The sequence below is a fragment of the Podarcis muralis genome, chromosome 10, assembly GCF_964188315.1.
Source record: "Podarcis muralis chromosome 10, rPodMur119.hap1.1, whole genome shotgun sequence".
Classification (NCBI taxonomy): Eukaryota; Metazoa; Chordata; class Lepidosauria; order Squamata; family Lacertidae; genus Podarcis; species Podarcis muralis.
The window spans coordinates 48,104,509-48,389,732 of record NC_135664.1 but is presented as its reverse complement, the minus strand read 5'-3'; the positions used below and the strand labels follow the sequence as shown (position 1 = coordinate 48,389,732).

The following is a 285,224-nucleotide window of genomic DNA, read 5'->3' as shown; positions in this document are numbered from 1 at the left end:
ATAGTTACTTAATTGATAACTGGAAGTGGTCTGTCAGAAACAAAGTGGCGACATGACAAAGTGATACTGTGACTGAGTACATTACTGGGCGATATCCAATGTTAATCATAAGCCTATAGATTTCAATGAATCTACTTCAAGTTTAACTTAGTTGAGTATCATCCATTATTTATATCTGCTTTTCTATTGCATTCATCCAATGCGGTGATGGGGTGTTACTGGCAAGGAGAAGTAACATGGAAATAAACGGGAAGCAAGATTCCTAAAATGTGGAGGCAGATATAATTCCATCTACAGTGATTTATGTGCTGGAGAAATAGGGACAGATTTGTTTCATGGGTTGCATCTGATGGCAGTGCAGTTGCCTTCCGTAGTCAAGGACAGCAGTGGGGAACCTGTGGTCCTTTAGGTATTGTTCAACTCCAATTCCTATCACCCTAGCTGCATGTCTGATGGCCAGAGAAGAATCAGAGTCCAGCAACATTTGAAGCGCTACAAGCTCTCCATCTAAAAAGATTACATGAGCCCCCAGAGAAGCAGTTCTCTTGCTGAGGTTTTCCCAGTCGTAAAAACTCAATAACTGAACCTTGACTCCATTGCAGTCATTTTGCTACCCTATTCATGTCCAGCAGTGGACAAGGTGACCCTTTCATTCTTTCCTAGAATTAAGCAATAAAAAAACCAAAAACATTTAAACACAAAAACCTGGAAACTATGGACAGTTCTGTGATCATTTGAAAATATATTCTGTATACTTTTTAAAGGGAGGGATACAAGAACTGAAAGCACCTCAACCTTAATATTTCTCATATTTACACTGACTGGAGTCCAAATTGCATTTTTTACTAACAGTGACACTTAAATGAAGAACAACAGTTTCTGGAGGGTGGAGGGGTTGTGTTTTGCCCGCTGCTGAACTTTAAATATGGGGAATAGACTAAATATTGTCCTGAACTTTTAATTAAAGATAAAAATGTATGAAATGGAGAATAAGAATGGTGTGTAACTCAAAAAGCTGACATGCAATGATTTTAAAGAATATTATCTTTTCAAGCTAATCTTCCAAGGACTTTAAGATACTGCTTAACAACCCCATGTGTAATCCTATACATATCTAGTCAGATATGGGCCAGCAGGGTGTCTCCATCAGTTATGAACGGAGTACCACTTCCACTGGGTTCCTCCCTAAGCTGGCAGCTCAATAGTCATTCTATTAGGCTTTAAAGAAGGAGAGAAATGGGGCTGCCAGGCCTCTCCTTCATTTCTCATCTACAGGAGTCATTTCATCAAACTGCAGGAGAGGGACATGGGACCAGCAAATTCTTTCCTCGAAATATAACCATTTGTGGTAAAGTATTCTGTTTCAAACAAATATGTCTGTTTTCTTTTTTCCTGTCTTATTACTGACAACTGTAGGTTGGGGGGGGGGGAGAGAGAATGGGATAAATAAATTAAAGTCATATAGAGCTAACACATCATGCCAATCTTTAAATAGAGGGAAAGGCCTTTCTGCTTAACACCTTTAATTACCTTGCAAAAAATGTCAGTGAATGGAAAGTCCCCTCTTGTAAATAAATCAAAAGGCATCATAGTGCTACAATGCTCCTTTAAGTGGCATTTCACTGTTTAATTTTAAATTTTTATACATAGCTAAAAAAATCATATTGGAAGCCCTCTATTAGTTGAACAGCCAACTAAAAATGCATTAAAAAAGCGTGTCCATTGTATTCAATGGGCCTCATCACTAGGCTTGCCATATTTCAAAAAGTAAAAACCAGGACACCCGAAAGTTGTTTAGCTTTGCTGAGGCTTTTTCGGACGCGAATTCCAAGTCGTGTCCTCAAAAATCAAGACGTATGGCAGCCCTTCTCATCACTCCAGGCGAATTGTGAGACTGCCTCTAAATTTAACTTGTTTGCTTGTATAAAATAATAATAATAAAGAAATACAAATATAGAAACAATGTGTTTTTTCCTGGCGCCGAATCAACCGATTCACCCTGGACGCTGAGGCTGACACTTGTGCCTCCAGTGCCACTTTGCGAATATTGGCAGGTCCCTTAAAAGAGGCCTTTGTTTTGCTTTACTGGCCTGGCGCATTTTTGCCATGAATGTGCAAAGGTGACGGCCCAACACGGAGAGCGCCTTCAGACGTTACAGAACGGCTTCCACAGGCTCTCTCCCTTAGCCACGCCCTTTCACGCCGTCGACCAATCAAACCGCGCCACCCATAACCCCGCCTCCGCGATAGCAACGCCCTATGGCAGCTATGCGCCCTTTCCTCTCCGTAAATTTTCAAACAAGGACACGGGACTCAGAGCGGAAGTCATTCCCTACGTCTCCCCCGCCCCGCCCTTCCCGTCTCTCTCGCGGAAGCCTTCGCGCTCCAATCAAAGACCACCAACCACCTTGACACAAGCGGTGGCAAATCATAGGCGCGTAGCTTGAGACGTTCTAGGCCCAGGCGTGATTCTTCTATGATATCCCGTCAGCGGCTTCCGCGTTGTACCATAGAGATGAAAAAGCAACCTCCCATGTAGGACTTGAAAACCACTGTGTTTTCCTTTCTCTAGTCTAGGACTATCCCGGCCCTTATGCCAGGCTTCCGGTTTCCGCCGCGTCCCAGGAAGTTTACGCTACTCGTAAACTCGTCATACGGATATCAACCGCGCTCGGTGCCCATTTCAACTTCCGCCCTCGGGGACGTTCTAGGCCCAGCCTGTCAACCTCAGTGACTCGGAGGAGGAAGCGGCGGACGGGGTTGTTGGTTTTTCTTTGGTTCTTTTTTTTAAACCCCGCTCCCCGGGGGCGCTCTAGCACTCACTTCCGCGGCTGTCTATAGTTCCAAGAACGGCCCACTCTCTAGTCTAGACTGTTCTCTGGAGCAGTTCCTTCTCTATGGCTCCGCGCCGCCGGAGCGGGAGGGCGGCAGGGACGTCGCGTCTTTAGCCGGGAGGCCGCGGCGGCGAGGGAAGGCCGGGAGCAGATGGAGCCTGGCATGGAGGCGGAGACGTTGGAGTCGAGGATCAGTGAGTGCGGGGGGGGGGGGGAGGGCCCCCTCGGCGATTTCTAACCCCACCCGGAGCCTCAGGTGCTGGTCCTGAGGGGAATCGTTGCCCTGGGCCTAACGCTCACCGGGGAACGGAGCTCGGAAGCTCTGGTCCAGGTAGCTCAGACGCCACCCTTCTCGCTTTTGTTTCCTCGCGAATCGCCGGGATGCTTTACTCCCCTGCTCCGACCCACGCAGTTCGTAACGTGCGAATGTGCAGGCGTGACCCAGGAATACGTACCCCCAAGTAAAGTGTTGTTGGATTCAGTAGGCTTGCTCTGCAGTCAATCACACCTAGAAGGATTATTTTTCCCATTTCATTTCTAATTGGTAAACCGCCTTTTTACATTACCATACCCAAGGCGGTTTACACACACAACAAAAATCGCACACCTAATAACGATCTGATCCAGTGCAAAAAAAAAAAAAAGGCATCATAAAAACATAACTTTCAAATGTACGCAGCCACTGAAAGAGAGGGGAAGAGACGCCTCTCCTACCACACTCTTGTCAGCTCTGGTCGTAAAGTAGCAAGGGGTGCTTAAAATACATTCAGAGACATAGGCAATGGGCAATACCCAATGAAGTCATACCTGAAAGTTAAGTCCGTTGATTTCCCTGGTTCTGCACTTGAGTGTAACATTGGATATCACCAGTAGCGTAGCGTGGGGGGTGCAGGGGGGGCCGGCCGCACCGGGCGCAACATCTGGGGTTAGGGCAAATCCACAGGTTAGGGGGCGCAAATCCACGGGTTAGGGGGCGCAAATCCACGGGTTAGGGGCGCAAATTACTTGCCTTGCCCCGGGTGCTGACAACCCACGCTACGCCACTGGATATCACCCATAATTTGCACTTGAATTGACAGGGAAAGAGACATTAGCTTGGGCTAACAATCGACCCCAAAATGAAGTGGACAGGTTTCATTTGGGGGCCATCCACTTTGAAGGTCTACATCCATTTCACATGAGAGTGAGTTCTGGTCTGTGAAAACTTCTGTCACAATATGGTTGTTGGTCTTTAAGCTGTATTTCTTTTCTAGAGCTTCTTTCTGCCCCTTTTATTATCTATCCATACTGAGATCATTGTGTCATTCTGTTCTCCAAAGCGGCTTGATTAATGCTTTAGGATTAACCCAGCCTGCAGTTGGTAGATCATTATAAAAAGGCATGTTGTTCTTCTTCTGGCACAAGATTGTTGATTAGGTATACCAAGATGAAAGCAAAATAACAAACAAACAAACAAAACACAGTGTAGTTATTTTGGCTATGGTGAGCATCTGGTCCTTAATGCAGCTTCATTTCACTTCATTTTTTTTACATGATGCTTAATAATGTAAGCTGGTGAAAATGTGGGTATGTCATCTTCCCAAGAGTTGAGGAGCTGGACTGAACCACTCTATGCTCCAGTCCCAGATCTCATTCATGATTATATGAAGCTATCTATATTGAGTCATACTGTGGATGGCACTCGCAGATCTTTTCTAATCCTGCTTTGAAAGAGCTTTTCAAGCAGTGGTGCTAAGGATTGAACCTGGGACCTTTTGCGTGCAAGACATGTGCTCCTTTCCTGAGTTATGACCTCTTTCAGTTGCCTAATTCCCACTGTATGTCGTGGCACCCTTACAGGAAACTGTCATTTTTTAAAACTTCCCTTTATGTGGGATACCGTTGGAAAACCACTCTGGGAAACTGTTGTTCCCCTTGCAGGTAAGATCTGCTCTTGACAGAAGTTTTTCTTTTCTTTATCAATTCAGATAGAGCTACCAACCCTCTGAACAAGGACCTGGAATGGGACAGCATTAATGCTTTCTGTGACCAGCTCAATAAGGAACTAGAGGGGTTAGTATACCTAATCTGTTGCCCTACAAATTATAGATACATTAACTGTTTTGTCTGTGGATGTCAGGCAAGAAGTAGCCTGAGTCACTCCAAATAACTGGTTAAATGAGGGGCTTCTAGAAAAGCATTCAGAAGAAGCATATGGCTGCACCAGCACCCTGTTGTTTCTGCTCTTCTGGTTTTGTCATCCCCCCATCATTTGTACCTTGATGTCCTAAGACTTTGGTTCATTTTCTTATTTTACATGAAACTGTGTTTCCTCTCATTGGGATAACATTTGGCGGGGGGGGGGGTTAGATATTAAAAATGGGAACCTACTTCTTTGTGAAGTAGTCAGGAGTTGGGGGATGATGGAATGATGAATAGAAAAAGGAATTAGTTAAAGAAGACATGGTTTATTGGATGGGTATGCGCAAAATCAGATCTGAAAAGGTTTGATGGCACAGTGTGAATGCTGAGTTAGATAAATGCATTGTGTGGGGTAAACCTGTTTAAATGCTATAGGGATTTAGCAGATTGCAAAAAAGAATTGCTGTGCTGTGTGGGTGGGCTATAATAAACAGATAGTGTACAGTGGTACCTCGCAAGACGAATGCCTCGCAAGACGGAAAACCCGCAAGACGAAAGGGTTTTCCATTTTGGAGGCGCTTCGCAAGACGAATTTCCCTATGGGCTTGCTTCGCAAGAAGAAAGCCCATAGGGAAATCTCCGGGGACCTCTTTTAAATGCTGGCGGTGGGGAGCAAAGCCTTTCCCCCCCTCCGGCCTTCAGAAGAGGTCCAGGAAGGCCGGCGGGGGGCGAAAGGCTTTGCTCCCCACCGCCAGCATTTTAAAAGCAGTCCGGGATAGCAGGGAAGCCTTCAAAAGCCGTCCGGGACAGCGGAGAAACGCGCTGCCTTTCTCCGCTCTCCCGGGAAGGCAGGCAGGGGGGAGCAAAGACTTTCGCCCCCCGCCCGCCTTCAGAAGAGGTCCTGGACCTCTTCTGAAGGCCGGCGGGGGGCAAAAGTCTTTGTCCCCCCTGCCTGCCTTCCCGGGGGCTTTTAAATCGCCCCGGGACAGCGGAGAAGTCCCCCGCTGTCCCGGGGCTTTTTAAAATGCTGGCGGGCGGCAGCGGAGGCTTCGCTCCCGCCCGCCAGCATTTTAAGATCACCCCGGACAGCGGAGAAGTCCCCCGCTGTCCCGGGGTTTTTTAAAATGCTGGCGGGCGACAGCGGAGGCTTCGCTCCCGCCCGCCAGTATTTTAAGATCGCCCCGGACAGCGGAGAAGTCCCCCGCTGTCCCGGGGTTTTTTAAAATGCTGGGGGTGGGAAGAAAAGCCCTTGGTTCCCCCCCCCCCCCAGCCTTCAGAAGAGGTCGGGGGACAGACTGTCCCCGGACCTGGTCTGAAGTCGGTTTCCATAGGAACGCATTAATTGATTTTCAATGCATTCCTATGGGAAACCGTGCTTCGCAAGACGGAAAAATCGCAAGATGACAAAACTTGCGGAACGAATTAATTTCGTCTTGCGAGGCACCACTGTATAAGGAAATGGGAACATGGCACACCTCTCTGTCAGTAGTGAGTCAGGTTTCACAGTGTGTCCATTTTGGGTTACTGGAGTCTTTGACTAAGGTCTTGAATTAGGATTATTAATTCATCATGGGACAGACTATTCAGACCCCAGCCAGCATGGAAAGGGATGATGAGATTTGTAGTCCAGCATCACTTAGAGGGCACCATGTTGGCTACACCTACTCTGGAGCAACAGAAAACAAATTTGACCTATAATCTGCCCAAATGACTACTATTTCAAATTACTTCTAATGTATTTCAAATTACTGCTGCTACATATCATCCAAACCTAAGACCTTGAAATTATGGTCTGGGAAACCACAGTAAATTACATAAAGCCTTTCAATAAAATGCCAGAACCACTGATCTGTCAGGGGCAATTCCATTTCAGAAACCTAGGCAACCTCAATTGCTTCAGATGCTGCTGCTGCCTGGCCTCTGGGGGCTGCCTAACAACAACTGCTAATGGGATCAGCTGAGCTAGGAGGGACAGGCGGAGACAGTGGCTGGGTGTCTTGGCTGCAAGCCCAATTCTGCTGTAGCTGGAGAGTGCTGTAAACCAAACTGCATCAAAAGTGTGCTGAGGTTGCTGGAGCTAATTGGACTGTGAAATAAAATGAACACGGGAGTAAAAGAAGGCATCCAACAGGTCCTACAAACTGCAGCACACACAGGAGTTTAAGCCAGACCATTTGTCCCAAGTGTTTTCACAGCAAGATCTTTATCACAGCAGCAAGTCCTTCAGTAACCATTCCTGTGTCTTATCATTCAGCCCACCGCTTGCCACTCGACTTCTAGCCCACAAGATCCAGTCTCCACAAGAATGGGAAGCCATTCAGGCTCTTACGGTAAGAGGTTGTGAACCATTTCCTGCCAGTTTTAACTAAAGCAGGTGTGTGGAACGGTTGGCCCTCCCGATGTTGATGAACCACAACTCCAGTCAGCCCCAGCAAGAATGGCCAATGGTCAGGGATGTTGTGGAGTTTTAGTTCAGCTGCAGCTGGAGGGCCAAAGGTTCCCCACACCTGGACTAAAGGCTGGAGGGAGGGAGGTGAAGTTTCCGTGTGAATATCTCAGTCTGGGGTGTCATAACTTTACGTTTTGGATGCGGCCTTGGGCAGGGGTTGATCAAAGCTTAACATGAATCTAGTCGAAGGCTGAGGCAGTTGGCTCAGGAGGGTTGATGAGTCCCCCCATTGTATAGCAGCAGGTCAGATAGACACAGGATCAGTATAGAATTGGGGCTTGAATGGACCTGATGATTATGTACATCTCAATGAAAATGAAAAATCAGATAAGTGAAACAAGTGAACCAGCTCTCACATTGCAGTGAGAGTTTTCCCAGTCCTCCCACTACTGCCTCCAAAGAGATTAAGAACAAATAGATTTCCTAGGCTAATTTCTGATCCTTAGATGGACAAACGTAGATCGTGAATAAAAAATCATTTGCTTATGCCACACGTTTTTTGTCTTGGCTCTTCTATCACAGTCTTTCATACACAGCACTTCCCACGTGCTCATAAAGCCCGTGCTGTCCTATATAAAGTGGAAGAGGATCCCACCACCCTTACATATTATTTAGGAAGCATTCTAGCCAGTTATGTTTTCCACCCTAATGAAGGTCTTTTCATCCATGACTTCAGTATTCTCTTCCATTATTTTACACCATGAAACCTGACTTCAATCTCAATTTTTTGAACTGATATTTTCTTGACAGTGGCTCTTGGACTATTTAAGAAGTAAATAAATTGAAAACAGTGCATACACTGGGCTAGTAATGGTACTTTTCTTGGACACACATTGAAGCATTGTAGAAGAGTTGTTTTAAGTCGTAGTTATTGAGATGTAAACAGTTGTCTTATGTAAATAGTTGCATGATGAAAAAGTGAATCATAGCCAATATATATTTTTTCTCCACTTCTGTGATGTCTCACAAACCATCCCATCTTTTGAATTTTATCTTCAGTGAGTAATTCTGGCATGATGGCGAGTGAGACAAGTACTTTTTCACAAGTCCAATTATTCTAGTCCTGCTCCTCTTCATACCACCTCTTCAGAGTCATGAGCCAGCTCCTTGAAGTCATGGGATTATTTTCTTTCAAAATATCTGAGCTCCTTTGAGAAACTGCATTTCTCTTGTTGAATGCTTCTTTACAGCTATGACGACTAGGAACTTGCCTTGCCTGTGGCAATTGTGCATTACGGTTATGGCATATGGGATTTGTTCCCCATCCACACAAAACAGTTGCTTTAGATGGTTAGGAACAATAAAAGTGCTTATAATTAAATGAGCGGAAATGCTAAATAAATTGCCAAACAAAAATTAGGGTATTTAGAAATATCACATTAAAAAGAAATTCATAAACTATCAATTTAAAAACATCTGAATAAAAATGCCTCAAATGGTGTTCTATTTAAAATGAAATTTATAGTCACAACTGGAAATTCCCTGTTATTTCTTCCGGCCCCACTCCTTACATTCATCTTGCATCATGAATTGAGGGGACTCTGACCAGGGTGCCTTCTGCTGATGTGATAGAAGCTTTCGGATTCTAACAAGAGTAAATGCAGTTGGCACATAAGAGCTTGGGAAAGAGTAAATTCTCATCTGACTATTAACATGTGAAATATGGGATCAGGTGCCTAATAAGGATACTCTTGCAGCATTCAGTGTGTCTAATGAATTCTACTCACCTGTGCACACAGCAGAGGAGGAGGGCAAGATCTTTTGAGTCTCTGGGAACAGCAAACATTGATCAACACATGTCATTGACTGGTTATGTCATTATGCGTGAACAGTGGTCAAGGATGATGGGAACAAACACCTGGAGGGCCGTAGGTTCCCTATGCCTGGGATAAGGAGATTCAGCCCCTACTCAGAGGTGTACCCCAGAGGTGTCAGGAAGTGGTGTCCAATTCTGCATTGAGTTCCGATGTGATTCCCTTTGATTATTTCCAGCCCTGTGAGATAGGGAAGGTAACTTGTGCAGGGAGCCACGTGGGAGCTTAAAATAGGTCTCCAAGGGACCCTATTAATAGCTGGAGTAGATTTACTGGCTGGATTCAGCCAAACATCAATGTAAAGCACAATGATGAGGTTCACTGCTGTGAGTATGGGCACCTGGAGGACAAAATGATAAACACGGTAGTACATTTTTTAAAAAATGGGGAGAAACGTGTGATGTCTTCTGGTACATATACTTCATAGGGTGCTGTTTGTGCCCTGTTCTAAATAGCTTCCCATCCCTCTGTTCTGTTGCACCCTGAAGCAGGGAATGGGATTAGGGCCTCCTGGGGGTTGGATATCCGTGCTCACTCCCTGCTGTCTTGCCCATGCACAGGTGCTGGAGGCCTGTATGAAAAGCTGTGGCAAACGCTTCCATGACGAAGTAGGCAAGTTCCGCTTCCTTAACGAGCTCATCAAGGTGGTGTCGCCCAAGGTGAGTCTCGTCAGTGGTGTGGCAGGAACAAGAGGGGTGGCGACATATGCTTCATTGAAACAGCAAAGAAGGAGCTGTTTTACGCCATGCAGACTTTTCAGCAGCCTTCGATTCCAGAGCAGTAGAAGGCAATTTAGGGATATACGTTGGCTTTATGGCAATAGCGTGGGAAATCCAGAGCTGCTTGACAGAATATGTCTTTTATTTGTTCCTTTGATTTGTGTCCTCACTCATGCTTACAGAAAGCCTCAGGTTGGCTTTTGAATCCCCCTTCTCCCTTTGTGGGAATGCTGAAGTAGAGATAGGATTCCATTCTGCCAGCAGCTACAGATGGTTTGGTCTGGACTCCTTAACTTTGAAAATACAGCAAAGGGGTAAATCCTCACTTTCCACTCCAGCCAAGTACACGAAACGTCACCTTGAGCTTGTTACGAAGCTCCCTGGGACCACGGTGCAAGCCTTTCTCCCAATATAAATTCCTCCTCTAAGTCCCGCCATGTTTGATGTGGGTGTGTGATTGTTTCCCTCAGTATCTAGGAAGCCGGACCCCAGAGAAAGTGAAATCCAAGATCTTGGAGCTGTTGTATAGTTGGACATTGGGTCTGCCCCATGAAGTGAAGATTACAGAGGCCTATCAGATGCTGAAAAAACAAGGTGAGAGACCCTTTCTGAGCCCAGAGAATCCATGGCTTTGCCGCCGCCCCCCAGCTATGTGTTCTGATGCAGAAGAATGTAGCTTGTCAAGCTTTATTTATTTGTTTTTTACATTTTATTTCCCAACTTTGCCTCCAGGGAACTCAAGGTGGTATACCTGGTTCTCTCCCCCCCCCCCCAAATGTCACCTTCACAGCAGCCCTGTGAAGTAGGTTAGGTTGAGAAATTGTGACTTGCCCAACGTCACCTAGTGAGCTTTATGACTGATTAGGAGTTTGAACCCTGGTCTCTCAGGGGCTAGTCCTACCCTCTCTAACTACTATACCATATTGGTCAACGTTTTGGCATTTTTACAAAAATCATGAACTGCACATCAGCAGCACTGGAAGGATAGTATTAAGAACTGAACATTCCCCTGTCGTTATTCCATAACAAAAACCATGAGAAATGCAGAGACCTTTAAGTTGGTAAAAACTGCTGTTTGCTTGCAGGGATTGTAAAATGTGACCCCAAGTTGCCGGACGATGCCCCCTTCCCGCTGCCTCCTCCCAGGCCAAAGAATGTCATCTTTGATGATGAAGAGAAGTCCAAAGTAAGCACTAAATAGATGACTTTAAACTTTTCTCATTTTTCTTGTTCATCCAAGATAGAGTTTTCCGCTTTCTCAAGGTTAACTGGGGGAAATACTTCCAGGTGCAGAAGGAGCCTCTATCAGCCCCTTTAAATTTTCTGAATTTCTTACCTGCTGCAGTTTGTTTCCCCTGCAGTAACAGGCAAAAGTCTCCCGCAAAAATGGTGGAATTTCCCCCTGTATTCCCTTTAAACATCTTAATTTCCTATTTTGTTGCTAAGAGACTGGAATGTTATAGCAGGCTACCAAGCTAAATGTAAGCTACCAACCATGTGTGGTGGGTTCAAGAGACCTCTTGTTTTTGCTGCCTGCCTGGAACTGCCAAACAAGGGGATCCTTAGGGTTCTGGCAGGTCCCACTATATAGTTGTTGGGCTAAGTGGTTACAAGCTGTAAGGCAGGGGTACAGAAATGCTCCCAGAGCAGCCTGTTTGCCCCTCAGGCCTGCTTTCCTCTGATCTATGTGCCTTTGCAGATGCTGGCTCGCCTGCTCAAAAGCTCCCACCCTGAGGACCTCCGGGCTGCCAACAAACTTATCAAAGAGATGGTTCAGGAGGTAAGCTTTCCCCACTGAGAACTCTTTCCACCTCCAGCTGTCAACCAGGTTTGTGCCGTTTGTGTGCCATTCTGCTCTTTTCCAAGGGATCTTAGAGCAGAGTCGTATCCCCACGGCAACCCTGTGACGTAGTTCAGGTAGTGAGTTGCATATCTGTGCAGGGATTCGAACCCGGATTCCATTCTTGCCTGGAGATGTGTAGGTGTCTGGTGGGGAAATGGGAGGGCCCTTCATAGCTCTACTCTTGTCCCTCCGTCAACATTGGGTTGAGGGGAGGAACAGTAAAATACATGGCTGGAGCAGAGCAAGAAAATGGGTGGGGTGTTTTTGCCTGTTCCTAGGTTGTCCTTTGCTGTTGCGCTGAGGGGTGGAGGGGGAAAGAGATTTTGAGATTCAGAAGTACAGTTTGCTGTTGTAAAAGGAGCTGTAACAGTTCTCTATAATGCAGCTGGGTAATGTCCCCCAGTGTCCAGGGTGTTGTGGTATTCTCCCAGCATGCAGTGTAAAATGGGAGGGTCTCAAATGCACTGTCCAAATCGGAGTCCCTTCCAGGTGGCATTCCAGAAAGTGGGCCACTTATTCTGAGTTTTCCAGAGGGATAAGGAAGAAACCCAGGCTGCTCTCACCCTTCCACTTCTTCCAGGACCAAAAGCGAATGGAGAAGATCTCCAAGAGGGTGAACGCCATTGAGGAGGTGAACAACAATGTGAAGCTCCTGACCGAGATGGTGAATAACTACAGCAAAGGGGAGACGACCGAGAGCAGCGAGGACCTCATGAAAGTAAGAAAAGAGCTGTCCTAGTTGTGGGAGCTTTTTACAGTGGTACCTCGGAAGTCAAACGGAATCCGTTCTGGAAGTCCGTTCAACTTCCAAAAAGTTCGGAAACCAAGGTGCGGCTTCTGGTTGGCTGCAGGAAGCTCCTGCAGCCAATCGGAAGCCATGGAAGTTGTGTCAGACGTTTGGGTTCCAAAGAACGTTCACAAACTGGAACACCACCTGGGTTTGTAGTGTTTGGGAGCCAAAAAGTTTGACTCGCTAGGTGTTCAGGATCCAAGGTACAACTGTAGTTCCTTTGGCTGGTCTTGGTGAAGTTAATGATGATTTCAAATCCAATCAAACCGTAAATATCATTACAGAAATTTCAGAAACCTCCCCAAATAAAAAACAATTGTGTTTTTAGACTATATATCAGGAGTGGGGAGCAGTTTCCAGCTGGAGGCCTAGGACCCTCGTACCTACGGGACCGCCTCTCCTGGTATGCCCCACAGAGGAACTTACGGTCTTCAAATAAAAACATCTTGAAGGTCCCAGGCCACAGAGAGGTTAGGCTGGCCTCAACTAGAGCCAGAGCTTTTTCGGCTGCGGCCCCAACCTGGTGGAATGCCCTGTCGCAAGAGACAAGGGCCCTGCAGGACTTGACATCTTTTCGCAGGGCCTGTAAGACAGAGCTGTTCCACCAGGCCTTTGGTCAGGGCGCAGCCTGACTCCCTCCTTTGGCAATCTCTACAAAGCTTTAGTCTATGGTTGCCATCAATTTGTATTTTAATTAATTTTTAGAATGTATTTATAATGTTGTACTGTTTTAGTGTTGTTAGCCGCCCTGAGCCCGGCTTCGGCTGGGGAGGGCGGGATATAAATAAAATTTATTATTATTATTATTATTATTATTAGATCCTGACCATCCCCCACCCTTGCAGGCCATTTTGACAGGTGGGCAGGACCTGTCAATCCTGGCGTCACAATGACATCAGGTGATCCAATGTAACAGATTTCCTTTGTGGGCATGGATTGAGATCCACATGCTGGAGAGGATCCTTTGCATTGCTTGCTTGAATTCAGGTTGGCAGTGCAAAGGAATATTTGCACTGAAAGCAAGCCCTGCTTTGGATTTTGCTCTAACTGTTGATCTCAGCCAGGCTTGTTGTCTGGGGCCAGTCCGGTGATTGCCAGCAAGTCTCCTTTGTCAAGGAGCAGCTAGAAGCATTTTTTTAAGGTTCCCAGGTGTTCCTTGTGCCATTTCTCTACCTGACCCACACGTGACATCGCCTGTGATATCAGGTGTGGGCAGGTGTGTGAGACTTGGGGGGGGGGAACGACCTTGTGAGCCAAATTGCGACCTCTGCTGCAGTTTCCCATCCCTGCTGTATATAACCCCAAGAGAGCATATTATGAAACCAACTCTTTCCCCATTGCAGGAGCTGTACCAGCGTTGTGAGCGCATGAGGCCCATGCTTTTTCGGCTTGCTAGTGATACAGAGGACAACGATGAGGCACTAGGTAAGTGCAGTCTGCCACCTTAGGTGGTGACAAGGGCCTTCCTATTCTTACCCATTCCCACCCCCCAGCTTCCCTACTTCCACCTCATGCTGAGCTGTTCAGGACAGGCTACTTGGATGGAGGTCCTTGAGAAAATATTCCAAATTTCAGAACTGGATAACTGAGACCGTTTCAGCTAGGACTGTACTTTAATTGCATCAGTAGACCCACCAGGATGGCAATCTAACTCTCAGTAGCCATCTACATGCTTTTAGCGGTGCGGTACATTCTGGTTGCGGGAAATCAAGTTTTAGGATTCAACATTCTTGTTGAATAATGGAGTGCTGGGGCACCCTGTGATCATCATTTTTGTTCTCCTGTTGCAGCGGAAATTTTGCAAGCCAATGACAACCTGACGCAAGTGATCAACCTGTACAAGCAGCTTGTGAAAGGAGAGGAGATCAATGGTGAGACTGCAGCTGGTTGTCTCCCAGGTAAGGAAGCCCGAGGAACGGACTGCCCTAAAGGGAAGGTTTTGCTTTGTCCTTTCCAAAGCAAGACCCTGACCACGAAATATTGCCGAGTGAAATTGGTTGGGCATCCAAACTTGCAATTAAGGAAGTGGAAGGAGGAATTTCTTGGCAATGTCTTGGGTCAGTTGAGCAGAAAATATAGGAAATGGGGGATTGTGGAACAAGCATCTAACTAGCATAATTGACTTGCTTGCCTCTTCTCATAGGCAGCACTTCAGCACTTCTGGATCTATCCGGACTCGACATGCCAACCACGAGCCCCTCCTACCCAGCCTTACCAAGCTTCTCAAGTGGTGGCTCAGCAACTTCTGTGCCAGAGCAGACCAGCTCCGTCTCTCTGCTGGATGACGAGCTCATGTCATTAGGTGAGTCCAGGGAAACTCTGAAGCCACTGGGAAATGGAAAGTGTCTGGCATTCAAGGAATATGCAGAATGGGGCTGGGCAAAACAGGAAGATGTTTGTGATAATGAAATGTAAGGGGGAAACTGGTTAGTTTCTCCACCAAACCTGGTGGGAGTAGGGGAGGACTTCCTTCTCCAGTTTCTCTGCTGTACATATTTATTTAAAACACTACCCCTTCTGCCCTCCATAGAGCTCAACACCTTTAAAGACAAGGACAAAAACCACATATTAACAATCTAAAACAGCTATTGCGGGGTAACAGTGAAACAGGAGCAGGAAATAACAGAATACAACAGTAATCTTTAAAAACACACCCACCACCACCACCATTCTGTAAGAGAGCAACTCAGAGCCCAAGGAAGGCTCTGCCAGTTTGCAGAAGGCCATTAAGGAAGATGAGAGGTGGCCTTCCCTGGAAGGGTGTTCCAAAGGCAAGATACAGTTTACAAACCTCTGCCTGGTCCTACACTCTTTGGATTCTCCATTCTGGCATCATGGGATCTCCTTTATCTTTTTCTTCTCCTCTCTAGGGCTTAATGATCCAGCAACGCCCTCAGCCCAGGGTACAGATAACAGTGGCTGGAACAATTTTCAGGTAAGGGCTTGGTTTTTAGGAAACATTAATTTCTTGTTGAGAGAGTTCAGAACCCTTTTGGGATGGGGGAAGAACTGCAGCTAATGCTGCCGGTTTTTCAAGGAGGAAAGAAGGTCAGCTGTAAGGCCAAACTATTCATTTTCTACATTGAATTTGTCCTACGAAACCTGCACGTGGATGGTCACAACTGAAGACTGTATGCTTGTATTTTTGCTCGGAGTGCATATTCTGACGAACTGAAATTGACTATATTCCCACGGCATGTGTACAAGAGCTGGTGGTGGGGAAACATGCATACATACATACAATCATTGAATATGGCAATCTGTGTGTGCATGTGGTTTCTATGTAGAAGTAACGTATGAAGGAAATGCTGTAAATTCTGAGGTAGTTCTCATCATCTACTACCACTTCAGGATGTTGGCTCTTCAACTGGGAATGGGGAGAACTTTCAGTCGGACTAGAACAAAGCTCCATTGCACATGAAAACCAATCTCCCTGCTCCCAGTGGTCTTTGTGAGTGAAAAGGGAAGTCCTGCTTTCTTGGGAGTGGAGAGAAAAGGATGGAAGTAGCTCGAGGCTGCAGCTTCCCTGTATCATATGAAGGCTAAGTCTCCAGCAAATGGAGAGTTGCCTCTTATTTTTGTGGGTGAACAGGCATTTCCCTCTATTGCTTGAGAGTGCACATTAATCTCTGACTGCTGCATTGTTGGTATGTATGGGACCCCCTTTTTAGCTCCATGCCTCAGCGCCAAACCTTGTAGTAATAACATTCCCATCATCCCCATCATTCCTTGAGTGGTGCTGTCAGTGTGGGGCTTGTGCAAGTCTGCTCTGTGGAAATGTACAAACTTGCAAACCACTGCAGTCCTTCCAGCTGTGTTCTGAGGCAGGATCATAGTAGTTTGCCAGAGCTGTCATCGTGTGTCGAAGGCCGTGTGTTGAACTGTGTTCTTTGTACTGGGTGGTAATATCGCTGATCTCCCTGCCAGGGGGTTTTGCTTCAGTTTGCTTGTTCTTGGTTGCATTGCTGTTAGTTCTTCTCTTTCCACTGCAGTCTTCCGACAGCCCTGAACTTGGCGCGCCCCCAGTCCCACCCACCCTAGCGGGGAAAGCTGATGCTGGACCGCCTGCTACGACACCTCCTGCCGCCGCCAGTGGCATGGATGACCTGGATCTGCTGGGCAAGACTTTGATGCAACAGTCTCTTCCCCCGGAGTCTCTGCAAGTCAGATGGTAGGAAGCAAGGTGGGGAAGGGCCGGCTGCGAGGAGGGAGAGCAGCTTCTGGCTGAAGTGGAAGCCCGCCTTTCTGCTCCTCCTCTCAACAGCTTGTGTCTCTCTTGTCCACTTTGCAGGGAGAAGCAGCCCCCGCCACGGTTGACACTGCGCGACCTCCAAAACAAGAGCACTTCCAGCCCAGCTGTGAGCACCAGCAGCGCCCTGCCTCTCTTCCCGAGCCTCTCTTCAAACCCTCCTGCCCCCTTGCCCCTGTCCTCCGAGCAGCCAGCACCTGCCGCAGTCCCTCGGGGGCCCCCAACACCTTCTGGAGCCACGCTCCCCACAGCGGGTCTCCCTGCTTCCACATCCCCCCTGGAAATCTCACTGACAAATGTCACGGTGCCTCTGGAATCCATCAAACCAAGTGAGTCTGGGCAGAGGTGGAGGGTGGCCTTACCTTGGGACATGTGGCTTGGCTCAGCTGCTTGAGATACTTGGGGCTATTCATTCTGCAAGCACCTTTTCTCTCAGATGGGTGGAAGGGGCTTGATCTTCGCCAGGGTGGGTTGATGAATCTTACCTCCCAGCAAGGTGTTGAACTCCAGGATTCAGGGTGGTGGCTCTCCTAGTTCTTTTCAGCTCTCTGGTGGACTGGTAGGAAAGAGCACATATACAGGAGGCAGCCATGTGTTGAAACCCTTCTTGTAAATAAGTCTCAGCCCAAGAAGGCCTTCTGCACCTGTTGCGAAGTATGTTCACTTGCCCCGACTTTTAGAGGCTAAGTGTTAGCTGAGAGCAGGGCCGTCTTTAGCACATGTGCCGTCGGGGTGCAAAGATCCGCCCAGCACCCCCAAATTTAGTTTAGCGAAACATCAGTCGTGTCAAAGGTGCCGCTGCACAGCAGCTCAATACAATACGGAACATAATATTTTGATGTAAGAGTTCATTTCGCATGCACGGCACTGTTGTGAATGACAAGCGCCATCATTGAGTCTGACAAGCACCGCTGTTGTGAATGATAGGCACCGCAGCTAGTGCAACGTGTCTTTAGTAAATGAGCGCACAAAGCCGAAAGTCCTTTAGTGACATGGTAGGTATACATTTCGGTAATACCTAGGTATATATGTATTTCGTTTTTCTAGCTTGCTCAAAATTATTTATTATTTCATAACAGGTAAATAGTTAAGGGCTTAGGCGGCTCCAGTGGCGGGCACCTGGTGCCCCCCAGAATTCGGCACCTGGGCGCCCTGCACCCCTTGCACCCCGGGGTAAAGATGGCCCTGGCTGGGAGGAGATTGTGGGGAAGGACTTACGATCTGCTTTCCAGTATTGAAATTGATGTGTCTTTGCCTCTTTACAAACCTGTTGTTGCCAGCCTTTGCTGCATCTGAGAAAGGATGTGCTATTAACTTAAACAGCATTAAACAAGGAGATTGAGTTACAAGCTGTTCTTAGCCTTGTTAGGGCTCCAGAGGGCGCCTGTGGCAGCACAATGGGTCAGTGCGCCTGGCAGCTAACCAGAAGGTTGGTGGCTTGAGCCCGCCCAGGGACAACTGGGGGCAGAATTCCTGCATTGCAGGGGGATGGATTAGAAGACCTTCGGGGTCCCTTCCAACTCTACAGTTCTATGATTCAAATGTTCTAATGCCCAGTGTGTAATTGCATTTAGCCAGCGAGTGAATTGTTTGCCTCTGCGGAATGAACCAATCCTCTCTCTTCTGTTTTGTGGTTCTCCTGGTATTTCTTTGCTCCAGGCAACATCCTGCCGGTGACAGTGTATGACCAGCATGGATTCCGTGTCCTTTTCCACTTTGCCAAGGACTCTCTGCCTGACCGGCCTGATGTGCTAGTAGTGGTCATCTCCATGCTCAGCACAGCCCCCTTGCCCATTAGGAACATCATCTTTCAGTCTGCCGTCCCCAAGGTATTTTATTGACTTACTTCATTCATATCCTGACTTCCTTTCGGTGCAGGATCCAAAGCAACTCACAGCATGAATTAAAACAGATGCAACCAAAACCACAAATATAACTAAAAGCAATTTTAAAAAGTAACTTATTATAAGCAGGTTCTAGTGCAACACACTAACCACTACTCCACACTGCTTTGAGAAGGTAGAGGAAGACATCAGGCCTGCAACCCTTCCCGGGGCCCCATGAACACTACCTGTGCAATCTTCATACATTCCTCTTCATACATACCATGCTTTATTTTCAGAAGGTCTCAGGATCATTCCCCTGGCATCTCCTGTTAAAAGGATCTTGAAATATTAGAGCTAAAATGGGGAAGATCCTGCCTGAGACCTTGGAGTCCTGCTGCCAGTTGAAAAAAGATGTCCATGGGCTTTGTCTACCAGTGATCTGGTTTTATACAAGACCATTTCAAATGTTGGCCCAGCGGTCATTTGCTGCCAATCCCCATGCCAGCGGTGTGGGACCAGTGTTGGACTTCAATTCCCATCATCCTCAGCCAGCATGGCCAGTGGTCAGGAATGCGGATGGCAGGAATTTGTAGTCCAGCATCATCTCAAGGGTTGTGGGTCTGAGACCCACACTGGGCAAAAAGATTCTTTGCATTGCAGGGGGTTGTGTCCCATTCAACTGTACAGTTCTACGATTCTATGTACTCAGTTGTATGTTGGCACTTGTATTGTAAAGACTAGCTGTATTTGGAACACCAAATGTGAGGGCCCTGCCCCCTAAAACAGTCAAAGATCGGGAAAAGTATTGGTCCGGTTTACATTTCCTGCCGTCCACTGTGAAAAAGAAAGAGCCAGGTTTCTTAAACCATGAGCCCAAAGCACCCAGATTATTGCATTAAATCAAGGTTCTGGCACTAGGGGGAGCTGTTTTCACAGCAGCATAGATGGAGATGGAGCGTGGAAGACGAACCAGGTGATATTTCCACCTTGGCTGCTTAGAAGCAGGTTTATGAGATTCTCCAGTTTGTGCTCTTTAACAGCTTCAGGACAGTCACTGAATCCTCCTAATGCACTTTTGTTTCTGTAGGTGATGAAAGTGAAGCTGCAGCCACCCTCGGGGACAGAGCTCCCGGCATTCAACCCTATTGTGCCCCCCACTGCAATCACCCAGGTCCTCCTGCTTGCTAACCCACAGAAGGTAATGGCACCTCAGCAAAGGGGTAGGGTGGGTGGCATTTCTTGTCCTATCAGCGTCAAACTGCTAATGCCCTGCCAGCATTATTTCTTCCCCCTCCCTCCTTTACTAAGAGCCCTGCGGGATCAGGGCAGTTGCGCTTCGAGTCCGCCACCTTTTCCCCAGATGCCTGTAGGAAACCCCCTGAGCGCAAGAGCCACCCCCTAAGAAGGGAAACCTCACCTGTTGCTCATCTTTCCCTCTGCCCAGGAGAAAGTAAGACTACGATACAAGCTGACCTTCACCATGGCCGACCGAACCTACAATGAAATGGGTGACGTGGACCAGTTTCCCCCTCCAGAGTCATGGGGCGACCTTTAGTTGCTGCCGCCTCTGCCGCCGCACTGCGTCTGGCTTCAAAGGATCCTGCCGCCTCTCGGACAAGAGCTTTCCCAGAGCTGGCTGGCCCTCAGACCAAGCTCTCAGACTGGAATGGCTGGCAGCTGGCCGTAGGCTGTGTGTGGAGGACAGTGGGCCGAGGGGAGGCCTGCTGGGGTTGGCGGGGGCAGGGCTGGTTGAGTGAGTTGTTCTCCGTTCTTCTAACTTGGTTTCTGAGCCCCCTCCTCTCACCTTGCTCTCCCGGCTCTTGCTCCCCCCCCCCCCCCCCCGGAAGAGGGCGGTCACGATCAGCTCCGAGAAGTCCGGGGAGAGACTCCTGGAACCGTTTCTCCTCCTCTTTCCTGCTTAAGGTTATGTTGGACCTGACCCCCCCTTCCCAACCTTCAGCTCTTTTCACACTCCACCCTGTCCACACACAAGCTTGATACTTGGGAGGGATGCCCCTCGCTCTGCTTCCCTGTGTTGCAACACGAAGCTGGGCTGGGGTCTCAGATGGGGCAAAAGGCACCGCCGTTCTGCCACCGGAGGCCTAGTTGTTGGCGCCTGTTCACGACTCCGCTGGCAAAACAGCCTTGACACAACAGGAGGGTGTTTGGGTCTGTTTTGCTCACGAGGCTTTTCCTTCACCCTGGGCTGGATCATGGCCGTGGGCTAACGCTCCCCATGCTGAATGAGCCACCAGTGAGCCGAGTCTGAATCAGCTAATGGGATGGGCGAGGAGGGAAGCGGGTAGCGTGCCTCGTCTATTATGCCTTACGTTCAAAGGGTTGGTAGTTGCGGCCTGTTGTGCAGCTGCAAGGGAGGGGTCGTAGTCCACACTCTCCTCTCCTTTCTGGGAGAGGAAGCTGACAATACCAAGAGGCTGCCTATATAGGAGCCCACTATATTGCCTGTGTGGCACTGTGGAGCTCCTGCATTTCACAGCTAAATATGGCACAGGCCTGGTACTCGGGAGGAGGGCGCTGAGGAGGAAAGAGTTGCCATAACAATGTCTGGTTCCCCACAGACCTTTGCCAGCTGAAGCTGCCCCTCTTCTCCCGCCCACCAACTGGTGTGCTCACAGGATTTGGACTAGGAAGCGCCCACTCTGACTGACTTGAGTTCTCCTCAGGCCTGGGTGGGAGTGAAGCCTCAGCAAGTTACTGAACAGGCTGCTCCCCGGGAGGTGGACTTGAGCTTTACGGTTGAGAGCAGTGGGTGGGGCTGTGAAGAACGATGTTTTGCCCAGGGGGCTTACACCCCTGTTTCTGACAACAATTGTCTACTTTTGGTAGGAAAGCCTTTCTGAAGTGGGGTTCTGCTGTGACTGGATACTTTTACTTTCTGGTCTCTCTTTCAGGGTTCTCTTTGACCCCTTTCTAGATTCGGTTTGGTTTGGTTCTTGAAACAGGCTTGTATATATATTTTTGGTGAAAATTCTGCCTATGGAAAAGGACTTTAAAATAGACTCTGTGTGAAATCTGCTGTATTAATGGGAAATAAAACAATTTCTTTCCTGAAGCGCATCAGTCAGGACTTGATTGGAAGGGCACCAGGATCCCATGCTCTGCCTATCTCCAACTTGCAGGCCTCTGTCTTTACTCCACTTACCCTGTCTTGATCCTCACTACCTTAGGCACGGTCACTACTGTGTGTACTCTGTGCTTTAAAAAACAACCCATCAAAATGCTATTTTGAGAAAAGCTGAATTCTGTGCTCTATATTATGCAAATACGCTTGTTTTTCATTTGTTTTACTCTACCCCTCCTAGTTGTAAGGGCACTGCAGTTTTACTCTGCTTTGGCAGCACTGTCTGCCTAATTCTAAATGTTTTGTCTTGAGGGCTAGGAAATTGCTTTTTAAAAAAGTCGAAATTCTCAAGATACTATAATGCACGCCCAGTTCCCAATTCAAGACTTGGGTGTGTAAGCACGGAATACGCACAGCTCAGTCTGTAGTTCCACACCTGTAAATGGTCGATTTCAAGAAATACTCCGGAAGTTGTTGGAAGTAAAAATTGCACAACACCCCCCCCCCATATTAACCCTGTTCATCTCAGAAATGGAAAATGAGACCACTTTTTCTGTTACGTTTTGCAGTCGAGAAAGTGCTGCAATAATCAGTGACTTCAGGTGTTTTAATTGTTTAGACTGGATAATTGCATATGTTCCGGTCAGGACAAAGAGGTAGAAGTTTTAGATGCCTGCAATGACTGTGCCCTGGAACATTTGGTCATGAAACTGACTAGAGGGGATGCAACCCTTAACTTAAGGGGCACCCAAGACCTGGTGCAGGATGTAAATGTTGAACCATTTGCCAAAAAAAAGCCCCTGCTAATAATGTTATTGTAGAAATCTACATTCTGGTTGCCTCGCCTTAAAAAGGATCCTTGTAGAGCTGGGAAGGTTCAAAATTTAAGGGCAACTGAAGTCACTTGAGGGGCTGAAACAACTCTCCTATAGGAAAAGAGATGATCTTTAGGCCTTCTTAGGTTAGAAAAAAAGGCAAGAGGACATGATAGAGGTGTATAAGACTATGCAAAGTGTGGGGAAGTGGGTAAGAAGTTTTTCTCATAACTCTTGAATGCGGGGACATCCAATGAAGCTGAATGTTGCTGAAAGATTGAAGACGGGGGGAAATGCAACACATAGTTAAACTACGGCATTCGCTCCCACAAAAGGTAGTGATGGTCACCAACTGGGATGTCTTTGAAAGAGGATTAGACAAATCCATGGAGGATCAGGTTATTGATGGCAACCAGCCATGATGGCTGTATTCCACTTACCATATTGGAGGTGCTGTTGGTAGAGCATGGGACTCTTGATCTCAGGGTTGTGGGTTTGAGTCCCACATACCTGCATTGCAGGGGGTTGGACTAGATGGTCCTTGTGGTCCCTTCCAACGCTGAAGTTCTATGATTCTGAATGCCAGTTGCTGACAATCCCAGGTGGATGGAGTGCTGCTGCTGGCATTCTCCAAGCATCTAATTGGCCACTGTGAGGTCAGAAGACTGGATTAGAGGGGCCATTTATCTTATTAGAGGACTCTGAGCCCCAGCAACCATTTCCAGTCATCCCAGCTTCTGTTCCTCTATCTCAATTCCTGTTTCAGTGCCCGGAACAGCCATGTGACATTAAGATACGAATATGGCAACCACCGTTGGCTCCTTGTTTTTGTTAGGGTTGCGATGGTGCGATAATCTCCTCAAGAGTCAGACTATTTCTGCATTTGTGGAGGCGTGGAATTGCTACCAAAGCTAACCAAGGCATTAACTCTGGAAAATGTCACCTCTTCCTCCTCCTGCCGGCAAGCTTGGTCTCAGCTCAAACTTGTGGGCTTGTCGTTTGTGGCTGGGTCTGCTGTGTGCATGCGAAGAGCTCACACTTCCTCTTCTTCCCCACTTCCCACTCCTTTTGCAGAGGCCTCTGCAGCAATAATTGCTGCTGTGTGTCGCAGTGGTTGTGGAGGCCAGAAGGTAGCTACTTAACAGCGTGCAGCTGGATGTCTTGTTTGGGAACATAATACTGCTCCCATCTCCAGCTTAGGAGCTGTCTTGAAGATCTTGTCTTGCAAACTCTTTAAAAAAGAGTCCAAAATCTGATACAGTCTCCAGAGAGCACAAATCTTGCGTTCCATTCCTTGCAACGGCCCTCTAAGCAAAATGGCACTACTATTGACAGCTTGAATCCTCTGCAGTAAGGTAGACTTCCCACACATATCTTAGTAGAAACAGGTTGAGTTACAAAAAAAGGAAGCTGGAAATTAATCATCATTTGCATTTTTGTAGTAGTAGTAATTTATTATGGTCATTCATTTTTTGCAAGGTTTATTATTATTTCAACTTGCATCCCAACCTTCCTCCCAAAGGAGCCTAATGAAATGACTTGCGTGGCTTCTCTAAATGATGAGGAATTGTGGTGTGATGGACTACAGCAGTGGCATTTTGAGGATAAGTCACTGAGCACTGATATGTCCAGATAAGAATCAGGAAGGTTGTTTCCAGCTTCCTCTCTGATAGACGTAACATATAGGCAATTCTTCTATCTGCATTGCAGCTTCTGAGATGGTAGGCACAGTCCCGCAACAATAAATTCTGTGCTTGTTTATTTTGTTGGGGCTTAGATCCCATTTCTGTCCTAGTGGCCTGGTCTCTCCTGAGTAGGCGAAGCTTGATCCTCCCCATGGAACCCCAAAGTGGCATCTAAATGGCATCTTCCCTCCTCATCCCACTGGATGCCCATCTGTCATGGATGCTTTAATTGAGATTCCTGCATGACGGGGGGGTTGGACTAGATGACACTCAGGGTCCCTTCCAATTCGATAATTCTATGATCTGGGCACCACAGTTCAAGAAGGACACTGACAAACTGGAACGTGTCCAGAGGAGGGCAACCAAAATGGTCAAAGGCCTGGAAACGATGCCTTATGAGGAACGGCTAAGGGAGCTGGGCATGTTTAGCCTGGAGAAGAGGAGGTTAAGGGGTGATATGATAGCCATGTTCAAATATATAAAAGGATGTCACATAGAGGAGGGAGAAAGGTTGTTTTCTGCTGCTCCAGAGAAGCGGACACGGAGCAATGGATCCAAACTACAAGAAAGAAGATTCCACCTAAACATTAGGAAGAACTTCCTGACAGTAAGAGCTGTTCGACAGTGGAATTTGCTGCCAAGGAGTGTGGTGGAGTCTCCTTCTTTGGAGGTCTTTAAGCAGAGGCTTGACAACCATATGTCAGGAGTGCTCTGATGGTGTTTCCTGCTTGGCAGGGGGTTGGACTCGATGGCCCTTGTGGTCTATTCCAACTCTATGATTCTATTATCTCTCTTGTCTGCAGTAGCACCTGAAGAGAAGCACACTAGGAAAAGCAGATCCTTTTTTAATTATGTTTGGTATTGATGCCCCTGAGAAGTCCTAACTGGGGAGGGTACCTGAGATGGTTATGATGATTGATGATGATAATAATAAAATTTATACCCCGCTCTCCCCGGCCAGGACCAGGCTCAGGGCAGCTAACATCAAGATGTATAAAACGTTAAAAACATAAAATCAAACAATTAAAATGCAAATTAAAATCACATTAAAATCAAAATAAAATCCAATGGCAACCCACAAATTATAACTATAGGGTTTGGGGACATTTAATGCTCACCAGGCCCAAGAAGGGGGGCAAGCACTTTGGAACAGCCCAGCTGCAGTTCATGGGGAGCAGGAGGCAAATTGGCTCCAGGTTCTGTCCATTACAGCCTGTTGAGTAATAAATTTAACTTCAGCAGCCCCTTTACATCACAGGCGACACTACTTTCCATCTTGTCTCCGTGTCAGATAAATCAGCTGATGCAGGCTGCATTCTATATGCACGCTTGCAATGAATCTAAAATTTGAGCGCTCAGCTGCAGCATAGGGGCTTTGCCAAAGTATGTGCAATGAAGTGGTCATAGTAGTAGTAGTAGTAGTTGTTTATACTTTGTGGTAGAATTGCTACAGGAAATATATTTGACTGGAGAGAATCAAGACTAAGCCCCAGGAACTGAGTGCTGGAGGGCTACAGGCTCTCGATCCTTGCCCTTAAAGCTTAATAATAATAATAATGACTGAATAATAATTTAGGCCATCACATTCATGTGTGCTTGATAAAGGTAACTAGGTAACCTCAAAGCCTGCATAGCCCTAGCTCAACAGATGGGTACCAGTAATTTGTGTAAGATGAAAACAAAACACTGATAGCAGTTCTAACCTAGCCCAGCTAATAGATAAATTTAGCAGGCGGGAGAATGCAACCTTTTTAGTAGCCGGCCTGAGGCAGTTCTTTCCTCCTTTCCTTTCTCATTTACAATTATAGAACTTTATCTCTCGATGTGCGCACTCTGACCACTTCCTCACCTTAATTTTCCCACTTCTCAGTAACTTCATGCACTTTGCCCCCATAATTCTTTGCCTGCCTGGGCTTTCTCTGCAACAAGTGGCTTGCAAACGGCTGCAAATTGAGAGATTGCTGACAGAGTTTGGGGGGGGGGGGGAGTGTTGGGGGTTTAGAACACAACAGTCATTTCCATCCAGAGTGTGCCTAGGAAGGTTACTGCATATTTCGGAAGGCTTAATGTCACCTCGTTGAGCACTGCTCCCAGCATCATCGCTCCAGATCTCATCACACCACATGGCTGTGGTCCAGCTCCCAAACGATCATGTCAACTGCCTCGATGGACAAAGCAATAGGTGTTCAATAATTTTTTTTGGGGGGGTGGGAATTGTTTGAGGCAGTGATGTCAGGACTTTGGGACAGATGCCCAGGACTCCACTCAGCAAAAGGAGCAAGATGGTCCCTGAATGCACCAGGGCCGGCTTCCCACATTTTGAACTAATGCACATTACCATTTAAAGGTGTGTGCACACTACGTGATAATAGGCATTCAATGCTGGATGCCAGTCACCTTTTCGGAGTCCTGGAAACATGACACAATCCCCATATTGTCAATAGAGTCACTGTGGAGTATTGGTTGGAGTGTTGGACTAGGAGCTCGGAAACCAGGGTTTGGATCCCAACCCAGCCATGAAGCACACTGGGTGGCGCTGGGCTAGCCACTTCTCTCAGCCTAACCTACCTCACAGGGTGATTGTGAGGATAATATCATGACGGGTGAACAATTAATCCCGTCTTAAGCTCCTTAGAGGGAAACGTGGTACAGTGGTACCCTGGTTTACGAACTTAATCCATTCCAGAAGTCCGTTCTTAAACCAAAGCATTCTTAAACCAAGGCACGCTTTCCCATAGCAGCGGGGGTACTCAATTTACAAATGGAACACACTCAACATGTTCTTCTTCCAAGGCAAAGTTCACAAACCAAAACACCTACTTCCGGGTTTGCAGTGTTCTTAATCCAAGTTGTTCATAAACTAAGCTGTTCTTAAACCAAAGTACCACTGTATATACATGTAAGAAATAAAAAGAAATAAAGTACCTTCTGCTGGAACAATAATAATCCATCTAGTAGTGAAAATGTTCTTCTCAAGAGCTTTTTGCCTACATACATGCGCAGAGGTTTCCCAGGGCTGGGCCATTCCTCCTCACCCTGCTTAAGTTGGGTATGAATGAAACAGGCAAAATAGGAAGCCGCAAAGTGATTTAATTCACCTCTGTATAACAATATAGTCGTACCTTGGATCTCAAATGCCTTGGCTCCCAAAAAAATCAGCTCCGTTTGAAAACATTCGAAACTCAGAAGTGAGTGTTCTGGTTTTCGAACGATTTTCAGAAGCCGAACATCTGGTGCAGCTTCCGATTGGCTGCAGGACACTCCTGCAGCCAATCAGAGGCCATGCCTGGGTTTTTGAATGGTTTCGGGAGTCGGGCAGACTCCCGAAGCACATTCTGTTTGAGAACCAAGGTATGCATACCAAGGTAACCATACATATGCAGAAACACACCAGTTTTCAGCCCCTCTCTTTCGAAAACAAAATGTGTAAAACATTTTGTTTTTTAAGGCAAGGAAGCTATAGAAATGCTATTTGAGGGGAGGGGAATAGAGAACACTGTTGCACATGAAAACATTCCCACTTATGTGCACAGACAACACAAATGGTAAATGAAATCATGTGAAGGTGTGTACAGTTCCAAACCACTATGTAGTACTGTGGGAAAACGACCCTTGTGCATTCCAAAGGCTACATGTGTTATAATTCAGCAATTTCACATTGCAGTTTTCCTTTGCTCCAGGAAAGGAAATTGCTCCTCGGGAAATTGGTGTTGAACGTTGTGCGTGTTTTATGGAAGAGCACACAGTCTTAAGAAGTTGGTCTGCAGTATTGTGCGTGCAGGATGCAATTAGATACTTCAGAGACAGGCAGGACAGAGTATTAGTATTTGTAATTGCAGGTAGTAATGTATGGTGCCCAGGGCTGAACTAGCAGGAGCTGTTGCACACTGCTAGCTTTGCTATCCCAAAATCCATTGTTTACTTCACCTTGCCAACAATGCTGGTTGGGCCAACCTGAGAAAGACCCTCTCTGGGCCTCTGCTGCAAAAGCTACACCCCCATCCTCCTGAGTTCATGCAACTTTATCAGCCAACCGTCTTCCTCACCCCAAACCTCAAGCTTCGTTTCAGCGTCACCCCCACGCTGTCAAGCGTAAGCTGAGCCAGAGAGAGAGAAAGTAGGAAGTGCTACAGCGCGAGCCCTCGCAGCATAAAGGCTTGTTCTGCCTTGTTGCATGTTTGCTGTAATAATATTTCCCCTTTAAGGCTTGGCTGAAGTTATTTTTATTTTTTTCTCTTTTGGCTGGGTGGTGACAGGAACTGAGAGAGGCAGCAGCAGATCTTACCTGATCTCAGCATCTGCGAGAGGTGGTGGCGGCGGAGGCAAGAGAGAAAGAGGCAAGTTGCTGCAGAGAAAGTGTGAGAGAAATGGGAAGGACTTGAAACTTAGGGAGGAAAAGGAGGTGGAGAAACACACTGAAGATTGTGAGAGAAGGATATCGGAAGAAAGGGAAATAAGAGGAAATCAGTGAGGGTTGAGGAGGAGGAGGAGGAGGAAGTAGAAATGGGAAGAGAAGGGTGAAGTCAGAGAGAGAGAGAGAGAGAGAGAGAGAGAGAGAGAGAGAGAGAGAGAGAGAATAAAATAAGACCAGAGAATGACAAGGAAGTGACAGGAATAAGCCTGCTGACAGGAGGAGGAGGAGGAGGAGGAGAGACTCATCGATGGCAACAAGTGCGAGTGGCTTGTGCTGAAGAGGAGGAGGGAAAGAACACCCAGCTGGTTTTTGGTCGTTGTGGTGGGACTGCGTTATCTTTCCCTCAAGATGATGAAGAGACAGTTCAATCGGATGCGGCAGCAGCTCAGTCACCCCAGCATTGGCGGAAGGTAAGGAGGACTAGCTCCTTGGCTTGATAATTGACAGGACCCACCCTTTAGGCAGTATACAGGTTAGGCCCTCTGGACTTTGCACAAGAACCTGAGTGGGCCAGATGAAAACTTGTAAGTTGGGCTCAGATGCTGCCTAACTGGGCAGTAGCTGCTTCTGAAAACTTGACTGCTGGAGAGCTCTGAGTGCGTGGAGACATGCTTGCTCGTCTCTAGTCCCAGCACCACCAGGTGCTAATTCTAACTCTTAGCCCCTCCTTTCCTGAATTCAGTTTATCAGGGAGTTTATTTAGCAGACTCGAGCGACCACATTTCCATGCCACTATCTGGAACCATTGTTGGTGTGTGTGTGTTCAATAACTTTTGGGTTTTCCTTAAAAAGCTCAACCCTACCCTTGCCTGAATCTTCCTTTGTCAGGGATGGAGAAGCTGTGGTCTTCTCTTAATACTATTGGGCTCCAGCTCCTACCAACCCCAGCCAGCATGGCCCAAAGGTCAGGGAACTATGGGAACTGTAGTCCAGCATCTGGAGGGGGGGTGGGCACAGGTTCCCTATAAGGCTGCCTACAGAACTCATTCAAAGCACATGTAATTCCCTCAGAAAAATTCTGGGCGCTGAATTTTTGGGAAGCTGGAATTCCCAGCAACCCTCAACAAAATGCAGTGCTCAGAATTCTTTGAGGCAGGGAAATGTGTTTTGAACGTGCTTTAAAGTAACACAGACAAAGTAAAGGGCCACCACTTTCACAACCAGTGGACCACCAGTGGCAGGATAGATGAGCATATAACTAGTGACCAGGCCACTCAACAAACTGCCTATAACCACTTAAAAATCACTAAGGAACCAGAACATGAGAGCCCAGGTGGTGATGCCCAGGTGAGACTCCAACCCCTCACCCCAAAGCATCAAATGTTATGGAACTGAGGCCCTAGGTACGTGTTCAGGGTCAGTCAATAACCCAGCCTCTCCTGCTTTTATTCTCTGCTGCATCACCCTGCCATCCCCATGCACCCCTCTGGCAGGCATATTTGTTTGTATCTTCTTGCCAAGTGGTAAAGAGAACTTGACCATGCAACAGGATTATCAGGGAAATTTATGGCCCTAGACTAGTCTTCCCCACCCTGGTGTCCTCCAGATGTTCTGAACTGCCGCTCCCATCCGCCCCAGCCAGCATGTGGAACAAGTGCTATGTCCCTGAGATCAGAGGGTACTGTGTGTACTCCGCAAGGTGTGCTTATTTCTGAGGCAAATGGGTGCAAGGAAGCTATGTAAGGCACTAGAGCACTGGACTTCAGCTGGGGGGTGAGATCTGAGTTCTCAGCCACATTTGCCCCTTGGGTGACCTTGGGCCACTCATACATACTCACGCCTAACCTGCTGCACAGAGAATAAAGTGAGGTAATCCACATCCACGAATGCCATGCTCAACTCACCAGAGGAAGGGTGGAGTACAAATGTGAAGAAAAATAGTAACAGCCATGTTCACTCTGGTGCAACTCAGCAAGCCCTCTGGGTTTTGTTTTCTTGTTTCTTGGATTTTTTTGTGTTTTTTTTTAGATTATCCAGATACTTCTAACCCTATTTTTACATTACATGCAGCTCTAGGCTCTTTTGGTTGGGAGGAAGGGCAGGATATAAATTTAATATACAAACGTTCTTTTCAATGAAATCTGAGGTTCTCGGATGGGTTCTGCTCTTGTGTGTAATTCCAGCAATTCATATAACCCTGCCTATGAGAAAGAAGCAGAGAGCTGTAGGGATTTGCTTTTTAGCAACTCCCTCAGGCCATTAAGTACCTGGTGTCAATGGAAGGCCCGTGTCTTCCATTTTGCTTTGTGGTGTTGGATATCAAGTATATCTTGGGGTGGGGATCTGTAGATATGAAGCCTTTAGACCAGGTTGCACCAGGTAGTAACTGCTCCAACCCTCCAATGTCCCATAATGATAATTTTACTATTTATGCCCCACACATCTTATTGGGTTGTGCCAGCCACTCTAGGCAGCTTCCAGCATATATAAAAACACAATAAAACATTAAACATTTAAAAGCTTCCCTATACAGGATTGCCTTATGACAGCTTGGGGGATGGATAACTCCATACCTTCCAACATTTCTCCAGTGAAAATAGGAACATCTCAAGGTAAAGTGAGACATTCCAGGATCAAATCAGAAAACAGGACGGCTTCTCTAAATTAGGGATGTCCCTGGAAAATAGGGACACTTGGAGGGTCTCTAACTGTAGGTTGATAAGAAAGGGATCAATAGCTGTTGCTGTTTCAGCTAACCACTTTGTGGAGCAGAGGGTTCAAAGGCCCTATAATTTATCATTACCAGTATCATTAATCTGTACAGTGTACTGGTTAGAGTGTTGGACATGGATCTGGAAGACCAGGGTTCAAATCCCCACTCAACCACAAAGTTCACTGGGTGACCTTGGGCCAGTCACTCATTTATTTACTTATTAAATTTATATTCCGCCTTTCATCCGTGGATCACAAAAGCCCCCACAAAATACATGACATAATGCAAGCGAAACAACAACCCTCCCCCTTGGATGAAAGGTGGAATATAAATACATACATACATACATACATACATACATACATACATACATACATACATAGCTATTGCAGATACCTTAAACAAACATGCTGAGCTTTTCATGCTCTGTAAATAACATTAAACAAAATAGTATTGGCTCGATCACTTATGGCTAACATGTCTCCCTCCAGATGTTGCTGGACTCCCATCAGCCCCATCCAGCATGACCACAGTGATCAGGGATGATGGAAATTGTCGTTTCTAGATGATGTTAATCTAGAGGGCCACAGGTTCCCCATCCTGGAACCTGAGGCTTGACTCTTTTGTTGTGTTTTTGAGTTGCCTGACTGACCCCACTCAGTGAGTCCATCGCTGGCTTAAAATGCAGCAAGGACATTCTTTTCTCAATTCTGACTGAAGCTAGTTTGGCGGGAAACACATCAAATGCAGGATTTCACAAGAAACGAAAGGATAGATATGGATTGTGGCCAAGGTTGTGTGTACACCACTTCCCGAACCACTGGGTGGTGAGTCATTGGCAGTGTGTGCACAACCCACAGCTGGATGGGATTAGTACTCTGAAATCCCAGTGCTGAGAAAAGTATGTGCTCCACTAGTCAGTAGGGATGGGGGAGAAATTTGGTTCACTTCTCATTTAAAGGCAAACCTTCCTAATCAGAGCTTTCTGAAACAATCTGAGAACCTAAACACAGCTGCCCTTCAAAATTCACACTTCTCTGAATTTTGCAGTGCCATTCTCCAGCCAAGAAATGTGTATAAAAATGCACATACTAGCTTACAGTGTGCACAAAAATGCATCTAACATTAAAATTGCTTTGCAAAAATGTATTTGTTAGGAAAAACTACATACCAAAAAAAAATGTATATTTGGAGAAATTCACACTAAAACACTGATGAATTTTTATGAGGACGTTGTGGGGGTTTTTGTTGTTGTTTTGTTTTAAATCCAAACTGATATGAAAATTTGGAGAACTGAGCTTACGACTGGAGAAACCGAAATTGAAAGTGTTGCCCACCTTAACTAAACAGACCAAAAAATGGTTTGATGGAGGCGGGAAGTTTCTCAATGAGTAGAAGATCCTTTCTCTGTTTTATTTCCCCCCCTGGTCATGCCCAGCTTCTACCATCCCCTGCTCTACTTTTGGAAGCACAAGGAATGACATAAGCATCAGGGCTGGGCTCTTGGGTGTTCCAGAGCTGATTTTCCCGTCTTCCCTGTCTAGCTGTTGTGATGTGAAGGTTGAATTTAGTTGTTACTCATCTCACTCCCGGCTGGGTGAGGAGGAGAATCTTTTGCAGAGCAAGTAGTTACTCACATCAGCCATTTTCGCAAGAGAGATTTAAATACATTGCTGCATAGGGGAAAACCTACACTTACTACATTGTGCTTTCTGTTTTAACCCTCCTATATATCAGTGAAAGAGTAAGAAGAACCCTCAGAGTGAGGACAATAGGGTAGATGCAGACTTGGATTAAATCAACAGGATTTGAGGCATGATTACTAACTTTCCACGTTCAATTTCAGTGGAGCCTAAGCACAACCTAGCATGTAAAACTCCACTCCCCCTTAAACTCTGCAGCCTAAATTAATATCTCCAGAGCTTTTTAGTTTGTTTTTTAATGTACAAATATAGTTCCTTATATCTATGCTTTAAAACGTTGGGGCCATCTGAGATCCACGGCAATATCTCTGTATACTTGTAAGAAAAATTCAGTCTAGATTGGCAACATTAAATTAGAATAATTACCAACTACACACCTCACCGTTAAAAAAAAACAAAAACAAATTGTGTTTTTTGATAATGTGTACATCAATTTAAATGTTTTGAATGGCTCCCTCCTACTTTCTAGCCCACTTTAAAAACATTTGTTCACAAGTGCTGTATTTTAATAGATTTTGATACACTTGTATCCTGTTGATGTGTGCATATTACATATAATCCAAATATGTATACATAAAGCCCCAAACAAGTGATATAGTCCTTGCTAAATTCATTGCTACAACAGTTCTTTCTGTTTCCTGGCTGTATGCATACCATACATTTAAAGCACACACACCCCAAAAAAGAATAATGGGAACTGTAGTTTGCCCTCCCTGACAGAGCTACAATTCACAACTTTGTTAAGAAACTATGTTTCCCAGTATTCTTCGGAGAGAGGGGATGTACTTGAAATATATGCATATTGCCTGTATGCACAGCTTCTGTCTCCCTCCCCCTGCCTCAATTGATGGTTTCCTGTTCTTTCACAGCAGAAAGCATTTCAAGGCCTGCTCCACGCTTCACATCCTCTGGTGCGCTTGGCTCCTTCAGCTAAAGCTGGATCTGCTCTGCAGTTGCTTAACATTAAGGTTTATCTACACACCACAGACAACACTGGTTTAACAGTCACTCCTTCTCCTCAGGAAACCTGGGTAGGAGATTCAATTAGAGACTTCTAAATTTCTAGATTTCTAGCTGGGTCTTATTATATTTCCCAACACTATGCAGAATTTTATCAACCTTGATCGTGTCCCTCTTGCCTTACTGCCCCCTCCCCAAATTTAAAAGCCCCAGATGGATTGAATTCTCCTCATAGACGGGTTGCTCCAGCCCACTGATCAGTTGGATGCCCAGTTCTGCCCCTTCCCAGCTCTACAACATCCATTTTGATTTGTGGCAACCAGAATGTGAACATACCAAAGATATAAAGTATCTGTATAATAGGGTTGCCATGTTTCAAAATGTGACACAATAGTTTTTTGTTTTGGTTTTTTGTTTAGTTTTGGCCAACGTTGTTGAGCTTCTTTGGCAAATTCTCCACAAAAAAAATATTTTTTTCTGTTAGTGAATAGTAGAATGGGATGTGAAGGGAGAAATTCAAACGGCAGAGGAATTCCTAGGTTAGCCTATGCAAAACGATCTGGCCACGCTAGGGCCATTAAGAAACAACCCAAGGCCATTTTGAAGAACGGTCCTTCCCCCCTGTCCTGAGGTGTGAACGGAGACAGGAGATTTGGAAGGTTGCCATGGTAACCGTGTGATGTCACAGGAAGACTTGGGGGCCTTTGGCACAACTAAGAAAATGGCAAAACAATATTGGCTGGCTGGCTGAAGGCAGGTGGGGAGAGATGCTTCACTTCTGTGGGGAACAAGCCCCTCTCGAGACGACCATGCTGTAAGATCTGTACTCCCTCTCCATAAATTAAGGGTGTAAATATGTGTCATTAAACCATATTTCTAAAGGCACGCCAGTGTTGGGTCACTTTTCTAATAATCACTAGCATGGAATTCACCTTTTCAGCAGCTGCTGCACCCAGGGTTGACATTTGCATTTCTGTTATTAGCTATCAAAACCTCATGTTCTCTTACCACCAGCTGAGTTTTCATTAGCACGTGTGTGATGTTAGGAATTTTTGCTCCTATGTACATCATGTAGGGACGTGGGTGGCGCTGTGGGTTAAACCACAGAGCCTAGGACTTGCTGATCAGAAGGTCGGCAGTTCGAATCCCCGCGACGGGGTCAGCTCCCGTTGCTCAGTCCCTGCTCCTGCCAACCTAGCAGTTCGAAAGCACGTCAAACTGCAAGTAGATAAATAGGTACCACTCCAGTGGGAAGGTAAACGGTGTTTCCATGTGCTGCAATGGTTCGCCAGAAGCGGCTTAGTCATGCTGGCCACATGAATTGGAAGCTGTACACCAGCTCCCTCGGTCAATAAAGCAAGATGAGCGCCGCAACCCCAGAGTTGGTCACGACTGGACCTAATGGTCAAGGGTCCCTTTACATCATGTAAGTGCTTCTAGAGAGAAGTTTATGGTGCAATTGGTGTTCCTTACATATGCAAGCTTCTGAAGTTTCCACATGAAACTCTAGCATATTTTTTTGTCCATTTCATCCAGATTTACCCTGCCTAGGAGTAATCCAATAAGAAATCATCATCATCATTATCAAACAAACCAAACCAGCAGCGCTGTTGCCAATGGCCTGATTACAATATTAATCCCCTTTCTATAAACACCCTTACCTGTATTTATCTCCCTGTCTCCATGTTTGAAGCAACAGGTTTTCAACAAGCCTTCATTTAATATGTGGAATAGGATGCAAATGAAGTGTTTTAGATCTGTAACTGTCTCAGAAGTGGAAAGTGAGGTGGTTAAGAGAGCAGGTTTAATGTTAAGTTACAAACCGCAGGAATTATTTCCCCTGCTGCGAATGCAGGATTCCCATGGTGGGAAGGAAGGGCCTTGTAAACATTTAAATCCTGGGAGCTTTTGTCTCCTTATCACCCTTTCCGCTGCCTCAGCAGCTTCTTCAGCAATGTCATAATAATAATAATAATTTGTTCTTTGTACCCCACCCATCTGACTGGCTTGCCCCAGCCATTCTCTTTAACTTTATCCTGGAGTCTCTATGCAAACCCTCTTTGAACTGTGTCACACACCTCAGTATTGCTGAGAGTTCCTCTTCCCTTACCCTTCATTCTGGGTGCAGCCTTGTTCCTGAAAGGAGAAGAACCTGAATTGCATATTTTTTCCCCCTGTGTAAGTGTAACCCCATGACAGACTAAGTTGTAGGAGGTAGAGGTGGAGCTACATGTCTGAGATTTCCTCTGTTGAAAAGTGATGCTGAATAATCTGCCCTTGGAGACAACTGATTTATAGTTCCTCTGTTTCTAGGCTGCAGTGCTTTCTAGGGTTTAAGAATGGGTGACAACCACACCATACATTTAAAACATACTGCTTAAACAGTCATGGACTGTAGCTCATTGAGGGTGCTGGGAATTGTAGCTCTGTGAGGTCAGCACAGTTGACAAGCTACATGATTCCCAGAATTCTTTGGGGGAAGCCATGATTGTTAAAATGGTACAATAGCGTTTAAGTGTATGAATGTGGTTCTCATCTCAAGGCAAGTTCAAAGCTATACTAGCCACTGGGAATACCCAACCTTTAGCATGAAGGATTCAGCTGACAGTCTGAAGGAAGGCAGGAAAGCAAGCCAGACTAGAGTGGCCACATATGCATTGCCAAAAGAGAGGACATAGATTTGCTTGCAATTTTGCATGTGCTAACGTATACATATAGAAATAAATTTAGAACTAATTACTACAATTTAAATAGAAATACAGTATATTTCATCATAATGAGAAAGATGGGATAATCCCCATCCATCTCCATTCAGTCTGTCATACATATGTCTCAGCAGCAGTCTAGATTTCTTGCCTTGAAAGACATAGTCATTCAGAAGTATGTGCCAGTGTTTTCATACATTCAAGTTGCAGGGGATGGAGAAAACCTGAAATACATACAGAAACATTGGAATTACCATATTTTTTGTGTATAAGACTAGGTTTTTTCCTAAAAAATAATGACCAAAATTGGGGGGCATCTTATACACGGATAGATCTTCCCCCGTTTTCTTAAATCGGAGTCACCCAAAATAATGGGTGCGTCTTATAGACGGAAACATCTGGTACTTTCATCTGGATCACTGCAATCCTCCTTAATTAGGACAATCCCCTCCCCCCAGCATCTCCTAATTATTTTCTTTACTTTTTTTACCAACTGATGACAATTTAGAGTAAACAATTTGCTTAATTTTTGGAGTATAAACACCCCCAAGTACTTAAAGACTCTGGGACAGATAGGAATTTCATTAACGATTGTATATTCAATTGGTCTCATGGTTTGATATTGGGGAACAGTATACTAGACTTTTCAAAGTTAATTTTAAGGCCACCCAGGCATTCGAATGCACTGAGTTTCCTTTCCAGTACATACAGGTATTGCTGTTTCAGATTCAGGGGCGCTGACTTATAAAAAATATTGGGGGGGCCCAAGACCTCCAAACCGCTGCTGCTGGGGGGACGAAAGGGGCGAGCCCCGGGCTGCCCCGACCTTAAGTGAACCTGTGAGGGCCCGCCCTTTGCGGCAGCCGATTGGCTGCCGCCGTGGGCGGTGAATATTAATGAGCTAGGGGGAATCCCCGCTTCTCGCGGGGCTGACGCCAGCCCCGCGAGATTGTTGATGGGTCGAGAGCCCGCAACCCCACCCCCTCTCTAGATCGGGAGTGGCTTTGTTTTAACTCATTACTGAATGTATTTTAAAAGGTAACTATCGTCAAACAAGGAAAATAAAAAATACCAACATACTTTTGTGATTTTACAAAGCATAGTATAACTAATAATTTTCTTAAATTATTGGGGGGGCGGAGCCCCCCCCAAACGAATTTTTGAGGGGGCTCGGGCCCCCTCAGGCCCCATGGAGTCAGCGCCTATCAGATTACACAACGCAACTCGACATCATCCACATAAAGGTTCAGTATATGCTCTTTCCCCTCTACCCAGAAACCTTCAATGTCCTTTCAAGCCAGGGAGTGGAGAGGTAGGGAAGACAGTCTGAACTGATTACACCTTGATCTTGATTTGTACGCAGAGGGGTTTTTTGTATCTGTCTGTCAGTCTTTCTATCCATCCATCCCATCTTTTATGCCAATGGCCTATCAAGGTAGCTAACAGTGATTGCAATTTGAAAGCATTAAGAGCAGCTCATGTAAATAATGAAAATAAAATAAAACTAGCAAGAGGGAGAAGAAGCTCCACCCAACAACTAAGGGAGAGAAATCCCTTCTTTGGGGCCTCTGGCTGCCTTCCAAAATCAACATGGGCCTTCACCTGTCACCAGAATATCAGCAGCAAATGAACGGAATGAAATTCCCCTGGGAGGGTGTGCCAGAGCTTTGGTGCCACTGTAGGAAAGGCCCTGTCCTGGGTGATCCCCCATCATGCTTCAGACAACAGGGGAATGAAAAGCAGGGCCTATGAATAACCTATTAACAGTTGGGTAGGTACATAGGAGAGTTGCATAGGCTGAGGGTCCAGGTGGAACTCCTTGGTGTCTTTTGACACCTGCAGTATTTCTCTTTGGCCACAAAGGAAGCAGTGTGCAGCCAGTAGCTCCCTCTTTTGGCAAACTGGCATGGCGCTGGCATAGGGAGTAAATGCCTGGGTCTGGCAGCCACCCAGTACCTGGTTCAGGACCCCTGGTGCATTAGGGTTATCCAGTCTAGCATTTTGTAGCATTATAATCTTCCATTTTGTTTTATGGGTGTTTTGGGTCAGGGGTTTTGTGCTAAATGCTCCGATTTTTTTTCAGGGATACTTTCCCTTGTTATACGCAACCAACAACAGAAATCATAATCCAACATGCCCCTCTATCTTTCTGAAACTCCTGGGCAGGCAAAGGCAGCAACATTCTAGCAGAAATCAGAATTCTTTTCATGAAGTATATGGCATGAAAAAGAGAAGAAAATTAAATGTGAGAGACAGAATAATAAGGCTAAGGGCTGTAGTCCGTAAAGTAGTTGTTAGCACTGCATGGCCATCGAAACTTTCCTCCTCTTTTTTCTTCACGTGTGTCCCCTAAAGCCCAATCTCAAGGTTACCCCAATTCTCCAGAGCAGATTTGGGTGGTTGCATGGGAAGAAGAGAGGAAGGAAAAGTTTCATTGTGCAAGCAGAAATCTTTGTGCCAACAGAATCACTTCATGGAGCGCTGTCCTATGTTCAATCATGTAAAAATAATTCTGGACATTCTAAGCAGGTACAGTGGTATATCGGGTTAAGTACTTAATTCGTTCCAGAGGTCTGTTCTTAACCTGAAACTGTTCTTAACCTGAAGCACCATTTTAGCTAATGGGGCCTCCTGCTGCTGCCGCGCCGCCGGAGCACGATTTCTGTTCTCATCCTGAAGCAAAGTTCTTAACCCGAGGTACTATTTCAGGGTTAGTGGAGTCTGTAACCTGAAGCGTATGTAACCTGAAGCGTATGTAACCCGAGGTACCACTGCAGTTGATAGAGTTGATGGATTTGGAAATGGAAGTGCTACTCAGTTGTGAAGTTCACCAGAGGACCTTAGGCCAGCCATTCTCTCTTTTCCAGGGAAGGATTAAACGGGATCTCCAACATATATGCTGCTCACAACTCCTCAATAAAATGGCCTGGTACAAATGTGATAAATAATGCAACAGAGATGCAGACAAGCTCTTCCTACTGTCCAACACTGATGTGTTTGAAAATGTCAAAATATAAAAGCCCAGTGCTTTTTCTTATATATATAAAAATTGTTTAGGGGCATTCTCATTTTCCTACTCATACTGAAATCCTGCCCCTCAATGAGGCCAAACTTAGATTCACAAAATGTTTAGGGGTATGCGTACCCCTGCGTCCCTCCAGAAAAAAAGCACTGTAAAAGCCTAATAAACACAGTACTTCTTTTAGCCAGAGTGTTCTGCCTTATTGTACAAAACAGGCAGCAGATAAAACAAGTGAGTCCTGATATCGAAGACAAGTTTGCCAGTATCTATTACTCTGAAAGAAATTTCTTCTGATTTCCTCCTCTGCAGCCACAAATGAAGAAGGTGCTAAAACATAGCATTAATGTATAGTTTGTCTCTTTGACTCTTGTTTTTTGCTGCCTCTCCCTAGAGCCCAAGAAACAGCAGAATACTTGACAGAAGACTTGCTCCAGGTGAGGCGTGGGTCTGATCAGTGGGCATGTGCTTACCTGTACCTGCAGGTATGGAGAGAAAGAGTCCCTTGTCTTCATGTGTGATTTATTTGCTCTCTGCTTATGCCTGAGTCACAGGGCAGTTTTGCTCTGGGTTTTTACCCACTCCCTGAAGAATGATCCAGATGTTCCAGTGGGAGAGATGACTCTTAAGCTTCAAAGAGCAACAAACATTACTGTTAGAGTGGGTCCCAGGTGATCTCAACAACTCAGAGCAAGGGGCAGATTTGAAAGCCACTAGGGCAACTAATTTGCAAAAGAATTGTTTCATGTACACACATGCACACACACATACACTCCCCACCCCCTTGTTCTGTACCACAAAATCTGCACTTCTGTGATATTTCTAATGTCTGTAGTACTAAGCCTATGAGATAAAAGCAGGCTGCTAATAGACAGTAAGTTATGTAGAAGAAAGTATTCCACAGCAAACATATTCTTGCCTATTTGTGCTTCAATTTATTAATGGGGGTGCATTCTGCAGCATGATGCCACAACTAGCCCAGGGTTTCAGGAGTTATTGGTATCCCTGGCCAGGAGCAGGAGAGTAAAGTAGTAAAGTAGAGCGAAACCAGGTCATGGAATCTGATCACATCTCTCTCCATAGAATGTTAAGAGTTGCAAAGAGCCATCAAGTCCAACCCATGGCAGAATCATGTGGCCTTGACAGGTGCCAACACATCCATCTTCTCCTTAAAGATCTCAAGCAAATGAGAGCCCACCACCAGTTAATCTAATATTTGAGGAGTCGCATAATTCAGAGTTCCCTTATACTGAGTCAAGCCTTTAGTCCATCTAGATGAGTACTGTCTACCCTGACTGCCAGTGGCTCTCCAGGGATTCAGGCAGGAGCTTTTCCCAGCCCTGCTGGGAGACACCCAGGATTGAACCTTAGACCTTCTGCATGCAAGGCAGATACTCTCTGAATGTGCCACTGTCCTTCTCCAGGCATTATTGACAAGGTGTGTTATAGAAGACTAGAGATGGACAACTGAGAGGCAGAAGAGCTGAATAGACAGGAATGGATGAAAGAATGGTGTGGTGCAGAACAACTCAGCTCTTTAAGTCCATTGGCAAACATTCACCCTTAATCTGAAGATCTAAACACATCATTTACTTGGGCACTCAAGCTTCCTCTTTCATTCTTGATCTGCACACATGTTCCTATAAATGTGTGTATAGATTGCCTCTGTTTACTTAAATTAATTGTGTAGTCTTTATGGGCTGCAAAACCTCTGTGACTTTGACAGTTCACCTGTAAGCAACCTCAGGGTGGGGTGCATACCATTGATAGGTCAATGGGTGGTAGCCAACCAATTTTTACTCAGAGCAGACTGTTAACATTAGTTCCATTCATTTCAGTGTGTCTACCCTGCCTAAAAGTCGGTTGAATACCACCCTTTCTGTTTTCAAATATCTTTACATTGTTGAGAGCCAGAAAAACTGAGAAATCAGAAACCCAAATGTTGTCCCTAATGCCAAAATCTGCATGGAATCTTGTGGAAGACGAACAGAACAAGACGCTTCCCTCTGCGGTGTTGCAGGAGATCTTGGAAGGAGAGAGACACTCTCAAACAGGGACAGATGCAGTGAGGGAATCTTTCCCCTCATTTTCTTTCACTCTCCTTTTTCCCAGATTGAACAGAGGATTGAACCAGCCAAGCGTGCTGCTCACAATGTCCAGAAGAGGCTCCTGGCTTGTCTCCAAGGCCAATATGGGGCAGACATGGACAAACGGGTGGTAAGAGTTTTTGCCTCTCTTCTTTCAGCGTCAAGTAAACCAATGGTTATATGGGAGTTCAGTGGCTGGCATATTTTTCTTTTTCCTTAAATGTGGCTTAGGGTCATAGCACAGAGGAAGAGGGTCTAACCCAGGAATAGGCAACTTGGTGCCCATCAGGTGTCCTGGACTACAACTCCCATCAACCCCAGTTTGGCCACAAGGGTCAGGGATGATGGAAGCTGCAGTCCAGCAACGTTTGGAAGGCATCAGGTTGTCTTCCCTTGGTCTCTGGGTTGTGTTCACATTACTGCCTCCAAGCAGTGAAGTCCCCCCCCCCCCAGCCCCTGGTGCATTTCACAGCTCTTCACATCAGCACAACTTCATTAGTGTCAGATTCATTTCTGTTTGTGTACACACCAAGAGTCATTTTGGATAACGTTGTGTGAACACAGATTTAAAAACCCGCACTGGAAACTCAGTGAATGCACAGTAAAGGGTGTATGAACACAGCCCTTAATCTTTTCCCTGGGCCAGTTCCCCAATACAAATTCCTCTTTCTGCAGCTCGTAGCTGCTTTGAATGATGGGGATTTTGGATTGTGACTGCAGCACAGGGGCAAAGAGTAAGATCCTCCTGTCCACAGTACTACTGCCTCTGCCCTGACTCTAATTTCTACCTTACCTTCTATGACTGTTTTATATGAAAAAGAAAGAAAGACATTGAGATTTCTAATCACAGACCTCCAAGTTTATTTAGACCTAGCAGTCTCTCTTGGGAGTCTCCCAAAGGTTCATTCTGCTATCTTGATTCAAAATGGTATCCAGTTGTACCCAAACAGAGACGAAAACCTGCCCTTGATCTCAGGAACTATCTAACAGAAATTGGTTGCCATGTCTTAAGAGGTGTTTGAATGCATAGTGAATGGACAGGCAACTTTCCAATATATACATTTATATAGGCTGTGTCCACACACTAGGGGCTGAATGCGCACATGGGTTGATTTTAAAAACCCCTGCAGATCTAATTCAGCCTGCTCTGTAAGATTTTGTCTTTCATAGAAGGGGATCTAAACAGGCTTCCTTGATCTGTTCCAGGGCTGGGCATAAAATTTAATCTCTACAGGTATATCCAGATTGTTGGACGTTGTGTAACTTTCTGTTGATAACTGGCACTAAGTAACAGCACATCCTATGATCTGTCATCTTTGGTTGGCGTTCCCTTTGTGGGTTTCGTAACAGGTGTGCTTGTGCTCAGATATTTTTGTGGGGGTGGGGGCAGAGGGGTAGCAGCTCAGGCAAGACAACCCTGTTTTTCCTTTCCACAATCATCTGCTTGCTTGCTTTTGCCTCTGGACTAAATCCCTAGTACAGTGGTACCTTGGTTCTTGAACTTAATCCATTCCAGGAGTCCGTTCAACTCCCTAAACCATTCGACAACCAAGGCGCGGTTTCCAGTTGGCTGCATGAGCTTCCTGCACTCAAGAGGAAGCAGATTCGGACATTCAGCTTCCGGAAAACGTTCGCAAACCGGAACACTTACTTTCAGGTTTGCAGCATTTGGGAGCTGATTCATTTGGCATCTAAGCCGTTCGGGAACCAAGGTACCACTGTACAACCTTCCAGAAAGGAACATGCAGGTGTATGAGCAGGCAGTGACAGCTACTGTTCCTTCAGCACGGTGCCTGCCCTTGCTGAGTTTTAGGCCTTGGCAAGTGTCTGGCACTGCCAAGAACTGACACTAAACCTGTCTGTATCTCATTAAAGTAGTAGACATACATAGGAGTGCCCTATTTCAAGAAGTGAAAATCTGGACACAAAACTTGCTGAGCTTTTCCAGCTATTTTTACTGAAATTTGCCAAAATTCGCAATTTGCACCTGGACACTGTTTCTGATGTCCAGTATTTGTTCTGCTGCTGCACCCCTATTACTGGAGCTTTTAAATTTTTGTTCCAAATTTGCATCATAGAACCACTGTGTCCACATTGATAATAGGCAACTTGCTATTTCCCCCCTCCTAATTGCTTTCAATTGGCATTAAAGCAAGCTACCTAGCATCCCAAGTTTTCTCCACCTTCCAAACAATATAGTGCACCCAATATTTGAACGTTCCACTAAAGCAGTTTGTTGTTGTTTTTTAATAGGTTTTTAGTTAGGTAAATAATGTGTTCTACCTGCTCCCATACCTGCATTTCAAGAATATTTTCATATTTTGTTTAAACTCTGTTTTCCTTTAAATTGGTCTTTAAATTTCCATCTCTTCCAAGTACATTTTTCTTGACAACAAAACGGACCAGGCTACAAACTACTTGATCTGGTCTAGCTAATTTCACCACCCCATTTACTTGTATGGGACATGGGGTAGCTGCTGTAATTATGAATTATGAATTATATATTGGCAGATGTTGGAGAGCTTCACTCTGTTTCAGGAAAAGGCTGTGTATTTATCTTGTTTGCTCATTGTATCTTCTCACTTTCCAATTCTTTCTGCAGAAAAAATTGCCTTTGATGGCGCTATCGATGACCATGGCAGAAAGCTTCAAAGAGCTAGACACTGATTCCAGCCTTGGGTAAGAATCAGCGTGTTTTATAGATTAAGGTGTACACAAACTGTTGATCTGTAGAACATAAGCAAGCAACATATATCCCAAGTTGCTCACAGGAAGGATGCCCTTATTTTGTCATGATGGTATGAAAAATCACCACCAAATCTAAATCAGGGATCTTCTTTGCAAGATAGAACTGTGTTGTTGTTTTTTAAATGCAGTGTATTTCTTAAAAGGCAATACCCTTTCTACTTAAAATATGACTTACATTGATCAAGAAACCTTTCTGCAGAATTAGAACAGCAAACTGAGGGACTCCTTGCATTGGTGTTATATCACGGACTGTGTCTGCCCTGTCTGTTTACCATGCCTTGCTTTGGGTTATGGCTGTGTGCTTTAAGGTGCATCACAGGTATAAAATCTGCATTACACACCATTCAGCTGCTGGGCAATACCTCTGCACAGAAAATAGGGGTCAGCTTCAGTAGGGAACCCTGTCCTATGCCACATTCCCCCCCCCCCCCCCGTTTAACAGGCAATATATGCCATGCTGTTATCCCTTCCTTCTTCAGCTGTGCAACACTATAGACAGAATGGATGGCAGCTGTCTTTGGGAACTGTGGTGTTAAACCCAAGTGGAGGGCAGGAGGACACCTCATAGAAAAGGCACCAGGAAGAATGAGGGTCACTAGGTTATTCTAGATGACCTGCTTATTGAGCATCCATCCTGATTTGCTTGCCCAAAGCTTCTGTGAAGGTTAGGCAATGTACAGTTTTTGCTGAGTATCCATTCTGATCTGTTTGCAGGGAAGTTATATTGACAATGTGCATTCATCCCAATTAGTTTGCATGGTGGTTATACGTCTTCTCAGTGATAACCATTCCTCCTACACTTTCAGTCCGTTTCCGTTACTTTCCTAACCGCAAGAAGTCCACTTTTCCCCTAATTGAAATTGTTTGCGCTTTAACCTGGTCTGCGCCTCAGTTCCTCCCACAAAATATTGACAGTCTGGAGGCAACCACTGACTGATATTGTGCCACACAGGCTGATCTCCTGCTAGATCCATTTGATCTACCTTTCATCGGATAGGTGCCGCATCAGCGCTGAACACAAAACATGACATCTGGGATGTGTGTTTTTGGGAAGGGCCATGGATCAGGCCCTGGTGCTCAGATTAAAGCCTGCATAAGTTCTATAACCCCCAAGTGCAGCGATTCAGAACTGGGGCCAGACTAGATGGAATGGTAACTGGTTGCTTTTTTGTTTAGTAAATAGCTGCTGGGTATATAAAATGGCACCACAGTGGAGGGGGAAGAGAGGTTTTAACCCACCTTTTTTTTTTTTTTTTTTTTGCTGCTAGTATATTGATGTTTTCACATACACAATAACATTTCCCTCCCACATCCTGCAATCTCCTTTACAGTGATGGTTTAGTTCTGCCAGATGGAGCCCCAGAGAGAGAAAGAGAGAGCGAGCTCACTGAGGACTCATACTCCTCATTTTTCAGGCCATGGAGAGGTATTGGCTTTTCAGGCCATGGAGAGGTATTATATACACTACTGTAACTCTTTCTTCCTTCTTTGCTTACAGGAAAGCTCTAGAAATGAGTTGCTTCATTCAGACTATGCTAGCCAGGATCCTTGCTGAGTTTGAAATGGCCCTCGAGCGAGACGTCCTACAACCCCTCAATAAACTGAGCGAGGTATTCTTCATCTCCCTCTCTTCTCATCTTCCGTTTCCCCTCTTTTCTGCCTGGTCTTCTGGTTGTTCCCTCTCTCCTCCCCCCACCCCACCCCTTACTGCTGCATGTAAAAAGCTGCCTCCAGATGGGTGTCTCCTGGCACTGACCAATCATTGCTCTTCCACTGTAAGCCACAAGAAGAACTGCAATCCACTTTCCACATTCTTGGGAAGCTCAAGCTTTTTCTATGTGTACATTCTACCGTGTTGTTCTGTCCAAACCAAGGGGAGTGATATAGCTGCTGGGGGTGCGGAAAGCAAAGATCCAGTTCCCCTTAACTGCCCATTTGAAGCTAAACACCATATTCACTACAACCTTTACAGTGGTGACTGATATTTTTACAACCCATCAATTTTGAATAAGCGCTAAAATGCTTTAAAAAGAAATTTGCATCGTGAAATGTAGGGATGAACAAATCTGCCAGTTTTGGTTTTTCACACTTTCTCGTTTTTCCATTTTTAAGTTCAGTTTTTCACATTTCCACATCACTTTGTGGTTTGTTTTTTTAAAAAGCCCTCATGAACATCCATGAGAATTTTACTGTGACTTTCTCCTATTGTACACATTTTCTATGCCATTTCCCCTAATATACACATTTGTGCAGACCAATTTCCCCATAATACTGCATCTTTGTATGTTATTTTCTAAATTATTTGCATTTTGATACCCTTTTATATGTAATAATGCTATATTTAAACAGTCATGAAGGGGAGGAATCCTTTTCAGACCCTGCAGGTTTAGCAAGATGGTTAAAAGTTTCCGTCATATTTATTTCTTCATCTGTTAAAGATGAGCATGGTAGGGTATGAGCTCTATGGAACACTCTTTTTTATCTATTTAAGGAATTGTTATCATCCTCTTCAGCCAAAAAAAGCTTGCATAGAAACTTAGGGTGGCTCCAGAGAATGTCATCATTTTTCAAGTTTATGCTTTAGGTTTGTACATTTAAAGTGGATTAAAGCACTCTGTTTCCCAAGCACAACAAATCCACTTTAAAAAAAAAAAAAACCACAGCATTTTTCCGGTGACTTCTGGTGTTTAGTGATAACCTGTGTGGCAAGGGGTGCCATTTTATTGTAAATGCGTGCTGACTTGTGATGGTGACATATTGCACAGGTGAGCCTGCCACAAGCCGGCACACATTTACAAAAGTGACATATTGCACAAGTGTGCCGTGTTGTGGTCGGCTCACCTGCACTACCCATATCAAAGCCCTGCTTTGCATCTACACCTGTGGAGATTGTACTGCTCTTCCGTTCTGTAAAAAATGTCAGGCTTTTTTTTCCCCCCAGCCTGGGAAAAGTTGGAGGAACAACAGGGAAAAACACAGGATGGCTATGATTGGCGATGTAGATGCACTTAGCACTAACGGTTCTAAGGTGGAGTGTGGCTGGTGGGGAAAATGGAAGTGAATGAAGCACAGGGATTCCACATGTATGGAAGGGCTTCACCTTAGGGAAAGGGCATCTGCTTTTCATATAGGAGGTGCAAGCTTCAATCCCTGCCATCTTTAGGTAGGACCAGGAAGGATGCCTGTTTGAAACCCTGGAGAGCTGTGGACAATACTGAGCTAGATAGATGAACGATCTGACTTGGTATAATGCAGCTTCCTTTCTTCGCAGTAAAAGCCTAGTGTGGAAGTACTGGTGGTGATTCCTAACCAACGGGCAAGTGCTACTGGTGTGTGACTCATCCTTCCCCATCCCCATCTCTTCCAGGAAGAGCTGCCCACCATCCTGAAGCACAAAAAGAACCTTCAGAAACATATTTCAGACTGGAATGCCATCAAGAGCCGGTACTGAGAGGGGGAGGGAAGGGGAGAGATGGTGCAGGAAAGCTTGACTAATTTGGCAAAAGAGATCCATTGGGATCTGGCTGCTTTTGCCCAAGAGCAGAAACAGGACTAAGTCCTTGAAATGTAGCCCTTCCTCAGCCACGGGTCCATCATCATGTTTGGGAAGTCATTTTCTGTTACATCAGCTGTGCTGTTACACTCTCTGTGCTGTTCAAAGGCAGTGAAATAACTGAGTAACTTATTTGTAAAGGGGATTGTAGGCTGACACAGATGGTTCTGCACAGGGCCAGCTGATGAAGCTTCTGACTCTACTTTAGTCATCATCCTTTTTCTAAAACAAACAAACCAAAAAAGGAAAAGGCTGGGGAAGATGGGTACATGGGGGTGGTAGAAGCATCAATCTTTCAATGTTAGATCAACATGGACACTGAACTGATATATACCCTATCCACTGAGCCTCTTGGGTTTGCTGATCGGAAGGTCGGCAGTTCGAATCCTCACGACGAGGTGAGCTCCCATTGCTCGGTCCCAGCTCCTGCCAACCTAGCAGTTTGAAAGCATACCAGCGCAAGTAGATAAATAGGTACTGCTGTGGCGGGAAGGTAAACGGTGTTTCCGTACATTCTGGCTTCTGTCACAATCCTCTGTGCACCAGTAGGGATTTAATCATCTTCGCCACATGACCTGGAAAGCTGTCTGTGGACAAGCGCCAGCTCCCTCAGCCTGAAACGAGATGAGTGCTGCACCCCATTGTCGCCTTTGACTGGACTTAACTGTCCAGGTGTCCTGAGAGCCAGTGTGGTGTAGTGGTTAAGAGCGGTAGACTCGTAATCTGGTGAACCGGGTTTGCGTCTCCGCTCCTCCACATGCAGCTTCTGGGTGACCTTGGGCTAGTCACACTTCTTTGAAGTCTCTCAGCCCCACTCACCTCACAGAATGTTTGTTGTGGGGGAGGAAGGGAAAGGAGAATGTTAGCTGCTTTGAGACTCCTTCGGGTAGTGATAAAGCGGGATATCAAATTCAAACTCTTCTTCTTCTTCTTTACCTTTTACCTTTTCCTACCCTAGCCATGTCTCTAATGGCTATCTCCACCTCTTTGCCCATTTAGCTGTGTGTCAACAAGTTGGTCTCCCCTGTGATGGGAGCCTGCACCACAGCACACACTCTGTTTTCCTTGCTGGTCTGTATAAAAACACACATACGCAAAGACTCTGATCACATGCAGTGATACCTACCTTTTTAGTTGTTATTGTTTTTATTTCCACATTCAGCAGCAAAGTACTTCATTGTGACTTCACCAAGGATTAAGCCAGAAGGAGAGTCACTTTGCTAGTTCTCTGGCTGTTGACTCACTGCTGCTAACCATTAGAGAGAGGGGAAGGGGTGTTGTAGTGTTGAGCAAGTCAGGTCAGTGTGAACGCACCAGCAGAGACCACCCAACATTCCGGCTGGTGCGTTTACATCACACTGACCTCCCTGCTGCTTCACCCCTTTCCTTCCCAGTAAACAACAGTGACCCACCTGCCGGGAAGCTAACACAGCAGTTTCTTGATTAGCATGCTGTCTGAAACTGGGCTCATGGTTAAGCCTTCTCCTCACCATCCTTGAGCAGACGCCTACAACTTGAGGTTAGCTGCATGCATCAATCTCTATGTCTAACACATTGTTGTATAATTTTTGAATGCCATCAACTCAACTCTTGCCTCTGGCTCTTCTTTGGGAATCTGAAGTCTGAACCAAGCTGCCAAGAACTCCAGCAATAATACCAGTGGTGCTGCTGGCCCAGGCCCATCATCTGCTGCCATCAAACTAGAAAATCTGAAGGAAGAGGAAGAAGAGATGAAGAGGAGGGTTGAACAGAGTAAGGTAGGTGTGAAATGTGGGCTTGGGGTACTGGGGGTTGACATTCCCCTTCTCAGAAGGAAGCATGTTTGTATAGGAAATGCCCAAAGATGAGGGGTGGAGAGAGAAATATGACAGGAGTGTTGGTGCAGACATGACCATGCAGAACTCCCATTGATTGTGCTACGCTGTGCTGTGGGTCATTGTTTAGATCCCACAAAGGAGATCCAAATGGCAAACTAAAGCAGTTGTTGATATTGGTGGAGGAGAAATTTGATTTGGTTCACATTTAAAAGCGAACCTCCCCAATTTACACTTTCTGAAACAATGCACAAACTGAAACACTGCCGTTTTTTCAAATTTCGCCTTTCTCTGAATTTTGCAGTGCCGTTCTCCAACCAAGCAATGTGTATAAAAATGCATGTACTCAAGTAAAGTGTTCATAAAAATGTGCATGTTCATGAAGATGGCATACAAAAATGCATTATAGTAAGGAAATTTGTTCTGCAAAAATGTGTCTGTTCAGTGAAATAGCATATGAAAATGTGTATATTTGAGACATTTGCACTAAAATGCTGAAGAGGATGTTTCTTTTAAAAATCACAAACTGATGTGGAAAATGCAGAGGACTGAAGTTAAGCATGGAAAAGTGAGAAGCCAAGAGAAACTGAAACTGACAGATTCACCCATCTCTAGTTACTGATGTGATTATTATCCCAGAAACTGCATGAGATTTAGAGTGGAGTCAGCAGGGACGCGGACTTATAAAAAATATTGGGGGGGCCCGGGAAAGCTCATGAATAATAAATAAGCTCATGAATATGCAAATAAAGTGGCGCCGCCTCCTCGTGAGCGAATAGGGGAGAGCGTGCTGCGCCTATTAATCAGCTCCAAAGGAAATTGGGTGGAGCTTTTGCTCGGGAGGGAGGGCAGGAGGCATGCAGCCCGCCCCTCCCTGTGCATTTTGGGCTGGGGGAGGGGCGGCGATGGCGCTCTGCTGGAGGGGCGCCGGAGATTATTGGGGGGGCGGAGCCCCCCCAAACGAATTTTTGAGGGGGCTCGGGCCCCCTCAAGCCCCATGGAGTCGGCGCCTATGGGAGTCAGTGTGTGCCAAGTCACATTGCATCATATTCTTCCTACTTCAAAAGGTATTCAGGACCTTGCAATATTTACTAGGTTGGAGTAGGAGGTATAGACACACAGCCTAATGATTTCTTAGATCCCACTTGTAGATTTTGTGTGTGTCCTGAGATGTATTTATGCTGTGTCTCCTGGAAACAGGCCACCACTAGGGAAGAGGGAGAAAACCATTTTAGTTCACATGTTAATATGAATCCACCTAATGCACACTTCCTGAAACTATTTGTGAACCAAAACACAGCTATCCTTTGAAAACCGCACTTCTCAAATTTTTGCAATGCAGTTCTCCAACCAGATAATATTTACAACTAGGCATATATTAGGGGGAAGTGTCCATTAAAATGCATATGCTGGTGAAAGGAACTTACAGTAATGTCTTATATTACATAGATTTGCCAGCTAAATTGTGTATATAAGACAAAAATTGCGTATGTAAAATGCTGGTGAATAATAATATTAATAATTTATTATTTGTACCCTGTCCATCTGGCTGGGTTTCCCCAGCCACTCTGGGCAGCTTCCAAAAAAGATTAAAAAATACATGAAGACTTTCTGCAAAATGAGGCAGAAATGTAGAGAACCAAGAATGGAAAAATGAGAAACTGACAGTCACTGAAACTGACAGATTAATAGATCTCTAGTCACCATCTAACTGTGTCGCGGTGAGGATATTGCAGGGAGCTGGGAAGGTGTAGTTAACAGGAAAGGAGGCTGATATATTTCTGTGGTTTGCTCTTTGTGAAGGGCACAAAGTACAATGCTTCCCCCATCTCATTTTCTAGGATGAGTACATGGCAGACCTATATCACTTTTCAACCAAGGAAGACAGCTATGCTAAGTACTTTATCAAAGTAAGTCAGTTCCCTTATCTCTCTCCTTTCCTTTGCTCCATCCTTCATTGTACGATGGTTTTGCATACCTTTGGATAATTCTCAAAGTCTAAAGAGGCGTTTTGTTGGAGTTCTATAATTGCACCTCTTGGTTTTCTTCTTCCTGTTTTGTGAATGTATATTTTCCTTCCGCAACTACTTCCCTTTGCTCTGTTTTCTATGGGCCTCCAAATCAGGGACTTCTGCAACTATCAGAAGAGAAAAATTCTGCTGGGAAAGGATGCTGTTTTCTGAGACCTCCCCCCCCTCAAATGTCTAGCTTGGTCTTCCCTTAAGACCTATCCCCCACAGTCATCTCTGCATCTCTGTAAAGAAACCCACCATCATTATCATCACCTCCCTAATTCCTCTTTACTCTTTCTAGGGCAGGGATGGGAATTCTGCAGCCCTCCAGATGTTGTTGTGCTTCCATCAGCCCCAGCCAACATGGCCATTGGTCAGAGATGATGGGAGTTGAAGTCCAGCAACATCTGGAGGGCTACAGAATTGAATTCCCTGTGCCAATGCTACACGTTTAATATGACTTGCAGAAGAAAAACACCAATCAGGGAAAAAATACATGTGCATTTATTTTTCTGTCTGGCAGTTGATGGAAATTCAAGCAGAGTATCACCGGAAGTCCCTGGAATCTCTGGATGCTACTTTGGCAGAGGTGAAAGAGACTCACAACCAGCCAGGTATTAGTTGAGCTGCGTCTTTTTATTTGCAACACTGGAGATAAGTTTGTTCATGCTGGGTCACCTAGAGCTTGGGGGATGCAGTTTATTGTTGCTGTTTTGTTGGTGGCTCTCCCTGTATGTATGTCACTGTATTTTATTGTGTTCCCAAATGTCTACACGTAGTGTAGCTTCCCAGTGTGACACTACGTACACAGCTCATTGAAAGTAGGGCCCCTGCTATTGCTTACGGAGAGCTGCCTTCATTAGTCATTTTCAGGGCAGCTTTAGTGATGTTAGCCAGGGACATGGGAAAGACAACAGGTAACATGCAAAGCACAAATTCTGAAGCACCTCTGACGCTACAGTGCTGCTATTTTTGTAGCTGGACAGTGAGATTGGTACTTTTTCAAATTTATTTTGTATTGCATGTTACTCTATTTCTTATACACCACTCTGAAAACATCAGTTGAAAGTTGGCCTAAAAAGATAGACAACAAACAAAGAGTCTCTGAGACCCACTGGGACTGAAAGAGAGTTGATTCTGCAGAGCAGTGTGTGTTTTTAGTCCCTGAAATAGACTTTTAAAAAACCCCACTTCCTGTGAGGAAAAATGACACACCAAGAAGAGGGTTAGGCAAAAAATTCTGCTGCTTGCATAGGCCAGAACTGAGAAGCAGGGCCGGCTCGACCATTAGACAGAGTGAGGTGACGGTGTCAGGCAGTTGTGGGTGTCGTGAAAGCAGAGCAAAGTGTTAATTGTTTCATTTATTGTATTTTTACTGTCAGGGAGATTTTCTGCTTTAGACACCCAAAGAACTTGGTTGGCTATGAGTTCTAATATGTAACTTGGCTTGGGTGTGTGGAGACAGAGCATCATTTGCTGCTTGCCTCAGGCAGCAAAATGCCTTTGCTCTGCCTGGGGTCCTCAGGAGCTTTTGGTATGGACCACTGCTGGGCTGAGTTGGCTCCTGAAAACCAGGCTCAGCAGTTGGATGGTGATGAATTTTGGAAACTTCCCATCCCATATGCACAGTGGGCTTTATTCTCTCCCTCTCCCTTCCTTCCTTCCTTCCTTCCTTCCTTCCTTCCTTGAACTTCCTGCTGTTTTTCAGACTCCCCATTCCCAAGAGATGCAACTGTGGTGGGGGTGTATGGGATGCCGCTAGAGACTCACCTGAAGGCTTCTGGCCGGGAGATTGCCATCCCCATTGAAGCTTGTGTCATGATGCTGCTGGCATCGGGGATGAAGGAAGAGGTAGGTGCCACTCACCTGCCCAGCCCTCCTTTTGCCACCAATTTCCTTGCCTCACCTTTCTTCCACTCTGCAGGGGCTCTTCCGGTTGGCAGCTGGAGCATCTGTGCTGAAGAAGTTAAAGTACAGCCTTGCCTGTGGCTCAGGTGCCCTGGGTGAATTCTATGCAGATCCTCATGCTGTGGCAGGTAGGATATTAAATTAATGCAGGGCTGGGGAACCTGTGGCCCTCCAGATCTTGTTGGACTCCATCTTCTGTTAGTCCTAGCTAGTACCACCCAGTGGTCAGGGGTTTCATTAGAAGTTGGGGTGCAACAACATCTAGAGGTCCACAGATTTCCCCAGCCCTGATTAGAGGTATCAAATAATTAAGCAGCAGGGATTATCGTGATCCGGGAGAGAGGGAGAGGCATGTTCTACCTCTAAAACAGCATCTCTTTGCTTCCATCTCAGGTGCACTGAAATGTTACCTGCGAGAGCTGCCCCAGCCCTTGATGACCTTTGAACTCTATGATGATTGGCTTAAAACTGCAAGGTACATTGGGACTAGGAAGATGGGCTGCCTTCTTACAGCTCACACAGTTTGTGATTTCACCTCATTGCTAAGATTAGGTTAACTTGACTAGCAATGGAAATTGCTTGTATTATTGCCTACTCTGGGAATGACTGAAACCTGTTGCAAATGCTACTAGAAATTAAAATTGCATGTGTCAGGGTGCACACAGAGTTGAAGAGGAGCAGTGGGCCTCATTACAAAATTAGCAAGGTAGGGGGGAGTTAAGAAGGATGGCCCCTTCCAGTTGGGTTTTTAAAAAACACCATGAAAAGTGTTGTGATTAGTAACATACTTGGCTTAAGGCAGAGTTAGCCAACATGGAACCCTGTGGATGTTTCTGGTCCAGATTTCCCACAATCCCTGACTACTCCTAGCTCGAGTGCACAATCACCTCAGCATAAATCCCTTTGGAAAAAGTGAGACTTACTTCTAGGGCCAAAGTAGATGAAATGTAGAAGATCTGCCACTAGCTGTCACAGAAAATCAAGTTCAGAGCATTGACACTGGGGTGAATTCTCTAAAAGCTATTTTTCCCATCTCAATCCCCACCTAAAGCTGTTGTCTGCCTCAGTGGAGTAAACTACATGTGCTTTTTCCCCAGAGAAGAAAACAGCAGCTTGAGGTTGGGGATGGGGGATTTAATTTAGTTGAAGAAAACGATATGAAAGGAAAGTGGGTTTAACACTGTCCTCCAGCCCCACAGCTCCCATCAAATTTGGAGTTCTCAGCCACTCTGCTTTAAAATAAAAATATGAATGTCAGGAAATGCTTGTGCTGATCTTCTGCATCTTAAGTTGTTTGGTCCCAAGTAAATATTCATTGGTATTATGTCTCTCAGGAACTAGGGGAAATGAGTTCTTTCCCCCAACATGTGATGTTGGACTGCCACTTGAAATACCAGGTGGCGCAATAGTTAGAATGATGGCCATTCACACCCAAAGCACATTACTTCCCCCAAAGAATTCTGGGAACTGTAGTTTCCCCAACGAAAGAGCTACAGTTCCAGCAGCTTTAACAAACTGCAGCTCCTACGATTCTTTGGAGGCAGCCATGTGCTTTAAAAGTGCTTGAAATGGATGGTGTAGATCTGCCCTTGATCTGGGAAACCCTGGCTCTGATCCCTGATCAAGCCATAAGGCTCGCTGCAGGACCTTCAACCTGTTGCTATCTCTCACACCCTAACCTACAATACAGGGCTGTTGTGAATTTAAACAGAGTAGTCCCATCCAGGGTTGCCACTCTGAGCTGATAGGAGGAAGGATAGGATTTACACATGTGGAGCTGCAGCAGCAGACTGGCAGCCAGACAGTGATTGAAATGCCCATGAGAAAATAAAGATAAGTCTCCATATAAGCAATTATCATAGTAGATGGATCCCTTTGCTTTTGAAGCTTGTTGTAGCCCTCCTCACCTCTCCCTTTCAGTATCAAAGAGCCAGAGAATCGACTGGAGCATCTTCGGGACACTTGCAGCCGTCTCCCCAAGGACAACTACAACAACATGAGGTGTGGCACACCTGTTAGTATTTAGGGGCTTTAAGATGGAGCTTGGTAGGTGGCGCTTATACCATCACTGTCTCTCAGTGCTGCAAAAACCCTGCTGCATTTCTGTTGTTACTCAACAGACAGGCAAAAGAGCCCCACCTGAAATGTCAAGACAGTGGTTTTCCTTGTTTTCACTACAGTACTTGCCTTTTCCCAACAGGTATCTGATTCGTTTTTTAGCCAAGCTGGCTGAACAGCAGGAAGTGAATAAGATGACACCCAGCAACATTGCCATTGTCCTAGGGCCCAACCTGTTGTGGCCCCAACAGACTGAAGGGTAACTGTATAAAACTGCCAGAATACATTCTCGTCTGGGGTATAGGGGAGGGGAAGTGAGGGGCAGATGGGGTTCGTCAACCTGGGAAGGTTGTCCATCTAGGAGAAGGAAAACTCTGATCCTAAACCTCCGCTGCCTTGCGGGACATCTTCGGGAGAAGAAAAGGCTAAGGAGTAAACCTAACACAAATCCAGACTGGAGTCCCCAAGGCAGGTGGATGGCGCCTTGTACACCTCCTTCCAGCACCCAAGGCAGCTTATCCAGAACTTGAAAATGTGTAGAATACATGTGGAGAACTGCTGACCCTCAGGTCTAATTAGACCCCATAGGCTTTCCCATTTGGTCCATGGTGCTGTTTTTACTAAGCCCAGCCTACCTGCCCCATGCCGGAAGTCACACCTGTCCCCAGTTATGGGACAGTAAAAAGATGTGGCAAAGTGGGGTTTGCAGACACTGCCAATCAGCTGACCAGCAGTGCCTACAAACCCTTGCCTGATAGCACACCTTCAGAGTCTGTTTGCAGACTTTGTTTGGATTCAAGTCACATATGCAAAGAGACATTTTCCCTCCCTGTTTGCAAGAGTGGTTTGAATGCAAACTGGTCCTTTGGTGGTGAGCTGTCAGTGTCAATCACTAGGTTGGCTCTGAGAGTGAGCTCCTTTTAAGCTGTCCCCTGGCATTCTTATGTATAGACTTCAGGTGATTAACCAGTAGATGGACTTGTGGGAGATGGGGGAGGTAAGGATCCCTTCCATCAGCCAGATCCAGTTCCTCCCCTGTGATCTCAAAGGTGCCATTTTCCTTGTCACTACAACAGACTGATGGGAGAAGTCCAACCTGTGGAATGTCTGCTTTCCTCTGAGGCTCTGGGAAAAACTGAAGACTTGTCCCAGATAGGATGTGGCAAGTCTGGAAGTAACTTTCAGTTACGTTATTAAAACACATGTCCTTTCCTTCTGCTCAAATGGAGAAAAAAACAGGTTGTGATGCCCTAACAGAAGGGAAAACACTCTGGCTGGTTCCTCCGTGAACTTTAAAGAGCTAATATCTTAATTAAAACAGTCCTAGATCTGTCACCTCTAGCCTTTAAAAAGGCTTGTATAACTTTTATGAGCTGCATGGAAAGAAGAATTTCACTGACTTCTCCCATCAGAAACTGTAGAGGAAAAGTCAGGATGAACAGCCTTTGCTTAACATAGTTCTTGTTGCTGTCTCTCAATCTCTCTCCCCCAGGTGCCAGGTGCAACTAGATATGGCTTCTGTATCCTCCATCCAAGTTGTGGGAGTTGTGGAACCCCTGATACAAAATGCTGACATCCTCTTCCCAGGAGGTAGTCCATCATCTGTTGGCCTGAATTTTTCTTTACCCTGGTGAGGAGCTGCATTACAGCTTCCATCATCCCTGACCACTGGCTGACCATGATGGTGGGAGCTGGAGTCCAGCAGCATCCAGAGGGTCACGGGTTCCTTGTCCCTGCCCTCATAGAACTGGCCAAGTCTAGGAATACAGTTATATGATCTTAACCCCTTCATGCATTAACTCGCCCTCAGCTTGGTGGTTATGTTTGACTGCAACCCCACCAAAAATACATAAATAACCACCTAGTTATAAGGAACTCTTGGCCAGGGCATCTCCTATTGTCTATGAGCGAGCCGCATCTCCTGGATCATAAAGATCATGAGCCATAAGAGATGGAAGATACCAAAATTTGAACTTCCTCCTGCAAGGGAAGACTACAACATTTCATAATGGGTATGATTCAGTACTTCAGGTCATCTCAATAACTTTGTCTTTCTCCCCTTTTTAAAAGATATTGACTTTGACGTATCTGGCCTGTTCACTGCCCCATCAGACATTAAAGATAGAGATGTCTCCGCAGCAGAAGAACCCGCATCTTCACTTCTCTCTGCTGACCCAGCTTCACCACAGCCCGGAGAAAGGCAAGTAGTATAAGCATATGTTTTGTCACCATTTTTCCTGGAGCTGTGAGATAGGTTTGTTTATACAGAGCCACCCAGGCACAAGGTGCTTTACAAAGATCTGGCAGGTCTCTACTTCAAGGAGTCTACAATTCTATGAAACAGAAACAGCTTTAGTAACACAGTGAAACGTTAATCATGCTCTGGCTCCAACCTGTCAACCTGCTAGATTTAGTAAGCTGGGAGGGACAGGGGTCAAGAAGGCATGCGGTTGGGCATATAGCTCTTGAAACACACAGCCCATCTAGCCTGGTGCTAGACTGAGTACCCAGATGGACACAGCTGAGCTCAGTTGGGGCCATTCAGCTCACCCAACCAAGTCTTGACATGCCAACCCCTTCATCCATGATCAAGCTGTGGATGAGCATCGTCTTATTATGGATTGACATGGCATCCAGTAACAGCACCACCAAACTAGAGGGTTCAACATAAAAAGAAGCCTTTAGTGGAAGAGTTTGCTCAGCTGCTCAAATCCATTTGAGAAATCCAGCCTACACACACACACACACACACACACACACACACAGAGCACTCTCGTGTCTTTTTGAGCCAAGAGATCAGAGTACAAACAGCTTACAAGCCTTTTACCAACTGACAGGAAAAATTTTGAGGCGACCCCTGGAACAGTCCTCTCAAAGGTGACCCAACCTTCTACTGAAGCTGCAGTCTCTTTGCCTACTCCTGTTCCTGCTGAGGATGCTTCAAGGAAGTGTAAGTCTTGTTCTTCTGTAGGAACTGTTTGCTCCAGAATAGGCTCTGTCAGCTTGTGCAGCTCTTCTGGGGAATCCAGATAACATTGCTCTCAAGCTGTATTTGTGTGCTCTCCCCCTGCCAGGCCCATACACACACTTGGCATCAAATGCGATTGCAGCACTATCCTTACACGAGTTGAGCTCCTTTTTGAAGGAGAATATTCTGTGAAACAAGTAGTATCATTGCCTGGGGACTGGGTGCTTCCAGGTGGGTGGTGGTTTAGGGATAGGCACTGCTCATGCATTCTAGGGTGCTTCCAGACAGGGGCTTAATTTGCAAGCACGCCATTGGCAACAAGCTTTTTTACTTATTGGGTTTTCCCTGGAAAGGGTAAATTTGATTCTCAGTGGTACTAATGGTGTCATGTGGACCCAGTGCAAAAAAAAAAACTTGCATGCATGAAGAGACTCCATCCCCTAATAAACCCACATCTGGCAGCAATCTGATTTTTTTAACATAGTCCACACAACAGTTGTAGGAATCAAAAATGCCAATCCATATTTCCCCCCATTAAATCCAAATTGCCCTTTCCCAGGAAAAATCTGTGATTTGTGATCTCTGAATGACCCATTTGCAATACTGACCACCCCCACTGGAAGCACCCAGTCTCTTTTTCCACACCTTACTTTTTCCACACTCTTTTTCCACACCGTAACACATTGCATTGCTTGTTAGCATATCTGTCATTTGCTTTCCTGCAACACGGTCCCTTTTAACATTTCCCCACTTTTTTTCCTTTGGCACAGAAGAGCAATAGCTCTTCAAAACATATAAATCATAATGTTTTATTATGAATGTGTTAAAGAATGATTGAAAATCGGCACAGCTTACAAAGCCTTTTCCCTACTGTCAGGAAACTTGTGATTCTAAATGACAAAGTTTTGCAACAGTGATTAATTGTTGTAGCTCTTTTTATCAACATGGCTGGAAACAATGGCTGCATACATCACAAATTTGTAGTGCAGTTGGGGACAGCTGGACATAATCCAGGTTTCAATAAACTTCTCAGGTTTTAGTTATGCTTTGCACCATTTTAATCTACTTCTTTTTCATAATCATCACCATTAATTGTGAAGAGCTACATTGTGCAGTGGAACTCTTGTGCCTGGCTTGTTCCTGCAGCAATGTACCAGAGTTGAGATCCAGCCACCTGTGTTGTGTTTTTGTTTATGCCAGGGACGGGAAAGGTATCAGCCACAGCCAGCCTCACCAATAGCCAGGGACAATGGGCGATGGAGAGCCAGAGCTTCTCCCATTGCCAAATTATGCATTTGTAGTGTGGATGGGAATGCTGTTAGTGGAGGAAATAACTCACTGTGTGGATCCACAGTTTCCACTTTCAGGTGACCAGAGAAAAGCATTATTTGTGCAATGTTGCAAGGTCGTAGTGTGGAAGCAGGCTGTGCCTCTGAATTTCTGTTGCCTGCACAAGTGGTTTGGGGGCTTGGTACTTGATCTACAGCCTGCTTGTAAGGAAATCATAGCTTTTCAGAGGAATGGGAGAGAATCCTTGGAAGGGAATCTTTATTCCAAACTTGCAAAAATACACTTGAGGACAAGCACTGGTAGGAGAAGAAATTTGAAGGGGTGTGAGGTGCAGAGCTGCTGTGCGGAGAGACCATACAGATAACAGGTGACATCCACAAGGCAAAACTCTCAGAACCTGGTTTTTGTTTCATTGTTTTGCTTTGCAGCAAAGCGAGTTGCTCCACCCCGACCCACGGTGCCTCCGCCCATAGCCCGGCCTCGAACGCCACCTCCTGTGCAGCTTCAGACCCAGCCTCCTGCCCCAGACTCTCCTTCTATCCCTAAAGCAATGCCTCGAAGAACCGTTGGAGGAAGCGTGCGAGCTCCCTCTGTCCCTCCACCACTTCCACCCCAGCCGGTCAGGCGCCAGAGTCGCAATGCGTCCCCATCCCCGAAGCCTCCTTCAGAAAGCAGGACCAGCGAGGCAGATGAAGCACCTCTTTCTCTTCCTGGCGACAGCAGCATAGAAACATCCAAGGAATCCCTCCCTGTGACAACAGAGCCCAGTGAACCCCCACCTGTAGAAAGAAGCAGCTCTCCATCTGCACCGGATCTGGAGGCTGATGCTCTGGAGAATAATGAAGAAGGAGCTGCAGCGTAAGGAAGGTGCACGATCAGGTGTGACCCTGGGCACATCACACAAGGCTAGCAGCTCTTGTGGGGACATAGAGGTGCCATATTGACATCTGTCGTTATCGTGGCTTGGAAACCAGCACTCGCGTCTGCAACCTCAAAAGCAATCTCTCTTCTTCCATGTGCCTCTGCTTCTTGCTGCCTTTTCCACTATTCATGAATGGCTCTTTTCCTACTTTGTATTATTTTGAACTCTCCTCCTGGTACTCCTCTGACCTTTCCCAAGCAGCATTCAGATGCAGAGCCAGAGACATTTTAAAAAATATATCCTTCCAGCATGTAGTTAAGTTGCACTGTATAACCTTGTTCTTGATGCAATAGTTCATTCCAAGCTGAGAGCATTCAAGCATATGATTCACTTCCCCGCACTGCTGTGTGATGTGGTACTGTCCAGAATTCTTCCATTCCGTCTAATGCTCCATTCTGTACAATGTGCAGATCTGCTTTTTTATGCTTCTAATGTCTTTGCTTTTTTCCCCCCTTGAAGAGAATTCAGAACCTCAACAAATCCTAACAGGGTGTGTCCACTTGATTCCATTCCAGTTGCCCTACATCCCACCTTAGCTCAGTCTCAGGGATTATTCTGTCCTTTTACAGTGATTGGTAGGGATGTGATTGGTAGAGAGGGTGGGCCATTTGAAAATCAACCCTATGTATATCCAGGTTATATGCGATATTTGTAGTTATTTTTTATAAGGGCAGCAGGTGCAGCACAATAAAAATCAAAAGTGCAGGCCAAAACACAGTTGTCAGCTGTGGACCCCAAAAAGGATCTTGGACCTTGAGGAACTAATGGAACTAATTTTACGTGCAGCTTTTCCCATCATAGAACTGTAGTATAACGCTAGAAGCTGTCAGCAATAGACTCCCCCTTTTGGCCGCTCTTTAAAGGTAGAGGCTGGATCCTAGTTACAGTCAGTGTATGTATTCTCACTGTGGAGAGCCTAGATACAGGGCTTGTTCACGTATGCAAGCACATCGCTTTGTTTCTCTATGCAATGATTGGCAGATAAATGTGTGAGCACCTTAACTAATGCCCATTTTGTTTGAGCTGATCTGAAAATTTGTCTGGACTTTGCCACACAACACCACACTCGCACATGCAAGTATTCAAGTGCAAATGTGTATTTGAACCACTCCTGAGTTTGAAGATGGATGAGTGAAGGATAGTGGACTTCCCACCTTATATTCTGGATGAGCTTTTTGCTGCAGGCACACCTGCCCTGCAACCTTTAACCTTGGCTTCTCCAAGAAAGTGTATAGCAGTAGTTTTGTAATAAGACTTTGAAAGAGATGTGTAGTACCCCATTTAAGGAACTACAATTCTCAGGATCTTTTGGGAGAGGACAATTAAGCTCATTTACATTTGCAATGCAGACATGACCTAATAAACTCTTCACATGGGTTTCCTTAGGATTGGAAAGGTGACCACTTATTTTTATACATAGCTGGTAAATTATTTTTTAACTGTACGGTCATATTTATGGCTGAGAGAAGGAGCACGTTCCTTCATTTTTTAAAGAATGTGTCTGCTTTGCTTGTCTCAGAGACAAACTGAACTCCTGGATAGTTCTTGAGAAAATCCTGTAAAATGGCAAGAGTGCTCTGTGGCATCTTAAGGTTTTAATAAATATATTGCAGCATGCATTTTCATGGTCCAGAGTCCTATTCACCAGATGCAATTTATTAAATACATTATTTTTATTGCTTTTTGTCTTTAGAGATGTGCAGCTCTTTCTCATACCTTCACACATAAGAGTTTTGTTTGTATTATCAAATACTGTAGAGTCTTACTATTGTCTTGTGTTGCTTTAAATGTATTCGGCATAAGCTTTTGTGGGATAAAGTCAACTTCATAAGATGCTTCTCATGGAGTAGACTTCAGCTTTGGGGATGATTGCCATACTTTTTAGCCTTCAAGGTGACCACAAGTCTCTTCATAGTTTTTCCTACAGCAAGCTGACAGAGATACTAACCCTCTGCAAATTCCCACAACAGCATTACTTCTGTTGTGCAAAAAAACAGGAGTATTTGCCTTCTTTGATGGTGTAATTCCCCATTATTTCTCTGAAATTTAAAAACATTGAATCTTCTACAATGCAAATCATATTGGCACTTGTGAGAGAGGTATTCCCCCCCCCCCATATTCACTGAGCAGAGATGTGTCACCTTTCTGCAGAGAAGAGAGCATCAGAGTCTTACAATGATGACTCCGTTAAAATCAATTTATTTATAAATTGATAGGACAAAAAGGACGCACACCACTGCAGGTGTTGTTAGTTGCAGAACCCAGCAAACCACGAGCAAGCACACAGCTGTTTCTGTGTATAAATAATCCAGTCAGCTCACTCACCAAGCTGCAGTCATGTGCACACTTTTCCAGAAAATCACTTTGCATTCTGTCACACGATAAAGGCAAACAGGCTGAAGGGCATTCTGCACAAAATAATTGTCCACATGATCAATCTGAATGGATCTCAGGGGTGCAGGGGGAGGGACAGGGACAAGGAAGCAGTTCCCACACTGGATTTAACTTTGTGCTATGTTGTTTAGATATGCAGGGAAGATCAGCTAAGATTTGGATTTTTTGAGAGTCCAGATGAAACCAGTGGTTAATAGCAGAATTTGTAAATCAAGCTGCAATCTTATACAGCAAGGATAGGAAACCTCCAGGGCCAAGGCTGACTGTGATCCTTGGGGACGCTCCCCAAAAGACACCCCAACAACCCTCTTTAGTGCTTTTGCCTAGCTGGAATGTATAGTTGAAATGTGAATAATGCATCTTTTCTGTCTGTATGGAAGGTGTGTGGGTGGGTGTAGGTAGATAGGAACTGCTGGCTTTTGTGTGGCTAGAACCCATGGCATATGGTTCTCCTGGGGGACTGCAGCCCTCTGGCTGAAAAAAAGTTCACCACCCCAGCTATACTCTCTTACCTAGTAGTAAGTCTCATTTAATTCAAGAAGTACTTCAGACATGAATATGATTGTATTCTCAGTGTTGCTAACTTCTCTTTAGTGCTCCGAACAGACAAGATCTATTGTGCTTGGTTTTCATTAAATCTCCATAAATTACAGACCCAAGAGTGGTTGGCCAGGATCATGTTTTATTTATCCTTAATGCTGCTACTTTAGATATAGTCATGCTTATTCAGTTGCAGCTGGATAAAATTCAGGTGCCCTCTTAATAGGAGCGGGGAATCTGTTTTATGGTGGAGGCTGCATTTCCCGATACCTCAATTTGTCGTGGGACCACAAGTCAGCCATAGTCAGGGTGAGTAGATGGGCCAATTCCTTTTCTTCCACCCAGCTGCTAGTGAAAAGCCATTTATTTGTCCTTTGCTTATAGAGGGCGAAAGCCAGGTAGGCATCCACAGGACTTAAGTTCTGCCAGGAGGACGACGAAGGGGAAGTTCTGAAGGACCTCACAGCCACCCTTCAACTTGAAGCCATGCCACACTTCTCAGGCGTATTCCTGAAGTGTAGGCGGGTTCCCACAAGGCAAGACGCAGTGATGAAAACAAGAACCTTTATTGGACTACATAACTGGGGAACAGGGAAAAGCAGCTGCTTATATACCATATTTTTTGCCCTATATGACGCACTTTTTCCCCTCCAAAAATGAAGGGAAAATGTGTGTGCGTCCTATGGGGCGAATGCAGGCTTTCGCTGAAGCCTGGAGAGTGAGAGGGGTCGGTGCGCACCGACCCCTCTCGCTCTCCAGGCTTCAGGAGAGCCCCAGCACCAGCCCCACAAGGTCGGGGGACAGAGGGAGGCGGAACGCCGCCATCCCGCTGTCTCCCGAAGTGGTTTGGAGGCTGACGGCGGGGAGACCCCACCGCCAGCCCCGCAAGCTCCGGGGACAGCTGGGAGGCGCAGCACGTCTTCCCGCTGTCCCCGGACCTGATCTGAAGGCGGGCTGTGGGGAGAAGAGCGCTTTTCCCCACTGCCGGCCCCACAAGCGCCTGGGGGGGAAATAAAATTTTTTTTCTTTATTTCCCCCCCAAAAAACTTAATGCGTCCTATGGGCAGGTGCGTCCTATGGGGCGAAAAATACAGTACATTCCTGAAAGTCTGGGCCACTCCCACTCCCAACATGATTGGCTGTCTAAACTTCCAAGCTGCGAATCACGACTCAGAATTCAAGGACCAATGGCAGAGGCCCAAATCCTGAAGTGTTCTGTGATTGGAAGTCATGTATCAAATCAGAACACAGGAGCTCAGATTCCTTAGTCCAGACTCAAGCTCAGGCAAACACAGACCACACCATTTCCCTATAATCCTGAGAACTGTAGTTCGTGAAATCTACTGGGAATTGGCACTCTGTGAAGGGTAAACTACAGTTCCCGGGGTTATTTGGTGCCAGTTGCTGTAAAAGAACCGTGTGTAAGCAAGGCCTTTCCAAGACAGTCATTGGCTGGCATTTTTTTTGCTCCGCCTTCTTTTTTCATTCTGAAATCGCCAATTGGCGTCAACAACCGCCTCTCATTCTTTCCCCGACCGCCCTGGTTTGTTTACCATCTGATGTATTATTTTTTTTAATAGTCTACTTCCTTTTTCTTTTTTAGTCCCGCCTCCGCTCTGTAATTACGATAGGTAGATAAGAGTGTGACGCCCACTTTTCGCTACCGCTGTTCTTTTCGTTCGCCGTATTTTATAGGCTACTAACCTCTATTCTTCTACCTGATAGGCTTACAGCAGCTGTCACTTTGCTCCGGGCCTCCATACCGCTTTCTTCCCATAGGCTATGGCGGGAAGGGGCGGGCTTTTCAAGTCCTCGGTTCCATCCTTCCCCCCCGCCCGCTCCGAAAGCCCATCCTGCGCGCTTCACATCTGGATCCTCTTCCCTTCCCAATCACTGTAACGGGTTGCCATGGCAACACAGTCCCCGTCCTCCCCGCCCCGCCCCTATCACCATGGCTGGTAACATCCGCCTCGTCCCTCGAACCTGCCAGTCACGGGCCTTCCTGCAACGCGGTTGGCCGCTGAGCCAGGGCTCGCTTCTGTTTCGCCCGACGCGCCTGGTCGCCGAGCCCCTCGATTGGTGCTCCCGCGCCGCCGCCTCCCCTCCGTCCGTCATGGCGGCGCCGCGCTCCTGATTGGCCCGGGCGGGAGCGGAGGAGGAGGAGGAAGAGGCGGTGCGGGGGTGGCGGCGGCGGCGGCGGCGGTGAGAGCGGCCGGTCCCAGCATGGCGGGCTGCAGGCGGCTGAGCGGCTCGTGCCTGCGCGAGGTGCTGGGCGAGGCGCAGGGCGTCCTCTTCGACTGCGACGGGGTCCTGTGGACGGGCGAGCGGGCGGTGCCCGGCGCCCCGGAGCTGCTGGAGCGCCTCAGCCGCAACGGCAAGGCCGCCCTCTTCGTCTCCAACAACAGCCGCCGCTCGGTGCCCGAGCTGGAGCGCCGCTTCTCCCGCCTGGGCTTCCGCGGCGTCCGCGCCGAGCAGGTCTTCAGCTCCGCGCTCTGCTCCGCGCTCTACCTCCGGCAGCGCCTGCTGGGCGCCGAGGGCGGCTCCGGAGACTCGCCCCCGGCCGGCTGCGTCTTCGTGCTGGGCGGGGAAGGGCTGCGCGGGGAGCTGCGGGACGCCGGGCTGCGCCTGGTCGGCGAAGGAGGCGGCGGGGACGACGAGGAGGAGGACCCGGCCGGCCACGAGAGGCTCCCGGTGCGCGCCGTCGTCGTCGGCTACGACGACCAGTTCACGTTCGCCAAGCTGACCGAGGCCTGCGCCTACCTGCGAGACCCGGAGTGCCTGCTGGTGGCCACCGACCCGGACCCTTGGCACCCGCTGAGCAGCGGGCAGCGCACCCCGGGTGAGTGACGGGGAGCGGGGCTCCAACTCGGAGCCTCTGCGGCGCCTGGTTCCTGAGCATGAGCAGAGCTCCCTTTCCGCTCATGGCCGAGGGACTGTAGTTTGCCCTGTTCCCTCCCCTCCGCCCTCGCGTTCCTTAGCTTTGGAGAGGGATTTCCAAACCGACAGGACAAGGAGCCCAGGGTTTTTAAAGTAAGGTCTGGAACCTCAGCTGGCGAACTTTAGGGTGTGCCCTGGGTTCAGATGGTAAGCACTCGTGACTGGTAACAGATACCTGGAAAATCTTAGAATTGGGGTAGTGCTTCTTAAGCCTTATGGGGCTTGCTCCCATGTTGCTGTGGTTCAAACGGAACAATACGCTGTCTCGCTTGTAGTATTTTTACCATAGATGCGCAAGCTGAGGCTGAACTCTTATGGCTTACTTAGACACCTCATGAATTGAGCTAGGGTTTGAATCTAAGTCCATAGACCACCCTTCTTGGGTCAAGGGTTAAGGATGGTTCTCCAAAAGGATCAGGTGTCCTTTTTCCTAAAATACCAGTTAAAGGAACACTACCCTTGTTTCCCATTGCTGGCATCTTTGGAGCCTCTTAGGAGCATCCTGGACTAAGGATGGTATTCCCCTCTGGGTCTGGGAGGAACTCCTGGCCATGTATTATGTCGTCAGTGGTCAAGCACTATTAGTTTGGGAGCCCATTCCTGTATCCTGCTCATCGGATGCTAAAATACTATGTCTGCCAAGTATGGGGTCCTGTAAAGCTATGTGATACATGGTACATCCCAGGTACCCAATATTCTTGGTAGGCTGTTTGGGTTGTTAGCTAGATCTGCAGTATTATGGTGCCTTACATTGATCAGTATTGTGAGTTAGCCATACAGTTCCTCAAACCGTCATGAGTAGCCGTTCACTTTCCTTCACCTGTGCTCTGTGTGACAGTGCAGGCCGTCTTTTTTCAGGTCTTTTCTGTACCTTGGGGAATCCCAAACCTAGAATCTATTAAGGATTGTAAGAGAACAAAACAAAAAAAAGTGCTACAATTCCATTAGTTGGCTTCAGGTTCCTGATTTTATTTCCCCAGACTTCCTAGTGCCACACTTGTGAGGCAGCTGACATGTCCATTCTTTACAGTGGTACCTCGGGTTAAGTACTTAATTCGTTCTGGAGGTCCATTCTTAACCTGAAACTGTTCTTAACCTGAAGCACCACTTTAGCTAATGGGGCCTCCTGCTGCTGCCGCCCCGCCGGAGCCCGATTTCTGTTCTTATCCTGAAGCAAAGTTCTTAACCTGAAGCACTATTTCTGGGTTAGTGGAGTGTGTAACCTGAAGCGTATGTAACCCGAGGAATTTTTGGAATATTTGGAAATATTCACTGTTAACCTCAGCAGTATCCCAAATGTGACCAGTTTACATCCCACTTTGTGCCAGTGCTTACCGGTAGTCATACAGGACAATGTGTAAGTTACATGACACAATGAAAGGAAATTCAAATATCTAGCCTAATGCTAGAAATGTGTTCTTTCCATGACCTAACACACCAGCAGGGGGTGGAGTAGAATTTCTCTTCATCAAGGCCTTGGAGCCAGCTCTCTCATCCTGGATAAAGTTTGTGCTTTTATCCTTGGACAAGGCTTTAAGTTCTCAGACTAGGGTTTAAGATGTGCAGCAGCCTTGTAATAAGCCCACAAAAGTTACTAGCCTGCTGAAGACTCTCAAAGGAGAGATAAAGAGCTCTGTCCTTCCTCCACCAGCTCACTGCATTTCTGTCCTGGGGATGGAGGTGAGACCTTCCCTTGTCTTGCAGTCTGCTTGGTTTCTATGCCTGGCACACAGGAGGGATGGAGTGCTGTGCCTCTCACCTGCCTGCTAGATCACATGCATGCAGTTCCTTCTTGCCTTTGCCTACCAAGCAAGTGCTTATCTCCAACACTGAGGCTGAGGTCATAGTGTGTTGGGCTGCAGGTGGGGACTGCATGGTTGAATTTTCCTTCATACAATTGGAGGAGCATTCAGTGATGCATGTCCCTGTCCCCTAAAGAGTATTGTCCGTTGCAGAGTTACCACCTCATTGAGACAACTAGGCCTGTTCAGTTTCACCATTTGGAGGCTTAAAAAGTTGCTCTTTTGCACATCCTTTGTCAACCCAATCTAGCTTGATTGCATAAATATGTAGGCTATGCTTAAGTTGCTTAATGAATTGGAGACCAATCTTTTCACATGAGGGTGTCTTGTTGTCTTTTCTCTCTCAGGAACAGGGAGTCTCACTGCTGCAGTTGAAACAGCATCTGGGCGCAAGGCAATGGTAATTGGGAAGCCCAACACGTATATGTTTGAGTGCATTGTGGAGCGCTTTGGTGTGGATCCGTCCCGCATGCTCATGGTGGGTGACCGGCTGGAGACAGATATCCTGTTTGGCAAGAACTGTGGCCTTGAAACGGTCTTGACCCTGACGGGAGTCTCAAACCTAGAGGAGGCACAGGCATACATGGCCAGCGACAGCCCTGCTGCAAAGGACCTGGTGCCTCATTACTATGTGGACAGTATTGCAGACTTAATACCCGGCCTGGATGAGTAAGGGGAGATGTGGGTGGGCAGAGTTCCTAGTCCCATTCCTGATTGCCGCCCGTTCCTACTTCTGCTCCCTCTCTCCTTGATTCTGGGCTCATCACATTCCAGTGTTTCTTCAAGAATGAAGAGAGGGGTGTTAGTTCATTATTTGAGGTCCTTTTGTTTTACTTTAGCCAGCTATAAGGGAACAGAGAATCTTATGTGAAAGTGGGTTATTTATAGGCCGAACCATTATTTATTTATTTATTTCCCCCTCCTCTTGGCATGAAGTAGTTATTTATTTAAATTATCTTGGTTTTACTGTTGCCACTAGTGGCCTTCTTACTGTTGTCCTCGGCTTTTTCTTCTTCTTTGAAGCACAGCAATGTGCTTGCTGTGATGTTTGCTGTTCCCAAGCTTGAATGAAGCAACGTTTGTACCGGTACTATTTATCTTTCTTCTATAGCCACTGTCATTCCATGCCAGTGTTGGGGTAGCGGGGTTTATCCCAGAACTCTTGCTGTGAAAAGGGGAGCATTCAAAATCCAGTTCAGAAGTAACACAGTTCTTCTACAGAACAGCTCTTCGGGGAAAATAATTCCTGTGGGTGTATATACAAGCTTATCATAACACTACAACTTGCTCTGAAGTGATAAGGGCTGAGGGTAGGTTTCTGATGCACGTTACATGTTTGATCCACTCAAACTTTGTCTGGCATTTTCATCCACAGGAATTACTCCCAAAGTGCTGTGTTGTGCAGGTGGGGAGAAATTGCCAAATAGCTCAGTCAGGAAGCATATAAGTGTGGTAAATCTGGAATATGTAAAACTCTTTTAACTGTGAATTAAATATGAAAGTGGTTTTTTTTTTCTGTCTTGAGAGTTTTCTCAGGTAACAGAATTTTTATCACTCCAGTTTAATTTTGGGATTGCTGCTGTAAGGAATGAAATGCCTAGAACAATTTTTTTTGCCCATGAAGTTCTGAATTGGCTGTCACTTCGTCTTGGTAATCCTTCAGTAATAACAGCCTCCAGATATTCCTGCCTGTATTGAGGTAGGAACACAATGTGTTTCCCCCCCCCCCCCTTCTCTCTGACTGGGTGGACCAATGAAACATGTCAGTAAATTAATTCACTCCTGTCTGTGCCTGATAGGATTCACCACTCTCCTAGGTGGGGGGGTGAACCTTGATCCGCCCTCTGACCTGCTGTGGTGTTCTTTGATTTGTGGGATAACGTTGGCATTTCCAGTGCTGTCAATGTGCCACAGCATCCCAAAATAAGTCCTTGCTTGTCTTTTTATGGTTTATTATGTATTTATTAAAGTGTTTGTATAAATTATGCTGATGAGTTGTGCCAAAGTGGGTATGTAGCCTCTCGGCCCACTCACTTACCTGTACCTCCATGTTGTTGTGGTTCTCTGACATTCGCTGTCATTCTGCACATAATAAAATGCAGGCACAAGATGGAATCTGGCTTTCCCCCCATTAATCTACTCAGTGGGCATGCTCGAAATATCTCAAATCAGAGATAGCTGTGTATAATGACTGAATAAATTAGTTGATTATCTTAACACACATTATCTTTTCAAATTGGGGGAGGGGGGAGAAGAAACCCAAATGGAAGGTGCTGAAATTGGACACAACTTCTTACCAACTAAGGGTGTACTTGCTGATGAGCTCTGTTTCATTTTAGAAATGCAAATAATCTGCCTGACATAATAGCTGAGAAACTGAATTGAGGCAAATACAAAACATCACTCAAGTTTTGGAGTCGGTGTGAACTGGAAGGTGGTTTGTTTTTTGGTAGTGAAGCCCTTCGAAGACTTGCTGTGACTTTGCTAAGATTCTTGTTGTGTGTTAACTTACCGCTCTTCCTGATTTCTAATTAAAATTCCTTTCAGACAATATCCAAATGTTAAGAAATTAAGTCTGGGCCAAGTGAACGTGGTGACATAGTGCAACTCAGGCGAGTGAATTCAGTCCTGTTCAGTTGCTTGAAAGTGTCCTGCTTGGGTGTTTACCAGAACAAATGGAAGAAGAATTGAACTCTTCAGCTTTGAAAGCTTTAGGAGAGACAGTAATTCTACAGAGGTTTATCCCTAATCAATGGAGCAAAGCTGATATATTTCACGAGAGGATACACATTTTTTAAAAGCTTAATCATGAAGCCAAAGGGTACCTTGTAATACACAAAAATCCATTACTTGATACTTCTGAGAATCATTAAAAGCCAGACCAAACTAGGTCATTAAAATATTCTGTTTTGAGTCTTATCCAAGAACTATATAACTGTTGAGCAGCCACTGAGTTCATACGTAGAAGAAAGTGCCAAAGAGGAAGGTGAGCAGAGAAGTTGTGTCAGATGAACTGAAAGATCGCTTGGCAATCTTTCAGTTCATGTGAAAGCCATTCAGTTCAAGCCTAAGCTCTGAAATTCAGGCTTGCGTCACAACAGTTATAGATCTATTATCCCAATCACTGAGATCATTGAGGTGTGCTGTTCCACTGTGTTAGATGCTTCAGTTCTGAAAAAGCCCTTTACTGATGGGGAGAAAGAGAGGTCTCCCCGTCTGATCTTGGGGCTTGGGCAGGTTCAGAGAACAGGTGATTCAATACATCTTTCTGTACACTGCTGTTGTGGGTGTTTGCAGCCTCTTTTTGCATCCCTTCTCCACAAACACTACCATCCTTTTACCCCGATGTTGCTGGATTCTGACTCCCACGATCCCTGCCCATTGGCCAGGCTTGCTGGGGCTGATGGGACTTGGGAGTCCAGCAACATCTGGAGGGACACAGGTGCCCCATTCCTGCTTTGCTTTTATTTGCAAAACAAAACCCACCTATGGGATACCTCTTCCAACTCAAATCTAAATATCACCAGAGCAAGCTTGTTTGCTCTTATTAAATTCATCTTTCATATGTCCTTTCACGATGGGGAAACAGGATGCAGACTTGACCTTTTAGTTCAGTTCTTTTGAGGTACTACAGAGCCTGCAGCTAATTTTGTCAGAGCTGGGGGATGCTGCATTTAAGCCAGTCCCAAGGGCAATGAGTAAGTTAGCTGCTGCTGCTCTTGCCTGGCTGTTCTGGTCATGCTTTAGAGATATAGCACACATTGTTTCACCACAACAGCCTTGAAAAGTGAGAAGTGGTGCACGGAAAACAAAGAGGGCATGGTGTGTTACAGGTGATTATTCATTTTCCTTGGACTTCACTGTACATAATAACATGATGAGCCTGGCAACACAGCTGTGGCTCCCTTGCCCCTCAAGCCAGCATAACCTGACTAGGATGATGGGAACTGTAGTCTTTCATGGGTTCTTCATCCCAGACCCTACAAGAGTCAAGCGGACGGACGTTCCTGGTCCAAATGAAATTCCCTTGGTAACAAAATGGTATGTATTATCCTGTGTGTTTGCTGTGCAAAACTATAGTTGTGCTGTAACGTGCTGCATTTTAAAAAAAAATGTTTCTCTAATTGTGGTTATAAACATAGGGTGATGAATAAGCGAGAAGCTGTCATTACCTGGCTTCTGTGGGTGGATGTAGAGTGATCTTCAGTGGAATATTTGACTTACTATCCAGGGTTGCGAAATAAAGAAGCCCAAGTAACAATGAGATAATAAGAGAGAGATTAAACTCAACTACGGATAATAAGGCATTGCAGGCTTATTCACACAATCAGTTTAAAGCATCCATCCCTGCATGTTGCATTGCGGGAACTGATCTGCTTCAGAAGTGAAAGGCTGGTAAATGTGGAAGTAAAGTACTGTAATGGATTGGAGGGTAGTTTTGTTCTGAGAGGGTTGCTGCTGAAAACCTGTCCCTTTCTTAATTAATACCTGATGAATGGTGGTGCATTCTAGCTTATACATGGGCAGGGGAGAATCCTGGTAGCTATAGGGGAAAAATAGGTTTTGGGATATCTCCATTTCCTTGAAATGGGAGCACTTGAAGGGTTTGATTCCCCACAACATTTGTTACACTTTAAAACTGTCAAGCTTGCCCAGTCCTGAAAGTCGTCGCAAGTACCAAACCTTTCAAATCAACGTTTCATCCAGCAGAGGGCTCTCGGGTGCAGCAGCTGATGCAACGAACATTCGGCTTAAGGTGCCAGAATAGTTTGCTTTAAGATGTGCTGATTCCTTGCGTATGAAGCAAGTATATTTATTCAATAGATTCTATATTCCTGCAATAAAAGTTAGCAACCAGTTGCCTTCTGTGGGGCATGAATTAAACTCTTCCCTTTCTCAGCCTTCTGAATTTCACAGGATTAGAGGGCAATGGCATGGCCTCTTCTCTCATCCCACAATCTGCCCCACCCTGCCCTGGACACACATACACCCAAGGCAGCAAGCGCTGGGCTGCCCCTTCCTCCTGTTCCCCACTAAGTGGTCTACTTGCCAAGTGAGACTCCTAAAATAATCAAAACATGTACTGGCCACCAAAATGCAAACGGATGAGCAGGTCTATGCCTATTTAAACATTTACAAAGAACTCCTAAGGTACCAATTAAAGGGAGAAACAGAAAAGCTAATCATAGGAAAGCTTGGGGCTCAGCTTGAACCACAAGAAAGCAGAAGGAAGAAGTGAGAGTCCTAAGTTCTGATTCACATACTCAAATAACATAGCTTTTACTAACTCTTTGGCTGCTAGTTAGCATAACTTACTCCCATTCATTCTTTCCATGGAGTGATTCAGCTGTCTTCTCCAGGATCGGTGTATGGCCTTCAAGCACAAATTATTTTATGTATGATCAAACTGGGGTTCTATTTCTGCCCTTGCTAGTTTAGAAAGAGTATTGTTATGAGTTTCTGGTTGGTGCCCTGAGTCGTTTCCCATTCTTGGGATCCTGTATCTGTAGGGGTAGAATGTATGAGAGCAAGCTTGCCCAACCAGTCCCTTCGTCTAGGACTAGGTAAATTGCTTTGGGTGACTAGCTAAGCACCACCATTAGCATAACCAAAGAAGTTGCTCTGTGCCATTGAACAAATTGGTGGACCTTCCCACACCTAGCTGCTAGGTATGAGAAGAGTAGCCAGAGTTGTGTGTGAGAGCTGGAAGCAGGCTGGAATCTGGAGACACAGAGACCTGCTTACTCTGTGCTGGATTGAAAGCTGCAATGAATGGAGAAGCAAGTTCTTTTGGGGTGTTAATACAGTGACCACCTCCATCCTAAAGACACCAGGGTGCCTAGAACACATGGAGTCTTTGATGCAAAACCTCAAGAAGTCTATACTTCCCAACTTTGCAACCTTTTAAAAGGGGGGCTTGATCCTGTTTCTTTGAGAAGCATGGAGGCATTGGCAGTATTTTTCACTGTAATCCAGCAGTCTTGAGGTGGTCTCTGCTGTACCTCACTATTGATTTGTATGGTCTCCGTGCCTAGGATGTGAGAACTTTTTTGCTCATTCTCTCACGCAAAAATATCTCAACTGTATTGTTATTAATTTCATTTCTATACTGCTTTATATTTTTAAGGGGGGGGGTCTCAAAGCAGTTTACAACACATTAAAACACAAAATAAAATAAGCCAGAATAAAACATTACGGAAGAAAGTCAAAGTATACATTAAAAACATCTTAATTAACCAGAAACGAAAATATTATCTTAAAGATTTCAAAGTAGAATCATGTGAGAGAATCCACAATAATCTAGAAAGAACTGATGATCCATAGATGGATTTCCTAATTCCAATCTCCACATCCCCATAGCAGCCGTGTAACATCAGCAGTCAGCAGAAAAAAAGCGAGTGTTGTCATATGAACTGGTAACTAGTTTAAAAAGCAGAAGCAGAGTATATATATAAATAAACAGACAGCTTTTCCAGGGGAGGGAAGTAAGCAGTGGGGTCCTCCAAGGATCTGTATTGGGAACAATGATAAGCAGCTTGTCATGGAGGTAGAATTGGGAGTAAGCAGTGTTGCCATTGGTCTGCCTTGCTCGGCCTTATCTTTTCCATTGACTAGGTGTAGCTGGTCCAAAGGAAAGCAGTATGTCTGGCTCCAGCTGGGCTGCAGGAATTGCTGGAAGGAGCTGCACAAGGCGCCGTCCAACCATCTTAGGGACTCCGCTCTGGATTTGTGTAGAGTTTACCCCTTGGCCTTTTCTTCCCCCAAAGATGTCCTTCAAGGGGGAGGGGGAGGAAGGAAAATGCCACAGGCCAAGTCCTAAATATGAGCATCTGGTGCGCTGATGTATTGTGCGCAGCACTCATAAAACATTGAGCTAGTTTTGTTTCTAGTCCACCCTGGCAGGGAGTGGGCACCACAAGCCAAACTGTACCATAGACAGGCACTGGGGGCATTGGGGCCCTCCAGCTCAGGTGCACAAGAAACTTCTATTGGCTGTGCCACTTGTGATTCCTGTTTGCACTTGGTGGCAATGCCACAAGCTTTTGGGGAAAGCGTTACCCGTGTGAAGAAGGTGGCCAGGAAGACCTGATCCCAAGGCTGCCCTGCAAGAGAAGGACAGCATGTGCTCCTGCGTATTGGATTCAAAAATGTTCCAGAAACCATAGTTGGACACACAAGATATACTAATTTCTGAAGAGGTGCAGGTGCAGCGATGCAATTTTTCTCAAGAAAACGTGGGCGTCGATTTATACTAGTCTTGCTCCATTCATTCAAACCACAAAGAGTTTCTCCCCTCCGCTCCGCTAGATTGCTGGCAAGCAATCTTATCTAGACCCATATGGATCCTTTTTTTTATTTATTGCTCTCTCCACCCAAATTAAGGTGCTGGTGTGCGACAATAAAAAGGGTGTGACAGTAAAAGTTTCCCACGCTCCACAGGCAACATCATGCCAGAGCCCTTTTCTATAAAAAAAGACATATTTAGGGAGAAGTAATAGATTATGGCTGATAAGACCCAACAGACACCAGTCGTGCTTCTTGATTAAATGCAGTGACGGGGGAGAACGACCCATCTTACTTCCAGGAATTGCGTGCCCTGATTCCATGGCAATGGCTGAGTAGAGCGACATTAGGAAGCACCTATTAAGAACCACATTGGCAACATGCATGGGCCAAAGCGTTCTGTGCATTATCATAATGTAAACCAGAGTTTGCCAGGGTTTAACCCTCGAGCTCATTTTTCTGGAAGGATTTCACATGCTCCGAAATTAAGCAATATAGGCAAGGAGCCAAAGAGCTGCATTAGGCAAACTCAAGGACCCAGATGTGGTTAGCAGGCTGAACTTTTGCTGCCTCCTCCTTTTTCTTCTCCACTTCTTTGGTCAGCAGACTCCCAGGCCATATCACACGCTAGTATGGGAAGTCCCCCTCCATTTCAGAAGTGGCTGCTGTGCGGCCTATAAAGCATCTGTCTGTTGCACAGCTCTATGGATCCCATCCTAGCTGTATATAAACCGTTGAGCCTCAGTTGCTGAATGACTCATAATGACTCATGGGGTTACCACAGAAATCCTTCCACATGATATGGAAAGCTGAAATATCATGTGGCACAGCAGAGACTGGGGTGACTTTATGGTGTATGGTTTATTTACACATATATACCACCTGAGCCTATGATGAAGGAGCTCACAGCATCAGCACCCCAAGAGGGCCTTCTTCCTCCATGGGCACAGATATCAAGCATTGTGCTCTGCTTCTGTCTCCTCACCTTGCCGCCTTTCTTCCCGGTGACATCACTCCTCCCTCCAACCTCTCTAAGCTTGATCTTCTACTAACTCTGAGTTGAGGGAGAGGCCCCAACCATTTTCCATCTCACACTTGAGTTCCTTTGGTCCTTCGTAGTCCTAATGGCTCACCCCCCAGGCTATCACCTGAAGAGGAAGTTACCCTTGCTTAATTAGTACAGTGGTACCTCTGGTTGCGAATGGGATCCGTTCTGGAGGCCCGTTCGCAACATGAGCAGAATGCAACCCGCATCTGTGCTTGTGCGGGTCACGATTTGCCGCTTCTGCGCGTGCGTGTGACGTCATTTTGCGTGCATGCGCATGCGCAAGCAGCGAAACCCGGAAGTAACCCTTTCCGGTACTGCTAGGTCACCACGGGATGCGACCTGAAAACGCTCAACCTGAAGGAAACATAACATGAGGTATGACTGTATTTAAGACTTGTTGATTCTGGGGGATTGGCATTGTTTTCCACACAACTTAATACACATGGGTCTGGATTAATGCATATGAGTCTGGCACCCATGTCTTAACACTCCAAGCATTGATTAAATTCTAACATTTGCTTGATTCAGATATTACAGTGGTCTAGCACCCACAAACGCATAGCACTATGTTATATGGTGATTGACCATCAACAGAGAACCACAGCAGAATGTTGGGTGCAATATTTAGGTGTGTATGAAGGCAGCATATAGCCTTTCCTGCAGCAAACATTCCTGCAGCTCTGAAAATAAAAGCAAAGATTTTTCTATTCTGGTGGGCTTTTGGTTTTGAATTAGATTGCCTGCTGCTTGGTTTATTTGACTCCCGCTTTTAAAATCTAATGTATCATTAGGACAAGTAGTCTGTGTTCTGCATGAGGCTTGCATTGCAGTAAGCCCAGGAGTTAAGCGGCATGCTCAGGATCCCAGCTACACTGACTCCTACCAGTGGTCCCTATTGATGTGCCAACTTCAGAATTAGAGGCATCAACATCTGAATACCAATCTCTGGAAAACATGATCAGGGAGTGAGTGCTCTTGGCCCTCGTGACCTGCTTGTGGGTGTCAAACAGGAATCTCGTTGACCATAATGGGAAGAAGGATGTTGAGCTAGATAGGCCTTTAGGTGGATCCAGCAAAATTGCTCTTATGTTCTTAGCTAGAGATAAGCAGGTGATGTTCAAATAATGAGCAGATGGCTTGTGTTAAGTTGTGGGCGAACATATCAGACGACACAGCGATTCTTCCAAAGCAGCTCTTTATTTGTAAGCTGGAACAGAACTGAGCTGAGGAGCTCAGTCAGCCTGCTTATATAGAGCTCCAGAACAATGTAACTGTTGCCATTTTCTAAAACTATCCAATCACTGAACATCACTTTCGATCCTTCATTTGCATACAAACTATCCAATCACTGAACGTCACTTTCGATCCTTCATTTGCATAACTATCTACAGTATCCCCCTGCTTGCCCAGGTTGAGAACTTCAGTTCATAACAGCTTGTATGCCGAAGATCATTGGCATCTCCACGTGAAATGGTTATCGACCAGCAGGTGGGAAATACCTCTATCTGAGATCTTGGATAGTTGCTGCCCATCAGAATGGATGGTCCTCAGTTATTGATTTTTTTTTAATTGAGATTTTCACACAATACAGTAAAATTGCAGGTGCAGAAAATACAAAACAAAGGAGGAAAACAGAAGACAAGAAAAGGGCAATAGAAATAAAGAGAGGAAACACAGAGAAAGATAAAGCAAAAGACAGATTAGCAATAAATAAATAAATAAATGCTAAAGAGGAACTTTTCCACTTTGTGTTAAACAATATTTATTTTAAGCTGTTTCAGAATCATTCATTTCTTTTTCCCAAGAAAAGTCCAAGACAGCATGTGTGGGACGTTTACATAGTTACGACTTGTCCCATACACAAAACAGGCGGCAAGATATCAGACCCAACAGGTTAGTCCCATTTTGCAAGCTCTGAGCTCAGCCTGGAAGCCTGAGAATTAAGTGTTTGTGTGGGCTTGCAAAGCTGCAGGCAACATCACTGTGGCCACGAAAATCAGGGAGAGGGTGTGGACTACCCACGTAGCTTTGCAGTGAGAGCACCATCTCCCCGGTAATTACACAGCAATGGAAGTTTATCTTGGCCACAAATACACAGAGAACCATCCAGTTCTAAAGAGGTGGAAGCTCAGCAACTCTGGCTCCCTAAAAAAGCTCAATAACTTTGGTCAATCCAATGGGTGGATCACTGCTAGTTTTTTATAGTGGGAGTAGATCACAGTCTCTTGGAAGTTGGACAGCCCTGCTATAGGGGATATCTGCTCTATTGTTCTTTTTTTGTGTGGCCCATAGATTGGGGATTTTCATTTGAGAAGGCCACACCTTCAGGCCTGAAGCTTTGGTCTTCATGCCTAGTGACTGTCATTCATTCATTGGATTTATATTCTGTATTGGGTCTATTAAGTTGTAAGCCTGCGAGCAGCGACTGTCTTATCTTTGAGACTCTGTACAGTGCTTAGTAAATTTTAGGTGTTTTATAAGCAATGCACGATCTTGTATTCCACCAACTTGACTCAAAAGTCTCCTCAAGGCACCTCAATTGCACGTTAAAATTGTGAACAATACACTGCAATGTATCCATGAACTGCAATGAATTAAAGCGTCATAAAATATGACACAAACAAATAGTTGCACTATGATCCACTACACTGCACTAACATTGAACCTGACTTCCCAGAGTGCTGAGAAACCCTAAGTGCAGAACTACCAGGCTTAGTTTTATTTGGATGTTGGAGGTGACTTACAGCATATATTAATAAATATTTACTATATTAAAGTAAAAGTGGCCATGTTGGTTCCTAAGAATAGTTCAAAAATCCATTTATCAGGCCAATCAAAACAGCAAAAAATATTGTTCCTGCTTTCGAGCTAGGTCCACACTATATAAAAAAGGTGAAGGACCCTTGGACAGTTAAGTCCAGTCAAAGGTGACTATGGGGTGTGGCGCTCATCTCGCTTTCAGGCCGAGGGAGCTGGCGTTTGTCCACAGATAACTTTCTGAGTCATGTGGCCAGCATGACTAAACCGCTTCTGGCGCAACGGAACACCGTGACGGAAACTAGAGCACACAGAAATGCTGTTTACCTTTCCACCACAGCAGTACCTATTTATCTACTTGCACTGGCGTGCTTTCGAACTGCTAGGTTGGCAGGAGCTGGGACAGAGCAACAGGAGCTCACCCTGTCGCGGGGATTTGAACCGCTGACCTTCTGATTGGCAAGCCCAAGAGGCTCAGTAGTTTAGACCACAGCACCACCCGCATCCTTTACCTTTACCTTCCACACTATACATTTAAAGCACATTCAACGCACGTTTAACCACAAGACTTCCAACTGTTGTCTTCCCATCCCCACAAACATCAATTCCCAGCACTCTTTAAGAAACTACTGTTCTCATGGTTCTTTTCAGGAAGCCATGGGGTTTAAATGTGCACTTGATGTGCTTTAGAATTTTCAAATGCATGGTGTGGATCGCTTCACCAGACAAGATGGTAAGGAAATAAATTGGGGAAGGGAGGGGGGGAAATGGATTGGGCTAACACAGAAGCCATGGAGTCTGCATCTGGTCTTGTCCTTAAGGCAGAATGGGGCAAGAAGGTGGCAGACATTCAGATGAAGCTCTTTAAGGTGCTAGACAGGTTTCAGGTAGTTGCAGCAAGGCCTGCTGGGAAGAAGAAGCAGAACAATAGTTTGATTTCCCCATCAGACACAAGAACTGGCTTCTGTCCAGGTCTGTCTCCATCCGTAGGCAAAATGCATAAGCTCCTTGATAAGCAGAGAACAGGAATCCAAAGAAACCAGGCAGTGTTTCTACCAGCAAAGGTGGAGATTAATTTTTGGTGGCGTGCTAGACAATAAGTCAATAGATGACAAATTGGGTAGCTTCACCCAGCTGTCAGAGGGAACTGTTCCCTCAGAGAATGGAGTCCCATTTTCTGGTGGCATAAAATCCTCTTCCTCCGGCTTATTATCCTCCCTTGTTGAATGGCTAAATTTGGCATTTTCCAAGTCACAGGAAAAGTCCATGTTGGCCCATAAGAAAGATTCCCATTCCATATTAGGGATTCCACCCCCCCCCCCAAAAAAAATAAATTCTTAATGGTGAGTTCTCACTGATGAAATTTCAGTGGATTGGCCTGGACTGTTAACAACCAATCTGCATAAAAAGGGGAGTATTCATGATTGTAACTTTGAAATTTGGGCTGCTTTTTAAAAAAAAACCTGTGATGTTCTGTTTCCACTTCTTTGTGGTCATGACAAGGGAGAATTACCTGATGTGGTTACTCCCCTAAAGCAGTTCTATTTCACACCCACCTTATATTTAAAATGCATGGCTTCCCCAAAGGAATTCTGGGTACTGTAGTTTACAGAGCTATGATTCCCATCACTCTTAACAAGCGACAGTTCTGAGGATTCGGGGGGGGGGGGGGACCGTGTATGGTGTAGACTTGACCTTATTACTGATCTCAGTGTCATGGAGACGGGGAGCAACCACTGTGTAGAATCAACTCCAGTGTCAGGGCAGCGCCCCAGTACATAGGCCGCTATTGTATTTTACTATTATTTCTAATGCTTGGAATCTGTATGTGTATAAGGAAAAGGGAATGTGGCTCTGGCCTCACCAACATTTGACTCTAGCCCTTCCCACCACTGCCATGGAACCCCTCCAGAAGATGCGTCGTGAAGGGGAGGCAGCCCTCAGCTTGAAATAATGTTCCCTATTCCTGCCAACCTGCTCCAGAGCAGGAGCGTCCATCTTGGATTGGCTTGAGGAAGCCAGGGCAGTGTGTGATAGTCTTTACGATGGCCCCTCCTGTCAGCACCAAAGACCACCAGTCACCACTGGGTGCCTGTATCAAGCCTAGTTCACACCTGTATGTCCATTCTTTGATTACTGCAACATCCAGGGATGTTTTGATGTGTGAATGGGCCTTCTCAGTCCAAGTTGCATAGAAAGCATTCCATTGACTTAATATACTTGTTAACACTCTTTCTGGTCTTGCCACCGTTCATCATAATTAAAATCTCTCTCAGGTGCCGGGCAGATGTTGCCAGGTGCTTTGGGGGCCAATGTCTTAGGAATGACTCACACAAAGGTGTGGCAGCCTAGCTAGCAAGCACTGGGTTTCAGTACATGTTTCTGATGCAAGATCTCCTGTAGGCAAGGGAAGGTTGGAGACTGATGGGGAACTCAATGCTAAAAGAGGAATATAACAGAATTGCTTCTGTTGGGGGGGGAGGCAAGGAGTGACTTTTTATCTATTTCATTCTCTCTGTTTCCTTCCTCTTCCCCAAATTTATAGATAATATCTCTCTTCTGGTCTGCAGACTTCCCGCATGTCTAACTCAGCTTCTGTGAAGCTGAGGGTGGAGACAGTTTATAGCCAGCAAGAACAGAGCTAGTAGCTGAGACCAGCTGGTGAGAACCAGAAGCTTTTGTCCAGGTGAGAGAATAGCATTGGACTTGTTCGTCTGTAAAGAGGCTTCCTTGACTGTCCTCTCTGTAGTTACTTCCCTGATTATCCCAGTGATGTTCATTGCAAGCCTTCCAATGTTTCTGGTTGGGAAAACGGGATACACACACCCATACACCTCCCAATACCCCACTTGAACTCTGTGTGCCTTATTTTCCACACATGCATCGATGCAGACTTTTCAAAAGGGAGAAGCAGCAGTGCAAAGCCGTTTCTCACTCTCAGGAGTGATCTGTCATTCATAAGCACTTTTTTTCTTTCCCCACCCCTCTTCCCCATCTCCAAAACACTCTCGGGTGGGCATGAAATTGACACCAGGCCAGAAACAGCTTGTGGGCTGCCATAGTCAATTTCATGATTCTGTTGACTTGGATGGAATTGTTGACAAAGATGGCTGTAATTCAGAGGCCTTGTTACCAGCTGCAAATTCAAAATTGGGGCTAGTGCGATGGTAATAGGGAAGTCACTCTGTTGCTGAACAAGAGTTGAGAATTATCCCTCCCCACAAGATTTCCTTTTTTCCTGTCCTGTGCTACCACCACCCACCAAAGTTCTGCAGTGCCTCCTGTCTTTTGTACTACACACCATCAAACTGTTATTAAACTCTGGAATTTATGCTAGAGGGCTAAAACGATATGTGAACCATTAATGCTGTTGCCATAAGCATAGAGAAACGAACCTAGTAGAGGAAGAAAGAAAGATTTGTTCTGAATCTCTTGGAAGAGCTTCAGCCTATCTTGTGATGAGGGGAGGGGGTGGAAGAACACAAGGCGAGCAAAGCCACACAAACCACAAAAGCAGACGTTTGGCCTGCAGCCTGGTTTTGCGCTGCTCTACAGATTTAATTATACAGATGCTGCTCTTGCAGAGAAGTTATTTCGTCCCCCCCTTCAAAAAAAAAAAAAAAGCATTTTCCGTTCAGAATGAGTCACAATTGGTCTGGTCTACCAAATGTGGGTAGATTTCAAAAGATGCGGAATTTTCTGGAAGGGCCTTTTGCACCAAACTGTTTGCTTGCTCTTTTTGAAAGAAGCATTAGGGCTGCCTCAAGACACGCCCAGCCAAGGATGAATGGGAGGTTTGGCCACCAGCCGAACAAACCCTGAGACCCCAAGCCGGCAAGCTTCACCCTCTTCCCCTTTTAGCAGCCATGCATGGTGGCTTTCTCAGGTGCTTGAGTGCAGGTGCGGATTAACAACAGGGATCGACCGAGATGCACCAAGCTTCGCCAGCCTGATGCCCTCCAGATGTTCTGGACTACAAATCCCATCTGCCCCAGCCAGCATGCTGGATTCCATTCTGTGCTGCGTGCTTTAGCAGAAAAGCAAGACAGATCTTTGTGTCTTGTAACAAGCATTTCCGCTGTACTTATTAGAATGGTTACAAATGATACTTGCCCCCACCACCATCACATCCATCCAGCAGGCTCTCCTATCATAGTTGCTGAAATGTTGCAACACTTATCTTCTCGGTGGAGAGCTGAACCAGAGATCCTTGCATGCAACGTGCATTCTCCTGTATCTCTGCAAAGAAGGAATCACCAAACCAAGAGTCAAGTCAATGCTATCAAGCACTGACTGGCTGCTAGCGTGGAAGAGGTGAGGAAGATGCCTCGGTTTGAAACCCACATGCACAAGCCAATGTTCCTTGCTGTAACATTTGAGAAGACAGTCCCTCTGTTTGGCGGCACATATCCAGCACAAGAACAGCGTGTGAACATACTCACTGGACAATGTGAGCACAAACCAAGCAAAGGTTGGAATTTTCAGCAATAACCCTTTGTTCTTGCAATATGGAATAAGTGCAGTGATATCCTTCCCTCGGATATTGGAAGTTGTGGTACGGGTTGTTGGCTTCTACTGAATTTGTTTTTAATCGCACCTGTTGGGGTATATGATGCTGCATGTCTGTAGTACATTTATTCTGTCGTGTACTACAAATGGAAAAGCTGGCAGTCTGGAGACTGAGATGTTGCGTGGGAACAAGCCAGCCACAGTTTAAAGCTTTTAGCGTCATTATAGACTTATATAGTAACCCTGTCATATAATGTATTTAATGAAGGTGTGAGGAATCTTTAGCCCTCCATAGGTCTTCTCAACTACAGGGTGTGTGTATATTTTGATGCCAGTATTTTCTACATTCTTGGAATGGGCAAGGAAATTGATCCTTCATTGGGTGGGGCTGCTACCTTTGGGTTTCCCAACCTTACCCTGGTTGTGTTTAACATCCACCTAGCTGGTAACAATGGGCTGGTAACGAGGTTAATCTTCCAATATGGTAGCTAAAAGCATGGGACTAGGGTGTGGTGTGGTGTGGTAGCTATTTCAGATGGATAAATGTGGAGAACAGGGGTGTGGTTCTTCATATGTGTCATGCAGGTGAGCCCCTAGTGGTGGCTTTGGGACAGAAGAAGCCATGCATGCCAAGATGTGCAAAAACTAAAGAGGACTAGGCTTCTCTTTCTCTCCCCACTCCAATTCCGGAGATAATGGCAAAAAGGAGCAAAGATTTAGGTTTAAAATCTCAAAGTGGGAGAAGAGATGGGTGGCAAAACCAATTATTAGAAGATGTTGTTGAGTGTCCATCACTGCTTGTTGGACAAACATGTGATAAGTTGATTTGAGCATGGATAATGGGTTAAATAGTCAAGACACTTCCAGCTCAGTAAATCCTGTTTTTCCCCTGCATTTCAGAGCTGTGAAGAAACATTAGAGTGTTTGGCCACAGGCCACAGACTTAACTGTCTGTAAAGTTTCCAAACATTTTCATATCTGTGTTACATAAATACACACCGTTTCTTCTGTACATTGATTTTATTCTTTTGCCTCCTTCTATAAAGGCCGTTTATTCCAATATCTCTCTGCATCTTTTGGCTTTGGTACTTCTAGCTGCTCTCGGCTCTTTTTTTAAACAAAGAGCCCCAGGACTGTTCCTGCCAACTGCCATGTTTAATTTTTAAAAAGATCCCGGACAATAAAACCCTCTCATTGTAAAACTATTTTTCCACTGGCTTCGTCACTGCCGCACTTAGCTGGATGTTCCGTCTCCCAGCAAATGGCTGGGATGCATCATGAAAGCCGCCTTCAGCATCCACAAAGAAGGCTGTGCCACATCCCCCACAAATAGCTGCCGCCACCCCCTTCTCCGCCCATCTTCTGCTGCTGCCTTTGGATTGGTCGTTGGAGCTTGTGACTCCTCAGCTGCTAGCCTATATAAGGGCAAGGGAGTGGCACTCTCGTCCCCCACAACTTTGAGCAAGGACCCAAGTGAGCTACAGGAGCAAACAGCTTGGAAGGACAGCATCATGCCTGTGAGTCTGGGGAGAAGGTGGGGGGCAGCTGGTGGGTATCACTGACTGCCCACAGGGGCAGGCGTTCCAATGCACCAAGGGCACTGGAGTGCCAGGCTATCTTAGTGCTGGAAATCTGCAGGCATGTCAGCGAGGCTGAAGGGAGAGAGTCCTGCTATCGATTGATGGTGCTTTTTTCAGGAGTTGTGCTGATTCATCTGTAGTGAGATAGGATGTTTGGCTATTAGACTGTGCATTCTCCTCACACGCCGCAATCAAGAGGAGGGATGTGGTCAGGGGAGAACCCCATAGCAATGGGGATCCTGCAACCCTCTCTTTCTCAGAAGGGCATTTTTGTAGCAAGGCAAAGACTGGAGTTCTGCTTAGATTTGCGTTTGCGAGGATTCATTTCTCCTAGTCTTCAGCCTATAAGCTTCCCACCGCACACAGAGAGACATGCACCAGATAGGGAAAGTTGCTGGAACTAGCTACTTCTGGCGCCAGCCTATCTTGTGCCCAGACTCTCTAATCCCATTTTTGAAACTTGCTCGGAGCCTGGAGTAATAATAAATGAATTATAAGCACTTAAAGGCACCTGTTGGATGTGAGAGATGGGAATGTTCAAAGGCAGCTGGGCGTGGCTCAGAACATCTGCCGGCGGCCTTCGCCAGTTAAGCCTTTCTCTTCTTGCTAGGAGGAAAAAATAGATATCATTTTCACTTCTTTCTAGAGAGGTTTTGTAACTTAGGCTGCTACCTTCTTGTTGCTGGCCCTGCTCCCAACACAGGAACTAAGATGAGGGTGCTTTTCCTCCAGCTCTTTCTCTGTGGCAGGAAAAGCCCCACTTGTTTAATTCAGGCTGCTGCTTAAAAGGAGCAAGGTTTTATACCCATTTTACTGATTGGATGGCTGAGGTTGCAAGTGGTGCACTAACTTCTCTGTTCATCTGAAGCAGGAGAGGTGAGGACCATACTCTCTTGCATGGGGTATCAGGGAGTCTGGAAGCAGGACACTCAGAGCCACATGCCCAATAGTCTGGGCTGATGGGAGTTGTAGTTCCAACATCCACAGGTTCCCCATCACTGCCCGACAAGCTGGTGCTTAAGAGTGTCCTGGTTGATTTAATTCATCTGATGAAAACAGACTCTTGCCTGCCAAACCTAATGCCACAAAAATTGCCAGATATTTAGTTATTTCAAGACTAGGTGATTTTTTAAAAATATTAACCTCCTTTGAAGCTTAGGAATCAAATGTGCTACATGCCCACATTTTTGTTTCGGATTCTTTTTGGTGGGTGATGAATAACATGACATCTTCTTTCATTAGAGGTGGCCCTCTGGGTGCTGTTGACTACAACTCCCATCATCTCTGACCGCTAGCCATGCCAGCTGGGGCTGGTGGGAACTGGAGTCTAGTGATATCTGGAGGGCTGCTGATTGCCTGTCCCCCTCTTAGTTAAGCAGGAAAATGAGAGCAAGCTTCCTGAGGGTAGTTCATCTGCAATAATATAATCAGACCAGAATTTACTGCTGCTTGGCAAAGGGAGAGAACGAATCACTCCTCTCTCAATTCCTTCTCTAGGGAATTACTTGCACCAGCCTGCATGTGGCCCCCGGCGTCCGTCTTGCTGTGAAAGGTGATATCCCAGCAGGAGCTAAGAGGTAAGCTGGTTTCATAGGGAGAGATTACCTTTGGGCACGCAGACATTCCAAACCTGCACAGGCCTTGGGAAGCTTTGGCTCTCATGGCTTCCCCCAAAGAATCCTGGGCATCGTTCATAACATTCTGAGAACTCTGTTGCAGACCTGCACTGCCCCTTGTCTTCCAGATAGCCAAACTCCAAGGGATTCATCGGAATGACGGTTAAACTAGCATGGAGCGCTAGGGCTCATCTCCATTGTCGTTTGACAGTAATGATGTTCCCTGTATGACATTCTCCTCAAAATCACTGGCTGCCCACCCCTTTCCCTGCTCTTACTCCAGATTTTCTCATTCCCTCTCCTTTCTGGAGTATCCTTGATATGAGAAAGTCTGGATTAAGGAGAGAGAAGAAAGCATGAAAAGGCAGTGGTTGGAAGAAAACTTCATATAAACAACAGGGAATTAATGAAGATTCAGGAAACTTACTGCCCACCTTATGGATAAGTCCGTAGGTATGCCCTTGGTGGCATGGGAGGGAGGAGGGAGACCTAGGGGTAAAACTGCTCCCCATTAAGTTACAGAGAGGAAGCCCATTTCCCTTGGTCTTAGGGTGTGTCCACACCAGAGCAAAAGGTGGACCCCATCCCAGGATGTCTCCAAATCTCCCTCCTTAAATGTGGATTATTTTTTTCTGATCCTAGCCATGTCAGACATTCTAAGGATTGTGGGGGGGAGGGACACACCCGCATTTAAAGAGGCAACCCTGAGATGGGGAGGGGTTTATGTAGAGGGTGCCATGTCTCCCAACAGGAATGGGGAAACAAGCCGGTGCAAATGCACATTTTCCTCCATTGTGGAGAAACCCTTGCTTTTGTGGAAATTGCCAAGGAGGGGAAGGAGTAATGCCCACCCCCAGCAGCATTTTCCAGTGTGTTACATCGGAACTTAGACCAGCTCATGGCCTCGCCTCCCCCATGCTTGTGCTGCTCCTGCCAAGAGCCTAAACAGAACCAGATGTTGGAAGCAACCATCCTTCTCCCTTCCCCCCCCCCACACCCGCCCCTTCAGTCTCCTCTTGCAAAGCCTTTCTCCCCTGAATGCCCACTGTACACAGTCAAGACCCACTTGGTGCTGTTGCCAGGAAGAATGTACATCTTCTCCAGACGAACGCACTGCTTTTTCCTCTTTCCTCATTGTGGTTTTCCGCTTGGGAGTCCCTCCTCTGTCCCAGATTTACAAGCGTCTCGTTTTTGTAGGGCAAGCTGTACAATCCATCCCACAGCAATCAGGGTAAGCATTTAAACGAGAGCACAGAACTTTGCCTACTTTCAAGGAGCAGCCACAGTTGTGTAAGAGCAATGAATGTGCAGGGGGTCGGAGATGCAAATAGCAGCCAACAGGGGGCTTCACTTAGCAGCAGTGGAGCATCTGGGGTTGGCCATTGGAACCAAAGTCCAGGGTCCAAAGCCAGCACATTCATGAGGCTCGGTGAGGCAGTCGCCTCGGGTGGCAGGTAGAGCTAGGAGTGGCGTCAGATCTGGACCACTCCCTGCCTCCTCCACTGCTGCTGCCTCCAACTCAGCCACTACCACACCTCCTCCAATATTCCCACCACTGCCACCTGCTCCTCTTCAGCCTTCTTTTTCTCTCCGCCGCCACCTTCACCACTCCAGGGCTTCACTGGGCAGCCTCATCACGTGAGGCGGCAGCAGAGAAAAGGCAGCGCCTCCCTCCGCCATTTTCCTTTTTTGCCTCAAGCGGCAAAATGTCCTGAGCAGGTATGGCAACCTTGGCACCTGTGTGGGTACTGGCATGCCAGCCCAGGACTTAATGCCAGAGCTAAGTCAGACTGTTGCTCCATCTAGCTCTAAACCGCCCGCAGTGACTGGCAACAGCTCTCCCAAGATTTCGGGAAAGGGTCTCTCCCAGCCCTTTCTGGAGATACCAGGGATCGAACCTGGAACTTTCTGCATCTGAAGGAGATGCTCTGCCGCAGAGCCACCGCTTTTCCCACGTTGACCTACATATACCTCTGAAATACTTAAAAATGCACGCCAAGCCACTTCTAGATCTCACAGAGCGATGGAGTGCAGATAGGGGCAGGAAGAAGACGGAACATTTGCCAAAAGAATCTGCATGTTTGAGACACCCCCCCTAATCCGCGCCAGGTTGGATTCAATCCTGAGGAAAGTTTAGCTTGTGGGGATTGGATTGAGATGAAAGGAGAAGAGTTTAGGAATCAGGGGTGGGGAATAAGGGCTCTCATAAAGCAGCAAACTGAAGGAGGCTGTGATTGCATAGGCCAGAAACCAGCCCCATCAAAGGTCCAACTGAGTAGTTCTGCTGGCTGACAGATTTCTTTTGCCAAAAAGACAGTAGCGGGGAGACAGCACCACACCCCTTTCTGTCTGCTGCACGATCACATGCTACAGCAGTGAAATCTAGCCGCTGGAGGTGGTTCTAGTGCTTCCAGAAGACAAGGGTTGGAGCTGCCTTTGTTTCTTCTGAATTCTCATTATATGAGCAACTGTAACTGTTCAAAGAGAGGGCTTAATGAGCAAATGTTGGGAAATTCCAGCAATGCAAGAGGAGGTCTGTCGTTGGACAGCAGGGGGCCTCAGGGCCAAATCAGAGGGATTTTGGCTCCATCACTGGGAAGGCTTGAAGGTGAACATGCCCAAACTCTTCCCATCTCCTTGTGATACCATCAGTGAAGCTTCCTAGTTTTTCATTCCCCAAACCTCCCTGGCTTGCACCTACATGGTGACGCCTCAAGGGTAGGGAGGATCACTCAAAAGAGGCAGATCATATTCTTTGATAAGGAGAGGTGTTGTGGGATTGCTTCAACTTGCCTCTAGGACAGGTAGAAGCAGCTTGCATTTTTCCATGAATAGAAACTGAGCAGAGGGATGGTCCTAGATCAAGGAAGCTTAACTTGTAGCCCTCCAGATGTTGCTGGATTGCAACTCCCATTACCCCTGGCCATTTGCCATGCTGGCTGGGAGTTGCCGTCCAACATCTGGTGAACTGTTGGTTGCCCCCACAAGATGATCTCCACAGTTGTGTACATATGGCCATGTACTGTGGCTCCATTGTTCTCCCACCGCTGTTTTTTGAATCCCTGTACACACAATGATACGCACAACGTAGAGTAGCTTCTTTGTGAAATACTGTGGCTTGGCGTGTTCCCCACTCCAAAACCAGCTTCAACCCAATTTGAAAACGTAAACCTAATCCATCGGACAGAGGCAGTCCCACCCCCCTTGCAAAGGTGCCAACTTGAGTAAAATATGGTGGGGGGCAGGTAGGCCCTGCCCCACATAATCACAAGATGTGGTGCACACACACCATTTGAATTGCAATGCCCATCAATGGGGGGAGGCTGGCGCCCTCAAATACTTTGGGGGGAGGGCTGAAGGGACCTCAGCCCCTAGGAGTTGGCTTCTATGTGTGGACAGACAACTTGGAAACAAATCCAAGCGTACTGATGCACCTTGAAACACAGTGAGGGGAGGGAAATGACCTTGCTGAGTTTTAAGTGGGCAACGTCTACGTAGCCTAATTCTATGTCTGTGAAATAATTTCTGAACGCAGAGCAGCTGCCGCTGTGGTTCTCTGGGCAACTCTGAAGTAAATGTGGAGACACTAAGGGCTCCTCCACACGATCTGTTTATTGAGCATCTCTCCTGATTTGCTAGCACAAAGATTGCAGGCTATGTGTGCTTAGATTGCATCCAGTCTTCATTGAGCTTTTGAAGAGCGTAGCAGTGGATCCCTGAGACATGAGGGCTTTGCAATTAACTGTCTGCCGCCTGTTTCAGTTGGGTCATCAACCTGGGCAAAGGCCAAAATGACATCATGCTGCATTTCAACGCACGCTTCGATGCTCACGGAGACATCCGAACCATTGTCTGCAACTCCAAGATCAACGGGAAATGGGGCCAAGAACACAGGGAGACCAACTTCCCCTTCCAAGAGGGCAGCAGCGCAGAGGTGAGACTCTGATCTGCACAGGTTGTGGCAGGGGAAAGGAGGGAGCGCATGTGGGTTTGAGTGGGAAAGTGTCATAAGGAGAAGCGACAAAGCCACGTTTGAAAGCGGCATGGATGGAGGACTCTGTAGTGCATGAATATGGGGTGAAGGTGCTGCTGAGGTTTGGACTGGAGGCCCAGTTCCTGTGCAACTGATCCAAACTGAGGTGATGCTTCCCTGCCCACCCCTATTCCAGCTTCCTGTCTGTGCACTTAGCAGCTGAAGGAGAAGCAAACATTCAACAGGTTGAGCTGCCTTGGAATGCAGATGATAGAGATCCTCAGGCTTTTGAGGCTCTCCCAAGGCCACAACCCTTGACACCCTCCTCGTGCGCTTTAGCCTGGCTGAATGTTTCCTCAAATGCTGGCCTTGCCTTTTCCTTGCCTGGATGGGTGCCAGGGACAGGTGTGTTAAGTGTGTGCATAGTAACTAGCCTGCTGTCCAAAGGTGACATTTACCTGTTTTGTGTCACCTGTTTGGCCCCACCCAACACTGGCCTGTGGCCCCCAGACAGTTGCCCAGGAAGGAAAACGGCCCTCAGTGTGGGGGGGACGGGACAGGATCCCAATCCTGTTAGTATGGAAAGGAAACACTACCTGCTGGACTCCTGCCTCTTCTGCTGTTCTAAAAAGGCCCAGGGATTCTGTCAAAAGCCAGCAAGCCCAGGATAGATGTGCATCTTCCACTAGCAGCCATAACTCCAGTCCAGTCGCTTGATAACTAGAGTCATAGAAGAGTTGGAAGGGAACACAAGGATCATCTAGTCCAAACCCCCCCCCCAAAAAAACACACACACCAATGCAGGGATATTTTGCCCACCGTGTGGCTCGAACACATGACCCTGTGATTTAAGAGTCTCATGCTCTACCAAGTGAGCTATCCCTCCCAGCAGTTGGGATAACTGATGGTTGGTGCTCTTCTCATGCTGAACCCCCCCCTTTTCCCCCCTCCTTCAGGTGCTCTTCGCTCATGACAAAAACGAGGTGACCATCACATTGCCTGGCAACCATCAGTTCAAGATCCCCAACAGCGCTCACTCGGAAGGCATTGAATATGTCTGCGTAGAAGGCGACTTTAACTTCAAAGGCATATCTCTCGGTTAAGCCTCTCCCGGTCTTGTCTTGCTCACCTCTCCTGCGTAATAAGGCAGCAAAATAAACACAGCTGAATTCTGGTGTAAACTGGTGGTGTGTCTTTCTGAGTCTTTGCCACATGGTTCTTCCAGGGCCATCATCGCCATGGAGACAGATGGTGTTTGTGGTCAGTAGTAGTAGATACTTGTGGAATTGGGGGGGGGGGGGGACTAAGAGCCAACACTTCTGACACATCTAACCACAATTCTGAATTTTTTTTAAAAAAAATAATATGCAGGTGCACATTTCATTTCTTTATTTTATTGTTTTAATGTGGCCTGCGTCCAGTAACCATAGAGAGGGGCAAGGAGTTAAGCAGAACACTGAAGTCTGATCTCTCTAGCAACTGGAAGCAGTGGAGACTGAGCAGGGGGTAGGGTGGAATGGGGCACCATTCCTCCAACCTAAGTCTGCACACAGCATCATCTGCCTGTCTTCTTATAACAAGTCCAAGGGGTGGCCATGCTTGGTATCTTCTTCCTCCTTAGTCTCCATGTTGCCCTTGTAGGATGATATGGACAAAACTAGAATAGCCCATTGGCTCTAGCGCCACCTACTGCTGATCTCCCTGCTTTCTGCCCTACTGGTACCAATGGGCACCAGCCAACACTGCCTGCTTGGCCAATTGATGAGACTCCTCCATCAGGTGCTGCTCACATGTTCTTAGGCACCGTCGCTGCATCATAGGTGTGCACAACACACAAATACACATAAACCTACTGGGGTCATCAAGTGCAAGAGCGGATAGTGTTTTTATTTACCTTGGGCTGTAGCCAATGGTAGTCATACTCTGAGTAGATCCATTGGAGTTAATGACTATCTTACGTCTATTAATGTCAGTGGATCAGTTGAGAATGCATTGGTGGGAGACAATCCCTTGAATAGTTAGTTTATTTTACATATTTATATGCATGCATGCTTTTTAAGGAGAGGTCTCCTGAAGTGGCATGCAATTGTATTTTAGAACACAATAAAAGCCTCAAGAAAAATATAATAAAAAGCAGAGCATGGACCCTTCTGGAAATAAAGTGAGGAGTAAAGCCCAGTCAAATTCATTCAGATGTGTAGTGATTTGGGGTCGTGGGAGGTGGGGTGTCAGAGACCCTTTACTATTTCTGCAGAAGGGACCATGTCTCCAGCATCCTAGAACTACACAATCAGCATGAAAGGGGAACTGCTTAGCTTTTATGATGCTTAAGAGTCAGCCAGAGTGAAAGGAGGTGAGTCAGCCATGGAGGACTGGCTCCTAGGGAAGATCAGCAGGGAGAAGTTGTCCTGTCTGCTCCAAAGCTAAGCATTTAGGAACACCGAAAACACAGGTTCTTGAATGGTGTGCAGGATATGTTATGCACAATGGAATGTCAAGGGAGACGCAACTTAAGTCACACCAAAAGGAGACAGAGCATTCCGAATCATTTGCTGATACACGCACACAGAAAATAGTAGATGCAGTTGAAAGGCAACATATTGAGATAGACCACTGATCATTGCAAAACATCCCTAATTATTATTAATGTATTGTTTTAAGATTATTGTATAATCTTGGAAGGAGTGTGGCTGTCAGAGGGCGTGGCTATCATGAAGGGACTCTGCACTCTTGAATTCCCCACTGCATTGCTGAATTCATCATACACACCATACACTTAAAGCACATGACTTCCCCCAACAAATCCTGGAACTGGAGTTTACCCCTTGCAAAACTACAATTCCCAGCACGCTGAGCAAAGTTCCACGGGGAACTTGTGTGTTTTAAATGTATAGGATGTTTGCAGCCTCAGAATACGCAAATGACTGCAGACAATGCATTCTTTGGTGCAGTAGTTTAGAGCGATAGACTCGTAATCTGGTGAACCGTGTTCGCTTCCCTGCTCCACATGCAGCTGCTGGGTGACCTGGGCTAGTCACACTTCTCTGAAGTCTCTCAGCCTCAGTCACCTCATAGAGTGTTTGTTGTGGGGGAGGAAGGGAAAGGAGATTGTTAGCCACTTTGAGACTCCTTAGGCTAGTGATAAAGCGGGGTATCAAATCCAAACTTCTTCTTCTTCTTCTTCTTCTTCTTCTTCTTCTTCTTCTTCTTCTTCTTCTTCTTCACAGGCACCCTGAGGGAGGAAGTTCTGAAGTCTGGGCACCATGACAGAAAAGGCCCTGCCCATATGCACCACAGAGACCTCCTCCACAGATCTCAAAGGGCAAGCAGAATCATTTTGGAGGAGAAGGCGGCTGCTGGTGCTGAGCTTAGAAAAGGCATGCCAGACAAAACCACATCCTCTGCACAACCGTTACAGCAGGGGTGTTGCTTGCCAAACCACAAAAAGTCAGGGTTTTTATTTTATTTTAAAAAGCTGGCATTGTTGCACCAGAGTGGCAGACCTCTTTAATCCATTCTGATTTCAGGAACCTACAAGTTATTGAGTCCCTCTCACAAAACAGTGACAGTCTGCAGCTGAGACAGTTGCAAAGGATTCTGCTGTTCTTCATTCAGCAGGATTTTACTGACGACTATTCTTAATGTTTATAAATCACTAAAAACTTATTAACTCCTGTATGTAGATTGATCTGGTGCAACAAGCACTTATATGTGTGCAGTAGAAAAAACTCACCTTGCTGTGGATCAACTACGTACCAACTTTTTAAAGGCCTTGTTATATTCTACAAACTACTCCGTTAGTCACAGGAAAATGTGACCTCCCAACCCTTCTCTCCCCACATATTTTCCTGCCTTCTGAAGTTCTCCTGCTATGAGGTATGTTACAGCCACATAAGACATTCCTTCTTTGGCTGCTGCTAAGCTGGTCTCATGCCGTGCCAATATTTCACAGATGAATCTAGAGACATTTGTGTATTTGAAACATCTATTCTTGCACCAAAGATCATCATTGGACTCCTTCCTCCACACTCTCACTTAACATTGTTGCTGAAATCTCTTTTCTGCCTCCTGTATGCTGCATTCATTTAGTCCTCAATAATTTGTCCTACACTGGCTACTAAAGCTGCTTGTATTAGCAAATGGATCACAATACATGCTTATTTGGGGGTGGGGTGGAGAACAGAATGTTTGTTGCTACTATTATTAAAGCATCCTCCGTATAAATTAACTGAAGAATCAAAGGAGAGGTCCCTGCCCTCACAGGGCTTACAGTCTAGCTGTCAACACAAGGAAGGCAACAGATGAAGGAGAGAGAAATGAAAACAGGAGCCAACAGGGGAAGGATATGTGATTACTGCAGCTACGGATCTGGCTGTACTTATTACAGGACAGCTGCAACGCAAAGACTTCCAAATGGCATTCACTGTCTCGACTGGGAGCTATAGGTAGGAATGGGGAGAAATTCAGTTCAGTTCACATTTAAAGGCAAACCTACCCAATTTGAAATTTCTGAAACAACACAAACATTGAGACACAGCCAACCTTGGAAATTTACACTGCTTCAAATCTTTCAAGGCACTTCTCCAGCCATAATGTATGTACTGGGGTAAAGTATGCATAAAAATACATATATTAGTGAAAATAACATACAAAACTGTACATTAGGCAAAACTGTTCTGCAGAAAAGAAGAAGGGTAAACAGAATTGCATAGAAAAATTAGAAGCCAGGCCAAACAGCAGCTATAGGTTGGGTCAGTGTGGTTTGGGGGAAATGGCCTCGTGCGCCAAATCTGCCCCATGGGACAGAGGTTTCCTGCCTCTGGTATACACTATGGCCCAGTTACAACACAACACTAAGCCAAACGACGGTTTAGTGTGAACAAGCAAACATGCAGGTTTCCAGAGCGAAGTCTGCAGTCACTGTTCCCCACCTTGCTGCTGCTGCTCTCCAAGGCTAAGCCCAGCTGTGCAGGCAGAGGCAGAGGCATCCTTGGGGTAGATTATTGGTGGCCACCCTTTGCCTCCTTTATCCAAGCCCTCCTCCCTCTGCCACAGACACATGTTCTGCTTGGGGCATTTCATGTGTTTTCTTCTTGAAGAAAGCATGCCTCCTGTGTGGCCTTTCTCCGCCCTGAGCAGCCATGTACTCGCGGTAATTCCTGGTGAGCAAGGTATACAGGAAAGGGTTGACGCAGCTGTTGCCATAGGTCAAGCAGGTAACGCCAAAGTTGAGGTAAGCCTGGGCGGTCGGCCCAATCTCCAAGTCCTCTGGCCAGTACAGCTTGGTGAGTTGCCAGGCCCAGAACGGTACGAAACAGGCCCAGTAGGCTACGATGATGCTGAAGATCCTGGGAAACAGCTTCTGCTTCAGGGCCCTGCTCGCCACAGGCGACCACATGACTTTTGTGGAAGCCCAATAGGCCTGCACAAGCCGGGAGTACACGACCCCCAGGACCAAACCAGGCCCGAGGACGCTCGTGCCAAACAAAACCGTGAGGTACACTTGGAAAGCGCCAGGCGTCCACGTGGGGAAGCAGATGAGCTTTCCGCTCCTGCCCTCCCGCTGCTGGATCATGACCATCATGGGCACCGTAAGCAAAGACGAGATTAGCCACACGGCAACGCAAGCAAGCCTGCGGTAGCTGTTTCCGGCCTGCCTGGCCCTTAGCGGTCTGGTCACGGCCCAATAACGCTCCACGCTCATGGCCGTCAGCAGGAATATGCTGGCGTGCATCGTCAGCAGGTCTAAGCTGAGCAGGAACCGGCAGCCCACGTCCCCAAAGAACCAGTCCTGGGCGAAATATGTGCACACCACAAAGGGGATGGTGGAAAGGTAGAGCAGATCGGCTAAGGCCAGGTTGACCACGTAGATGCGCAAAGAACCCGCCGAGCGAACAGACATGCCACCAAATGCTACCACCAGCGTATAGATATTGCCCGTTGTCCCAAAGAGACACATGAGGAGGAGGACTGCGCCCAAGGCCCTGGTGACAGGACTTTCTTCTCCACGCTCAGCGTCATAGGAGAAATTGCCCAAGGAAGCTTCTTCAATGAGCTCCGTCGTCATTGGCTAGCTGAGGCACTCTGGTTCTAAGAGGAACGACCAACCACACACAGTGTGTGTTTTTGACAGCCTTGGCTGGGCAGGGAGGCAAAGGATGATGGGAAGAAACTAAAATCACTTAGGTGTGGGTGGATGTGAGCCTCATAGGGAATTATGTAGGCTATTGGGATGGCTGTCCTCATTGCATCCCATGCTCATCTTACCATTCTTGAAGGCACATCTGTTCCACGCTTACAGATTTGATGGCATGGCATCCTCTTGCTGCTTTCTGTTGCTGCAGAGTTCTCATACTCTCTCCAACCCCACGGCAACCAAGATGCTTTCTTCCTCGTCTTCTTCTCCCCAAGAGATGCAGGGCAGTTGTGCTTTCCCAACGGCAGCCCCCCTCAAAAACATCATTCGCGCTGAGTGGTGGAGCATCTCTGACTCATGGCTTCGCACTCAAGTGCAAACACACTCAGCAATAGCTAATGGCACTGTAGTGCGACCACCCAGCAGATTGCAGAATTCTTTTCTCTTCAACATTCCCGTTTCTGTCTGTATTTCCTTTATTTTTAACCTTGCCTCTGCTTGCTTCCTTTCTCTGCCCTCAACCCCGTAAAGAGAGGAATGGAAGGTCCTGAATTAATACAGATGTGGTTAAGGAACTGGATCAAATAGGGACTGGGAAAGAGAACAATTCTCTGAGATAAGTTCCTTTTTAAAATATTTTTGGGAAGCAGAGCAATGAACATGCTGCAGAGGGGTAGCTGTATTCAGTGCAAATATCTGCCTGTTGCAGTAGAAACAACACACAAAGATGTCATCATAGCAGGATGGTGCATGGATGGTACAGCCAGCTGCATTTAACATAGAATCATAGAATCATAGAGTTGGAAGAGACCACAAGGGCCATCGAGTCCAACCCCCTGCCAAGCAGGAAACACCATCAGAGCACTCCTGACATATGGTTGTCAAGCCTCTGCTTAAAGATCTCCAAAGAAGGAGACTCCACCACACTCCTTGGCAGCAAATTCTACAGTCGAACAGCTCTTACTGTCAGGAAGTTCTTCCTAATGTTTAGGTGGAATCTTGACATGTATCAAGTCAACTAAGCCTGGCAGTCAAAAACCCAAAGGACAGCATCTCATTTTTAATTTTACTTTTAGGATCACAGAGTTACAATTCTGAACAACCCTTAACAAACTACAGTGCCCAGAACTCTTTGGAGTAAGAATTTCAAATGGGCTTTAAAGATTAAGCACATACACAGCTGTTTACAACATTAATAGGTCCTCAAATGTTATTGTTACTTTTTTATTATTAATGAAGGACCAACACAGCTGCTTGCTTGTAGTGTTGTTTTAAACATTCTGGATATTTCCTTGGCCCTGCAAAGGAATGTTTTAAATTTAAAACATTATAGCAATTTCCCTATCATGATCAAAATCAGGACATTTCTCAATTCTACGCAACAGGGGTGGACACCCTATCTTAGCCCTTTATTTGACCCTTTTTGACCACTGTCCAAGGACCACATACCAGTGGCAGGCAAGGCCAGAAGCAAATGTGGGTGGGCCAATGAATGTACATTTCATCTTTGACCTCTAGGATAGTTTAATACAAACCCTTCTCCATCCTCTGTCCAGTTAGGCTTGCGGCATTGTCAGAGTTCAAGAGCACATTCCAGTCAGACAAAAACTTTCAGGGTGTGGAGGGAGGGCAGTGCAGGGAGTGGCCAAGGGAGCCTTCTGAGGTGACCAGACTTGAGAGGCCTGGAAGGTTGCATTTGTTCCCCACCCCTAGCCCACAGCATAAAAATGACAAAACTCTATCCTGTTGGCCGTTGCTTACCAGCAACGTGCAAGAAGGCATGCACACGCTTGCAGTGAGGGTTTTTGGTTGCATGTCATGGCTTGGAACAATACCCTTAGTTTATGCCATGTAGTCAGCAGTAATGCTAATGCCAGGGATCTCTGATAGCACTAAGTGGATTTCTCTAGCCAGCCATTTTCCCTCCTCTTAAGCTCCACAAACGTAGTTATGGGGAAATCCAGCTGCAAACAGCTGCCTTGGCAATTTGGTGCTAGATGAGCCATTCCATCAGCCCAGCTTGATCGGCCGAGAGGAAAGCATGACTGCAAAGGGTTTGGCAGCGTAACCGATTGTTTCAGTGCTCTTTCTGGAGTCAGTTTAATAAAATAATACTCCTACAAACATTTCCAGCATTCCTACTGAGCCACTCAGAACTCATCTTCTTGAACCGAAAACACACACACAACATCCTTGCTCACATGCATACATCTCTAGTCATTTTCTGCAAGGCATTTCATGAAACAGAAAAAAAAATCTACCCCCCCCCCCCCACTTCTGGCAGTGCAGACTTTAACATTTCAGTGGTGCCCAGTGCAATGCCAAAATTTGGTGCCCCCTCCTGCCTGCCTTCCATCGCTCGTCATTATTGCAGAACTCCCTGTGACACCCTCTCGGCTCGGAGCTCAATTTAGGCAAACCAGATGTGCTCCCATAAATCTGCCTCTGCTTCTGGGACTTGAGACAATTTGCAAAGCTGCCCTCCCCACTGTCATCAGCCCCTCAGGGATGTCGCAGAGGGGACAGTTGAATCCTGAAGAGGAAGAGATCAGGGAGCTGGATGACCTGGCGGAGGGTCTGAACAGGGTGAGGGAGGCAAAATGTCTGAGACAGAGGAGCGTCAGGGGAGCAGGTAGCCAGGAGAAGGTTCAGGTGGGCTAAGGCTTGTGCCCTCCCTGCTCTTCAAAAGAAAGGAGTGGGAGGGAGTGTGTCACTTGTTGGATCAATGTCTCAGCTCATACTTAGCCACGCATTTGGCCTGTCATGTGATAATCAATCACATGACACAGCACACACACACTATTTGAATGGAAATGCCCATCAACTTGGGGGGGGGGGAGGATAGCCCCCTAATATCGTTTGTTGGGGGGGGCAAAGGGACCTCAGCCCCTAGGAGTTGGCTCCTATGCCTGATGGACTTTTAACCCTTGCCTTTCCTCTGCCTACATTAAATAACTGGGCAGTCAGAGAAACCTGAATTCAAGTTCTTCACCTGGCAGAGAGGGCTAATTGATATAAGGAGAAGCCCGTTGGATCAGAGAAGAGGGCTAAGCAGGCTGGCAAGAATCCTCAAGAGCTTGTCTATAAAGAAGAGCAAGTTGTGTTGTTATAGCTATCTCCACGTTCATTGTGGGAAATGAATGGAAAATAAAAGGAACAAGACCCATTAGTTTCTTTTAGTTAGGATAACATATGTGAATTCAAATTGAAGAGTTCTGAACAACAACGAAAACATCTTTCATTTGATTATTTTTCACTCATTTCCGCTGAGATGAAGAAACAGAAACAGTCTGGAGCAGCCTATACAGGTCACAGAAAGTTGATGTGGAGAGGACAAGAGGCAGAGAGATCAATGCATCTGTCAGGTATAAAATGGGGTCTATTAAAAAGGCACACCCAAATTATCATGCCAAGTTACAAGCAGAGGAATAGGTGGTTGGTTCTCCATCAAAAATTAGGAGTACCTTGGAGGATATGCAATGATATCTTCAATGCCTTATAAAACTGATACCCTTTGACCAATCTTCCTGAAATTATTTGGCTGGCCCGATGCTTTGGGGAAATAAGTAGAAATTTCATTACATTTGAATAGAAAACACAGAGGTTACAGGTAGTGGAGTGGCATGCATGACTGGACCACCCAGAACAGCCTCAGCACTCAGGACAGCCCTCGTTTTTCTACTGGAGGCAACAATATGAACTCAAAAGACAAGCACTGCTGCAGGCTGCCAGGAACTTGAAGTCAAGAGAAAGATAGCAGGTTTATCATGGTTTTGAATAGATAGCAAAGTGGGGAAACCTGGCAGCCAGGACATCAGAATAATCAGAGAGTAAGAGACACGGGGAAGCAGCAGAAACAGAAGCAAAATAAAATACTCATCAGTTTGGTACATATACACACAGCTGTTTTGATGAGTGGTTGTTTTCTATCTTCCTGTTGAAGCCTTGAATAGACAGCAGCCAATCAGCAGCAAGCAGTAGTAAGCCACTGAGGAGGGCCCCCACATATAGTGTGACCAATAGAAAGCAAGTCTGCCAGGCCTATGGTGGGACAGGACAAATAATGCCTCGGTTGGTCAGCTCCTGCGCTTTCCATCTGGATCCGTTGCTGATCAAAATGGCAGAAAGCTCTGCTGTCCAAATGGATCCCAACCACGAGGCACTGGAATATAGCATAGCAGCTTCTTTGAGAAAGGGTGCCTTCTTTAACCCTGTGTTTCCCAAGAGGGCAGACCAACAAGTAGAAAAGCAGCAAGTCTCTCTCCTTCAAAGATGTTAGGGCTTCAGCTTGAAATAAGCTTCAACTGTAGGAAAACAGAGGAGGCATTAGAGCAGGGATGGACGAGTTCTGCAATTACGTATATTCTCAAACAGAATTTAGTGTTGGGCACACGGAATGCAGCTTTTGTTTTATCTCATAATTTAAGTTTCTAGTTCTCAAGGATGCAGAGACAAGCTTTCAAGGATGTGGACAGTACCTGGTAAAATCACAGAAGTCAGGGTGGGGTTTCCAGAGGTCAGCCACAGAAGCAACAATAAGACCAGATTCTGGGGCACAGGTCAGAGGCCCTGCAGCCTCTGGGTTTCCTAAAACAATGTCCGCACAATAGTTGGCAGTCTCCAGCATCTTTAAAAAAAAATCTTTTTACAGTCGAGGCACTGCTGCAAGCAAAGCAAACAGGTGTGGGGCAGTTTGAGCGCTGGAGAGAATGGGAACAACTGTTTGCTCCGAATGCAGCAGCACACTCACTGTAAAAAGAGTTAGCTGCAACAGGTAAGTTAGAAAGAAGAAGATAGAGAGGCAGGGAAGATGAATTTTTGCTTCTCCAGGCCAGTTCTGGTGTAGGAGACCCCCGCTCCCCAGTGCTGCTTTAAGAGCAAAAATGCTACAGTGTATGTGAGCATGTATGAAAGTTGTTCATCTGAGCCTCCTGAACATGTACATGTGTTTTCTGGAGGTGGGGAGAAGAGAGCGTTGTGGTGTGATATGGTATCATATGTGGTGGACTTGTAAAAGGGTAAAAGGGTATTGGGAAATGATATATAATGAATTGAAAAAAATGTTTTAAAAGTACCTTTCAAAAAAAACCAAAAAAAAAAAACCAAAACAGCAGAGTCCTTTTTGTTGGGGATAATTCAGAGGGAAATTCCCAGGTGTCAAAAAAAACTATTTATGTATGCTACTACTGCGTCCCATGTTTTGTTAGCCCTGATATGGAAAACGAGCAAAGTCCCAACTAAAGAAGAATGGCAACTTAAACTGATAGAATAAGCGCAGCTTGCAGATTTAAAATATAGAATAAGAGAACAAGAAGAATGTACATTTAAATGTACTGGAAAATGTTTACTGAATATATGGGTGAAAATTCTGTTCATTTAAAAATGCTGGTAGCATTAAGATAAATTCAACAGTGTAAATAAGTTTTGATGGATGTAACCATGGATTCCAGAATGGTTTCGTTCATGTGAAACATGCAGGGATGTATGGTATGCAAAATGGACCATGGAAAGAGAAGAAAGGAAGTCATTGATTCAAGGATGTTTAAATGAATATTTTGAAATGTAAATTAGAAAAATATATATATATGAATGACAGCACTTTACTTCTCAATATAGATCCCTACCACACACACCCCTCAGACCCAAGTGCCCAAGAAGAAAGTCTTTCTGGCACTTACTTGCATATTCCTGGGGTGTCATGGGCTGCTCTATAACGTGCCTGAAGGCTGCAATCCACTCTTGCTGCTCCCTCTCAGTCTCACAGGTGAAGAGGTACTCCCGGTCAGGTGTGATAATGGTGATGCCGTACGGCCAGGTGAAGGTGCCCTGCGTGCCGGTTGGCAGCCCTTGCCGGACACCATATCCATGCCCATCACTGCCTATGAACACTTCACCTTTCGCAAAAGCATCCTGCAAGGTAGGAGAGAAATAGGAGACGTGCCTTAGGATTCCGGTCCATGTTAGCGACCGAGAGCACACACTGGACCAGGATGAAAACTCTGATGCGGTCGTCAAACAGAGGCTTTTTTATTAGGAATTTTAGGCGCAGATATACCAAAGGAGCAGAAACGATTATTTATGTGTGTAATGACAGCAGCGCGGATACTACAGGCCCAGAGGTGGAAAGAAGACAAAGTCCTGACCAGAGACGAAAGGTTGATGAAGACGATGGACTATGCCGAAATGGCAAAATTGACTGGGAAAATCAGAAACCATGAAGAGAAGAACTTTAAGAAGGAATGGGAAAAATTTACAATGTATTTAAGAGAACACTGTAAGAAACTAAAAACTTTGGCAGGATTTATGGGGTGCTTGTAATGTACTAAAAATTATGGTAAAAATGGATTATTTAAGAAAAATAGAAAAAATAAGAGAAGCAGTTGAAAAAAGATTGATAGTGGTAACTATGGAAGGGTGGAGGGGAGTCGAAGGATTCAGGGAATCCTAAATGATGGTGTTGATGTTTAATGTTTGAATTTAAATTTGCAATGTAAAACTTAATAAAAAAGATTTGGGGTGGGGAGAAAACTCTGATAGGGTCATCAAAACAGTTTCCCAGGGTGTGTGGCGGCACAATAGGGAGGGAGTAAGGCTTGATGATGTGCCACTATCTTAACCCCCACCCTTTAATGCTAGAAGGAGCAGAAGCAGCTCAGACAGTTGAAGCAGCAGCCTGGGGGAGTGGACATTTTCCACCATTGTTCCCTCCATAACAGGGATAAGAAGCCTATGGGCCTCTAGAAGGTAATCATAGAATTGTAGAATTATGAAGTTGGAAGGGACCGCAAGGGTCATCTCATCTAAGTCCCTGTGATGCAGGGATCTCAAATAAAGCATCCCTGACAGATGGCCTGACATGCTGTTGGGCTCCAAGTCCCATCAGCCCCAGCCAGCATGGCCAGCGGTCAGGAGTGATGGGGGCTACAGTCCAAGGAAACCTGGTTCCCCGTTCCTACCAATGGCTCATCTATTCCAGTGTCTGTTTTCACAATGGCCAGCCAAGTGCCTGCAGGACTTGAACACAAGACCACTCCCTCATGCCCTGTGGTTTCCAGCAGCTGATATTCAGAGGCATTAGTGCCTCCAACCATGGATGCAGAGGACAGCCATCATGGCTAGTAGCCACCGATCGCTGTCTGCTTCATGAATTTCTCCCACCCTCTCTTAAAGCCGTCCAAGTTGGGGGCCATCCTGTGGGGAATAAGTCCCACAGTTCAAGGTTTCAGGAGCTGTCTCTTTGCACCTTTTGAGCTTGCCACTGGTCAGAGAGGGGGGAAACCCAGCTTTAACGAAAGTCTGACGGGCAGAAAGCAAGCACTAAAACTTTAGGTTCCTAAATCAGCATGGCAACAGGAGCAGGTTTGATAGTCAGCAATTCTGCTCCTGTTTCAAGCAACGCAAGACGGCTATTCATCTGCTGGAAGACAGTGTAACATAGTAAAGAACTGAGAGCAGAGCGAGGTGGGAGGGGATAAGGGGCAATCCGATTGCTGGCTTACCATAGGATCCTTGAAGTACATCAGCCTTCGGTGGTCCAGAGTGAACCAGCGCTTCTTGAAAGACTCCTTTTGCTGCAGAAGAACCAGAGATGTTTACAAGAGGAGAGAGCCCTCTCCTGGTCAATCTTCAATAGTGGCTTTAGAAGTGCATTCAATTCCTATATCACATCTGCCCTAGTAGCACAGAGTTAAGAGGGCCCACCCAGACTGTTGTTTATTGCAGGTATTCCACAACAAGTTCTTAACACAGTAATAATGCATTAGTACAGTGGTACCTCGGGTTAAGTACTTAATTTGTTCCAGAGGTCCGTTCTTAACCTGAAACTGTTCTTAACATGAAGCACTACTTTAGCTAATGGGGCCTCCTGCTGCCGCCGGAGCATGATTTCTGTTCTTATCCTGAAGCAAAGTTCTTAACCTGAGGTACTATTTCTGCGTTAGCAGAGTCTGTAACCTGAAGCGTCTGTAACCTGAAGCGTATGTAACCCGAGGTACCACTGTCGTGGATTTTTTTCCTACTTTAATTTGTTCTACAGTGCTTCCCCAGTGCTACCACATTAACGCTGTCTGGGGAGTGGGGGGGGGGAGGGTGTTAGAGGATACCAAAGCAGGACAAAAATAAACCAGAACACTTGTGGTATAAAACATTATGGGATATGTACTGATTGGAAGTGAAGCAGTGTGACTGCCTCAACCTTAATCTCGCAAGATGCCTTCTTGCTGTTTTCATTTTGCTGATAGTTTACTCTTGACTAAACCTTGGGGCAGGGGATTTTAAAAACAAGAAGAACAAAACATATTGTCACCTTGCAATAGCTTCTGAGATGAACAGAGATTTAAAATAAACATAGAAACCTAAATAAATAAATTGATATACCCTGGGCCCAGTCTTCTCCATGTAGCCTTCTTTCAGGAAATTCCGAGTCAGCCGGCTTTTGAGCTGCAACAGAAGGACAGCTTTTGACTTATCAGAAATGGCTGGGAAGGCACTCAAACACTATGCATAATCAAAGGTTTGGATAGACTGAGACTGGAAATGGGGTGGGGTAGGGTAGGGGGGGAAACGTCTTTTTACCCAAGGTATCAAAACAACTAGTTCTGTCCAGCCAAACCCAAACATGCCAGCTCCACAGACACCCCCCCCCCCCACAAAATGCCTAATGCTGGCCCAACCAAACACACACACTCTACCCAATTTCACTTTGAGTCAAAGATGGCAAAAGAGCTGAAAGTAATTAGATTTGCAATGACACTAGGAAGCCAGTTAAGTCTGTAGTGCAGCCTTGCAAGCAGGCTATGCAGAAGGAATGCAAGCACATGCCAGAAATTTAGGTTTGTGCAGTCAAAGTAGATTCAAGTGCTCTGTTGCCCCAGCACAAGAGATCCACTTTTAAAGAAATCAAACCAACTTTAGAAAGATAATGCAGCTAATAAATTGAATGCACTGAAAAGTGTGGGATAAACAAGTGGTTGACAAGGCTATGTGTAAACACCAAACAAAAACCAGATATGACAATCAGGATGAATGCTGCTATCACATAACTTTCCTGCAAAGAAATCAAAATGAATAAAGACCAGCCATAATCTATTCTCTGCACAAACTTTGTGCAAGAAAATCAGGATGAATGTTGGATAAACAGGTTGCCTGAAGGGGCCCAATCTTATTCCATAACTTCCTTACCTCTTGATCACTGGCAACAGGAAAGGCCACCTTCAAATAGTGGAATTGTACTGCGCGGATCGCATTGAACCAGTCCACAATTTCCTAGATAGAGGAAGGGCACACAGAAGAACAATGAACTGGAAGCCTGACTCTAAGCGGGTCTACTCAGAAGCAAATCTCGTTGGTTTCTAAGTAACCTGTTGGACAAGGCTAAAAGCCAATCTAGACCAGCACCCTGCTCTTATAGCAGCCATCCCTGCAGAATGTAAATGCAACAGCACTCTCTCCACTTGTGATCCCCAGCAGCTGGTATTTAGAGGCACACTGCCTCCGACAGTGTAGGCAGAACATAGCCATTGTGACAAGTAAACACTGATAGCCTTATCCTCCATGAATTTGTCTAATCCCCTATGCCTATGGAAATTTCTTCCTGGTAAGGTTGCAGCATGCGTCTGAGGAACCCAAAGTCCAATTGAAGAAAGTTCCTGGGCAGCATCAGTGAACATCTCCCACAGCTAGAATTCCTAATAATCCAAAGAACATCCTGCCCCACGATGGTTTCCTACCACGGCCATATTTACTGGCAATGCTAAGGACTTGTATTTAACTTGCAGCTGTTGCAGGCAATGCTTGTTCTGACGGTGTGAGAGATGAGGAAAGGGAGTCTGCCTTGGACCCAAAGATTCCCAGACATAAAGCAAGAAGAATCTGGGTTGTCTCCAGTGGTGGACTTTGACCTCTGGTACAATTTATGCCAGGTGTGAGCAGTCCCAGGCTTCTTGGGTCTCCTTGGTTTTTTTTACTAGAATCCCTAAGACCCACCACCCAGAGCCAGGTGCAAAACACATGCAGCTGATATTGAAGAAAGGCTGCTTCTGAGCCCAGGAATGTTTTTGGCACCAGAACAGAAAATAGGCTCACAGGCCTTTCGCACAGAAGACCACTCCTGTTTAGCTTTCTTCATTTCAGCAGCCCAGTTAGATGGATAAAGTCATTTTGCTGTTGCTGTTGTCAAGCTATTGAGTCAGAAACACCCAGAGAGCCACCTGTGTCACTCCTTATCTAGACCATCTTCTGATAGAAGACGCTGACTCTGTCAAATCCAGGCTTTCTCCACCATTTCCTACAGAGTGCCACACCATACTGCTAGCCACGGCCCCTGTACCTTCCCATCCTCATGATAAAGGAAGATGTTGCGAGTCTTGTTCTCTTTCAGGTAGGTGATCTGCAGGCCATTTGGGTTCCCTGTCTTCTCCGGCTGGAACGTGGCATTGATAGTGTCAATTTTAACAACTACTTTTGGTTCTTTGGCCTGAAAAGAAAATAATGTTGGTATTTATACAACACCACTGGTGCACAAGGGATCTTGCAGAGCTTCATAAGCAAAAATAAAAACAGGCAGGCCCTTAACAGTTTAAAGTGTGAAGAGATGGGAGATGACAGGGGCAGTGCAAGGGCAACTTAGGTTTCCTTACGGTACTGCAAAGAAAATTCTGCAGCATCCTTCTGAATACTGTAGGAAAGGTTGCCCATTCCGGGTTGGGACGCACTCACACAAGTAGATTGCTACTCACATCCTGTTTGACAAAATACTTGAGACAGCCCTCTCTCTCGGACAGCAGAAACCTGCGAGGAAGATACTGCCCATTGTCTCTGCCTCGCTTCCACAGAATCCCTTCCTTCAATCCTAGGAGGAAAATGCAAGGTGGAGATTACATGCCCTGGCCAGAATGGAAACATCAGACAGCCCAAGACACACAGAAAGCTGCCGTGTATCAGGGTTGCCTACAGACTGCCAGTATGTTGTGGGAGAAATTCCAGCGTATACTGGGAATTTAGGTTCATGCAACTGAAGTGGATTAAAGTGCCCTGTCATCCTAACGCAAAAAATCCACTTAAACACACACAGAGAGAGAGAGAGAGTTAGGAGTTAGGAAAGCAATGGGGGAATGCACTGAAAAGTGTGGAATGAACAAATGATTAAGGGGAAGAAGCAAGCACGGGAGGATGAATGCTCAGTCACATAACCTCCTTGCAAGCAAATCACAGCAAATACTCAATAAAGACCAGACATTGCCTAACCTCTGCATAGGTTTTATGCAAGCAAATAAGAATTAATGCTCAATGAAAAGGTTGTCTGGAAGAGGTCTGTGTACTTGCTCCTGCACCTCACTTACCTAGTGCATTTGTAAACAGATTACACCAGGCTATTTGTCCATCTAGCCCAATATTCTCTGTTTTGGTTGGCAGCAGTCATTCAGGGTCTCCCTCATCTTTTAATTGGAGATCTCAAGAGGACTGAACCTGGGGCCTTCTGCATGCAATAGGGGCGCTCTGCCACTAAGCTATGGCCCCTGCGCACTGACCATTGAGGTTTCTGTACAGCAGATACATACTGCCCTACAAAGACCAACCCCCTCCATCATTCTACTCCAAAAGTCTACATATTTTAGCACAGTGCATTCTCCTCCATGCCGTCAGGGTGAGAGACATCCTAGATGAGAGATGACCGAGGAATTATTTGATCTGTGGTTATTAAGGACTAGCTACTTAAGTTCTAGCTTCCACTTTTCCTCTGACCGTTCCTTGTGTCTTTTTACAGCTGTGTGACAGCAACAATTCAGCAGGTAGCACTTTCCCCCAACGCTGCTGGAAAAAGCATAGTTGAATTTCTGAAGTCTTCTTTTCTTTTTCTTTTTCTTTTTTGGAGGGGAGGCTTTGCAATAAGAAAAAGTAGCAGCCATGCTGTAAGTACTTCAGTTCTAAAAGGGTGGAAGGTGGACCTGAAAACTGCTCTGCCTGCCCCCACTGAGGAAGCATTCACACACAGAGATAGTCTTCCACTCTGTTTTCACACCCTTTGCTACATACAGGCCACAAGCACTGAATTATAATTCTTCCTGTTTCACAGGTAAACCATTTCCTCTGGTGAGCAGCCCTGATTATGTTATTTCATGACCCACCCTGGGAGTTTGAAGGAGGGAAAACAATGTGCCAAATTGTCTTCTACTTTAAAACTCTTGGAGTCTGCACCTGGCATCCCAGGGCAGTCACCAGAACCCCAGGATCTTGACAGGCCCCCCTAAAAACACCTGTCACAAGCAGGGCCGGATTAGGTTTGATGAGGCCCTAAGCTACTGAAGGTAATGGGGCCCTTTATATGTCCAGCTGTCCTTTGTCAACAACAAATTGTCGCTGTTTTTTGTGTTGAACGTATGCTATATGGTAATTTATGGACCTAATAGGTATCTAAAGCCATTTGCACATATTGCCATGCAACCAGTCCACGCAGAATGTAGGCACCCTATATATAGAAATGAGCAAACCAGTGATATTTTAGGGAGCAGGCTAGCAGGCGGGGCCCATGACTTACATCATAGGAGCCTACACAACACAAAACACTGTTGCTGTATGTACACTGGTTTTATTTTATTTGTTTTTTATCTTATATTTTGAAAATGTCAGGTTTTTTCCCCTTTAAATTTTTTTGGGGCCCCCAAGAGAGTGGGGCCCTAAGCTATAGCTTGTTTAGCTTATATGTAAATCTGGCACTGGTCACAAGGCTGCTAGCTTTTCAGAGGGATTGATTCCACTGCAGAAGGATTACCATTGGAATATGGCAGATGTTTTCCTGGCTCCGTGAATTCTTTCCGTTCGTATTTGGCTCGTACCCACTGCTCTCTCAGGACTCTGTGGGACGTCGAGAGAGATGATATGGTGACAGGTAAGAGAAATCTCGCAATGCACAACCCTTTCTCCCTTCCCAGATGGAGATTCGGCACTTACTGGCAATCAGTGTGGACTGGGTGGTAATAGTACATAGGAACATGGGCCTCATACGTTGCCTTGGCCACTGCATTCCCATGCTGCATCAAAAACTAAAAAGGGGAAGATGCACAAGTTAATGCTCATACCCTTTTCATGTAAGCCAGCCTTCCTCAACCTGGTGCCCTCCACATGTTTTGGACTCCAACTCCCATCAGCCCCAGCTAGCCAGGATCAGCTTGCAGAGATGCTCTCCTGGGTAGTACTACTTTTACGTATCACCCCATAAATTTTCAAAAGCCTTGCTACCTACAACTCTGCGCAATATCCATTCTCTGTACAGCTAACTGTCTCCCAAAATCAGAACACGGTGAAATGGGGAGCTTAGGCTGAAATCACATTCTGGGATTCTGTTATCAATGGAATCAGGGCCATTTTACACATTGCAAAGCTGTCCTCCAACTAGACGCTAGAGTGGGTTGGTGGGGAGGAGAAAACCTCCAGGCTGAATGCCAGTCTTGGGCTGCCGAAGGGTCCAAGTTGGCCTGCAAGGCAATTTCTCCAAACCACATCCACCTGGCAATCATCTGATGTTACTGGGTGATATCAGCGGATGGGCAGGGTTCATTCCTGCTGGGTGCAGTTTTCCCAGTGTATTCCAAGCCGGAAACATACTGACAAAGGAGACCCCTGCAGCCAGCAGGACTGAATTCTCCACTGACCCCTCCAGCCTGTACCCCACACAGGTCAACTTGGACAGCAGTCATCTAACAGGTGGACAAGCCCTGAGCTACAAAATGGCATTGAGCTGAAGCCAAAGCTTAAGAAATTGTACCAAGAGGTTTGGTCACAGAAGGAAATTTCTAAACACAGTGGTCAAAAAGCTCCGTGTTGCATTTCCAACAACATATTCGGTGGAACGTGGTTTTAGTGTGGTCATCCAACTTCTCTCCAAGCAATGAAACAGACTCCAAGATTACTAAAAGTGGTGACTTAAGACTCTTGCTACGTGACTTTAAACCAGACACTGGGACACTGGTATCACATCATCAAGCCCATCCGACGCAATTAGAATTTGCTGAACAGTGAAATAGTTACTAAATGTATTTAAGACTCTTGTTAAAGCTGGTATCACTCGATCCAGTTCATCAATTTTGTTGAATTGTTAAACTAAATTGTTTCAATTGGATTTTGAATTAACTGATACTGTTTTGAATTTTATTGTTCTATTATCGTCCTTGGTGGGTCACGCAAACCACTATTCTGAATGATGCTTTTTCTAGGGTAGGGGGAGCTGGGGATGGGTTTATGGAACCAAGAGGGTTTATGGAACCTGAAATAGTTTCAGAACCACTGATTTAAAGCACATATAAAGCTGCACCCCCCTCCAAAATAATCATGGGAACTGTAGTTTACCCCATCACAAAGCTACAGTTCTCAGCACCCTGAAAAAACTGCAGTTTGCATGATTATTTGGGGGGTGTTTAAAATGTATGATTTATGTGCAGCCCAGTATAAAATGCTCATCCAAAAATACAGATGAAATCAACAAAAATTAAAAACAAGTACACATAATAAAATTGCATGTCTATAAGACTGGTACCCAAATGTTTTCATTCTTGAGCATAGACCAGTCACTTTCAGGCAGTTGGCAAGCTTTGTTCTTGATCACAAAATCCTGCCACTATTGAACTCCCTGCTAATGAGATCTGTGGCTATGCCCCAGCTCACTGTTTCAGATCTGTGACAAACAATTCAAACCCTTTTGCTACACTCACAAAGCAATCCAGGCTTTGGTGGGAGGAGAGGAAGAAGCCACCTGAGTGACTCCTCATCTAACACAAATCCCTATCTTCCCTATTCCACGCTTATGCACCAGCCACATCACCATGACATTTGACCTCTACAAGGCCCCGGGGTCCCCTCCTTCCCTGACACAGCAACCTCAGGAGAACTCAACCTTTTCTCATCCTCCATGATTACCAGTCTTACATTTCTGAAGCTTGGTGCTCTCTTTTCTTTTCTTTTCTTTTCTTTTCTTTTCTTCCCTTCCCTCTTTACTCCCAGCATTCTTGAGAGAAAAGAGGGGCGAATTGTTTGCATCTCCTATGCAAATATATTATCGAGTGAGTAGCTTCTTGGGGACACAAGACTCACCTGCACCTGACCTTCATCCCAGTGGTCCATCCTTAGTGACTTGACTTTGCTGATGTCAGAGATGTTGCGATGAATCCCTGAGCAGTTTAAGCAGAGGAAGACGCCCAAAGTATAGGAGGCCCAGTCAGGGTCTAAGGGGAATAAAAGTGTATCACTAATTAAATATCAGTTGAATATAAAAGTCAAAAAAATGTCCTTGCAATTCAACTCCTCCCCTGTTTGTCAGCCCCACTCCTCCGGCAGTCTATATCCTTTGAAAGAGATAGCTGTGGCCACTTTGAAACTTTGGTGTCTTCTGTTGTGGTGGCGAAGCTTTTCATTGGATCTGTAATAACACACTTGTAGAAGTGATATCCTGTAAGGGCAGGGTGGACTTAAAAGACACAGTTAAAATAATAATAAAACACACACACACACACACACATTGACCTATGAGGAACCAAAATAAATAAATGCTAAGACACAGAATTTTAAGAAATCTGAAGTAACAATGAAAATAAAAAGAGTGTTTCTTGATGTGACAACATCGGCTAGAATGTTAATAGCAAAATACTGGAAAATGAATTAATGGCAATTTAAAGTTGTGCAAGTACCTTGAACTAGCCAAAATGACAGAATTAATAAGGAATGCTCAGGCAAAAGGTAAACAAATACCATTCCACAAACAATGTTTGGTTATGCTTCGGTTAATTTCATAGACATCATGGAAAAACGGATTAAATAAATGGAAACAGATTATTTGTAACTTTAAAAGTGTCAAAGCCACGAAGAGATGGAAGTCACTAATACAGCAGGGATTTCACAGAACAGAAAGAAAGTTAATACAGCAGGGATTTCACAGAACAGAAAGAAAGTTGTTGTGGGAGAAAAGGGACAAACACTTTGTTATCGGGGTTCACATATCCTGTTAAAAGGGAAAATTATTTCATGTGAGAAGCCTGTCAGGAAATGCTGTTCCTAAAATGCACACAAACAAAGTCTGTGATTTAAATCCCATTGAGGGGTGGAATTCTTTGATATTTACCTGTGAAAAGAATTTGGCATGTTTAAGATTTCAAACTTGGGACACATTAAGGGTGATTTCTCTCAATGGTTCTAAGTTTTACATAAACCTCCTCCCCCCCCACAGTTCCCCCTCCTTCCTCTCTCTCTCTCTCATTTCTTTTCCTATCCTTTTTTTTTTTTTTGCTGATCTAGTCTCTGTGCATGTGTGGAGTTCATGTCTCAGCAAACCTTTTATACTAATGAAATGTTGCATCTTTTGGCAAAATTAGAATTTGAATAAGGGAAGGGTAAGGAGTAGATTTTAAAAGAGGGTTAGATTTAAAACAAAAGAGAGAAACTCAGCAATTGAAGTATTCACCAACAAAAGCTAGCAATTTCAGCCCAAGCAAAGCGACTGCTTCCTTTATGTACAGGAAAGGGCTAATATCCCTCTGGCCATTCGTGGAACAATGCCGCGCCCTTATATATGGGGAAAAAATGGCCAGAGAATCAGAATTCATAGGATTTTTAATTTATTTATTTTTTTTTTTATTATTTTTTTTTAACATTCTAAGTTTTCGGCCTTACCATTTGCAGACAAAAATTTTCCTGCCCCTTTATTTACAGGATTGGTCAAGGCCCATGTGTATTTGTCTGATTTTCAAATAGTAGACAAAATGATAAACAAAATGATAAACACTGTAATCACTCAAATGCTTGGTACTACCAGTTGTGCTTCAAACATCACAGCTTCACCTCTCACCTTTTTAAAACTAAAGAGCAAAGCTAGGCTGAATTTCAACTCCATCACCACACCAGAATTTAAGAATTACCCTGCAATGCTTGCAGACACATGTCCTTCCACACAGCCACAAATTGGGAGAGTTGAAAGGGACCCTGGGGTCATCTAGTCCAACCCTCCAAAATAAAGGGTTCACAGCAAGATTTCACAGCAAGATTTGTACTACACACACATACTTATGTACACAGGCACTACTGGGGAAGAGAGCACAATCAGTGCTCCTATCATGTACTAAGGAAGAGGAAAATAAAAATTCCCAACTTTATACAGAACCCTTTAGCAGATCTTGAGATTAGTTTGAGTTTATTTCCTTAGATTAGTTTGAGTTTACTTCCTTAGACGTGCAAGTTCCTTAGAGTGCAAGTTCCTAGACAAATTATCTTTAAAGAAAGATTGAAGTGAACATTTTCTTAAGATAGGGAGAGGATCTCTTATAAAGCATAGTTAAAACAGCCATAGATTTGATTAAAAGGGAATACAAAAGTGACAATTTTTCCTGAATTTGCAGAGGAATAGTAAGCCTAATCTGAATTTGCAGAGGAATAGTAAACCTAATCTATGCCCCCCCCCCTTTGCAGTTTCCTTTAAAGGAAGCTTACTCGGGAGTAAATTTACCTGGCACAGAAGTAAGAAGGAGAAGAAAAGAAGAAGAAAAAACCTGAAAGAGACAGAATGAAACAGGGGGGGGGGGCATTTTCTAAGAAAAGAGGCTAGGAAATCTTATAGAGACTGATATCAGGAGCCTTACTATAACTCTTCTGTCCAACTCTTATGTCCAACCAAATCAAAGTTAAAAATGGACTCAGGTATTTTCTTAGAAAGAACACCATATTGTCAGTCATATGCTTAATGAAATACTGCATTTTAGCTTGAGAGCAATTGTGCTCAACTAGGCTTTTGCAGCAGAAACATTAGGTTAACTTCACATTCCAAAATAGACTGTAGACTCACAATCTCAAAAGTTGCGGCAAAGCAAGAGGTGGGGTAAACATTTGCACCCCTCATTCTCATTTTGTATTATTTAGGACTGATAAGGTCCAGCATGGCTTCCTTAGATTTAAAATTTTGAAGCAAGCTTGCAGTTTAAACTATGCACACTTAAGAAAGGTAGTCTGTCAAAGACAGAAGGAACAGACAACACACATAACAGACAACATGTAAACATACATATTCTACATATATGTATTAACAGACAACACACATAACAGACAACATGTAAACATATATATTCTCATCCTTCAGTTGGTTATTGCAAGGAGTTGGGCCGCTTCCTTTAGCTTCATTAAGTGAAATTAGTAGGAAGGTCCCACATGGTTTTAAGAGCCTCCTTGCCTCTTCAAACACAACCAGTTAACCAAACTGGCAGGGCTCACAATGCTTAGTTGACTGGGTACCCCTTTATATATGCATGTGTTGTTGTTGCTTTTTTTGGGGGGGGGGATAGAGAAGGGAGGAAGAGAGGGGTTGATTTGGATTTGGGTAACTTGTACAGGGGTTTATTTAGGGTTTCCTATCTCTTGTTGCTTGGCAACTTCCTAATGGGTTTTAGCGAGCTCTATCTATCTAGTTTCCTCTATTCCTTTCCTTATTTCCTATTCCAAATCCTGGGGTTCCTTTCCACTCTGCCAAATCCTGCCCAATTCCTCATGGGCTATCCCTCCTGGCAACCTCCTTATCTATCGTCCCAATCTCAGGAAAAGGGGCCCTACTGGACGCCCGTGCCGTGCGGTGCCAGATCGGGTGATCCCTGGATAGAACTTCGAACTGAAAATCCCCCTTGCTTTTGGAAGCGGGCTCACGCACGATACACGTGTTACGTGGCTCCGACCAGTGCGGCTGGGATTGGGATAGAAAGCAAGACCCCTTCCTGCCCCCTCCGTAAGGGCGCTCGGGAAGTTCGGAAGAAGAACTCCAACCCCTTGCTTTCAACTGAGATGCCCGTTGCGGAGAGTCGGCTGTCTTTCCAAGCCGGGTCTCTCCGTCTTACTTTCGGACTCTCAATTGGTGCGGCTGACTGGAGGGTTTGAGAGGAGAAAGAGATAGAGCTCAGAACCCCCCTTTTGGGTCGAGCAGCAGTCCACGGTCTCTCTCACCAATTGGACCAAGAGACAGGCGAGAAGGAGCGATAGAGAGGAGGGCAGAGAATTCAGTTGCCAGGAGACTTCCACCCCCTTCCCACCAGTGCACTGGATTTTCCTTTTCCTTATACTCACGTGTCTTCTATGATGATCCCGGGATCGATGAATAAGCCGGCTGGATCCCTCTTTGCTCCCCGGCTGAACTCCTAGGGCTTTTGATTACCGCCCGGGAGATGGCTGGGGGTCCAAAAGGATCTTCCCAGGCAAAATGGCCCAGAGCCGGCTGAAGATTTCGGGGCCCCCAGTCAGCAGCTCGGGAGAACCGCAAGCCCCACGTTCGGGCGCCATCTGTTACGGCAAAATCTGGGTGCGAGGCTGCTCTGCCACCCAGCTCATCGGACTAAGTCCGTGGGTCCCTGCGGAGGAAAATGAGCTCAGCCGGAGACAGGAGCAAGCAGCAGAAGATCCAAGTTTATTGCGCAACAGGTTCAAGGCGAGATTGAACCCCGAGAATGGGGCGACCTAAACTTTTGAAACTCCCTCCATGTCCCAGAATACAGTGCAAGAAACGTCATGAATACATAATGAGAAGGTTGGGTTTCACGGGTTGCATCATGAATATATTACACACGTCATGAATATGTTTACAGAGAGGTGGGGTTACATTGATTTACATTTGAGATAAGGGAGGGGGAATGTGCAGAGTGAGGGATATACATAAATAAACATTTCTTGAGTACCGGTGGTGGCATGACAATGGGACAGTGATATGCATCGTCTGCCACCTGGCATTGCCGGGAGGAAGGGTTTGGCAGGACGATCTGACAGGATTAAGAAGTTCCTGTGTACGTGACCTGTCGCTTCAGGGATTATGGAGGTCGGGGTGGCATCATGGAGTCCAAAGGGAGCTGAGTTGAATGACACCAAGAGCTAGGAAATCGGAGTTATGGTTGATTTTATATCAATTTCCAAAGGTTTTCTATGCTTTCTGACCTATTCCGTATTGGTGATCAAAAGCGAAACAAAATGGACACATTGTAGCAAGAATGGATACACTCACATTAGGAATAGGGCGGGAGAAAGGCATAGGAAAGATGGGGCTTATTCCGCCCGCGTGAAGACAGGAAAGAGAGCCCTTTATTTACAAGGCAGGGGTACAGTGTGGTGCCTATGCAATGGTGCGGGGGCCCCTGCAGTGCCCAGCCGGCCTCGAACCCCTTCAGGGAGCGGTGGGGAAGGATGGGTACCCCCCCCTGTTCCTTCCGTATCAGGGTATTATATTTATTTACTAAACAGGTTCAAACCCACCCACCCCAAAGTTCTTGAGAGGCCTTGTTTGACTAATATATAAAAGGAGTCCTGCTGGATGAGGACAAAGGCCCTTCATCAGCCTGTTCTTAGTGACCAGCCAGATGCCTGTGGTAATCCCACAAGCACAGGTCCACTCTCTATCCGCCATCTTGACAGCCCCAAACTCAAGGCTAGCAGCAGCCCCCAAGTGGTGGAATTCCCTCACCACAAAGATGTTTCTGTCACCTTCATTGTCAAGCTTTCTTCAAGGGTTTTGAAGATGCAGCCCTTCACCAAGCCCATTGACCCTTGAGAGGCATTCATTTTAGGCCCCACTGACTGAAATTTGTTCAAAACTGTTTATAAATGCTGTATTTCACTTCGTTGTGGCCCACCCTGGGATTTCATGTCACATGGCGATTCGTAAAAATAACAACCCAAGGACCATTATTAGAATCCAAGAACACTTTCCAATCAGCCAGAAACACTTGAGGGGGTGAAGCCATGGGTGTGGCCTGAGAAGGGTGCAAGGGCCAAACAGAGAGGTACAGAGGGCCACATTCGGCCTCCCAGGCTTGAGGTCCCCAAACCTCTGCCCTAGCACAACAAATTCACTTTTAAAACAGCAAGGAATGAACGAGTGATTAATGGAAATATATATGAATGCCCTGCGCACACTTTAGGATGAATGCTCCTTGTCACATAACATACCCGCAAACAAATCAAAACGAACACTCACCAAATACCAGATATAATCTAATCTCCATGGAAGCTTTGCACAAGGCGTAAGTTATCTGGAGGAGCTCCAGGCTAGATAAAAACACAATGCCCAAACGTGCCAGCGCTGCTTCTCCTTCATTAATTCCCCACAACCCGCCACACCTTCCAAGGAACGGTCATTTCTTTGACTGCTTCAGACGTCCATCACATTTGCCCTCCACTTCTGCCCTGAAGCCTCAAAAATTGATTTACCGGGTTCCCCGCAATCTGCACACAAGGCATTCTCTTCTCTGCTCCACACTTCCTTGAGGCTGTTCACATTCCTGCCATCTTCTGTAGCCATCATCTCTGGAATGCCCTGGAACCCTCTGGGGCAGAGCGGAAATCTGCTTCCTTGGTACCTGTGATCACACGTCCACCTTGCACAAGAGGTAGATTTAGAGAACTTTTTGGAGGTTTTTTTCTTTTCTTTTAAAGGAGGGAGAGGCAGAGACCCAGCTGCCTCGAGTGGTAAGAAAATGCTTGCAAGGGAAAGCAGCACAGGCAGAGGTGTTAGCTGCAGGCGAGGCAGCAGCAGCCGCGGCAAAGGAGGCTGTGCCTGTGGGTATTAAGGGAAGTGCAGCTATTAAACATAAAAACCGGTTTTTCCGCATCTCACAGGGCTAAAGGCCAAGCCCGAGAAAAAGGAACTCAAGCAGCACGCAAAGTGATAAAATGCAGCACAACCCACATTCGTTACTATGCCCTTGTTTGTTAAAAAGATTCTTAAGAGCACTCCTAAGCTTACACTAACACTCCCTTTGCAGCTGGTATTGGTCTTATCTAAGAGACAAGAGATTGTAGCTTGACCAAGCCCACACAACAAAGCAGTGGCAAAGGCTAGAAGTCTCCCTGCAGCAACCTTTGCCAACCTGGTGCCCCCGAGATGTTGTTGGGACTCTCAACTCCCACCAGCAATGCTATAATCTAAAAATGTTAAGCTGACAGTATTGCACGCATACAAGCCCCCTTTAAAGCTTAGGCTGCAATCCTATGCACCCTTACTTGGGAATAAGGCCCACTGGACTCTATAGATGCCCACTTAAATGTGTTGTGGAAGTGGGGATAATTGGTTTTTGTTCTTATTTTTATTATGTACCATATTTTGTGCCTTTCATATTGTAATTTTGTGTTGCAAACTGCCCTGAGATCTGTATAGGGTAGTATACAAATTTTAATAATAATAATAACAACAACAACAACAATAACAGAAATAGAAAACATCAGCTTACTGAATGAGAGGAGATGCATAGCAATACAGTGGTACCTCGGGTTAAGAACTTACCGGTAATTCGTTCCGGAGGTCCGTTCTTAACCTGAAACTGTTCTTAACCTGAAGCACCAGTTTAGCTAATGGGGCCTCCCACTGCCGCTGTGCCGCCGCTGCACGATTTCTGTTCTCATCCTGAAGCAAAGTTCTTAACCTGAAGCACTATTTCTGGGTTAGTGGAGTCTGTAACCTGAAGCGTATGTAACCCAAGGTACCACTGTACAGTGGTTGGCAATTGTAGCTGATGGTTTCTTTTAGGCTGCAGTCCAGTACACAGTTACAAGTACATCCTGTTGAACTCAATGGGTCTTTCTTCTGAGTAGACATGCACAGGACTGCAGTTAACCACAGAACTAAAACCTTTCCCAGGTCAGCAGCCATGTCTTAAAAAAACAAGAAACGGGGCACCTTCGACCAATTTGTTACGGCATACAGATCCACTCCGTTAGATTCATGAAACAATTTCCAGAGGGAAAAGCTTGCCTCTTGCAACAATAAACCGGGCTAGTCTTTTATGGCGCCACCAAACTGCACTGTAACTCTTGAGAGCAGATTCTCGGTGCATTTTCCCCTTCAAGACAATTCTGGACACTATATAGTTTGCCCCTTAGAATCCTAGAATGGTAGAGTTGCAAGGGATCCCGGGGGTCATCTAGTCCAACCCCTAGCTGTGCAGGAATCTTTTAGTCAACCTATGAGGCTCAAACCCATAACCCTGAAATGAAGAGTCTCGAGCTGCTCTACCTATCAAACTACAGCGCCCAGAATTCTTTTTTCCCCAATTTTTTTATTGATTTTCCACATTTTTAGACAAACAAACAAACAAACAAACAAACACAAATCATAACTAAACTTAGTCCAATATTAATATCAGCGCCCAGAATTCTTTGAAGCGGTGGGGGGGGGGGACGTAATTCGAATATGCCGCGTGCACACAGTCTGCATTGCTTTTTCTTTCTTTCTTTTAATGCAAGGCTTGGGGAGCGACACGCCTCCTGAAGAGGCAGCCGGGCGCCGCCACTCGGTTGTGCTCGGTGGAGGGAGGGCCCAGCAGCAAGACCCAGGCGGAAGAGGCGGCGTCGAGGCCCCGGCCCCGGAAGAAGCGCGCCTTGGCCGCCGGAGCCCAGCATGGGCCGCAAGAAGAAGCAGAAGCAGGAGTGTCGCGCGGCGGCGCTTCGCAGGGTCGTCACTTTCGACGAGGAGAACCGGCGGTGAGTGCAGGCGAAGCGGGCGGCAAGCTGCTTCTCCCTCCCCGCGCGAGGCGACGGGCGCGGCTTCCCTGCACGAGGTCTCCCATCCAGAAGTGCCTCTCGCCGCGGGAGGCAGCGGGGTTTCGCGCCCGGAGGGCAGCTGCGAAACCCTCGGAAGCAAACCGCGCGAGCACTGCGATCCGAGGGTCTCGTTCACACGTGCAGCGGGACGGGGATGGAGTGGAGTGTGCTTCGACGGGGCGAGGGAAACACATACATATACAGTGGTACCTTGGTTCTCAAACCAAATCCGTTCCAGAAATCCGTTCCAAAACCAAAGCGTTCCAAAACTAAGGCGCGCTTTCCCATAGAAAGTAATGCAAAATGGATTAATCCATTCCAGACTTTTAAAAACAAACCCTAAAGCAGCAGAACTGTCCAGTAGCACCATAGAGACCCAACTAATTTTGTTCTTGGGAAAGCTTATACGGTCATACCTCGCTGCTCACGCAGACGCTCAAAATGATGTCACGTGCATATGCAGAAGCGGCAAAAAGCGACACGCGCGTGCGCAGACGTGCCATCGCTAGTTACGTTTGCTTCTGGATGCGAACGGGGCTCCGGAATGGATCCCGTTCGTATCCAGAGGTACCACTGTACCAAGAGCAAACTTAGTTGGTCTCTAAGGTGCTACTGGACAATTTTTTAATATGTTTCGACTGCATCAGACCAACACTGCTACCTACCTGAACCTAAAGCAGCAATTTAACATGAATTTTACTATCTAACGAGACCATTGATCCATAAAATGAAAGCAATAAACAATGTACTGCAGTCACACAATCAATCAGTAGCTGAACTGGGTTCCACACAGTCACAAAAAAGCTGCAAAAACAGACCTCAGCTTAACACTCAAATCGGAAGTGTGGCACTCAAAATGGAGCACGTTCGGCTTCCGAAAAATGTTTGCAAATTGGAACACTTATTTCCAGGTTTTTTGCAGTGTTTGGGTTCCAAGTTCTTTGACTACCAAAGCATTTGAGAACCAAGGTACCCCTTGTACACACACAACATTCCCACAAAGCAAACAAGTATCATTATTATTATTTATTATTATTTATTCAACTTATACACCACCCTATACCCGGAGGTCTCAGGGCAGTTCACAACAAGACCATAACATATAAAAATCAAACCAAAAGCAGTAACCCAATACCTCCCCCCACCAGCCACATTCTAAAAGGGTGTTGGATGTCAATAAGATCAACCAAAGGCCTGGTTAAAAAGCAACGTGTTTGCCTGGTGCCTAAAGGTTTATAACCGGCAAATAGCTAGACTGAGTTTTATAATAAAGTCCATTCTGCCTATTTTATCTATTTACTGAATTTCTATACTGCTCAGGTTCCCCAGTTTACAATATAAAACCACAAGCATACCAGAGTAACAAACAAACAAAACACGAATCCTCTCATTAAAAGGCTGTGTAATTAGCCAAAGGCCTAGGAGAAGAGGAATATTTTTGCCTGGCGCCTAAATGTTTTTTAATGAATGTGCCAGGCAGGCCTCCCTGGGGAGAGCGTTCCCCAAATGGGGAGCCACAGCAGAAAAGGCCCACTCTTGTGTTGCCACCCTCCAGACCTCTTGGGGTGGAAGCATACGAAGAAGGGCCGCATACAATGATTGCAGGGTCCAGGTCAGTTCATATGGGGAGAGGTGGTCCTGAGTCGTTTCAAGGCTGTATAGGTCAAAACCAGCCCTTTGAATTTGGCCCGGAAACTAATGTGAAGAACTTAATTCGTTCTGGAGGTCCGTTCTTAACCTGAAACTTTTCTTCACCTGAGGTACCAGTTTAGCTAATGGGGGCTGCCGCTGCACGATTTCTGTTCTCATCCTGAAGCAAAGTTCTTAACCCGAGGTACTATTTCTAGGTTAGTGGAGTCTGTAACCTGAAGCATCAGTAACCTGAGGTACCACTGTAATATGCTCAAACCATCTTGTCCCTGTGAATAACCACCCGCCTTCAGGGGCAGCCCTACGTATAATGTGTTGCAGTAATCTAACCTAGAGGTTACCGGAGCATAGATAACAGAAGTTAGGCTATCCCTGTCCAGATTCTAACTCCTGTGTGCACCAGACCCTATAAAGGCAGCTTAGACCATGATGCTGATGGTTTTGTGCTGTTTGTGGCTTTATAAGGTGATTGTGATTGAGAAAGATGGCTTTTGAGCTGCTAGGGGATAGTTGCTCTTCCAGTGTCTCTAACTTGCTCTTTGGTATATTTACTCTTCCCAGGGATTACTTGACCGGGTTCCACAAGCGTAAGGTTGAGAGGAGGAAAGCGGCTGTGGAGGAGATAAAACGCAAACTGAAAGATGAGCAAAAGAAGATGAAGGAAGAGGTATATATTCTGGGCGGGGAGGGATGTATTTTCAAAGCAAACACAATAAAATATCAGACCTTTGTCAGCTTTTCCAATTCTCTGATGAAGTGTCACTGTATTAAGTAATACTGCATGGTTCGTGAAGCTATAGTGAAGCAATGGTTGCCTAGGAACTATTGAATGAGTTTCCTTAGAGTTTCCTCCTGGTCAGAAACAGTTTTTGTGAAGAAATCTGTGGCCCTCTAGATGTTGCCAGGCTACAACTCCCATCATCCCTGACTGATGGCCAGACCTGATGGGAGTTGGAGTCCAGCATTGTTTTTGGGGCCCCAGGTTTCCTATCCCTGCTGGGAGCCTATGACCAACAGAATAGCCTGACAGACAGGATTTCTCAAGGAACATGAGATTCCTACAATGACTGGTTTGGCCCCCAAAAGATCATTTAGGGAGCTGCATTATACTGAGCCAGACTATTGGTCCGGTTAGGTCAGTATTGTCTACATGGACTGGTAGCAGCTCTTGAGGGTTTCAGAATAGGGTTCTGTCCCATCCTTATCTGAAGATGCCCAGGATTGCACATGGGAACGTCAGCATGTAAAGCAGATACTCTGCAACTGGGCTACATCCCTTGTTGTTTATCACACCCTGATCCTCATGGCTCTTCCAAAGGTCTCTTTCTAGGCTTGCTCTCCTTTTATTTTGACTTGGTCATAACCTCGAGTCTCCTTTCAGTCCTACTTCTCAGAAGCCTGCCTTCCATTTTCCCTTCGTGCCCTTTAACACCACACAAGAGTATGCAAAATTGCACTTGTTCACTATCCTGACAACCTATTCCTCCCTGTCTTTCCTACTCATCATCTCATTCTAGACATGCAGCCCAGACCTGTGTTTGTTTAAAGGTAAAGGGACCCCTGACCATTAGGTCCAGTCGTGGCCGACTCTGGGGTTGCAGCGCTCATCTCACTTTATTGGCCGAGGAAGCCGGCGTACAGCTTCCGAGTCATGTGGCCAGCATGACTAAGCCCCTTCTGGCGAACCAGAGCAGCACACAGAAACACCGTTTACCTTCCCGCTGGAGTGGTACCTATTTATCTACTTGCACTTTGACGTGCTTTCAAACTGCTAGGTTGTGTTTGTTTACTCCACAGTAAATAAAGCAACAACCCTGGGATTGCAGGCTTGATGGACACAGTGTTGTTATCTGAGAAACTAAATGCTGGAATTTCCCCAGGTAGCTGCTGACTTACTACTTGGCTCCAAAGGAGAAGGTGTGCAAGTTCTGGTTTCTGGGATTTTAGCCGATGTCTCGGATGAGACCAAGCAACTGTTTATCTGAAAGTATTCTAATTATTTGGGGCATTTCTTTGTTTTTAGAGGCACAAAGAATACATGAAGATGTTGAAAGAGAGAGAAGAAGCCTTGGGTACGTGTCCTTTCTGAAGGTGTAACTGTTAAAGTGGTCTGTGTTGTTATTTAATGTATTAATCCCCTTTTACATGTGTCGCAAGGGAATTTACAAATGTCAAGACTGTGGAGATAGGGGTTCATTTTGTGCATCTTTTTGGTTATGTGTTACTGATGGACTTTCCCTCTCCTCCACCTTTAGAAGGATAGTTATTGTATGTAGTTGCAGCAATCCTAGCAAAGATCAGCCCTCTTGAATGGCTGATGGGATTTGTGGTTCAAATCACCTGGAGCGTATTGGTATAGTTCTTTAGAATTCTAAAAACCATGGCAGAAATCATCTAGTTACAACAAAAAGTAGTTGGAAGTCTCAAGCGCCTGTGTGTATGAAGAAATAGAATATGTAGTCTGAGAAGTTCAAACTCTGAAGAGTTTCTGCCCTAAATTCTCCATCCTTTACGTTGAAGAAACTGTTTTGACACTTGTGATTACTTTGGGTTCCTTATTTAATCTTCCCAGAGGAAGCTGATGAACTGGAGCAACTGGTAACATCCCAAACGGAGTCTGTGAGCTATGACCACCCAAACCACACAGTCACTGTTACTACAATCAGTGACTTGGACCTCTCAGGAGCACGTCTGGTGGGACTAAGCACCAACGAGGTAATTCCTCTCTACGAGCTTGTACGTTCAGCCCAATTCTGTTTTTTTCTAGAGGTGTATATTTGTTGATTAACTAACTACTGGAGTTTAGGACTGGCATCTCTCTTAACTTTTTAACAATCCCATCTGTGTGCCACGAAAAAAAGGTTGCTGCCCCAAGGAGCCTGCTGCCTAAAATTCAGCATAGAGAAAGCATTGGGGGTGGAAGAATATGCATTCAGCTTGGACCTTGTAGTTGGACTCCATGGAGCTTCACAAAAAATGTGCGTTTATGAAGACTGAATCTCTGAACCAGCCAAGTTTGAAAATGTTTCATTTCATGAGACATCTTGTAAGATAGAAAAGCCATCTAAGCATTTTTCAGGGCCGACCGTTTCTCAAGAGAATATGCTATTGCTAAGTAGGAACCGTGTCTCTGTCCAAAGCGGTACTTGGAGAAGTTCAGTATAAGCGTCTCTTGCCATATGCTTTGCAACTCCTGCTGTGCTTGACAAGGGAAATCCTCAACATTAGTCACTTGGGATAAACGTGAACAGCTGGAGGGAGGAGCATTTTCTGTGCCGAGTCCTTGCCTCTTTTGGTATCAGCCAGATTCCCACAAGCTGTTTTTTCAAAGCCCAGCACAAGCTCTGTGCTGTTCAGTCAAATCTGCTTTTGATCAGAATTGTTTTTTCAAAATAAAAAAATAGATCTTTATATAAACACATGGCTTCACATTCTCTAATGTAGGCTAGAATAAAATGATGGAGTGAGGATCTGTTCCTGGATCTCCCTGGTCCTGCACCATGCTGATTGTCACATACAGTGCTCTGTGTATTTGAAGGATTTAACATCCTAGATCTCATTAATACCCACAATAGCACTGTATGATCGGCCACTATTAGAGATGGTGATGGGAGCTTGCATAACTGCACATGGTATCCTTGATTTAAACTGAGGCTCCCTGGCTCCAAGGTCACACTGATAGCCACCACACTTAATGAATATGTGTGAGAGGTTTGTACACCCATGCTGCAAGTTCTGATTTACCCTACAAAAGAAGACAAGTCTGATGCAGTAGCTGATTTTGAAACTAGCTTAGTAAGTTACATGTCAAATTGACCCGGGTTCGTATATGTTTACGCTAGCAGTGCCTAGATTTCTGTGTGGCTCATATGCCTCTTTTTATTTTTTTTTAGGGAGAAGATGCTGGAATGGAAAAAAAAGATGAAGATGCTTCAAGCAAACCTACATGCATCTTTCCTAAGAAATCTAGAGATCCTTTCCTGTCTCAGAGGTAGTTATGATTGGTTAACCCTCACCTTTTAACCTTCAAAACCAAGTTCAGAACATCTGTGGCTCTCCCAAGTGCTGCTGGAACGCAACTCATTTCATCCCTGACCATTAGCTATGCTGGTTGGGGCTGATGTGAGCTCAGTATCAGAGGCCCCATGCCTCTGTATTCTAGTTAATTGCACTCATGCCTTGTTGATGGGTTTCCCATAGGGATCTGGTTTGCTTCTGTGAGAACCAGATGCTGGACTATATGGGCTTTAATTCTCATCCACCAGGATTCCTCTTACAGGAGAGCCACAGGGGTTTGCTCTCCCTCAGAGAGATAATTCTGGGGTTGGAAGAGACCCTCCCCCTTGCTCTTTTTCACCCACTCATAAGCCAGTCTGTGAACAAACTGTCTTGAATGTCAGCAGTGTGCCAAGGACCTTGAGTCTTAAGGGCAGCCTTGTAAATAAGTTACGTTGCAATCCTACTTACCTTGGATTTGCGCCCCATTGAGCTAGATACGACTTACTCCTGGGTAGAAATAGTTAGGTTTGCACTGTTGGTTACCCAAAACTGCCTCCATGCTGGTGGGCGCAGAGGAGAAATGCCTTCTTCTGGGGCCGCTGTGGAAGTGCAAGGTAGTAACTTTTCACAGCCTGGTTAAGAAAAAAGGAAAGTAAAGCCTTCTAGCAAACAGTGGTGCAGAGAGGACAATGCAAATGGACAGTCTTGCCTTCCTCTGCAACCAGCCCAGAAACCAAGCAGAGTGCTGGAGGAGGAATGGAGAGATTTGCCTCTCCTCAACCATCCCACTCACTCACCTGCATGGAATTCCTGGTCACCAGTGGCTACTGTGTTGTTAAATGCAACATGGGTTCAATGCTGAAATACCATTATGTAGCAAAAAGGGTTGATAACCATGCTGCACCACAAGAGGGCATTCTCTGCCTTGTCTCAGCGCCATTCACTCACTTTCTAAATTTTTAGGAGGCAAGGAAAAACCGTTGTTGTCCAAGCAGGTTTCTGCGTCACATGTGTTCATAGATGAATGTTTTTATTCCACCATTAATGACATCGTTTGTGTTGTAATCTATCCTTTTAAAATACTGTATGTTAGCAAGTGCATTTTTAAAAAGTGTCGCTGTGTGCAGTGCTCCAGTTCAGGGTTCCAGGAAGCCTGGTTCACATTCCTCCCTCTCCCACATCCTGTCCAAAATAGTCAGCCAACGTTCTGTGCCCACTGAACATGCTCAATCTTCATTGGGGCTGGGTGTTCTTGTTTTGGAATTTTGTCTTTCTCCCAAAGGTGTTTGTTTTGGTGCCTCTGAAGACCTTTTCCATTCCTGCATCAATTTGCTGTCACATTGCAATGGGTTTCCTTAGGATTAGCACTCGACGAAAGAGGTTGTCAGGGGGGGGGGGCTGGATCTAGCCAAGCCTCTTGACCCAGGCTGTTGACTGGGCCGCTGTCCTATGACATCAGATGCTGCTGGGGCTGCTGGGAGTTGCAGTCCAAAACATATTGAGAGGACCAGCTTGGCAAAGTTTGGGTTAGCCTGCAGAAATGGCTTGCATGAGACGTGGCGATGGCCACCAACTTAGATGGCTTTCAAATGCAATAAGAGCAATTCACAGAGAACAAGGCTATCAGTGGCTGTTAGTAATGCCTCTATACCACCTCCAGAACCAGACACAGCATGTGTCTGGATACCAGTAAGCAGGAAGCAATAGCAAGAGAAGATTGTTGCCCTCATGCCCTGCTTGCGGTCTTCCAGGGGCATCTGGTTGGCCTGGTCCAACAGGCCTCTGGTTATGCAGGTCACAGTTGCCTAGACTGAGGTTGGGGGGAAAGGGGGGGTCTTAAGGAGAGAAAAGAGGACTGATTAATATTCCTGGTACAGGGGGAGACTCTGGCAGGTTGCAGATAGAAAGGAGACATCCGATGAGGTTGTTGGACTGCCTATTCCTGTCACCTTTGACTATTGGTTATATTGGTTGGGGCTCCAACAACAACTGGAGGGCACCACGTTGGCTATCCCTCTTCTTTCGACAAGAAGGAGTGGCTAGAATATGGCATTCAGATCATACGACGCTCCCCATGTATCAAGTGAGGCCAATTGGTCCTTGTACAGTCTACACTGGCAGCATGTCTTGAGCGTGGCCCTTACCTGCTATCTGAGATCCGTGGAGATGCCAGGAATTGAACTCACGGCCCTCCACATGCCAGCTGTATGCTCATACCGCTGAGCTATGCCTTCTCCCAGGTGATTTCCCATCTAGGTAGCATACAGGGCCAGATCTGCCTAACTTCAGCAATAGTGCTGCACCACATGCCTTCCAAACAGAACATGCAGCTGTGCCCTGACACAGGAGAAGCAAGAAACGGGTGTGGGAAATGTAGCTGGGGCTGAAGCGTTTTATAAATGAAGACTGGGAACTGGTTTGCCTCTGGAATTCATTTATTTGCTCTCCTCCCTGTTACAGGATTTCTTCGCTCACGGCCACACTGCATTCCCGTAGCCAGAAAAAGACCAAAGGAAGGCAGGCCAGACACAGCCAAGGATCGAGGAAGAAAGCCCAGAAGCCAAGTACAGGGCGGACGAGCAAGACCCTGCGCCGAAGAATGACGGGCAAAGGGAGGCATTTCCAAGACTGAAGTGAAGACAGTAGCCTGCTAAGTTTTGAGAGCTCTGGGTTACTTGGAAAGCTCACTTTGTGTCAGCGATGTCTCTTTCGTTCAGAGCTTCAGTGGAAGTGCAAAACTTTCTTGAAACTAGTTCGTGAGCCAAGGAGTGCTGGGCCTGTTGCTTGGAAAAGTAAAATTATTTTTGTGCACAACAGCCTACTTTGACTAAGCAAGTGTGATTGTTGTGTGTAGGCCCATTGCTCTGTAACTCCCCACACAAAAGAAAGAAAGAGCAGATGCACTTTTCCCAAGTATTGATAACAGCTAAACTGTTAAATGGTTACGTCTGCATAGAAGTCCAGGGTCTGTGTCCTTCCTCACTGGGAGATCTGGTGCTATGAATGCTTAGTGAGTGACCACATAGGCCCCAGGCAAACTTCTTTCTTCTGCCTGCATCATTTTTTTATTTTTTTATATAAATGTCTGTTGGGAGGAAACTTTGTATGCCTTTATTTCTCACGAACTCTTCTGACACTTGGATTGTAGGAGAATCTGCTGGCTACTATTATTTATAGAGCATCTGCGACAAAGGGCTTTGTAACTCTCTGCTTTACCCTCATAAAAGATTTGTGCTATTCTCATTTTAGATGTGAAAACACACACAGTTACTTCCTTGTAGTGAGTCTACAGCAGAGAAGGGGATGGAAGGCAGGTCTCCCAGATCAAAGGCTGTTGCTCCATCCAATCAAATAGCATGGCCAGGATCCAAGAGCTACTTTAGCTTGGTTGTGTCCATGGCTTTGCATTTACCTGATGGGATTTTTCAAAGATATTTTTGGTGTCATTTCCCACAATGCCCAAAGCCACTCACAGCGTTAGCATCATGCAAACCTCTGAGATAGATATTTTTGATTAAGTGGTATATAAATCTTGCTTAATTAATAAAATCACAGTGACTGTCAAAATACAAGACACTTGGAGGGGAAAAATATTACAGAACATCTTAATAAATTCAAATAGGATTTATTAAAGAAATACAGTGGTACCTCGGGTTAAGTATTTAATTCATTCCAGAGGTCCGTTCTTAACCTGAAACTGTTCTTAACCTGAAGCACCACTTTAGCTAATGGGGCCTCCTGCTGCCACCGTGCCGCCGGAGCACGATTTCTGTTCTCATCCTGAAGCAAAGTTCTTAACCGGAGGTACTATTTCTGGGTTAGCGGAGTCTGGAACCTGAAGTGTATGTAACCCGAGGTACCACTGTAAATCTAGACTTAATATGTAAGTGCAGAGCAAAATCAAACTTAGCGTGCACAGACACTCACACCCACTAATGCTAACCCATGCAACAGAAAGCTAGTCCTGCTGTCCTCCAAATGACCAGAAACTTCGAGTTCTAGAAACATAGAGTTTGAAGGGACCCCAAGGGTCTTCTAGTCCAACCCCCTGCAATTCAGAAATTCCAACTAAAGCATCCATGACAGGTGGCTATTTAACTTGTCTTAAATGCAGTGCCAAGGGGTCTGGTGGTCTTATCAATGGGGTATCCAAAGGAAGCTAGCAGTAGCAGCAAAAGGAAAGTGCTGGGGAGGGCAAAGAGGGTAAGTTTGGGTATTCCAGCTGCTGCTGTTATTACTATTACTACCACCACTACATTTATATCTTAGCATTTCTCCAAGGAGCTCCAGATGGTGTACACACATCTTATCCCCCTCCCCATTTTATCCTCGCAACAACCCTGTGAGGTAGGTTAGGCTTAGAAACTGACTAGCCCCAAGTCACGCTGTGAGCCTCATAGCTAAATGGGGAGTCTCTCCCTGGTCAGCCAGGTCCTAATCCAGCACTCAAAACTGCAACGCCACACTGCCTCTCTTAGTCTTTTCCCCCCTAACAACGGACCCTGTGCTGTTATGTAAAATGTTACAGAATCTCCCCTGAATTTCAAAAATGGAATATCTATGCATTGTTGGGGGTGGAGGATTTCTGGAAAACACGAGGCCCATGTTTCTCTGTCTGTAGATCTTGTAGCATAGTTCTTCAGATCCTGGACAGTGCTTCTTGCTTATCTGGAGCTGGGTGGTGTTAGGAGGAAAGTAATCTCTTCAGCTACTAAAGGCTGGGGTTTCATGTGTCATGACCTGGCATTTGCTTCAATATGTCCACTCCACCAATACAGACAGAGCCCCTCAGACGTGTGTGAAGTAGAAACTCATCTGTTGTCTGCCTCTTGTGCAGCAGCAGCAGCAGCAGCAGCACAGACTGGGGTCCCCCCCCCCCCTTTGAACTTTTAGAACTGCCTTGGAGGTTATTCTCAAAACAGCTGTTCAGTGAACATGTTAAAAATCAGGCTCTACTTTGCTTTTTGAATACTACGAGTCTACGTGGTAGCTGGTATTCATTAGCACTGTTGCTCAATGGGGGAGGCACCAATTTCTTAAAAAATAATGGTGCGTAGAGAAGAATGTGCTGAAGACAAGCCTCACAGGCCCGTCTAAATATTGCAGGATAATTCATTGCTTATATAGTGTGCATGTTTTGAAATCATAGAAGCCAGATTTGCAGCAGTAGTTTTCACAAGGGACGTGTGGTTTTTTTAATTGAGCAAGGGCTAGAAAGGGCCAGCAACATTGCATTGCCCACTGACTGACTTCCGTATGAACCCTCCCCCCCCCCCCATAATGGTGAGGCGATATTTAACCTGTTCTAGTGGGAATAGCACTTCTAAAGAATTGCGTTCATTCTTGGTCCACTGATAGATCGGGCATCGTCATCGGAGCCCTAAGTGTGGGATGAGATGTAGATAGAAAGGTTGACTGCACTTATCTGTGTTCTGGCAACCTATTGATTATAATAATAATAAAAATAAATTTTATTTATACCCCACCCTCCCCAGCAAAGACCGGGCTCAGGGCAGCTAACACCCAATATAAAAACAAATTGATTGAAATGCAACTTAAAAACAAGATTAAAATACAACATTAAAATACAGCCTCATTTCAATGGAAACTCGAATCAAAAACTTTTTTGGGGATGAAAACGTAAAGATTAGACTGTTGCAATATATTAAACACAAAGCTGCCTTTGACTGTCCAAAAACTTCAGATTCCTGCATTAAAGGCGGTTGGGCTAGATGACCCTCAGGGTCCCTTCCAACTCCACAATTCTTTGATTCGCTTAGTTCAAATGCAGCTGCTTGGCCGCTAACTGGAAAGGGCTTCAAGAAACATATTTTTAAATTGCTGCAGTGGGTGCTGGTCTGTTTCTGCGCACAATTCAAAAGTCCTGGTTTCGCACATTTTAAAACCTGAGACACTCAGGTATGTAAGGACAGTCTTCTCCCATATGAGACTGTGTGAACCTTAAATTCATCAACTGAGTCCTCTTGCCTTCTGTGGTTATAATTTACTTATTTTAAAGTACACACTACCACCCCTCTTTGGACAAAAAAGTCTCTGTGTGGCTTTCAAATCAGTTACACAAGACAAATCCCTGTGCTTGGGCTTAAAAGGTCCGGCATAAAAGGAAAAGGAGGTGAGAGGGAGGAGGAAAAAAGCAAACTCAGGTATCACTTCTTAATAGGTCAGAGAGGCTTATCAGTTGTGACAGCCTGTGTATGGAATACCTTTTCCGGGATTCTTGCCGAAGTTTCATATATTATTGACATCAGTCGAGAGACCTAGCCTTCATGTTCATGCTGGATTGTCTTAATCTGTCCCATTTGGTCTTGTGCCATTTTTAATTATGAGTTGTATTGTAGAAGTAACAAACAGTGCACCAAGGAACTGGGGGAGTAATTTACTCATGTAAGCAAGATATAGTACGTAGACATTTGTAAACAGCAAGCATAAGTATCCAAAATGCCCCTCACAGGAGGACTGTAGGAATGTCTGACTGTTAAGGCAGATTGCTTTTTGCCTTCTTTGGTGAGATATTTGGGATTCTTGGCTAAGTGTGGGGATGGGAAGAGGACAGAACATAAGAAGAGCCTGTTGCATCAGACCAGTGGTCCATCTACTCCAGCATCCTGTTCTCACAGTGGCCAATCAGATGCCAGTGAGAAAGTTGCAAGCAGAATCCAAGCACAAGAGCCCTCTCTCCTCCTGGGGTTTTCAGCAACTGGTGTTAAGAAGCATTACTGCATCCGACTGTGAAGAGGCATAGTTGTGTGTGTGTCTTGTGACTCTTGATCATATGAGGATTTTTGGTATGCAGCTCATAGGATTAAATATTTAGGCCACTCCTGGTGCATGGATAAATGCAAAAAGCACAATTTTCGTGACAATCAGAAGTATTTCTGCTTTTTCATTACATCTTCTGCTTTCTAGGTTGCTATAGAACCCTTGCTCTGTTTATTTCTTTTAATAGGGGGGTGTAAATGATGTCTTTTATATTTTTCTTATTGGCTATTGGCTGCTGCTAAGCAGCAGTGTTTGGCTCTTGGACAGCCTCTGAAGTGTTTTCTGTACCCCAAAGTTGTTAACTAGCAAAGAGAATGGAAACTGAGTTGGAAAAAGGCCTGATGCTTTGGTGCTAAATGAAGAAATATCAATGGGTTTGCCCTACTTCTGAGTAACTCGTAATGGTCTGGTTCTGTCGCATTCCACAGCTCAGTGAAGAGTGTTGCTATTTTTTCACTGTTTTATTTAACCGCGTATAATCCTCTGAAACCGGAAGGCATTAGCTTGCCATTGCCTCTGTTGAGATCATACGAGATTGGGGTGAAATTTTCAAATGTCAATTCTTAAAAGAATTTCTGTCAAATGCAAGTGTTTGCGGGGGGAAGCAGTCCTAGCCCTGAGTTGCAGCAGCTGGATGAACATAAGAGAGCTATTCACTCGATTCCTCGTGCCAGCCTAATGAAGTTCTTATATAAAATATCATTTTTATTCCAAACAATAAAAACAAAACAGGGCAACAGTACAAAGCAGTATAAGGGTTACATGAGTGGTCAGAAGATGACATCATTGCTTCAAGCTAGATGACCTAACCAAAAGCCTAGTGAATTTCGGACAATATCATGGCTCATGTTCTAAATCAGTGTTTCCCAACCTTTTTTGGGCAAAGGCACACTTGTTTCATGAAAAAAATCTTGAGGCACACCACCATTACAGCCCCGTGACGTCAGCGTGCAGCGTCATGCCGGGAGGGACGCACGAAAGTGTAAGATTCAATTTTTTCCCCTCCCCCTTGCCTTCCTTCTGTGCCAACCGCCAAAAAGCCAAGAATCGCGGGACCGCCGGCGGAGGGGGGGAGGGCGAGCGGAGGCAGCGGCGAGCCCCGTTCCTCCCCATCCGCCCCATTCCGTGCAAGGAGCGCGAACAGGTGTGAGAAGGGGGTCAAACCTGCGGGCAGCGCCGGGGAACCTCCAAGCTTTGGGGGTGGGGGGGAGTAGGCAGCAAAGCGAGGCAGGAAGGAGAGTGCGGCTTGGCGAAGTACTCGGCGGCGAAGGCCAGCAGGTCCGGCGGCCGGTGCCGCAGCACCTCCACCATGTAGCCCTGCAGCAGCTCAGTCAGACCCGGCGGGATCTCGATGCTCATCTTGTAGCCGAGGCGCGCGGGAGACTCAACGGACGGGCCCGGGAGAGAGAGAGAGAGAGACACGACGGAGAGAGAGCGGGAGTCCCTGCTCGCCGTCGCCACCGCTACAACTACTGTGGCGGTTGGTCGTGGTCGCCGCCACCACCCCCGCCGCCCACCTCTATCTATCTCTCCCCCTCAGCTTTCTACGCGGGCCTCGAGCTGGAGGTGGGGGGTGGCCGCCGCCGCTTTCTCCACCTCCACGTCCTGCCTCCTCCTCCTCGAGCCCTCCGTCAGCCCTGAGGGAACCGCCGCGCTCGCGCCGCCGCTCTCTGACACGCGAGAAAGAGAAAGGAACGGAGCTGCGGGGTAGTCGGGGGAAGGAGGGGCCGGAATGGAAGCGCGAGGCGAGCTGCGCATGCCCAGCAGGAAGCGGCGGAGAACGCCACAGAGAGAGAGAGAGAAGCAAGGGAGGGCGGGGAGTGGGCGGGAACACGCTTCATGTGTCACAATAACGGACAAGAGGCGCTCGAGGGATAGATTAGGACCTAATTTGACTTTTACCAAAAAAAAAAAAATCTTTCGAATTTTCCACGGCACACCAGGCAACATCTCGCGGCACACTAGTGTGCCGCGGAACAGTGGTTGGGAAACACTGTTCTAAATGCCCCTCATAATGGTGCAGAGAGGCGGGGGTGAAGTTAAGGGCATGGTGAGGACCCTCAGTTCAGATCCCGTCTTCTACATGACTGGGTCCCTCCAGAGGCAGTTTTAGGGTAGCATGGCCAGTTCAGCTGCACTGGGCACTGCAGTGATGATGTAGAAGGGGGGAGTACCAAATTTTAGCGTTTCCCAGGGCGCCGTTGATATTTGAGAGCCCAAAGTCTGCTGCTCTCTTGTATGTGAAATTACACTAGCAAAATAATTCCTGAGCTGAATAGGCACCCGCTGTAGTTGATGGGGAGCTGAAGATGTCAGTCTTATTCCCACCTCACTGGAGAATCGGATTCTAGCTAATCCAGAGCTCATTGCAGTTCCCTACCAGAAGTTAAATAGTGGGAGGAGGTTATGGAAAAAGATGTGTCTCCTGCACTCCCTCTTCTGAAGCCCCCAAGGAGTGAGATGAGTATACAGGCAGCCAAACTGCCATGAACATAGCATGCCCTACAGACATCTAGTTGGCCACTGTCCAGAACAGGATGCTGGACTAGATCAGGGGTCAGCAACCTTTTTCAGATGTGGGCCGGTCCACTGTCCCTCAGACCTTGTGGGGGGCTGTGCTATATTTGGGGGGAGGGAATGAACAAATTCCTATGCCCCACAAATAACCCAGAGTTGCATTTTAAAGAAAAGGACACATTTCTACTCATGTAAAAACACGCTGATTCCCGGACCCTCTGTGGGCCGGATTTAGAAGGCGATTGGGCCGCATTCGGCCCCTGGGCCTTAGGTTGCCTACCCCTGGACTAGATGGATCATGGGCCTGATCCTGCAAAGAAGGCTTATACTCTGGCCTCCTAAACCACACCCTAACCACAGCTGCTGGCAGTAGAGGAGTATCGGGGATTGCTTACTCATGAGTAGACCCCTTACTCACAACTAGACCAATATCTCCAGGTCCAAAGATGCATACTGTGTTTTCACTCTTCGTATTGGACCTGAAGCCTTTGGCACCGGTGGTCTTGGGGACGGGGGGTGTGTGCCTCTTCCTCTGGCAGTCCCAGGGGTTGCACTTTCCCCCTGCCCCTCTGTCTGTGCTGCAGTGTGTCAGAGTGATGCGGGAGTGCAGGACCCCAGCTAGCAACGTCATCATTGCCTATTGTGTAGCAGTTGCCAACTTAGCCGCACCATAGGATTGCAAGGCCTGTCTGCAGTCGGCTGCTTCCATCTGGGAATTGCCCACAATTAGAAATGTGCTTGAATGTGCAATGAATTAGCTTTCCTCTTGATGGGCGGAAGAGCAGCTTTCAGTGGCTGGGTGGTCTAATGAAGAGATGCGCAGGCTTTGCTCTAGTGAGTTTCCCCCTGCGGAGAGATAGAACAACATGGCCAAGGGTATCAAAGCCAAAGCTTCCATGAGGCTGTCGTCCCACCTTGGGGGGCAGGTAGACTAAGCGACAGAGAAGGGAGGCCCCAGACATGGTTGCAGAGACCCCAGATTTTATGAAAATTGAAAAGGTCTAATTTCAGTGGATGCAGCCCATGCAAGTATTCATGAAAGCTTGTCCCTTTGGGTATTGCCACAGTGGTCTCCCTCGGAAGGTGGCGAACTCTCCTTCCTTGGAGGTTTTTAAGCAGAGGTTGGATGGCCATCTGTCATGGTTGTTTTAGATGAGATTCCTGCATTGCAGGGAGTTGGACTCAATGACCTTTGAGGTCCCTTCCAACTCTACAGTTCTATGATTCTATACAACTTCCATTCTCCCTGATCATTGATTGCCCATGCTGAGTGGGGATGATGATGGGACTTGGAGTCCAATAACACCTGAAGGGTGACTACAGGTTCTCTGTCCTGGAAAGGGGATGCCAGGAGTTCATATTCCAACTCTTATACAGAAAGTCCACACCCGGAGTAGCCAACAGGGTGCTCACCAGAGGTCATTGGACCATAACTCCTATCATCCCTGATCATGCTTGAAGTTCAACACCATCTCGCAGGCACCCTGGTCCATACCAAACACATTATCTATGTATTAGAATTGTGGATATATTTTTTTCAATAAGAAGATTGCATTCCTTTCTGGGCAACCTCCAGGAAGCCCCGTGCCAGTGGTGGGTAAGGCCAGAGGCAGAAACGGGCCAAGCAATGTTGTTATTATTACTTCTGTACAGTAGGCTATATTCTGTGCACACTCACACACCCTTCTCTATCCTCCGTCCAGACAAGCAAGAGGGGTTTATCAGAGTTGAAGGTCACATTCCAATGAGGCAAAGAAAAAACAAACACTTGGGGATATGTGAAAGCAGATGTGGTTTTGGAAGGGTTGCAAGGGCCAGACAGAGAGGACCAGAGGGCAGGATTTGGCCCCCAGGACTGAGGGTACCCACACTCACATCTTCTGCCTGTGACCAAGATCTCAGAAACTGCTTCTAGTATGTATGTGGTGCCCAATGCTGCAGCTTGAAAGGTAAAGGTAAAGGTACCCCTGCCCGTACGGGCCAGTCTTGACAGACTCTGGGGTTGTGTGCCCATCTCACTTAAGAGGCCAGGGGCCAGCACTGTCCAGAGACACTTCCGGGTCACGTGGCCAGCGTGACATCGCTGCTCTGGCAAGCACACGGAAACACCATTTACCTTCCCGCCAGTAAGCGGTCCCTATTTACAGTATCTACTTGCACCTGGGGGTGCTTTTGAACTGCTAGGTTGGCAGGCGCTGGGACCGAGCAACGGGAGCGCACCCCGCCGTGGGGATTCGAACCGCGACCTTTCGATCGGCAAGCCCTAGGCGCTGAGGCATTTACCCACAGCGCCACCCGCGTCCCACTGCAGCTTGAAAGCTAGTGAGAAATACGTCTGAGCATCCTTAGAGGGTAGCTTGGAGAGAGCAGGAATGTGGGGCTGCGGCTGGAAGTGCTGGCCTCCCTTTGCAAATGTGACTTTGTTTAGTCTCTCACACAGGTGCAGGCCCCAGTTTGTTCTACTCATCTGCTCTGATTGGGCTAGTCATTTGCTATTTTGAAAGGCTAATCTGGGCCTTCTGTTGACCCCCTTTTCCCCTCGAAGGGTGTGTTTAGAAATGGCAGGTGCACCATTTCCACAAGTGAAGCTGGGATTAGGCTGCACTAGGCCAAAACAACAACCGGGTGCAACAAGGAGAAATGAAAATGAATGGAGCAAAGGGAGACAGATGTAGTTTGAGTTGGTTTGCACCCAGCCTTTTACTGCATAGGTGTGTGGCACAGGTAATGGAAGTTTTTGCAGGTCTGGACAGGAACAGGTTAGCCTTTGAGCCTGGCTGTGCATAGAACTTCAATGGGTCTGTTCTGAGCATGACTATCCTTGGATATAACCTTATAGTCTCAGTTCTATGCTGTAGAGCTTACTTGGTCTGTACATAAGAACAGCGGCTTTGAAACTCTACCTTCTGGGGATTCATTTCCAGATTGGACTGTCTGCTGCAAAACCAAAGCTGCACCAAATTCTGATGTGTGTTCTCGTGTGCATACTCAGTTTGCATGGTGCATGATAAGCTGGGTCTCTTGGGGCTTATTGTCACCCGTCTTGAACTCAGAGGGCACCTTGGACCACAGCCACCCTTGCTGCTGCACATTTGAAGGGAACATCAGCTGCAGTGGGCCAGCAGCCATTAAGGAAATCTAGTCCTCCATACTGACGATCATCTTCTTAAGAAATCCCCAATAAGCTTCTTCAGGATACAGAGTTTTAAAAACCCTAGTCCAGAGTCAAAACTACACCAATGCCCAGGTAACTCATAGAGGCAGGGGAAGTTCACATGCTTTGCATATGAATGTTCTCAGTTGCTAGATCCAGCATTTTCAGATAAGGCCGGTAAATAATATTATCTGAACCCCTGTACCTGCTGTCAGTCAGGCTAGAACTGGGATGGGAAACCTGTGGCCCTCCAGATACAGCTGGACTCCAAATCCCATCAGCTCCAGCCAGCATGGTCAATGGTCTGGGATGATGAGAGTTGTAATCTGACTACATCAGGAGGACCCCAAGTCCTTGTGGCAATACTTGAGCTTAGGTGAACCAGTGGTTTGACCACCAAGCATAACACTACTTCCTGTGTTCCAATCATAGTGCACTCAACAGCAGCAAACACAATCCAGAGCCTTGTGGCATTTTTAGGACTGCTGTTTTAAAATAAGCTCCCCTGGACAGTAATATGTAATATGACTAAGGACAGCATTCTTGCAATGATAATGATGATGATGAAGAACTAGATGCCTGAGCAAGATGGAAGGAGGCGATCAGGGGAGACGAATAATAATGGCTGGCCCTTCCATTATTAAGCAGTGAGGCGGTTGCCTAAGGCAGCTGATTTTGAGTGTCAGGGAAAGGTCAGCAAATGGTTTAGCTATTTAATTTGACGTTTGTTTTTACTGCCAGGTAAGCGAAGAGGTGTTTATGGGAATTTTGTTTTTCTGCTTAAGGTGCCAAAATAAATTAACTGCCCCATGGTACTGTTGGGGGGCGGGGCGGGGCTGGAGAGGCGGCGTCATTTGCTGCTGCTCCCTGAACAACCTGCAAAACACATTGCGCCGACCCTTTGAAGAGTGCTAAGCCGAGAGAGCGAGGCAGAGGCTTCCGTGACGGCGAAAGCAGAGGCAGAGAACTCCGCAGGGACTCAAAAACACATGTGGCTGCGTTTGCGTAGATTCCACGTTTCTTTTCCCATTACTTAAAATACTCGGAGCATCAGCGAGACGCTGGTTTGGCACGAAGGCCAAGCGAGCTCACGCTGCAAAGGGAGGGAGAAATCGATCACATCCCCAGCGCCGCTGCAACGTGGCTCGCAAAACATGAAGAGGCGCCGAGCTAATTATGTACAAAACAACGCAACAAAACAAAAGTTTCGACTCCGAAAGTTCCAAGCACTGATCAGCATTCCGGCGGTTTTGATTCGCTACCGAATTAGCCCACCCCCCTCTCCCAAACAGCCACTTAAAACGTAGTATTCAAATGAAGGTGATTCGTTCAGCCAATGGGAAAGGGGCCGGTGCTTGTATTCTCGGTCCACCTCCCCGTTTGTATTCATTGTTAAAAAAAAGAGAGCGAGAGAAGACAGCGGCGGAAGGGCTCCAGCTGTAGTCGCGTGTGTATATATATTTAGGATTGCATTTTGAAGGGTGCGCGCGTTTCTGCTGTTTTCTGTCGGTATGTTTTATTGATAAGTTGCGAGCATATTGATAAATTTAATTGGGGGAAGCAACACGGAAGTATTTTAGTGGTATCTTCCGAATTTTGATAAACACACGTGAAACTACCTAACGCGCCCCCGCCCCACTCTCGTTTAAAGGCAGAAAGTGGATTGTCAGGTGTTTGTGTGGCTTCCCCAGGTGATATGATAAGACCTGGTTTTATTGCTGCAGAGGCGTTGCAAAAGGGGGCCAAAAATGAAATTTGAAGTCCCGCAAGGCTGAGAAGTGAAGAAGCTTCGGAGAGCATGTGTTAATTGTGAGAGTTTGTCTTCTGCAGTACCCACTGCTGTTGGATAAATTCATTTTAACTGGCTTTAACCAAAAATATTATGGTAGTTCTGATTAATACTAAAATGGTCTTTTGACTGATTAGCCAGACTGGATATGGTGCTTTGTGATGTGTGCACGTGATAATTGTATGGCGGTTTGGTCTGTTCTTCACAGCCTTTTGCTTCCCACAGTGGTGTTTTATATGGATGGATTATTTCTTAAAAGAAGAGCACAGCAACCTCTTTCAAAGAAATAAAATGACTGTGGTGGCTCATAAAATCCAGCACACAGAAATAGTATGTGTCGAAACTCTGAAGAAATATCCTGTTGGTGGTGGGAAACAAATTAGGCCTACGTTTATTTTAAAGTTGCAAAATTGCAAAGGCAATTTTGTTTCATGCTTGGTTCAAGTAACCTCATTCTATTCACCTTATGTCCTCAAGAGCACGAATAGATTAAAAGCAAGGGTAGGTGCCAATGGTTATTAATCCAGACATAATGCTTATGGAAACACCCATTGATTGATGCCTCACTGTTAAAATTAATCTGGTGACCAAGCATGTGTTTCTGTTTCTCCTCTTCTCCCTCCCCCAAGTTGTCCCTTCTGCATGAACTTGGCCCTTTCCATTTCCAGTGTCTGTCAAATTAAAGTTGCTTACCTAACCCACCTGCTGAAGGGGTGAATGTGATAATTTTACTGCATGCTAAATGCTATTCTTTCTCATACTAATGTTCAGACTATGAGTACCCTTGCTAATATAGCTAAAATGTCACCGCCCCAGCATAAGAGAGCAGTAGCTGCTGGCTCAGAAAAACCATGAAGCTTGCAAAAGTACCAAAAAAATTGAACCCCACCCCCCCCCAAGAAAAAGCCCAATGAGAATTCAGCAAGCTCAATGGCCCTAGAATGCTGACATAACTGTTTGCTAGATGTGCGTGTAAACTTGAAACTAGGGTGGGGAGAGGAATGGAACAGGGCAGACATAACTGAAGTTGTGCTTTCCAGATGTTGTAGAGTTCAACACCTCTTGGTCAATATGGCCAGTTAGATCTGATGGGAGTTGTAGTTCAACAACCTCTGAGGAGGGTATTGGCTGCCTCTGGAATAGAGTATGCTGAACAAGAGCACTCCACAGTTTTATTTCATGTCTAACTTGTCCTGTATAATTTTAAAATGAGGCTTCCAGAATTGTAGAGTTGGAAGGGACCCTGAGGATCATCTAGTCCAACCCCCTGCAATGCAGGAATATGCAACTGTCCCATATAGGGATCGAACCTGCAACCTTGGCGTTGTCAGCACCTCACTGTAACCAACTGAGCTACATGATCCCATAGTCTTGTCCTCACGACAGCCCTGTGAAGTAGGTGAGGATAAATGATAATGACTGTCTGAGTGAGCAGGGATCTGAGCTGCTGTCTCCCCACTTCTTATCGCTAACTATTACACCAGACTGCCCCACATATGGGATGGGTCTGTTTTTGGCCTGCAGACTTTGATGCTCTTTGAAGATTCCTCCTTCTCCTCTGATGTTCTTGGAGCACGAGACACTTCCTGCTGGTTGGTGCCAATGAGCACCAGGCTATACAGAACATTTTCTCTTTGATAAGGCTGGGGGGGGGGGAGAGATGTACTGATGTATTGTGTCTTATGTCTTATGATCCTTTCGTTGCAGCTGTTTCCCCACCCCTACCCTGAAGCTAGTTCCCTAAAACTGCATGCCTGGGGGAATCTTCCCTTCCCTGCATGGACCATGTCAGAAATGTCAGAGAGCACTCTGTGTGAGAAATTCGAGGCCAATGTATTTGCCAAGACCCGGTGCCAGAACTGCTTTCGAACTGTCACTGCTCACAAGCGTGGTAACCAGGTGAGCTTATATTTGACCTTGGTTATTGTAGGCAGAGGGGGAGAGTATCCTCTATTGCATGTTTTTTGGGGGGGAGCTGTTCCCAAGGAAATGTAGGAAGCAGAACATTCCATGGCGAAGTAATGTTAAGAGGCAATATTCCTAAATGAGCAGTTGTATAAGGCTTTCCAAGATTTATGATCTGCATAAGATGCGCTGCTCTGTGGTCTGTTGATAAAAAAATCATGGGATCTCTTCCAACTCTACAATTCTAAGGGTGATCTCGCCCCGCCCCCTGCAATGCAGAAATCCTATCCACAACCATCCCTGGGTGGCCTCAAACCGCCAACTTTTTTTTGGTTAACAGCCAGATGCACTGAGCCATTGACTTGTTGGGCATCATAGGAAGCTGCCTTATACTGCATCAAAGCAGTAGCCCACCCCAAAAGCCCTACCTGGAGATGCCAGGAATTGAACCTGGGACCTTGTACATGTAAAGCAGACGCTCTGCCCTTGAGAGTAGGCCTTCTCCTACCATGAACAGGGCCTTTTTGGTTGTGGCTCCACTCGTTTAGAATATCTTTCCTAGGGAAATATGAATGGGACCCATAACTGCTGTCTTGAAGAGGACGTCAGAGACATATTCATTCCAGTCTGTGTTCAGTTAGTTTCAATGTGCTGTGCTTTGAAATGTTTCTTGCTGCTGTTTCTAACTTAGCAGGCTCTTTGGCGCACGTAATTGTGGTGGTTATGCTGCATGCCTTAATCTTTTCTCTTTCCTTTTTTTTTTTTGTAAAATTGCCCTGTGAGGACAATGAGGCCTGAAAAGCAGTCGATAGATCTCTTTAATAAATAACTTTAAACCTTCCCCAAAGTTGGCAATTTGACAGGTGACAGAGCATGACAATTTGACAATTGCCAGAGCAGCATGGCATGTGCATCATAGGGAGGGGTAAGTTTTTCTAAAGGCTGGGAAAATAAGAAAATGGTGTGGCGTGAGTTATCGGCAGAGCTGAGTGAATGGGACTGGAACATAACTGTGAAATGATTCGGTAGCCAAGGACTGAGGCATGATGGTGGCTAAAGCAGTGCAGGATCAAGACCGTTATCACGAGAGAGGCTGGTGCCTTTAAATTTGCAGCAACACACAGAGATCGCAGAGTGGGTGTTCATAATATTTTCCTTAGATGTTGGCTCTTTCATGACGATTGTCCATGTGGTTTAGTGGTTTAATGTTTTGACTGTGATCTGGAGAACTGGGTTAATATCTCAGTCACGGACTCACAGGTTGTCTTGGAGTAAACTGCTGCCTTCCAGCCTCAGCTTGCCATCCTCTCTTCCAATTCCGGTCCTTTCATTGCAGTCTTTTATACTGGGTTGTTCTAAGGCAGGGGTCAGCAACCTTTTTCAGCCATGGGCCGGTCCACCGTCCCTCAGATCTTGGGGGGGGGGCAGACTGTGTTTTGAAAAAAAAAAAATGAACGGATTCCTGTGCCCCACAAATAACCCAGAGATGCGTTTTAAATAAAAGCACACATTCGTCTCATGTAAAAACACCAGGCAGGCCCCACAAATAACCCAGAGATGCATTTTAAATAAAAGGACACATTCTACTCAAGTTAAAACACGCTGGTTCCTGAACCATCCGCAGGCCGGATTTAGAAGGCGATTGGGACACATTTGGCCCACGGGCCTTAGGTTGCCTACCCCTGTTCTATGGGCAGCCTGGGGATGGAGCTCCGCCTCCTCAACGGATCAGTCCCGTCCCGTCCCCCCCCAATCCATTGTTTGGAATTGCTGCCTATGCTCACGCTTGGTCTCTCTTCCCAGGTTCATCCCATCAGTTTCTCCCAACGTAGAAAGCCAGCTCATGCAGAGTTGAGACGGGTTGCTCCATCTAGCTGAGGACTGTCTGCCCTTTCTGGCAGCAGCTCTTCAGGCAGGGGTCTTGGAGAGGCCAGGGATTGAACCTGCAACCTTTTACATGCAAAGCAGACACTCTGCCACTGAGCTACAGCCCTTCCCACATCCTCTTTGTAATTCCTTTGGCTTTAATGTACCTGCAGGCTGTAATCAAGGCTGGACCCAGAAAGTGAGGAGCACCAAACTTCCAACATTGGGGTTCTTATACCTTTAAGAGCTGGGTAGAAGAGGGAATGTTGGTAAATTCCGCTTTTTCTGGCCCTTGCCCTGTTGCGATGTGACGAGCTCCACCTGCTAAAATGCTCCACCTGCTGAAATGTCCTTTTTCTGCGGCTGTCCGCAGTGTCAAAAGGCTGAGCATCCCTGCCACAGAGCAGGAAATGGATCTGGCCTTTGCCCAGCTCATCCATTTCCATATTTTAGAGCAACTTTTGGGGGGAGGGGGGCAGTGTCGGGAACTGGCTCTGTAATCTGAGCAGCTATTGGAGGGAAGCAGGGGCTTCCCCTGCTGACAAGCAGCAAGAAAGGAAAGGCATTTGAGTGCTGTTTGTGAATGTGGACTTTGAATGAGACCACAGAGGCTGCTAGATTATGTGTTAATGAGATACTAAGGGTTCCGACAAGAGGTGTAAAAGGCTGCAAATGAAGTCTCAATGGCTGCTGGGCAGTGTAGTTAGTGGTCTCCTTGTTTTAATGGAGATGGGCTCTGTATTTTTAACAACTGTGGGGCAGGGAGTAGTTCAGCAGGAAAAACTTCCCCAGTATTGTTTGATAAACACACTTATCAATGGGCTTGGTGCTTTAAGAGGCTGTCCCTCAAGGAGTTTGCAACCCTGAAATGCAGCGGTCAGGATGGCTCGTCTAATTTACCTTTAATTTGAGTCAGACTATTGTTCCCTTCAGCTCAGTATTATCTATTTACTGACTGGCAGCCCTTTCCCAGCTGCACCTGAAGATGCCAGTGGTTGAATCTGGCCATGTTTTCCCACGGGCACAAAAAATGTAATGCTCTTTGGCTGAAGAAACTACAGGTCATACACCTCCTGCCTACATTTGACCTTGCCTAGTAGATAGGCATTCCAGCATTTAAAAACAAATAAATGCAGGCACTGATCTTTTGCAACGAATAAAGGAGTATGGATGCCACAGCATTAACACTCACCAATTGTTTATGCTCAAAACACGCAGAGGAGAAGCTGCTACAAATTTAGGGGTCACCTGCAGTGCTTTAAATGATTGACTTTCCTAAGTTTCTCAGGACTAACGCTGGCTCTTCTGTGCTAAGTAAAACAGTTTAATTGCTGCACTAAGAGTCCACACCTAGGAAAAGTGGATCAGCTGTGATATTTCTAACAGTGGAGTGTCAAGTCCCCACTTTTTAATCTTCCTTACAGTTTTAAGAGGAAGCCTGAACTGGTCGTGGTCAAAGTTACATCCCTCTCCTCTGCTCAGGAAAGTACCAAAGCTACTTCTACACTATAAACATTGATCTGGCTTTAAAACTGCGTTCCTGTCTTGGTTTCAGCAAGAAATTCATAGAGGCCATTCTAAAAGCTCCCGAATCTCCCCGCAGAACGACATTTCACAGGTGTGGATAACGGGGAGAGAGAGGCACCTTAATTCCTCCACTCCACTTGAGAAATAACTGCAACCTGTGAATCTCGCTTCACTTTGGCAAGTCAGGCTTTTGCTTCTACTGCCCAGAGTTTATAAGTTCCTTCCAGGATCGGGGTGGGGAGCCTGTGGTTCTGCAGATGTTTCTGAACTCCAGCTCCCACCAGCCCTAGACAGCATGGCCAGGGGTTAGGAATGACAGGGGGGTAATCCAGCAGGATGTGGAGCTCTGCACCTTCCCTGTCCCTGCTCTGGGACAGAGATGCCAACCTGACAAGGGACTGTTTAGCAAGTGCTGGTCTTTAACTGTGGCCCTGGATTAAAAGGCCAGGCAGCCTGAGTCACCTGTCAGCTCCTGGCCCATTCGCTGGCTGGCCAGGTGTAAACTCCATCCCTCCCTATGGGGTGCCAGCTGGTGTCCTGTTAGCAAAGGGTTTCGTGTTGTTCATTGTTTGCTGCGCTGGGTCAGCCTCGGATTATGAAATAGTAATGAGGTTCCCTCTCTCCCCAGTCCCAGCCCTCTAGAATTTCCTCCTGGCTCGCCTGCGATCTGCTCAGAGCCATCCCTGCTCAACTCCCCCCCCCCCCCACTTGATCAGGACAATGGAGGGGAAGTGGTGCTGACAACCAGCCTGCTAGGGACCCTCCCTTTTGGAGATCATAACCTGCTAAGGTAACTGGGCTGGGGTGAAGGCGGGGTGGGTGGGATGACTCTCCAGCTGGCTAGGGCAGCGAGGAAGCTCTTAAAGGGACAGGCGCGCTTGAAATGGAACTCTGGATCTGAGCAGGGAAGGACCTGCTGTTTGTCTTTGCTTCTGGAGCCTTGTGAAATCCCCTCTCCCAAGCACTGGAGGTCAGGCAATAATATGTTGCTGAGCCCTCCTGTGCTTCCGGGGTGCTTCCCTGCCTTGCTTGTGGGGCTGAGTAGGAGGGATGGAGTGGAGACTTCCTGAACCATAGTAATGGGTGGCGATCTAGCTCAACCTCCTGCACAGGGCAGGAAGATTTTCTATATCTCTGCCTGATTAGCCTGTGACATCTAGGTGACCCGGTGCCATGCCTGAAGAAACAAGGAAGGCTCCTTGGCTTTGGAGATGCTGAAGGCACCTTTTTAGAGCAGGGCTCCATGAGAGGAGGGTTGTCAAGAGAGGAGCGCTCTCCCCTGTTTACGTTTGTGACAGCGCAAGGCAAGTGTTGCTCACCCAGTCTACACCTTCCAGTTAATGTAGCGCAGGAGGCAGTGTGCCCTTTGCCGGCTATTGATTGCCACAGTTGATCAATTGGGAGAACGGCGTTTGGCGTATGCTATTTATATTTTTGGTTTGCAAGCTTTTTGGTTCAGGCCCTGGTTGAGCCTCAACACAAAGAATACTTCATCTTAACAAATGACTTTCTGACTTTCAGTCGCTAAGCATGCTAGAGTCTGAGAATGTTTTCTCTCTCTTTAGGAACCCATAACTTGCTCTTTAAGCCACTGTCCTCAGAGCGAATTATAGCTGCAAGCCAAAGGCCTGGATCTCATAAGTTGCCTTAAGCAAGTTCACAAAAGCAAAGTTTGCCTATCCCTCCCTTCCCTGAAAGCATCTGTGACCCCCTCAGAAAAAGGCTCTCTGGGGGATCAGGACCCCCTCCAGAACAATGGGGCACAGGGAGCTGTACTGGAAGGAAGTGATGGAGTTTTCCTTCCTTAAATTAAAGTTAATTTAAGATCCAAGACTAATCTGGGTTGATTCTCTCTCCCACCCCCCACCCGCAAGGTGTTGCTAGGCACTTAAAGGACTCAGAGCAAAGGCCTGTGGTCCAAATTTACAAAAAAATTATAATTGCCAGTGCTAATTTAGATGTATATATTGCTTTGGAAAATTTGGGTGGCTGGGCTGGGTTCTCACCAGATGTGCTTTGCAGTGGAGCCAGATGCCGTTAAAAGTTTTAAAAGAGGGGGGAATTAACTTTTTATTGTCATTTTATAGTTGTCTTACATAACCACAATCAGCAAAACCAAAAAGCTGCAACTATTCTCTCTGGAGAAACCATCACTGTTGTGATAAAAACAATTCCCACACAATAATAGCAGACATTTCTATAAATAGGAATATATATGTTTGCCTGTGTCTGTATATCTATGTGAAATTTGGTTGTCATAAAATCCATATGTTGGCTTAAACCCTAGGGACTGGTCTTCCACTTTCTGGTGTTCCTGTAAAGACAATAAAGTTCCTGCAGTCTCCGGCAAAAGTGGCCCTAAAGTTATATTCCTCTTGCCAGTCGTAACTCGTGTGTTAGCTTTTCAGTGTTAGGAGTTCCAGGTTCTGCTGTGAAAGAGGCAGGATGTGCTTCCCCACCCCACCAGTGCTTTTCTGCAGCTGCTCCCTGCACCCCATATATCATTGCTCAGGAAGTTCTTCCTGATTTTCTCAAGAAAACCTTGTGGTGCCGGGTACAGGAGTCTGCTGGAGTTTGGAGGAGACAGACCCTTCCTTCTGTGAACTCCCTTGTGCTCACTTAGGACCCAAGCCAATGATTACAAAATACAATAATAAATTTTTGCAACAATGTGAAGCAAAATAGCCTTTTCAGCCAGGGATTATTATTATTTTTGCGGGGGGTGTGGGGGGTGGGTTGCCTTTTGTTTTTTAGTCCAAAGTTTGTGGACAAACGTCTGGAGGCTGTGTGAGTGGGGGGGGGCGGGGCGGCAGAGATAAAAGTGGGCGTAGCAATGAATGTTGAATGAGAGTTGTACCTTGGTGTGGCTGGGATGTACAAAAGGCAGAGGGAGATATTTGGCTCTTGGTCATGTGGTTCCTCAACCCTCTTTTCAAACAGGGCTGGATTTAGGTTTGATGAGGCCCCTAAGCTACTGAAGGTAATGGGGCCCTTTATATGTTCAGCTGTCCTTTGTCAAAAACAAATTGTCACTGTTTTTTGTGTTGAATATATGGTAATTGATGGACGTAACAGGTATCTACTGTAAATACATTTGCACATGTTGCAATGCATCCAGTCCATGCAGAATGTAGGCACCCTGTATACAGAAAAGAGCAAGCCAGTGATATTTTAGGGAGCCGGCTAGCAGGCGGGGCCCATTACTTATATCACAACACAAAACACTGTTGCTGTATGTAGGTTTTATTTTATTTGTTTTTAATCTTATATTTTGGAAATGTACATCCAGGTTTTTTTCCTTTAAATTTTTTTGGGGCCCCCAAGAGAGTGGGGTCCTAAACTATAGCTTGTTTAGCTTATACAGTGGTACCTCAGGTTAAGTACTGTACTTAATTTGTTCCGGAGGTCCATACTTAACCTGAAACTGTTCTTAACCTGAAGCACCACTTTGGCTAATGGGGCTTCCTGCTGCCCCTGCGCCGCCGGAGCACGATTTCTGTTCTCATCCTGAAGCAAAGTTTTTAACCTGAAGCACTATTTCTGGGTTAGCAGAGTCTGTAACCTGACGCGTATGTAACCTGACGTACCATTGTACGTAAATCCGACACAGGTCGCTGTTTTAATAGGGTTGCTAGATGAACCCATCAAAATATGCTAGGAGGGAGTGCCACAGTTGAGGAGCCACCATCAAGAAGGCTGTGCTGTATTTGAATTTGATCTTTCTATTTATCTTGGGAAATTGCACAATGGGCTTGGGTTAGAGTGAAATTCCCAAGAACCAAGGATCAGATTGTTAAAAAAAAAGTTCTGTTGCCTAAATAAGGGGAGGATAAAAACAAAAAGAGGATCCACCTATTACTTTCCTATACAAGCGGTACACAGTGTCTCAAAGGGCTTTTTTATGTAAAGGACACTGCAGTCTTTAAAGCTTACACAGAACTCTTCATCAAGCAGACTGAGAAGGCAACTGGGGTGTGGGTATATGGAATGTGGCAACGTTCTTTATTGCTCTCTGCTGTGCAAGGAAGACACTTTCTGTGCCCTGAAGAGTGCAGAGGGAGCACCATGGTGCCCCTGAAATATCTCCCGCCAACTCCCATTTCTTTCTGACAGGAATTGAAGGAACACGCGGCGAAAACTCCCAATTCCCTCGATGGTGACAACGTGGCCAGTCCCTGTGACCCCTTGTGCATTTTAGTGCCCCAGTGTGAACTCTATGTCTGTGTGGGCTCTGAGGACAAAGACGAGACGTAAGTTTTCTGATTGTGCCGGGAGGGGGGGAACCCCCCCCCACGGTGATTCCTGTTGGTGACAGGAATATGAGTGATTAGGGAGGTATCCTAGGCCCAAATGATTAAGGGCCTTGTAGATTAATAGAGGGACCTTGAACCTGGCTTGGTAGTGCATGCGCAGCCAGCACAATTTTTTTAGAGCATGGGAGCTGTGTTGTCGGACTCCAACTCCCATCAGCCCCAACCAGCGTTGGCAGGCAGTAAGGAATGTGGGGAAAGGTAGTCCAGCAATTTCTGAGGAAGCCCCAGGTTCAGATTGTCTGCTGGTGTAACAATAAGGTGGCCGCTGAGGCCTTCCTTGGCTCTTAGCATTGGCTACCTTTACACTGGCAATGCTCGGCCATCTTGAGCAACTTTCTGCCATGGGGCCAGCGCTTGGCTTTAGCCCTCACCTGCTGGGTGGTTGTCGACCATTTGTGTGTGTTTTTGCCCCCCTACAGCTGGCAGGAAAGCTTGGAGTACACCCAGCTGAGCTGCAGAGGTGAGGAAGAACCCACAGAAGTTAGTACCTGTCCCAGCACCAGCACCGTCCTTGATGCAGAAGCGGGTGTTGTTGACACAGATGCCCGTGCCACGCTCGAGGTGAGATGGAAGTGTGTGTATGTGTACGCGTCTCTTGGCAGCCTCATGTTCCCTTTGTAATATTCCTTATTTTTGAGCCTCTTTAGATCCCTGCTGAGGCACCACTGCATGCCTGCTCACCAAGCAAAGGGAGGCAGAGCAGATCCTTATACATTGCCTTGAAGTTTAAGGTCACCTTTACACCATGCATTTCAAGCACAGGGCTGCCTCCCGGATAGCTCAGTTGGTAGAGCATGAGACTCTTAACCTCAGGGCCATGGGTTCGAGCCCCACATGGGGCAAACGATTCCTGCATTGCAGGGGGTTGAACTAGGAGACCCTTGTGGTCCTTTCCAACTCTGCAGTTCTCCCTAAAATAAAAGTCCTGGGAACCGTAGTTTAAGGGAACTGTAGCTTTGTGAGGGCTAAACTGCAGTTTCCGAGACAGTTTGGGGGAAGCCACATGCTCTATATGTACAGTAACTTGGGGAACTTCAGATTCAGACTTGCGCCCAAGATCAAGAGAGCCGGTGCATATTGCACATGCAATGTCGCATCATCAGGAGAAGGCCAAGTGCGGAGCCCAGCGTGCTGCTGCTTCTTCAGTGGCCAGCAGCTCCTTCTCTTTCGCTCTTAGGAGGAGCCGGCCACTGAAGCCACAGCACACTTGGCCTCCTTTGCCTCCTCAACATTGAGAGGGCCTGGCTCCCACCCCACAGATACGGGGGGGCAAAAACACCTTGGCCCTATGGAGTTGGCACCAGTGCACAGACTGTATGCCAAATGTGGCCCTCTTGGCCCCAAATCTGGCCCTCAGAGCCTTCTGCAGGCTACCCCCCTCACTGGCCCCACTTCACACCTTCCTTGAGTGTTTTGGCTCAGCTGGAATGTGCCCTTGGTCTCTGATATGGCATCCTGCATGCCTGAATGGAGGGTCAAAACTAGCCTACTGTACAAAGGTGAAATTTGCATGGCCTGCCTACCAGTGGCATGTGGCCTCCAGATGTTTGCCTAGGTGGGAATGTGGCCCTCAGTTTGAAAAAAGACACACACACACCCCGTTCCTGACTTAAAGCATCTGGGGCCCTTCTCCTAGGGACCTGATGTTTGGTATCTCTGACACACAGGCTTTCCTGATGACGGACAGAGGCAGCAGGGCAGTGTAGGAAACAGCCTCTCTTTTTCTGTGTGTTCCCTGCCTCCCCTTTACATAGGACTGGGAAATGACCAGGCTGCTTGAGAGCATTTTGGAGCCTGACAAAGACAGCACGATGTACTATGCAGGCCAGAAGCAAGAGGCACGACCCGAAAAACTGCATGCTGATAGACCCAGATGGGCGGACCCAGCATCCTCTGGGAGAACAGAGTCCTGGAATTGCCCAAAAGCAGGTATGTGTCATCCCCCTCCTCAGTCTCCTGACCTCTCCCCACCTCCTGCCAGCACAGATCTTTCCGTAGATCTTGTTTCTTCCGAGGGTGGGAACACACCATCCCAAAGGAAAGAACTGTAACTGCAGCGTTGCACTAGGAACCCAAATCCTGTGCCTGGATTTAATAAACAGGAATACATTTGCATAATCAGTTCTCCCACTGATTAGGATCTCAAGCAAATTTTAGCGGGATTCTGAGATGGCAAAGGGCAAAATGTGCTGAGTCCTGTCACTGAAAGGATTTCCACTTGTTTGATGGGACTTCCTGCTCCACCTACCCCCATATCCCCTAAATCTGTTACGGGGTTTCCCCAGCCTTTTGGGGCAGATTTGGCATGCAGTGGGGAGTAGAGCAAAAGTCCCATTGCACAATCAGAAATCCTTGTCTGATGAGACGTGCTACTCGGATCCCTCCCTTTGTTCCTTGACCAGGAGGACTATTAACCGTGGGGAGCTTTTACATTGAAAAGTCAATCTGGAAATGCCAGAAACTGGATTCTGCCCACAGTACAATAACCTAATGGAAGGATGTATTTTATAATTGTTATCACCTGACCTGGGACCTGCTGGTGAAGTGCTTATAATAAATGTAGATGTCATCATCTTTATAATGCACACGTACCCCTAGTGTGGTTGAGGAAGTGGCCCTCTGGATATTCCAAAAGGGGTGAGCTTAGAGGACCAGCGATTTCATTATGCAACAGGGCAGGGACGGAGAACCTGCAGTCCTCTCAGTTAGGGGATGGATATTAGCTCTGATGGGGGACATGCTCCTTCTGGGGCAGTTTGTCCTCTTTTGGTCCCCACCCTGCACTCAGCTCTCACCTGTGGCTCCTAGATGCTGTCAGCATACGACAGTGACCATGCCCCAGGAAACGGCTTTGACTGGCCGGCTAAAACAGGTGAGAGTAGCCGATGGGTTTCAAAGCCTCGGTGAATTAGGGGCTTCCCCTGAATGTGAGGATAGGCTCTGGCGGATTGTGTGCATGAGACCAATAGTGGGTTCAACAGTCAAGAAGGTGGTTTCTGCACGTGCTGTAGAAGGAATTACCTGGGAAGGCAGCCCATGTAGGAGAGAGAAAACTCTGATCCTACACCTCCACTGCCTTGCAGGATATCTTGGGAGAAGAAAAGGCTAAGGAGTAAACCCTACACAAAGGTGGAGTCCCTAAGGCAGTTGGATGGCGCCTTGTAGGCCTCCTTCCAGCAACTTCTGCAGCCAAGCTGGTGCCAAATGTATTGCCCTGCTTTCCCTTGGACCACATCAGTGAAGCCGTCGAGAGGGGTGTCTTGTAATCTGGGCAGCCCTGGACCTCCACACACCCTGCCCAGGCTTGTGCCCCAGAAAGGTCACTTCCATGCTGCTATTACAGTAGTTTGACTTCACCCCCGGGGGCGTACGCCATTGTCTTTTGAGACAGACGGATGCCAACAACAGCTCCCATCCACCCTGACCATAGACCATGCTGGCTGGAACTGATGATTACAGTGGTGCCTCGCAAGACGAAATTAATCCGTTCCGCGAGTCTCTTCGTCTTGCGTTTTTTTTTCCGTCTTGCGAAGCACGGCTATTAGCGGCTTAGCGGCTATTAATGGCTTAGCGGCTATTAACGGCTTAGCGGCTTTAAGAAAAAGGAAACAAACTTGCAAGAACTCGCAAGACGTTTCGTCTTGCGAAGCAAGCCCATAGGGAAATTCGTCTTGCGGAACGACTCAAAAAACGGAAAGCCCTTTCGTCTAGCGAGTTTTTCGTCTTGCGAGGCATTCGTCTTGCGGGGCACCACTGTATTGGAGTCCCACAGCTTCCCTTTCTATGGCTCCTGTGCTGCCCACTTCTGGCCAAAAATAAATCTCTTCTGTTTGGAGAGGCAACTGGGTGTCCTGAGCTAATACCCATTTCCATTTGGCACATCAAATTCGCTGCTGGTTTGTGCTCTTTTCCTGCCCATGTACACACATGCACACACTTTGAGCATGGGAGGAATTGCTGCAAGATCTTTCTCCCCCTCCCAGTTTCCAGAGCTGTGAGCCAGGACCAAGGGGATGGCAGGAGGAAGCATCAAGCCGAGAGTGGCTATTTCTCTCTGGAGCGACGCAAGTCCGAGCCAAGCCGGGCCCCTTCCCCTCCCCGTGCGGGCCGTGGCGCTTTGCCTGCCCGTGGCGATGCCTCTGGCCCTGGCAGGTGGCCTGCTTCCTCCATCAGCTCCGCTGACTCGGACCAGAGCTGGCGCAATAGCGGCAGCAGCGAGGGTCGCCATGGCCTGATGAAGCAGGAGTATAGCATGCTGGCCGACCTGCCCAAGGTGAAGCGGCTGGACCACCGGCAAGCTTTCGAAAAAGAGCGCAGCCGCACCAGAAGTCCTGGCCGGGCGGAGGTGGAACGGATCTTTGGCCACGAGCGCAGGTGAGGAAATGGGGCAGCCCTGGGAGATTCGCGCCTTGTCTTTTTGTGTGGAGCTGGTCTCCTGAAACAAGCACCACTGCCCTGGCAGTAGGGGTAAGGCAAAGTCAGTGCGCCAGCAGAACCAATCCAGTTTTTTCAGAAGGGCACCTGCACATCTGTGACATGGCTACCACCCTGATGTACCCAGCAACAAGGTGAGTTCCTGTTCCTCTGTCCCAGCTCCTGCCAACTTAGCAGTTCGAAAGCATGCCAGTGCAAGTAGATAAATAGGTACCACTGTGTTGGGAAGATAAACGGCATTTCCGTGCGCTCTGGTTTCCATCACAGTGTTCCATTGCACTAGAAGCGGTTTAGTCATGCTGACCACGTGACATGGAAAGCTGTATGTGGACAAACGGTGGCTCCCTTGGCCTGAAAGTGAGATGAGTGCTGCGCCTTTGACTGGACTTAACCGTCCAGGATCCTTTACCTTTACATTGTTTTTTTACCCTCAATAATGCCAGTGTGGGGAAGGTAATGCCGCCCTCCAAGATCCGATAACGGGGGCCCAAAGTCCCTTGTCATGTGTTTGGAGGTGTTTTTTGAAGGCCAGCTGTTAATTCAGCACCTCGTAACTATCTGTTCTCCCCCACTGCAACCTTTCCCTCTTTTCTGATGTTTAGGAAGTCGGAGACGCTGGGAGCATTCCAAGCCCTGGAAGAGGGACTCTTGGAGCGACTGGATAGTAAGACCCTGAAGCTGGCAAAGGAAGGGCGATTAGTCAGGAGGCAATCAAGCCCCAGTCTGCGCAGAGATGTGAGTGGCTAATCCACATTGAGGAATGGCAGTGGGGTGCTAAGGGGGAGGAGAATGGGGCCTGCTTAAACTGTATTCTCTCTTGGCCTTTATTTTCCTCATTTTGTCTCCATGTATTTACAACACTCCTCCTCAAAGGGCAAAGCTCTTGCTTTCCAATCTTTACTCAAGAGCAGGCATCCCCAACCTTTGGCCCTCCAGATGTTTTGGACTACAGTTCCCATCATCCCTGACCACTGGTCCTGTTAGCTAGGGATCATGGGAGTTGTAGGCCAGAACATCTGGAGGGCCAAAGGTTGGGGATGCCTGCTCAAGAGAATGAGGCTGTTCAGATCCGCCCAGGGTACCGTCTTAACAGAAGACTGCACCACCTCAGATGGTGCACTGGTTTGAGAGTTCACTACCTTGTTGCATTGTGCCTCCTTTGCTGCCCCCTCCTGGCACACAATTAACCAGCTTCCCTTTCCCTCAGTTGGCAGCCTCTGGCCGCACCAGATCCTCAAAGCCAGGATTAGGAAATCTGGGGGTCAGCCAGATGTTTCTGGGCTCCACCCTCCCGCATCAGAGATCACAGAATTATAGAGTTGGAAGGGACCTCAAGGGTCATCTAATGCAGGAATCCTACCCACATCTGTCCCTGGGTAGGCTCAAACCACCAACCTTCTAGCTAACAGCCAGACACACTGACCCATTGCGCCACTGGGAGACATCATCACTGACCATGGGCTCATGCCAGCCAGGACTGATGGGAAGCTGAAGTCCAGCCACTTCTGGAAGGATGGCAGTTCTCCATCCCTACTCAAAGCCACTTGAACTGGTTCTGCTCCCTCCTAGCACCACTAGTATGTGTCTCTGTGTGTTTGTGGACCATTTTTGGCGTGCATTGCCAGCCAAGCCGAAAATCAGGATGGCTGAGCTTCAAAGCTTCTGCCTCAAGCCTTTCTTGCATCCTTAGAATGAGGAAGGGATCACCACGCCGCTGTTCAGATGTTCCCCACCCAGCTCTGCCATATCTGTGTTGGAAGGAAGTCTGGTCACTCCTTGCGTTTGCCAAAGGGTGGCAGCGGTACAGCTAGGTGTCCAAAATTGCTGCAGGCTGCTTGTACTTCCCTACTACTTTTTGCTATTTGTGTCTGCCAGTGCCACGGTCCCAGTTTCTGTGGGGCTCCCCTCCCCCTTTGTGGTGCTAGGCATGCACATGTACGCATAGTCTTTTACAATACTAGCACTATACATAAATGGGAGGTAGTGCAGCTGTTCAGTTTGTACAGTTGTACCTTGGATCTCAAACACCTTGGCTTCCAAACAAATTGGCTCCTGAACGATCAAAACCCGGAAGTGAGTTTTCCGGTTTTCGAACGATTTTCGGAAGCCGAACATCCGGCGCGGCTTCTGCGGATTCCGATTGGCTGCAGGAGCTTCCTGCAGCCAATCAGAAGCCATGCTTTTGTTTCCGAATGTTTTGGAAGTCAAACAGACTTTTGGAACAGATTCCATTTGACTTCCAAGGTACGACTGTATTTCCACCTAGTGATCCTTTAAAAAAGGGAAAGAAGATGATGAAGGGGTACAGAGCACAGGCCTGGGATCAGGAGTCATCAGCTGGGGACAGCCTGTTGGACAAGTTAGTCCAATGTTGACCAGTTTGGCCTGTGCCATGTTTGCTTTCTGTGGATTATCAAGCACATTCTGCATGTTTTGCAATTTTTTACGAGTGTCAACGCCAGCATCCTCACTGACTTGGCTTTCTTTATGGCAAGTAAACACACACCCTAATTCCCAGCCTCTGCTACTATGAAGAAGGCTTGTGTTGCCAATGGCTAGTGAAATTTCTGAGGCTGTAAAAAAGGGACTGAGTGGTGTTTATTTAAGATCATTTCTATGTGGCTTATTGTATAAAATACCTCAAGTGGTTTAGAGCAAACCAAAAGACCACAAATATTACAAAAAACATGCAATAAAAGCATCGGTACAAACTACCAAGGACAGCAATTTAAAAAGTACAGAAATGCAGTCAAGCCTTGTAACATCCAGAAGACAGTTTTAACAACTGGGGAGAGCTTGTGGGTAAGAAGGCAGGTCTTCAAAAGATGCGTAAAGCAATTTGTGGTCAGTAATGATAGAGGTGGCAGCATAGCTATGTAGCGTTAACCTCTGGCAGCTGTTTGGGTGTTTGGATCCAAAGAAGGCCAAGCATCCTGAACTGTGGGGGCATCTCCAGGAAGCTGGTCTTAAAGTGGCTTGCATGGCTGCTTACACAACAAATTAATGCCAAAAAATGGAAAATAAATGACCAATCTTGCTTAATTTCCCTAACATATACAGCAGGGATGCAAAACCTTTCCCAGCCCAAGGGCTGTGTTTCCTTTTTCACATACCCAGGTTGCACACATTCATGCACACCTTGAAATGGCAGCTCCCAATTTTGATGCCTTTGTAGCCCCATTGGGAACAGCTGGCAGATGGATGGAAACAGGAAGGAGCACTTTGATCTTCTATGAGGCTTCCTGAGTACTGGTGATAAGCTCCATCCCACAAGCCAGTGCGAGTCCCAATTTGGCCCATAAGGATGTTTTCCCCAAACCACTCCCACCTGCCCCGCATCTGAAGTTTCATGTGACATCTGATGTGAGGGGCCTGAGGAAATGGGGAGCTCAGTCACGCAGCCAATCCCTGCAGAAAGCAGTCTTGGCATTGACACCCGTCAGCTGGTAGGTGGTGGCTTCAAGCCTGTTGATCAGCAGCACTTTGAAGCACCTGGTTAGCTGTTTGCAAACCCTACATGGTGCTTTGAAGTCCCAGCAATCATTGATGTTGTTCTGACGTCAGGTGATTGACAGGTGAGCGGCCCTGCCCACCTCTCACTTTCGGCCTGTGGGGGACCACTGTCCAGATCAGGTTCCCCATCTGTGCACTGGGCAATTGGTGATACTTTTCTGCAGTTGGGCTTTATTTTCCAAGCACTGCCTGGATGCAAATGGCTCTCTCTCTTACTTGGTTACTTCAGGCATTGAAATAAAAATAGGTCTAATGTTGTGTGGTGTTAGACCGAAAGATCACGGTAGCCCAGGAAGGAGGTGGCGTTCAAGCCCAGTAAGACTGACTCTCATGGTGTGGGATGAAGTGATGCATTACAGATACACACACACACACACACACACACACACACACACACACACACACTTTTCAGGTTTATACATTTCACTGATACTACAATCATTTGGACATTTCAGAACTTGACTTCCTTCTCCCTTTTTCTGTGGTTCCTTAAATTTATTTTAAATACCTTCTGCAAATCCAAATTAACTTAATTTGCTCATTTATTCATCTACTTTAAATATATACTCTTATGAAACTGCAGGTTATTACAATAATCCTGCCAACGTTCTTATCTGTTCAAAATTTATCTGTAAATATTCAATAAACCATTTCCATTCTTTTATATATAAAAAAGTTTGTTATCTTGATTTCTTATTCTTCCGGTAAGTTCCGCCATTTCTGCATATTCCATAAGTTTTTGTATCCATTCTTCCTCTGCTGGGACATCTACTTTTTTCCATATTGGGGCAAGTAACATTCTTGCCGCTGTAGTAGAATACATGAATAAGTTTCTATACAGTTTAGGTAGTTCTGTCCCTATAATTCCCAAAAGAAGTGATGCGTTTTGGACACAGTTGAAACAGCAGCAGCTGATTTAATTTAGTCTGCTTCCACACTGTCAGTCAGGGGAGACAGTTATTGTTGAATAGTGGGTAGACATGGCAGACGACACAGCGATTTCTCCAAAGCAGCTCTTTATTTTGTAAGCTGGAACAGAACTGAACAGCAAACAGCTCAGCCGGCCTGCTTTTATAGGCAGCCGGCTGTCAACATTGTAACAACAACAACAACCCAGGGTTTCCCGCCTAAAATAACTGACGTGGACCTGAGTGAAAACTATCTACAGTATCCCCCTGCTGGCTCAGGGTGAGAACTTCAGTACATAACAGTTATTGAGTTGGAGAAAAAGATGGATGTGATCCAAGGCAATTTTAATTCCCAACATACGACCAGAGTGTTAGCCTTTTGCTGTCACAAGGCTACTTATTTCCTCCTTCTTTTTCAGGTTAGCAAAAGACTTCCCTGGGAGCCAGAGCAGCCCAGCAGGAGCAGAGGAAGCCCCCAGCGCCTAGGGAGACCAGAGCAGCGCCCTGAGCGAAGCAGCAGGAGCCAAGGGGAGCCCGGCCGCTCTGGGAGCTCCCCTCAGCGCCTGGAGAGAGACAGCAGGAGCAGGGCCGTGTCTCCACACTTGGTGGTCCCTCAGCAGCCGGCGGAGCGGCGGAAATGGGCGGACCCCGTGCCCCATCCGAAAGGTGACAGGGACAGGGCTCCTCTCCGCAGTCCCACGAGTCACGGGAAGCCAACGGGTGATGGGAGGAAAAGCCAACCGCAGCTCTCGCACAGCTCTGGGAAAAGCACGGAGACCAAGTGGAAAAGCTGCCTGGGCGCCGTGAGCACAGCCCACTCCAGGAGGAGCTTGGAGAAGGGTCAAGCGAGGCAGCTGGAGAGGTACAAGGAGAGTGACCGGAAGGCGCGGGGCAAGCCTTTGCTCCCCTTTGACACGGGCGAGCACCCGAGGAAGGAGCCGAGAGACTACCGGGGAGCTGTGTGCGATTTCAGCCCAGGGAGGGCAATGGCAGGCCGAGGGCAGACCCTGAGTCCCCCAAGGCCCAGGGAAGATGGCCGAGGGGCTCAAGGAGAGGCCAGGCGGTCTCTCAGCCCAGGGAGAGATGCAGGGATTGGTTTGAAAAACCGTGGGGAGGTTGGGGGTCTATTTAGTCCTGGGGGTAGCCAGAGGGAGACCAGGCGCTCCCTGAGCCCGGGGAGCTGCAGAGAAAGTGGCCGGCATAGCTCTGGGGAGGTCAGGCGGTCTCCCAGTCCTGGGCGGCTGGCAGAGAGTAGCCGTGCATATCCACAGCAGGCGAGGTGTTGTGCTGTGAGCAAGCAGCATACAGAGGGCAGTTGGAAAAGCCCAAGGGAGGCCTGCAGCAGGACCCTACGGACGAGTCTAGACACTGACTGGCCGGGCGAAGAAGAGCCGGTCAACCCTTTTGATCCCAGGAGACAGGACAACTGGGAGGATAGCAGCACATCCCTGCGCCTCGCCAGCCTGCCGGTGGCTGAGCTGAAGAGGGCTGGCCCAGGAGACCCCTCTTGCCCCGCGAGGCCGGAGGCTAGCCCAAAGAGCCATGAAGGGTCCTTGTGCCACGTGCATCCAATGCAGCTCTTGGAGAGAGACTGGATGAGCCAAGGAGAATGTCCTCATTCGGCAAAGCCTGGGCAGCAGCAGCAGCAGCAGCAGCAATTGGAGGGTCACTGGAGAAATCAAGGGAGCCCAATGGAACAGATAGAGGATGAACGTACGAATCAGGGAAAGTGTCCAAGTCCTGCAAGGCCAGAGAGTCGGCCGGAGAGTGACCGGAGCAACAAAGAGAAGCTCTTGTATCAGGTAAGAAGGTGACCATATAGGACAGTGGTAGAGCATCTGCTTAGCGTGCAGAAGGTCACAGGTTCAATCCCCAGCATCTCCCTGGCATCAGTATGCGGATATATCAGCCGCCTTCAAATGTTAAATACTGCTTGCAAAGGAGAGCCCACCAACTTCGCCCATCCTTTAGTCAGGATTGCTTGCTCTTTGTCCTCTGGAGCAACGAAGACTAAATTTGTTGCGCCTAATATTCAAAACTTGGGTCACAAAGGTTTCCTCATAATGGCATACAACAAATCAAGTTGCACAAGGAATGGAGTGTTTATTTGGTCTTTAATCAACTTCTCTCCCGCCTTTTTGTCCAAGGACACTTGAGGCTGCTAACAATATGGTAAAAACAGCATGAAAATTCATCAGCATTTTAGTGTAATTTTCTCCTAGTAGACACATATTTATACGCAGTTTTGACCCAATGTACATATTTTTGCAAGCATTTTCCCCTAACATGATGCATTTGTATCTTATTTTCATGAATATATTCATTTCCATGCACACCTTCCCCCTAATGCATGCTCCTCTTGTGCAACATCTTTGGTGTTGCAAACCTGGTTTGCATTAAACCAGTGTTCCCCATTTTGCCCCAAAAGGAAAGCTTGGGTTTAATGTTGGCAACTAACCAGGATATTAAACTGGGATTGAGAGTTAATGAAAGCATGATCCAGGATAGATATGCATGCCATGAAATGGCTGGCTCAGGGTTCCAAAAGATGTGTTAATATGAGCACCTGAGAGCTAGGGGGAAGGAAGATCACCCAGGACAGAATTAATCTGTACTCAGTTCCTACAGAGCCAGCCATCCTTGGCATTCAGCCCACTTTAAATGGGAACATTCCATCTGTCCTGGGATAGGGAAGTGATTAATAATAATCGCTCCTCTCACTGGTACGCTGCACTTTAAAAAAGATAAATCAAATCTAAAGGTGTTTATTTTACACTACCTACCCGCAGTTGAGAAAAGCTTTTGCGGATTAACAGTTAAACAGATGCCACCCACTTATTTGGATGACAGGCATTGTAAGAAACAGATTGTGCGTCCCGTGGAAAAAGTTGCGTGGCGATAGACCACGGTATGCCTATCCTAGAAAGGGAAACTGTTATCTTGTGTCACGATGCAGTGGGTGTCCGATACAGGAGATAGTAATTAACTTGTTATCTGATGAAAATGAGTCTATATGTTATCAAGTAGCACTGTTTGCAATTTCAACAAAGAAAATCTGAGTGAGAATCTCAATCCGAATGTCAGTGGTTTGTAAAGGTTACATGTTAACTTGAGCAAGCTAAGTCTTAAGAGTAACCCCTGGAAGATTTAAGGGTGATTTTAATATATTTATTCATGTTTTATGTCTGTGCCAATAGGCATTTTACTGTATTTGCAGTGACCTATGGCTGCAAGCAACAAATATTTATTGGGCTAAAAGCTAAGCAGGATATTAAAGCGGGATTAGATTTAATCTAAATATACTTGCATATACTTAAATACATTTGAACTATATAGTTGAAGGAGCACCTTTCTCCATCTGTCTCTCACATGCAACTCATGAGGGAGGGACTATTCTCTCAGTAACATCACTGTGGGTGGTGAGGAGGGTGTGACCGCGAGACGGGGCTTTCTTCATAGTGGCACCCTGTCTCAGGAACTCCATCTCAGGTGAAATCCATTCCCTTTTCCAACTGTGTTCAGACAGAACATTTTATTTGCCCAGTCCTTTGGAAAGGGATAGATACATGGAGGCACTGTCGTTTTAATAACTGTCAGTTTAGCCATAAGTATAGTTCTTTCAGATTCTACATTGTCAAGCGCCCTGTGCACACTTTCAGAAGGAAGGGCAGATGTAAACCGAAGGAAATAATACCCTGGTTAGTTAGTTAATCTTTTAAACCTGGGTTCTATTCTGTGTCTGAAATGGGGCAGTAAGGTTTAATGCAAACCAGGATCATAGCTCTGAAGGCAGTACATTAAGGGAGGAGAACACAGCCCTGATGTTCATCTCTGGGCTCCAAGAAGCTATTGTTCATAAAGGTCAATAGTTTATGAAATGGAAGGATTTCAATTTAGCTGTGTCCATGAGATGTGGACATTAAACCAGAGAAGCCATGATGAATGTCCAAAATGGGCCACTGTAATGTATGCTGGCAATACAGGCAAGGATCAATAGAGCAGTGGATATTTTCTCTGTAAGGCGGTAGTTTGGTGGTAGGAGGGCAGGCTTGGCCTCATGTTCAGTCCCTGGTTTCTTCAGTTAAGGAATGGACAGTTCTAGGACAGTGGAAGCAGGGGCGTCGCAAGGGGGCTGCAGTCCACCCCAGGTGTCATGCCTGGGGTGTGTGTGTGACACCCCCCCGGGCGGATTGGCGTGGTGGCACTGGCAACCTCGGCAGGTGGATTTTTGTGATTGGCCCAACTGTTGTTGCGAAAATCTGACCACTGATCGTGCAAATACACCCGGCGGCTGCCGGGGGAAGCCACCGGGGGGTGGGGCGCAGCCTGGGAGGCTCCTAGCTCCAGAGCATCCCCGCAGGCGGCTAGCCCCGCTCCGGGTGCCGGAGCACCTAGCCACTGAGTGGAAGCAATGATATCCTGGGAGAATGGATTTGAGACCTATCTAGGTAACATTAGAAGCAGCCTTATATGAGCTCAAGATTTGTCTACTCTGTCTGGCAGCGGTTGTTAGGCAGGGATCCTCCCCACTGCTTGCTGCCTGATTCCTCAACCTGTGCATCGGCAAGTACCTTTTACACAATGCCCCCCCACCCTCCTTTACAAGCCTCTGCTTGAAATGCAGCTGAAATGGAATGATATGTGTTTACCTGTACGCCTTGGGCAAGCCTAGCACCTGCATCTCATCTCTTTTCCAGACATTGCCTCTCTGCTGCTGAGCATGCAACACACCTTAATTGTAAGAGCAGTAAAGCAAATAGCCCAAGAGTTCAATTAATTCCTATTCAGAGGTGAATTGAGTGAAGTATCCCAAGGCCACAGTGCCTTTGGCAAAGGCCCAGGCTAGAAACATTTCTCACCATGTGCTCAGACTATATTCATCATCACAAGGTGGGTGATATTTGTAGAGACATTTGAGGCATCTGCACAAATATACAATTCATAAGCAAGGCCTGCAAGAAAATGTGGTAGCATAGATTGCTGCTGTTCAGGATTTCAGCTATTCTGTTCCGTTTCTTCTTTCCCCCCTGTTCATTTCCCTACCCCAAAACGTCCAAGAATTTGGTGGTCCTCCATTGGATTGTTTGGGGTGTGTGGGCTCCCACCCCCTGGGTATTTTTCTCAAAATATTTTTGTACTTCTGCAAACCTTGGCCTTCTCCCATGCCTGTTGATACCTCCCTGTGTGGTGCTGTTTTGGGTACACAAGAAACGGAACCTCACGCCCTGAGCGCTGGGAATGGAGTGATGTTATATATAGGCTCCCAGCTAATGGCTCCTGATCATTGCTTTGAAAGCATGTGCATTATGCTAGGTGACCTGTAAAAATGCAAAAGGAAAAAATTATGCCTGCTTCTAGAAGGGTGTTCACACGATGGCATCAGCATCAAAATGCCAGCCTCTATCCCCACTTAAGTCCAAATTTACCCTTTCTGAGCGAAATAGATTATATTAGACACAAAACAAAACCTGTTGCCAGTGCCCCATTTGGGATAGCTGAATTGCCTGTTTGCAATATTAAACCCCCTGTCTGAAAGCCCCCTGTCAAGGTGAGCTATGTAACTTAAGCTTAAGAAGGAGCAGGGCAATAATTTGCTACAACAGATGTACTCCTGAGTAAGACAGACAGATGGGAGGCAGAGGCAGTCGCTCAACACCTTGGATATAGTGTACAGGTGATAGCTAGCCTATCTTGCTTTCTCTGGAGGTGTGCATTCTTGATGTGAGTCTTCTTTCTCCTGCGTCCTTTCGGAATGTACTGAAACAAGATCAGCCAAAAAATGACTTCATTTCAGTAGCTTCTTGATCCAAGTGAAACTCTTTAAAAATGTAAGGTTTTTTTACTACTAGGATGTAAAGTAATCAGGTAACTGTCTCCCAATTGTTTCCTTTTGCTCCACAACCTATTTAAAGCTACAGTCTTATGCACACTTAACTGAGAGGAAGCTCTGTAGAATTCAGTGGAACTAACTTCTGGGTACAAGCATAGGATTATGTGTTAATTCTGCTCTAGAGTGGCCTTGACCTTACAGCTGACAGCTTGTTCCTATGCTGGATTACTTAACTGGCTTTAGAAATGCCAAACTTTACATCGGATTGGGCTGCAAGAAAAATATTTGGGGATCCTTAATGCTTAGCAAGATGGGGTTGGTTTTATAGTGCTTTGTCTTGCTCTTATAGCATGGGCTACAAAAAGAATGAGACAAAATGTAAACAGGAGCCACAAAATGGTAAAAGTGACATAAAACAGTCAATATTCAAATTGTATCTAAAAAGTTCAGAAAAATAAAAAGAGCACTAAAAAGACAATAAAGTAGGTTCCAGGCAAACTTCTCTAGGGAGAGGGTTCCATAACTGGGACGCCACCACTAAGAAGGTCCTTGACTCCACTGAATATGTGATTGTACTGCAGGGGTGAAGAACCTTTTTGGCCTAGCCCTAGGGGACCAATGTTGACAGGTGGGTGGGACAACCCACCTGCCGATCAGCTGATGTCCTTTGTCTGACAGCTGGGTTGTCCAGCCCACCGGTCAGAAATCTGCTGCCCAGTGCTTCCCAGGTGCCCAGCACCTAACTTGCTTGTTAGCCACTTAGGTACCACAGCACAAGGGGTTTTGCTGCACCGAATGGTTTGCATTGAAGCCACTGCCAAAACAGGTGGAAGCCTCATTTTTAGCAGCAATTTAAATGGCAATTGCTTGGTACTATTGGAGCAAGGTGCACTTCCCCTATGCATCAGTTGTGCCTTGCTCCAGTAAATGCACAATTGGGCACTGATTTTAAGCTTCTGATCAATTGCTCTTTTCTAGCCACGTCATTGTGCGTGGTGTGGGGCAGTTGAGTGTGGTTTAGGGGAAATAGCCTTACAGGCCAAATGGGGAAGACTGGTGGGTCAAATCTTGCCTGAGGGCTGCAGGTTCCCCACCCCTGTTGTACTGGTAGGTGCATACAGTGATAGGGTCCTTCAAGTACCGGTAAGTTTGACCTAAGTCAAACACACACTACGTCATCCTTGGAATAGGGCCAATATTCTTTTTCAAGGCTTGAGAAACACCCCCACTGCCTTCTTAACACAATGTGTAGTTTATAAGTGATGTTATAAAATATGGACAAGAAAAATAAATTTGAGAGAGGTTCCCCATCATTGCTGATACACACGCATGCAACTGTTGTCTTTCTTTGGCAAAGTGAGCTTGCTACTGGCTTGTCTTCAGCTTGTTGCAAGGGCAGAGGGCTGCTTCATGCCCTGAAAGCTTCAGTGGTTTTCCAGGGAAGCAGATGGCAATGCGAAGCCATTCACCTCCAGCAGGAATTGGCCCTGAGATCTCTGAATGCTGGTTTAACGCATTGAATTACTGAATACTGGAGCCGGGTATCTGTGTTCAGTTATAGCTTGCTATTGTGCTGCTACTCACTTCTGCAACCAGAGAAGTGATAGGAATCATAACAGATGAGGTGGTGGGTGGGTGGCAACTCCCTAGTGCTTGCCGCAGGTGAACGGGACCTTCCTTCAAATGCAGGACGCCACAGCTAAGAGAGTGTGAAGTTCAGCTGTTAGGTTGAATTTCAGTTGAGCATGATTGGAAAGGAGAATCACCTGCTTACATGATATACTCCAGGCTGAACTGCAGGCATGAGAGCCTGGTTTGTTTGTTTTTTCCCCTAAAGGACTGTGGGAGAAAGAAGGAAAGGCAACTTGCTAACCTTGTAATATTCAGAGGGCTTGTAGGCAAAGCACAGGAGAGTCCTCTTCCGTCTGTCCCCAGTGCTGTATGCTGGAATAAACACAGCTGGCAGATATAACCTACCAAACACTCCAAAGCGCCTAACATAATTGCAGTTCTCTATAATAATAAGGATAACGGAGAAGAAACATTGGAAGGTATGTTCTGTGCAGTTCCTACTCCTTATATTTACAAATTCTTTATGGCATTCCTAACATTCTCTCAGTGGTATGAGTCTTGCTGTGAGGCAGGCTTCCCTAAGATGGTTCAAGCAGGGGGAGGCATGTGTGTCTCTATGTGCACGCACTTAAGCTATTTGAATGTGAGTTTTTACGGGCCAAATTGTTCTGTGCCCTTGTGTGCATCTGTGCAGTGGAGGTAGACAATTTTCTAGTGCTTGGAGTAGGCAAGGGAGCTACTATGTACCGGTCAATATTAGTTTCTTTTTTGGTTACTGCGTTTTGTGGACTTCATGGGGGTCCTTTTCGACCTTAAATGTCTTTGTATGTTGAGGTGTGCGTGTGTGAATTGCCAGCAAAGGAACTTGAACCTTGATTGTTTTAAGTGGCATTAATTTTAATTTTAGGAACTTCATAGAAACAAAATTCATATGTGAGCTGTTTCCATTCAGTAAGAGCCCAATATGTGTGTAATTGTTAGATCTCTGGTGTAAGGGAAAGCTGAACATTTTTATTCGGACTGAATATTTATGAGTAACCACACTCAGATGACCTGTCTATTGAGCATTCGCTGTGATTTGCTTGCACTGTGTTCGTACATTTCCCCATTAATAATTAGTTCATCCCACATTTTTCAGTTCAGTTCAGTGTCACTATCCTGACAGCAAAAGTGTTTCTTTTTTATACTAGGAAGACAAAGAGTATTGACCTAAATTTCCAGGTATTTGCTATGATCCTCCTGCAAAAATATTGGCAGTTTAGAGGTGACCTTGCAGCCTGTCTGTTTGCTCAGAAGTAAGCCCCACTGATTTTAACCTGGTGTTAAAATACAGCCAATGTGCTTGTTTGCTTTATAGTTTGGGGGCACTAGGATCATCAACTGCCACTTGTGCAAGGAAAAAGCTGCCAGTTAAACCATCGTGAAATCCAGTTAAACATCACCTCCTCTCAATTCCCCATCTTTCTGTTGCCCCCTCAGCCCCACTGATTCTTACTGCGATGCTGGGGCGTCTTTACACAAGTTTAACATTCGGAAGCGAGGAACGCAGAGATGTAAGGCCTCCGCAGTAGGTCAAACGGGCTCCTTTCCTTTCTGCAAATTGCAACCAGATGCCGGTGTCCCCAACCCCCAATTCCCAGCGTTGGGAGAAGGCACAGGAGCAAGACGAAGAAACTAGCAGAACTTTAAGGCTCAGAGCTTGTCCTCTGCAGCTTTGCTCGAATTATAACCAGGGTGGGGTGCAAAATATTGTGGCTTTGCATAAATGGTGGGGTAGCTTTGTCCAGCCTGCCTGCAACCAGACTGCACTCCCCCCCCCCCCCGCCACCATCAACGGCTTGCCACTGACCCTTGGCAGCGCTGCCTGGCATGCTCTCTCTGTCCTCTGGCAAGGCAAAGGGGACTCACGGGCGCCTCTCTTAACATTTAGCCTGTATCTCTCTTTTTTCCATTATTATGGCTGAAGCCTTGCCCCTCCGCTTCCTCATTGGCGCTTCTCTCTCTCTCTTTTTGCATTCGGGCAGCCGGGCTCCGCCCCCCCCGCCTCCTCTTCGCCTGCTCATTGGCTGTCCGAGACTTGCGCCCTGCAAAAGTTGCAAATTCGATCTCCTCCCATTGGCTAGGAAGGGTCCTCCCAGGAAGTTTTAAAGAAAGAGAAAGCGAGGAAAAAAAGTTTATTCTGGGCGGATAGAAGAGGTTGGGAGCGCGGAGAGCGGAGGGAGAGAAAGGGGGAGGGTGGGGAAATGGACATCGAGGCTGCCGCCGCTACTGCTTGGAGGTGATTTCGATTTTGCCTTGCTGGGTTTTGAAAAGTAACCAGCGAACTTCTCTAACCGCTTTGAGCGCAGCCGGCAGCATGACGGTGAGTTGCCACTTTCTGGCTTGGTTTCCTTCCACCGTATTCGTGCAGTTGTTTCTGTTAAGGGGCTGGAGGGCAAGGACAGGTAGGCAGCTACTCCTCGGCCACAAGATCCGGATTCCTGCTTGGCGCGGGGCGGGGGGGCTTCCTCTTGCGGCAGAAGAGGAGTGCTGGATTCCGTGCCAGTCTGCCGCCCCTTTTTTCCGCCCACCCTCCCATTCGTAAAGGTTTCCGGGCTAGACCTCCATCACACCCCCGGAGCTAACGTGCCCCTTCCTAGGCCCAGAGTTTCCTCAACGTTGCTGTTGTGCCGAGGCTGGCAGGATTCACACGTTCGAACACGGGCGCGGAGGACGAAGTGTTGCCGTGTTCCAGGGCCGTTAGAGACTATAGAGAGAGCACGATACATTTTTATTTTTTTTTAAGATCACCTTCCGCTTGGCTAGGCGCGTGCCAGTTCCGAGTTCAAAACAGGGCGACTGCGGAAAGAGTTCTGTGTTAACGGGAAAGCCAGCATACATAGGTCTCCATTTTTATTTTAATGTTATATATTCTCTCCATTCCAAAAAGCGGGGTTAGGAAGCAAGCGATCTTCCTCGATGGACTCTGTTCCCACCCCTAAAATCGGTTAAATGTATGTAACCAGGAAGAACTGGTGTCTCTGCGGCCGGGTTAGGGAAATGTTTCCCTGTCCGAGGAGGGATCGTTGCCTCTGGGAAGCTGCTTCCCGTCCTGGCCTTCGGAGGTGCTCCAGGAGCCGGTTTGCACAACTGCAGTCCTTCCTCCAGCCCCTTCCCTCCCCCACCCTGGCATCCTGGGAGTGGGTGGGTGTGCTGCAATCATGGAATGGATTCACTCTCTGCTTTGGACATGATCATTATGCCGTTTTTGGAAAAGCCCCGATTATTTCCCTTGTTTTGGCCTGTGTCTTTTTGCTTTCTTTTGCAATGTCAGAAAACATTACAAAGCAGCCAAAGGATTTAGAAAGCTCTGGGGCTGCCTCACCTTTTGGCCTTCCTGTTCTCTTCTAACTCTCCTCTCTCTTCCTCCCTGCTTCTCCTCCTGCAGAGGTTTTTTAAGGGTCCAGTCCCCATCTCCATGGCTCATTGCAGACAGTGTCACAGAATCACAGAGTTTGAAGGGATCATGAGGGTCATCTAGGCCAACGACCTGCAATGCAGGAATCTTTTGCCTAACATGGGGCTTGAACCCACAACCATGAGAATGAGTTTCCTATTCTACCTGAGTGAGCATTTAATGGGATTGCTGATCACAGATGGGACAGATAAGTGTGGTGTGTGTTTTCCTGATGGGGAGAGCAAGAAGTCTTGGCTGCTTCTTGCAAATGTTGGCTATAGGTCGCTGCATAGCTCACTTTCTGTTCTTGTAGAGCAGGTGTGGAGAATATCTCTGGCCCTCCAGATGTTGCTGAACTACAATTCCCATCACCCTTGGCCATGCCAGCTGGGGCTGGTGGGAGTTGTGGTCCGTGTTAGAAATGCAGATATATATAATCTGATTGCCAAACAGCACCTTAAACTTGGATTACAGTTGCCACAATGGAATGCCTAGGTGCTTTTTTGCAATTGAGTTTATTATTATTAATAATAATAATTCTATTTCTATATTGCTTTATATTTTAAAGAACAAATCTCACAGCACTTTACAACACATTAAATCATCAGATAAAACAATCCAGAATAAAACAAATTCAAGCTTTCAGGAAAATAGTTCAGGTCCTTCTCTAAGTGGCCTTTTGCTTTCCCCAGTCGCCAACCTGGCATCCAGAGGATCTCCGTGTGGTCGCAATTGGACTTGCACCAGCTGCAAAACGCACCTGGTGCCTGGCTAATTTCTAACCCTGGATGCGGTTCAGCAACAGCTGGAGAGCCAAAGGTTCCCTGTCTCTGTTGGGGACCAATGTCCACCAACCAGACATGGCTGAGCAGCTATAAACATACCACCCCGCAGTGCCTCCAGCCAGAATTTCCAATGATTAGGGGATGATGCAAATTATCATCCAGCAACATCTGGGGACCCAAGGATGAGGAAGGCTGCTGCTTTTGCTGCCAGTCCTGGTCTAATGGGAGATTTGTCAGGAGACTCCTACGTGAAAACTCCTGAAATCAAGAGGAGGCAAAAATGAATGAGCACATTGGCTCCTTTCCCTTCCTCTCTCCACCTCTGTAGCCGTTGGCCTTGTAGTTTGTGTGTGGAAAAAAGGCCCGGTGCAAATGAGGTGTATGTGTGTATGTGATGGCAATTAGCTATGGCTGGCTGCGTGGGGAAGGGAGGCATCATGCCTGCGTGCACATCTATATTAGGGGAAGGCAGTGACCCACAGCTCTGAGCTCGGCGGTGAGCTCTCTTGGCCTGCGCTTCCTACAGCCTCGCAACATCCTGCAGCCCTTCCTATCCTTCCTGGAGACACCGCTCCTTTTCCTCTCCCTCCACCCCCTCTGGCACCCAAACCAAGCATAATTGCTAATGGAGTGGGAGAGGAAGAAACTGACATGTGAAAATGCTCTTCCCCCTGATGGAGGCCTGAAGGGTAGAATTGTAATAACTTCCTCCCCCCTTAACCCTTTTGCCTAACTGTGGCATAAATCCTAACCAAGCTCGCCCTGTTTGTTTTGCGTTCCCCCTGCCTTTTGTTGGGGGAGGCTGAGGAGGGGAGGGAGTGGGTGTCTTTGGTCGATAGCCAAGCCTAGCAGAAAGGGAGCTGTTTTTAATCTCTAGGAGGGTTGGATTCTGTCTCATCAGATACGCAAGACTGAAGTAGGCACCGCCACCCATTTTCCCCAGCCGGCATGGTCTTGTTCCCAGTTCAGCATCTCTGGGTGCCTCCTGCTCCGGATCACTTCATGGCGCTTTGTTATCTGATTAACCTTCTCACTGCTTTTCCGAGCATAGAACATGGTTAGCTAGATAGACTCACCCCAGGACAAATCTGGGCAGAAAGGAGATTGTAATCAGTGCTCATGTAAGGATTGGTTGGAAAGACGTGCCTCCTGATCCTCAGAGTTTCACCAAAAAGGGTGAGAAGACAGAAGTTTAACAGACGCATACCTAGAGCAATATTTATAGAAATACACGGAGAACCAGTCAGCTGTAGCTTTTGCCCATGTAGGGTATGTTGAGAATGTAATGAGCATTCGGCTCATTCTTTGTGCTCGTGGCAATTGGAAACATCTGATCCATGTATTGTATTGAGCCATACTCTGCCCTTTTGTCCCGCTGGGCAAACTCTGGTTTGCAATGGGCTGCAAAGCCAAACGTATTTGGGATCCTGATTCAAACCATCGTCTACCCGGTGAGATGAAACACCAAACTATGGCTTGCTGCAAAGCAAAGTTTGGCTGCCTCTAAGTGCCATAGATAAGGGGGAAAGAGAACTTGTGAGGACAGGGTTGATGAGACCAAACCATGGTTTAGTTGATATGTCTGAACAAGCCCAGAGTAAAGTAGCTTTTATCATGACCCATCTGAGGCTACTCAGATCATGCCTCTCCATTCTCTCCCCACCGTCCTAAACTGGATTGGGGAGGCCTATAATGGCCCACATGGCTTCTCAGGGGGGCATTGGGTAGTGATGTACCACCTCCTTTAATTGTCTGCTCCACACAGCTAGGCTGTTCCAACAGTTCCCAAGGAGCAAAGCTTTCAGGTTAGGGCCATTTACTGGCTTGGGATATCTTAGGAAAGCAGGAGTTGGGCCAGCCTAAATGCATGTTCCTGGCTGCTTCCCTAACCAATCAAGATAAACCTTTGTCTTGGGTCTTGACTATTAGTTTCATCTTTTATTTTCCTTTCACGGTTTTCCATTGTTGATAATAAGCTGCTCATACATTCTTCTCATATGTGAAAATGTGCTAACCCGCACCCCAATTGTGCCCAGATGCCAACCCCTCTACACATTTCCAGCCAAGCATCTGCTGAGAAGCTCCTTGTGCAGTCTAGAACCCTGAACAATTAGGAGTCCAAACTGTGTGGCATATCTTCTCGTGGACAGCAGGCTTCCTGCTAGGGGCGCTTACACATGGAAGCAGCATGGCCACACAAAGGGTCCATGATAGAGCCAGTGGGTCTCTTCCTCATTCTCCCTTGCACTATTCTGATTACACGTGGGAAGTGAACACCCAAATAGGGCTGAGTTGTCTGTCAAACGTACGCTTTCCAGGTGGGTTTGAAATCACTTATCTATTTAGGCATACACTTCATCTCCCCACTCACGTTCAGGGGAGAGATTTGCAAATGTTCTGTCCTCAACTTTTATTCAAAATCGGAGTTCTTTCAGCCGCGTGTCCCACAATTAATCTTGAAAGATCATATGGAAGTATCCTGACTATTTTGATAGCCCTGTGAGGAGTTGTTCTGGCTAGGGAAGGGTTTCTAGCAGGGATTGCCGGCAGCTTTTTTTGCCCTCAAGTATGTTTGGAAAGTTACTAGCTAGCCTGCATGCACATACCTTTTTTTAAAAAAGTAATTTGTGACATGGTAATAGCCTGTTTTGTTGGGTGAGGCGGGAGAGACCTAACACAGAGTTTACAAAAGTGTTCCTGCTCTGTCACCTAAGGTTGATTTTTTACTCCAGGTAAGCAACTAGCTGAATGCCTGTTTAAAAAACACATGACCGTGCTACTTGAAAGATCATATTACTAGTGTTGTGAATCAGGACAATGTTGTAAAGCATAGATTAATTGTGCACCCAGCAGAAGGGTTTGCATTTAAAAATTAGGAAGTAGAGACACATCAAAGCTTTTAAAGAAAGCAAAGGACATCGTTTTCTCCCTTCCCTTCCATTCCACCCTCCCTTGCTTAACTGTTTCTGTGGGTTGTTGTGGTTTTTTTTTACATCTACAGTCACCTGAATTGCCCCACAACAAATCTAGTTTGTTGGCAAACTGGGCACATGGTACAGTGATGCTAACTGCTTCTGTGTGGTAGTGATGAAGATCCATTAATATCCTGGTTGTGGAATATTGTGTTTCTGGTATTTAGCTACTACTATCTGCACCACTTTATTTTTATTTAAATAAAAAAAAATATTTGCTGCTTTTCTACTTACATTCAAAGTAGCTACTGGCAATGCTGCTTTTGACGCTGCTTTGGTTCCTGCAGCAAGTTGTTTGCATAGATCTTAACTCGTTACAATTCCTCCTTTGCTTGAACCCGCACGGCTGGCTTTGCACGATAGATGCGCACAGATCCAGCTGAAAGGCAGTGCATGGAGATTTGCAGGAATGCATCCCTAATTATTATTGCATAATTATAGGATTATTGTATAATCTTAGAAGGCGCATAGCTGTGACTGTCATGAAGGGACCCCACACTTCTGAATTTGCCACTACACTGCTAGATAAGACTCTGAGCTCCATAAAATGATTATCCAGAGTGGAAGCGGGAGCCAGACTCCACAGCAGGATAATGCAACACTAAGCGTAAGACCTTTCTTATTGCTGGTCAAACTTCATTAGTGAAAACCAGATGTGGAATGGGTTAAAAGACCCTAAGCAAAGGAACAGCATGCTGTGTTTGGGGTTTTTTTTCCCTTGTAGCCGATATTGTGTCCTCCTTATCTCATCCCTATCTGTCACACAACCTATTTTTAATAAAGTGTGTGTTTGTTTTTCCTTGCCCTGGATACCATGCACTGTTTACTTTAATGGGGGCCTTCAGCTGGGATGAGCTGGTCAACTGACTTGGTGGAGTTTGAATCCTGAATAATTTTGATTGGGATGTGGACTCTTTCCATGTTATCAACGTAAACAGGGTTTTTTAATGCCAGTTTTTGGTGTGTAGGGAAAGGGATGTGCAGTTCAGGTGGTTTAGAGGTTGATCTTGGCTGGAAGTGGGACTTTTCTGCAAGTTCCCAGGATTCCTTGGGGCAACCCATGACTCTTTAAAGTGGTATGGTGCTTCTAATGTGTAGTGCAGATGCAGCCAAACTTAGGTCTTCCTGCAGATCAGATCCAGCTCTCTGTTCATTGGCCCTCTGTTACCAGATGTCCTCTCACTGAGCTTTTGGGTAGTGGTTTGGGTGAGCCCTTGTGCTTGCCTTCACTTTTGTCCACTTAAATTTTCTAGACTGGTTTTCACTATTTTTAGTGTGTGATTTACACATAGAAAAGATCTGCCATTTTGACAATATCTACTTCCTTTTTCAGTTGCCCCAATGGAAAATAGACAAGGAATGGAAATGCGGTGCTGGGGTGTCTTAGTGATTCTGTTACAAATTGCCATATCATTTCTGTTGGGGTCCAAAGCATGTTTGAAAACTTTGTGCCACTTTAATCATCATAACAGCCTGTTGAAGAGGGTCAATACATAGTAACTTTGCCAGAACAGCCAGTAAGATTTGCGAGTGAACAGGGATTAAAATCTGATTCCTCACAGCAGAATTCTCCTCTTTTGCACCAGACGTGGGTCAGTTGCTATTATGTGCCAAACCCACCCAACTACCCTTCTCTCTCTTGTCAGTCTCGGGACTGGCTTTCTCCAGCATCCTTTTCCAGCTCGGCCTTCTGGTTTGTTCCAGGACCAGATAGACTCTGTGGTGAGGATGTAACCAGCCATGAATTGAGCTTTTACCCTCAGGAGGTTAAATATCTTCCATACTCTCAGGAAATTATGGACTGCCTTTTTATTCAGGCTAGTTGCATGCTCACCACTGGACCGAATTATCTCCATACAAGCCTTTTGAGCTTTCTTTCTTGTTCCTCCTTTACCCGTTTGGGCCATCCTATGCAATTCCTTTCCTTCTTTTGGTACTTGCGTTCTTTGCACTCTATTATCATGCTCCCCCCTGTAGACCTGCTTTTGCCGGCTCAGCATATTTAATTCCCTTTAATCTTTTCATGCAATGCAGCTGATTCATCCCTCCGATCAGTTTGGCTTTGTTTCTGTGTCAAATGGCATGGTGTCCTAAGACGAAACACAACACATGGCAGTGCTGCTAAATTGCTTTGGCTGTTTCCTGCAGAATCATGCAACGGTCATCTTAAAATTGGCATTTCCTGCTGATCCTCCAGATGTGCTTAGCCTACCACTTTCATCAGCCCTGACCATTAGCCATGCTGGCTGGGTTGAACTTGACAGAGAGTTCAGAGTCCAGCAATATCACAGGTTCACACTGTATAATATGGAAGATCCACAAGCTGAAGCCTGGTCTGTGTGGCTTGCAGCTCTCCATCATTTTAGTGTTGCCATCATACAGGGTTAAATTTTATCCTTGCTCTTTTTCCACTGGTGAAAATGCCTGACACACCATGCATCTTTCTTAGATAAATGTGCTCCATCTCATTACTTTGATGTTTGTTGCGGCTACTACTTGTGTGCTATCTTGCTTCTAATCTGCGTGACGGCCCAGTCTATTTGGACTTAAAATGCCATGGAGACGCAGTACAACATTTGGCTGCAAAAATGCAAATATATTACACATGCTGCATTCCTTTGGCCCCTTTTGAAACCTGGGTGTAACTGGCTCGAGTGATCCATTATAATCGCTTGCTGTTTATTGTTCATGTTTCTGTAACCATCTAAATACCTAGGGATTTTCTTGCAAAACTCCTCGTGTATTTCTTCTTCTGGGAATTAGCAACCCAGACATTGGTGGTTAATCTGGAATGAGATGGAGGAAACTAGGAAGTGGATAAGAGCATGGTTCTCTGGTTTGGTAAATGATGTAATGATGCTTCTGGTGCATCAAATGTTTTAGCACTGTAGTATTTAGCATATGTAGTATTCTGGGATTAAATGGGACTGACTCTTAACAAAACTAGAACAGCAATCCTAATGAATTTGAAGTCATTGGAGATGATCTAGATTTGTTGTTGCCTTGCACAGTGCTGCTAGTGTTACTTGAATTTAGCATTGCTTGTTGTGACCCAGGAGCAGGTGGGCAATGGAGTAAAATTGAAGTTCATGGTTAATTGCACATTTTTAGCATAGCCATCTTAAATTGTTGTTGAATGGAATCTGCATACATTTAAAATACACGACTTCTCCCATATAATTCTGGGAACTGTAGTTAACCCCACACAGTTCCCAGTACAGTGGTGCCCCGCAAGACGAATGCCTCACAAGACGAAAAACTCGCTAGACGAAAGGGTTTTTCATTTTTTGAGGTGCTTCGCAAGACGAATTTCCCTATGGGCTTGCTTCGCAAGACGAAACGTCTTGCAAGTTATTGCGAGTTTGTTTCCTTTTTCTTAAAGCCGCTAAGCCGTTAATAGCCGCTAAGCCGCTAATAGCCGTGCTTCGCAAGACGAAAAAACCGCAAGACGAAGAGACTCGCGGAACGGATTAATTTCGTCTTGCGAGGCACCACTGTACCTTTAAACTACAGTTTCCAGGATTCTTTGGACGGAGCAGGAAATGTATGGTGCATACACAGTCCTAGGACCTGGACCAGCTGGTTTAAATTACGAGAAAGAACGTCAGGAAGAACTTTGTGAAAGTATGAGCCATTTTGCAGTGAAAGCAGACTGCCTCAGAAAGTTGTGGGCTTTACTTGGTTCAATATTTTTAGGCCTCTGTTAATTGGAGATGCTGTAGCAACAGATTTTCTGCATTGGCAAATGGTTGGACTTGATGTTGTTTGAGATCCCTTCCAATTCTATGATTCTAACTGCTGTTGCTTGCTGCTGTTTGCACCATTTTCTACCTTCCGCCGTGATTTCTAGGGAAGCAGAATGGGCAATGGCTCCCTAACTCAGCACATTCTGACAGTGTTCTTCAGATCCTTGTGGCTCTTCACTTCCCCCCTCCCCCAATGTGCTGCCCAAGCAATTGTTTTGGTATTCATGCTCTAGCAATGTTTAGACTGAGGTCATTTTTTATCACATCCCAGTTGTCAGCATGAGTTCCTTGGCTTCCTGTTACTTTTTCATTCTTGCCTCGTTGCTGGCCAAGGGAGGCCTTTTGGTTTCAACCGGATGGCTCATCACTCCACTTCCGAGTTGATTTGTAACGTGACGTCTCTGTTGATCTGAGGCAACAAAAAGACCATTGGGGCGTATATATGTCTGGGTTGGACAGGACAATTCTGTTTTTTTCAAGTTTGCTAAAAATGCTTGACTCCCTCACTAGGCTTTTAGGCCATATTCATGCGGTACATTTAAAGCACTATGATCCCGCTTTAAACAGTTGTTCCTCCCCCTAAATATTTCTGGGAACTGTATATTAAGGGTGCTGAGAGTTGTTAGTAAAACCCTATTCCCCTCCCAAAGCTACAATCCCCAGAGTTCCCTATGAAGAGGGATTGATTTACACCACTCTGGGAATTTGTAGCTCTGTGAGTGAAATAAGGGTCTTTAACAACTCTCACCACCCTTAACAAACTACAGTCCCCAGAATTATTTGGAGGAAGCCACAACTGTTTAAAGTATTATCATCGTGCTTTAAATGTATGGTTTGAATGTGGCCTTAAAGGGGTGTCTGGAAATGGGTAAAAAGACAGTGCAATGAGATCTCTCTTGGAGACTGGCTGCATACCTGAACAAAAGCCACTGTATGCATCCAAGACAAAATTAAAAATGTCACTATTGAATGCAAGTTTTGCTTCTACACTTGCTCCAGGAGGAAGGCTCTGCCAAATTTAGTGTATGTTCCACTTTGTGTCGTCATCGTGGGTGCATTGCTGTTGTTGTTGTTAAATAATAACAACTCTTTTATTATTTTTAAATTTTATTATACATTTTTACAGTAAAGTAAATAGGGAAGGGGGGAGGGAAGAAACAAAAGACGACACAGGATAACGTAACAATAACAGAATGACATTAAAATGTTAATAATAATAATCCTGACTTCTAAAAGGTAGAGATCATTCCGTTGCAACTTAACAAGTTGCAAAACAATAAAGTGGAACAAACAACGTCCGATTTCGTTTAAAGTTTAAACGTTCTTCTGGGTTTGAGAGCTTTAAATCCTTCTGTATGGATGGGCAGAGGTGCAACTGTAGCTCGGCAGAGAAAGGGTGGTTTGAGCATGAAGCAGTGAGGACGTGAGGACCGCACAGTCCCATTTGTTGACTTTGCGTCCCCTGCCTCCTCCCTGGGGTGTTTAGCAATCCTGGAGGTGCAGAGTGAAGGAGCCTGGGTCACCTGGCTCTGGTTTCCATGTGGCTTTTCTTTCCCCTCCTTCCTGTTGACATCTAGTCCCTGCAATCGGACACCCCAGTCCAGCCCGGGCAGCGATAGGCTGGGAATGGCAGTTGTAGCAACAGGTGGCCCAGCCCCATGTCCAATCCGGTTGTACCGTTTGGGGCGGGCCGGGACTCCTCTGTGCTTTGAGCCTGCCTGCCATAACCTTGGGTGTAACCCAAGAACTCAGCCTTGGGAGATGAAAGCAGGGAAAGTTTCGCTGAGCTGGGTTTGCAAAATCACCTGGCCACCCTGACGGATGCTTTCTTAGGAAAACTGCAGGGAACTCTGAGCACCCACCTGGAAGGAGCTGCTTCCCACTCTTACCTTCTTCCCAGGTGTGGAAGATGTGGCAGGATGTGGCACGGTGGCTGGACAGCTTTCCTGTGAATGGCCATCTTGATGCAGATGACTCTCTGGTATGGATATGTCCCCTTCTGCTTTTCCCATTTCAGGGGTGGAGAGAGGCACCTGTCTGGTCTCGCTATGGCATGGAAACCCATCTTGAAGTCTCAGGATTATAGAATCCAGATATACACCTACTGACTTGTGTTCAGACTGGGCCTGAGGCACCCCCAATTCCTTTTTGAGGAAAAGCAGATCTTCCCTGCCTCACTAGGAACGGATTATGTGGAGCTATGTGGGGAAGCAGAGTAAATGAAACCTCTGCAAGGCAGGCAGCGTCATTAGCAAAGTTGAAGCGGTTCTGAAAAGTACCGAAATCCAAGAGAATCGGAGGAGAGGCAAGATAGGAAGGTTTTTGTGTGTAGTGGGGGTACATTTTGCTTGTGAATGGGGGTGTATCTAGCCTGCTGCTTTTGATACCTTTATTTGTCCCTCCGTTCCCCCTTGATATTTATAGTAAGCGGTGCGTCCAAATATTTAATTGTTTTCTCTGGATTTTTATTGTGTGTGTGCTGTGTGGGTGGGAGCTATGCCCATGTTTGATTTTGTGAAGCAAGAGGGATGAATGTTGCTCTATGTCAGCTGTTCTGAACTGGGAGGCAAAACTGGTTCGGCTGTAGCAGCCGTTTGGTGAGAGAGTGAGTGAGTGTGTGGTATTTTGGCTTTGATTTCGCATGGCATCCACCCTGTTTCTGTTGACTGTGCACAAGGCCTTTGCCAGCAGATGGGGTGATGGTGGAAAGTGGGGGGGCAGGTTGCTCATCGGAGAAACCTCCCTTGCGCTTCAAGAAAAGTGCTTTCAATCTCAGATCTGACTTGTTCCATAGCCGTGGGCAAGTAATTTTAATATATTGTATGTTTACTCCTCTCTTGTGTGGACATGACAAAACGAATGCTTGTTTGCTTGTTCAGACGAAAGCTGATAAAAATACGCTTGGGATTCTTTTTTCATTTTCACAAACAAAACAGAACCCAGTCTTTCTACTTCATGCTAATGATTCTAGTTAATAATGAAAAGATGCAATTTCTGAAGGAAAGCTAATGATAGGAAGTGGTCTGTCCATTTTTTCAAATCATTTCTCTCGCCTTGACACAATATTCATTATGGGTGAGGAAATCATTGGGGGAGGGCCAGAATTACTTGCAGAAATGAGCAGCTATGAATTTTTATACTATTCAACAGTGGAGTGGACTCCCTCGGGAAGTTGTGGACTCTCCTTTCTTAGAGGTTTTTAAGCAGAGGTTGGATGGCCATCTGTCAGGGATGCTTTAGTTGAGATTCCCCTATTGAAGGGGGGTGGACTAGATGACCCCTGGCATCCCTTTCAACTCTAAGATGCTATGATTCGGTACTACAGTGATGCTGTGTTACTCAAAATCTGAACTGAAATAATTTAGCAGCATCCCTAATGAATACGTAATTTAAATCTGGTGTCTCCTGTTTCTCTGTTCCTGGTGTGCTGCTTACAAAAGAAATTGTTAGATGCTGTGTGCTATCTGATTGAATCAGGAGGCTCATTCACTGTTTATGTATGTGTGTATACACTCAGCATTGTGGGTTTTTTAAACAAAAACCAAAGAACCAGATAAATATATATTATGTTTTGGCGTCAGGAAAATACAGTGCGGTTAAAATCGAAATGCTTAACACACACAAAAAAGCTCACAGTAGCATCAATTAATGGTAAGCTTAAGATTGTGCAATTATTTATTATTGCATTTATATCCCACTTTCCCCCCTGTGAGCTTTAATTTGGCACATATGGTTTTCACAACAACCCTGTTAGGTAGGTTAGGCTGCAAAACAGTGACTGGCCCAAGGTCACCCAGTGGGCTTCATGGCTGAGTGGGGATTTGAACCCTGATCTCCCAGGTCCTCGTCAGACACTCTAACCATTGCACCATGTTTGCTGGGGATAATTGCTCCTCTCCAAAGAACAGAAATCCCTGGAGTGCTGTAATAGTTATTGGGGCTAGGCAAATTAGATCTAGCTCGAATTTTCTCTCTTGGAGTGCTTTAACCAGGGGCATAGTAAAAAGTCTGGGGTGCCTCTCTTTTAAAAAAAAAAACTTTCTGAATCAGCTTAAGGGTCTGTCTGGTTCTGCCTTCCTTGATCTGCAGATGTTTTGGCCTCGCATCAGCCCCAGCCAGCATGCTCGGTAGTCAGGGACCAGGGAATTCTACTTCAAACCTTCGGCAGGTTGGGGAAATGTATCATTTTCATTTTTGTACAACCAGAGACTAGCCAGACACCTCCTCTGCTCGTTACAAGTAAGCGTAGAACTTGATTCTTCTAATTGCCACAAGTGTCATCTTTCTACGCTCCACTTTTCCAGATATTTATTTCAACCATTTAATCCATTACAATTGTGTATGCATGGTATACAGAAACTCAGCCCATTATTTTCATCATATACAGACTATAAAATCAGAATTCAGTGATATCGCCTGCTAGAATAAAAAGAAAGTCTTCGGTTTTTTTGTTCAGGTATCGTTAGATCTCAGACATACAGATTTCTTGTAGACGTCTACGTTTGTCTTCGATCTCATGCGATTTCATAAATGTGTGTTTTCCCCTCCCTCTTTCCAGCCGGATCTTCTCAATTTCAAGAAGGGATGGATGTCCATATTGGAGGAGCCAGGAGAGGTAAGTCCAAATAAATAAGTGTATTCCTCTTCTCCCTCCTCCCCAACAAGCAGCAGGGACGACTGCTGCTTTTGACTTCCCTTCATGGTTGAATGTGCTGTTTCTCGGAAGCTTTTCTTGTGCCTGGTGTGTGAAAATCTCTCCGGATTTTAAAAACAAGCCAATAAATGTACAGAAAACGAACCTCTCTGGAACAACCTTGCAGAATTCCTTTTTGGAATGAAATGGATGCACAGCTGAGAACCTGGGAATCCCAAGACTAGGCCTTCTTACTGCTACCTAGCATGCTCTGTGTATTCCACAACCCCTGTTGCACGTTTCCTGTCAATCTCCGCCCTACATCTCATTGAATAAACGCTGGGAGGGCGGTGTCTCCTGAGCAGATGGAGTGGTCAGAGTTGAGTTTGGCACCTTCTTCTTTTTTTATTGAGTGCAAGTTTGAAAGGTCAATGAACGCTGTGCACTTCCGTCGACGTTTTAATTTAGCTCTCCCCTCTTGTCTTGCCCTCCCCCTTTTCCTTCCCTTTTTAATGGTTCTGTCTGCAGTGGACGAAGCATTGGTTTGTGTTGACAGACTCGAGCCTGAGGTATTACAGGGACTCCAATGCTGAGGAGGTAAGAAAAGCTTCCTGGCCTTCATGACCTCTCCTGCACGGGGGGCGGGACTTGCACAGCGATGGAGAGAAATTTACGGGTGTTCTTTGTTAAAAGCACAGCATGCCATTATTACCTCTTGTTTCAAATTTTCAGGTTGTGAGTGTCGTTCCTTGTGTAGCCCACACAGCACCACACAGGCACAGGTCCTGGCTGCACCATGTGTGTGTTTGTTTAATAATAACAATAATACAATTATTTCCTCAGTCACTCTGGGCGGCTTACAACATATCTAAAAACATCAATCCTTAAAAACCTCCCTAAACAGGACTGCCTCCAGATGTCTTCTAAAAGTCAGGTACAGTCGTACCTTAGATCCCGAAAGCCTTGCGAATCAAATGTTTTGGCTCCCGAACGCCACAAACCTGGAATTAAGTGTTCCGGTTTGCAAACGTTCTTTGGAACCTGAACGTCTGACACGGCTTCCGATTGGCTGCAGGAGCTTCCTGCAGCCAATCGGAAGCCGCACCTTGGTTTCTGAACGTTTTGGAAGTCGAACAGACTTCTGGAAGGGATTCCGTTCAACTTCAGAGGTACAACTGTAGTTGTTTATGTCCTTATATGTCCTTGGCATCTGATGGGAGGATGCCCTAAATTTGTTTCACAAGATTTAGATACCACTTTATTGTAATAAAACCTCCAAGCAGTTTATAAAACTACAAGTAAGAAACTGTTAAAAGCAGTGATTTAAAACATTCAAAATGTAATCAGAATCACTGATCAGCTAAAAACCTGATTGAAACACATGCAAATATTTTACATTGTCTGGATAGGTTTTCTTAAACAAAAAGGTTTTTTTGCAGCCACAAAGAGTACAGTGAAGGTGTTGCCTGATATTAATAGAGTGGTTTAACAATGAATCCCCCTTCCTTGGGAACTTGCTTTAAATGTATGGTGCAGATGAACGCAGGGGAGGCATTGGCAGGCTTGGGGGAAATCAATTTTGCAAAAGTGCAAGAATCTTTGAGGGGGTGGAACCCAAACCAGCTCAAGGAGGACTGAGCATGCTCAGTGCTCACCCCAATGCTGACTGTTGGTCTAAAAATAGAAAACTGGAGGGGTGGGAGTGGGAATGGCTGGAATCCTGAACACATCACACTGCAACACTTTGTTACAGTTTCTGCTTGTTGGACATTATTATTTGTGGGGGGGGGGACAAGCAAAAAGTGTACATGGGACACAGCTTGTAAGGGCAGAGTGGAAACTATGGGAATCCTATATCCTATTTTCTATTAACTGAGGAGGATTAGTAAACTAAAATTTTAATAATGTCAGGTCTGTGGGGTATGGGGGAAAATATTGGAGGAAAGTAGATAGGATGTGATAGACAAGTGCAGTGTGTGTGTGTGTGTGTGTGTGTGTGTGTACGTACATGCATGCTTTTTGTTGTTGTTGTTGGTGGTGGTGATGGTGATGCTATTAAGTGAGGTTCCTTGTTTAAGCTGATGGTCTGGTGGTTATTTCAGGCCGATGAACTGGATGGAGAGATTGACCTTCGCTCTTGCACCGACGTGACAGAATATGCAGTGCAGCGGAACTATGGCTTCCAGATACACGTGAGTGCTTAGAACCCGTAGAGTCTGGATGGAGCAAAAAGGCCATCTGGCCTATGCGTATTTTAGATTATTAGATACTGCTGCAATAACCATGTTGTTTGAAGTGCGGAGGTGGGGTAGATATTTCTGCCTGCAGTTCACTTCAGTCCTTGATTATATAGTGTACAAGTTCTTCATTCTAACACCAGGGCACATATGTTGGGTGGTTGAGTGGCAAGGGGCTGCTTCTATTCTTATTGGCCCAATTCCTGATTGATAACGTTGCTCCTCGAGGAAAGGAAGAGGTACCACAGCCCATGGACACACTTCCAGGTGGCAAGCGCCCCTGGGGATGCCTGGAGAGGGCTGTCTGCTGCCAGCTTCAGTGAGCTCTCTTTTCTAATGGATAATAATAATAATAATAATAATAATAATAATAATAATAATAAATAATAATAATTATACCCCGCCCATCTGGCTGCGTTTCCCCAGCCACTCTGGGCAGCTTCCAACAGAACACTAAAATACAATAACCTATTAAACGTTAAAAGCTTCCCTAAACAGGGCTGCCTTCAGATGTTTTCTAAACATTTGGTAGTTATTTTTCTCTTTGACATCTGTTGGGAGGGCGTTCCACAGGGCGGGTGCCACTACCGAGAAGGCCCTCTGCCTGGTTCCCTGTAACTTGGCTTCAATCCCATGGAACAGGAGCACCTGCAGCCAGAAAGGAGAAGGGGGAGCGGAGTCAGGGACCATCATCTTATTAAGTGTCTGCAAAACGTGTCTGTAATTTACATGTAGAAAGTGAGATCCAGTAAATAAAGAGTTTGGTTTGGACCAAAGAGTCCTGGACTCAAGTCTCACTTAATTCAAAAGGCTCTCCTCTTTAGATTTTGGAAATATAAGAAATACCCATTTCACGGAAGAAAAACTGGTCGTGCTCAGGGCCTCCAAACAGGCAAAATGCATGAATCACCAATGGCAGCAGGCCAAAAAATTAGGCAACCCTCCTAAATCCAAAACAACTCAATTGAAAACAATAATAATGTGGTGGGGGAGGGGAGCTCAGGGGGGGGCTTGGCAGTTGCTATTGGGATGAGCATATATGAGGCCCTGTTTAGCCAAGCCCCACATTTTTAGGCTCTGTGGAAATAGATATGTTTGCCAGATATGCTTGAAGGGTTCAGTGGCAATGAAGCCTTGCATTGCATCTTCAGATCTCTTTGCTGTATCGGAAGGAGAATACATGTCTGTGTCCGGTTTTTCCCTTTCAGACTAAAGATGGTGTCTTTACGTTGTCTGCAATGACATCGGGAATCCGGCGGAACTGGATAGAAGCTCTGAGGAAAAGTATACGCCCTGCCAGTGTGCCAGATGTCACAAAGTAGGCACCTTCTGATATTTCCCCCCTTGTCTGACAGCACAGCAGTTTTGATCCGTTTTCCTGATTTATTAATTGGCCTGATTTGTATGAAACAGTAAGCCAAAGTTAAACAAACTGTGGCTTACTGGGGATGATTGAGGGGGTTGGTGTGTGGTGCTCAAATGGGTCCTCTCCTCCTCCTGCCACACTGGGAGGAAACGGATCAGAGTACTGGCTTGGCATTAGGCAAGAAACAAATGCTCACCATTTTCTCTCTCTCCAAAAAAACATGAGAACAAGCCAAGAACACTTGTTTCAGTAAATCTAGTTTTGTTCCTTTGGCCATTGCAGTTGCTCAGTGTGTTATCCTATGTCACAGATAAGCTATCTGATATTACTCCTGTAATAGACAGTTGCTTGCTGCAGCAAATCATTAGCCGCTGCTTAGGGGCTGGTGGGCAGTAATGACCTCTTAGCCAAACAAGCAAATAAACACGCACAAGTTCTCTTTTGGTACTTCTGACGGTAGGTTAATACTCATATCCTTTGAGTGGGGAGTTCTGGAGGCCATGTTCAGAACAAACGTGGCAGAACTGTGATGCTAAAGAGTCTGGCAGAGAGTTTTTACAGAGTTCGGAAGCTGCAGCTATCTAGCTTGAGATTAAGGAGTCTCCAGCCTTTGTGCCAGACCTCCCCATTTGGCCCTGCTGGCCATTGGAGCCATGGCAGACCCACCTGCCCTATACCAGAGGTCAGACATGGCGTCGGGTGAGGTGGGTAAAAAACCTGGCTCACCTGAAAAGGGGGTTTGCAGGCACCACCCATCAGCTTGTTGTCTGCCGATGGTCAAAGTGGCAACATGCATTACAAAGTGCTCTGCAAGACCCTGGCAGCCAAAAAAACAACAGTCGTCTGATGTCACTCTGCCCACCTAGAATCATAAAATTGTAGAGCTGGAAGGGACCAAGCTGTAACAGCTGGCATCTAGCCCAACCCCCTGCAATGTAGGAACCTTTTGCCCAGTGTAAGCCTTGAACCCACAACTCCGAGATTAAGAGTTTCATGCTCTACCAGCTGAGCTCTCCCAGCAGGTATGAGCCAGCTCACTAATCTTGCTCAGTGTTGTCTACAGTAACCATCAGTCGCTCGCCAAGGTATCAGGCAGGGGTCTTTCGCAGTCCTGATTGGAGATGCAGGAGAATCTGAATCTGAGACTTCCTACATGCCAAGCCTGTGCAATCTGGCGGGCCTCTGTAAGAACAGGATTAGGGTTGGGCGATGCCGGGTTTTCAACATCACAATGTTATCACCCGCCAAACATCGCGATCTGGTGATACACCGTGATGTTGACACAACAAGCTGCATTGACCCTGGTCCTCGAGGCGCCAGGTTGAAACTGCTGCTGTCCAAGGAAGCTAAGGCAGTTTCACTTCAGCGCCTCGTGGGGCCGGGGACGGTGCAACTTGTAACTGGCGCTGGGGGCGGAGGGATTTCCTCCATCCCCAGCACTTGGCATGGAGAGAACTTGCGCTGCTCAGCCGGGGGGCACACCCCCCAGCTGAGCATTAAACTGCTCTCACCCCACCTCTGGCTTGCACAAGCCAGAGGCTTCTTTCAATTGCTCTGCTGAGAAGCACGTAGCTGTCCGTGCTTCCACAGAGAGTTTAAAGTAGCCGAAGGAGGAACAAGCTGTAACAGCTGCCAGTATACTGCCAGGTGAAGCCTCTGTCATGGTCTGCCCCTCATACCTGTCCTGGGCGATACAGTCATACCTCATGTTACGTTTGCTTCAGGTTGAGTGTTTTCAGGTTGCATCCCATGGCAACCCAGAAGTAACGGAACGGGTTACTTCCGGGTTTCTGCGCATGCGCAGACGCGCAAAATGATGTCACGTGCATGCGCAGAAGCGGCAAGTCGTGACCTGTGCAGACGCGGGTTGCGTTCTGTTCAGGTTGCAAGCGGGCCTCCGGAACGGATCCTGTTCACAACCAGAGGCACCACTGTATATCAATATATTTCCCAGGACTAGGCAGGATGCTAGGCTCGATGGGTCTTTGGCCTGATGCTGCAGCCACACACAAAATTTCCTTTTGTGTCGCCACGTGACGTAGCAGGGCTGACTGCACTTGGGCTGTTCTCAGATCTGGGCGTGACCACATAACAGAATTGGGGAGAATTTTGTATGGCCCGCTTTCGCAATGCTTACCTGCGCCATTCCCACCTCTCCTCCTGATTCTAGGCTATCTGACAGCAATAAGGAGAATTCCTTCCGCAGCTATGGATCCCCCAAGAGCTCCATCAGGACAGAGGAGCAGCGGCCAAGCACAGGATCTGAGGCGGTAACCAGGAGCGGCAGCAGCAGGAGAGCAGATGGGACGCGCCACGCTTTTGACTACGTGGAGCTGTCCCCCTTGCAGCAGGGGCCCGCGGGCCACGGATCTCCGCAATGGACAAGAGGGAGCGCAAGAGCCACGGAGAGCGTGGCCAAGCGTGAGGAGCTGGAGAGGGACCTGGCTCTCCGCTCCGAGGAAAGGCGGAAGTGGTTTGAGTCTCCGGCCACTGGGGTCCTGCAGACAGATGGCCTGGCAGGGGACGTCTGCCCTAAAGCAGGAGGCCACGAGGCTCCGGGGGGCCCCCTCTCTGAAGCCCAGAGGACTCGGCTGAGCGAAGAGATAGAGAAGAAGTGGCAGGAGCTGGAGCGCTTGCCCCTGAAGGAATCCAAGCGGGTGCCCCTGATGGCACTGCTGAACCAGGGCAAAGGAGCCCACGAGGGTGCAAACGAGGCGCTGGAGAAAGAGGTATGGTTAGTCATGGCGTGGCCTTAATCGTTTTCAAGAAGAGAGTGCTGTTTCCTTTTTTTTCGCAAGCTTGTTTCATATTTTGTGTCAGTGTTAGAAATTCAGGTGTGTAAGCTAATCACCCAATGGCACCTTAAGCCTTGGGTGCCTTTTATTTATTTATTTATTTATTTATTTATTTATTTATTTAAATTGTTTTATTTGATTCTACGAATATAAATTTATAACAATACCAAATACATATCCATATAAAGTGATTTATCTGAATAATAATAATTTATTATTTGTACCCCGGCCATCTGGCTGGGTTTCCCCAGCTACTCTGGGCGGCTTCCAGCAAAGATTAAAATGTCACATCTTTAAAAACTTCCCTGAACAGGGCTGCCTTCAGATGTCTTCTAAATGTCAGGTGGTTGTTTATCTCTTTGACATCTGATGGGAGGGTGTTTCACAGGGCGGGCGCCACTACCGAGAAGGCTTTCTGCCTGGTTCCCTGTAGACTTCCTCCCCATCCCCTCCGTGGGTCCTATTGTCAGCATTTTCAACTGCATATTATTTCATAATCTATATTTTGTATCTATCCATAGTGTTTGTTACATTACAAGTGAGATTAAAATCCTGTTAATGTTTTCATCTGCTTACAGTGGTCTCGTAAATTTTTTTTTTATTACTGCTATCATTATTATTCATTTCATTTCTATATCTTTTAAAGGGGGGTGGAATCTCAAAGCGGTTTACAACACATTAAAACATCAAATAAAACAATCCAGAATAAAACAAATTCAAACTTCCGGGAAAATATTTCAGATCCTTCTCTAAATGACATGTGGCTTTCCCCCATGTTTATTTTCCTACTTAATTTATATAGCTGCTCCATAGCAGAAGTACTCTAGGAAGCCAGGGTGGTGTAGTGTTTAAGAGTGTCAAAACTAAGACCTGGGAGATCAGGGTGCAATTCCCCACTCAGTTATGAAGCTCACTAGGTGACCTTGGGCAACTCACAGCCTCTTAACAGGGGTGTCCAGACTTTTTTCAAAGAGGGCCAGATTTGATGAAGTGAACATGTGTGAGGGCCGACCGAAGTTTTTGAGCTTTTTTAAAGGATTTTATCTCAGGAATAAACTGCCCCAGGGGTCGGATTAAACCAACCAGCGGGGCCGGATTAGGCCCCCAAAACGGACTTTGGAAATGCCTGCTGTAGGGATTCACTGAGGAACGGGGTGAACCATGTATTCCTTGGAGAAAAAGGTGGGATTTAAATGCAGTAAATTAGCTCTTCGGTTTGCCTGCTTAGGAAAGCTGGAGAGGCAGCCAGATGTCAGTTGCCAACCCAGAATCCAGAGATCTCCACACCGTTGCAATTGGACCCGCGCCAGTCGCAAAAAGCGCTTGGCTCATTTCTAACCCTGCTCTGGGTGCCTCGGCCTCTCTCTGTTTTGAGTGTGTATTGCCTTGTTGCAAAGAGGCTGGTGCCCCTTGAGACTGGTAGGGTGGCAGGCAGGGAGACGGGCAGTAGGGGGAGCCAAAGCCCACGACAGGCAGAACCCACTGATTCCAGCTTTATCCTCCCTCCTCCTCCCTGCTAGGTCCTGCAAGGGCCACCATGGAGACTAAGGAGGAGGGAAAAGCTGCCAGGCAGTGCCCACCCCTCAAACTGGCAAGATGGCAGGCAGGTGGGGACTGGATAAGGGCAGGCAGAGGTTAGTGCAGCATGTTGATTTGAAGAAATCCTTCAGTATGGTTAGACCTCATTTTTTTCCCCTACACAGGTCCAGGTTCTGAGGTCACAGCTAGAGTCCTTGCGTGCCCACAGTGAAGCAAAATCTCACCGAGACGGGCATGCACCCCGAGGCTACATCTCTCAGGTAACATCATAGCTGTGATCTGAATCTGCCAGCTTTTCATTTTATCTCCTCCCCACCAAGCCCATGCCATAAGGGCAGGGAAGCAAGGACTGAGGGGCAGGGAGTCAACCTCATTTGCTGGCACTTAATATAGCTTATTGCTGCCATAGCAACCACAATCAGACCCATCTGTAATCAATGCTAATTATTTATAACTGTTATATGCAAAGACCTCCCTGCCTAATGCATGGCCAGGGCAGTCGGCTTTAGGAAAAACCAGAAGAGAGCCTGATCCTGGCCTGCCCTTATGCGTCACCTTTGTTGGTCTATTAAAGCACCAAAAATAAGCAAAACGTAGGTCTGGAGGAAAGAGCGGCAAGTTTAGCTAACACTGAAAGTGTTTATTGCACTCTTGGCCCCTGAAGCAAGTTGCCATATGATTGCAGCCATCTGCTGTGTTCTGTGTCGTGCAAATCAAACTCTAGAAACAAGTGTAAAATACATATATTTGCACACCACATTTTTAAAATTGTTGGTACATAAATTAAAGCCGCAGGAATACCGTATTTTTTGCTCTATAAGACTCACTTTTTCCCTCCTAAAAAGTAAGGGGAAATGTGTGTGCGTCTTATGGAGCGAATGCAGGCTGCGCAGCTATCCCAGAAGCCAGAACAGCGAGAGGGATTGCTGCTTTCACTGCGCAGTGATCCCTCTTGCTGTTCTGGCTTCTGAGATTCAGAATATTTTTTTTCTTGTTTTCCTCCTCCAAAAACTAGGTGCGTCTTGTGGTCTGGTGCATCTTATAGAGCAAAAAATACGGTAAATATTGAGAACTGGTTTGCAGTCTTCATGTAATGAACTGTAAGCCTTATAAAGGCTTAGTTTTGCCCTGCTTTTGTGTTTTTAATAAGTTGCTTTCCATTTGCGATGTGGTTTTTATAAGCAAACGGTCATACAACTCCATCTAGTGTACGGTGTCTGTGGTGGGGGATCTCTACCATTCTTTTGCGATCATTTGCTCTTCGTATGCCCCCATGTGGCAACCCAAGATATAAGCATGAGAGGGAAAGGCACTTCTGAATATTTCCATTTCACCGTGTGTGTCTGTGTTCAAGACATGCAACTAGCTCTGGCTGGAGTGGAGAACCTCCAGATGCCACTGAACTACAACTCCCATCATCCCTGATCCTTGGCCATGATGGCTTGGGCTGAAAGGACTTGGGGGCCCAACATCATCTGCAGGGCTGCCAGTTCCCCATCCCTGAACAATGGGGAGAGCTGTAGGATGACATCATGATGACTACAGCTGCTGCTACTACTTATAGGAAAAAGTTGGGTATACATGGCCACTGAGCCAGCTGTCTTTTAAGCACCTGAAATCTCTCTTGAATCGGGGTCCATGGCTTGGTTTGCCAAGCTCAGCCTTTGTTCACCCTAGATTTCCCCCCACTTAAGTCTCGCAGTCAGGCTGCCTGCAGCATTTCATTCTCTTCTCCTCTCCTCTCCTCTCGCCCCCGCCACCCCCAACTCCTGATCTCTCTGGCAGGAGGCATGTGAGCGCAGTTTAGCAGAGATGGAGACTTCCCATCAACAGGTTATGACGGAACTGCAGCGGCATCACCAGCAGGAGATGGAGCGGTTGCGGCAAGAGAAGGAGCGGCTTCTTTCTGAGGAGGCAGCTGCTACAGCGGCAGGTAGGAGCTACTGTGTGTTCTTGGGTTGCTGGATGTGCCCCTTTGTCTAGCTAAGATATGGTCATTAGAGAAGTCCCTTCGGTCTCCTAACAATTCCTGGCAGCTTTAGCAGACTACAGCTCCCAGGATTCTTTGGGAGAAACCGTGACTGTTCCAAGTGGCATGACATTGCTTTAAATGTGTAGTGCAGATGGGCCCTAGGATTGGGGAAATCCAGTTCTAAATCCCTGCTTGGATATGAAGCCCATTGGATGACTTTGGGCCAGCCAACCACCCTCAACCTAACCTACTGCACAGCGTGATCGTGAGGGTAGAATGCAGGCTGGGGGATGACTGTCTTTTCCGTCTTTTAAAGCTCCTTAGAAAGGTGGGACATAATTTGATATCATCAGGACACATGGCATGTCTATATACATATGTGTATGTGCGTTTATGCATATTGTCTAGACATCTTCAAGCATCTTCTCTGACACATGGAATGGAATAATGGGTGTTTTGTGTACATATGAGGCTTACTTCTACTGAGACAGACCATTGGTCTATCTAACCCACTGTTGTCTACTTTGACTGGCAGAATCTCTCCAGGTTCTTGCACAAAGGATCTTCCTTGTTGCCTGCTGCCTGCTCAGTTGCTGCTGTTGTTTAAACTGGCAAGATGGCAGAGATTGAATTTAAAGCTTGTGCTGTGTCCCCACTGAGCTCTGTCTCTTCCCCAAGAAGGCTTGGCTTCTCCCATTTAGCTAGGAAGAATTAAAATGCATTGCACTTTCTACTTCAGCACATCTCGCGTGTCTTCCCTGGCTTCTGTTTTCTTTTGCCCATTTTTCAAATTTCCTTTCCCTCTAGCAATTGAAGCACTGAAGAAGGCACACAGGGAAGAGCTGAATAAAGAACTGGGCAGGACCCGCAGCTTCCAGAAGGGTGGTTTAGACACTGATACACTCCGGCGGCAGCATCAGTAAGTAACTTAAATGGCTCTTCGGCCTCCATTCTGAACTTGGAATAGTGTCCCTGAGTTTAGAGAGGAGGAGAGGGTTGTCTGTTCCCAAGTGCAGCTTGCAACATTGTTGGGTCTGATGTAAAGGAGGGATGGGGGGTGGATTGTGGGATCCTGATAACTAATCACAGAATCATAGAATTGTAGAGTTGAAAGGGAGGGGCATCTAATCCAATGCCGGGATCTTTTGTCCAACATGCAGCTCTTCCACATAAGTGTGGGTGGAAATCCAGCCTGGGGTCACTTTACATTGCAGAATTTACATAGAAATAAGTCTCCAGCAATAATTGTTACCTCCCTGGTAGTAAACACTGTCCCTAAGTTTCAGACCCTTAACAATTTAGCATTTTAGTGTATTTTTGGTTTCTATGGAAGCCGCTCAGAGTGGCTGGGGAAACCCAGCCGGATGGGTGGGGTACAAATAATAAATTATTATTATTATTTTGGTTATGTAAATGAAAAACACCTGGAGAAGAAAATAATAATGAAGGCTTTTGATGTTTACTATTGGGGTGCTTTTTTGCTAATATTAATGTACTGGGTTGGTTTTTGGTTTTTTTAGGTCCCATGTGGTTTTTCCAAGAAAAACCAATCCAGGAAAAACAGATTAGAACCCTTCATCTGACACACCACAAATGGTTTTATTTTGGGACATTTTCCCACCTTGAGGCACATTTGAATTTGGCTTGGGATAGAAAACTCCCACCTAAAACTGTTTGTCGGTGTCTTTTCTTTTAACTACCGTATCCCCACCAAGCAAAAAGTGATTTGGGGAAGTCGAGAAGAGCCCTTCTCTCTTATCCCAAGATACACTGGAAATCAGATTAGGTTAGGAAAGTGCCCTGAATACTGTCTCTGTCCAGCTTTTAGTGTTTCTGAGCATGCAGCTATCTTAAGCCAAAGTGCTGTTGTATAATAGATGCTATCAGTTTTCACTGGATTACAATGATCTTGTAATCAATGATCATTTGTGCAATCCCACCTGTCATCTAGCACCTTTGTTGTCTGGTCAAGGGGCAGCTTGTGCAGCCCACAAGGGAACCCTGGGATACCAGTGATGGCAGAAGAGACGGGGAGGTCAGCCGTGTTTGTGGAAGAGCCCTGGGATGGGGTGACAGCTCTTGCCAACAGCAATTTTTTTTTTTACCTCTGCTGCAGGTCTGACGTCGAGTCCCTGAAGAGGGAGCTGCAGGTGCTTTCAGAGCAGTATTCCCAGAAGTGCCTGGAGATTGGGGGCCTTGTGCAGAAGGCAGAAGAGCAGGAGCTTATGCTGCAGCACTGCCAACAGGAGGGAAAGGAGTTGCTGCGGCAAAACCAGGCAAGTGGCTTTCTGCGTAGACAGGAGTGGAGGACCTTTGGACCGCCAGATGTTGCTGAACTACAACTTCCATCAGACCTAGCAGTTGCTGGGGAATGATGGGAATTATTGCTCAGCAACATTGGAAAGGCCAAAGGTTTCCCTCACCTGATCCAAGGGTGGGAATTGGGAAGAAGAAAGTTGGTGTGGAAGAGAGTATCTTCTTCATCTTCATCATTATTTACTTTCACTGCGAGAAGCGAAGTTACAGGGAACCAGGCAGAGGGCCTTCTCGGTAGTGGCACCCGCCTGCCCTCCCATCAGATGTCAAGACAATAAGCAACTATCTGACTTTTAGAAGAGTGGGGTATAAATAATAAATTATAATGGTGATGATGATTTTCATTAATTTCATTACTGTATTTTCATTAATTGCATTTATTAAATGCTTTATATGAAAGGGTATCAAAGCAACTGCACAATATAAAATATAAACAGATAAAAACAATTAATTAAAAGCCAAAAGAAAAACAAATCCTAAAATGGGCATCCAGCAACACAAGGAAGACTGTCACCACACACAAAAACGAGTGCTGCAGTAGAAGCTAACTTCATTCCCAAAGGCCTGGGTTGATGATGATGATAATAATAATTTTATTTTGCTTCCAGCAAAATATCAAACATAAAAAAATTCACAATACAAAAATAACTAACTAACCAACCAACCAACCAACCAACCAACCAACCCCTTAGTCTGGCACCTAAAAACTGACATTGATAGTAGTAGGCAAGTTTCCCTGGGGAGAGTATTTCACAAAAATTGGTGGGAAGACCACCAGAAAGGCACATTTTTGTGTGGCCACTCTCTGCCCTTCCCTTAGATGAGACACACGGAAAAGGGCCTCTGATGACTATCCACAGGATCTGAACTCATTCATGTGGGGAGGGGCAGTCCTTGAGGTTTTAGGGTCCTAAGGCTTTATAGGTCAAAACCAGCACTTTGGGTGGAGACCAGAAACGAATTGGTAGCCACGATAGTCAGGCTTACAGCGATGACTGGGTAGCGTATGAAAGCAGGAGGGGGCCTTTGTGTGGGGCAGAGGAGGACCATTGCAATATTTGTTAATGGTTAAGGTGCACAAAGCCTTTCAAAAACAGCCCCAAAGCTCCTAGCTCTTACCTAAAATTCCTATTGAGCTGCTGGTGATGGTTCATGCTACTAACTGGTGTTGGCAACAGCTGTGATGATGATGATGGCCAACTCATAGGATTCTTGCACAGGGGGCATATTTTAAAGCTGGAGGCATTTAGAATCCCTGGAAAGACAGGCTTTGTAAGATGCCAAGTATCTGCCTGTTTGTTTAAGAGCAGCAGATAAATGAAGCCTGACTCTTCCGCTCCTTGTCCCCAGGAGTTACAGAGGCGCCTATCGGAGGAAATTGGGCAACTACGAGCATTCATCGCAGCCCAAGGCTCACGTGATGGTGCTTCACACAACAACGAGAGGAACTCTTGTGAGCTGGAGGTAAGGACTCTTGTTTCTTTTTATAACCTGGTTCAATGCCCATTGTGCGCCGAGTGTCTCAGATATGAAATGCTGCTTATATCTGAGAGCTTGCCGCTTTCGAAGTGTCAGGAGAAGAGTAATCAGTATGGAAAGGAGTAGATATCAAAGGCTGGAAAGGGGAAATGTTTGTGCAGTTGCCTGTGAGAACTGTCCTTGGAATGGTTGTACAGCAGATAAAACACAGAGTACAGCAACTAAGGAGAGTGATTTTGATATGGAGGATAGTGGATATTGTCTGACTTTGTGTGAGCAACCCTTGGCTTTTGACTTCCTGAGTAATCTTAGGGCAGCTCAGTCCGTAAAAACATGGCGGTTGTGAGCGCTGTAAAGACAGAGAAGCTTTTCATACTCAAGCAATGCCATGGTGAAATAGCAAAGTTACATGTTTCATTGATAAAAACATTTATATACCACTATATCATTAAAAAAATCAAAGCAGTTTGCAATAGGACTATCTGTACAATCAAGACACTTAGAAATTTAGAGTAAGAAACTTAACGTGAAATGTCATAGTCAGTGCCTAGGAACCATGTGTAAAACACAATGAACTTCTCCAAAGGAAGAGCAAGCCATAAGTCTAATCAAAATAGAAACTCAGCTTTAATTCAATTTTTACCTTCAGTTTGCTGAAAGCACTTGAATCTAGAAATGATTATTTGTTTAGCAAACAGAAATCCCAAGCAGGTGGTTAAATCTGGAGGAAACTATAAAACTCAAGGCCTCTTCACACAACCCATTGAACTTGTGACAGCCATGAGGGAAGATGGCCGCCAATTATCAGCTTGCAGCTGCGTAACCCCCACTGTGTAATAGCCATAGGCGTCTGACAACCTTGCACTGGGTTCAGTTTGGATTGGCTATTGGTGTGTCACAGTGAACACTCTTTTGCAGTGGTGTGCTAGTAGTGTGCCAAAGGCTATGATCCATGCTGGTCAGAACATTGGAAGCAGAGGCACATAACTTGTCTTTCTGTGGGCTAACGTAGCTAGACTTTGACATGGGGCAACCTATTTCCCTCCCCAAAAGCTGGCATAGGCTGTGAAGTACCGTAGTTATTTGAAGAAGCTTGTGATGAGGCCCAATTGTTGTTGCTTGCTGAATGTGGTTGCACTCTTAGATGACCACTTGGCCCATTCATGAAAATGTCTGTGTGTTCTGATCTCCTGCTTCGCACCAGAAGCCATTTTGCTAATATGCTATATGAGACACCTGAGCAACCTAGCTATTGTTGCTTATTCTCCCAAGGGCATTAGGAAACCTATTTTACCTGTGCCCTCGGCAAGTTTTCTACCCATTTCCTTACCTCTCCCCTTCTGCTCTTCTCTGCAGGTGCTGCTGCGAGTGAAGGAGAACGAACTTCTGTACCTGAAGCAAGAAATCCGGTGTCTTAGGGACGAACTCCAAATGATGCAAAAGGTAGATTCCTGGGAGCAAGTCAGGTTCGCTCGTCAGCAGGGAAAAGACAGAGCCCCTCCTTTGCTCAAGTCCTGCAGGCAGGGACAGAGTTAGTTGTACTCTGTATGCTGACTTCTGTGTGGTGTCGTTTGGTACCCTGATGCTGATGTCACTGTGCGATTCCCACCTGCAACATCAATCTGCTCTGTAGAGCATCTGCTTTCATGCAGAAAGTTCCAGGTTCAATTCTTGGCATCTCTAGGTAGGGCTGGAAGAGTCCCATCTGAAATCTTGGAGATCCACTGCCACTCAGTACAGATAGTACTAAGCTAGATGGTCTGGCTCTTAAGGCAGCTTCTTAAGTTAGGTCAGAATAAGTCTTCCCCTGCACTCATTTCCTTGCTTCCATCCTTTCTGGACCATCGAGGGCCAGAGGAAGCTGAAGGCATAGACTTTGGGGAAATGGGAAAGAACGGCAGATCTTCAGAAGAATAGCCCTGCTGGACCAGACAACGGCCCATCTTCTCACAGTGGTTAACCAGGTGGTAGGCAGGGCCAGAGGCAAAAAGTAGGTAGAGCAACGGAGGAGGTTCTCAACTCTGAACAGTAGGCTGTGTTCCTGCCATGTACATGTCAGAGGTTTATACAGGGAGAAACACACGCTTACATCCTGGCAAGCAAAAAGCATGATCACATTTCAAGGACACGTTCCAGCCAGGCCAAAAGCATTTGAATGCAGAGCCGGGCCAAGAGCACTTGAGTGGAAGGTGTTTCCTGGGAAAAGTATTGAGGGCCACATTTGGCCCTCAGGCCTCAGGTCCCCTGCCCCTGTTCCAAATCTTCTACTTCTGTTTATCAGCTAATGAGACTGTTGCAGAGGACAGCACAGGCAGATGTTGTTGAACTCCATCTCCCATTATCCCTGTTGGTTAGCCTTGCTAGCTGGGGCTGGAGTCTGACCTACATCTGGTGAGCCACAGGTTCCACATCCCTGGTGTGTAGACTGCAGGAGATTCTGGAGAATAGGATTTGAACTGAGTCTCAACTCTAGGTTGGATACCAATTATCAGTGTGTGGATTCCTTTGCCCTACAGGATAAGAGGTTTGCCTCGGGGAAATACCAGGATGTCTACATGGAGCTGAACCACATCAAACAGCGGTCAGAGCGAGAGATTGAGCAGCTGAAGGAGCACCTGCGCCTGGCCATGGCAGCCCTGCAAGAGAAGGAGATGCTGCACAACAGTATCGGCAAGTAGACGAGAGCAGCTATCAGGCCTGACAAGGGAACGTCGTGTGGAGCTATGAGCGAGCAAGGGTGCAGAGGCAGGGACAGGATTTGAGAGGCCATCTTTGCTTCCAGCCCGGGGGATGGCACTTATATTTTACATGGTGTCTCTGCCTTCTGCTTACCAATGATCAAAACTAGTCTTACCATAAAACAATGTGAAGCTGTTCCTTCAAGAAGAGTGTTCTAAGAGGGTGCTATTGTCTTGCCTTCATTCTCGTGTGGGTGGGTGGGTGTAAGTGTAGGTGTAGCATGTGGCAGCACACATGCTAGAGGTGAGTAGGGTGGTTCATATCCAAAAATGGATGGGGCCATTCCTTTTTGCTCTCCCCCTTTTTCCATTTTGCCCAACAGGCTCCAGGGGAAGGGACAAATTTCACTTGCCACAGGTCTGAATTGCCAACTTTCATTGTATTTTTGAAGCTAGGCCTAGAGCAGCAGGCTGCCCTCCCTGCATAAGCTCAGAATTGGCCTGCAGAATTCTTCTGGTGACCCAGGTATCCCAAAATACCAACATTAAGATGTGAACACTTCCTTTGTTCTCGGCAGCAAGAGTAGCACAATGTTTTCCCCTCTCTAGTTTTCCTTTGGACTCCAACTCCTATCAGCCCCAGCCAACATGCATGGATGATGGGAGCTGTATTCCACAGTGCTATCTCTGCTCTACAGGATCTACCATATTGGCCTGAATATAAGCCACACTTTCCCCCCAAATTCCGATTGTGAAAAGTTTAAGTGCGGCTTATATTCATGACCTTACGGTATCGCTGCTGAAACAGCTGCCCACGAGGGTCATGGGGGTGGGGGACAAAGGCTTGCAGCCCGCCTGCCACTCCCAAGCCCCACCCCCACCTGGCGCTGGCTTGGGGAGGTAGTGCCAGGAGGTGGGGTGGGCACACAGCGCGCTCAGAAGTGAGTGCTGGCCGCTGCCACCCCACCCCCCATTCATGGCGGGTAGAGCCAGAAGGCAGGCCGCACCTGCAAATAAGCCTTGAATTTTAAAGGTGTGGCTTCTTTGCCTTGTATTCAGGCCAATACGGTAAATATCCCGAAACAGTTTTATAGGCCTGAATTCAGGCCTGTGCTTCCTTAAAATGGTTCTGGGTCTAAAACAAGTTTATAAACAAGAACTGTTGAACCTGTGGTATGATGACTGCCATCTCCTAAGCCTTGCACATTTTGGTACGTTTCAGATGTAAGTCAATTTCCCTAACTTTGTCTGTTTGCTCCATAGGTTAGTCAGCTTTGTGTACCTTGCTTTGGAGGACAAAGCTGTATCCTAGCAACCAGCATCCCCCCTCCAGGAAATGGACCAAGCCTCCATCAGACTATCCTTCACGTGCACCTACATAACTCGGCGTGTTTGGGGCTGGATCCTACTACTTGCACCTTCTTTGGGATTTTATACATGAAAATATATTTTATATGGGGGTGGGGTGTTATATTTTAAAATCCTGTATTACGTTTTTAACCAGCAGTTGACAAGAGAAGTGAGCCAGAGATTCTCCCCAGCCTTCTTTTAGTCACAACAGAATCCTTGTTCCAGGTCCTCGAATATATCTGAAACCACACATGACCTCTTGCTTCCAATTCTCTTCCAAGCAAAGAGACAAAATTTACACATGTTCCAAGTTTATGGCAAGTCTCCTTGGGCGGACAGTGTTGATCCACAGTGATCCATGTTTTGAGATGCACTGTGCCAGGAGGAGGAGGATGTTCTTCAGATGACACTGGTTTTGTTCCGAGAATATGGGTTGGTTTGTTTTTTGTTTGGGACCAGCCGTTTGTTTTCGTGTACTAAAAGCAAAGGCAATTGTTTCCCCCCTTATGCCGATGAAACGTCTATGCATCCTACTGCAAAGTCAGCACCGGCCACATTCCAGAAGCTAGTCTTCCACCTGTGTGTTCCTGTGGGGAGGGGTGTCACTGCTAATGTCGCCAGAGCCAAATGATGAAGGTGGCTGAATTTTCTTTCTTTCTGCACAATTATAAACTAACTTAATAAAAATCCTCAAATACCAAAGATGGTGTTGCTTTTTGGCATGGGCGCAAAAGAAGTTAACATGAATTCTTTACAGTAACTTAAGCCCTGGTAAACATTCAACTTCTGCATTCACAGAAGAGCGATGTCTACTTCTAAGGTATCGTCATAATCGACTCTTATCTGTAGCTTGTTTGACTGTTAAGTACATATTGTAAAGCAAGAAACAATGGTTCTTGCAGATCCATCTGTGCATTTATAAGCCTCACAAGCACCAGTCTTGAGATTTCCCCCACCCAAGGCTATCATCATAGACCCAGAAAGGACCACAGCAGTCCTTATGGTGCTCATTTAATTTTATTTCTTAATTAGTTTCCTGGTTTTCTTCCATTGTGGAACCCAAGGTGACGTAAATGTGGTTCTGAGTTCACAATTATTCATCAATCTGGATGTTGAGCACAGTGAGTTGGTTTGTGAGAAAAAGCTGGCTTGACATTAAAGTTACGTATAATGCATCCATTGGCCCAAAGTTAATCCTTGGAAGTAGCATGGCTATGGGCGTGGTCACAAAGAGCAGCAGTACTTCAGAATTTACCCAGATCATCTTAGCTTCAATAATATGGTGACCTCATGCCTCACCCATGGCCTTCGTTGCATTATGACAAAAGTCCTGAAGGAGGTTGTGGGAGACCTCTGGCCTGTCAGAGGTTGCAGTCTGGCCCACATCAGTTTTTCTGAAACCATGCTCACCTGTCAATCACCCCAATGGGTTGGTGACATTAACAGAGTAGATCCTTACCGGAGGAAAAGCCTGCGCCCATGCACCCAGCGTCTCCAACAAGCAGGGATCAAATACCGATGGGGCTTCCCCTTCCGCCTCATTGTAACAACGAACACAACACAACACATGGCTACCAACATACCCGAGGCCCTGCAACTACTAAAGAACCTTGAACTCGACCTCCCGCCGGAATGGAAACCGACAAACCCACCAAGCGACAGCCCCAACCACGAGGAAACAACAGCAAACAACTGGACAATGGTACAGAAGAAAAAGATACAACAGAAGCGGCGCAACAACGCAAACCAATACAGGCAAGCATCATGCTCAGAACCGTCCCGCCGGCCATACGACACAAGAAACCAGACCAAGATCAACCAAACCAACTCATCGCAGATGGACAACCCTACAACAACAACAACCCCGGCTGAAAGAAGCAACCAGGAAAAAACCACAAACTGAAGGACTGGTGATTCCCCCCCCTTTTTTTCCCCTCCCCCCCCAAAACATAGATTTAGTTAACACCATCAACACCCCCCCCAGCCCCGCACCCCCACAGAAATCCCCACCCCAACACCAGTCCATACGACCTCAACCACATTCCCCATCACCCACACCTTCAACATCCTCATACTCCATACTAAGGAAAAACAACTCCAACCTTAATAACACAACCCACAATCAGGCTAAAATCTGATACCCAACCAGCACTATGGTGGCACCAGAGCGTACCAGCACCCACATCCCCACCCCAACACACCAACAATGTTGCTCATAATACTGGCAACACTGCTTACAAACCTTATACCTGACAGCGACGTTACAAAGTCACTTCACACTGTCTCGCTGATCACCCCCTATCGCAGACAACAGGGGGGACGGCCTGTCCTTGAACACGGCCTTCCACACCAGCTGAGACCTAGGACCAACTGGCTAAATGCCAGATGGCCCAAAATACCTCAAACAAACACCTATATGACTACATATAGGAAACTCCCTACAACTTACCCCCTACTCTTTAACCCAAATCTCACTCTAATCCTACTAGCCCCCCATCCACCACACCCTAGGTCAGCGCAACCCCACTGGTTCTTTAAACAACACGAAGAGAGAGACACAAGACAACCCGAACGGGTTGGCATGGAATCGCCCCACATAATAGATAAACAAAATGGCTAACCTAAAAGCAATTACATTAAACGTGAGGGGGCTGGGAAACCCCATCAAAAGAAAACGCATCACCTCATACATAAACACCATGAAACCACACATCACCTTCCTACAAGAAATACACAATCCACCCAAAGGCAGCAAACTCCTGAGCGACCCCCGCTTTAGTCAACAGTGGGTCGCACAAGGCTCAGGGAAAGCCCGCGGTGTAGCCATAATACTCAGTAGGGACCTGAACTTCACTGCCACAACAGTCCTCAAGGACAAAAAAGGCAGATTCATTTTCGCTAAAGGGACACTAGATGGCAAAATCAAACTGACAATCGGCTCCATATATGCCCCAAACACGAAACAACTAGAATTCTTCCAGAAAACACTAAACAAATTCCTCTCCTTCTCTGAAGGGGAAGCAATCCTAGGAGGGGACCTCAATCTAAATATGAAAGGTATATCCCTGAAAGATATCCACCCCACAACCCCATGGGCAACCTTCCTCCGAAGGAAACCCCCAACAACCAGGAACTCTTACAAGTTACTAAAAATGCTAAAAAACAGGGGTCTCTATGACATTTGGGGTGAGCAAAACCCGGGAGACATCAGCCATACATTCCAATCGGGACGCCATGATACAGTGTCCAGACTGGACAGCATTCTACTCACACAGGGTCTGATTCCCTCAGTAGAATCAACAAACATAGGTAACATTAAAATCACAGATCACGCCCCAGTAGAAGTCACTGTTAAAATAGGAGAAGGAACACAAACCACCCCATCCTGGTCCTTCAGTCCCATCCTAACTACAAACAAACAAATTAGAGAGAGTCTCACAAAAACCCTCCAAAACTACTTCAAAGAAAACGATGTAAACAATACAACAACCCCCCTCCTATGGGACGCAATGAAAGCGGTCACCAGAGGAGCTTGCATAAAAGAGAAAACATTCCTTAAAAAACAAACCTCCTCAAAAATTAGCAAAATAGAACAAGACATCACAGCCCTCTCATCACGCTACAAACAAACAGGATCTAAAAAACTCCTCAAACTTATAGAACAGAAAAGGAGAGAACTAGACTCCTTAGAAATCAACAAAACAATGATCAACATTCTATACTCTAAACAACGTTTCTATGAATATGGAGGGAAAAACTCCAGAATACTAGCAAATAGATGTAGGAAAAAAGCACTCAAAACAAGAATACACTGCATCACCAAAAAAGACGGCAACATAACATTCTCCCCCAAAGAAATAATTTCAGAATTTGCAGAATTTTACTCCAACCTATACACCTCCCATAACCCACCAGAGAGGGAAATCAAAAAATTTCTAGCAGGACTGACCATGCCTACCCTAACTGATGAGGAGCGGGAATTCATGGACAGCCCTATCACCCCAGAGGAAATAGATGCGGTCCTCAAAAACTTGAAACCACACAAAGCCCCAGGCCCAGACGGCTTCACAGCAGAATTCTATAAGAAATTCAAAGAACCCTTGATGCCCTACATGACCCGCCTATTCAACGACATCATAAAAGGAGGCCCCATCCCCAAAACCTGGACCCACTCCAAAATAGTCTCCATCCCAAAACCACTAAAAGACAGCCTCAAAGTAGAATCATACCGCCCAATCTCATTAATAAACCAAGACTACAAGATATTCACATCAATCTTGGCCAACCGCCTAAAAATCTTCCTACACAAGTTAATAGCCCCAGACCAGACTGGCTTTGTCCCTGGCCGCAATATAACAGACCCCATCAGGAAACTACTGAACCTGATCGAACACAGCAAGGCAACCAAACTCCCATTGACAATTATGTCCCTAGACATACTCAAAGCCTTTGATTGCTTGGAGTGGAAATACATATTAGCAGTACTAACTAACATGAAATTTGGCCCCAACTTCCTACAAATCCTCAAACAAATATACTCCCAAGCCTCAGCAAAATGCAGAACTAACAATATGGATTCTAACACTATAGCTATCCAAAGAGGCACGAAACAAGGATGCCCACTGTCTCCCTTCTTATTTATCCTGGCTCTGGAACCCCTAGCAATCCGCATCCGAGCAGCCACAGACATCAAGGGAGTGGAAATAAAAGGCAGGACCTATAAATTAGGGCTCTTTGCAGATGACCTAATGGTCACAACACCAGACCCCATAAGCACAGCAACCTCCCTAATCAGAGAACTCAACGCATTTGCAATGGTGTCGGGCCTACAGGTAAATTTCACAAAGTCAGAAGCTATGTGCTTCAACACCCCTCCTCACACCCAAAAAGAACTCACGAAGGTCACCAAAATAAAACTTTGCCACACCAAGTTCAGATACCTAGGGGTACAAATAACCAGAAACCTCAATAAATTATACCTCCACAACTACAAGCCCCTGTGGCGACAAATTAACAAAGACCTAAAGAGATGGAATAACATGAACCTCACTCTCTCAGACAAAATAGCCATGATCAAAATGATCACACTCCCAAAACTAACCTACCTATTCCAAACCCTCCCAATCTGGATCCCCTCAACCCAACTTCACAGTTGGCAGAGAAAACTACACTCTTTCATCTTCTCACATAAAAAACCAAGAATAAGCCCCAAATACCTGCACCTCCCCACCTCAGAAGGAGGATGGGGAATCCCCAACATAGAAGCATATTACAACGCCAACCAAATACGCCATATAATCCCATATATACTAGAAGATGAGACAAAACAATGGGTACACCTAGAGAAGGACACAATTGAAAACACCTGCACCACAACATACCCACTCCTCCCAAACAAACTAAAGAAAATTCCCACAACACTTAACAGGTACACACAGACCATGCTCAAAGCATGGAAAACACAAATAGGCAAACTATCCCCAACCCCATCCCCACTAATCCCCCTGGCGTACCACCCATTATTCCACCATGCAGCACAAAACCTCAAGATAAAAACCTGGCGAACCAAAGGCTTGTATCGCCTAATAGACTTTTATAAAAATAACAAACCCTTGTCAACACAAGAAATACAAGACAAACTAGAAGACACCCAAATGCCCTGGTTAACACAACACCAACTACATGCCCTCTTAAACAACCCATCAGTAAAATCAGCAGCAACTAGGCCCCTGACAACCTTCGAAAACCTCCTCCTAACAACAAAGGGAAACGGTAAAGGGATGGTATCCGCAATATACAAAATACTACTCCAAAATCTCGCAAATCCCCTAGACGCAATCAAAAATCAATGGGAGAATGACATAGGCTATGAGATAAACCCCACTCAATGGACCAGAATGTGGTCTAAACCCCCCTTTAAATCCATATCAACGAAAAGAAAAGAACTCACACTGAAACTCACCTACAGGTGGTACCTAACACCAAGGAAACTAGCGCTAATACACCCAGGAACCTCACCAAAATGCTGGAGAGGGTGCACCTCCACAGGCACATACTTCCACATGTGGTGGGAGTGTCCCAAAATCCAACTATTCTGGACAACAGCCATACAAGAAATTTGTAAAATAACTAAGCAAGTAATAGACACCACCCCAGAATTGGCCCTACTAAACATCTTCCAAGACAACAATGCCCATTTACACCACAAAGAACTCATAACCCACCTGCTCTCAGCAGCCAGAAACACCATAACCAGACACTGGAGAGACCTGTCAGGAGTAAGCATGGACCAATGGTATCAAATAGTATGGGAAACAGCCCTACTAGAAAAATTAACTAATAAACTGAAACTGACACGGGGACAAACAGAAGAAGATGCCTTCACCCCGGTATGGCTCCCCTTTATCACACACACAGCCCAACAGGACAATGACAATAATCCACCAACAGCATACAAATCAATATGGCTAACCTGATCCAAAACACCCACCCACCTCACTCACACACGAAAACAAAGATCACCACAGCCAATCACAAGCAAACAATCACACCCTAGGCCAACCCCAACCTCTCTCACCACCAAAGGAACACAAGTGAACAACACAAGCACGCTGACACCAAACTCTACACACATTAAACATAATAGAAACACCGCCACCCAATCCCACCCTTATCCATCTTCCCTCTCTCCACCCCCCTTTCTCTTTTCTCTCCTTTTTTTATTTTTATTTATATTTTCTTCTCCCCCTAATGCCTCAACAAATGAAACGGATTTGTAAAAATGTTACATGGGGAAAAATATATATGAGGCACTACACTTCTGTAAAACAAGAAAATCCTTAATAAAATATTAAAAAAAAAAAAAAAAAAACAAAGTAGATCCTTGCAGAAAGCAGGATTGAACCCCTCATTGTGCACAGCTGATGGGTGGCAGGGTTCAATCCTGCTTGGTCGTCATCTCCCACTTGCCATCATTGACAGGTGAATGGGGCCATCTACCTGCCAGTCACAAGACAGATGATTGACAGGTGGAGCATCTGCAGGAGATGAAATAAAGGTAGACAAAACAGGGGGTGGGTATCTTCAGTACCTGGTAATGAGGTAACTGCCATTCTTGGAAAGGAAATGCCATTCTTGTCTGGCGTGGCAGAAAGCTAGTGCCCTGCATTTATATGTTTTTAAAATAAGTCTTTTACACCATTGCTTATCTCCACCTCTTGCCTTAGTAAGATTTGTGATGAGGCTAGGCATTAAAATCATGAGTTTTAAAATAGAATTATCTTAAATATGAACCACTATTAGTAATTGCCACAGGTTTGTGTGTAAACCTACTGCTTAAAATTCCCTTTTCAATCGAAGTTTCTTTTTAATAATTCAAATTTGCTCTTCAAAATGGCTGTCAGTGCCGTCTTAGGCATGCCTACTCGGAAGTAAGAAACTGAGCTCAACAGCCTTTCTCCTTGGCAAAACGCATGTAGTACAACAACAGCCCATTAAAAAGCCGTTTCTGATCTTATTTCTGTCACCGAGGCGCGCTCCAAAAAATGTCTGATGCATCGGTGGAGATACGAGAGGAAGCCACTAGTTCTGTGGCAAACCACAAAAAGGGAAGTAAAATACCTACCGCGAGAAATCAAAAAGAAAACCACTGTAGTGGCTTCGACCAGCGGTTACAACAAAGGCAGCGAGATCTTGCTTACGGTTGAGAACGAAATCTGCAAAAAAAAAAATTGTTATATTGAGTGTGCGCGTAATGTGGAGAGCAGGAAGGGGCACTCCTTGCACAGTGCAAGGAGGCGAGTTCTCGACAGGCGCCGTGCATTGGCCAGCCAGCGGCTGCTTACGGCAATCCTATCCCGTCGCATTTTTGAGAGCTCTACATTTGCTGCTGCCCATCAGAGGGCACCCAGCAGCGTGCCGACTACATTTCCCACAAGCCACGGCTCGGGCATCCTACGGTGGCCCAGAGCGACGCGAGCGAGCTTTCGCCTCGGCTGTACCCTCTTTAAGAATTAATCAGCTGACTGATGAGAGGCTCTTCAAAGCAGCTATGACTACTGTCAACAGAGGGCTGTCAATGGGCTATTGTGCACGGGGCTGCTTCCTCCATGGTCCTTTTTCAGGATCATTCTCAACTCTTCACTAAACACTCGCCCAGCCCTCATAAAGCCACTTCCATGAGAACAATTTTCTCAGCCCACATTTTTTTTAAAAAGCGCGATGTCACCTTTTGTCGTTGTCATTATTTCGCTAAAAACATTCCTTCATTGCCTTTTTCGAAAAACACCCATTGCAGTTTTGCCTTTTTACTCTACCTGCTGCATCGATAACTTTCTGTTCCTACAGAAAGATCCACGCCCCCCCCCAAAAAAAAAAATACTGGTTAGCGGGGCATTCAGAATTTACACAAATGCAATCCTCTCCCCTGTTAACAACGTTTCTGATACGTCAAGTCAAGAGGAAAGACACCTTAAAAAACGAGTTTCAAAACACATCCCCGCACCCAAGTGTTAAGTTAACTCTCTTAACTTAGATGCAAAAAACTTATACTGTATATACAGTTTATATACATGCACTCATCGGGATAGTGGTAAAGGGTGGAGGCTACTTGAAGGAAGACGATCCAGGAACTGTGTATCTTGGCAAAAAAGCCCCGCACCCTTATCCAGACCGGGAATACAAACAATGGAAAAGGGCTAGGTGTGTGCGGACGGGTCTCCCCGACCGTCCCCTGCTATCATTTCACCTTGGAACTCCCTAAACAACTTAACCGTGTTTAGTGGTGGGTTTGGGTTAACACTACCACGCAAGTCTGTAGCTCTCCCTCACTCAGCAGAATCATATCCGGACACGAGACTCCTTTTAAAATATTTAAATTAGTGTTTGCACTTATTCCAAGTAGACAAACATCAGTCCGATTGCTTTTGGAGGAAGAACTCTACTAGATAAAAACACTAGAAAAGATACGAGCATTTCAAAGATATTGACGTTTATTCGCCTGCCACAGCCATAGAACTGCAATCCCCATGATCATTTTTAAATAAAGCTAAAGGCAAAGCGCACATTTAAAAGCCTTAAATTGAGCTGCGATGGGGTTGGGGGGGTGATCCTATGAGGATGGGGGGAGGTGGAGACAGAGGTACCAAAGTGCCCGATTATATATACATATATTTGTTGCTAGTGTGCTCTCCGTGTTGCTAGGATCCCAGGTTGTTTTTATAATTCTTACAAAGTATTCTAGAGGTGCTTTTTACTTTCCCACTCAATACCACAAGCCGTCAGATTGCAGCTCCGCATCTTCAATTTTGCATCCACAACGCTTTTAATTAATATCTTTATTAAGGAAGAAAAAAATCTGAAGAGGGGAGATGGGGGAAAAACAACCTCAGTTCTTCCAGCAAGATGGCGATGGCACGTACATTTAATCTCCTAACAACAGTTAAGCACTCCCACAGGACTGACAAATTAGGGTTAACACATTTAAAGAAACTGCCCTGCACCCCAATTCGTCACCTACCTTTCCCCCCTCCCCGATAACTTTTGTCGAGAAAGTATTTCTAAGTAATAGGATCGACTCCACCTTGAAAATCCAAGGAGGAACAAAACAGCCTATGTAAATCTCGATAAACATTTTTGTGGGGGTTCAAAGTGATCCGGGGGCGGGGGGACAGGTGTAGTGAAGGAATAGGGGGGAGTTTCTGAAAAGGCGCCGACCCTAGGTTGACTAAGATATGGGGGCTTCGCGTCCCCCCTCCCCAGTCCTTTCCTATATAGGCATACTTGTTATTATTTAGAAAACCACTGCGGCCAGTGAAATACTTTTTGGGGGAACAAGAGTTAGCGAGGCAAACTCCCCCTCTGTCCCTTTCTACCCCTTAGGTCAAGCAAGGCAGGCCTGTGCCCCCCACCCTGGTCACAGACCCCCAAGTCCAAGCAGGGGGGCTGCCAGGTGCTCCTTGGGGGAGGGGATGGCTGCAAACTTCCCATCCGACAAAAAGGAAAGTTTTCGCAGCGCTAGGGCTTCGGGGAGGGGGCGTCTGGAGGAGGGGGTCCACGGGATGGGGGGCAAGGGTCCCCCTAAAGACCCCCCACCCTTGGGGGAGTCACTCCTCCCCCCTCCCCGGCCAGGTCTGAGCTGAGCCTCGCCTGGCTCGGGGCTCCCTGTGTTAGTTGGGGTCTGCTCCCGGGGCCCCTGCGCGGCTCTCGGGGCGCTCAGAGGGCCGGGACGGGGGTCCCCCGGTGGCTCAGGGGTGTCCCTTGGTCCTCGCCTTTCCCCCTGCCGGGGCTCCCCTCGGCTGCTCGGCTATGGGGGCGCAAAGGGGAAATGTCGCCGCGCCCCACTCGCACCCAGCGCCGTTTGGGGCGCCCTGAGGAGGCGCGGGACGGCGGGAGAGCGAGCCGGCGGCGGGGCCCAAGAGCTCAAGGACCGGAGCAGCCGGCGGCCGCGGTGCGGGGCCCAGGAGGCGCCGGGGGACGCGGGAAAAAGCCGCTTTAGGCGGCGGAAGAAACACAGATGTCAGCGGCGCGGCGCCATTCGGGGCCTGAACAGGCAGCCAGCAGCCCTGTCCTCACCGCGGTCCGCGCCTGAGCGCTAAATACCCGGATGCGCCGGCTGCTGCCTAGAGAGCCAGACGCAGAGCGGGAGGCACAGGCAGCAGCGGCGGCGGCGGAGGAAGGAGGTGTCCAGTGGCGCCCCGGAGAGAGAAGCGGGGAAAGAGGGGGGCGAGCAGGGCCTGGGCCGCTGGACAGAGCTACGCCAGCGAGGGCTGACCGTGGCCGCTTGCCCGCGGAAGAAGCTGGTCAGGTGCACAGCAGAAGCCTGAGCCGGGAGCTCCTTAAGTTTCCGTGGGGGGCATTCGCTGGGACGGCTGCCCAGACCACACCCCGCCAGCAGGAGCCTTAAGGGGGGCGACAGCCACACTCGCGCGTGGTGTTGTTTTAAGCCACGAGGAGACTCTTTGAGGGGGGTGAAAAGTGTTGCTCCCCTCATCAACAAGGGAGGAGTCGCACGTGCACCCGTGGCAGAGGCGAAGAGCCAGCTTTCCTGAAGGGAAACTTCCAAAGCGAGGATGACCGAGAACTCGTCCACGGCACCTGCTGCCAAGCCCAAGCGGGCCAAGGCCGTCAAGAAGTCGACGGACCACCCCAAGTACTCGGACATGATAGTGGCCGCCATCCAAGCCGAAAAGAGCCGAGCTGGCTCCTCGCGCCAGTCCATCCAGAAATACATCAAGAGCCACTACAAAGTGGGGGAGAACGCCGACTCCCAGATCAAGTTGTCCATCAAGAGGTTGGTGACGACAGGTGTTCTCAAGCAGACAAAAGGCGTCGGCGCCTCGGGGTCCTTCCGCCTGGCCAAGGGGGATGAGCCCAAGAAAGCGCCCGTCAAGAAGGCCAAGAAGGAAGTCAAGAAGGCCGCAACACCCAAGAAAGCAGCCAAGCCCAAGAAGGCTGCTGCCAAGTCGCCGGCCAAGAAGCCCAAACCTGCGCCCAAAAAAGCCAAAAAGAAGCCAGCGCCTGCTCCAAAGAAAGCCAAGAAGCCAAAGACTGTCAAGGCTAAGCCAGTGAAGGCGTCAAAGCCTAAAAAGGCAAAAGCGTCGAAACCCAAAGCAAAGTCCAGTGCAAAGAAGTCGGCCAAGAAAAAGTGAAGTGCAAGCTTGGGACCTTCTTTCTTGGACTTTCTTCTTGACCTCTACTCTGTAAATAGATTCCTTCTTTGTTCTCTACTCCTTTCTATTGCAGCTTTATAAAAGACTGAACTATTCTGCCTATAATGCTTTCAATCGATAGCTTTTTTAAATGACACTCATCAATATGAAAGTCCCCCCTTTTTTTTGTTTGAATTTTTTCCCCCAATTAGAATTTTTAAAATAGATTTCTGTGTTCATCTTTCTTCTCCTCCCTCTTAAAGGTATGCAATACTTGTTTGTGTTTTGAGCATGAGGGAAGACCAGGTCAGATAAGGGAATATTTTAGTGTTCCTATTGCTTGGAGATGATTTTTAGAAATATTTGAATTAAGAAAGGGACTTGCATTGGATGACTTTCTTAGCCAAGGCCCTGAAATGGTGGGATTAAGAAATGTAACTAATAGTGGAAGCCACCCAAAATGGAAAAGGGTAACTTCATTTTTTACAGAACTTCAAAATTTCATGGTGGATAAGATTCTAATGTAACTGCATACATGTAGGATGATGTCTTTCTAGCCCTGGGATGGACTGAGATAAGCTTTTCACTGCTCTTTCAAGGGGAGGACTGTGCTGTTGTCTGGAGTGGGTGGTAGAGTTGGAGACAAGGAATTAAAATGAATCATGGGGCGGGGGGAGATCCTCTATTTAAAATCATGATAGTTTGACCACAACAAAGTGGGGATAGAGAGAAAATTTAATTTCCTGTCTCTTTCCAAACAAGTCTGACCACTGTCTTGGTCCCTGCCATCTTCCAGGTGTTAACAGAAGCTCCATTCTTCCCAACCCTTCAGTGCCTATCCACAGCTTTTTGTGTTTAAAGCCTTGTGTCTGCAGTGCATCCTACACCTCCAGCAATCTTTATTTTTTCAGTTGTGGATCTTGAATGGGGGAGGGAGGGAAGAATGAATGTAGAGGGGGCAGTTATTGAGGTAACTTTATAAATCTGTGTTACCATTGCTTAGGTTTGGGATTGGGGTTTTTTCCCATGAGGAGGGGGAATGGAAAGGATAATTTTCAGTACTCCCATTTTTATTTTTATTTTAAAAAGATATGCTTGTTTAAACAACGGAAGATTCTCATAGGACTGATAGCTGATTGTCCATTTTATTTTGTATGTGTAATTTTGTGCAAGAAGAATTTAGCTGTCTTTGTAATTTTAGAGTTAAAAATAAAATGTAAACAGCATAATGGCTTAGGTTTCCAACGGTGTACTGTCTTTTGCAATACAGCTATATAAAACAACATTGAAAATTCAGGCTCAGCTGTACATTCTCAAAATGGGACCATGCACGGTTGATTCTGTAAAGTTTGAAGGGGAGGGAGAGAGTTCTGCATCAGTGAAAGTGCAATGGAAGGAAACAAACTTCTGTTGGTATCTAAACTATGGGAACACTTTCTTGGGTTATTGTGAAGAATCTGGATGAATGGAAAGTTTCACCATGAAAACCTCCACATAATTAGCCACTAGATGGCAGCCTAGCAAGGCATGATCTCACTTTACAATGGAAAAAAGGCAGTTAAGAAATAGTTGTGTGTTTCACAAGGAAAAGGCCAACCAATTTGCAAGTAGGTTCCTTAGTCCTATGCAAACTGATCCACAATATGTGGCAAGCATGTTTCAGCAAATGCAGTGATTAAGTGCTATGGAATGTAAATGTATTTGTGAGCACAATAGACACGTGCATGAAAACACAACTGTCAATTTCAGTTCTACTTTTTCATTTTTTCAGTCTTAAATTCTCCACATTTCTGCAGCAGTTTGGTGGTGTTGTTTTTTTAAAAAAAAACCTCATGAAAAGCCACCAGCATTTTTAATTTCTCCTAATCACATTTTTGTATTCAGCTTTAACCAATGTACACTCTTCTTTTTTGCAATGAATTGGTCATATGCAATTTTGTATGTTACTTCCATGGATACATTCATTTTTATCCACACTTTCCACTAATATATGCATTTTTGCAAACTGTTTACTTGGAGAACTACATTACAAAATTCAGATAAGTATGAATTTTTAAGGATGGCTGTATTTCACCTGTATCATTTTGTAAAGCGTCGGTTCAGTAGATCACACATTTAGTGTTAAAGGAATTGAATTTCTCTCCCCTCGCTACCCAACTTTGCTCCTTGAGGTGTGTCCATTATACAGTGGTGCCCCACAAGACGAATGCCTCGCAAGACGAAAAACCCGCTAGACGAAAGGGTTTTCCGTTTTTGAGTTGCTTCGCAAGACAATTTTCCCTATGGGCTTGCTCTGCAAGACGAAAACGTCTTGCGAGTCTTGCGATTTTTTTTTCGCTTCCCCCCCTTTTTCTAAGCCGCTAATAGCCTTTTAGCCGCTAAGCCTTTAATAGCCGCTAAGCCGCTAATAGCGCTAATCCGCTAATAGGGTTGCTTCGCAAGACGAAAAAACCGCTAGATGAAGAGACTCGCGGAACGGATTATTTTCGTCTTGCAAGGCACCACTGTATGTTTAAAACAGTGCTTCATTCTAAAGTCCACATGGCAAACACACTTCCCATCCAAACACTGGTTTGCCACTACATGTTGTTCTTATACTTGCCCACTTCACTGAAGATAATTGTGGGGGAGGGGAGCAGTTACTTTTCTGTTGCATAGTAACACAGTGAGATGCCCCAAGGCCCATGCTGGTCTACAATTGCTGTTTCGAGTAAGAATAAAGGACAGCATACATGGAATGCAGGAAACAGATTTACAGAATGAATGCATCGGATCCCTTGAAATGCCCGTGAAGTTCTATGAAATTTAAAATCAATGAAATATGTGTGGCATGCTTATAGATAGAAATTTTAGGTGGGAAAGGGACTTCTCTGCTGATCACCATATTACGACTTCCCCCATGTAAAACTAGGTCCTATCCAAATTCAGAATTTTGGTCCATTTAACTTTGGCTGTCTACACATTACTGGCTTAAACTGCAGCTAAACTGTTATTTCAATTGAGATTGAAGCTGGTTTGTGGGGAAAGGCATCTAAAGGTACTTGATTTTAACAAATTACAGGTTACATGTGGATTGTGGTTAATGCTGTGCGTACACCATTTCTCCAATCGGTGATGGGAGCACTGGATGCTCAGTAAACTGGTGTACATAGCCTTAGTGTTGTCTACCCTGACCAATACAGACTTGTCAAGTTTTCATAAAGGGGTCTTTTCCCATCCCTAGTTGGAGAGGCTGAGAACTAAACCTTGAGACCTTCAACATGCAGAGTTCTCCACACTGATATCCTACATGCAGGGTTAGGAGCTTCATGTGGTTTCCAATGTGGGGTCCCATGCAGGACCCACCCTGTGGAATATGTTGGATGCTGATGTGTGTCTGCATATTGTGTAGTGCATCCACCACAATCTCGTAATACACATTTCCTCATCTGCTTGTGATGCAGATCAGGTACGACCATGTAAAACCACTGCCTCAGGCCAGTGCGCTTGTTAACTGCATTTTGCTAGTCTTTGTAGTGCACTGTTATGTGCAACATCAGGGCCAATGGGTGCTGCTCATGGTGCAAGTTTTGTGCAACACTCACTTGACTTCACCCTCATAAAAATGCCATCCCATGCTGTTTTCTGTTCATCCCACATTTTCTCCAGAAAATTTGATAAGTGAAAACAACCAGGGGAATGATAAATCTGTATTGAATTGTGAGTAGGTGTATGGGGCACTGTTTTGATGAGGCTGACGTGCAGACACTGAACAAAATTTGCATGCATGAACAGCTCTGGGTCCACACTATACTGCCATGTTGAAGGTCCCAGTGTCACCAAGCAGAATGCAAGAGTGCGGACAGAACACAAAAGATAGTTTCAATTTGGGGCTCTATTCCGATAACGTTCTTGGTGTCATTTTATAAGTTGAGTTTCGAAAGTTGGGTGCCCAGCCTGTGCCTGGCAAAGGCACGAGAAACCCTACTCTATGACCAGGAAGAAACTGCAGGCAGCTGTCTCTCCTGTAGCAAGTGTTTATGGCTAGGGCAGCCAGAGACAGACAAAGTGAGCAGATTCTGGCTGAGTAGATAGATAGCTTGTAGCACAGGTTGGGTTGGGTAGTGGGTAAAGCTCAGGGTAAGCCAGTGTGGAATATAAAAGAAAGCTTTGTTCTAAAGCACAGCTGGTAGCTGTGGAAAACAGATGATCCAAAAAGAAAATTCAGTATATGTATCTCTGATGAAGAATTCTGTTGCCTCTCCCCCAGCTCTCTGCCCAAATCCTAATCCAGTTTGAGATTTCCAATGCTTGCATTTTCAACACAAATCTATGGCTTAACTAGTAGAGGCCGCTGCTTACTCTAAATATATAGAGATTGGATTGGTTTCAGTTTGTGCTGCTACCTTTTATAATGAGTTATTAATCCATTATTTCATTGTCTAGTAACATAATTTTGTGAGTAAAATCCAGAGTGACAGTGGTGGTGGTGTTGCTATTAAAATGTTTTTTGCGTTCATGCAAGCTCCTAGGTTGACTTACAGATGCACACTTAAAACAGAATTTAAACAATTAAAACCTATAAAGAGTATATTAAAAGTAGCAAAGGTTTATAAGGAACTGCAATTATTATTTTTTAATGAATGGGGATAAATTGGATTTAGGCTGCAGTCTTAACCCTACTCACTTGGGACTGAACCCCATTAAATCCAATAGGACTTACTTCTGAGCAGATGTGGTTAGGATTGCATAGCAAATTAAACCACTGCAATACTTTGCCAGCACATTGCACACATTTATACAAACAACATCCACTTAGGTGTGATGCCGGAATCTTCTGGGAATAGTCGCAGACAAGGACTCAGACTCTCTGAGCACTTTTAAAAGAATGAAGAAGGAAAGAGGCAAGCAAATGTGAGGTTGTGTAACTACAGAGGAGGGAAACACATCTCTCTGCCAATGCTTCTGTGAAAGGTGGGAGAACAAACAGCTAGATCATTCATTATCAAATTCAAAAGATGGGAAGAAGGTGCTGAAGATCCCAGGCTAAGCTTCAAGTCAGTTGACTCCATAAATTTCTTCCAGACATACAAATTTTATAAAATTAAGGATAATTTTCATTGCCCTGCCACTGATGCCAATCATATCAATTATTCAGTACTCTGTCACCAACAACATTCACCTCTCACATTGTTCTGATCATGTGACACACTTTCTTAAATCCCTGCACTGACTTTCTGCCTGTTCCTGCATCCAACACAAGTTCCTTGTCCTTCTTGTCAAAGCCATCTATGTCCTTGCTTCTCTCTCTGCTTTTATGTTCCAATAAATTCCTGCCCTGTGGTCTTCACTTCTCCAGCCCTCCTCCTCCACATTGACCACCATCCACAGCTTTCCAGCACACTTCAAAAGACTGCTTTTTGTCCCTTACTGACCCAAGTGCCTCCTCTGTATAGATTTTTTAAAAATGTAAGCTCCTTATGGCAGGGACCTGTCCATCCACTGAAGCTGAATGCTGAAAGATTCAGGACAAAACAGACAGATGAAAGGCACATAGTCAAACTATGGAAAAAGCTCCCACAAGATGATGTGATGACCACCAACTTGGATGTCTTTAAAAGTAAAGGTAAAGGTAAAGGTACCCCTGCCTGTACGGGCCAGTCTTGCCAGACTCTGGGGTTGTGCGCCCATCTCACTCAAGAGGCCGGGGGCCAGCGCTGTCCGGAGACACTTCCGGGTCACGTGGCCAGCATGACATCGCTGCTCTGGCGAGCCAGAGCCGCACACGGAAACGCCATTTACCTTCCCGCTAGTAAGCGGTCCCTATTTATCTACTTGCACCCGGGGGTGCTTTTGAACTGCTAGGTTGGCAGGTGCTGGGACCGAACAACAGGAACGCACCCCGCTGCGGGGATTCGAACCGCCGACCTTTCGATCGGCAAGCCCTAGGTGCTGAGGCTTTTACCCACAGTGCCACCCGCGTCCCCTGTCTTTAAAAGAGGATTAGACAAATTCATGGAGGATAAGGCTATCAATGGCTACTACCCATGTTGGCTATGTTCTCCCTCTACTGTCAAAGGCAGTATGCCTCTGCCTGCCAATTGCGAGGAATCACAAGTGGAGAGAGTGCTCTTGCACTCAGGTCCTGCTTGGGAGCACCCTTGGGGTATCAAGTTGCCCTCTCTACGGACAGGATGCTGAAATAAATGGGCCTTTGGTCTCATCCTGCAGAGCTCTTCTTATATGCTTACGCTCTGCACTTTCTTAAGCACTAATGCATGTGTCATGAGTGCACACACACCCCTATTATTTTATGTGCTGAACTAGGCACTTCAGTTTCTATGGAGCCCACATCTGAAAGCATCAAACTTCTCCACCAAACCTCCCTGTCCTCCTTATCCTGTAGTTCTCATTTATTTCTATCCAACCCTCCAAGCTCAGGGTTTCTTCCTTCCCATTTCACCTTCTCAACCACTTGTGGTAGGTTAGGCTGAGAGATAATGGTGACCATATTCCCAAGAAAATTTTGTCACTGAACAGGAATGTGAACCTTTCCATACACACACAGTCTAGCCTAACTCTGGATATCTGAAGGTGGGGCCAGCAGTGCAACCCTGCTTCCAGTAATCTCTCTTTCCATGGGAGGAAATTCCCCTTTTAGAAGTGCACTGTTTCATAAAAAATAATTCATAATGAATGGACACAGTAGAAATCAAATGCACTCTGACCTACAAGTGTACATGTTATATACAAATACCGGTATATAGGTTGATAATAGGTGAACAGATTAAACATTCCAGCAAACAGCTATTGTATTACGGTATTTTAATATTTTGTTGGAAGCCGCCCAGAGTGGCTGGGGAAGCCCAGCCAGATGGGTTGGGTATAAGTAATAAATTATTATTATTATTATTATTATTATTATTATTATTATTATTATTATTAGCTAAAGCCTACTGCCCCAGAACAGAGCCTCATATCTCTCCCTCTCTGGCTTATTTTCTAAAGCACATCATCCTTAGCTAGGGTGCAGGTGACAGGGGGTCAGAAAGACATTTGCCCCTTTCAGGACCTTCCCCGTGTTTCCTAGCCAAGCCATTCAGAAATCAGACAGATATCTCCCTACCGAAAGGAGGATCTTGCCACACCTGGCCAGCATGTAAGCAGCCCTCTTAGCTCCATGAAACCTCTTCGGTCGAAACCTCTAATCTTAGCAACGCTCTTATTGTCCCTCATCCTAGCACCCTAGGCCGCTTCTAGGGATCGGCGCAGCACCTTTTGTGCCGCAGGTCCTGCTGACCGGGACGTAGGAAGCTGCCTTATTCCAAGTCAGGCCAGTTCAGTGGCCCATCTAAGCTCAGTACTGTGGACACTGACCGGCAGCAGCGGCTCTCCTGGGCTTCATAAGAGAGAACGGAGTGAATCTGGAACCTTTTTCCTTCCAAAGCACCTGCTTTGCCGCCGGTATGGAACTTAAGACCGAACAACTATTAATTTATTTTAAAAGTTTAGATCGCTTAAAAAAAAAAAAAAGAAAGAGTGTGTGAGGCGGGAGGCGGTAATAAGCATTTGTCGTCTGCACACACAAAACGGTCCCGACCCGGATCCATGCCTGCAGTTCGCATACGGGGGAAATGTCCCATGGAAGCGAATGACAATCCTCCCCCAAGTATAAATTGAAGCAGGGTGGGGGGGCTGAATAGATATGGATGGAGAAAAGGGCTAGCCCAAATACACCACCGTAAGGTCCCGCTCCATATCGTGCACTGGAAGCTTGCGTTAAAAATCATGGAAACTTACCCCCCAAAAAGCAGTGAAAGTCATATCCACGAAGCTGAGATTGGCACCTCTCCCCGCAGCCCGCGTCTTCTTCTCTGCCCCTTTAAATGAGCTGCGCCGCCCATTGGTCGTGCTTCCGCGGAGGCCTGATTGGCTGGCTCGGCTACGCCTCCAGCGACCTGCCTCTCGCCTCTTCTTCCTCCTCCTCTCTTTCGCTTTGCACGCGGAGCTCGGCGATGTGGTGGTGCAGGCACCTCTTGAGGACCCCGCTTCCTCCGGGCCTGGGCAGCCCCTCCCGGGCCCAGTCTGCCCTGGCGCAGCTGCAGCAGGTGCTGGAGGGGGAGCTCGAGGGCATCCGCGGCGCGGGCACCTGGAAGGGCGAGAGGGTGATCACCTCGAGGCAAGGACCGCGCATCCAGGTGGAAGGCAGCCGCGGAGGTAGGTGGGGTGGTGGGCAGGCGGGAAGGCACCCTGCTGGAGGCAAAATCCCGGGGCGGGGACTTGGATAGGAGAAAGAGAGCTTCGGCTGGAGTTGCCTTATTATTATATTAAATTAATTAATTGAATTTTGCCAGTCGCTTTATCATGCCCAGGGCAACCTAAAGCGACTTAACAACCAAAACAGACAGACAATAGACCCTAAATACAGTGCTTTTTTCCCTAAAAAAAGTTTTGTTTTGTTTTCTTTTTCATAATATTTTTATTCACTTTCCAATACAAAATTATACAGTCCACACAACTTAGTTACATCCCATTTCTCCTTGTTGACTTCCCTCAACCCATCTGATATTCCTTCGTTTCCTTACTTTCTCCACATTTCTAAAATTATAATTACAAAAAATGTTTAAGGATACTCTCATTTTCCTATTCACATTGAAATACTGCCCCTCAATGAGGCCAAACTTAAATTTGCAAAATGTTTAGGGGTATGCTTCCCCCCTAGAAAAAAGCACTGCCTGCATAGATACATTACAACCAAGAGGAAAGAGATTAAAACATTGCACTCACTTCTAAAAGGCAACAGGTAGTTAAAGGCCTGCTTATGGAGGAAAGTTTTTGCCTTAGGCAAATAGGATTCCTTTTGACAGCTCCAAGAGAACATGGCCACCTTTCTTCCCCCTTCCATCAGGGTTCCTTGGCCTGTTAAACTTGTTGAACTTAGGTGCTGGCTATAAGGAGAGAGCATCATGGCTCCTATTACCCTCAGCAATGTAATTTATCTAGTGAGTGCTGCAGTTCCACTGAGCTATGCAGAACGAAAAGTATATTTGCAAACAGGTGTTGGCTAATAGCCTGCTCACAAACAAAAAGGAGGAAGGAAAAACTGACACAGGGCCTGAATGTTGTGGATTAAGCTTGTTTCTGTTTTGCTATTCATCTGCCTTGTGAAACTGATGGATCAGCTGGATCCAACCTTTTAAACAATACACTCATCCCCTACAACTACCTCTTTTCCTGTGCCCCAATCCATGTTTTCACACTCTTCGGGCACTGTAAAAGCCCTCCTTTCCATCAATATGAGTTACCATTCTCTAACTTCAGCCACGGCTAGACTAATAACACTGAACTGAATTTTTTTTTTCCAAACGTAAAGCGCTTTCCTTAAAACTGACTTGATATGAAAACTAATCATGTCTTTAATAGCCTATTATATAGATTACTAAGTATTATTTATTCTTACAAAATGAGCCACAATTGTGAGAATATATATTGTTGTAATTGATATAGCCAGTAGAAACTTAGCATATGTTTGATGGAACATTCCTTAACTGGATCCTGTGCTCAGTACTCTTGGTGTGTTTGTTTTAGCTCTTTAGCTCATGGAGGCTTGATTAGTTGACCTGGTTCCAAGTAGCGTTGTTAAACAAATGGAGAAAGAGTGTGTGTTTTAGTTCTGCTTTTCTTACCAATTGCCAGATCTTTTTGTGTAAACTCCAGAATTTTGACTTATTGCCTAATGTCTTTTGAGTTCAGCTGTCATTTTTGAGACAAAGCTGTATCCTTTCCATTTAATTCATCAGGGATGAGGAATCTGTGGCCCTCCCAATGTGGTTTGACACAGTTTGCACCACCCTTAACAAGGAAGATTAGTCATGGTGGCTGGAGCTGATGACTGTCCAACAACATCTGGAGGCCACAGATACTTGACCTGTGCTTGAACTATGTAGCTGCTGCACACACAAATTGGGGTGGGGGGGAACTTTGTGGAGCTCTGCTTTGAACCGTAATTTCTCATGAATCAAATTCTTCTCCTCCAAAGCAGCCAGTTCTTTCAAGTTTTCTGTACATTTCAAGTGGCTAAAAATACAGTGCGTTACATAAGCGCAAATTCTCAGCATCAAAAATGGGCTAGAAAGTTTGATTTGGGATTTTTAACTTTAAATTCCTAGCATTTCAAGTGTGCATAGTGCTTTGTCACAAAGTAGGCATTTAATATCCTCTGTTTTACAAACATGTCCAATGCTACCAGTAAATTGTTTTGTTTAATAAAATTTGCTGCTTGATTTGTAATAAAACCTCTCTCCCTAGCCAGCCAGCCAGCCAACCCTCCCCACCCCAAATTCCCTTAAGCTGGGTAAGGTAGGGTGGACATGGCATATGAGTATTGCAACAGCAGTGACTTCTTTTCTCATTTCCCTCTACAGAAGCATCATGCGATGAACACCACTTGACCTCTAGCTCCAACTATAGGGAAGAGACTATAACTGGGTGCAGTCTTCTCCAGCCAGGTGCCTTCTGTATATTTTGGACTACAACTCCCATCTGCCCAAGAAGGAATAGTGAATGGTGAGAGATGATGGGAGTTGCAGTGCAAAATATCTGGGTATCGCCAGGTGGGGGGGAGGCCGGCTTGATGGGGGAACTCATGGTTTGCATGTAGAAGGCTCCAGTTTCAGCCCCCACCATCTCCAGTTAAAGAGATCAGATAGTGGGTGGTAGAGAAAACATCTGCTGGAGTTCCTAAAGAGCATCACTGAAGACAGTAGAGAGCTAAATAGCCTGACTTGGTCCAAGGCGGCTTCCTATGTTCCTAGAATCAAAGTGAGAAATATGCAGCTACTTAAGAAGATGAATAAGGTAGGAGTGTGTGTGCATCGCTCGTTTGTTTCAATCTTCTTCTCGTTGTTGCAGATATCCTGAATTTTTGTGCCAACAATTACCTAGGATTGTCCAGCCATCCCAAGGTGATCCGTTCTGGACTGGAGGCCCTGGAGAAGTATGGAGCTGGCCTCAGTTCCGTCCGCTTCATCTGTGGAACACAAGTAGGGATGAGCAGGAGTGTTGCAAAGACCTAACCACATTTGCAGTGCAAGCGTCTGAAAATGCCACTGGTCTGCTTCAAGTAATTGCTTTGAGGGCAAGCTTCTTGATTAAAACTGCTATTGTTTTAGCAATTAAGGAAAAGCTCTGGCTGCATTGATGCTTTTTTATTAATTCACAAGCAGCTGTAATCCAAGGACTTTGCATTTTTGTGAGGGGGAAAGAAGGAAATTCAAAATTCTGCATGAAGAAAACAATGAAAGTGTGTAGCAGTAATGATGCAGAATAAGCATAAGAATAAGCATTTACATGTATTTGCATGCTATGCATAATTTTACACTTCTTATGGTTGTGGGAAGAAGCAGTAAGAAGAAACCACACAGGGCACCCTGTCTCCACCCCATAGCTGACTATTTGATATTATCAGATGTTACCCACACACTCTCAACATGTACAGGCTAGAAACATCACTTTAAGGAAAAAGATTCCCACGATGCCGCGTTATGCGCAAGTTAACAATTTCCGCCCCTAGGCAGCTACACAGCCCCACCTAAAACTATCCCCATAGAATGATGATGCAGCTCCTCTCAGGGGAATTTTCTCATGTGTCTCAGAAGTGGCCCTGAACAACAAAAGACATCTTTCTAAGGCTTCAGTGCACCTTCATTGATGAAGAACCTGTCATCATGCACAGGAATTAGCCTTTGAATTGAGTGCAGACACATACACCTTCCATCACCCCAACCCAAGAAAAAATAATAATGGGAAGGATCACTGTACAGGCCTACCCACCACCACACACACAGAGCTGCCAAACTTATCGGTAGAGTGGTACCTCTGGTTATGTACTTAATTCATTCTGGAGGTCTGTTCTTAACCTGAAACTGTTCTTAACCTGAAGCACCACTTTAGCTAATGGGGCCTCCCGTTGCTGCCACGCTGCACGATTTCTATTCTCATCCTGAAGCAAAGTTCTTAACCCGAGGTATTCTTTCTGGGTTAGTGGAGTGTGTAACCTGAAGCGTATGTAACCTGAAGCGTATGCAACCCGAGGTACCACTGTATATGAATTTGCCAATATACAACCTCGGGGGAAATGAATTTATATGTTAAATTTCATAGCTGGAAGCGGTATGTCTCTGCGTCCCATTTGCTGGGAAGCGCAAGTAGAGAGAGAGCTGTTGCGTTCAGGTCCTTCTTGCTGTCTCCCCATAGGCATCTGTTTGACCACTATGGGAACAGGATGCTGGAATAAATGTGCTTTTGGTCTGATCCAGCACGACTCTCCTTATGGTGGTATTTCCACAGTAATCAAGATGTTTCTGGCAAGAAAGCTGGGCCTGTTTAGGATGTGGGAAGTAATAGCCTTTCCCATATGCCTGTTTCAGTCAAGGTAGATCCTACAGAATAAAAGGTATGGCCATGTAGATGTTTCAGTGCTGGGCCCTGGGGGCAAGCAGACTGGCTAAGGAGGACTGGAGTACAGTGGTACCTTGGTTGTCAAACTTAATCCATTCCGGGAGTCCATTCGACTCCCAGAACCATTTGAAAACCGAGCCACGGCTTCCAATTGGCTGCAGGAGCTTCCTACACTTAATCAGAAGCCACGTTGGTTGTTTGGCTTCCAAAAAACATTTGCAAACCTGAACACACACTTCCAGGTTTGTGGCGTTCAGGAGCCGATTTGTTCAGGAGCCAAGCCGTTCAACAACCAAGGTACCTCTACAAATCTTAGCAGGGATGGAACCCTGGAACAAAAGAGGATCCCAATTTAACTTTCAGTGTTTATAAATAAGTGATCTAGAATGTCTGGCTGTAACATTAATGATGACAATAATATATAATGTATTAAATTTGTTAGTTGCTTTATGAGGAAAAGAACATGTCTCAAAGCAACGTAACAGGATAACCATTGGAATCTTCTGTGCTTTCTCATTAGAATATACACAAGGATCTGGAGGAGAAGATTGCCCGTTTCCATCAGAGAGAAGACACCATTCTCTACGCCAGCTGCTTTGATGCCAATGCTGGGATCTTTGAGGTTCATAGCACTTTGTGTGTAGGAAGTTGGGTGTTGGTGTTTGGGGAGTGGTCAGTGGAAAGCATCAAAATCCCAAAGCAACTCTCTTTGTGACAGATTTCCGGAGGGGTAGCCATGTTAATGTGTTGCACCAACAGGGAACTAAGAATCTCGCAGCACTTAGAAACTAAGCAACTTTATTATGGCATAAGTTTTTGTGGACTAAGATTTACTTCATAATATGCATGGTTATCTTCAGTTGGTAGACATGCACAGTCACATACTGGGAGGTGTGTGTGTGACAGTGAGGACAAAAGGAAAGAACGTGCAGAAAATACACATAGTCCATGACAATTTTGTTAAAGTGGACTTGGGGAAGTTATGGCTCTTCAGATGCTACTGGGCTACAGATCCCAATATCCCTGACCATTAGCCACACTGGGTGGAGTAACATCTGGGCCACAGGTTAGCAACCCCTGTGTTAAACTTCTATGTATCCAAAAATCACACAGACCATTCACAATGGCCATACTGGATAACACAAGCATCACAACATAGTTATTTTATTTATTAGTTTATATACCACCTTTTTCTTCGGAGGGGCTCAAGGTAGTGTACATGGTTCTTGTCCTCCCCATTTCATCCTCACAACAACCCTGTGAGGTAGGTTAGGCTAAGAGATGGTGACTGGCCCAAGACCACCCAGTGAGCTTGCTTCATGAGTGGGGATTCAAACCCTGGTCTCCCAGGTCTAACCATTATACAACACTGGCTTAAGTTAGATATCCCTTGTATTGGGAAAGAAAAATGCCACAGGACTCTTGTGGGCATTTTTTAATAGTCTGTGGAGTAGCCTATTATTTTAGGGAAGTATGAAACATCAGTTGTTAAGTGATGTATCCTAAGCAGGTGCTTGCTGTAACTATTCTCTCTGCCTTCCGGTACCTACAGGCTCTACTGACCCCTGAAGATGCAATACTTTCAGATGAACTGAATCATGCCTCTATCATTGATGGGATCCGGCTGTGTAAAGCCAACAAATATCGCTACAAGCACATGGACATGCAGGACCTGGAAGCCAAGTTGCAAGATGCCCAAGTAAGTTGGTGCTGTGGCTCCAAAGCAAAGTCAGATTGCTGCTTTCCCAAGTGTCCACCTCCCCATGAGCAATTTTCCTTAGGTTCCTGCTTACATGCTCTGCATTGACCACATCCCTACTTGCTCTCCTACGCAGAAATATCGTTTGAGGATGGTGGCTACGGATGGTGCTTTCTCCATGGATGGCGACATTGCTCCCTTGCAGGAAATCTGTAGGCTGTCCCAGAAATACAAAGCCATTGTTTTTGTTGATGAATGTCATGCCACTGGATTTCTTGGGCCCAACGGACGGTAAAAAAAATCAAATTATTCTCTTTTGTCGCATTCTTTGTTGCTGTCGTTTTTAGCAAAGAAAAATTATCGCCAGTGATTTCTAACTATATAATAAAATTGTAAGGAAGTTGTCAAGGTGCAGTTTGCTGCAGCCATAGCATGTGGGCAGCACAGGCAGGCAGGTGAATGAGCAGGTAGTCATGACAAACCACAGAGGAACACCAGGACAGCATACTGATGCTACTATTTTGGCCTCACCAGGGTCAGAGATCGAGGAGGAGAGAAATGATCACAGAGCCAGATGGTTGCTGGAGAGTTGCCCCAGCCTGTCCTGCCTCTTGCTCTGTAGCTTACCTGTGCTGGGGTTTGAGTGGCCTGTAAGGGTGGGTTTGGCAAGGTTGGCCAAGTGTAAAGGGAGGGGGGTTGGTCAAGCATAGGGAGTGGGGAGGGAGGTTGGCAAACGAAGTGAGCAGGGTTAGCAGCCCTGAGAATAATTAGTCAGGATTAATTTTGTGCTGCTTTTTAGCCCCCAAAGTGGCACACAAGTGAAAATACAGTATCAAACACACTATATAAAACCCAGTGTTGCATTATAAGATGATAGTGACAATGACAATAATGACTTAAAATAGCAGAATATAAAGCAGACTCTGGGGCGAGAACAGCAGTTTGGTCATCATAAAAAGACCAGTGGGGTGGTTGTAGAAGAGTGATATTTTTTTATGCCCTGGCTAAGTTAGCTCATAGCAGTAAAATAGGAAGCTTAATAAACCACACTGTACTTTTTTATGGGTTTTATTGAACACCCATTAACTGGCCTATGTTGTGGACCTCCTTGTAATCTTGGGTTGTAAGGGCTGTATACAAATTGGATAAATAATATTATTAATGGAAAGAGGGCAAACAATCAGGAAGGAGATTGCTTTGTCTTCAGTTTGAACCCGAGATCATGGTTTGTTGTTCTGTAACGAACCACAGTCTGTAAGCAAACAACAAACCATGGTTTAATCCTGGCTAGCAATTCGGGCTTGTTAGAAGGGAAACAAACCTGCTGTGGAGTCTGTTCCATTAGAGTGAATGGAGCAGTGTCACACCAACCTGCCTTACTATTTAGGTAGGTTAGGCTGAGAGTTGGTGACTGGCCTACATTTATATTCATAGCTGTTTCCCAGACGACGTGCAGGCCGTCACAGCATTTCCATTTGCTGGGGATAATGGGAGTTGTAGTCCAGCAGCACCTGGAGGAGAAAGCTTCCTCAGCTCTGGAACAGACGAATGGGAGAATTCTGAAGCCTAAGCTAATAACAGTTATTTTCTCCTTGCAGGGGCACTGACGAACTCTTGGGAGTGATGGACCAAGTCACTATAATCAACTCCACACTTGGGAAGGCGCTTGGGGGAGCAGCAGGTGCAGTTGTTAACTTGTAGTACCCTAATTAGAAGTGTAGGGGAGAAAAATACATTTAATTTTTTTTTTTTTGTATTAATAACTTCTGCCCTGCTTGTCTTTCCAAACTCAGAACAGCTGACATTTTCTTCACCACCATCCATTTCCCAGAGCTCCCCCTGTTCATTATTCTTCCTCTCACTTCTCTTTCACAGAGATGATTTGAGAGGCAGGTTGGTTATGTCATCTTTGAGCCAAAGCTAGAGAGGTTAGACACAAGGAACATCCTTGAATATGGGGGCAGGGAAAGGGAATAGAGTCAAGAGAAACCACTGAGTTGGAGGAAGCCGTTTCAAGTAAAAATTGGAGCGCAGCAAAGTCCCCAGCCCCCAATTCTGCCTTGACTTTGGCAGCACCTGATACCTTAAAGCGCAGATTGGGAATCTCAGGCATTGGGGCAGAATGTGGCCCTCCAGGCTTCTCTGCCTGGCCCCTGGAACTCTTCGGAGGCAATGCCCCTCGTCTGGCCAGCCCCCTTCTCCGTAGACCACAGCCCTTACTGTCTCTGCTCTGTGCTCAAATGCTTTTGCCTGGCTGGAATATACCCTTGAACTGTGATAATGTATTTCACATGTTTGGATAGAGAAGAGAGAGGTGTGTGTTTGTGTGTTTAGAAAACCTGTGTGTGTGTGTGGCTGGAATGGAGCCTGCTGTGTAAAGGTAAAAGCACATCCTTGGCTCTGCCCACTTTCTTTTTTTTCTTTTTTTCAAAATATTTTTATTACATTTTCAAATGCACAAATAAGAATATATAGTTCACATAGCAAGCATAAGATAAACAAATAAAGAAAAAAGAAAATTCCACTTTCAGAAATATGTTTACATAACCAATCGGACTTCCTCACATCTCCCATACCATGCATTCTTTACCATAAAGATGTCAGCAAATTATTACCTTTTTTCACATCTTAATTTATACCTTACAAATGTCTTAAATTTAAAATACTCTTTGTCAGTTACTTGTACCTTTAATCACCTTTAGTAATACTTTAAATCTCATCCTTTCCTTACTTTTAACTTAATTTTCTATTTCAGAGATCTAATCGCTGAAGCTAAAACTTCCAAATCGTGCAGTTTTTAACATTCATACAACTTATAGTATTTTTGTAAATAGTCCTTAAATTTTTTCCAGTCCTCCTCCATCACCTCTTCTCCCAAGTCTCGGATTCTGCCAGTCATTTCAGCCAGTTCCATGTAGTCCATCAGTTGCATCTGCCACTCTTCCAGTGTAGGTAGATCTTGTGTCTTCCAGTGTTTTGCAATAAGTATTCTTGCTGCTGTAGTTGCGTACATAAAAAATGTTCTATCCTTCTTTAACACCTTCTGGCCGACAATGCCCAGGAGGAAGGCCTCTGGTTTCTTGGGAAAGGTATACCTAAATACCTTTTTTAACTCATTATATATCATTTCCCAGAAGGCCTTCACTTTTGGACAGGTCCACCAGAGGTGAAAGAATGTCCCTTCAGCCTCCTTACATTTCCAACATTTGTTATCAGACAGATGATATATCTTAGCAAGTTTGACTGGGGTCATGTACCACCTATATATCATTTTCATAATGTTTTCTTTCAGGGCACTACATGCCGTGAATTTAATTCCAGTGGTCCATAACCTTTCCCAGTCTTCGAACATAATGTTGTACCCAATATCTTGAGCCCATTTTATCATGGCTTATTTCACTGTCTCATCCTGAGTGTTCCATTTAAGCAACAAGTTATACATTCTCGAAAGTACCTTAGTTTTAGGTTCCAACAGTTCTGTCTCTAATTTCGATTTTTCCACCTGGAATCCTATTTTTCTATCCGACTTAAAAACCTCTTGAATTTGAGCATAGTGAAACCAATCTTGCACCTTATTCTTTAGTTTTTCAAAGCTCTGCAGCCTCCAGTTATCTCCAATTTTTTCTATTATTTCCCAATATTTAGGCCAGCCGGCCTCCATATTGGGTCTCTTTCGGACCTTGGCCTCCGCTGGTGATAACCACCTCGGGGTCGGCTCTGCCCACTTTCGTCCCTCTCCCTGCCCCTGCCTTAAAGGAAGAGTGGTTCAGTTCTGTGCATCTACCATTGACAAGATCCATTTTACGATCTAGAAGGGATTGCTCTAGAGCTGGTGTGAGGACCTATTGGCCCTCCCGTCATTGCTGAACGACGGCTCCCATCACCCCCAGCAAGCATGGCTGCAGCAGGGATGATGGCAGTTGTAGGCCAGCAACATCTGGAGCGTCAAAGGTTTCCCACACCTCCATTGGGTAGAGCAGATGAGCACAACAAATGAGCGTCTCCCTCCGCCCCCTTGAAGAGCACAGTCATCTATGTCATCTATGGTGGCCCATTGGGGCCTTGAACTAACCTTGTCTTGCTTCTCTTTGCAGGTGGCTACACAACCGGCCCCAAAGCGCTCATTGACCTTCTGCGCCAACGTTCGCGCCCTTACCTCTTTTCCAATAGTTTGCCTCCTGCCGTGGTGGGCTGTGCCTCCAAGGCTCTGGATCTCCTCATGGAGAGCAATGCCATTGCACAGTCCATGGCTGCCAAGACCACACGGTAAGGGAGCCTGTCATTTATCTAGACCACCTTTTGTTCAAATTGTCCTCAAGATGGTTTACAACCCACAGTGTGTGCCCCTCCTTAGGATACTCCATTTTCCTTCCTGGTTTTCCACCTTCTTTGGCCACTGAACATGCTGAATCCTCATTGGGCTTTTTGGGGGGGAGTTTGCTCAGCTAGTCCCGTTCCCCCCGAAAGTACTATTTGTACTTTTGTACATCTTTTGGTTCCTCCAAATATACTGTCGTCTCCCTTTCATTTGTCAGTGGTCACATTTCGACTTATAGCTGTCGGCACTCCACACACCAGTGCTTTATTAGAAGGTGTGATGTTTTCTGCTGTCAGAACAGTTTCTGTGTCAGAATGGAAGCAAAATACAGTGGTGCCTCGCAAGACGAAATTAATTTGTTCCGTGAGTTTTTTCGTCTTGCGATTTTTTCGTCTTGCGAAGCACGGTTTCGGAAAAGTTTTGGAAAAGCTTCAAAAATCACCAAAGTCTTCAAAAACCTCAAAAAAGGCTACCACACCTCGTGCTATGAGTTGCTCCTCGAAGTCAGGTCGCAACTGTATTAACGGTTTTAAGAAAAAGGAAACAAACTTGCAAGATGTTTTCGTCTTGCAAAGCAAGCCCATAGGGAAAAACGTCTTGCGAAGCAACTCAAAAAACCAAAAACCCTTTCGTCTTGCGAGTTTTCCGTCTTGCGAGGCATTCGTCTTGCGAGGTACCACTGTAGTACACAGTCCCTTCCACAGACGTAAATGGGTGAGGGAGGGAGTGCTCCGTAGAGGGGACAGGCAAAGCAGGTCCCACGCTGAAGGCGTTCCTCTTCCTTGCAGTTTCCGAAGCAAGATGGCGGCAGCTGGATTCACCATTTCAGGGAATGACCACCCTATTTGCCCTGTGATGCTGGGCGATGCCCGGCTGGCGTCCTTGATGGCTGATGACATGCTGAAGAGAGGTAACCAGTGTGGGAAAAGGGATGCTTCACGTAGCTTATGATATCTTTGGGTGTTACTGCCTGAAAAGCCCTGGGATGGCTTTAAGAACTTTTGAGTTGGGAAGAAAAACCCAGAGACTCTTCTTTGCTTTGGAAGCTGTCACAATTGGTGTGGCTCTCCTTGTATCCCCATTTCATGTGAAGCCAATTCTGCACAGCAAGTAACTCAGGGAAGCAAGTAAGGGGAACTCCCAGGCAGCCTCTGAGGACAAAAGGAAGAAAAGCTGATGAACTAATTCTTGCTTTAAGACACAGAGTGCATCTTTATATATCAAGCATGAATTGTGTTTTGCATTTCAGAGCTAATAAAATTGGCTGGGCTGTTTTTTGTTTTGCTTTATATTGTGCATTATGCTATACTAACTAGCATTCTCAGCACTTCTTGTAAAATAGGTATTTAATAATACAGACCCTATTCCTGGTTAAGGCATGGCAATTCTGTCTTCAGATCCCTAACCTCCATGCTGTGTACCAGTTGCTTTACCATAGACACAGCATGGGAATCTTATTTAAACCTCCTTTGTTTTTCTCCTCCCTGTCTTGACTCTTAAGTGTTCCTGCATTTCTCTTAATGATTTGGCAGTGGCATTATCCCCGATCCCCTATACCAGTGGTCATGAACCATAATCTGCCTGCCATTATGTGTTGCTACTCCTGCTACTTTCATTTCAGAGACTGAGAATGGGCCACATGTAGAGACTAGACCTCATGCCTCCAACCCCTGTTGCTTCTTGCTCAGTTTCCCTCTTTCTTCCTGTTCTGAGGGGTTACTACAGAACAGGCAGAAATTCAATATACCCACTTGTGCCTCCACCCTGGGCAGAAGCTGGGATGAATGCCATTTGTCGAACTTTTTGCTTGTTGTACACTGTTAAGTATAAGGGGGGCATCATCAGGAAAAAGGTAGCAACCCTAGTGCTGACTGACAAGGACAGCATAAAGCTGCAGCATTGAATCAAATCTGTTTGATCCATTTTTTAAAAATAATAATAATCTGCCATCTGAAAATAAGCATATAAAAATACTAAGTAATTGCAATTTTAAAAAACTCCAGTTGGCCAGTCTTAAGAGGCATTTCTGCTTTTCTCTCACTTAAGTTCCTAAAACGATGTTTGCTACACATCCAAAAACATTATGGATAAGAACAGCCTGCTGGCATCCTGTTCTCACAGTGACCAACCAGCGCTCTCCCCTCCTGCAGATTCCTGCTCCTTGATTCAGTGCTACTTTCCCCCTTTTCAACCCAGATTTGCTCAGTCAAGTGGCGTCCTTCCAGAGCTGCCTTTCTGCTTTGGTTTCAATCACACCTTAACAGCAGCAGAAGTCCCTGTGACAGAGCCACTCCTGCATCTTCCAACAGGAATTTCCCTGGCAGCTCTGTAGAGGGCAGCATTGTCTCCAGAAAACCATCCTGGAAGTTTGACACTGGTAAACACACACCCCTTATTGTACTCTTGGTCGCAATCCAGAGCTGGCCTAAGACAAGACCTGATCCAAGAGGTGCGCCATCTGCCACACTGGAATAAATCTTGGGCAGTACTAAACAACAGTCTGCAACCCAAGAAGTGGTTGGCTAGTTTAGAGCAGTATAGCGTTCCCACCTTGCCAGCTGCCCTTTTGGTCCTCCTGGGCTGTATGACAGCTAGGGTGATAGTCTGCAGTGCGAGAGGGTAGTGAAGGCAGCCAAACCAAGTCCTCTTACTTCTTAACTTTCCCTCTGCCACCATGTGTATATCTTTATTTTCTCTGACTCTGGGTGCGTCCAACATGGTAAAACATCAAATATTAAAAACTTCCAATAATAATAATAATAATAATAATAATAATAATAATAATAATAATAATAATAATAGGGTTGGGGACCCTGGTGCAGTTTCTGAGCACGTGGAGATTTGCTATTCTCAGCGAAACACTAAAAACATAAACAAGAGATTCAGGGAGTGGGGATCTGTCACCTGCTTCCTGCAAGTTGCCTGGCAAGAAGCTTGCATGTGCTGTTGTACAGAAATATCTGCACAATGGAGATGGAATTTAACCAGTCCATTGATACAGTGTTGGGTTTTATCCCGAGTGATGCTTAACAATCCGCATGAAATGTTGTAGATTCTCTAGGTCAGCCTGGCAGCGAAGCTCATGAAATTGTGGAAGTTAGTCAAACGTGGCATGCCCCCATATGAGTTACAGGGATGGATGTTGATATTTTAATGCATTGTTTTCTTAAATTGTGTAATCTTATATTCTTGTGATATATTTGTTTATGCATTTTTGTGTGCTGCCTTGTGAAAGAGTTTTATTTATGAATCTCTTTGTTTATTATTTATTTTACTCATTTATTAAAGAAACAAAACAAGGTCTTGCTTATGCAGTTGATCTGCTGCCTCTGCTACGCTCATCTCTCCCTCCCTCCCCCCTCTTTCTCACCTGTCAGGCATCTACGTCATTGGATTCAGCTACCCCGTGGTGCCCAAGGGAAAAGCTCGCATCCGGGTGCAGATCTCGGCTGTTCACAGTGACGAGGATATTGATCGGTGTGTGGAGGCCTTTGTGGAAGTTGGCCGTAAGCATGGAGCCTTGCCTTGAATGGCTGAAGATCGTGAGCTGTAGGATGCCTTTTGAACCCTGAAACCTGCAGGTGGACTGTGCTGCTTTTCAGAGAGGTGGTAGTGGCTTTGAAAAGAGGCGTTGCTCACATCACTTTTGGTGCTCTGTTGCCAGACTCTAGAATCTGTGCATTCTACCTCTGCTTAAGGAGGACCGCAATGTGCCTGGAGGAGAGTAATAAAGGTGATACTGACCCTAGTCTGAAGGAAGCTTTTTGTTGGTACAACACATCTGCTGAAATAAATTTGCTCATGGAGAGACAGCGCTGGTACTTTTATCTTGTGCATCAATGATGCATATTTGCCTTTGTATATATCTTGATCTGCTGATATTCCCCCCTCCCCTGCCCTGAAATGACGCTAAAGGCAGGAATGGGCAATACAATGAAAAGGGTTGGCTTCGGACCAATTTCCGTAGAGTCAAAAGTCTACCTACTTGGGTAGCTTTGAAAGGCGATTGTACAAATTCATGGAGGAGGAACTTATTCACAGCTATTAGTTATGATGACTATATACTCCCTCCAGAATAAGAATTTAAGAAGAGGCTGCAGGATCAGGCCAGTGGCCCATCTAGTCCAGCATCCTCTTCTCATTGTGGCCAGCCAGATGCTTGTGAGAAATCCTCAGGCAGGTCCTGAGCAGAAGAGCATCCCCCTCTCTCGTGGTTTCCAGCAGCTGCTGTTCAGCCCCTCCAACTGTGGAGGCTAGTAGCTATTGAGAGCCCATCTGTCATGAATCTGTTCCTCTGCTAAAGCCATAAGAGGCAGTGTGGCTCTGAATACCAGTTGCAGGAGAACATAACTGGGGAGAGTGCTGTTTTCAGGTCCTGCTTCTCATGGGCATTTGGTTGTCTGATGTGGGACCCAGGATGCTAGACTAGAAGAAGAAGAGTTTGGATTTGATATCCAGCTTTATCACTACCCAAAGGAGTCTCAAAGCAGCTAACATTCTCCTTTCCCTTCCTCCCCCACAACAAACACTCTGTGAGGTGAGTGGGGCTGAGAGACTTCAGAGAAGTGTGACTAGCCCAAGGTCACCCAGCAGCTGCATGTGGAGGAGCGGGGAAGCAATCCCGTTTCACCAGATTACGAGTCCACTGCTCTTAACCACTACACCACTGGCTCACTAGATGATGCAGCCAGGCTTTTTTTATGCCCTTAACTAGGCCCTGTAGCTGATTTTGTGCCTCATTTCTCCGGAGAGAACAGTCTGTCGTACTACCCAGTAGGCTCATCTCCAGGATCTAGAGCCACTGATCATAGTGGGACTCACTCCTGATTAAACATTCCTTGGACTGCTTTATATGTGGGCCCAGCTACCACCTCCTTCCCTGTCCTAGTGCCCTCTTCTTTTTCCTTGCTGCACCTAGTACCTGACCGATTGCCCTAGATGACATGGTTTATTCTCTGATATTGTAGGATCCTGTGGCTGAGCTACACAAGCCTGGCGTTTGGTACTGGTTGCAGAAACTGAGGATTTCTGCTTCTTCTTTAAAGTTCTTTAAAGCATGGATTTTAGCCTTAGGGCTTCAAGGATAGCTTTGGGCAAGTGAAAGGAATACCTGGCACAGTTTCAGAAGTCAGAACACGGCTCAGTACGATTTCCAGGGGCTAGGAATGCCATTGTGAATGCCTTAAAGCGAGGTTGATGTTTGCATTCTATCTGAGTTTTCACACAATGTAAAATAGAACAGGGAAACGCTGGGGAAACAGAATTAACTACTGTGTAGCTGGACAGTTAGGCATGTGTGTGATTGCTACCAATGCAGTTCATACCTAATCTATACACACTTTTGTGTGTGTATAGATGCAGCTCACTAGCTGACCATGGGCCAGTCACTTTCTCAGCATAACGTACCTTTCAGGATTGTTGAGATATAAATGGAGGACAGATGGCGGCTAACAGATTGAGGTTGAATCATGACAAGACAGAAGTACTGTTTTTGGGGGACAGGGGGCAGGCGGGTGTTGGGGACTCCCTGGTCCTGCATGGGGTAACTGTGCCCCTGAAGGACCAGGTGCACAGCCTGGGAGTCATTTGGACTCACAGCTGTCCATGGAGGCGCAGGTCAATTCTGTGTCCAGGGCAGCTGTCTACCAGCTCCATCTGGTATGCAGGCTGAGACCCTACCTGCCCATAGACTGTCTTGCCAGAGTGGTGCATGCTCTAGTTATCTCCTGCTTGGACCACTGCAATGCGCTCTATGGAGCTACCTTTGAAGGTGACCTGGAAACTACAATTAATCCAGAATGCGGTAGCTAGACTGGTGACTGGGAGGGGCTGCCGAGACCATGGTAACACCGGTCCTGAGAGATCTGCATTGGCTCCCAGTACATTTCCAAGCACAATTCAAAGTGTTGGTGCTGACCTTTAAAGCCCTAAACGGCCTCAGCCCAGTATACCTGAAGGAGCATCTCCACCCCCATTGTTCAGCCTGGACACCAAGATCTAGCGCCGAGGGCCTTCTGGCGGTTCCCTCATTGCGAGAAGTGAGGTTACTGGGAACCAGACAGAGGGCCTTCTCGGTAGTGGCGCCCACCCTGTGGAACACCCTCCCATCAGATGTCAAGGAAAGAAGATAGCTGCTTATCTTTAAAAGACATCTGAAGGCAGCCCTGTTCAGGGAAGTTTTTAATATTTAATGCTGCATTGTTTTTAATACTCAATTGGGAGCTGTCCAGAGTGGCTGGGGAAACTCAGCCAGATGGGTGGGGTATTAATAAATAATAATAATAATAATAATAATAATAATAATAATAATAATAATAATAATTTATTAAAAATATGGGGAGTTAGCAACGAGTTTCTTTGTTCTTTCTCCTGCCATGCATTGATGGACTAGCAAAAGATGCCATCTTTATTTAAACAGCTGCTTCAGCCTGCTCACTAGAGGGCATCCTTGTAACAATCCCAAATGAGTTGCTCTTGCATAAGGGAAGAACTGTCTCAAGAGGTCAATGATAATGCATCGTAAAAAAACCATCATTTTGATGTGTTCATCATGATGCACTACAGAATGCTAAACAAAAAACCCTCCATCAGCAATCTGGTTTTGTGATTCTACACTATAAACAAACTTTGAGAGAGGAACACAAGGGTGCTTTTTCTTTCTCTCCCAGCCCCCCTTGTATTTCGATTGCTGGATTAATTTCCCAGTCCAGAGATACTCATACACAAGAACAGGCTGTGCACGTACATATGACAGCATGTGTGGATCTCTGCATACTCATACTTCAAACAGGGAAGATGTTGACCTATGTGTGCCATGCAGCTTGCCGTGAGATAGCTGCTGCTCTCAGGATCATTGGAGTGGAGGACTGCCCTGTTTACAATGTTGAAGTGAAATTCAGGGGCTTGCCTGCTCCGTGCTTGCAAAGGGAATGGGAAGCAAGTGAAATGTCAGCTTATCTTTTGCCTCAAGCAGCAAAAAGTCTTGGGCTAGCCCTGGGTACAAAATCGGGTATTTTTTTTACAAGGGGAACCTGTTTCAGAAATGCTACTTCGGGAAAATCTAATTTGCCCTGGCAAACAATGTCTTGGTACTTCCAGCAAACCCCACTGCTGCTGTTCCCTTCCATTTCCTTACTGAAAACAAACCATGTCGTTTCTGCCGTACCTCACAATCAGGTTTGCCCTTCAAGAAATTCAACAACTGTTGGTTTTTTGGGGTTGGTTAAATCACTCAAATAAAGGTTGTTCAGTTTCCAGTGATTCCGTTGCTTTCCAAAAGGATAGATGGCCCTTCTCCACTTTCTGCTTCCAAATATTTTATCTCTGTCCACCTTTTCTCTGCTCCCACCTCCCACATTTTTTGGCAGCCAAGTGCTGCACTGGCCTGCAGCAAGAGGCATGCTGGGAAATAAAAAGGGCTGCAGTATCAAAAGATTTGGCAGAGGGGAAAGATGAATAATGCAATTGGTTTCGATCAAAATGTTCATGTTTATAAAAAGGTCATGGCTAGTTTCTGATTTGTCGGCATCCATGATGTACGGCAGGCTGCCGGTCTGCAGCTGAACCACACTGGGACAAAGGAAGATAGCTTCTAGATTACCAAGTCACATAATACAGAGCTAGATGCACCAACTCTCTATAGTAACAAATAGTGGCTCTTTCCCATCCTTACCTGATGGTGGTAGAGACTGCATGCAAAGAGGCCCAGGTTCAAAGCATGTTTTCTAGCACTGAACCACAGCCCTTCCTTTTAATGTAACCTGCAACATTCATATGCAGCGTCTGTCTTGCCATCCATCACAATGCACTGCCAAAAGCAACACACACACACACACACACATCTTTTGTTGCCCCAGCCACAGCTTTTCTGCTACTCTGGTTCAGTCACTTTCAGATCCATCAGTGCATCCCAGGGCTGCGATTTCCTTAATTACTAAATTCCTGTCTCATTCCTGTCGCGGATGATTCCTGTCTTAGAGATTATGAGCCATCAATAGAGTTGCTCTCATCTGCAATTTCTCCTGTTGTAACATGGAAACAAATTGCAGCCTTGAAATTGCGAGGACAAAGGAGTTCAAGGTAGCAATACTTTAAAAGCATCGCTGTCCTGTTTATATTTCCAACATACCTGCTCTCCTCTAGCGGGCCTCCATTTAGAAATTGGTGCTCATTGTTTTACAAAATCCTGGGGCTCTTTTGATTAAAAAGGCTGCCTGAACCAGGCAAGGTAAACAATAGTTGTGCAAATCAGGACCTGACCTTACTTTCAGAGTGCTATCGACAGTAGGCAGAAGCTGAACCCAGGACTAGCGCTCTGATCCCATACATCCACACCTAAATCAATACCCCCAGTCATCACTTCCAGCAGACAATGCTAAGAATTTCAGTTTGGTTTGGATTCTAAGACCTTAGAGGTTTCCTAGCATCCTCCCTTCACCAAACATCAGTTCCTAGGGCTCCCTCAGAAGACTACTGTTCCTACGGGTCCCTGGGAAAATTATGAATCCTGGGAGTCCCAGGAAAAAAGAAATTGTTGAACAAGTTTAAGCTTGTAGTGTGGATATAATCAAATACTGAAGTACAGGAAGTATTCTGTTTTCGGAAGGTCACATTTTATCACTAAGTAGCAGGTGCTTGGGTTGTCTTCTGTAATATTTCCCTGCACACATCTTTAAGAGAAGTTATGGGATGAGAGTACAAAAATGCAGCCGAAGCCTTGCACTTGCTAAAACGTTCTAGGTCTGATCAGTATTTGGATGAGGACTGCCTGGGGTTCTATTGAAGAAAGGTAGGATACAAATTTAATAAATAAGTCTAAGGCAAGAGGTGCAAAGGGAATAGAAACTGGGTGTTTTTGTCACTTTGAAGTTGCCAGGTGTGTATCTCAGAGTCTAATGGGCTTCTTTGGAGGTTGCAAAATGAGTGTTGTGAGACCCACACCCTATCTAGATTTAACTCACAAATGCAACCGTCTTCCATCCACTTTCTTAAATCAAGGATGAGGAAGTCCTCCAAATGTTGTTGACCTCCCAGTCAGTCCCAATGAGCACAGCTAATGGCAATGGATGATGGGACTTGGCGTTCAACAACATCTGGAAAGCCACAGGTTCCCCATGCCTGCCACAAATGGATATTAAAAACTAATGGAGAGAAAAGTAAACTGCACAGCAGCCCTTCAGAATCAAAGACCTAGGTCAAAGTCAACTAAACCGATATTTTCCCATCTTTATAGCTATCCAACTAGATTATCATGGGGCACAATTCACTAGCATAAGTCTCATGGAAAACAGGAGATGTAGAAAACCCACCTTACTAAATTATGTTCAAGCAAAACTGCAGTCCTATACACCCAACAACATAGCAATTGCTCTGGCCCCAGATAAAAATTAAATGAGGCTAAGTATCCCAAACACTTATTAAAACCATTTATTTCTCCACACACACACAAAATCAGGTTTCACCAACAGTGATGATGAACACAGTTCCTTGACTTTCCAAAGCTCATTGCCTCCCAGGACATCAATGGTGAAATGCTTTCCATTTCTGCCATCAGTTTGTCATCACGCCTGTCAGTCCACAAAATATGTTGGCCGTCTCTGCTTCCCACGAGATATCACTGCCTTGACTTCCTTTCCTGAAAGACGGCAGCAATACCCCAAAGTCTAGTTTTCTTTGCTTGCTGTAAAGATCTCGCTGAGACGCAGTCTTTAATATCTCCACTGCTTTCTGGCGTCTCTTGCTACCGTTACCCTCTGGTTCAGAGACCCATTGAGACTATGGGTGACCACCAGCTCTGCAGATTTCAACTCATCAGCAAACGGCAGCAAACTCCTTGAGAAATCCGTAGCTGGCAATGCGAAACCCACATCGCCTTGCCATCAGCAGGAACACTTGCACGTTGCACAGGGTAAGGGACTTGCCTCCAAGCGCATTGCTGTGAGGACTTCCCTGGTCTCAGCACGTGGTCTTTCCTTGCCCAGCAGTGCCACGCTAGGAGTTTGATCTGGGTGACTTGGGCAGGCTGGCAAGTCATGCCTGGAGCCAAGAACACCCAATGTGAGTCTGGTTGCAGTCCGTATGGTGTACCAGTGTGGCAAGAAGATGGGTCCCATGTCCACCCAGGAAGAAGTCAGGCGGCATGTAGCATTATCCACAAGCCATTGATGGAAGCGGTGGAGGAGGGTTTTGTTCAGGCCGAGGGAGATCCCGCCCTCAACAGGCAGCAGCTTGGAAAGATCTAAACCCTTTGCCTGCTGCAGAAGCTTCTTCCTAAAGCGTGCTGTATGCTCACCCAAGTCCTGGCTGAGGACGCCCACTTCTTTTAGGCTTGTGTTGAGACCTCGGGGGTCCTTGAGAGACATCCAGAAGGGGTTGTAGGAAGAGCCCAGCAGTTTCATCAGCCGTGTGGCACGCAGGAGCTTGGGCTTGGGCAAATAGCGGTTGCAGTCATCCAGGGAGAGGGAGAGGCTGTAGGGCCTTGCCTGAGCACCCAGCTCGCTCCAGATGAAATGGACCTCTGGGTTGTGCTGCTCACCGATCCTATCAGGAAGCAGGGGAGCCTCTCCAAGGGGAAAGTCTCTTTCTTGAGAGGAGGAAATTGCTCCGGTTCTCTCGCACCAGGGCTCCAGAAGCAGGAGACAGACGAACCAAGCTTTGACACCCATGCCTGCTGCAGAGCCTTCAAGACTTGTGTGCCCCTCAGCTGCAGCAAACAAAGTATGCAGGATGCATCTCTCAACCCACCCCCTTTTTAAATCAGCAGGTCCTTTGGGCTAAGAACCTCCTAGCTTCCCTTTCTCCCTGCTACAGACTTTGATATCAGATTGCACTTTTGCTCCCAGACACAAACAACTATAAAGATGGGGGGGGGGAACCCAAGAAGTGGGCTTTTAAAATATTTTTTTACCATGAGCAGAGGGCAATAATGAATATCTAGAGTGAGTGTCTATCTGGGCCCCATGCTTTTCTATGTTATGCTATTGTCTACCTTAGGCCTTCTCCAGATCATAGAATTGGAGAGCTGGAAGGGAACCAAATGGTCTATTCCAACCGCCTGCAGTGCAGGAATCACAGCTAAAGAATCCCTGACAGATGGCCATCCAACCTTTGTTTAAAATCTCAAACTCAGCATCTTATTAAGAGTTCATCCTGGTTTGCCTGCACAAAGCTTACATGGAGGTTAGATTATGTCCAGTTCTTCTGGAGCATTTGTTCTGATTTGCTTGTGGGGAGATTATGTGGCAGTGAGCATTCATCCTGCAGCCATCCTGGCTTGCTTATGTAGTCAATGATTTGTTCATCACACAGTGCAATTCTCTCACTTCCCTAACTGCAAAACAATTTGTTGAACTGTGGGGTTGAAGCCAGGGGCATTGTTTGGGGGTGGTCCAAAACAGAGCAGCACATGTCTCTGTTTCCCACTCTGTTTCCGCTCACATACACCACAGCTCTGGCTATTGTTGTTCTGCCTAAAAGCCAGGGTGGCTTAGACTCCTTCTAACCCTACAATTCTATGATTCTGTGACTTAGCTGCTGCGATCTAGTTCATTCTTTGAGATGCTAATAAGGCCATTTCAGTGGCCAGATAAAACCATTACCATAACAAAGGAACCAGTTTGGCAGATTCCACAGCCGCTTCAACTAGATTCCAACTCTTACTGGATATAGGATTACAGGTCTGGAAGGGATCCAAGGATATCATTCAAACTGACCTCCCAAACTGACCTCCCAAAATATAACTTACATAACTAATTCCCGATACATAAAATATATAAGTTACCTAATTTTACCACAGCAGATTGTTGTTGTTTAGTCATTTATTCGTGTCCAATTCTTCATGACCCCATGGACCAGAGCATGCCAGGCACTCTTGTCTTCCACTGCCTCCCGCAGTTTGGTCAAACTCATGCTGGTAGCTTCGAGAACACTGTCCAACCATCTCATCCTCTGTCGTCCCCTTCTCCTTGTGCCCTCCATCTTTCCCAACATCAGGGTCTTTTCCAGGGAGTCTTCTCTTCTCATGAGGTGGCCAAAGTATTGGAGCCTTAGCTTCACGATCTGTCCTTCCAGTGAGCACTCAGGGCTGATTTCCTTAAGAATGGATAGGTTTGATCTTCTTGCAGTCCATGGGACTCTCAGCACCATAATTCAAAAGCATCAATTCTTTGGCAATCAGCCTTCTTTATGGTCCAGCTCTCACTTCCATACATCACTACTGGGAAAACCATAGCTTTAACTATACAGACCTTTGTCGCAAGGTGATGTCTCTGCTTTTTAAGATACTGTCTAGGTTTGTCATTGCTTTTCTCACAAGAAGCAGGTGTCTTTTAATTTTGTGACTGCTGTCACCATCTGCAGTGATCATGGAGCCCAAGAAAGTAAAATCACTCACTGCCTCCATTTCTTCCCCTTCTATTTGCCAGGAGGTGATGGGACCAGTGGCCTTAGTTTTTTTATGTTGAGCTTTAGACAACTTTTTGCGCTCTCCTCTTTCACCCTCATTAAAAGGTTCTTTAATTCCTCCTCACTTTCTGCCATCAAGGTTGTGTCATCTACATATCTGAGGTTGTTGATATTTATTCTGGCAATCTTAATTCTGGCTTGGGATTCATCCAGCCCAGCCATTCGCATGATGAATTCTGCATATAAGTTAAATAGGCAGGGAGACAATATACACCCTACCACAGCAGATACGTAGATGAAAAACAAAGTTTTTGGCAGAAGATGAAATACAGCAGAATGGGAATAGTGCTGCGTGTGACAAATACAGGGCAGAACAGAAAACAAGGCCTCCTTACATCCCTAGTCTGGAGTCTTAAGTAGCTAGTAATGCCCTTGGTTGAAGCTTAGAACTGAGAAGAGTTTTCTGCATCTCTGAATTTTCAACTAAAACAAGTTTCTAGTAAACATTCTCCACCATCCCAGCTCCCAAGCATAATAAATTGCACTTCTCCAGCCCACTCAGGAAAGCTGGATTCCATTTAAACCTCTTGTGCAGGGCCAACCAAATACATTTTACCACCTAAGGACACTTTCCCCTTTTCATGTACAAAAGCTGATCAGATTGACAGCAGTTGGATCTTATTTTGACACTGGTAATGGGAGCATATCCACTCTGAGGTCAGCAGGCTTGCTTAGGTAGGACAAGTCAGACTACATGACACATGCAGCTGCTTCCATTCCCTGCCCTTCACCATTTGCTGCCTGAGGTGGGTGCCTCAATCTGCCTCAAGACAGGGATGGCCCTGCTCCTGTATCATCTCAATAGAGCACGTTTTTGTGAGAAAGCAATAGAGGAGGTCAACAGAAGCACAAGAACATTTATAAGACCTTCCGTAAGCCTCTACTGGTATTGCCTGGCAAGGTATACTTTTTCCAGTTTCCAGCATGATGAGGGGAAAAACATTCCTACTTTCATCCAAAATGTATTGATTTCTCTTAATCAGAAAAGCACATTGGGCAGTAAAAAAATAGAGAGAAATCCTTCACTTGCAGTGCACACTGACAAGGCCAAATACCTCTAGATGCTCCTGTTTCCAAGGCAACAAAGCACTTACAAGAGGATGTGAGCACTCCCCCCCCCCTTTCAGCTTCATCAGTCAGTAACTCGGTGTGCAACTAAAATAGATATCTGTACTGTAGCTCACACATAACAGAAACATCAGCATCTTGTGCTAGAACATCCTTCCTCAAACTGCTGCCTTCCAGATGTTGATGGACTGCAACTCTCATCACTGTCTGTTGGTCATGCTGGCTGGGGCTGGTGGGAGCTGGAACACAACAACATCTGGTGGGCCAACAGCATGAAGAAGGCTGGGTTAGAGCAACAGGAGGTCCCTTGGTCGGAGGTAAAGTATGTGGGACAGTCTGCGCTCAGCCATTGAGTGGGTGATGCCTTATGGATCCTGTCTCACAGCAGGTTTGGTTCACTTTGAGAATCTCAATTGAAAAAGCTCCTTCCGTGTGTCCCATTGCCCTTAAAAATCACCAGCACCAGAAATGATCAGACAGAAATATGTCCTTAGGGATTAGCAACTGTGTTTACACAGCAATCATGCATCATTTCTGGTGCCCTAAGCAGCCTATCATAAACGATCCAGAATATGAACTCAACAACAAAATCCAAGGATGTCTGTTACATTGGCCCAGAACATTTCTTTCTGCCAACGTCTTCCCTCCTTATCTGGGTTTGAGCCTTAGAGGCTGCCACCTCACTGGAAGCACATGTAACGAGTCCTTGAGCCCAGCCATGAGAATGTCTAATTCCCCCAGTGGTCCAAGAAACCTCCACAGCAAATCATCCTTGTAAACAAATATCTTACACAGTCATACCCTTAGACCTACTCACAATATGCTTCTGTAAGTCAGCTGGCTATGTGGCTGGGTCACACCAGCAGATAAGCTACCTGCAGCACAAGGTGAAATGGAAAAACAAATATTGTAGTAATAAAACATATTGAGTAAATCAAGCATTGGGAAGCCATGGCTCTCCGAATATGTTTGGGCTACACAACTCACATCATCCCTGACCATTGGCAATGTTGGCTGGGTCTAATGACATCTGGAGGGCCACAGGTTCCCTACTCCAGAACTAAATAATGCTTAGCTTAATTGCTACATCCATTTCTCCGCATTGCCACCCCAAGTCTAGCTACCTATCTGCTTTGTTGAGCTAAGAGGGTTTCACAATATGTAATGGGATTCACCTACCCCATTTCTTTTAGGCCCACAGAAATATTGCACAGTCTAGATTCTCTCCAGTTAAAAGTTGGGAAAATATTGACATTAAGATATCGGAGAAGATGTGCTGGTAAAGGCTGATAGTAAAGTGGGCATAAGGAATCTGTGGCTCTCTAGATGTTGGTCTACATGTTGATGACCATTGGGCATGCTGGTTCGGGGTGCAGGGACTGATGGAAGTGAGCACAGCAACATCTGGAGGGCTTGGGGAGTAAGAAGGCAGTGAGTTCTGTTCTGACCTGTCCTCATTACAATCAGCTCTATTTACATTCTGCTGCAGTTTGGTTTCCTCCAAATACTACATTTGCCTTGTTGCCTGCCTTTATGTTATGCAGCTAACCCACATTTCAAGCAAAGGAAAAAACCAAAAAGCAAATTACTTTCTGCGGGTTAAAAAAAACCAAGAACAATGTGAATATTGATCATATTTGCTTGACTGATTTCTGCTCCTGACCACAGATGAATATGCAAACTGTGGTGATTTCCACTTCCTTTTCCATTGGAATTTCCTAGCATCCCTTGGGAGCCCATGGGTTCCCCATACCTGCAGTTGTCCTGCACCCCTGGCCTACCTGGCAGCAAGTCAGTATGCCGAATCCAAAGTCCAAAGGTCAGGAAACACATTCCAGGGTCAATCCAAGTAGCCAAGTCTAAAGTCCAGCAGTCAGGATACAGTCCAGAGTCAAACTGGAAGCACAGTCCCATAGAGGTCCAGGAACATCCAAGCCACAGTCCACCAACATGGACAGTTGAGCAGCCACAGCCCCGCAGTTCTACTTCCCTTTTGTACTTTGCCTGCTGATTGCAGCATCTGGGCTTGATGAGACATTTGACCCCCACCTGCTCCAAGCCTCCTCCAGCTGAGGAATCACACACCTCTTCCCAGAGCTAGCAAGACCCACCTGGCCAACTAGGGAGCTGGGCTGTGGGCCCTCGCCTGCCTCAGCCTCCTGCAGTGCCCAGCCTGCTGCTCCCTACACCTCAGAGCCCTCCGTGTTCATGAAAAGAGGGGACTCTCTGACTCTGGTGATGGGTTCCTGTGCCCTGACCCCCATCTCCTCACTATGCTCCATCACCCTGTGAGTACAGGGTACCTCGGGTTAAGAACCTAATTCGTTCCGGAGGTCCGTTCTTAACCTGAAACTGTTCTTAACCTGAGGTACCACTTTAGCTAATGTGGCCTCCTGCCGCTGCTGCACGATTTCTGTTTTCATCCTGAAGCAAAGTTCTTAACCCGAGGTACTATTTCTGGGTTAGTGGAGTCTGTAACCTGAAGCATCTGTAACCCAAGGTACCACTGTACTTCTTTCCCCTGCTTGCCCCAGTGTGTCCCAGTCCTTGCTGGGATCTTCCTCCTCCCCAGTGTCCTACCAGTTCATGACAGCAGTAAATGGATATCCGATACCATTTTGATGCAGTATGGTAGGGTTTTTATATCCTTAACTTTACAGTGATAAGGGAAAAACTGCCGCTGATCCTTCTTCGGGGACAATTTGTTTTAGTGCCCCCCCCCCCCATAGAGAGTAGATATGTTGCTGTTTGTATGACACTATATTGCTTAATGCTGCTCTATTTTGGTAGACCAGATGCTTGCTGGTTGGCAAGGGATTAGCAGTGTTATCTTTGTGGATAATTGGAAGGTTTGAGAGTGAGGCTTGTATGTGAAGCATTGCTAAGGGTGTGTTTTGCTTACTTGTTAAGGAGTCTGCTACTTTCACAAGCTCCATTCATTCTGCACTTGTTAACAAATCAATCTTTTAGTGTGACAGCTCCTACACTATGGAACTCCCTGCCTATTGACATGAGGCAGGTGCCTTCACCAAACAGTATTATTTTCAGCATCTACTAATTTAAAAAAAAATAAAAATAAGCAAGCTTACCCAGACATGCAAGTTGCTTTAATCTGAAATTTTAAGCTTATTGTGTATACTTTAAATCTGTTGACTTTATTTATGTTTTGATTCTTAACTTGTTTTTTTAAAAAACTTTTATGGACAGTTTGAATGTATTTTTTAGCATTCTTGTAAACTGCTTAGAGGTTTAATTTACAGTTAAGTGGTATACAGATTCTGTGAAATAAAACGTACAGAAATATGTCCCCATCTGCCACCCGCTGCCACAAGCAAGTTTTGCAAGTCGCTGAGCCGCGCAGCACATCTTTGAGCACGAGTGCATTGCAGAGTACATTGCAGTGCAACATGGAGAAATGTGTTTAAAAACCCTGCTGCAGACTTGCAGCATAATTTTTATTGGCCTACTTTTCGTTTCAGCGCCTTAGATTTAAAGTGGGAATATTGATGTGTTCAATCTGTGGAAAGCGAAGCGCCGTAACTGATGAGGCCTAGTTCGAAGCTGTACGCTGCCTAGTCCCAGATGGCTGGAAGTTAGCAGTGTCTCTTGTTAATAGAGATGGCGAGGAAAGCCTTTTGCACCTGAAGGAGTATGTTTCTCTCCAGTCAGTCTACAAATGTACATGCGTATATATGTGCAGCACACAAACAAAGAGAGCTCACAATATGAGAGAGACAAGACCCTTCTGGACACAGGGTACGATTTTAGGTTGCCTTGCCTACTTTTCACCATACATTTCCATGGAAGCATTAAGAATGTGCTTAACATCCCCATCTTGCAGTTAATGGGACTTCATAGTATTGATCATTGGCTGACTCACACTCATCAGCTTTTGCTATGGTATAAGTGCATAAAACGCTTAATTACGAGGAGGGATCTGGGCATCTTTCCTCACGCTATTACATGTCACATTTCCCCAGCATTCAAAATGTGTTTTTTTTGGGTGGGAGTGGGGTGTCCATGGGAAAATGTGATCTGTTTCACTGGGTAGCAAATACACTGCTCTCTTTCTCCTTGATGTGTAGAATGGGATCTACTACCCATTCCTTTTTTAAAATGAAAGTGCCAGGAGTTTAATCTGGGATCTTTTGCATGCAAAATGTTTGCTCTACTGTTGAGGAAGTCGGCCTTTGCCAAGCTGGTGCCCTCCAGATGTTCCAGACTACACATTTCAGAATCCGGTAACGGACCCTGCAGGATTTATGCCAGCCTTTGCCAAGCTAGTGCCTTCCAGATGTTTTAGATTATGACTTCCATCAGCACCTGGATCCAGTGAGCCTGGCAGAAACGAAACACAACGGTCAGGCTCATGTAGGCTGTGAGAAAAGCTCTGTGCGGTGATGCTAAGTCCAAGGGGAGCTGGTGGCTTTCAATGCCACGTGCAGAAACATAGCACACCCCAAGAAGTACTCAGAAACTTAGATGTCCCCAGTGCCTGCTAGCAGCCTGATCCTTGGCATGCCTGCATTTTTTGTACAGCTTGGGAGAGACGGAGGGGGCAGAATATGCTCTTTCCCTATTGGCTATCAAGATGGTTTTGTAAATACGTTTTTTGGCTGTAGCTGCAAAAGTGATCTTGCCACTTAAAAGCCACCGGTAAAATATGCAGCACTCGTAGAGAGGGTGTGGAGGGCAACCCGTGATATATGGATATATATTCGCATCTTCATGCCTGTGGATCCCTGAAGAATAGAACCAGCTGTGTCAGGAAAGGAGGCTAGCAGAGAGATCAGATAGATAGATGATAGATAGATAGATAGATAGATAGATAGATAGATAGATAGACAGACAGACAGATAGATAGATAGATAGATAGATAGATAGATAGATAGATAGATAGATAGATAGATGATAGGCAGATAGATAGGCAGATAAAATAGGTTAGGTAGGTAGATAAGCAGATAGACATTTAGATTAGGAAGGTAAGTAGGTGGATCGATAGGCAGCTAGATAGTACTGGAGATCTGGCTATAGGAGGGTTAACACCCAACCAAAGCTCAAGGAAAGAAAAAAAGGATCAATGGGCTTGGCACAGCAAGAGCAGGAGAGGGGGAGCAGAGATCTAGAGAGAGACATCAAGGCAGGAGAGAGAGAAAAAGAAGAAAGCAGATGCAGCAAGGTGGATGCACTAAGAAGTAGCTAGAGGAAGAGGCACAGGGAAGACCTGCTGAGCACCTCAACTTGCAGAGTCCCCTCCGGGCAGTTTCTTTTCCCTTGGCACTGGAGAGAAGCAGGGCAAGGGCTTCTTCGTGTTGCCCAAGCATCGGTGCCGGATAGCGAAGACTAGAAGGAGGCCAGGGGGATCTCGCCTCTTTCCTAACAAGTGAGTACACAGCTTTTGAGAAGTAAAACAAAAAATAGAAATGGTATCGAAACAAGAGGAGGGTTCCCTGTCTCCCCCACCCCCAATGTGGCTCAAAGGGAGTTTTTCAGGAGGGTGTGTATGTGTGTGGAGTTCCTCCTAGAGTGGCCAAATTCAGTAGGCAAGGCTCCTGCCTGCTTTTAATCACTGTACCAAAGGGAGAATTTCAGCAGATGCTGCTTCACTCTCTTGTATTCTTCAGAGGCAGGGAAGTAAGAGATTGGAAAGGGCTGCGTCTTTATTCCAGCTCAGAGACAGTGTGAGGCAGATGGGCTGGAACGGGAGGCGGGGGGGGGGGATGACACCTTCCACAATGGGACAGGTGAGCAGTCAGAGTCTGAGCATCTTCTCTTTGGACAAGCGATGAACAGCCGTGGATATGTTATGGCTTTACTTTAACGATGTATTTGAATGTTGGGTGTTCTGTAGCTATATTGTAGCTTCTATTTTATAAGCTCTGCCATATGATTTTTAAATATAGTGTTTCTTCATTGTGATACTTGGCTTACAAGGGTTATTATGTACGCAACCCTTTGCAATAAGGAAATGACTATTCTTTTAAAGAAAGAATTATCTTGTGGAGAGAACGAGTGCAGTCTGGAAGCAAGCGGGGGTGGGGGGCTCAAGAGAATTCTGGGAAGGAGGGGCAAAGGCACAAACCTTGCTCACACAGCAATCTTTCTGGTATACATGCGGAAAGGCTTAAAGGCTAAAGAGGCAAATCACAGCTGAAACAAAACAGCATTCTTCCTTCTGTAGCAATGATCTATCCTTTTCCCCTACCCACTCTCAGTTTTGTAGAGCTTGCTAATGTTTTATATTTTAATTATGAGTGTAGCTGATGCATGACACAAACACTACAGTAGAAATTAAAAGCCATGTTCAATGTTAACCTTAAACATGCAATAAAACCATGTGAGTTCCACCCAACCCCAGCTCTGAGTGATTCCCACCCCCTCCCAAATTCTGAAAATGGCATCTTACCATTGCAAAGTCTTTCTGATTCTGAATCCACTACTAAAACATATGTGATTTTATTGGCTGCTTGGATGGATCAAACTTCACATCTCCAAGCTGTGTGTGTTCTGTTGAAGAAAGCTGCCATACTCAACCCAGCTAGGGACAAGGGCACTCATTTGTGTGCAATCCTACATTCACAACAAATGGGGTGGTTGGACTCATTTTGTCACAAAGAGCACCTGGAATATTGCACGCCACCATAAGCCACTTACATGTGGGTTGATTGGTAGCGTTCAAATAATTCGCTTCTGCTCGCAGCAAATAAAATTATTCATTCAACATGAGCAGGGAAAAGCAATATAAAAGCAGCTGCTACAGGCAAGGCAGTTGTGTACATCAGATCATACTGCAACCTTTGCCAAACTTGTTCCTTCCAGGTGTTTTGGACTAGAATTCCCATCAGCCCCTGCTGGCACGGGGTACAGCTTTAGTCCCAAAACTAGTCCAGAGTAAATGATTTACTACCACAGCCTAATGATGCTAAGATTGGAAATAGATTATAACTTTTTGTTTTTTTGTTTATTATTTATTAATTTTATATCCTGCCCAGGACAGCAAACAATAGGTGGAGGGGAGAGTAAAAATATCTTTAAAACAATTCCAATGCAGAGGCAGAATGGGAAAGATTTCAACTTTAAAAGCTTGCTGAAAAAGGAAGGTCTATAGGCATCAAAAAGACAACAAAAATGGTGCCAATCTAGTATTCTATTGCAAATATTAATATTGTGCAGCTTGAAGCAATACGATGAATAAAAACTCTTGGAATAAAAATTGTCCAGACCCAAAATATGGTTTTAAAGCTTTACTAACAGAACTTTGTTCAAACAGTCTCAAAAACAAATAATGATACATCCAAATAGTTACATAAAAGCACATGTTCAGCTTCTTACAAATATGAAATACTATTTATAATCAGAGCTGACGAACAGAGCTCTGTCTCTCCCACATCCATTAACCTGGAGGCTGTTTTCTTTCCAGGGGAGACATTAGAACACCTTTGTCTTCACCTTTGGCTTGAGAACACAGACTCCCTCAAAAGGGTGATTTGTAACTGAATAAACCTCCCATGTGATCTTCTGTTCAAACACCACGAGAGAGAGCAGCAGAGATACATCCTAAGTTAATGATCAACCTATTGCTCAGAAAGCTCTTCAGTGGAATTTCCCCAATGTTCCCTTTTAGCAATACATATTCAGAGTCATTTTCCATTTCAATGTACAATTAAACAATTCTACTTAACATATTCAAAAGGAAGGAATTCCAAAGGGTAGGTGCTACCATGCTAAAGTCCCAATTCCTACTTTGTGTGGGATAGTTCTCCTGATAAGATGGTATCTACAGGAGGTTTCCTGTCTCAGCACCAGAAAAGGAGTCTCCCAACACTGCGGGAGCGAGACAGACCAAGATAATCAGATAATGATGGGGGAATTTCATTATCTGCATTCCTCTTTAGTTGGAAGAGGAACCAGGCTCTCATCGCAGTTTGCCTGGCAGTCTGGCACTCGCTTCCCCATGGAATGTGAGGGCAGGCAAAGGCACTAGGTGCACAGAGCGCTCTGGCTGCCATGACCCCCGCCCCACCAATCCCATTCCTGGAAGCACAGGTTACCCTGCAGGAATTCAGCAGCTTCAGATTTCCTGGATGAAGATACAGTCTGCAGGTGGGGAAACTTGCATCTGTTCAACATGCCACTGTTAAAAGTGCAGAGGGAGGAAATAAAAACCTTAAAAGAGATACTTCAACTCCAGTCTATGATTAATCAGCAACTTCAAAATGCAGTCCAGGCCTGCCCTCCCTTTTCACCACCATTCTCTTTAAATGTTCTGTTCCCTCCTTCCAGCTTTTTCCAGGCTGGTTGCAGCAGCTGAGTCCTGTCAAACAAAGGTGGGCATTTTAATTCACCAAAACAAGAGGCTTAAGAGCTTTGGGGACGTAATGAACTAAAGAGGGTCAAGTAGTGCTTGGCAGAGGCTTTCTCCACGGTGGATTGGCGGTCAGGGTTAAGGCTTGTGCCTGCTGAAGGAGAAAGGGGTCTTGAACCCAGACACCCAGAGTGACCTAGAGTTAATCCAGTCTCATGCCAATGTAATCTGAGCCATTTACATCACAGAGGAGCTTTACAGATCCTGATGTCACTGTTAAATTACCGTAACTTGTTTCATGCTGGTACCCAACAGAGTCTGATAAGAGCAAGTTGCCAGCCATAACCCATTCCTGAACATTCCATTTATTGCAATTTTGAATGCACAGAATTTGACCAGTCCAGGCTAATGGGCAAGTAAGGAACTGGGAACCAGCTCTAGTATCTTACCCTCACTGGAGTTGCATTGGTGTGTGAGGGGACATTGGTTGTGTTTGATGCATCATGATCTAATGTAATCTTTCCTGCTTATTGGAGCTGTGGCTGGCATATGGATTCAGTTCTCAAGACACGATACAGAAGTGCTTAGGCAGAATAATAGTAGACTCTTCACTTGAGCACGGTACATTAAGGCTTGAATCCATTGTGCCTAAAATATGCTCAGATTGACAATCCAGTGCATGCTTTCTGAAATGGCTATTTGTACAAGATTTGGTTGATAAAGAGATTCTTAGGAGTAAATCGCATACCCGATATATAAATTATCATATGAATGACAGAAGTCTTTTGATACCTCTTATTATGATTCGCAAAAAAAGTACAAGACCCTTATAATTCTCACAGTTCAGGCTGTATTAAGTTAATGGCATCAACTGATAATGGCCTCCCATTCTTGAAATTCTGAAAACTTTGGGCAATTAGCTTCGGGAATTTTAGTCCTTAATGTGAGTGGTCTATTTGCCATGTACCTGCCAGGGTTTGGGAGAACCATTTTAAGGCCGTCTTTAACCATCATCAAAAGCTTCCTATAAAATGGTTCCTATAACTTGCAGCTATATCTGCCTCCTGGTATTCCTGAAGGGGCAATCAACAGGTCCAGATGATATATGAAACAACATCAACCTCTTGGTTGGCTACTCTTTTTTCACTTATTGATAAATCTGGACTATTTCCCCACTTATTAATAAAACGTGACTGAAAGCAATCTTGTGTGTGTGGTACAATTTTATGATGGTATGATGGTGTCTTTATGAGTGCGTGTTTCTGTGTGCGCGCACGCATACGAGAGAGAAATGAAATTATGTGTATGTTTGCTGTGTGTGTGTGTGTGCGCTGGTGAAGAAGGTAGAGCTGGAGGAGTGAATATCCTGAGCAGGGATACAAGAGACAATGGAAGACAAGGCCCTGGAGAGCTTTGAAGGGACAAGAAGCATGTGCAGGATCCGGGAGCGGACAGGAAACTAGTGCAGGGATCTGAGGCAGGGCTTATCCTATGATTTCCTACTTTTACCTCTGTTCATTTCATCTCTTCCTATTTCTCCAGGCCCCTTTCTCTCAGATGGGGAGATGCCAGACAGCTGGAACACATCTTCAGACAGCGTAGAAGCACGAACTGCAGGCATTATTGTGCCGGTGGTCTTCTCCCTCATCTTCTTCGTGGGCACAGTAGGGAACGGCTTGGTGCTGGCTGTGCTGCTGCGCAATGGACAGGTGAAATACAACACCACCAACCTGTTCATCCTTAACCTGGCGGTGGCGGACCTGTGCTTCATTGTCTTCTGTGTCCCCTTCCAGGCCACCATCTACACGCTGGATGGGTGGCTCTTTGGTGCCTTTGCCTGCAAGGCAGTGCACTTTCTCATCTACCTCACCATGTATGCCAGCAGTTTCACCCTGGCAGCTGTCTCTGTGGACAGGTAAATACAAGCACTCCTCCTCTCTGGCATGTCTCCCTCTCTGTCCTCCAAACCAATATATTGCTTGATCAATGGAAGGATCCTACTTCTTCCATAGGAAGGAATAGAGGACAAAAAATATTGCTCCTTTGAATACCTTTCAGGGATGGGAGAGAAATTTGATCCACTTTGAATTTAAAGGTGAACCTACCAAATTTGCACTTGGGAACAGAAACACAGCTCTGTTTCCAAAGTCACACTTTTCTGAATTTTGCAGTCAGTTTTCCAGCGTACAAAGTTGCATATACTAAAGTAAAGTGTGTATTGAAATGCACACATCACCAAAAATAACATACAAAAATGCATTGTATTAGGGAAGATTGGTTATAAGAAAAGATTGTATAGAAAAATATTTATAGCAGGAGAAATTTTCACTAAAATGCTGATGAATTTTCATGATGATTTAAAATAAATGAATGAATCTTAAATTGCTGCATACTGTGGAGAGCTGAATTTGAGCCTGGAAAAATGAAAGATCCTTCCAAACCTGCTCCACATACATTTTCTCAATACCCTTCTCAAGTTTTCTCCATTCCTTTGTCCTTAGCACTAATCCCACTTAGCACCTCTTGCTGTTTCTGCATAGGGGGCACCTTAATAAATTCGTGCCTGAACATGCAATCTCCCAGTTCACTTGGATTTTTTGCATTCCTCAGGCATGTGTGTTTCTGCACTCAGTTTTCTGTATTGAAGGAGGAAGGAAACACATTGTAAACATATGAAAATCTTTGTGAATTATGGAAGCTCTTCCTAGATCTGCATAAGTTGTTGTGGGCCTCAATTTGGAGTTTTCGTTGGCAGTTTAAGCTTAAGGAGTTTTGGGAAGAGCCTAGAAAATAACTCTGTTGGCTTGTCACCAAGGTCACATCCTCACCAGGCATTTAAAGCACATAGCTTCCCTCAAAGAATCATGGGAACTGTAGTTTACCCCCTCACAGAGCTACAATTCCCAACACACTCAATAAACAACACTTCCCAGGATTCTTTGGGGGAAGTCATGTGCTTTTTCAACATATGGTATGGCTGTGACCCGAGATAGTATGTGGAAATGAGAATAAGGAGGTGAGGCACTGAAGCAACCATAGGAAAGGGAAGGTGATGTTTGTGGGGCTTCTCAAAATTTATTGTGTTCAAGAAACTAACCCCTTTACCCCACACCCACTCTGCTTCCAGGTATCTGGCTATCCGTTACCCCCTGAAATCCCGGGATCTCCGGACCTCTCGCAACGCAGCGCTTGCCATTGTAATGATCTGGACGCTGTCGCTACTTTTTGCAGGGCCGTATCTCAGCTACTACCAAATAGTCCACTACCAGGAGGTGCCCATCTGTGTCCCTATTTGGGAGGACCAGCGCCGCAAGATCTTGGACATCCTCACCTTCGTATTTGGCTACGTCCTCCCAGTCTTTGTTGTCAGCCTGGCTTACGCTAGGACCATTAAGTTCTTGTGGACCGCTGTAGATCCCATTGAGAGGATCTCGGAGTCCCGTAAAGCCAAGCGCAGGGTCACCAAGATGATCATAGCAGTGGCTGTCCTCTTCTGCCTGTGCTGGCTGCCCCACCACCTAGTGATCTTGTGCTTTTGGTTTGGCTATTTCCCCTTTACCCGGGCCACATACGCCTGCCGCTTGGCTTCCCATTGCCTGTCCTACGCCAATTCTTGCCTCAACCCAATTGTCTACGCTCTCATCTCCAAGCACTTCCGCAAGAGATTCAAGCAGGTCTTCACCTGCCTCCTCATTCAGGATAAGAACAAGAAGAAGCGAGCAGGCAACAAGGTCCACGTAGCCAATGTCAACAATGGTTTAGCCAACCATACGGCAGGCTTCTGTGGAGGGAACACTGAGGTAACCCAACTCCATGAGGAAAATATCCGATGCTACCAGGGCCTGTTGCTGAAAGAAACTGAAGGGGGGGTGCCTGAGGCGTGGTCTCATCAGTTAGAAGACACGGCCATCTTGGATCAGAGAGAGCTAATGAATGAAGAAGGTTCTGGGGCAACTGACAACAATCAGCTGGCTGTGACAACACACGAGGGACTGTGACCTACTAATTATCCATGGCAGATGATTTAAATGGAGGGCAGTGCCTCTTAGCATCACAGTCCTATCCCCATCAGCATCAGATGTGGAATGGGTTGGCTTTAGATAGCTTTTCTCAAAACACACAAACTACCCAGAATTTCTCAGTGAGAATGTCAACATTTCCCAGCTGAGACTGCATTTTAATGGTTCCATTTACACCCTGTCCTTGGGTAATGGCTACAAAAACTATTAATGAAGCCACCAAATGGTTGTAGGAATAAGGGGTGCATAGAGATGTACCCAGCAGTGAAGGGATGGTCAGTTGGGTCAGAGAATTTATTAATGTCTCTTGGCAAGAGTGGATGGCCCCAGACTAGCTAATGGCGATGGCGGTAAAACATGAAAAAGCCATCCCTAGATCTGGAAGATCTAGCTGAATAATTACAAACTGGTGGCAAACAACCTCTTTCTCGGCAAAGTTCTTCAGCAGTTAGTTGCTGACCAGATCCAGGCATGCTTAGATGAGACTGCTTTTCTGGATCCAATTCAGTCAGGTTTCAGGCACTGAAACAACACTGGGCACCTTGTATGATTATCTTTATCAGGAGAGAGATGGGAGAAGTGTGATGCTGTTGTTCCCCTTGAACTCTGGTTTGCTTTTTGATACCATTGAGCATGGTATCCTTCTGGACCTTCTATCAGAATGGAAAGTGGGTGTCACTGTTTTGTGGCGGTTCCTCTCCTGTTTGGGTGGTCCACTTCAAAAAGTGATGCTTAGAATTATCGTTCAGTTCTGTGGAGCCTTCATTGTGGGCTCTCACAGGGATTCATCATATCCCCCCATGGATTTACTGAATCAGTGCCTGACTGCAGTAAACAACTGGATGAGGGAAAACAACTGAAACTCAATCCAGCTAAAACAAAATAACCTCCCCCCTTCCAGTAGCACCTTAGAGACCAACTAAGTTTGTTATTGGTATGAGCCTTTGTGGACTTTTTGGAGTGGACTACCCAAACTGGAGGGGAACCGCCGCAAAACAGTGACACCCACTTTGCTGGAAGGATTTTTTATCATTATTTTGTTTCGACTCTGGCAGACCAACATGGCTACCTACCTGTAACTCAACCAGCTAAGTCAAAGATACTGCTACTAGGTGGTTCCTTGGTCCAGGTAGGTGATGTGCAACTGGATCTCCCCACTGTATAATCAGATGCACAGATTGGGGATACTCCTTGTTCCATTGCTATGACCGGAGATGCAAATGGCATAGAATGCCTTCTTTCAGCTCTACCTGTTGGCCCAGCTATGACCTATCTGGATTGGGATAACCTGGTGTCAACAGGCTATGTCCTAGAATGCTTATGCTTGGATTACGGCAATGCATTGTATGTGGAGCTGCCTTTGACAATGGTTTGGGGAAACTGCAGCTGGGGAAAAATTCAGCAGCCGGTTTATTGGTGGAGATCAGGTGCTTCGAACATGTAACACCAATTCTGGCTTGATTACAGAGGCTACCAATGTGTTTCTTGGTCCAATTCAAAGTGCTGATTCTGACTTGTAAAGCCTTATACAGATTGGGATCCCATTTTCTACAAGACCCCTCTTCCCATACGAGCCTGACTGGAGCCTGAGGTCATCATCAGAGGCCTTATTCTGTGTTGTCCAGAAAGTGGTAAGAACAGGTCTTCTCAGTGCTGGCTCCCACGTCTGTGAGGTGCTTTCCCCAGAGAGGCTTGCCTGGCATCAACACCAATGTATTTTCATTGCCAGATGAAGCTGTCTTTCTTCTCCTGGGCATTATTAATTTCTGCAGCAGTTGATGGTATTTTAGCTAGTTAATTCTTTGGTGATCAGCCTTATATTGGGGAGCATGGAGTGGGGGGGGATTTGTTATTTTGGGGTGGTTGTTGTTGTTGAGGAACATCAACACTTTTTTGATGTTGCTACAAGTATTATAACTGGTTTTAAACATTTTTGTACCGTGTGCTGCTATTTTTGTAAGTTGCTTTTGAGATGTTCTGTGGAAAGTGACTGATAAATTCAATAAATAATGATAATAAAAACAAAAATACCTGGAAAGAGAAGTGGTTGTTGGGGGTTTTGTTTGTTTGACCAGCCCCTTTCTGCACTGATACATGTACATCCTGTGGATTGCTGCTTCCTCTTCACCCCACCACCTCTGTCTTCAGACATGTCTGCTTTGTTTCCTCCCCTCCCCACAAGAGACCACATGTCTATCGAACCAAACATTTGTTCAGTGCTTTTATTTTATATTTTTAAAGACTCTCCGCACTGTTTTTAAACACCAGGTTTGTGCTGTTCTGAGAAGTGAGGAAGCTGGCTTTCAGAGTGACACGGGGGATGTCTGATAGCACAAATCTTGCTCCTGCTGAAAGCCAGAACACAGACCCACAAAAAAATGTCATTGCGTGCATCCCCCAGTCCCTTACAGGTATATGCCTACTATGGGCTCCATATGCCCTTTTTTTGTGCATTTGTGATTATTTGTGCTCATGACAGAATCAAGGTGGTTATATGCGATCCCGCTGCCTGGCTGTTTACGCTTGCAAAAGTTTTGAGGTGGGCACACTGCTTCATTTCCAAATGATTTGTGTCCCATAGTTTCCTGCTGAAATCCTGTAACTTTTCATACTGCAAACGTTCTGGGTTTGTGTGTCCTGCTTTTGCAGCACTATAGTGTAAGAATGTCAGGTTGGCAAGAATGCAATAACATGGGGAAAGCATCACCGAAGAACTATGAAAGCAGAATGATGGATGGGTGGTCCAGTATAAACCCACCGCTAATGTACTATAATCTTACCAGTGATGCATTGCAGCCTGCAAGAAAGACACTAATCAGGAGGGACCCAGAAGTGCTGAAGGATTCAGGCTCAGAGCTTGAACATTTGAGGGGGGGCAAGGAGAAATTTCAGGGGAATAGGAAAGGAAAGTGTGTCTTGCCCACTCTTGCTTCTGTGTGTGTGCATGTACCATGCTGAGCGTGTTTGCTTGGGAGTAGAGTCTTTTATCAGATTCAGGAGTATGCATTTAGGTAAGCATGTTTAGAATCATGCTTTGGGTTCAGATCAATGCAGCTTTCTTCCAAGTAGACATGGTTAGAACAAGCTTGGTGGATCAGGCGAAAGCTGTGGTCATAACGTATCTTGACTTTGACAAAGTCTCCCATGGTATTCTTGTGAGGAAGCTGGTAAAATGTGGGTTGAACGAGGTAACGTTAGGTGGATTTGTAGTTGGTTGACTTACCGAACCCAAAGAGTACTCACTTGTCATGGTTCCTTGTCATCCTGGAAAAAAGTGATAAGTGGGGTGCCACAGGGTTCTGTCCTGGGCCTGTTATTCAATGTCTTTATAAATGACTTGGGCGAAGGATTTGAGGGGATGCTCATCATATTTGCAGATGACACCAAACTAGGAGGGGTAGTTCATGCCGCAGAAGACAGTATCAGAATTCAAAATGACACCAGCAGACTGGAGAACTGGGCCCAAGCTAACAAAATGAATTTCAGTAGGGACAAATGTAAGGTTGTGCACTTAGGCAAGAAGAACCAGACACACAAATATAAGATAGGGGACATCTGGCTTACTAGCAGTACCTGTGAAAAGGATCTAGGGGTCTTAGTGGACCGTAAGCTTGTCATGAGTCAACAGTGTGATGCAGCAGCAAAAAAAAGCTAATGCTCTTCTAGGCTGCATCAACAGAAGTATAGTGTCCAGAATCCAGATCAAGTAACAGTACCACTCTGCTCTGCCTTGGTCAGACCAAATCTGGAATGCTGTGTCCAGTTCTGGGCACCACGATTTAAGAAGGATGTTGACAAGCTGGAATGTGTGCAGAGGAGGGCAACCAAGAAAATCAAGGGTCTGGAAACCAAGGCTTATGAGGAACAGTTGAAAGAGCTGGGTATGTTTAGCCTGGAAAAGAGGAGACAGAGAGATATAATAAAGGTAAAGGTAAAGGGACCCTTGACCAGTCGTAGATGATTCTGGGGTTGCGACACTCATCTCGCTTTATTGGCCGAGGGAGCCGGTGTACAGCTTCTGGGTCATGTGGCCAGCATGGCTAAGCCGCTTCTGGCGAACCAAAGCAGCACACAGAAACGCTGTTTACCTTCCCGCCGGAGCAGTACCTATTTATCTACTTGCACTTTGATGTGCTTTCGAACTGCTAGGTGGGCAGGAGCAGGAACCGAGCAACGGGAGCTCACCCCGTCGCAGGGATTCGAACCACCAACCTTCTGATCAACAAGCCCTAGGCTCTGTGGTTTAACCCACAGCGCCACCTGCATCCCAAGAGATATAATAACCATCTTCAAAAATATATTAAGGGCAGTCACATGGAAGATGGAGGAAGCTTGTTTTCTCCTGATCAAGAGGGTAAGACACAAACCAATGGCTTCAAGTTACAAGAAAGGAGATTCCGACATCGGGAAGAACTTTCTGACTGCAAGAGCTGTTTGACAGTAGAAGAGACTCCCTTGGGAGGTGGTGGACTCTCCTTTTCATGCACAGGTTCGATCACCATCTTTCATGGATGCTTTTTGTTGAGATTCCTGCATTGCAGAGGGTTGGACTAGATGCCCCTTGGGGTCCCTTCCAGCTCTGATACTATTATTCTAAGGCTTTTCATATGTGCAAGTGATACGCATTGCAATTCAGTTCCTGCCTCCTCTCTCTTCTCTCTGAAAACTGCAGCATGATCAGGCCGCATTTGGAGGTTAATCCTTCGCCTCTTCCGTTTTGCTGCTTTGTATCGGAGGGCCTCATTTTCAATCCTGTTCCTACTAAGCCCTAACCAGAAGGAAAGCTGGCAGCTCATATAAATAGCTTATTATTCCAATTTCACCCCGGGAGCTATGGCTCAACAGAATAACTGAAGCTTGAGGGGAAGGGAGGATATGGAAACCTTCCTGCTTTTCTTACATTTTGTTGTTGCCATTCCAACTCTCTGCTGGTTGATGGAAACAGAAGCTACAGACAGAAAAGGTCTAATCACTCATGAGGCTGACCTTTCCGCCAGCCATCTCCCCGCTCAGATTCGTTCTGAAGGCCGCGTTGAACGCTTGGCTCACAGGCTAGAAAGAGGCAGACAAGATTTTTATGACAGATGGAAGTTGCTTGAGACTTTGGTTCCTGAAGCTGCACACGTCTAGTTCTTTTGTCCCACCGTTGACGCCGTTCAAATAGGTTGTCCGGGTTTTGGAAACAACACAAAAGCTTTCCAAATCTGCTGTGGCAAAAGCAGGATGAAAAGTACAGTGGTACCTCGGGTTAAGTACTTAATTCGTTCCGGAGGTCCGTTCTTAACCTGAAACTGTTCTTAACCTGAAGCACCACTTTAGCTAATGGGGCCTCCTGCTCCCGCCGCGCTGCCGGAGCACAATTTCTGTTCTAATTCTAAAGCAAAGTTCTTAACCTGAAGCACTATTTCTGGGTTAGCGGAGTCTGTAACCTGAAGCGTAACCTGAAGCGTATGTAACCTGAGGTACCACTGTAATCCCTTTTCCAAATTGCTTTGTTTGCTGAAAACGCAATCATCTGTCCTCTGCCTACATTTTAATGTCCCCAGCCTGTTCCTGTGCACACGATATTGCTTACTCCACATCCCGGTGTGTTCCCAGTGCTAGTTTTTGGAGCTGCATTCACATGATGTTAGCCACAATCCATGTCAAACCTCTTCTTCCTGTTGTTGTTGACATCTGTCTTCAGAGACAATGGAGTGCACCTCCACAGGTGAAGTCAAACTGCTGCATTAGTAGCACTGAAGTGACCTCCCTGGGGCACAAACCTGGACGGTGTATATGGAGGTCCTGGGTTGCCCAGATGACAAGAACTGCTCCCCCCTCGGCCTCACTGATGTGGTCCAAAGGAAAGCAGAGCAATACATTTGGCACCAGCTTGGCTTGTAGGAGTTGCTGGAAGGAGGTGTGCAAGACACCATCCAACCATCTTAGGGACCCCACTCTGGATTTGTGTAGTGTTTGCTCCCTTAGCCTTTTCTTCTCCCAAAGATACCCTGCAAAGCATGGAGGTTTAGGATTAAAGTTTTCCTTCTCCTAAATGGGCTACCTTCCCAAGTTGACAAGCCGCATCTGCCCCTGTAGTTTCTTGACAAATACGGCTGTTTGATGCATTCACCCCCCTCAAACCAGCATCACTCTGCCTAGAAAAGTTAAGCCTCTTTTGCTTTGTATTTGAGCCAGGTGTGCACATTTAAGACAGCCGTTGCAAATGCGCAAATAAACACCGATGTGCAGGTGACAACTTTGTGAATAGGAGTTTGGTGGGAGGTGTTCAGGAGCAGGGAAACCAAATAAGTCAGTCAGACATGCTGAGGAGCTTCCTCTATGACCCTCATTCACACTATACTTTGAAAGCACTATGATACCACTTTAAGCACTCGTGGCTTCCCCCCAAAAATTGTGGGAGTTGTTCTTTGTTAAGGGTGCTGGGAGCTGTTAAGAGACTACAATTCCCAGAATTCCTTGTAAAGAGCAATTGATTGATAAACCCCCTCAGGGACCACTATAGCGGAATAGGGGCTCCCTAACAGCTCCCAGCACCCTTAACAAAGAACAGCCCCCATAATTCTTTGGGGGAAGCCATGAGTGTTTAAAGTGGTATCATAGTGCTTTAAATATACAGTGCAGATGGGTTCTAGGTGAGGAATAACTCATGCTTCTATCCCAGGGGTCGGCAACCTAAGGCCCATGGGGGTCATTTAACTGGCCCATGGACCCCCGCCGCCTGATTGGGGAGTCCCAACGCCCGCTCAGTTGGCTCCTGTGCGCCGTGCTAAACCGGCATGGAGCAGAGTAGGGATCGCCTTCCACGATGCTGGCTGGCTTCCCATTGGCTGCAAGAAGCTCCTGCAGCCAATGTGAAGCTGCACACGCCTCCTCTGCACCAAAAGGAGCACCAGAAACAGCATTTGCGCATGCATGCGCACACACTCTGGCCCACCGCGGCATCTGTGGGACCATGAACCGGCCCAAGCCACAAAAACTTCGCCGACCCCTGTTCTATCCTCTGCCTATGTGGAGTGGGAGGTGGGCAAGCCAGCCTGCCGTCTGGGATTCAGTATTGTAACTGGAAGTGAAAGTGACACAGAGGCTTAGCTTGTTCTCCGTGATAAACCAAAGCTATGGCTTGGGTTCCTCCCCACCTCCCACCTCCCCCCAAATGATTAGGAGCAAGACCTCTTGGATAGAGCCTTCCACCTCACACTAAGCCTATATGTCTGTGTAAACAAACATTACATCTTAAGAAATGGTATTGGTTTTCACTGCAGCGACCTTAATTCCAGGGAAACCAAAACCAAGATAGACACTGGATCCCCAAGACCTCTCTTCATTCAGAGAACAGTATGTGCATAGCCATATGAAGGTAACAGGCTCTGTGCAGTTGTTCAAACACCATTTTGTAGGCAAGCATGCGAAAGAAAAATGTAGCATATCATTTTACTGTATATTAGGGTGGCTATCTCTATATCACCAAAAATAACAAATTAATCATCATAAAAGGACACAAATTAACCTAAAATTTGCATATGCAAAGATATAGATTTAGATTTTGAAACAGAAGTAGAGAAATGCATGATTTTAAAAAGAACAAAAGAACTCAGATTTGCATAACATTTTTATGTTCCTATCTGCATATACCACATTTGCATATGTGCATATTTAGAAATAATTGCTGTCAGGAGTAGGAGTAGCAATAAAACTACCAGTGTCAGTGAAGTTAACACTTTATTCAAAGAAACTAAAACAGCATAGGCCTAGTGAGAACAGCAACTCTTCCTAATAGGCCTTGGCCCCAATGAGACAGTTGTGAGGACTCAAGGTCCCCGCCTTCCCACTGGTCTCTAAGGCTCCTCTCCTGGGACTCAGCTATACAACTGCAAATAAAACGTTTAAAATGTGTTTTAAAGTGCAATATACAGATGTGGCACTAGATGGCGACAGTGAGCTATGCAAAATTCAATGTATTTTTCAAAACTTTTTTTTAAAAAAGCATTTTCACAGCGTTTTTTTTAAATATATGTGTGTAGATTCCACCTCTGTTCCTTCCCAAGCAACCCAAAGCTCTGCTGCCTTGTATCTTGTTGCTCTGCCCTCTTCGAACCCCTTTGGATTCTGGGAGACCAGGGGGAGAAGGGAACTGGTTACAGCAAGAGGGAGTGTGATGGCCTGGGAGTCTGATTCAGAAGCTGAACCTGAGGAGTCCCAGCCTGCACAGGAGTCCCCGCCTCCAGGGCCGGCTGAGCCGGGGCAGGGGCTTGAATCTGAAGGGCCTGCACCTGTGCCGGATCCTCAGGAGCAGACACTAGATGTATCCACTCTGGCTCCGGAGGGCCCATTGCCTGCACATGCTCCTCTCCCAGCCCTGTCAGGGGAAGGTGAGGTTGCCTCTGGGTCCAGTAACCCTCCAGCCTCTCCTGAGCTGCAGAGGCTCAGGGCAGAGAGGCGGAGGGAACTAAGTTCTCTGAGGAGGAGTGTGCACCTTAAGGCCAGGAGAGGCGGGTCACCTGTGGGCCGGGACCGCCCCTGGCCTCAGAGGAAATAAAGGCCAGTCAGCCCAGTCCCAGGTTGCAGGAGCAACGTCGTTGGAAACCTGTTTCTGCCAGCACCCAGATCTGTTCTTCCAGAGTTCCCGACCACGCCCGGCTTCTCGCTTTGGACCCCGCTTCACCCTTGGTGGACAGTCTCCAGACCCTTGACCCAGGACCGAACTCTGACCACGCCTCACGATAACCTCTCTCCGGGACCAGCACAGGGAGAGACTCCCTGGATTCTTCAGCAGCCTGCTGCATCTCTCTCTCCTAGCCCTCCTCCTGTCCTGCCTGTGTCTGCCTCTCTTTTTTTTTTGAATAAATTTTTATTAGTTTTCCATAAGTAAAAAAGAAACAAAGCAAAAACATAAACATAAACAAACACAAAATCGACTTCCCCGTACCACCCCTTTTCTGCATTCTTGTTTCAAGATTTTTCAGCAACCCTTTCGTAATAAACTTGTTTATATTTCATAAATTTGACTTCTATAAGTTATTAATACAACTGTAGTTCTTTATCTCTTATTACCCTGAGCCCCTAGTTTTCCAAGTTACAACAGTTTTTAAGATAAACTTTGAATTTGTTCCAATCTTCATCCACCGCCTCTTTCCCCCAGTCTCGAATTCTGCCAGTCATCTCTGCCAGTCCCATATAATCAATCACCTTCGTCTGCCATTCTTCCAACGTGGGTAAATCTTGCGTCTTCCAATACTTTGCTAGAAGAATTCTTGCTGCTGTTGTGGCATACATAAAAAATGTCCTATCCTTCTTTGGCACCATTTGGCCCACCATGCCCAAGAGAAAGGCTTCTGGTTTTTTAATAAAGGTTCTCTTCAGAACTTTTTAAATTTCATTATAGATCATTTCCCAGAAAGCCTTAATCTTCGGGCAGGTCCACCAAAGGTGATAGAAGGTTCCCTCCGTTTCATTACATTTCCAACACTTATTGTTGGGCAAATGATAGATCTTTGCTAACTTGGCCGGAGTCATGTACCACCTGTAGATCATTTTCATAATGTTTTCTCTTAAGGCATTACATGCCGTGAATTTAACACCAGTGGTCCATAACTGCTCCCAGTCAGCAAGCTCAATGTCATGCCCCATATCCTGTGCCCATTTAATCATGCTAGATTTCACCATTTCATCTTGAGTATTCCATTTCAACAGCAAGTTGTACATTCTTGACAAATTTTTAGTATTGGGTTCTAACAGTTCTGTTTCTAGTTTTGACTTCTCCACTTGGAAGCCTTTCTTTCTGTCCTGTTTAAAAACTTCATTTATCTGTCGATAATGTAACCAATCTCTGACCTTAAACTTCAGCTTCTCGAAACTCTGCAATTTTACTTTTTCACCATCTTGTTCTAAGATTTCAAAATATTTAGGCCAATTAGAACCCATATTCAATTTTTTCACCTCTTTTGCCTCCATTGGTGACAGCCACCTAGGGGTTCTACTTTCAAACAAATCTTTGTACCTTATCCAAACATTATACAAAGCTTTCCTCACCATATGGTTCTTAAAACCTTTATGCGCTTTTACCTTGTCATACCATATATATGCATGCCAACCAAATCTGTTATCAAATCCTTCAAGATCCAAAATATCTGTTTTCTCGAGGAGCAGCCAGTCTTTCAACCAGCAAAACGCTGCTGATTCATAGTAAAGTCTTAAGTCCGGCAGGGCAAAACCCCCTCTATCTTTTGCATCTGTTAATGTCTTAAATTTTATTCTCGGCTTTTTGCCCTGCCAAACAAACTTCGATATGTCTTTCTGCCACCTCTTGAAACAGTCCATCTTGTCTATTATTTGTAATGTCTGAAACAAAAATAACATTCTAGGCAATACATTCATTTTGATAACAGCAATTCTGCCTAACAAGGAAAGTTTCTGCCTTGACCATATGTCTAAATCTTTCTTGACTTCTGTCCAACATTTATCATAATTGTCTTTAAATAAATTCACATTTTTCGCTGTCAAATTCACCCCCAAGTACTTCACTTTTTTTGCTATCCCCAAACCTGTTTCATTCTGGAATGTCTCTTTTTCTTCATTTGTTAGATTTTTCTCCAAGACTTTAGTTTTTTGTTTATTCAATTTAAATCCTGCAACTTGACCAAATATCTCAATCAGTTCTAAAACTCTTTTTGTACTAGTGTTTGGCTGCTGCAGAGTCAAAACTAGGTCATCTGCAAATGCCCTTAGTTTATACTCTCTCACTCCGACCTGAATTCCTTTAACCAACTGGTCCTTTCTAATCATATTTAACAAAACCTCCAGGACCAGTATGAAAAGTAGAGGGGAAATAGGGCATCCCTGTCATGTTCCTTTCTCTATAGCTAACTCTTCCGTTACCACATTATTCACAATTAGCTTTGCCTTCTGCTCAGAGTATATTGCACCTATACCATTTTCAAAACCTTGGCCTACCCCCATCCCTTGGAGATTCTTTTTCATAAAACTCCAACAAATGTTGTCAAAGGCTTTCTCCGCGTCCACAAAAATCAAAACCGCTTTTCTGTTAATGTTCATTTCCAACAGTTCCACAATGTCTATTATATTCCTCACATTGTCAGACATGTGTCTTCCCGGGAGAAAGCCAGTTTGGTCCTTATGAATCTCACCTATCAATACTTTCTTCAGTCTTTTTGCTAAAATGTCTGCAAAAATTTTGTAATCCACATTTAGTAATGATATCGGGCGGTAGTTCTTAACCTGATTCTTTTCAGTCTCAGTCTTTGGTATAAGTGAGATAAAAGCCTCTTTCCACGTTTCAGGTGCCTTTTTCCCCTCCAGTATTTCGTTGCAGACTTCTTTCAATGGTTGCACTAAATATTCTTTCAAAGCTTTATAATATCTGGCCGTCAAACCATCTGGTCCTGGAGACTTTCCCAATTGTGCCTTTTGAATGGCCTCCTCTATTTCTTGTTCTGTTATTTTCTCATTCAAAGTCAACTTGCCCTGTTCTGAAATTTTAGGTAGTCCATGATTTTTAAGAAATTCATCTATTTCTTGTTTGTTCACTGGCCCTTGTGTGTATAATTTCCTAAAGAAGCTTTGGAAACAATTACTTATCTCATTTGGCTTATGAATATTCTTTCCCTCTATCTCCAAACAGGTAACTGTATTCAATTTTTGCCTCTTTTTCAATTGCCATGCAAGGAGCTTCCCACATTTGTCTGCTGACTCGAAAGTCCTTTGTCTCATTTGTTTGATTCTCCATTCTATCTCTTGATTTGTCAGTTCCATGTATTGCGTCTGGTAATACTTTATCTCTCTCAAAATTTCTTGAGACTTTGGTTTTGACCTCAGTTTCTTTTCTCCTTCCTTCATTTTTTCTAAAATTCTTTCTTTCCTTTCATTTTGCTTTTTCCTCTTGATTGAATTCTGTTGTATCAGGAAGCCTCTCATCACGGCTTTACTCGCGTCCCAAATTGTTCTTTTTTCAACTTCTGTTCTCAAATTTATCTCAAAGTAATCTTTCAATGTCTTTAGGGCCTTTTTACAAAATTGTTCATCTCTAAATAAGGAGTCATTCATTCTCCATCTAAAGGATCCAGTTGTTGTCATTTTCATTTCCATCTTTACAGCGTTATGGTCGGAGCAGGTTTTTGGGCAGATTTCTACTTTCTTAATCTTTGTAGCCATCACACTAGATACCCAGATTTGGTCAATTCTTGTCCATGTCATTTTAGATTCCGAGAAAAAAGTTCCCTCTCTCTCAAGAGGGTTCTTTGTTCTCCAGATGTCAATCAAGTCCATATTTTCCGTCATCTCAAAGAAAGTCTTTGGTAGTCTTCCTTCTTTAGATATTGTCTGTCTTTGTGCCTTATCCATGTTTGTGGAGACCACTCCGTTCATGTCCCCCATCATTATTATTTTGTAGTCGAGATAGTCCAGTAAAGTCTCATGCAACTTCTTAAAAAATTCTGCCTTCCCATCATTTGGTGCATATATTCCAATTATCAGATATTTCCCCCCCTGAATCTGTACTTCAATTGCCAGATATCTTCCTTCTTCATCCTTAAATTTCATTTTTGGATCCAATTTTTCTTTTGCATAAATCACTACTCCTCTCTTTTTAACTTTATCAGAAGATATAAATTCTTGTCCTAATCTTTTGTTCACCAACAGTTTCCTGTGTGCTCTGGTTATATGAGTTTCCTGTAGACATATCAGATCCAGTTGTTCCCTTTTCAAAATGTGAAAAACTTGTCGTTTTTTTCTGGGAAGGTTCAAACCGTTGCAATTCCAGCTAAGAAGTTGCAGAGACATTTTGTTTATTAGATGTTTGACCCTCCGACTGCTCCAAGCTTTTCTTCCTCTTCAGTTGGCGGTTGTGGTAGTCCAAATGATAAATTTGCAATGTCCGTTAGCCCTCCTCCTTCTGATGTTAATCCTTGTCCTTCTTTTGCCGGGTCTACCGTACCTTTCTGTAGGTCCTCTAGGTTTCTCTCCAAAAAGTGTTCTTTCTCCTGTACTGTTCTTATTCTTACTTTCTTCCCTTTGTAGTTAAAGGACAACCCCTGTGGAAATTCCCACCTGAAGGGTATAAAGTTCTTCCTCAACAAATTGGCCAAGTCTCTATAAAAAGTCCTTACTTCCAAGATGTATTTAGGGATGTCCTTAAAGATTTGGACTTGAATGTTTCCAATTACCAAAGGTTTTTGATAATGGAGGTTCAGTATCTTGTCTCTTTCCTCTTTGGTTCTGAAGGTAATCAGACAATCCCTTGACTTCTTGCTTTGCTTTCTACCAAGTCTGAAAGCAGTTGTTATCTCTACTTCATCTTCCTCCAGATCTCCTTGCCAATTTTCCAGAATTGCCTCTGTGAGAAATTCCGTCAGATTGTCCTCTTCGTTCTCTGGAACCTGTCTTAATTTCAGATTCCGTTCTTTCCGTTGTAGTTCCAGTAAGGAGAGGGCCGCTTCATGCTCATTCACCTTTTTCTCAATCGGCACAAGTTTTTCCTGTGTCTCCCCTGCAACAGATCTTGCACTCTCTGCAATTTTCCTCGTTTCTGAAGATTCCTGAATCAGTCTATTTATAGATTCTGTATTAGTTGCCACTGATGTGGTGTTCAAATCCAATCTTGCTGTAAGTTCTGTCAATTTCTTTGAGTTTTCTGTAGATTGCTTTGTTAAGGCCTCTAGGGATTGATTTATTTTAAGCAGTGCCTGTGTCATAGATTCCATTGATGCTGCTGTCGCACTTTCCGGTGCAGGCACTGTATTGCCAGAGATTGAGCCTCTTTTCTTTTGTGTTAGTTTAGCTTTAGATCTGGTTCTTATCTCCTCTGCCGTGCCACTCATATCCCAAGGCCGTTCTCACAGGAAAAACTTGCAATGGAAAATCCCACTGTTAGTCAGTTACTTTGCAGTTTTTTCCCTCTTAGTCCTCAAGAGGGAGCAATTAATAGTATCCAAGTTAGAGGAAACAAAGAAACAGAAAGCCGGATGTAAAAAATCTAAAGTCCGCCATTAAAGTTGTAAAACTTTTTCTCCAGTTAGATTTAGGTAATCAAATATCTGTAACAGAGTCCCATTCAAGTCTTAAAAGTCTTAAAACTTTTTCACCATTTAAGGTATAGTCTATATCCACTTCAAAGTTATTTTAAAGAACAATTTTCCCGGTGTTAACTCCTGGCAGATCGTCCCCGGGGATCAGGGCAGTGAAAAACTTTGTTTCCCTTTAAATTAAGAGTATCTTCGCAAGACTGTCTTTTTTTTCCCCCTTCTCCTGCCGATCGGAGGGGAAGAGATACTTTTGACAGCTCAGGGTTGACAGTTCGCAACTAAGTTTCTTATAACTGCAGCGAGGTCTTTCGTTGCTTTAAATTTCTGCAGTCCGGGGGGGGGGGGCAGACTTCCTTATTTTATGCCCTCCCGTTTTCAGCCAAATTTTCAGAATTTTAAAGGTCCCGTTTCTTCTTTTTTTTTCGTTCTTACTCACGGGAATCCAGTCCAGATTTTCTTTCAGGAAGGAATCGGCGCTCTCCGCTAATGGCGACGCGGCTTCACTCCGCAGGCTGGGTAGCGACTCTCAGCACCGCGCTCACTCCCGATGCCGCTCCGGAGCCTTTAAAAAGGCTCTTTCACAGTACCGGGGGGCGCAAAGGTGCCCACCGAGTCTCCTTGCTCTCAGGCTTCAGCGCCTGGGATTTTAGGGGTCCCCCACTCGCCGTAGCGGGTAAGACCCGAACTTGCGGAGCAGTCCTTCTCCGGAGCCCGGAGGTAGGACCGCCATTAAGCGCTGGCACCGACCGGAAGTTTTTCCCTGTGTCTGCCTCTCATTCCGGATGGCTGTCACTGTAGTGGGCTGTGACCAGGTGATGGATTTACCTCTGTCTGTTGTCCAGGCTCTGACTGCTGATAAGCAATTCCAAGGCTTCTTGGTGCTCTCTATCTTCAAATTGGACAGCTGTTCAAACAGAGGTATGTACTCTGCAAAATGAGATAGTGTCACCCTATTGTATGTATTTCCCCCCCCCCGCTCTTCCTTGTTGTTGTTTAGTTGTTTAGTCGTGTCCGACTCTTCGTGACCCCATGGACCAGAGCACGCCAGGCACTCCTGTCTTCCACTGCTTCCCGCATTTTGGTAAAACTCATGCTGGTAGCTTTGAGAACACTGTCCAACCATCTTGTCCTCTGTCGTCCCCTTCTCCTTGTGCCCTCCATCTTTCCCAACATCAGGGTCTTTTCCAGGGAGTCTTCTCTTCTCATGAGGTGGCCAAAGTATTGGAGCCTCAGCTTCACGATCTGTCCTTCCAGTGAGCACTCAGGGCTGATTTCCTTAAGAATGGATAGGTTTTATCTTCTTGCAGTCCAGGGGACTCTCAAGAGTCTCCTCCAGCACCATAATTCAAAATTATGAATTATGAATCTTCCTTACTCATCCCCAATTTTCCTGTCAGTATACAGCTCCTTTGGGCATAAGGGTGTTACTCCAAATACATAATTATGAATTTATGTTTATTTTGACCATTCAGGGGCTTTGATGGTTTTGGTTTGGCTTCTGAATACTTATTGTACAGTCTTCCCTTCTGACTATCAGACCTATGTGAAATTGACTTTCATCTTCTCCCATAATAAATAATTTCCTCTAGTCTTCCTCTGAATTGCAGCCAATTTTTTCAACATCCTATGGCCAATATGATTCACACAGCCCTGTACATTGTATGTTTACTTGGAAATAAGCCCCACTGAGTTCCATGGGGTGTCCTCCCAAGTTATCATGCACAGTGTTTTGGTCTTAGATCTAGACGTGATTTTGCAGGTGATGGTTCCACCATGGAAAGATGTGTTCCTCCCTGCTCTGTGAAGTCTTCAGTGATGATATGCAGCCTCCCAGCTAGAGAACTCAAAACAAAAATCCTGGCTCCTGTTCATGTGCAAATGTCAGTTCATTTCAATGTATGCTGTTTTTCTTTCTGTATAAAAATAATAATCAGCATGGGTTAGCATTTGGATAGAACCAAGGCGAACACTGGAAAACGGACCAATTTAAATCTATCCGGCTGCCAGTCTGAAGAGATGCCCTTTTGTATCATCAATTCCTAATGATCTTGCCTAATCAAAGCAGTTGCTGAATGTTGCTTACATTCTCCAAATGGAATTCTTTGGGGAGGAACATGTCTCGGAACTGCAGAGTAGCTAGTTGTCACCATGGTGAAGCATTTTCAGATGGCAAGGGAAGAAGCAGAAAGTATCTTATTACAGGTATTATCCATGACTCATGGCTATTGCCAGGATGGTCAAAGATATGCACAGCAGCCCTTTGAATAAACGAGCCCTTTTTTCATTTATTACTTTTTGCAATTTACAATTTTCTATCGTGCTTTTCCTCCCTAAGGAGATAAGAGTGGTGCATCAACCCCCCCCCCAAAAAAACCCCCCCAACCCATTTTGGTTTTTTTTTAAAAAAGATATTTATTAAGATTTTCAAAGTATTACAAAATGAAAAAAAGAAAAAAGAAAAATACAAAATAAAAATAGTTAAAAACAATTCCATCTTTCCATTACTTATCTTTCATTTGCTTATTTCCCGGACCTCCTCACACCTCCCTTTTTTGTATTCCAGTTCAATTTGTTAGTTCAGCAAATCCTTTCCCTCTTTGTTTATCCTAGTCTTTAATCTTAAAATATTATAACATTAAATTTTTGCCTGTTAATAATCCACTTTTTCATATTCCTTATAGCATTATAGCTAAAAACCACTTAACTTCTTATCCAACATCGTTCTAACATTCATTAATTTTACAGTATTTCTGTAAGTAGACTTTAAACTTTTTCCAGTCTTCTTCCACCGACTCTTCTCCCTGGTAAAACCCCCAACCCATTTTGGATGACCACCTGTCATGGATGCTTCAGCTGATATTCCTGCATTGCAGGGGGTTGGGTCACATGATCCCTGGGCTCCCTTTCAACTCTACAATTATATAGTTCTATATGGTAAAATTACAAATGGTCTTACCTGATTTTTTGACTTCCTGAATTTCAAAACATATATACGTTATATGCATGCAGTGCCGGATTTACTTATAAGCTAAACAAGCTATAGCTTAGGGCCCCACTCTCTTGGGGCCTCCCCCAAAAAATGTAAAGGGAAAAAAATCTTGATGCACATTTCCAAAATATAAGATAAAAAACAAATAAAATAAAACCTACATACAGCAACAGTGTTTTGTGTTGTGATATAAGTAATGGGCCCCGCCTGCTAGCCTGCTCCGTAAAATAGCACTGGTTTGCTCATTTCTATATATAGGGTGCCTACATTCTGCGTGGACTGGTTGCATGGCAGCATGTGCAAATGGCTTTAGATACCTATTAGGTCCATAAATTACCATATAGCATACATTCAACACAAAAAACAGCGAGAATTTGTTGTTGACAAAGGACAGCTGGACATATAAAGGGCCTCATTACCTCCAGTAGCTTAGGGCCTCATCAAACCTAAATCCGGCCCTGTATGTGCGGCTGCATTTAACATGTTTTCCTCCCCCCCCCCGGTCAGTCCTGAAGGGGGTGGAAAGGGGGCAGGCATCAGGGGAAAATAACTTTGGCAATCCCAGCCACTATTGAGTGAGTCCAATGGGTTTTGACAATACGTGATTTTGGTTTAGGTGTGATTCCTTGAATGTAACTCCTGTAGGCTTACTGTATATGAATGAGTGTGTGTTTATTAGTGTTAAGTGTACATATAAATGCACATATTAGTGAAAATAATTAGTGAAAATAACATGCAAAAATGCTTTATAGTTGGGGAAATTGCATATGTTTATTAGGAGAAATTTGCACTAAAATTGCTGATGAATTTTCATGAGAACTTCTTTTTTCGCAAAAATTGCAAACTGAATTGGAAAAATGAGAAACTGAGAGTAACAAAAATTGACATGTTTGCCCATCCCTACAAATCACCCTTTGCCAGCTCATAATTCTGTAACTGTGTACTACTGGAAGATTTTTTCAGGGGGGTATTAGTATAAATAATGTATCAACAGAACTGCCAACATTTTTGGACACACCTTGGGGGTATAGCTATGGACTCCGCAGTGTTGAGCCCCTGGACTTTTTTACCAGGTACCTCACTGGTTAAAATAAAATTCTACCTTTTTTGAGAACCAAAGAAAATGACTGTGGAGAATTCGGTAGCTGCAGAACTGCAAAAGTTCATGCACTGTTCTGGGTTTTATGTAAAGATGGCACACCAGTCAGCTAATTAACTGAGTATCAGAGAGGAGAACAGAGCTGACATCAGAATCCCTGGGTTGTGTGTGGATATTATAGGCTTTCTTTAAAGCCTACCCAAGGACTAGGACTGGTTTTTGGGATCACACACATTGTACTGCCAGCCTTGATATGAATAATGCCAAAGACAAGGAGTAAGCAAACAGAAGCGTGGGGAACCAAATGAGGGGGGGCGGCGGAAACATGTGAATAATTCATTGATCCCGCAGGCTAGAATCTATAATTCCAGCTAATGCAATAGAGAGCAGAAGCAGTGACTGTAATTAGAAAGAGAAGAGAATTATATTCCGTACAGGAGTCTGAAAGAGAGTGTACTCCAGGCCCCTTGCTGCTTTAAAGAGGGAAAAGATATTGAGGGAGGGATGTCACAATTTGTTTACAACAAAATGCTAACCCAGTCGCTGTTGATGGCTCTATTCACACATGCATGCCACCAGCATGGAGGTTTGTGGCTGCAGCTCTTGAGAAAGGAAGGAAGGACAGGACTTTTATCAAGCTTCCTGAAGCTTCCTGTATACCTGAAGGAGCATCTCCACCCCCATCGTTAAGCCTGGGCACAGATCCAGCTCCGAGGGCCTTCTGGCAGTTCCCTCACTGCAAGAAGTGAGGTTGTAGGGAACCTCAGCAGTGGCGCTCACCCTGTGGAACACCCTCCCATCAGATGTCAAGGAAATAAACAAATATCTGACTTTTAGAAGACATCTGAAGGCAGCCCTACTTAGGGAAGTTGTTAAAGCTTGGTGTGTTACTGTGTTTGTCGGAAGTTGTCCAGAGTGCCTGGGGAACCCAGTCAGATGAGCCACATATAAAACCCATTGTTGTTATTATTCCAACAGTGCAATTCTGTATGTGTCTAGATCCATTGGGTTCAATGGAACTTGCTCCCAGGTAAATGATGATAGGATTGCAGCCCACATTATTGTCTCCCATAGTCAGCTCTTGGCTGCTGAGTACCATCCTTTCAGTCATAGAGCAGCCTGGTAGGAAGGAGGTGGCCTGGATTTAATGTTCTGAAGGGGTCCCCTGCAGCCTCAGTTGCTCTTTTTGCACTTTCACAAAAGCCACTAATAAGCTGGTTATGCAACTGATGACAGGAGCAGCAGCATCTGAGCTAAAGACCCATGGTCTGAAGTTTGCATTACAACTGAAGAATCTTGGTGCTTTCACTATAATTACCGTATCTTTTTTAGAGTGCAATCCTATACATATCTACTCAGAAGTGCACTTAATGAGACTTACTCCCAACTAAGTTAAGGTGTACACACTTATGCACTGCCAAAAAAAAAGAAGAAATGCAAAAAAAGTACCGTATTTTTTGCACCATAACACTCACTTTTTTTCTCCTAGAAAGTAAGGGGAAATGTCTGTGCGTGTTATGGAGGGAATGCCTATGGGTGGCATGCCTACGGATTTTCCTCCTCTAAAAACTATGTGCGTGTTATGGTCGGGTGCGTGTTATAGAGCAAAAAATACGGTACTCTGGTTTCACATCCTAATTAATAAGTACAGGTGCCAATTTATAAATAAATACTATAATTTAAACATAAATACAATGTATCTCACCAAAGTGGGGAGGACTAAGGGCACTTTTAGAATATCACTACAGTGGTACCTTGGTTTAAGAACAGCTTAGTTTATGAACAACTTGGATTAAGAACACTGCAAACCTAGAAGTGGGTGTTTTGGTTTATGAACTTTGCCTTGGAAACAAAACATGTTCCGCTTCCTGTTGAGTGTGTTCCATTTGTAAATTGAGTCCCCTGCTGCTATGGGAAAGCATGCCTTGGTTTAAGAACATTTTGGTTTAAGAACAGACTTCCAGAACGCATTAAGTTTGTAAACCAAGGTACCACTGTATTTACAGGTGGGAGTCAATTGCAGCCTGTCAAGTAGGGATGCCATTCTCTATAGGGTACCTGTTTGTTCACCGTTCGTTTGAACTTTTGTTGAACCTGTTCTGTAGCTGTTTGCTTTTTTGTCATTTCAGGGCTGTTTTGTTCCTGTTTGCTGCAGCTTCTGGGAGCTTCGTAATTGGGTTTCGCATTCTGTAATTATGTTTGTATTGTCTTGCAGTGGACACCAATGCTTCTTATGGAACCAATACCATCATCCGTTCTCTGTTTATGGTCTTTAACTAATCTTCTAGTTCCCACTGCACACTCTTTGCCTAGTCTTGGCAGCTGCAGCAGTGTTGACAATCCTACTCTGAGAAGCAATGCAGTGTAATGGGTATAGTCCCAGGCAACAGTTTTTGACTACAACTCCCATCAGTCCCAGCCACAATGGGGAAGGCTCCTCTTGGGCCTCTGCAATACTTCTTGTTATCACCCAGCACCCTCTCCCATGCACTTCAGGTTTTCTGACACTGCTTGCCCTAGGCCTGGGATAGTCAATGTGATGCTCTCCAGACACTGCTGGACTCCAACTCCATCGGTCCCAGCAAGCATGACTAATAGTCAGAGGTGATAGGAGTTGTAGTCCAACATCTGGAGGCCCACAGGATCCCCATCCCTGCACTGGCAAATTAAGACAGTCACTTCAGGCAGCAGATGTGGCAGGAAGTGACAGAGATGTACTGAATAAGATCTCTTATATAGCCTGTGATATAGCCTGCTTGCAGGTGGAGTGAGAGGAGGGCACAGTCCTGTTGCCAGCATCCAAGTAACCTGCCAGTTTAGCTGGCTTCTGTATGTGGAAGAGGAAGGGGAAGCCATTTTGTCCCTCGCTTCAGGCAACAAAATATATTGGGCTGTCACCGGAAGATGGGGTCGCAGTGGAGAAAAAGGAGCTGGACCACTGAAGTGAAAAGGGAAATGGTGGATGCCTTTTCCCCCCTTCCTGCAAATGCAACCTGCTCCCCTCTCCCACAGGCCTCTAGCTAGTAATACAATAAATTTTTGAGGAGAATCAATATTAGCAAGCAAAGGGCAGCCATGTTCCTGAGCTGCTGATAGTTTCATTGGAAGGGGAGCAAAAAAGCGCCACAAGGGTATTTTGTTGTTGTTGCCTTTGCCACAGCTGCTCACAGGGAAAAGAACATTTCTAATATTTCCTTTGGCTTCTGGAGAACTCTGCTGCTTCCTCTGAATGAATTAACAGGATGACATTTCAGCTCTTGGGCACTGTCTTTAATTAAAATCATTTACTTTGTGGGTTGAGGTTTGCTGTTCTCCCGTCTCACTTACTAGATGAATGCAAGGAGTTCTTAATGCGTTGTTTTACCTTGCTTTTCTGCTGAATCTGTCTGAATGGAAAATTTCACTCAGGAAAGTCATAGCAGAGGTTTACAAGCTTTATAAATCTTATTTTTAAGCCTGCAAACCTTGGGGATTTCCCTGAGCCTGCTGATACCTCTCTTTTGCGTGTGTGGGCGATGCAGTATTGGTTGCATTAAGGTCTGGCACTGAGAGAATTGAATTCACTATTAGCTTATACAAAAGGGACCTGCAACAAAATGCGGCAGTGCAGAGTCCTGTAGTGCCAGGGTTACGTAGAAGCAGAAGACAAGATTGTTGGTCCACTGTAGTCCTGTTCTCACAGTGGCCAACCAGATGCCTATGGGAAACTCTCAAGTAGGACCAGAGCACCACATAACTCTGCCCACCTGGAAGTCCCAACAAGTGGCAAAAGGAGGAAGAATGCCTCCAACCATGAAGACAGAGCAAAACAATCATGGCTAGTAGTTGCTGTTAGCATTGTCCTCCATGAATCTGCCAAACCCTCTTTTAAAGTCATCGAAGTTGGTGGCCATTGCTGGCTCCTGTGGAAGCAAGTTCCCTGGTGTCACCATGTGGTGTGCGAATAACAACTTTATTTTCATTGTCTTGAATCTCCCAACATTTGGTTTCACTGGACGTCCATGAGCGCCAGTGTTATGAGGGACAAAAACTTTCTGCATGCTGTTCATCACTTTAAAAACTTCTACCTTGCCCTTTCTCTCAACTAAAAAGCCTTAAATGCTGCAACCTTTTCGTATGAGTTCATAGACTCACAGAATCTTCTCATCCAACCCCCTGCAATGCAGGAATCTTTTGCCCAACGTGGGGCTCGAACCCACAAACCTGAGGTTAAGAGTCTCATGCTCGAGCAACTGAGCTATATGGATTACTGTCATTGTTCTTTTATTTATATCCTGCTGGCCTGGGAGTACGTCCCACTGAACTCAGTGGATCTTGCTTCTGAGTAGACATGGAAAAGACTGTGCTAATAACGACAAACAGTTCTAAACAGTGAAAATAGATTACTTACTTTGACTATTTTCACAATCCAATGCCAGGCAGTGAGGACACTGAGCGAAACATTTTTCTGGGACTTCCATGTTTTGCCAGTGCGGCTTATCAAACTCTCTATCCTCTTTTCGCTGCTGGAAGTCCTTTGCAGTCTTTCTTCTCTGGTTCATCGCTGTATCAACCATGAGGAACTAGACCACCACTGCCATATTTGCTGCAGGGTATTCATACTCTCTGAATAATTCTCCATTTCCTAGTACCCCCCACACTGCCCTTTGTTACCAGAGGATGCTTTAAACAAGAACAGCAAGAATCTGGGTTAAGCTGACCCGTTTGTCAACCTAACATAGCGCCATTAGGACTGTGAAAATGTACTGTGCGTAATAGCTACGGATGATAACTTGGATTTGTTCTGAGTCAGCCAGAAAGGACCACGTAGTCGTAATACAATTCTTATCAGCAAAACTGTTGATTCACATGGCTTGCAATTCAGTTAATAGAATATCCTGTGGTTTCTCCATCCAACTTGAGTCCAACTTGCAATGAAAGATGTTTATTATTTCTTAGGCACTTGTTTCCCCTCTTCCAAAGAGCTCAGAATGCAAAACTCTTCACTTCTGATACATATTTTATCCTCACAACCCTTTGAGGATGAACAGCGAGTGACCCAAGATCATGCAGTAAACTTGAAGACTGAGAAGGCATTTGAATCCAGGGCTTCTTGGTCTGAACTGAAAACAGTTATCATTATACCACTAATTAATAATAAAGACACCTTTTTATTTTGTTCAGCTTCATTGGCCATTAGTATCAGTTCTTTAGCAGTTCTTATTCTCTCTTCCAGTAGTTACTAAAACCATTAGGGATGCGATGAGCAATACATTCTGCCTCTTCGTTTACTCCACTGCCTCCAAGAATGTGTATGTATATATGTATCAGCATTTTTCAGTCTTCAATGTTTTTGTAATACCTTCCCAGTTGCCTGCTTGGTGAACCTTTTGCTAACAACAGTAAGGGGCCTTAAAAATAATTTTAAAAAGACGTTATGAAAGCCTACTTTGTCAGTTCTTCCTTATCCACACGTTCATCAAATGCTTCTCCTCCACAGACATGGCTGCTCTCTCCCCGCAGTGGCCTTGCTCATTGCAGTGAATAAGAACCTTCTTTTACAAACATGTTCTGCAATAAACAAAGAAGAGAGTTCAAAGAACGGGTAGCGAGAAACATGGCACCCCAAAAGTCAGATCAAAAGTCCAATGAGGGATAATGAATACAAATGAACGGAGTATGAAATTAACAGGAAGGGAAGACAAAGGTATATTTTGATTCTAGAAATGCCAGTTGTCTCTAGGCCTTGCTTAAATATTTCAGTAGCTGAGGAGCTGGTGGTGCTCATTTTAGGTTGTATGGCTACATCTGCCGCAGTATCTGGAATTTATGAATTCTTCATGATAGCAGATGCACCCCAGATGAAGATAAACAGTGCGGCAGAGCTGGATTTTTGTAGCTATCACAATGCTGATGGCCTATAGCAAGGGGTGGAGAACCTGTGGCCCTGTAGGGTCAATGGTCCTCTTCGTATCATCATTGCCCAGCACAGAATGTGAAGTTCACGCAGGTGTCCTCTAAATCCTTGGGAATAGATTACACAGTAGAACTACAATCCCTGCTCTCATTCGCTAGCTCTTAAGAAATGCATGCCCCACGCTAACAAACCAACCTGCAAATAACTATGGGGAAATGCTGCCCTAGGAAAAGGGGAGATCTGTGGCCTTTGCTGCAACTCTTGAAAAAGTCAATGCTCAGGGAGGACAGGAGCTATAGCCTGGGGTTAGGAAATGGCTTTTCAGCCTGACCACTGCACTCCCCTTCTGGGTGACCCTGAGGAGGTAGGAGGGGCCAAAGGTGAAAGTGGGTGGAGCAATGGATGTAAATTTGGCCTTGCTGAAGTAGGGCTACTTTCTACAGACATTCTGTCCTCCATCCATCCAAGCAAGCAAGCAAGTCATAATCAGAGTTCAAAGGCACATTTCAGCCAGGCAAAAATAAAGGAGGATGCTAAGCAAGGGGTGATGGGTGCGGCCAGGGAGCATTCCAAGGGCCAGACCGGGGACTGTATTTGGCCCCCAGGCTTGTTGGTTTCTGTGTGTTGCCACTGTGCAGTGCTCTTGGAGTCACAAGACTCTGTTTACATTCCAGAGACATTCCAGGCTGTTGGAAGTCTCACGGAAGACAGGAGATGGATGTGATGTTACTGGTTTCCTGTTCCTTTGTTGTTCAGTTGCTCTCTGCTCTCACAGAGAGAGCATGCTTATTTCATTTCTGTCTGCATAGTTAGGAATAAAACTCTTTGCGATGTAGCTCATACTATCTCATCCTTCCGCATGCTGCTTTGAAACTCTGCATAATGGGGAATGTGCCTGGAGCCTTATCAGAGGCTCAGGTTTTTAATCACGTCAGAGGCAATTCCAGAGGAGCTCGGTCGAACGCAGGTTCCAACAAGGCCTGAGGTTTCCAAACCCTGCACAGTCCAATAGCACATTGTGGGCTACTAACATTAAGTACTATCAACTACCCCAATTTCCAGCTTATTTCAAGGTTGCAATCCTATGCCATTATGTGGGAGATCTGAACAGAGTGAAACTTGCTTCTGAGCAGACTCTCTCTCCCATCCCCATCATTATGTCCCCCCTGGTATTTGTTAATACTACGTGCCAAACTACCTTTATTGTACCATGGTATATAGATAATACAAAGATGTCCATACAATCTTTGAATCGGGAAACATCTATCTAGGAAAGGTGAAGCTTTCAGGCCCATGATACTAGAGATTCAGGTAGGTAGCTGTGTTGGTCTGACTCAATCAAAGTAAATTAAAAAATTGTCCAGCAGCACCTTAGAGACTAACTAAGTTTGTTCTGGGTATAAGCTTTCGTGTGCATGCAGACTTCTTCAGGCCCATGTTATGAATAAACAAACATGGTAATTATGTCTATTCAAAGGACAATGGTGAAGTATGAAGCACCTGACATTTTCTGTGATGTGTGTATAGTTTAGACTACTTCTGAAATGGAAGCGGTAACAAGGAGCAGAGCCTGAAATGACATGCATCAATGTAGAACTTTTTAGTCCTTGCATTAAGTCAAGGATGGTGCAAATATACGGTTGGAGCACTACAAGCCTCCCAGCATTCACATTGGAGGTGAACTTTGTAGTGGATCAGGTCCCCTGCATGCATGCCTGCCTGAGCTGAAGCCTGGATTTCATTACCCCTCCCCAACCCTTTTTCTCGGGAGTAAACAGTTGGCGAGGAGGGCCCAGTTCACAGCAGAGGCTAACTACACGGCAGAGGAAAGAGGTTGTTCCTCTCCTACACAAGGGTGTTTCAGTTCGCCTTGCCAACGAACCAGGCTGCTTCCACTGGAGAGGACTGTCCCTCAGAGGAAGAGCATCTGCTTTGTGGGTGGAAAGTTGCAGGTTCAATTTCCAGCAGGTTTCACACAAGGCTGGGTACGTACACTTCTCTGAAACCCTTAAGAGCCACTGCCAACCGCCTGACTTGGTGTGAGGCAGCTTCTTATGTCTTACGTAGCTCCTGTTCTTGCAAAGGGCTTGCACCGGAGAGCTTCCCATGGAATTGTTCCCCATTTTCATTTTTCAAGTGCGGATGGGTATCTTAAGCAGAAAGGCATGGTCCTTTATTGCTTCCTTTAACCACACGGTGAGAACTTGCAGTGACCTTTCCTCGTTTATTATTATTAATTATTATTATTATTATTATTATTATTATTTTATTTTACAAAATCCACAACAACTCAAATAAACGAATCCACCACCATTAGACATAACAAAAAATAAACATAACATAAAATATAACAAACAACAAAATAAAAGATTTCCTTTATCCTGTACATGGCCACCTTGTTTACTTCTTATGAACTGTTTCCTTTATGAGCTGTTATTACAATTTTTCAAATTCTGACTTAAAAACCAACCAACCAACCAACCAACCAACCAACCACAAAGTCTCCTGCAGACATTAATTGAAACAAGTCCAGGTGTGTATTTTAGGGCACTGTTTTGTAAAGTATTCTTTACATTTCCCCCATTCTTTTTAAAATTCTTGTCTGGGGAGTCCCCTAATTGCCTCTGTTAATCTAGCCAATTCAATATAGTTTAGTAATTTATCCTGCCATTCCGTTTTTGTTGGCACAAATTCTTTTTTCCAATTTCTGGCAGTTAAGGCCCTTGCCATGCTTGTGGCATAGTACACCAAGTCCCAGAAGCTTTTAATTTTTTCACAGGTCCGCCAAACATGTATAAATGTCCCCTCTGCTTTACCGCACCTCCAACAGAGACCTTTCCTCGTTTTAAAACAGGTGAACTACACCTCGCACCACACTGGCTGACAAGAGGTATAGTTTAGCAACACCTGTCTTAAAATGTGGCTAATGAGATGTTCTCAGAAACGAAGAGTAGGTTATGCTTCTTGTACTACATACTTTTCCTATCACCAGAATGGCCCTTTGTATGTGCTGCCCTTTCCTACTTGTCCTCCTGTTGAAAAAAACCGCCCACGTTTCCCCACAACCTGGTGAATTGCTTTCAATATAAGGACATTCTGCACCCTCCTCTCGGCTATTCCCCTCCCCCAAACGGTGATTAATGTTTTCGCCGGCTGCACACTAAAGGAGCTCAATATGAAAATGTGATTCAGTTAGACAGCCTCGCTGTTTCCCAGGTACAGTGCACGTAAGTGACTGCCAGGAAACTAGCAGGGGGTAGCAGAGACATTGATTTTCATGGAGTCCTCAGCAAGTCTATTAAGAGTTAGGAGGCTGCAACCGTGGGATCAGAGCCGCAAACACAAGACGGAGGCAGCAAATTACATCAGGTCTACAGACTGCCTCAGCCTTTGAGCTTAAGGCAATGAGACACTGTCAGCTTTCATTTCAATGCAGTTTGCTCAAGTGAAGAAACTACCGAGTCCACCTCCAGGCCCCAGGCAGAGAAGACAACAGGGCGGTGGGGGAGAAAGAGGAAAAGTAGGCAGGCAGAAATGTGCAAAGCCACCCTGAAAGCAGACAGCACTTTATTGAAGTTTACAATGGAAAAGTTCAAATCACCTCCCACCCTCCTTGCACATTGTATTAAAGTTCTCCGTATTCACAGTGACAGCTCTGGCAAGGTCAGAGTCAAGTCAGTCCCCAACTTTCCTCCCCTGAGCATTCAGGATTTCTCCTATCAAAGCTGCTTAGCTTGTGAAATCGAAAACGTGGACTTCTGTCGAAAGATACGAACCCCATTAAATCTTGTCTTTCACAAAAGCAGCACACTTTTTAAAGCAACAACAAAAGACAGTCATAATAGCCTACTAGGCTCAAGGTTCAGAAGCAGCCTTGGAATTTCAATGATGCAGGAATCAGATCACAATAATGGATTTGCTACAAATGCCCCCTGCCTCCTCCGATTAAAAAATGTGGGTTGGCTAAAGTAAAAACACGCTGTTATGTGGCAGCAACATCCTTGAATCCGATGAATTGGCATGTATCAGGCAAAACGAGTTCTTCTCTCATTGTGAGCATAAAGGCTGCTAAGTCTTTTTGTCTTTTTTAATTTTAGCGGCAGAATGAGAAGACAAGCTTTCCTCGCTTCAGTGACAGGCAACTACTGCAAATGGGAAGACATACATTTCCAAGGCCCATTCAACCAAAGCAACGTATAGCATTGTCATCAAGAAAGTATCTGTCCTAGGCATGTGCCCACACACTGAGAAAGCAACCTCTCTCTCTTCCCTTTATGGCAATATCCACATTGGGAGTACTGCCTTGGTTTGCTGCTGTGATCACAAACCTTGGGCTCACGCTCTTCCCTCTCCCTTTCTTGTGTGTGTGTAGGGATTTAAAGCTTCTGTTCCGGTTTCAGAACAAATTGTGATTTGTCACTGCGTCTAAACTCGCCAAACTGTGGTTTTCTGTTACTTCTGAATCAGTCCTGTCTTTGAAGGAAGAAAAGTAGTGTACGAAGCAGCCCTGAGAGACACCATTACTTCCAGCTCAGGTTTTTGAGGACTGATATAGATTTTGTTAACTGGCACAGAGAGCAAAAGAAAGTCCAAGGAACAGTAACAAGCAGGAGTAGGCAATGGGTAGCCTGGCGACTCCTTAAAGCTCCCTATTAGGCCTGAATCCCAGGCAGCCCATAACTATGAAAAAAAAAATTGGTGCAAGCTGACAGATGCAGGCAAGGAATTCTTTAAGTCTCTTACTCGCCCTCTCAGACAAGAGATTTTGGCAGAATTCTTCTCTTGCACACCTCAGCTACTGATGCAGGTACATGAGAAAGGCAGGAAATGATAACGATATGGTTCATAAGAGAGGAGCATAAGCAAAGAACCCTGTAAAAATCTTCCACTGCTATTTTGGAGGATGGGACAGAGGAGGAGGGAATTAAATAGCATTTTAGTGGGCAGAGCTAGCATTGCTGGCCCTTTAGCCCTTTCTCAGTTTAAAATAACCCTCCTTTAAAACTTAGTTGCCCAACAGGGTGT

At 45.7% G+C, this 285,224-nt stretch overlaps 11 protein-coding genes, 1 long non-coding RNA gene and 1 pseudogene across 18 annotated transcripts in view; 8 read left to right on the top strand and 5 right to left on the bottom strand.

Moving 5' to 3' along the window:
* Positions 1–2,537: 2,537 nt before the first annotated feature.
* On the top strand, positions 2,538–21,718 carry GGA1 (golgi associated, gamma adaptin ear containing, ARF binding protein 1). The gene is made up of 17 exons (XM_028746188.2): positions 2,538–3,028; positions 4,802–4,886; positions 7,210–7,285; positions 9,779–9,877; positions 10,408–10,531; positions 11,023–11,123; positions 11,637–11,717; positions 12,361–12,498; positions 13,914–13,995; positions 14,361–14,468; positions 14,714–14,872; positions 15,441–15,505; positions 16,563–16,741; positions 16,862–17,148; positions 18,479–18,648; positions 19,733–19,843; positions 20,090–21,718. Exons 1-17 carry the CDS (start codon positions 2,986–2,988, stop codon positions 20,198–20,200), a joined length of 2,019 nt encoding a protein of 672 aa, XP_028602021.2. The 5' UTR covers positions 2,538–2,985; the 3' UTR covers positions 20,201–21,718.
* Positions 21,719–27,326: 5,608 nt separating this feature from the next.
* On the top strand, positions 27,327–70,829 carry SH3BP1 (SH3 domain binding protein 1). Its single transcript, XM_077935601.1, has 20 exons — positions 27,327–29,051; positions 40,076–40,118; positions 41,794–41,898; positions 44,371–44,447; positions 46,015–46,126; positions 47,884–47,960; positions 49,691–49,826; positions 51,725–51,793; positions 52,419–52,509; positions 53,604–53,746; positions 53,820–53,931; positions 54,197–54,278; positions 55,724–55,804; positions 56,004–56,120; positions 57,354–57,451; positions 57,932–58,068; positions 60,736–60,977; positions 64,360–64,373; positions 65,966–66,814; positions 69,062–70,829. The coding sequence occupies exons 1-20, from the start codon at positions 28,990–28,992 to the stop codon at positions 69,385–69,387; spliced, it is 2,973 nt and encodes a 990-aa protein (XP_077791727.1). The 5' UTR covers positions 27,327–28,989; the 3' UTR covers positions 69,388–70,829.
* A 14,745-nt stretch (positions 70,830–85,574) lies between these two features.
* Positions 85,575–92,662, top strand: LGALS1 (galectin 1). Its single transcript, XM_028747370.2, has 4 exons — positions 85,575–85,829; positions 87,390–87,469; positions 91,271–91,442; positions 92,438–92,662. Exons 1-4 carry the CDS (start codon positions 85,590–85,592, stop codon positions 92,582–92,584), a joined length of 639 nt encoding a protein of 212 aa, XP_028603203.2. The 5' UTR covers positions 85,575–85,589; the 3' UTR covers positions 92,585–92,662.
* A 2,262-nt stretch (positions 92,663–94,924) lies between these two features.
* On the bottom strand, positions 94,925–98,551 carry LOC114605433 (urotensin-2 receptor-like). The gene has a single exon (XM_028746724.2). The coding sequence runs from the start codon at positions 97,546–97,548 to the stop codon at positions 96,508–96,510; it is 1,041 nt and encodes a 346-aa protein (XP_028602557.2). The 5' UTR covers positions 97,549–98,551; the 3' UTR covers positions 94,925–96,507.
* A 120-nt stretch (positions 98,552–98,671) lies between these two features.
* LOC114605431 (arf-GAP with dual PH domain-containing protein 1-like) lies at positions 98,672–119,171 on the bottom strand. Of its 2 annotated transcripts, none has more exons than XM_028746722.2 (11): positions 118,828–119,171; positions 112,702–112,832; positions 110,566–110,657; positions 110,387–110,469; positions 108,354–108,466; positions 107,945–108,091; positions 106,798–106,881; positions 105,994–106,056; positions 105,117–105,188; positions 103,296–103,527; positions 98,672–101,921 (listed from the first exon to the last, which is right to left on the bottom strand). In XM_028746722.2, exons 1-11 carry the CDS (start codon positions 118,919–118,921, stop codon positions 101,893–101,895), a joined length of 1,140 nt encoding a protein of 379 aa, XP_028602555.2. In that variant the 5' UTR covers positions 118,922–119,171; the 3' UTR covers positions 98,672–101,892. The 2 variants fall into 2 exon arrangements, with proteins under 2 accessions (XP_028602555.2, XP_028602556.2); XM_028746723.2 differs by lacking the exon at positions 118,828–119,171 and adding an exon at positions 118,595–118,790.
* Positions 119,172–120,938: 1,767 nt separating this feature from the next.
* NOL12 (nucleolar protein 12) lies at positions 120,939–129,903 on the top strand. Its single transcript, XM_028747032.2, has 6 exons — positions 120,939–121,095; positions 123,367–123,472; positions 124,829–124,877; positions 125,378–125,520; positions 126,699–126,796; positions 129,265–129,903. The coding sequence occupies exons 1-6, from the start codon at positions 121,013–121,015 to the stop codon at positions 129,434–129,436; spliced, it is 651 nt and encodes a 216-aa protein (XP_028602865.2). The 5' UTR covers positions 120,939–121,012; the 3' UTR covers positions 129,437–129,903.
* Positions 129,904–140,679: 10,776 nt separating this feature from the next.
* On the top strand, positions 140,680–200,918 carry TRIOBP (TRIO and F-actin binding protein). Of its 5 annotated transcripts, XM_028747617.2 has the most exons (21): positions 140,683–140,702; positions 142,752–142,943; positions 150,456–150,592; positions 151,075–151,216; positions 152,410–152,584; positions 154,639–155,029; positions 155,692–155,824; positions 159,930–161,312; positions 182,410–182,466; positions 183,013–183,081; positions 184,587–184,676; positions 185,930–186,039; positions 188,258–188,816; positions 190,586–190,681; positions 192,207–192,354; positions 193,201–193,312; positions 194,510–194,669; positions 196,060–196,173; positions 197,545–197,631; positions 198,705–198,858; positions 200,130–200,918. In XM_028747617.2, exons 2-21 carry the CDS (start codon positions 142,830–142,832, stop codon positions 200,132–200,134), a joined length of 4,236 nt encoding a protein of 1,411 aa, XP_028603450.2. In that variant the 5' UTR covers positions 140,683–140,702; positions 142,752–142,829; the 3' UTR covers positions 200,135–200,918. The 5 variants fall into 5 exon arrangements, with proteins under 5 accessions (XP_077791104.1, XP_028603450.2, XP_077791105.1 ...); XM_077934978.1 differs by lacking the exon at positions 200,130–200,918 and having other exon boundaries at positions 140,680–140,702; positions 198,705–198,866; XM_077934979.1 differs by lacking the exons at positions 140,683–140,702; positions 200,130–200,918 and having other exon boundaries at positions 142,753–142,943; positions 198,705–198,866.
* Positions 200,919–207,129: 6,211 nt separating this feature from the next.
* Positions 207,130–219,706, bottom strand: LOC114605922 (uncharacterized). The gene is made up of 3 exons (XR_003708698.2): positions 219,644–219,706; positions 207,841–207,931; positions 207,130–207,253 (listed from the first exon to the last, which is right to left on the bottom strand). It is a non-coding gene; the product is annotated as an uncharacterized LOC114605922 (long non-coding RNA).
* Positions 210,830–213,160, top strand: H1-0 (H1.0 linker histone). The gene has a single exon (XM_028747621.2). The coding sequence runs from the start codon at positions 211,286–211,288 to the stop codon at positions 211,862–211,864; it is 579 nt and encodes a 192-aa protein (XP_028603454.2). The 5' UTR covers positions 210,830–211,285; the 3' UTR covers positions 211,865–213,160.
* A 13-nt stretch (positions 219,707–219,719) lies between the features above and the next one.
* On the top strand, positions 219,720–234,131 carry GCAT (glycine C-acetyltransferase). Its single transcript, XM_028747620.2, has 9 exons — positions 219,720–220,060; positions 222,755–222,885; positions 224,823–224,924; positions 225,855–226,001; positions 226,138–226,292; positions 227,600–227,682; positions 230,096–230,267; positions 231,108–231,229; positions 233,697–234,131. Exons 1-9 carry the CDS (start codon positions 219,730–219,732, stop codon positions 233,846–233,848), a joined length of 1,395 nt encoding a protein of 464 aa, XP_028603453.2. The 5' UTR covers positions 219,720–219,729; the 3' UTR covers positions 233,849–234,131.
* A 5,786-nt stretch (positions 234,132–239,917) lies between these two features.
* On the bottom strand, positions 239,918–241,052 carry LOC114605573 (noggin-1-like; annotated as a pseudogene).
* A 7,713-nt stretch (positions 241,053–248,765) lies between these two features.
* Positions 248,766–257,271, top strand: GALR3 (galanin receptor 3). The gene is made up of 3 exons (XM_028745508.2): positions 248,766–249,232; positions 253,697–254,069; positions 255,282–257,271. The coding sequence occupies exons 2-3, from the start codon at positions 253,720–253,722 to the stop codon at positions 256,150–256,152; spliced, it is 1,221 nt and encodes a 406-aa protein (XP_028601341.1). The 5' UTR covers positions 248,766–249,232; positions 253,697–253,719; the 3' UTR covers positions 256,153–257,271.
* Positions 257,272–283,749: 26,478 nt separating this feature from the next.
* The window catches only part of ANKRD54 (ankyrin repeat domain 54), a 9,823-nt gene continuing 8,348 nt past the window's right edge, over positions 283,750–285,224 (bottom strand). For both annotated transcript variants that reach the window (XM_028745509.2, XM_028745510.2), the window contains exon 8: positions 283,750–285,224. This exon is cut by the window's right edge and continues 531 nt beyond it. The gene's annotated coding sequence lies outside the window, so the exon portion shown is untranslated.

Excerpts from the sequence above, each read along its gene's own strand:
- GGA1 (XM_028746188.2), top strand. The coding sequence starts at position 2,986 with ATGGAGCCTGGCATGGAGGCGGAGACGTTGGAGTCGAGGATCA. Across the intron at positions 16,742-16,861 it reads GAGTCTCTGCAAGTCAGATG|GGAGAAGCAGCCCCCGCCAC; the intron begins GTAGGAAGCAAG and ends TCCACTTTGCAG. Across the intron at positions 19,844-20,089 it reads TGCTTGCTAACCCACAGAAG|GAGAAAGTAAGACTACGATA; the intron begins GTAATGGCACCT and ends CCCTCTGCCCAG.
- SH3BP1 (XM_077935601.1), top strand. The coding sequence starts at position 28,990 with ATGATGAAGAGACAGTTCAATCGGATGCGGCAGCAGCTCAGTCACCCC. Across the intron at positions 53,747-53,819 it reads CATCGGGGATGAAGGAAGAG|GGGCTCTTCCGGTTGGCAGC; the intron begins GTAGGTGCCACT and ends TCCACTCTGCAG. Across the intron at positions 58,069-60,735 it reads AGCCCGGAGAAAGGCAAGTA|CCGGTCAGGCGCCAGAGTCG; the intron begins GTATAAGCATAT and ends CTTCCACCCCAG.
- LGALS1 (XM_028747370.2), top strand. The coding sequence starts at position 85,590 with ATGAAAGCCGCCTTCAGCATCCACAAAGAAGGCTGTGCCACATCCCCC. Across the intron at positions 85,830-87,389 it reads GGAAGGACAGCATCATGCCT|GGAATTACTTGCACCAGCCT; the intron begins GTGAGTCTGGGG and ends TTCCTTCTCTAG. Across the intron at positions 91,443-92,437 it reads AAGAGGGCAGCAGCGCAGAG|GTGCTCTTCGCTCATGACAA; the intron begins GTGAGACTCTGA and ends CCCCTCCTTCAG.
- LOC114605433 (XM_028746724.2), bottom strand. The coding sequence starts at position 97,548 with ATGACGACGGAGCTCATTGAAGAAGCTTCCTTGGGCAATTTCTCCTAT.
- LOC114605431 (XM_028746722.2), bottom strand. The coding sequence starts at position 118,921 with ATGATGGCTACAGAAGATGGCAGGAATGTGAACAGCCTCAAGGAAGTG. Across the intron at positions 112,833-118,827 it reads TGCAGATTGCGGGGAACCCG|ACCCTGACTGGGCCTCCTAT; the intron begins GTAAATCAATTT and ends TATTCCCCTTAG. Across the intron at positions 110,658-112,701 it reads GGGATGAAGGTCAGGTGCAG|TTTTTGATGCAGCATGGGAA; the intron begins GTGAGTCTTGTG and ends TCCCCTTTTTAG.
- NOL12 (XM_028747032.2), top strand. The coding sequence starts at position 121,013 with ATGGGCCGCAAGAAGAAGCAGAAGCAGGAGTGTCGCGCGGCGGCGCTT. Across the intron at positions 121,096-123,366 it reads TTCGACGAGGAGAACCGGCG|GGATTACTTGACCGGGTTCC; the intron begins GTGAGTGCAGGC and ends TACTCTTCCCAG. Across the intron at positions 125,521-126,698 it reads TGGGACTAAGCACCAACGAG|GGAGAAGATGCTGGAATGGA; the intron begins GTAATTCCTCTC and ends ATTTTTTTTTAG.
- TRIOBP (XM_077934978.1), top strand. The coding sequence starts at position 142,830 with ATGTCAGAAATGTCAGAGAGCACTCTGTGTGAGAAATTCGAGGCCAAT. Across the intron at positions 184,677-185,929 it reads ACTATGGCTTCCAGATACAC|ACTAAAGATGGTGTCTTTAC; the intron begins GTGAGTGCTTAG and ends TTTCCCTTTCAG. Across the intron at positions 188,817-190,585 it reads ACGAGGCGCTGGAGAAAGAG|GTCCAGGTTCTGAGGTCACA; the intron begins GTATGGTTAGTC and ends TCCCCTACACAG.
- H1-0 (XM_028747621.2), top strand. The coding sequence starts at position 211,286 with ATGACCGAGAACTCGTCCACGGCACCTGCTGCCAAGCCCAAGCGGGCC.
- GCAT (XM_028747620.2), top strand. The coding sequence starts at position 219,730 with ATGAGCTGCGCCGCCCATTGGTCGTGCTTCCGCGGAGGCCTGATTGGC. Across the intron at positions 226,002-226,137 it reads CCAAGTTGCAAGATGCCCAA|AAATATCGTTTGAGGATGGT; the intron begins GTAAGTTGGTGC and ends TCTCCTACGCAG. Across the intron at positions 230,268-231,107 it reads ATGGCTGCCAAGACCACACG|TTTCCGAAGCAAGATGGCGG; the intron begins GTAAGGGAGCCT and ends TCTTCCTTGCAG.
- GALR3 (XM_028745508.2), top strand. The coding sequence starts at position 253,720 with ATGCCAGACAGCTGGAACACATCTTCAGACAGCGTAGAAGCACGAACT. Across the intron at positions 254,070-255,281 it reads GCAGCTGTCTCTGTGGACAG|GTATCTGGCTATCCGTTACC; the intron begins GTAAATACAAGC and ends CTCTGCTTCCAG.